General features: G+C 41.5%; 3 protein-coding genes and 1 long non-coding RNA gene across 17 annotated transcripts; 2 read left to right on the top strand and 2 right to left on the bottom strand.

Annotated features, from left to right (window-relative positions):
• The first annotated feature begins 11,172 nt into the window (after positions 1-11,172).
• Positions 11,173-34,845, top strand: MIER3 (MIER family member 3). 4 transcript variants are annotated; one of them, XM_039543792.1, is made up of 13 exons: positions 11,173-11,240; positions 12,107-12,131; positions 14,726-14,871; positions 15,943-16,077; positions 17,471-17,591; positions 18,462-18,547; positions 18,760-18,832; positions 21,340-21,491; positions 22,024-22,105; positions 27,563-27,654; positions 30,363-30,490; positions 30,650-30,795; positions 30,902-34,845. In XM_039543792.1, exons 1-13 carry the CDS (start codon positions 11,232-11,234, stop codon positions 31,357-31,359), a joined length of 1,653 nt encoding a protein of 550 aa, XP_039399726.1. In that variant the 5' UTR covers positions 11,173-11,231; the 3' UTR covers positions 31,360-34,845. The 4 variants fall into 4 exon arrangements, with proteins under 4 accessions (XP_039399726.1, XP_039399725.1, XP_039399727.1 ...); XM_039543791.1 differs by having other exon boundaries at positions 27,560-27,654; XM_039543793.1 differs by lacking the exon at positions 11,173-11,240 and adding an exon at positions 11,254-11,335 and having other exon boundaries at positions 27,560-27,654.
• Positions 34,846-39,524: 4,679 nt separating this feature from the next.
• On the bottom strand, positions 39,525-56,614 carry SETD9 (SET domain containing 9). 9 transcript variants are annotated; one of them, XM_039545413.1, is made up of 8 exons: positions 55,762-56,218; positions 55,349-55,540; positions 53,367-53,436; positions 51,609-51,973; positions 49,892-50,015; positions 48,639-48,754; positions 47,335-47,440; positions 39,525-40,006 (listed from the first exon to the last, which is right to left on the bottom strand). In XM_039545413.1, the coding sequence occupies exons 4-8, from the start codon at positions 51,856-51,858 to the stop codon at positions 39,919-39,921; spliced, it is 684 nt and encodes a 227-aa protein (XP_039401347.1). In that variant the 5' UTR covers positions 51,859-51,973; positions 53,367-53,436; positions 55,349-55,540; positions 55,762-56,218; the 3' UTR covers positions 39,525-39,918. The 9 variants fall into 9 exon arrangements, with proteins under 9 accessions (XP_039401347.1, XP_039401349.1, XP_039401346.1 ...); XM_039545415.1 differs by lacking the exons at positions 55,349-55,540; positions 55,762-56,218 and adding an exon at positions 56,448-56,551; XM_039545412.1 differs by lacking the exons at positions 55,349-55,540; positions 55,762-56,218 and adding an exon at positions 56,400-56,540.
• Positions 56,615-71,609: 14,995 nt separating this feature from the next.
• On the bottom strand, positions 71,610-170,252 carry MAP3K1 (mitogen-activated protein kinase kinase kinase 1). 2 transcript variants are annotated; one of them, XM_039543876.1, is made up of 21 exons: positions 169,819-170,252; positions 107,313-107,463; positions 106,078-106,281; positions 103,117-103,317; positions 102,052-102,168; positions 101,289-101,437; positions 98,242-98,363; positions 96,276-96,357; positions 95,989-96,169; positions 94,269-94,559; positions 93,678-93,799; positions 90,537-90,628; positions 90,050-90,239; positions 88,354-89,632; positions 88,157-88,228; positions 86,582-86,734; positions 81,832-81,994; positions 78,438-78,569; positions 76,205-76,347; positions 75,571-75,702; positions 71,610-74,304 (listed from the first exon to the last, which is right to left on the bottom strand). In XM_039543876.1, the coding sequence occupies exons 1-21, from the start codon at positions 170,250-170,252 to the stop codon at positions 74,155-74,157; spliced, it is 4,560 nt and encodes a 1,519-aa protein (XP_039399810.1). In that variant the 3' UTR covers positions 71,610-74,154. The 2 variants fall into 2 exon arrangements, with proteins under 2 accessions (XP_039399810.1, XP_039399811.1); XM_039543877.1 differs by lacking the exon at positions 88,157-88,228.
• A 146-nt stretch (positions 170,253-170,398) lies between these two features.
• Positions 170,399-244,275, top strand: LOC120407791. 2 transcript variants are annotated; one of them, XR_005600253.1, is made up of 3 exons: positions 170,399-170,758; positions 173,695-173,953; positions 244,209-244,275. It is a non-coding gene; the product is annotated as an uncharacterized LOC120407791 (long non-coding RNA). The 2 variants fall into 2 exon arrangements; XR_005600254.1 differs by lacking the exon at positions 244,209-244,275 and adding an exon at positions 205,095-206,763 and having other exon boundaries at positions 173,695-173,896.
• The last annotated feature ends 25,538 nt before the right edge of the window (positions 244,276-269,813 follow it).

Genomic DNA, 269,813 nt, shown 5'->3' with positions numbered 1-269,813 from the left:
AGGGGGATGGGGGAAGGAAAGATCCCAGGAGGAGATGTGGTCCCCGGACAGCTAAAGATTTGTGTATGTCCAGAGATCATATCCAACCTTCTCCTTTGGAGTACAATGCAGCAGATACTGTACTTCAGCAGGGCCAAACTGCAGAGGGATGGGTGTTCAGTGCAGTGGGTAGTGGGAGTCCACAGTGCTGGACTGTGAGGGGGGACGAGTGGAATGCTGCGGGTATAGACTGGAGCCAGGTGGTTGATAAGAGTGTGTTGGTGGTGTCTGGGGGGTGCATGGGAAAGAATTTTGCAACAGCAGCTGCAGGGGAGGGCAGGCATGGAGCTGCTCAGTTTGCAGAGCTAGTATCACCTGGAGTGTGTCTACTTGGTGCTCCATAACCTTTAAGAGCTTCTCTGGGGCTTCATTCTGGCATGCCACATTCTCCTTTTGGTCCCTCTTCTCGCTGTCCCACCACTCCTTCAATTCCTGTTTCTTAGCAGTGGAGTACATCATAACATCATGTAGAAAGTCCTCCTTAGTTCTAATTGGCCACTTTCTAATTCTGCGCAGTCGTTCAGCTGCCAATAACAAAGAGGGAGGCTGGGCTCCCAAGGTCCTCTCTGTGAAGTTTAAACACAACATTTTACAGAAGCAGTATTGTTTGCAACACAGAGAACACTGATTCATTAATTTAAAACACACCCAGTGCTCACACACCTGTCACTAGCTGGCTGACCCCAGGCAAGCACACGAGGCACAAGACCCCCAAAATGGTGAGTAGCCACAGGGGCTGGAGAAATCACACTTCCCAGACTCTGCTGTACACTGGGCATGTGGCTCTTAGTCTTGGGGAGATCCAGCACTATAGGGGGGCCTGATAATCATTCCTGTCCCCACACTTTCCACAGGCTGTGTTCATTATGGAAGATATCGCAGTGCTGAGGGTGAGCAAGGAACCAAGGGAGGGTCTTCTCCAAGACTGAGGCTTCCATTCTGGCCCCTATGGGGTGCGCCTGTGTGCAGCAATGGTCCCCCCCGACCCCCATGACGGCACAGTGGCGCAGGAAAGTTACTGTTAATGGGGCAAGAAACAAAGCTTCTCTGCTGAAGAACCTGCGGCAGCAAATTGCCCAGTATCTCCATGAGAGTTTCCTGGAGATCTGAGGGAGATTCCCGTGAAGTGAGGGAGTCAATCAACAGCCAATTCTGCCACTCAGACTAGGTATGCAGTGGGAGATGAGCCTGCTTTCTGCAACTCTCCTGCCCCCAACACCTCACTTCAGCAATTCCCAAAATCAAATCCACTTACCAGGGGCCTCCTCTCTGTTTGCACTTTGCCAACATCCACAGCTGTGACTGGCTAGCCTCCTCCTGGCTGCATGCATCTCTGACCTCCAAGTCATCCTCTGCCTCTGGGTCCCCTCCCCCTCCACATCCTCGTCCAAGATTTCCTCCTTCTGGCTCGGTCCACTCTCGACTGGCATGCGGGCCACCAAAGTATCCGCAGTGGCCTTTGCAGTGGAGGTGGGGTCGCCACCGAGTATCGTGTCCAACTCTTTGTAGAATCAGCAGCTCGTGGGTGCAGCACTGGAGCGGTGGTTTGCCTCCCACACCTTGTGATAGGTATTCCACAGTTCCTTCACTTTGACCCTGCAGTGCAATGTGTCCTGGTCATGGCCCCTTTCTGTCATGCATCATGAAATCTGTCCATAGGTATCATAATTCCTATGGCTGGAGCACATCTGGGACTGCACAGCCTCCTCTCCCCAAATGCTGATTAGGTCCAGCAACTCGGCATTGCTCCAAGCAGGGGATCACCTGTTGCGTGGAGCAGGCCTGGTCACCTGGAAAGATGCGCTGAAACCACTGCACGCGTCACCAAGCAAACAGGAAGGGGACTTTCAAAATTCCAAAGGAATTTACGGGGTGGGGATGACGGTTGGTCACCTGAGGGCAGGGCAGTAGAGTTCAAACCGATGACCAGAACTGCAAGAACAGGCATTGTGGGACACGTCCCAGAGGCCAATCGCACCGCTGTAATCGAACACGGTGTCTACACTGGCACTGCAGCACTGTAAACCTGGTGCAGAAAGCTGTATGCCTCTCATTGGAGTGTTTTTTTTAAAGCTCTGCAACTGCGCAGTTTCTGCACAGTAAGTGGCTTGGCAGTGTGTACACCTCGGGAGTTACAGCGCAGAAAGCTGCTTTACTGTGCAGAAATTTGCCAGTGTAGACAGGGCTTAAGGTAATACATATATGTTATTATTTCTTGGGCCAGGAAGAAAGGACTACGGGCCAAATCCTGCAACTCTTACATGAGTAGTTCCATTGAGATCAAAGGTTCTACTTATACAACCAGAGCAGGATTTGACCCTGTTAAAAAATGACCAATGTCATTTAAATCAAAGGGAAAGTGGCCACTAATGGCTTGATTTCAAAGGGGCTGAGCACCTGTAATTCCCATTGGCTTCAGTACATGTGTGAGTGCTTAGAAACAAAAACAAAAACAGACCATAAGTATTGGGCCTACGACATTTGCATGTCGATTGCACCTGCAGTTGAACTTGGGTATTTACACCTCCAACTACCTGGTTGCAAGTGCAAATTTTAAGAGATGGAAATACCCAGACTTTCACCCACAATTCAACTAAAAATATACCACTAAGGATTATTTTTTCCTTTCCTATTAAAGTAGCCATTGCTAAGAGTAGGCGGCTCAGAAACACTAGCTTAGTTTAAAACAAACTTTGTGTTGAAATACACTTAACAATTCATTTTGATTGAAAAGTGCTCCTTTCTATGCAAGCTATCTGGCTAGGTGAAATGGGTGCTCTATAAATGTACCATGAATGAGTGATGCCTAAATCATTTACTCTGCTGAAGGATAAACTCATTTAGTGAACCTTCCCTAAATTACTTTACATCAAAGATAAAAAATAAACAAACAAAAATAGGGCAAGTTCTGGAGCCCTTATTCTTGATGTTCCTATTAAAGTCAATGAGACTACTTATGTAAGCAAGATCAGGCTTTCATTGTGCTTAATTCCTGTGTTGTTGTTCCAATTAGGGAACTGCAATGACCATAATGAATAGGAGAAAAGGTGAGTGAGGTAATATCTTGTATTGGACCAACTTCTGTTGTTGAGAGAGACAAGCTTTTGAGCTTACACACAGCTCTTCTTCAGGTCTGGGACAAACACAAACATGGCCTAGAAAAATCAATACGCTATTTGAAATTTCAGGAAGAGAACCATCCTTTTTTTTTTTTTTTCCAAAGTGTTCCTAATAACAAAAAGTAATTTACTAGTTCATGATCTATTTGTGCCTATCCTACACTGATTAAGCTCTACTTCCAAGGTATAATGGAATTTTTGTATTTTCCATAAGTTATAGAGAGAAACTGACTGGGTTGCTAACTCAGGGCACATGAAGTTTACAGCAAATTGATCAGGTAGCTGATGGACTCTCATACATAAATGCTTTAACAAGAACAACTCATATTCTAACAAAGGTTCATTTCATAATCTCTTCTATTTATTCTTTAGGATTCATTTTAAGTTTTGTTTACCTTATTTTTACAACTAGGTACATTTTGAAACATTTTACATATAAGCAAGAAGCAAAATGTGTCTTTGGAAAGTTTCAGGATATTCAGTATATCATCAGTTTAGAAACTTCCAAGATTTTCTTTCATTTCTCATCTCTGTATATGTAGTTATTGTGGTGGCTTCCCTTGGGAAACCAGCTCAACTTAAGTGTCATTATAAAACCAGTGACATTCATTTTTGTATCGGTGTTAGATCCCTTGGTGCCTTGGTATTATTGCACATACAATACACTTTGGAAAACACAGTTCTGACAGTCTCTGAGCTTTGTACTACAACCTGAAAAAGAACTGGACTGTTAAGGCTGATGCAATAGCCTCAACTCAGCATTTTCTTGATTTTATTGCCCCATATTTCAGCTTAGAAAGACACAGTTTCATCACTTAGGGCCAAAGTATGACCCATCTAAAAATGTTTGCAAAAGGGTCCAAGAATACCTGCTTGTGTTGCAACTAGCAGGAAGTTAGCTCCCTACTTAAACTCCAAACAAATAATTAAATCCACTCTCCCCGCAAGTGTTCAGGGGCTATGCGGGTGTAATGAAGAGACTGGAAGGAGTGAAATCATCCCAGCCTTCTCTCTTTCCGTGGCTGCTATTTCAATCTATGGACTGAAAGGGCAACCAGAGCCTCTCCACATCTGCTGCTTGGGATGCTGTAATCCTGAATTCCACAATAAACATCAGAAGAAAACAAAAATCAATGGACACCAAAGGCAGAGGACAAAACCAGGAGTGAAAGAAGTGTTCTTTTTTCTTTATTTTCTCCCTGAGGCCTAGTCAACACCTGAACCTGTGGTCGACCTAGCTATTTCACTCAGGGATGTCAGAGAGACATAGTTAAGCCTTACCTAATCTCCAGTGTAGACAGTGCTGGCTCAATGGAAGACTTCTTCCATCAGCCTAGCTACTGCCTCTCAAGGGGGTTGATTTACTACAGTGACAGAAAAACCCCTTCCATCATTGTAGCAAATGTCTACACTGAAGCTGGAGGGTAGAAGTCTCCTGAGAGTCCTCTGTCAGAGCCTAATGAAGCCCTGTGGGCTAGTTCCCCAGTGCAATAGCAGTCCCTTTGGTCAGAGAAGGCATTCCACAGAGCCTGCTCAGATCGGGGGGGAGGGGTGGTGTCAGCCCACCCTTCTTGCGTGAAGCCTATTCTGGAGGCAAGGACCTTAATTCCCATCCCACTAGAGCACATGGACTTCCCCTTATGTTTGGCAGGGGTTATCTGGTCCTTGTCCTCAAGGGGTCTGAACCCCCCTTTGTCTGTTGAGCGATAGGTAGGTGAACCCAGGCCACCTACTCCCCCTCTTTTAAATTAAAATGGTTTCATTTAAATTTAAATGGAACAAGCACAGAAACAGTTTCCTAACTTTGTCATTTTTTTTAAACTTTCCTTTTTTTTTTTAGCAGTTTACATTTAACGCAGTACTGTACTATATTTGCTTCTGATATTTATTTATTTATTTTGGTCTCTGCTGCTGCCTGATTGCATACTTCTGGTTCCAAACATGGAAGATACAAGCCCCTTAAAGTTTACATCAAAGAGAAAAAGACTCTCCACAAAGCTTTGAAAAATGTGATATTTATCAAGAAAAATCAAAAGAATGCAATAAATGGTCAAAAGTTATCAGCTCTGGACAGAATTCCATGATGCTGTCAGCAGAAGCCAGGAGAAATAAATTATACTGGTGGCTACTGGATGAGTTTTCTAATTTAGATGATGTGCCACCAATACTCTATCAGAGGGGTTGCTTTCAGAAATACACAAATCATATTTGGTACATGTCAGATTTGTATTGAACCCAGGAAAGAAAATGGACTCAGAATACAGAGAACATCACATTCACCTGCTTCTGTAGCTACCAGAGCAAGCACAACCTCTAGTCCTGGTCCTGTTGCATTGTTTGCTTGAGAAAAAACACACAAGGTAGATAAGAAACTTCATATAATAGAAACATTTGGGAGAGCAACCAATCTAATGGAGGTAGCACTTCAAAGAGCAGATGATGACATGTTGCATAGGATATCTGTGGAAGACGTGATTGCTAAGGATACAGTTTATCACTCAACATGCCTTTCTACTTGAGAAAAACAAATCTCTTAAACCAAAACCATCTAGTTACACTGCAACAATACAGTCACCTTAAGATACTGCATTTTATCAGCTGATTGAAGAGACAGACAATCTTATGTACAACAAGAAGGCTCTTCTGTCAAAACTGTGACAAAGATATAAAGCCCTGCTTCCCAGAGACATAGAAACTGCAAGCTATTCCATTAGTAAATTACAGGCAAGATCAGAAAAACACTATGGTTCTGCAATTTCATTCCATGCATAGCATGGACTAAGCAAGTCTACCTTTGTTCTGTGCAGTGCAATAAAAATAGTTGATACACTACTATCTAAGCTGCTAGTTTCTGAAGCAGGAAGTTAAGTCATCCAAATATTTTCTGGATATTCTTCTCGCGAATGAGCCTGATAAATAGCTTTCAAATAATATGTGGTTTTGTATAATGCCGCTTCAATCCTGGTCTGAAATAGCCAAAATGAAAGCCTCAGAATATTATCCAAAGCCAGGTGATCATAGTTTAAAGAGGTCAGCTATTTTTGTGCCCCATTGATGCTGGAGTTTGTCCTTTAATTGATAAAGAAGCATGTAATTCAACCAGCAATGAGCATCATCTTTCAGGAAACATTCAGTGAAGGTGCCTCTGAGTTGCAGAGGGCATAGTATTTAACAATTCCAAAATTATCACATTACTGTACATAAGCCTTGCTGCACACCTATGCCATGAATTTGGGTCCCGCAATTTAACTGACATACTACACCTTCATGGATTCTGCATAAATTATGATGGGCTGAGAGGGTTCATTACTAGTGCTGCAAAACCTGATGTAGAAAGACTCCGGGGAGGAGTGTTCATTCCAAATGGAATTGTACTACTTTCAAGTTCATGGAAATCCCATCCATGAAGGAGATGACAATATAGACATCAGTATATAGACATCTGATGGAAAGAATACATTTCATTCAATGGCTACAGTGGTATTTCAAGAAAAGTCTGAAGATATTTCTTCTGATGGTGGACTATCACTGAAGCACGGGAAAGAAAGGTCATTTACTCACCCCAGGTAATCAGAGTCTCTTACTCACTGTTCAGCACTTGAAAAACTTAGAACACATCTAGAACCAACTCGCCATGAAAAACTACTTGAGAAAATAAACTCATCACCTACATATGAACGCTGTTTGAGATCTCCCCTGGTTCTTTTAAGACTACTACAACATGAGGTATTACCAATACCAAATGATGTCCACACACATGATTTCAACCACAAGTTTGCAACTAAGAACTCCTCCAACGCAATTGCATATGCATCTATTTGGATGCCAAATCAGTTGACATGGTCACTGTCTATACTATAATCCTGAAATGTAAGGAAATGTCAGCAGCTCTAGGACCCCAGCATGTGGTTCAGACCATGGATTGGCGACTGTATGGGGTGGGGGCGATGTGTGTGGGGGGTATGTGGAGTCACATGCCCCCCCAGATTGCTCAGTCACATGGTGTGGCTGGGTGCCCTCCTTGGAGAACAGCTGAGCCGGGGAGCAGAGCTACAGGAGGGACCCCCGCTTTAACTCTTCCAGGAGAGGCAGCAGAACAGCTAGGAGCTGCACAGAGGGGCTGCTGCTTTCCAGGAGGAGAGGGGCTGCAAGGAGGGGCATAACTTGAGCTGTTCCAGGGTTGTGCCTCTTCACTCTCAGCAGGCATGAGTTGTCTTTGGGTCCCTGTACAGAGAGCTGCTCCCCAATCTGCCCAACCCTTGTGCATCCAGACCCACCCATATCCAGATGCCCTCAGCGAGCCTCAACCCCACCCCATCAAGCCTCACCCCCTGCATACTGAGTCCCCTTGCACCCACCCACCCCTGTCGAGCCTCACCTCCTCCTGCATCGGGTCCCCCACCCCTACATTCAGACCTTCCCCTCTGAGTTCCCTGCACACAAATCCCCAACCCTAATGAGCCCCACACTCCCTGCCCCTGAGCCACCCTGATGAGCTGCCCTCATATCCAGATCCCAATCCCACTGAGCCCCAACCAGCTTCACCTGAACTCCTACTCCACAAGCCCCACTCCCCCAGCACCCGAACCCCCTTGCCAAGTCCTATCTCCCCCTGCTAAGTTCAGATCCCCTTGCTAAGCCCCAACCATCTTCACCTGGACCCCTCTGCAGAGTCCCATTGCCCCTGCATCTGAAACACCCCAACGAGCCCCTGTGCATCCAGATCCCTCCCACAGCTGGATGCCCCACAGAGCTGCTCACACCCAGATTGCCCCACACAGAACCCTCTCACCCAACACCTGGATTCCTCCCATACTAAGCCCCTCCACCGTTGGATGTTGCCAGGCTAAGCCTGCTGGCCCACACCTGGTGCATCTGGCATGGAGGGGCAGGGCTCCAGGGAGTTTCTGGGGCAGGCCTGGCCCTTGTGCTGTGTCATGTTTGGATGCAGCCTCACCACCGAGTCTGTGTCCCCGGAAACGGGAGGGGAGGCTGCAGGATGATCTCCCACCTCCGTGCAGCCTGTGGCCTCTACTCCTCATTGCCATGCTGGAGCTGCCACATTTATTTAATCAACAAATACAACTTGCAGAATTTAAAAATATTGTGTGCAGAATTTTTATTTTTTTGGTGCAGAATCCCTCAGGAATAGAGCAGGGAGGAGGTACTCAGGTAATTCCAGCATTTGTCTGACAAACATTGGCTGACACTGAAAAGGTGTTTTTGAGTTTGCAAACATCATTAAAGAGCTTAATGATGCTGTAACTCAGCATATGTTACCACTATTGGAGAAATTTCAAATATGGGGGTAGGTTTCAGAGGGGTAGACATGTTAGTCTGTATCAGTAAAAACAACTTGGAGTCTTTGTGGCACCCTAGAGACTAACAAATTTATTTGTGCATAAGCTTATTTATAAGCTTATTTTATTTGTTGCATCTGATGAAGTGGGTTATATCCCACGAAAGCTTATGCCCAAATTAATTTGTTAGTCTCTAAGGTGCCACAAGGAGTCCAAATATGGGGTATATCCCATCTCCTACATTCAAGTTCTGGGATCATTTTCTCCAGGTTATGTAGATACTACTTCTAAACGTCTGTGCAAAGTGAGAGGATGATTGAAAACTTCCGCCCCACGCACCCATCCACACCCACACCGTGCCAGGCTTCCTACTTCTTTACTACAAACAGGACCAACTAAACCATGTAGATACCAGACTACATTATTGACATGTTAAATCTCCCTGAAAAAGTACACAGTGCCTTTGAATCTGGGGAATTTGCTGATAATGATGTTGACTAAAAATGTCACCAGCGCTATTACATTTTAATGACACCTATATACATTTATTATTAGATTTCATTGTACCCTTTAGATTGTTGTTGTGATGCTTTGAGGTCACAAAAAAATCCAGTTTTATGTCTTGAAATGATACATGGAGTCATTACGTTAATACGAAGGAATGCAAATAGTTGAAAGTAGTCATTTTAATGTGTTGATGGTGTCATTATTTCTTTTTCTATGGCAATGGCATCACTTTACAGCTCCACATCACATCTCATCTTAAAGTAGACTTAATAAGCTTTCAAATGATGTATGACATGCGTGTGTGTAGAGAGGGTACATTAAGTCGACCAAATTGGTGGTGTTTTCCACTCACCTATATGCATCTCCTACACCCAGCACATGCCCCAGAGCAGCACTCATTAGTGTTTGTGCTTTACCCAGGAAAAGTGCAAAGGAGACCTCGCTCAGTGGATCACACAGTAGAAGACAGGAGGGCCGTTCTCTTCTCTGGATGCCTGGGCATATTGTGGATGGAAAGTGCCTTTTCTGAATGGGCTAGGAGGAATCTGGACAGCCCTCTGTACTGTGGGGTGAAGAGTGTTCTCTCAGAAGGGTACCTGAGCAGTCCCCCTTGTGGGATGGATAGCACTCAGCACTCTCTCAGGATGAGATACAGGTTGCTGTGCAGCGCTCCTGTATTGTGGAATGGGGAATGCACTCTTGGGATGGGGTAGAAGTCTGGACAGCCCCCTGTGCAGTGGGGTGGGCAGCACCCAGCGCCCCCTGGGGATGGGGCAGGAGGGTCCCAGGACAGCTCCCTGTGTTGTGAAGTGGGGAGCACCCAGCACCCTCTGGCAATGGGACAGAGGGGTCCCGGGACAGCCCCCTGTGTTGTGGGGTGGGGAGCACCCAGCGCCCCCTGGGGATGGGGCATAGGAGTCCCAGGACAGCCCCCTATATTGTGGGGTGGGGAACGCCCAGCACCCTCTGGCGATGGGACAGGGGGGTCCCGGGACAGACCCCTGTGTTGTGGGGTAGGGAGCACCCAGTGCCCTCTGGCGATGGGACAGGGGGGTCCCGGGACAGCCCACTGTGTTGTGGGGTGGGGAGTACCCAGCGCCCTCTGGCGATGGGGTGGGAGGTCCCGGGACAGCCCCCTCTGCTATGGGGTGGGGAGCACCCAGCACCCTCTGGCAATGGGGTGGGAGGTCCCGGGACAGTCCCGTGTGCTGTGGGGTGGGGAGCGCCCAGTGCCCTCTGGGGAGGGAGGTCCCAGGACAGCCCCCTGTGTTGTGTCGTGGGGAGCGGAGCGCCCAGCACCCTCTGGGGATGGGGCAGGGGAGTCCCAGGACAGTCCCCTGTGCTGTGGGGAGCACCCAGCGCCCTCTGGCGATGGGGTGGGAGGTCCCGGGACAGTCCCCTGTGCTGTGGGGTGGGGAGCGCCCAGCGCCCTCTGGCGATGGGGTGGGAGGTCCCGGGACAGTCCCCTGTGCTGTGGGGTGGGGAGCGCCCAGCGCCCTCTGGCGATGGGACGGGAGGTCCCGGGACACTCCCCTGTGCTGTGGGGTGGGGAGCACCCAGCGCCCTCTGGCGATGGGACGGGAGGTCCCGGGACAGTCCCCTGTGCTGTGGGGCGCCCAGCGCCTCTGGCGATGGGACGGAGGTCCCGGACGGTCCCCTGTGCTGTGGGGTGGGAGCACCCAGCGCCCTCTGGCGATGGGACGGGAGGTCCCGGGACAGTCCCCTGTGCTGTGGGTGGGAGCGCCCAGCGCCCTCTGGCGATGGGACGGGAGGTCCCGGGACAGTCCCCTGTGCTGTGGGGTGGGGAGCGCCCAGCGCCCTCTGGCGATGGGACGGGAGGTCCCGGGACGGTCCCCTGTGCTGTGGGGTGGGGAGCGCCCAGCGCCCTCTGGCGATGGGGTGGGAGGTCCCGGGACGGTCCCCTGTGCTGTGGGGTGGGGAGCACCCAGCGCCCTCTGGCGATGGGGTGGGAGGTCCCGGGACAGCCCCCTGTGCTGTGTTGTGGGGAGCCGAGCGCCCAGCGCTCTCTGGGGATGGGGCAGCCCAGGACAGCCCCCTGTGTGGTGGGGTGGGGAGCGCCCTCTGTGGCGGGGTGGAGGGTCCCTGGGGGCTGCCCTCGGCTCTGCGCCGCCTCCTCGCCGGCCTCCCCTCTCCCTCCCTGGCCGTCTGCGGCTCCAGCTCCAGCTCCGGCTCCGGCTGCCATTGGCTTAGCGGCCCCATCCGGGCACTTGGCGCAGCGCTACTGCTCAGCCCGAGCGGTCCCAATATGGCGGAGGTGAGCGGGGAAAGCGGGCAGGGGCGCTGGGGTCCGGCCGGCTCGCTGCGGGGCCCCGCCGCGGGGAGGCCGCTCGCGCTGGTCCCGCCGGCCCGGTAACCTTCCTCCGGAGACGGGAGGCCGGCAGCGGGGCTCCGGGGGCGGCACGGGGGCTGGCGGAGCCGCCCGCACCGGGGGCCTGCGCGACTAGGCCGCGGCCGCTCGCTCTGCGGAGCGGAGCGGGGTGCCGGGTCCCAGCCCTGGGGCGGCGGACAGGCCCCGGGCACGGCCGGGGCGGGCTGGTTCCCTGGCCGGGGCCCCGGGGGGCGCGCAGAGGGGCCCCAGCGGCTAGCGAGGGGGCAGGGGGAATTGGCCGGTGGAAGGAGGAGGGAGACCCGGGCTGGGGTGCGCGGAGGAGGCGGCGGCCGGTCTGGCTCCCTCCGTCACTCCCTGCCCCTGTCACCTCCCGGCCGGGCCGGGAGTGCCGGGGTGGCTGGACGGGGTTCCGTCTCCGGGGCCTCTCAGGAGAGCGGGCCGGGGAGAGGGAAGAGAGGGATGCGGCGGAGGAGAGAGTAAGCGAGAGACTGGGGCAGCGGAGATTGGGATGGAGGGGCAGGACGGAGGGGACGGGAGAGAAGCGCTGAGAAGGAGAAATGAGGCGTCTTCCCTAGGGGGATGGGGAGATAGAGGAGATAGAGGGGAGGAGGAGGAAGAAGAAAATTGGGGGAAGGACAGAGAGACTCCTTCACAGAGCGCGATGCGGGGAGACCGGGAACTTGAAACGATTAAGAAACCGACCTGTTATTGTAGCTGTAGGATTCCTTCCCTGACTTCTATTTGCAGCGCATCCGTCTAACATCTCTGCCTCTTTCTCCTTTATATTCCAGGCTTCCTTTGGAAGTTCGAGCCCAGGTTTGTCCTGTTTACTTCATTCTATGGTCCCAACAGCTGGGTAGCATTTGGTAGGGGCTGGGTTGCAGGGGCTTCTGTGAAAGACCCACCACAAACTTTTTCTACTTCTTTACAAAGTTCTCCCTCCTTCCCCTCAGTTAGTTCACTTCAAATGTTTTATTTCCATGTCTCCAGTTTGCTGCCTAATAACAGATGGAGTGTGTTGTAGAGCAGTTCTCTCACCAAATCCATAGACTCAACTAATTGCCCAATAATTTATCCTTGTGTAACTTGATTTTTTTAAAAAACTTTTGGAAGTCAACTTAGTAAAAATATGTAGACTTAAGAAAGTGACCACTTCACTGATATCCCTTAACTACAGGCTCCTAAAATTCTGATACTAGTTATTAACAAGTTTCAAACACTTTTCAGTTATTACTTAGTCTTTCTTCTTAACCTTAATATTAAGTATTATTATTTGTCCCCCATTTAAGGCCTCAATCCTCAACAAACGTATAAACATTTAACTTTACACATGCAGCTATTCCCACTGACTTTAATAGGACTGTTCATGTGTAAGATTAAGTTCATGCATAAGTGTTTTTAGGATTGGGACCTTATTTTGGTTTTGTTCCTGAACAATCATCATTCTCCAGATGAGCTCAAATAGTAATTTATCTTTGATAACAAAAACTAGTCTTTACAATTTGGTTGCATTTTAACTACATTTGTTAGACTTATTAATTTAAAATAAAATGTTTACGTATCTGAATACAAATTCTTTGTCAAATTCATTACTGAATATTCCAAGTTAGTGAAGTAAATGGAATAGTTTTGTTTAAAGACTGTAAATGGAATACACTTTCCATTTTAGTTATACAAACAAATATAAAACAACATAGTGCAGTAATTGTCAAGTGTAGTTTTCAGAATATATAATGTACAGCATCTTATATTTGAAACTATTATTTAACAATTATGTATCTGGAGACTTCTTTAGAAGCTGTGGGAGCAGTGTCTAAATGATGTAACTAAAAAATTCAACATGTAAATGTAGTTATCATAATTAAAAGGATATTATCAACTAGTTTTAGGCTCTGTAGATTTTGAGAGTTCTACAAGACCTAATACGAATTGTCAAGTTTTAATGGATGTTTTTTTTTTAAAAAAATAAAAGGAACAACTTTTGGTTTGAAATGTTTCCCTGCAGTGTTGTGAACTCAAACAATATTGTTCTAGTGAGAACTGTAAAATGAAATTGAGTGTTTGTTTTATTTCTGGATAATAAAAATAATGTTGAAAAAGAAAGTAATGTTTAAAACTAGAAAGTGAACAAGAAATTAAATGCTTTAAAAATCTTAAGTGTTAGCAATAAAGGGAAGGATCTTTTAAAAATTAGTATTATGAGACTTTGCCTTTGAACCCAGAAGGTACGGTGTGTGTTTTTATGAAACCTAGGACCAATATGGATGTTTCAATGAAATTTAAAATCAAAACTACATATGGAAATCAGTTCCTACCAAAAATATTTCTGGGCACTTTCTGCGATCTAAAAGTTAGGACATAGTGCTAGTGCAAAAGAACCTGAAAGTGAAACTGAATGGAAAAGAAAGTGTAACTGGCTTTTCTGTCTATCCTAGCTGAAAGAATGCAATAAGTAAATAGAATGGTGAACAGTTAAATTTTTAAGTTCTTTCTTTCAGTAATCTGTGATGTTGAATGTAGTATTGGGGTGTAGTATTGGGGTGTAGAATACTTATTTTTTAAAAAATGTTCTAAATCTAATGGCTTCCTTTCTAATATTGTCATAAAAATGTATTTAAACTAGAAAATGCAAAGCAACAGAATTGTGTGGTTTTTTTTTTTAAAGTAGCAATTTCTGTTGGGCCAGATAGTTGCCACTTACATTATATTCCAAAGAAATTAATAAATGAATGTAGTCTATTTCTTGTTCTGTATCTTTCATGTGTCTTATTTGAGAATTAGAACTCCAGTGGAGTTTGTTCCTCCATTCTGAATAAACTACATAGAATGCAGTTGAATTTTAATGAAACATCTCATTCATGGGACTAAATTCTTCTGACATAGCAAAATAAGAATTGAGCACCTATTAGAAGAAAGTTGATTAATCAGAACAGCTTTGAAGCTAGGCTGGCTATTCTAACAGTGAAAAGAAATGGAGCCTGTCTTTGACAAGAGACTAGCATAAGTGACATTCTGCTTCTAGTTACAGCATCAAATCTAAGACCTTGTGTCAGAACTATATTTTACATTGTTATGCTCGTTTTGGGCATGTTTTTTAAGAATCTCTTGGTTCTTATCTTATACACAGTAAAATGTGTAGATATGACTAGACTTTCTGAAAATGACCTAATTTGATCACTTTCAACGCAAGCTCTTTAGATCTCCAAGTGGCTCAAATTGCAGAGCACAAAACTGCACCTACAGTTTACAGGTACAAAAATGGAGGCCAAGTTAAAGCCACTTGAAAACTTGTTTCTTACTCTATATCTAGAGTATATTGACCTTTCGTTTAAAAGAATGTACACAATCTTATTTTGATTATAGTATGGCTTTGTATGTTGGTAAAGTGATTCATATTGTTTTTCTTGTAGTTGGTTCTTTATCTTCTGAGGATCATGATTTTGACCCTACTGCTGAAATGTTGGTACATGACTATGATGATGAGAGAACTCTTGAAGAGGAGGAAATGATGGAGGAGGGCAAAAACTTCAACTCTGAAATTGAAGATTTAGAAAAGGTGGGGGGGGCTTTTACCTTCTTTTCCTAATCATACAGCTACACTGTACTTACTTTAGTAAATACAAAGGACATTCTACCTTCTTTCATTTATCTTGTTTAAGTAAATTCCATTGAAACAATAGTAAATACCTTTGCAGCCAATTTAAAATAGTCAGATTTTATGAGGCACAAGTTATCACAGAACTCAGTTGATCAGTTCCAAAGATTTTAGAGTTGAATGTGAGTTCAACAAGAATTTTAAACCAATATTTATAAATACTCGAAAATATTTTCAGGTATCTCCATTGATATGAATCAGGCAACTGAATAATGCCTGGGAATTGCCACATTATTAATTGCAATAGGAAATACAGCCTGATGACATGTAACAAGATGGGATTATCAAAAGCTGCTGGTATGCAGTTGCCCTTCCCCGTTCTTCCTCAGCTTACCCTCTTTGTCAGTCTACTTATTTTCTCCTCCTCCTTACTTTCCCAAAACAAAAAAACTGGGAAGTCAATATAAAAAGTATTTTTTGGGGTGGGTAGAAGCACAAACTAACAATTGCTGTGAAAATCTGTTGCTGGCTTCTTTTTGTGTCTCTGGCTGCAGCTGTGATTATAACATCTTGCCACATTGTAAGTCTTCAAGTTGATAATATGGTTGCTTCCTGCTTCACTATTTCATATTTTTTTAATATATCTGTTATCATAAAGAAGAGTTAGTCAATCATACTTTACACTGGATCAAATGATTAGAAACTGTTTTTATATTCAGTTAGTATTTACTTCTAAGCCTTCTCTTGTATATATCCAGTAAATAATTTTCAGAGAAATTTGAAACTATTTTGAATGTGCCTTAAATACATGATTATGAGCCAAATTCAGCCATGTGTTAAAAAAAAATTTGAAATGCGTATTCAATTTTTTCTAAAAAGGCAGTATTCTTCTTTTTGGAATTGGAGAGTTATAATCCTTTTAAATTCACTATTCAACTACTTCACAATTAATCTTGTCCCTTTATGCTTGTATAACTATGTAGTATTTGACAATATTAAGATGTTAAATGTTTATAACTTTTCTTATATTAGGAAGGAAGCATGCCTTTAGAAGATTTACTGGCTTTCTATGGCTATGAGCCTACAATTCCAGTTATAGCAGGTTCCAGTGCAGATAGCTCCCCAAGTGAACTTGCGGATGAACTGCCAGATATGACTCTGGACAAAGTAAGTCAAAAACATTTTTCTCTGTATTTAAGTTTAAAACTAGGAACCTGTGTGATCTTTGTCTTTCTCTTGGTAGTACAAAAGTTATTGACACTTATTAGTCTGAATGCAAAGTATCCACACTAGTCTTCTTAATGGACATTGAAAATCTGACTTTGATTTCACTTGTTTACAGTACATTTGTAAATGAGGCACAATTTCATTAAAGTTATTGATGCTACACGAGTATAAAAGAAAGTAGAAGTTCTTGAGTCCTTTGTAATGTTAAAGACTTATAGTTTTATTTTGTTTAATATCACTTTTTAAAAAGTTAAATTTGGAACTTTCAGTAATGTGTGTGTGAAGCTGGGGACTAATGTTTATGGCTTCAAATATATATACAGTGTATCAAAATGTCTGTGGCAATACAGTTAATTTGAAAACTTGCTCCTGAATATTTTGGAGCATTCCCTTCAACTGGATATGAAAAGTATTAGATTTGTGGCAGGTGAGAGATACACCCAGTCTCTGCATATATGAAAGTTTATTATGCAACTAGTATAAAACCTGAAACATCAGTGTTTTAAATTGTGACTCTTGGAGTTTTCCCAGTTCTCCTGAACTTTTAAACTGACTGCTGTGCACTTTAGAGTCCCATTAGGATGCACATTTCAGTGTTACCATATGGTTACAAAAAAACGTGGTCTGGATTGTTACCTGATGCATATCCACGTGCATTTCTTCCTCTCCAACTACTCTGTGTGGAAGATGGAGGCTCAGACACGTCTACAAACTCTGTAGAAGTTCCTGTTCACTGTTAAGGGAAGGAGACTGAGTGGGGCAGGACAACAGGATTCACATCATCCTTTGTGCAGTCCTGCAGAGAACCCTAAGAAAAAGAAATATGGGTCTGGGCTGTATTAATTCTTCCAGAGAGTTCTGGGGGACGACATAGTTAGTGATCAGTTCCTGGTAGTGCAGCTCCAATGGAGCTGTGATGCTAGGACTAGGGGAAACTCCAGATGGGCCAAGTTGATGCACAGCCACAGGGTCTCCAGAGATCCCTGGGTTGCTTCAGGTTTGGGGGCAATCCCCAGTGGACTTTTTCATTGAGGGCAACTCCGTCCCACCCCCCTCTCCCAGCTCCCAGGGGTTTTAATGAGGTCAGGATGAAGAACCTCAGAGTCAACTCTGGAGTGAGTGGTAAAAAACCACTTTCACACTGATTTTGATTTCTATACTTCAAAAATCTTAGAAATGTGATTCTGATTTTTTGGGGGAGTGTAGAAGAATAGAATAAATTTTGGTAAAAAGTTAGTGTATTTGCTAATAGAACCTCTGACTTGCTAGTTCCAAAGGCTCACCAACCTATACTTAGTACTATATCTTTGATTTTCTTTCTTTAATGATACAGGAGGAAATAGCTAAAGACCTCTTGTCAGGTGATGACGAAGAAACACAGTCTTCTGCTGATGACTTGACACCATCAGTTACTTCACATGAAGCTACAGACTTCTTTCCTCGACCATTAAGATGTAAGAAAACTAATGCTGTAGTAGTGCCGAAACATTCTACGCGCTGTATAGATATAGAGAAAGATTGTCTAGGTACAGAATTAGGGCCCAATCCTGTGAGGTGCTGACACCATTGATTTCACTGGAAGTTAAGGAACACTGGCACTTTGCAGTATGTTCTAAGGGCATCACTTTTTGTTGACATTACTGATGATTCAACTATAGAGTCTGATACTTTTCCATTGAGTTGTAATCACAGAAAAAATATGGTGGGTTAATTTCTTGACAAATACCCAGTTATTAATTTGTCTTTTATTTGGAGTGCCCTTTTGTCCTTGTTTACAGGAAAGGGTAAAGAGAAGCACACAATCAACTTTCTTTGAATCTACTATTCATTATTTTATATCTCTACCATATCTTCTCTCATACTTCTTTCCAAATTGATACATACTTGTTTAGCTCAATATTTTAAATGTCCCTGAAACAGTTGGATAACAGAATTTTAAATGGACAGTGTAGAGAACAATTACCTTTCAGATCACTTTGCTGTGGTAACTGGGGGTTAAATTGTACTAGTATCTTCCTGTTGCTGTTCCCCAGACCTATACTTGCAGTGCCTTTGAGACAAATTATCTTATTTCCTTTGACAGCCAGCTATCTATTTCTAACACACTCAATTGCAGATATAGCACCTTCTGCTGTTTAACTTTTATGCTGCAGTTCCACAGAAAAGCAAATTATTAAGAGCTATTGATCATTATCTTTAAGTGAAAGCAGATACTCTTGTTTAGTTGTTTTAAAGTAAAGCAAAACAGATGCAATCGTAGTTCTATGTGCAAACTGCAAAATACTGCTAAGTAATACTTTTTTTTGGTTTTGATGCATATAAAGCAAACACTACGTATGATGGAGATAAGGAATCGGATGGTGAAGATGTTGAGGCAGACACTGGTAATTCATCTGAAGATTTGAGGAAGGTAACTAAAGTATTAATTACTTCCATATAATAAATCTCAGTGGAATTTTCTTAATTTGTTTTTATTTCAAATTCTTTTTTTATGTATCTAAGACAGTGCTTTAATCCTGGAATCAAAGGCATCTTGTATTGACATTTTTAATGCTCATATGTCTTTGAGTGTAAAGTTAAAGTGTGTGTGATTTTGTTTTTGTTTTTTGTTTTAAACCTTAGGAAATAATGGTTGGTTCACAGTATCAGGCTGAAATACCACCTTATCTGGGCAAGTACAGTGATGATGAAAAGGGTAAGTTCTTCTGTTTTACTTCTACTTGGTTAAATAAAAATATTAAACATTACTTAAAAATCATGAGGTTAAAAAATTGACATCAGAAGTTATAACAATACTAGCCCAGACAAAACAGTGCAACTAAATTATCTCCTTGTAATATTTAATCCCAATGAATAACTTTAGGTGTAAAATTCTCATAGAAAAGGAGAAATAAGAAAAATCAGATACTAAACTGGAAGGATAATACTAGACTAAATCATAAAATGGCTCCAGGAAGAGTTTGTTACTCACAGAAAATTCAAACTGCAATTGATCATGAGATCCATTATTCAGTGACCTTCAGAAAGAGCACCTTTGCTTCTCTTTTAGAGAAATCAGGCACTTCAGCCATAATCAAAGAATATTATTGTATTGCCTTTAGACTGGCATTGCTTTGTGGGATACAAAACTGCTGCAGAAATACATTAACCAACAAACTCTCTGTTCTAAATAATTTCCTTTTACTGGCTGAGTAGTTTTTGGAAAGAGAAATCCTGTGATCATTCTCTAAATGTGCTTTACTTTATTCCATTTGTTGCATGAGTCTGTCTCTATCTAAATTGAGGTAAAAATTAGTTTCAGTTGGAAAAAATGGATTTATTCAGTTTAGATGAGATTTTTATCTGAATACCTTTCTGCCCCAACTTTCTGGATGGTAAACAGCTGTGGGATTCAGAAAAGGTAAGTATTAAAACTGAAACTTCCTCACTTCCAGATACATCAGGAAATCTTGGAACTGATTGTAGAGTGCATCAATAACTGGATGGTATTAATTTTTTTCTGTACACTTTCAGAATTGTTTTAATTACCTTTTTTTACCTGTAAAATTCTATCAGAAAACAAATCTAATCGAACACAAGCCTGTGGGTGCTTTTGGTGGTGTTTCCGATTCCATTATGCCATTTGTCTGTAACTCTATTTTTATTCCTCTGTTTCCTTTCTGGAGTCACTTTTAACAATTTAAAGTTAAATACAATGATAGGGAAATACAGCCTTCTTAAAACAGTTGAATATAGTGCTAAGTAGTTTGGCTGTTAGAGGAAAAAATGACATCTCAAAAGTCTAAGGATAGGGTGTAGGAGAGAACAGCTGAGAGGTTTATACAGCCGTAATATTACAATAGTCTTGTTATAGGTTTTTTTGTTTTTAATAAAACTCCTCACCTTTCCTAAGATTTCATTTTAGAAATTAAAAGTACATCCTTGGTAACAGTGACAAAAGCAGTGGTGATTCTGGTGGGGTGGGCTTTGTGTTCCTGGGACAGCTCTAAATTCAGTCTTGTAATGTTACTGTTTGTGAAAGCATCTTCTATTCTTGGGCAGCAACAGTGTCTTACAAGGTGAAAATGATTGTTTTTTTAATTCCTCCTCATTGTAGGAGGTGCAGATCCTCCTCACTCTTTTTTGGCCTGTACCAGCCTTTGATTCCTTTGACTACCTTGGACCAGATAATCTAGATAATTTTGCATTGTCTGCAGACTGTATGACATGTTAAATGTAATGTCAAAAATGTCTGTCTGTAATATTAAATATTTTAATAGGCAAATTGGGATTTAAATTTGAATGTTTGCTAACAATAATTAATGTTCAAGTCATGTCTCGTGTTTGATATACGTAGAAGATATTTATAAAAGCCACTTACTTGCATATTAGATTTTTTCCAATGTGATTTGACAAAAGATGTATAAATGCACAACCCAAACTCATTACAGAACATGTATGTCCCTTACGCTAGTAGTTGATGACTATTTGAGCCAGAAATCCCAATATTAGCATCAAGATCAGCACATCTAATAATATATAGCAACAAGTTTTTTTGAAGACAGTGACTGCTTAGTCACCTGCTTTTTTCCAGCATGGAAAGTGTTTGAATTGACTGAGGAATAAATGTAGTGCTAGAATTCATATTTTTTACTGCTCATTTATTGGTTTATTCTTTTTTACTGTTTTCAGGGATTGTGTGCAACTCTAAGCAAACAGAGATGTGACTATATTCACTAGTTTATAAAACACCCAAGTTTGTCATGTGTAAATATGCATAAATTTCTTAATTTGAATTCTCTAGTGGCCAGTAGATTTATTATTTTGATAGGTCCTTGTCCTTAGAATTCAGTCCCTTCCCTCCTTGTTCCAATATAGCCTGAATCTGTTCACCTTTGTGGCACAGTGCAAGTCTCTCTTCAGTGAGGTATATGGAAAAGGAGAGGTGGTGGTGTTCATGCATGTGACAAGGTGCTGTCAATATGTTTGATTTGATTACCTCTAGCTACTTTCTTGTTTTCTATCTTTGGGGAAGCTGCTGTTTTCTTATGTCGTAGTTCTAAAACATTTGTGCCAAAAACTAAAGTATATAAATTCAGTGGGGCCATATAAATTTACATCTGCTGTTATTTGGTCTACAATATCAAAAACACCAGGATAGATGTGCATGCTCTTTCACTCACACAACCTTATTTGTATCTCAATGGATTTTCCTCTTAACAGTGTATGAAAATGAAGATCAGTTACTTTGGAGACCTGAGGTGGTTTCAGAGATTAAGGTTAAAGAATTCCTTTTTGAGACCTCGTTAAGAACTGGAAATGAAAAAAATATTGGAAGAATTCCTGAAGGAATACACACACGGGACAATGAACAAGTATGTTTTATATCCTATCCATTTGTGACACATTGCCTTTGAACTAGTGTGCATTCTCTGTATGCGTATGTGCAACAGGTAACAAAATAGTCAAACATTTCTTTTTCACAGGAAGTGCAAAGTAAGACTCTGATCCTGCCAGTACTTAATTAAGCATGTGAATAAGGATTGGCAGGATTGGGGCCTATAATATCAATGTTTGTGATACAGCATGTGTATATGATTATGTTCTTAACAAACAGTTCTCAGTATAACTCACATCCAGCTTTAGATATCCACTTACATTTTCTTGTGAAATCTTATTTTAAGAGGTATATTAAGTGGTATGTAACTTTTTGTTTAAATTGTTTATTTTATTTATGAAATTTTAATTTTATATGGTTGACTGATATTAAAGTAATTAAACTAATTAAATTAAATTAATTGACTGATATGCAATTTGATCACTGAAGCTAGACACAGTACCTTAAACTGCTTAGCTACAAAGTTTAAATGACTTGTTTTAAACAAAAATATTTCCTTAATTTCATAGGCACTCTATGAACTACTCAAATGTAACCATAATATAAAAGAAGCAATTGAGAGGTATTGCTCAAATGGAAAGGCATCTCAAGGTAAGAGATTTCTGAAATAGGAGGGAATACTTTGAGACTCTCTTCAAAGTTATAATGTACAGAAATACTGAGACCAGGTTCTCAGCCCTAGGTCATTACCCTTTTCATCACCTGAATGGAACAAAGCAGATGTAACATGACTGTAGCTGGCCAGCTGGGAATTTCTACTGGAGGAGTTCACAGCTGGTGCAAAGCTGGCAGGGCCAGTTCCTACACCAACAGTTTCACTCTTCCCTACTCTGAAGGGGGTAGGGAGGAAGTGGAGCACAGCAACACTTTGCTCCCCTCTGGCATTTCTCAGCAGGTTTATAGAACTGCTGAGATCGGAGCCAGCTATTGTAAGTTAGAGCAGACTACAGGCTGCTCTAACTCATTCCAAGGCTGCTTGAAAATCAAGAATCCATAGTTGGCTCTGATGTGGCTCCACCCTTTCCTGTACTGAACCTTGAATGTATTTCATCAGCACAGGATAGCTCTACTATGTAGTAGGATAGGTTGGTTTGTGTTTTCCACCTCTTGTCCCCAGCCTTTGTTTTTCTTAAGTTAGTAAAGCTGATCCATACAGATAACAGAGGGGTCGGTCTTTCACTCCTTGTAGTTCCCTTTCACCCTATGCACAGATGAAAGCAAAGACAAACTTGGGGCTTGGTACTGCAGAAACATCTTCTGTATAGTGCTAATCTCGTTCAACTGCCATAGACTTAAAAAGAAGTTGAAAGCACTCATCGTGCAGGATTGAGCCCTAAAGCAGGCTGTGGAAATGCAGAAAAATGAAGTTAAAGTGATTTGTTTTTAAAAAGACCCGTTATAAGCAGTCCTGCTTCCTTAAAGTTTCAGATGAGGATGTTTTTGCCATTCCACAGACCAAACTTCAGGAGGTAGTCCCTGAAGTCAGCTAAGGCTTTTGGACAGTTTCAAAATACCGTTCTGATGACTCTAGCAAATATGGTATCCTTGCCAGATTACATATTACAGCTCTAGTGCCCAATCTTGTAACGTGCCACGTTTGTAGTCTCACTAATTTTATTTGCCTTTACTATGTATTGTGCACTATATCATTTGAAATGAACAATTATTCCATCATTTATTTCAGTGAGACTTGTTCGATTAAAAAGTCTAATGTGAGAAATATGTAAAGAGTGTGGTAAGGATAAAATGGTTGTTACATCATGTGATAAAAGTATTCTGTGCATTACAGGCATTTTCACTGTAGTGTTCACTACATATTGTTTCTGCATAAACTCCTATTAAATGGAATGCTTGCAGCCTAGATTTCAGTGAGGCTTTGCAAAGTAAGACTAAAACCCAATAATGTGAAAAGATGCTGCATAGTAAGAAAGCTACACTTGTGGCAGCAGTTTGTGATCAGAGGAAAGTGTTCAGTCCATGGAACCAGGTGGATTTGATTTAAATCAATTTGATTTAAATCACTAGTCAGGAAGACTCGATTTAATCATGGATTTCTACATAAAAGTGCATTCTTGTTGGTTGTTATAATCTTAATACATATTCTTCACAACTCAGATAGATGTAGGTTTCATTTTTAGGAGGTACACACTATACATTTTTTAAAGTGATGTTCCTTTCATCATTTTCAACACAGCTTCCTCCTGAGAAGGAATACTTCTCATGATGTTGTTTCATTCGGGCAACCAGGCCTTGCATTTCTTTGTTGCACTGTTTGCATTTTGCACGCATGCCTGTCTTACCCACAGGTAGAGGAACTTCATTAAAATATTCCCACACTGGGTCTGTCTTACGGCCTGCTGCCATTATAGGTTTTTCCTTCTAGTGAGAGAATGGTATGGTAGATCTCAAATCCATGAAGGCTACACTTAGAAAGACCTCAAGACTTCTGGAATATGCTGCTCAAACAGTTTCACTTTTGTTTCTACTGCCTGTCCCTCCCTTCTCACATTTATCTCCAGACTTCTTCTCCTTGTCCAGATCTATTCTGCCCCCAACAACCTTCTATCCACTGAACTTTTTGAAACTTTGCACTTTTAGAGAGAGGTAAGGGATTGACTCTGTACACAAATTTGCAGAGGGACAATAGAGTTGGGGTCTGTTATTTCTCACCTCTATGTATCATATTATTTAAAGACATTTTTGCTGTTAACAAGCATGTTATCTCTGGAGAGACAAATCCACAGTTTGAGAACTGCAAAACTAAGCATCTCTGATGGTATCTTCTAGACCAGGGGTGGGCAAACTTTTTGGCCTGAGGGCTGCATTGGGTTTTCAAAATTGTATGGAGGCCCGGTTAGCGGAGGCTGTGCCTCCCCAAACAGCCAGGCGTGGCCCTATCCGACCTCTCCTGCTTCTTGCCCCCTGATAGCCCCCCAGCCCCCTGCACCATCCAACCACCCCTTCTTCCTGACTGCCCCTGGAACCCCTGCCCCTGACTGCCCCCTGCTGCCCCATTCAACTTCCTTCCCCCCTCCCCCCTGCCTCCATTCAACCCCCTGTTCCTCCCGACCCCTATCCAAACCCCCACCTACCACCCCGAACTCCCCTGCCCTCTATCCAACCTCTTCCCCCCCCTTCCTCCCTGCCCCCTTACCACGTTGCCTGGAGCATCAGTGGGTGGCCGCACTACAGCTGTGCCGCCCAGAGCACCAGGACATCCCGCCATGCCGCCGCGCAGCACAGAGCACCGGGTCAAGCCGGGCTCTGCAGCTGGGCTGCCCCAGGAGCTCACAGCCCTGCTGCCCAGAGCATTGCACCAGCAGTGGAGTGAGCTGAGGCTGTGGGGTAGGGGCTGGGGGCTAGCCTCCCGGGGCAGGAGCTCAGGGGCCGGGCAGGAGGGTCCCGCAGGCCATAGTTTGCCCACTTCTTTTCTAGACTGAGCACGGAGTCCCATTGGGTAGACAGACAGATTATTTAGGTTAATCTATACAGAAGCCCCTGGAACCCCATAAGCTTGGGGTCCCTACCTAATCCATGAACTATTGGAACTCATTTACAAAACTTTTCTTAAACATTACATGAATATATTGTCTCATACTCTAGAATTCAAATTTATAATCCCTATTCCATGATGAGAGATCTTTCAGCTATAATGTATCTTAATTAAAACTACCTTTTTAGATAGGTTTTTTCCCTCAAAAAGAATTTTATCAAACAAATCTGATTTTAAATTTAAAAAATCAGATTTTTTTTTTTTAAATCATTGATTTTTATCCACCCTGAATGAAACTCTCCCAGGGTCCTATAATGGGAATTTCAACCTATTGTATTGGGCTTGCTGGCAGGTTAAAGTTTCAGTGGCAGGTGGCAGTCAGGACATTCTCAGTGGAATGCCTGCACCTCTGGAATCTACTCCCTGCATTGTTCTGCCAGAATCCTGTTTTGGTGAGCTGCAGGACACGGTGTAAGAGTTCATTGATTGGTCAACGTTTTGAATAACTTATGAATTCACTTAATAGGGAATTCTTGTTTTGGCAAAGAGATCATTTGTGTTGCCTGTAAGCTGAAAGGCTCTTGTTTTACTGTGTAACTGAATGATACAAAAAGGACATTAAAAACAATAAGCAGTAATTACTACTATAACTGAGACTACCTCATAATAAATGTACAGATATGTGTTTTGCCTGCTACTATCTTGTTCCTTGATGAGGTAAATACATATCTCCTCTTTCAGTATACTTTAATGTGAAACAAAATTAAAACAAATTATGCCATAACAGAGAATGTCTGCTATTCTATAGTGATTTGAATTGTGGGAGAATGGCGGTGAGAACCCAGGAATGTGATGATGGACACTGGTGTGCATTACCAAATCAGTTTTCTTTTAAACGATAGCAAACTATGTACTAAATACTAAGTAACAATAATATCAAACTTTGAAAAAGCAAGGATAGTGGAGGCTAAAATGATCTCATATATAGAGTTTGAGCCACATGATCTTAAACTGTGTATTATAGTACTAGGTTGAGGCGCACGATAGAGAGAGATCTGAAACCCCATGGAAAACAGGTTTTTCCTTTGATCTGTGTGCGTGTGTTGAAAATGAACATTAACTTGCATTGTTACCAATTTGTAAAAAGAATTACAGAATTAAATGTATGGAAAAGCAGTTTCTCCTTTGCCTAATTTCCAAGGTCTGTTGTTCTTTGTACCCCTGCAAGAGTAGACACCTTTGAAACCAGTGCAGAAAAATATTCTGCTTCACATGCTGGTGATGTTTTCAAACCTTGGCAGATTTGGGCCCAGATCCACAAAGGAACATAGGCATTGCAACACATAATATTTAGGCACCTTGCTACCCATTGGAATCCACAGCCCCAAGCTAGGTGCCCAGGCTCCCTGTACAATGCCTGGGGTGAATTAGGTGGCTAAGAATGGGATCCACAAAAGCTAGTACACTAAGTCGGAAGTCATCTAAACTAGCCAATAGGAACTGCTGGTGTCTCAGCTGTGAAACCCTTCCTGGGATTAGATGCCTAAGTAGTGGTTTTTTCTTTTTGTTTTTTGCAAGAAATACAGAAGGTGGCAGTGGCCTCCCTTATAATTTCTCGCTCAGTAGTTCAGGTACACAGGTGGGATATGGGAAACGCAGATTCAGTTCCCCACCAAACCCTGCACGTCATGTGGAGAATGTATTTGAACTTGGATAAGCCACCTCTCAGGGGCATGCGCTAATCACTGAACTATGGACTTTCTCTGGTCTGATGTCTATTTAATTATTTATATATAGTGGGACAGATTCAGAGAGACCCATACCTGAATATCCCACAGTCCAGCAGTTAGGGCAGTCACACCTAAGAGGTGGAAAATCCAACTGGAGGAAACAACATTAAGCAGAGGGGTAATTGAAAACTGTGTCCCCACATCTGAGGTGAGTGCCCTAACCGCTGGGCTAAAGGTTATAAGGCTGGCCACCTCCATCCCCCCAGCAATTTTATCTGGGTTTGGGCATGCTCTGAAAATGCCTACTGGATTGGGCCTTGCAGGTGAGAAGATCCTCCTTGGGTTTAGGTGTGAGATAGGTGAGACTGAGGCAGCTGTGTGCGTGCTTTCTGGCAGAAACTTGGCAACTAAGGATTTTAGGTGCCTCCAGGGTCAGGCAGCAGCTAAGCAAGAGTTTTGGGAATCTTGGTGGTGCCAAAATGATGGATTTAGGTACTTAAAGGAGCAGTTAGGTGCCCAAGCCCTGGATGACTACAAATAAAAAAATAATAATAAATGAAACTCTAACAATCCTTTATCATTCAGTGAGCAGAGTAGCGCATCCAGAGTTGATGATTAGCAGATTCAGTCAGTTTTCTAACCAAGAGTATAATTAGAGGCTTCAGTGTATTAAGAATAAGACAAATTCTAAAGAATTTAGCAGTTGATCTTCAAAGTGCATTTGGATTTTCCTGAATGTTATCAGTACAAATGTTTGTTACTCAGTATCTGATGGGAAATTATCTGAAAATAAGTGCTGTTCTTATTTTGGGAATCATCTAGAAGAGATGACAGCTTGGACAGAAGAAGAATGCAGAAACTTTGAACATGCACTTCTGATTTACGGGAAAGATTTTCATCTCATACAGAAAAATAAGGTAAGTTTTATGAACTTAAATTAGATGGAGAGAATGGTAGTTTAGTCACTTAAAATCTATAAAAGCAATTAATTTAGCAGAAGCAGGGCCTATAGTGAAATATGAGGCAATGTATTACAGCTCATTTGTCATTTGCATGCTCACTTTACCACAAATGTCATTCAACAGTCAACATTTTCAAGATTAGTCAACTTATTAGTCCCTGAAATAGTGTTACATTCACATTGCATTCATTTATGCATTTATAATATAATTTTGTTGTGTTACACTCTATGCTGCGCTGGCTTTGCACTGCCCTGGATTCATTCTCTGAGTCTAGACCAGGCAAAATAATAATACCTTAATTAACCTAGCCATCTCATAGTCACCAGGGCCTTGGAGTTCTGCAGCCACATAGGACTCAGCCACTAAGATGCTAGCAGGAAAGTGGAATACTGTGCAGTTGTCATTCAGCAGTAATTCTTTTGGCTAAGGAGTGGCGATGTGGACTGACTCAGCAAGGAGACCCATCTACTCCTCAAATGGAAGGATGGATGCTTCTGTAGGGAGATGGAGGGGAAGGAATAATACATGGAATAAGAGCATAGCTAGACTTAAGGCCTGGTCTACATTACAATTTTAGGTCGAATTTAGCAGCGTTACCTCGATTTAAGCCTGGACCCGTCCACATGACGAAGCCCTTTTTTTCGACTTAAAGGGCTCTTTAAATCGATTTCTTTACTCCACCTCCGATGAGGGGATTAGCACTGAAATCGGCCTTGCCAGGTTGAATTTGGGGTAGTGTGGACGCAATTTGACGGTATTGGCCTCCAGGAGCTATCCCAGAGCTCTCCATTCTGACTGCTCTGGACAGCACTCTCAACTCAGATGCACTGGCCAGATAGACAGGAAGAGGCCCACGAACTTTTGAATTTCATTTCCTGTTTGGCCAGCGTGGCGAGCTGATCAGCACAGGTGACCATGCAGAGCTCATCAGCGTGATGTGCACGTTGCCCAGACCGTACTTTGTGAGAAGTCTATGTCCATGTCTATGTCCTCATCACTCTCGTCACCGGGCTGCCGTCGCCTCCTCACCTGGTTTTGTTTTTGCAGCTTCTGGTTCTGCGCTGAAAAAAGGCGTGAAACAATTGTCTGCCATTGCCCTACAGGGAATTAAAATCAACAAAAGGGGTGGCTTTGCATCAAGGAAATGGCCCCCTCAATGATTGAACTCAAAACTCTGTGTTTAGCAGGCCGTTGATTTCACAAAACAAATTGGGTCAATTTCTTGTTTTGATCCACTTCATCTATCTTTTACATCTTAGGCTGGCAGCAGACGGTGCAGTACGACTGCTAGCCATAGTCATCTCCTGGGTGCTTGGCAGAAGATGCTGCATTATGATTGCTAGCCAGCATCATCTCCTGGCTGCTCGCCAGAAGACGGTGCAGTACAACTGTTATCCATTGTCATCTCCTGGGTGCTCGGCAGAAAATGGGAATGACCTGGCTGAGTCACTCAAATTCTGAGTCACCATGTCTGCCCAGGTGCCCCTGACTGACCTCACCAAGGTCGACTAAAAGAGCATCCAGGAGTACCACAACGATGGCTACCAATCATAATGCACCATCTGCTGCCAAAAGGCAATGAGCTGCTGCTGTGTAGCAGTGCAGTCCCACGTCTGCCAGCACCCAGGAGACGTACGGTGATGGTAAGCTGAGCGGGCTCCATGCTTGCCGTGGTATGTCTGCTCAGGTAACCCAGGAAAAAAGGCGTGAAACCATAGTCTTCCATTGCTTTCACGGAGGGAGGGAGGCCTGACGACATGTAGCCAGAACCACCCGCAACACTGTTTTTGCCCCATCAGGCATTGGGATCTCAACCCAGAATTCCAATGGGCAGCGGAGACTGCGGGAACTGTGGGATAGCTACCCACAGTTTAATGCTCCAGAAGTCGACGCTAGCTTCAGTACTGTGGACACAATCCGCCGACTTAATGCACTTAGAGCATTTTGTGCGGGGACACTCACAATTGACTGTATAAAAATGATTTCTAAAAAACCGACTTCTATAAATTTGACGTAATTTCGTAGTGTAGACATACCCTCAGAAACTGACCCGTCTTTGTATAAGGGGAAACAAGTGTATTTGAAGCCTCAAATTGCACAGTGCATGTAGATTCATGGATAATAGGGATAAAATGGATCTTTTGGATCTTCTAGACCATCTCTAAGGACTACTTCCATTTTAACAGTCTAGTTTTGCACACACCTGTCGTTGGAGCCTGGGCAGTCTCTGCTGACTAACCTTACAAAAAGGAGAGTTTCCATAATACCTTCCTTATTTTCCCTTTTAGCTTATTACTCTTCATACTGCTCTTAGCTTTCCCCTCTTTTTTTCTTAACTTAACAATTTATGAAGAGTCAAAATATGCAGTTATGAACTGAGATCGAGACATTAATTTTTGTCCTGGATACTCTGTCTCAATGTAAAACTTAATTTTTTAAAGATTGGATTTTCTGTAGCTGAGCACATTAAGTTGCTTTATCGAGTGGATATAAAAAGTACATTTTCCAACTTTGTATTGTTAAAAGAATCACATTTTTGATTAAGAAACTTGTTCTTGCTGTGGGAATGATATAACTAAAGAGAATGTGGAAGATGGAGAGTACTACAGACCTGCCCCCCCCCTTTTTTTTTAAACAAGCATGTTAATTCTGCCCCATTTTAGGTGAGAACTAGAACAGTTGCTGAATGTGTAGCATTCTACTACATGTGGAAGAAATCAGAACGTTATGATTACTTCGCTCAGCAAACAAGGTTTGGAAAGAAGAGGTACAACCATCATCCAGGGGTCACGTAAGTACAGTGCTTGGAATATATCCTTTCTGCTGTCAGTTCTGCATCTAGAGTGTTTTCCAACTTTTATCAGGGTGGTGAAATGCTGCAGTGATGTTGGATTAAAGAAATCCATCTCCTAGTCACACACCTGTTTCTAATATAAGGATGTCTTTCTAGGGACTATATGGATCGGTTGGTAGATGAAGCAGAAGCCCTTGGTGGAGCAGTACATTCTTCAGCCTTAACTTCTAATAGCAGAACAGAGCCCATTCCTGATCAACAGCTCAGCATTCTGAACTCTATCACTGCCAATGACTTGACAGGTAAATCAAGAAGAATCAATATTGATGTTTAAAAGACTGTTTTCTGTTGTAACTGTATCTCAAAAAAGTCTATTTTTATTTAAATTGTGTGTTCATATTTTTTCAGCATTGACCAATAGCGTAGCTACAGTCTGCCACTCTACAGATGTGAACTGCTTGGAAGATGCCTTTTCTCCTCTGGACAGCTTACCCCGAGCACCAGTTAATCATGTGCCTGTTGTAACAGAAGAGTTGCTTACCTTGCCTAATAATGGTGAAAGTGATTGTTTTAATTTATTTGAGACTGGATTTTATCACTCGGAGTTAAACCCAATGAACATGTGCAGTGAAGAGTCAGAGAGACCTGCCAAGAGATTAAAAATGGGGATTGCAGTCCCTGAATCCTTTATGAATGATGTTTCTGTAAATAACTTGGGTGTGGACTTTGAGAACCACACACATCATATTACCAGTGCCAAAATGGCTGTCTCAGTGGCTGACTTTAGCAGTCTATCTGCAAATGAGACAAATGGTTTCATCAGTGCCCACACTCTACACCAACATACTGCCCTTCACTCAGAATGATTCCAGTGGTCAACTACAAAAACAGTGGGTACTTAATGCAGCAGCAAACTTGATGGGAACTGTCAGGTTTGCTTAGTCTTTCACTGGAAGTTTGAACTTTATGACATCAGTGATGTCTTTGTATGTATAGAACTATATCTTGATTTATCAAGAATAATTTCATTTTTCAATCCATACGTGTGGAAATGTCGTCATATGATGTTCGGCAGAGTTTGGGATTAAGAGAACTTTGGTGCAGCTTTAAACTCTGCTTCAATTTTTTTTTAAAGCCTGTAGACAGAGGTCACCATCTCAAAACCAGCACAGAATTTGTGAACTGATTGAAGTGGCTTTTTAGTCCAAGTTACTTTTTCCGTAACAAATGCAGTGGAATAACAATGTTTACAGGTACAGATCCTGATTCCTGCTCAATGTAGCATTTTTTTTTTATAAAGGCAGGGATGGGTTTCTTTAATTTAAACTGCACAAACAAGGATGTTTTTTAATGGAACCTTCTCTCATGTGATACTAAACTAGGGCACTTCAGTTTACAAAACAGTGAGTTCATCTTGGTGGAAGCTAGCACAAGGGACTGTATGAGCAAAGTGTGAAGACATACACTTAGATGCTGTTGCAAAATTATAGGCCATGGCTACCTTACACAGAAGTAATTATACTGCCAGAAGGTTTCTGTGTACTTAAACTTATTGGCTAAACAAATGCATTTTAGAATATTGTATTCTGATGGGGTTTTGTCCACAACTTTTAAGAGTGTAACGTAATAAATAACACCAGTTATTTGTATCAACTTTTTCTGAGGCAGCTGACGTATAAAGCCACAGTCTGCATGGTTTAGGTTTGACCACTAAATGGTTTATATTTGGGGGACACATTAAATTGTTTGGAGCACTGCAGTTCATTTGAGGGACTATCTAGATTTTTATATAGTGCAGTACAACCTTGAAGTATACATTGGAAAACTTCCTTTAGCATGGATTGTGTTTTTCTTTTGGCAAGTCATTGTCTCAAAATGGCATTTCAATACTTTTCTCAAATGGGGATGGACAGAAGTACAAATGCATCTCACTCAAAATAACTGTTTATTCCAATCAATTTTTTGGTGAATATTCAGATGAAATTTTGGGTGACCATAAATGATTCCATTTAATACCCTTTTATTTAAGTTGTATTACAGATTCTGACAAAACATAGTATTGGTATGTGATATGCTTCCAGAGCATACAACTTTCAGGTTTGTGGGTTTTGTTTTTTTTTTATTTTTTGTTTACAAGATTCTGAAGTTTAGCCCAGTACAATTGAATTGCAGTAGACTTTCCCACACACACTCAGACTTTTCTTTGCACTGTCTGTAATGCAGATTTAATTGCCACTAATTTGCTTGCATTTTTTTAAATGCTTAAGTTTGACTGCATTGGTAATATTTGTAGTAATTGCTTCAAGGTTATGCTGAGTAATTTAGTAGTAGAGACTTTGGGTAGTATTTGAAAGGGACGAGGGTATTTATTATATATACTGTGAACTGCATTGACATCCTGAGTTTTTTGGATGTAGCGTACTCCCGAGTTTTCTTTACAGCATTGTAATGAAGATTGCTTTGAACTGTTTACGCAATAGCACATTTGCATAAAAATTAGTTTAGCACAGTGGACAAAAGTAGTTAGCGATAATTTGTTATCAATTCTTTAACTTAAACATCTGAAATATGTAATTCTAGTAAGTACACAGTAAATAACGGGTAGCCTTGGCTACAAATGTCAGAGTACAACACAGGGCCAAGTTGTCAGCTTCTTGTTGCTGTGTTTTGTGCTGAACTTTGTACCTTGTTTCTTTTGTTTATGAATCAACACATTTTATGTAATTTTGTAAAATACTGGCCATATTTTTTCATTGTTATACATTCAAGTTTAACTATGGGTTTACAGTGGCTGGTCTGTATAAAAATCATTACACAAAGATGACTGAATGCTTATACCAGTTGCACTTAAATGAACATGCCCATTCTCATTAGCTGATGCAGTAATATATTCAGTTTATCTATGCATTGCTGGGATCTTAATATAGACAGAGATTTGTCTAAAGTTTGGATTGTCGGCAAGTTGAATGGACACTTTAGTTATTTAATAAAGACTTTTGACCAAAATTCAGAAAATGATATGAGAGAAAAATGATTTCCGGCTAGTCTAATAGATTTTTAAATTCTAATCTTATTTAGCCTCGTGGCTAGCTAGCTGGTAACGTTTACTTAATTCCTTGTTAAAATGAGGCAATAATTTGCAAGATTTGTAAATATGTACATTCTGCATATCTTTTTAGATATCTATTTCAATATTTTCTGACTACTTGTGTATAGTAACATTTTTGTGCATGCTTGATGTGACATTCATAAATTTGTACCACTATGACTTTATCCTTGTAAAATAACTATTTATTGAATTTTTCTTTTAAAAGCTGGACTTACCTATTTTTCTCTCAGTTTAAACATTTAAATGGAGAACTTGTTACTGTTTATTAAAAGAATTGCGTTTTGAGGGTCAGCATGAAGATAACTGAATTGCAACCATATGAAGAAATTCTATTGCCTTGATTCTTGGATGGTGAAGCACAATTCTTGTAACAAACTGTGACGAATTCTTTGTTCTTTGCCACGTGTTTTTTTTTTCACATGAACAAACCAAAAATCCATATTGGGCAATTGCAGTGTTGGTAGATGTATCTTTTATGTACAGGGAATCTGAAGAGGATAGCTGATTCATTTAGAAGTGTAACTGGTGCTGTGATTATAGCAATACTTTTATTTTTGTTAGTCATGTCATCTTCTCCTGCTAGATTTTTAAATGTTTAGTTTTCCTCTTGTCATGGTCAAACTGCTGAATTTACTTGAAGGATGTACATTACTGTTTGCAGAATACTAAATTGTGTACAATTAGGTCAATGAATTGTGCAATTGTTTCCTGTTTTTAATTTTTAAAACTGAGGGTCAAAAATGTGTGAAAACTTCAGATCCAGTAGAACATAGTAATACTACAGAATTTAACCGAAGTCTCTAGTGAATATTTCAACTTTGAATGTAAACTAACGGATAAACTGACCAACAGGGACACTATTTGCCCAGAGTTACAAGCACATTATCTACAAAGGGGAAACTAAATACAGTAATTTATAAAATGACAAGGTTACTATTTTTTAATGTTTTTCACTTAAGGAAATTACCAATTATTGTTTAAAATAATATAGGTCTGATTATGGCCCTCTTACACCATCGGTGATTCCAGCCTTTCCCAGTTTGAAATAAGCACCCTGTGTATAATGACCTAAACCAGTGACAATCGGAACAAGTTTTAGTATCAGATGTTCAAGAGGAAGTCGCTATTGTTGCATTGGTTTTAATATTTGTACATAAACACTGATTTTTTTGAGCATTATTTTGTATTTGTTGTACTTTAATACCTGGTGTACAGTTCCAGAAATAAATGTCTGGAAACTTTTTTTCTTTTGTAAAATTGCTTTCATACATCTGCAACACATTATTTATCACTTAGAATATCTCTTAATGTGTGAATGTTTGTTTTTTAAGATGTGTAGGACACTCACTTTGATAGTATGGCAATGTCTGATCTAGTTACTACATAGAGAAGAGATTCTTTGGACGTCTGTTTTAACAGGCACAAACAGTTATAGGTTTCACTTTATCTACTCATCTTGTAAACACTGTGGTGTCGGAACAGCACATTTTGGAGTATTCAATAGTAGTATCAATAAAATAGCTCTTCTCCACTGCAGACCATTTTAAGAAGCCTTACCTTCTCCTTAGGGGGAATGAGAATGTATCCTATCCCCCAATGTATGATATATGAAAACTAAGTTGGAGCTAAAGTGACTTGCCCAAACCCATATGAGGAGGGTTAAACCAGATTAGAATATTTAATTCTAGGCTTCCAGTGGTCAGACCATGCCCTCTCTTGAGCAAGTGTGTTTGAGCCATTAATTTGTAATGGAGTATCTTTAATATCCTTGATGAGATGATCAAATCTAGGAGTAATACCCTGCTGCTGAACTTAATGCTGCTAACAGCACCTAACCTCTGGGTAGCCTGGTGGAATCCTCAAGCCCAAGGTAGAGAGCCAGGCTCCCCACACACTGCATGGGGAGAGTTAAGTGCCTAAGAAAAGGATCCTTAGAAGGCAGCAAGCTCAGCAGGGAGCAGCCTACAGTAGCCAGAAGTGAAAAGCAGAGGAAAAGTGGGGAGAGGAGAGTGGCTTAGGCACCTGACCTGGTGTACCTCACTGATAGGCCAGAGAGAGGTGCCTCTCTCCATTCAGGATCCTCAGGCATCCATATTCAGCTGGAGTAAGGCATATAAGGCAGGTCACCTGCCCAGGTAGTCCATGCCCTAGCAGCTGAATGCTCCTGTCCCCTTACTCATATTTAATAACTTTCTCACCTCTCCCTATTTTTCCCTGTGCTCCTGGCTATCTTTTGAGAGTGCTGGGTTCTGCTCCCCCAGCCCCAACCTCTTGGTGGCCTGCAGCAGCATCCAACAGGTATCAGGTCCTAGATTTGCTCAGAGTAAATCTACAGAATCAGGCCTGGCTGGCAAGATAGACCCTGCTTGGTGTGAGAATGTCACTGTGGGACCTCTGGGACTTTGGCCTATGCTTAGGGTCTGAGCAGCTGGCTAACTGCGGGATGGCATCAGTGTTTAGGCAGCTTTGTGAATGCCAACTGGCAGAAACGTATGACCTATGGTGGTAGGTAGCAGCTGAGTGGCAGTTCTGAGAACGTCAGTGAGGCTAAATGGTAGATCTAGGTGCCTTAAGAGTTAGGGCACTAACGTACCTTTGAGGAGCTGAGTCTCTGCTTCCCCTCACAGGCATGCTTATGACAGTTCCTCAGTAGCAGCTTTCTCTATCTAAACACCCACAGCTTGCCAAACCAGCCCTTATTTGCTGCATTTGCAGTCAGGGAAGCTATCAGCCCACACAGTTTAGCTTCTAATCAGGCCTTGCCCTGCAGCTTATTACTTTAAGGGGTGGCTTCTACTGTTTCCAGTTATCTCACTACACAAAGTGACTCAATTGATCCCTCCTTTTAGCCTGAAAGAGGGTCCATCAGAGGAAATGCAAGTGCAGCTGCTGCCTAAACTTACTGTTGTATGGCTGAAAAGAGGATTTTTTGCTTCGCCCACTTTTACTCTTATGCTGGTCTGGTCTGAAAGAATAGAGGACTTCCTCTTTCAGTTGCTTCCATTCTTTTATGTAAGCTGAATAAATGAGTAGATGCTACACATTCTTTTGTATATTGCTATATAATTTGAGACTGTAATTACAAAATGAAGCAACTAGACTACATAACTCCCTGATAGAATGAGTTCTACGGTAAAGGTTGAATTTGAGAAACCACTAGAGTATGCCAGAGACCCTTTGTTGCTAAGAATCAAGCTAATATCTATTTTAAACCACAACTTAAATACCAATCAGGGTGCATACAATTAATTATGCTTACAGCTATCAGAAACCAAGCAGGATACAGCTAGAAATGGAAAGGCAGTAATAAAGGAATTAAGAGAAAGTGAAGTGTTATAAGAAACAATTGTCAAAACTAAAATTATAGCCGCATATTTGATGTGTCCAAAAAGCATCCTATAAGAATCAAAATGGAAGATTTGTAAAGAAATAAAATTGGTTGTAAAGGTTGCCAGACTCTTTTCCCTAGGTAACCACCCAATTTGTAATCTATCACATATAATTAAATCAGATCTATGACATCAATCACTTCATGTCTGTCTTCAGCGGCAGTGCATCTTCTATATGACAAAATTATGGCAGAGTAGATACCTTGTGCTTATTTTTGTATAACAAATTCTGCTCAGGGTATGGAAAAGATTTGAACTAGTCAAATTAATGTTCCTAATTAAGATTTTGGAATGTCATTGAAAGGCTAATTACTCACACTGTCTTAGAAATATTAGATCTTTGTATGGGTAATTTGAAACTAAGTGCTTAAAGAGGTTCTAAAGAATTGTATTTACTCAATGTAATCCATGAGGCTTGTTAGGCATTGGTCTTAAATATATTAATTGTATCCTGGCACTAATACATCAGTTTTACTTGTGTGTTAGGAGCTGACTAACAGTCTGCTATTTGGGAAGAGGACCTTGCTGAACAAGGATGAGTAATTTAAAATAGTCTTACATTTTTAGTCTTTACACTACTTTTCCTTTCCCTACACTACTAATGTAGAAGGACTTAGAATTAATTAGCACAAGAATGCTCCAGTTTTTGAAGGAGTCCTAATTAAAATCAACTAGTCATCTTCACAGATTATACATCCAGCAGAGAAATTGTTTATTGTATTATTCATAGATTCCAAAGCCCAAAGAGAATATGGTGATCTAGTCTGACCTCCTGTATAACACAGGCCTAAGAACATCCCCAAAATAATTCTTAGAGCAGATCTTTTAGAAAAACATCCCTTCTTGCTGTAAAAATTGTCAGTGATGGAGAATTCTCCAACCACCCTTGGTAAATTGTTCCAATGGCTAATTAGTCTATCAAAAATGTACACCTTATGTCCATTATGAATTTGTATAGCTTCAACTTTCAGCCACTGGGTTATGTTTTTGGAAATCTGATTTGTTGTCATGCTGGTAAAGTTCCTAACACTTCTACATTATCTTCTCCTCTACTCCATTACCCTTTAAACAGCAGCATTTACTGAAACACTAATTAAGATTTTATAAAATAAGATCCTGTGTTTCTTTGTTTAGCTAAGTGACAGAAATCTAAAAAATGTACAAGTTTTATGATTGTATGTAAAACCATTTCACCTCCTCCCACTTTACTACATTGTTCTTGTCTCTTTCTGCTTAACCTCAATACCACCATCTGCCCAGCTTCCTGCCACCTTGATTTACCTCCTGGGTGTGTCTGGTAGCTCATAGCTGTATCCATAGCTGAGATATTTGCTGCCCCTGCCAGATCTAGTCCAGGTTCTTCTGAGGCCTCTTACTTCCTCTTACACAGGAGTAGGCCCTAAGGAAGGCTGTTTAGCTGGTTTCTCATTTTCAGCAGCATTAACGAGGAGCCAGCCCCCTGTGTTCTGCTCATACTCTGCAGAATGCAGCTGAGGGCCTGCAGTCCTAAATTACCTTAACATTCAGAGCTAGTAGTGCTGGAATAAGGAAGCCATTCCGAGTAACAGCAGTAAATGTGGCCTTCATAGTTTTAAGATGAGTATACTCCAAATGATAATTTCTTAAAGCTATTAACATACAAGTATGACAATTAACGGCTTTGGATTGCATTGCTGCTTGGAGATTAAACAAAGATAAGAACTGGTTCTTCTAAAATGCAAAGACTAGTAATTTCCATATGGCTGTAAACTTCACTTTGTGCCAAACACACAAGATCATACAATAGCCACAGACTCTGAGTGCTACACTATCTTCTTGGGGGTGAAAGAGAAAACACTGGTTACTGTCCTTGGCATCCAGACTCTTCTTCAGAGGTCAACCAGCTCTCCTGCTTGCTCTGATTTCTTGATGAGATGGCCTTGCACTTAGCAATCTTCTGCTAAGGCAAAGGCCCCTCGATGAGATGAGATGAGAAGATCAAATGGCAAAGAAGGGAAGTGAGTTCCCAGGCTAGCCCTGGAAGAGGAGACTGGACACTGGTGAGACTAGCAGACCACCCTGCTTCCTGTTTAGCATTAGCACTGTGAAAGTAAATGGCATGTACTGGAACCAGGGCTGTGTTCTGCCCCTACCCACAAAACGTGAGGTTTGCTTGCAGCTTTGGAATAAAGGCTGGGAGAATCATACATTGCTTCACCAGACCTGAAGGCTCAAACATTCTCTAGAGTTTATGAAAATAAAATTTTCAAATAGTGCTTCAAAGAAATTGTGTTGGGGAATCACGTTAGCAAAAATTAGACATTTGCTTTCAAAAAGACACTTCACTGGCATAAGTTTAGTTAAACTGTAGTTGAAAATAGTCTTTCAAAACACCATGTGAAACATCACACCTCTTAAAAAAATAAAAGGGGGCCATAAGAGTGGAACTATTTTTCAAAATGTAATGTTCCATTAATATGATCTAACTGCATCAGCAATTATAAAAAATTGTGTGCAGAGGATCCCATTAGAAACACAAGTGAAGGAGACACAGTTTACTGAAAGGAGATGTTTTATATAAATTATGTCCATTATAGCAAGAACAGCAGAATGGGATTGAGGTTTAAGATGGATCACAGTGATGTGCATATAGACAAAACAGAAGATGAAATAGCATATTCAGAAACTAGATTTTAATTTAATGAGCTATTGTACAGTTAGCTGAAAACCAATTATACTTGCAGTAGTATTAGCACCGGTAAACTTAATGATGTAAACAGCTGCAAACCTCCACAACTGTATCAAAATTGAAGTAATATTTACATGAAAATACAGCTTTGTAGCCCATTTTTAATTGGAAAGCACAGCTCTCCATTACACAGAGATGCCAAGTGTACACACAATAAATATCAATGGCAAAGAATTCTTTAATCCATGGTTTCATTGATTCAGTTGACAATGGTGTAGTAATTAGAAAAAAGCTCTTCTCCCTGCTTAATCTCTCTGAGAGCAACAAGAACCACACACCTCAAGGGGCTGCAAAACAAGAGAAGTAAAAAGGGACATTTCACCAATTTATTAAACTGATCATGGTAAGATGCTAAGACTGGTTATGGCTATATTAACTCTGGTTCACACAGAAGAACTGGAAATCCTTTGATACTGTACAAATATAAATGAAATATATGTCAAATTACAGGCTATATCCATGTCCAATTTCAATCTTTAACAATAGAAAAGCTCAGAAAACATTTCCATGTAAATACTGTTACAAAGTAGACAGGCTGTATACACAAACAAAAGACTTTGTCATGAAGTGAGGAAAAGATACTAAAGCAGACAGGGCAGGGGCTATGGCAAGGATGATCAAGCACAAGGGCATTGGTCTACACGTACCTACCACTGATTGCAGATAAACCTACACTCAGGCAAGCCACCCCAGGAGAGGAGACCAGTCTGCTGAAGTCCTTGTCCTACCAGGACATATGACCAGAGTAGATTTTCCACAAGCCTTAGTTTATGGATCAAAAGCTGCTGTTGTATTTAACATTGTGTCAGCTGGACATGGTGAACCCTAGGCTGAATCACAACCAGCTGGGACAATATTAAATGTGAGAGTCCTGTCTATGCTAAGTGCCAAGTAGTATTACTGTCATGTACGTTATCTCAGCTCTTCAAGAGCTGTAAACAGGGGAGTTTGAGTGTGAGTTCTGTTGGAAGAGAAGGTATGTGTAGCTATTTGTATGTGTAGAGGCTGGTAGGGGCAGTGTGCTGGGAGAGAAGGTGAGCCCTGATTAGGGGGCAGGGCTTCTCTGACTAGGGGTCCTATAAAAGGTAGCCAACCAGTCAGGCAGCGGCACAGACAGTGACAGCGGCACAGGAACCAGCAAACAGAGCTGTAAACAGGGGAGTTTTGGGGGGGAAGACTAAGGCAAACAGAGGAACAGACAGGCTAGTGAAGGGAGTGGGTGGTGTTCTGGCAGTGTTTTGGTGCTCATTGGGGGTTTGTTGTGCTGTGGGTGATGGTGTTTTGGTTTGGTTTGTGTTTCCCAGATTTATAGGATTTAGGTGGGAAACCTATGACAGATACAGAGGCAGCAGCGGTAGTGACCCAAGCAGTGGAAGACACAATGAAGATGACTGGATGTGGAAGCTGCGGCACGTACATGATCCCAGAGGGGGTACCTGAAAAGAGTTTCGTCTGCATGAAGTGCCGCTTGATAGAGCTGATGGAAGAAAAGATCTGAGGATTGGAGATGCAGGTGGAAACTCTGGTTAAGTTTAGAGAGGGGGTCAAGCAGATGATGGAGCAAAGACAGGAGGAGGCTGAAGAGAAAAGCTCAGACTTGCAGATGGAAGCAGGACCAAAGAACTCTGAGGGGAGACTGCTGGGTGAAGAAAGTGGACAGTGGAAGCATGTCACTAAGAGAACCAGGCAGAGGAAAAGATGGGCTAGTGAAGGAGAAATAGAGCTCAGGACCAGGTTTGTGGAGTTGGAAAATGAAGAAGGGGCACAGCAGGTGGTCACTGAAGGTGAGAGGGAAAAGAAGAAGAGAAGAGCAGCTAGTCCTATAGGAAGAGGGGAAGAGTCAATGGAGATAACACCACCAAATATGAGCCCCAGGAGGATACGGGATGGGTTGTGGAGGATTGCAAGGGTGAATAGGAATCAAGAGGACTTGCAGCCAGAGGGAACAGGAGACAGACCAGAGAATCGCACCATCACTAGCAAAAGGCAGGTCTATGTGATTGGGGACTCCTTACTGAGAAGGATAGATAGGGCCTGTAACCAGAGCTGATCCAGAGAACAGAAGGGTGTGCTGTCTGCCTGGTGCTAAGATACGGGATGTGGACCTGAGGCTGAAGAGGATTCTAACGGGAGTGGGAAAGAATCCACTGATTGTCCTTCATGAGGGAATGAATTATATGGCTAGATTCTCACTGGAACGTATCAAGGGAGACTATGCCAGGCTGAGGAAGATGCTTAAGGAAATTGAGGCTCAGGTGATCTTCAGTGGGATTCTGCCTGTTCCTAGAGAAGGGCAACAAAGGTGTGACAAGATTACGACAATCAACAGATGGCTCAGGCAGTGGTACTATAAGGAAGGCTTTGGGATGTATGGCCACTGGGAGGCATTCATGGACAGAGGATTGTTCTCTCGGGATGGACTTCACCTGAGTAGGGAGGGAAATAGACTTTTAGGATGGAGGTTGGCACAACTAATTAAGAGAGCTTTAAACTAGGAATTTGGGGGAGATGTCCAGGTAATCTCCATGCCGGATTTTAATGTTGAGAGGGAAGAAAATGAAGTAAGAAAGGATACAACCATGGGTAGGAGAATGGACATAAGGAGGAAGGGCAGTGTAGATACCAGTCTAATAGGTGATACTGGCAGTAGAACATCAGTGCCTAATCGGGTAAAGAATGTAAGCCAAGCCAAACAACAAAAATTAAGATGTTTGTACACCAATGCGAGGAGCCTAAGTAACAAAATGGAGGAACCAGAGTTACTGGTGCAGGAAGTGAAACAAGATATTATAGGGATAACAGAAACATGGTGGAATAGTAGTCATGACTGGAGTACAGGTATTGAAGGGTATGTGCTCTTTAGGAAAGACAGAAATAAAAGGTACAGGTGGAGGAGTAGCATTGTAGATCAGTGATGAGGTAGACTGTAAAGAAATAAGAAGTGATGGAATGGATAAGAGAGAGTCTGTCTGGACAAAAATCACACTGGGGAAGAAAGCTACAAGAGCCTCCCCTGGGATAGTGCTTGGGGTGTGCTACAGACCGCCGGGATCTGATTTGGATTTGGATAGAGACCTCATTAATGCAGTAAATACTAATGGGAATTGTGTGATCATGGGAGACTTTAACTTCCCAGATATAGACTGGAGGACAAGTGCTAGTAATAATAATAGGGCTCAGATTTTCCTGGATGTGATAGCTGATGGGTTCCTTCACCAAGTAGTTGCTGAACCAACAAGAGGGTTTGATTTGGTTATATTTGGTTTTTTTGTGAGTAGTGAGGACCTCATAGAAGAAATGGTTGTAGGGGACAACCTTAATTTGAGCGATCATGAGCTAATTCAGTTCAAACTAAATGGAAGGATAAACATAAACGGATCTGTGACTAGGGTTTTTTATTTCAAAAGGGCTTACTTAAAAAAATAAGGAAATTAGTTAGGGAAGTGGATTGGACAGAAGAATTTGTGGATCTAAAGGCGGAGGCGGCCTGGAATTACTTCAAGTCAAAAGTTGCAGAAACCATCAGAAGCCTGCATCCCAAGAAAGGGGAAAAAATTCATAGGCAGGAATTGTAGACCAAGCTGGATGAGCAAGCATCTCAGAGAGGTGATTAAGAAAAAGCAGAAGGCCTACAAGGAGTGGAAGATGGGAGGGATTAGCAAGGAAACCTACTTTATTGAGGTCAGAACACGTAGGGATAAAATGAGAAAGGCCAAAACCCTTGTAGAGTTAGACCTTGCAAAGGGAATTAAAACCAGTAGTAAAAGATTCTATAGCCATATAAATAAGAAGAAAACAAAGAAAGAAGAAGCAGGACCGCTAAACACTGAGGATGGAGTGGAGGTTAAGGATAATCTAGGCATGGCCCCCCAATATCTAAACAAGTACTTTGCCTGAGTCTTTAATGAGGCTAATGAAGAGCTTAGGGATAACGGTAGGATGACAAATGGGAATGAGGATATGGAGGTAGATATTACCACATCTGAGGTAGAAGCCAAACTGGAATAGCTTAATGGGACTAAAATGGGGGGGGGGGAGTTCCAGCTAATTTTAATCCAAGAATATTAAAGGAAATGGCACATGAAATTGCAAGCCCATTAGCAAGAATTTTTCATGAATCTGTAAACTCAGGGGTTGTACCGTACGACTGGAGAATTGCTAACATAGTCCCTAATTTTAAGAAAGGGAAAAAAAGTGATCTGGGTAACTACAGGCCTGTTAGTTTGACATCTATAGTATGCAAGATCTTGGAAAAATTTTTGAAGGAGAAAGTAAAGGACATTGAGGTCAATGGTAATTGGGACAAAATACAACATAGTTTTTACAAAAGGTAGATCATGCCAAACCAACGTGATCTCCTTCTATTGCGAAGGTAACAGATCTTTTAGACAAAGGAAACATAGTGGATCTAATTTACCTCGATTTCAGTAAGGCATTTGATATGGTTCCACATGGGGAATTATTAGCTACATTGGAAAAGATGGGGATCAATATGAAAATTGAAAGGTGGATAACGAACTGGCTAAAGGAGAGACTACAACCCTGGGGTTTTTTCGCCTTCCTCTGCAGCGTGGGTCAGGGGTCACTTGCTGGAGGATTCTCTGCACCTTGAAGTCTTTAAACCACAATTTGAGGACTTCAGTAGCTCAGACATAGGTTAGGGGTTTGATACAGGAGTGGGTGGGTGAGATTCTGTGGCCTGCATTGTGCAGGAGGTCAGACTAGATTAACATAATGGTCCCTTCTGACCTTAAAGTCTATGATGTGATTTTAAAAGTCGCAGAAGCAATCTGGATTTAAAATTAATAGGAACTGGGCAATAAAATCTCTGCTGTAATTTCCAACTGTAGATGAGCCCTAAGCAGGTAAATTTAAGGTAGGTTGGAACTGTTTATGGTGAATTTCCACACTTCTCAAATATTTGGGTTTCTTGTATGTGTATCTTAACTTTGGGGACAAAAAAATTCTATTACATTCCTTATTTACCCTTAAGTCACTGATACATATTCTCATCTTTAATTTTGCCTTAGCTAAGTCTTTTGTCTGAGATTAGTGATACAGTCTCTTCCGTGATATTGCCAACCACTCTCACCCCAAAAACCAGCATTCTGAAATAGCTCCAGAGCCCCATGAAAAGTTTTAGCTGATCCACCTACAACTTTGAATTCCAGAATATATTTAAGATTAGCAGTTTACAGCATTCAAAAACAGAATTGATGCTGGAATCTGTTCAGTTTTTCATCCTGCTGTGAATTCTCTCAGATTTCAAAAAATGAATGTTTCCAGATTCTTTGTAAAGAATAAATTTACAAGATCTCAGTTCATAGCCAGGATTTTGTGACTATTCAGCTACAGATCAATTTCCCTTTCTATCAGTGTCTTTATTTTGCCAGCGTTTGTAACTCTAGTAGTTTCAAATTGCATATGCCTGAATATAAAGATATTGTGGATCTCCTCTAGCAAACTCACCAGCTTGCTCTCTTATTTACAATGAACTGGAAGAGAGGGATATTAAGAGGATGATGCTAATCAGTTCAGACACCAAATATCACCTACTTTAATCTGATAAGGAATATTGCCCAAATTTTAAATTTACATTTGAATTAAAGTTAAAGGCACTCCTGTGATTGTCTACAAAACAAGCAAAAATATAACAACATAAGAACGGCCGTACTGGGTCAGACCAAAGGTCCATCTAGCCCAGTATCCTGTCTACCAACAGTGGCCAATGCCAGGTGCCCCAGAGGGAGTGAACCTAACAGGCAATGACCAAGTGATCTCTCTCCTGCCATCCATCTCCACCCTCTGACAGACAGAGTCTAGGGACACCATTCCTTAACCCATCCTGGCTAATAGCCATTTATGGACTTAACCTCCATGAATTTATCCAGTTCTCTTTTAAACGCTGTTATAGTCCTAGCCTTCACAACCTCGTCAGGTAAGGAGTTTCACAAGTTGACTGTGTGAAGAAGAATTTCCTTTTGTTTTAAACCTGCTGCCCATTAATTTCATTTGGTGACCCTAGTTCTGGTATTATGGGAATAAGTAAATAACTTTTCCTTATCTACTTTCTCCACATCACTCATGATTTTATATACCTCTATCATATCCCCCCCTTCATCTCCTCTTTTCCAAGCTGAAAAGTCCTGGCCTCTTTAATCTCTCCTCATATGGGACCCATTCCAAACCCCTAATCATTTTAGTTGCCCTTCTCTGAACCTTCTCTGAACCTTTTCTAGTGCCAGTATATCTTTTTTGAGACGAGACCACCACAATTACCACCACCACAATACCTGATTTGCTGTAGCTAAATTAGCCCCCCATCATATTGTATGTATAGTTGGGGTTATTTTTTCCAATGTGCATTACTTTACATTTATCTACATTACATTTCATTTGCCATTTTGTTGCCCACTCACTCAGTTTTGTGAGAGCTTTTTGAAGTTTTTCACAGTCTGCTTTGGTCTTAACTATCTTGAGCAGTTTAGTATCATCTGCAAACTTTGCCATCTCACTTTTTACCCCTTTCTGCAGATCATTTATGAATAAGTTGAATAGGATTGGTCCTAGGACTGACCCTTGGGGGAACACCACTAGTTACCCCTCTCCATTCTGAGAATTTACCATTAATTCCTACCCTTTGTTCCCTGTCTTTTAACCAGTTCTCAATCCATGAAAGGACCTTCTCTCTTATCCCATGACAACTTAATTTACGTAAGAGCCTTTGGTGAGGGACCTTGTCAAAGGCTTTCTGGAAATCTAAGTACACTATGTCCAATGTATCCCCCTTGTCCACATGTTTGTTGACCCCTTCAAAGAACTCTAATAGATTAGTAAGACACGATTTCCCTTTACAGAAACCATGTTGACTTTTGCCCAACAACTTATGTTCTTCTGTGTGTCTGACAATTTTATTCTTTTGACTAATTTGCCCAGTTCCGACGTTAGACTTACCAGTCTGTAATTGCTGGGATCACCTCTAGAGCCCTTTTTAAATATTGGCGTTACATTAACTATCTTCCAGTCATTGGGTACAGAAGCTGATTTAAAGGACAGGTTACAAACCCTAGTTAATAGTTCCGCAACTTCACATTTGAGTTCTTTCAGAACTCTTGGGTGAATGCCATCTGTCCCGGTGACTTGTTAATGTTAAGTTTATCAATTAATTCCAAAACCTCCTTTAGTGACACTTCAATCTGTGACAATTCCTCAGATTTGTCACCTACAAAAGCTGGCTCAGGTTTGGGACTCTCCCTAACATCCTCAGCCGTGAAGACTGAAGCAAAGAATCCATTTAGTTTCTCCTCAATAGCTTTATCGTCTTTAAGCGCTCCTTTTGTATCTCGATCATCCAGGGGCCCCACTGATTGTTTAGCAAATAACTACTGTTTCAGTGGAATTCACCAATTGTTCCTCAGCAGCTCTAGTAGTAGCTTAACAAAATTCATCCCCAGAGATATGCTGATAAGTGCAGGTATAAAAGAGGTTCCCTTATAAAAGCAAACTCTTTCTTAACAGTGCTGTGTTTTTGTGTAGCTTACCTTGGCAGAGATGAACTTTGTTCACTTACTAATTTGGCTTCTTGGATGCTATCAAAACGTGTAAGTGTACTTACATAGGCATGTCATGGCTGTAGGTGATGTTTGGAAGATACTGTTTCAGTTCTACTGGAAAATATTCAGGCACATCAAACTCCTGATAACAGACGTTGGCTGCCTTTTCTGGGGAGCGGGGGGAGGTGGAGGGAGAGGGGAAAAAAATTCTTATACAGGACTGAGAAATTTGTATGCAGTTTATATATGTAAATGCAAAGTATTCTTCTGAAAAAAGTACTCGCTGTGCTCATTATAAGTGAAATCCACCCCTGTGGTGAGAGCCAGCAGAAGACGTATGCACTGCATAAGCCCCATTTAAGCCCTATTTTGAGAGCTTAAGTGGTACGTAGGCTTTGTGTTGGCCCCCTGAGCAGGGGTCAAGTTCAGCCTAATTTAACTAAATAGTAGTTCTTTGGACCACCAGGGTGCCCAGCTTGCATAGCTCAGAATGGAGCTTATAGCATCAATACCTAATTCTACCTTTATGACCATTCGCGCTTTAGCCTCTTTGGTCAGGATGCCTACATTGGTAGCACTTGTATAGTGGTTTATTTATGATGTGGATACCTATTCCTGAACAATGCACTGAGATCCCCACTCATTTCACAGCAGAGTCTCCAGGGACCATGAAACACTTCTATCTCACAACCAATCCCATGAGCGATCCAGTCTCCCAGAATTTTATAGTTATATATTTTGTATTGAGGAAGGGCATTAGGGTAAATTGCCCCACTCTCTGTATCCCACAGTGTAGTCAGGTTGCTGGACTCATCTACTGCATATAGATTTGAGACTTCCTTAATTAAAAAACCTTTTCTAGTCAGTAAGTGAACTGTGATGTAAAAAAGCTTTCATTCAAAAATGTTTACCATGCATTGGGATTGCCAAATTAATTTTCAAAAGAATTATGTAGTAACAACATTATGCAATATAAGAGGTTCTCCAACTATTCCATTCTGTGGACCATTTCATAAGAGGGACCAGTCCATGGATTTCCTTTCCCCTACAGTCCAAGTTTACTGCTTTTGTTTTCAAAATGTTGAATTCTGCAGACTAGCAGGACAGGACCAGTAGGCATTAGCAGACCATATAAACATAAGATTTTCAAAGCTGCCCTTGCAGATTTGGATACCCAATTCCCATTAATTACTGGAAATTTCAGCCTAAGAACCTCTGCTACACCATCAAGTGTGTTTGTGCCTCTGAAAAGGTCACTGCTGGATGGAGTACGATTCTTTATCAATTACAGTGCTCCACCCCCAACAAAAGTCATTTCCATATTTAAAGTCAGCTTGGAGACTAGGAACTCTACCTTCCAACTTACTGTGTGAACAGTTGTTAACATACTGCCCTACTGCCAGTGGATTTAGCACAGCAGGTGTGAGCCAAGTGACGTCACTCATTTGAAAAGGACCAAGTTGATCCCTCTTGCTGCATGATCTGAAAGGAGTCACAATATTAACTAGAAATATAGGTTTCTTTTCTTGACGCTTCTTTTGACCATTATTTCAACTTCTGGAAATACTCACAAGTTAGCTTAGGTTACATTTCCCCAACAGCATTTGACTGATTCATTAGAGTATAAAATTGGTATTCAAAAGAGGCTGATCCTTTAAAAAGAGAATATTAAACAATATAACTGTGTTATGCAGGAGGTCAAACTAGATTATCACAGTGGTCCCTTCCGGCTTTGGAATATATGGTTTCTATCAAAAACCAAAGGACTAAATAAAACAATCTACCAGAGAAGCTGAAATGAGGGCATTCTTACAATAAGCAAAAACAAACAAAAAAACCCAAATACACCATTTTTAAAGAAATATCATTACATTTAATTTCCCTTTTGGGCTGTGTGGAGAAGGGCCACTACAAGGTAAGCCTCAGTCTTGTTCCCAGAATCCAAACTAGATACAAGGGGACTGTCCTTTCAGGTTGTTTCCTGGTCGTTATTGTTAATTCTATTTTGGATGCGTGATGTTTGCATTCTTCACAGATGTTGCTGTAAACTGAATTTCCCTGGAAACTAAAATTTGGTAAAGTGCATGTTAGCCCCTAGGCTACTTCAAGTACAGACTTACTCTTCTGCAGTCCTGCTTTATTCAATGCTTTTTAAAGGCAAGTTAGGGCTAGATAATATGCCCCTTGGTACAAGAGTTCATGCTCTGTGACATAGAAAGATTTTCTTTTCTTTCCATCAACCAGATTTAATTAGAAACCTGAAAATATACTTTTACAACTTTATACGGAATCAGACCTAGATTTAAGCATATTTTCCTTATAAAAAAAATCACAGCTATTTAAGCATCAGTTTTCAGCAAAGTGAGTCTGGTCAAATGTAGACTGGCACACGATGTGATATTAATACGTCACAGCCAATAGCTGCCAGCCTCATTACAAGAGAACAGACTGACCACACTGCATCTTATATTACAGTACATGATACTTATTTTATTTTTCCCCATAGGGTAAGTCAGAAAAATCCAACTACTTTTGGTTTCAGATAACAGTGTGATTAGATAACCATACCATTCAATACATGAACTAATTTTTGTTCTCCTATTTCTTTTGACTGCTTACCTGTACACTGCTTTTGATATTCCTTTATCATTCCCATCAATAAGTACACCATCTATGCATCTAAAAATAAATGGATTGCCAATGGACTGGAAAAAGATGGGCTCATACTTTTGATATACTGTACCTGTTGTAAGACAGACATGGATATTTTAGAAGGCAATAAATAAAAGTGTCAAAACGGGGTTAGTAGTCATGATCCAGCCTCCCAGACAGAGGCCAAAGGTGGCAGAGGGATAAGATTATTCTTTCCTCAGTTCATAAGCTGCCATTAATAATTTTGAAAGGACAGAACTGCACTGATCTGATGTTTCCCCAGTCCAGCAGTTGCCCTCTTATGGTACATCTGTGCCATCATCTTAGACCTTAGAAGCTGCTCTAACTTAAGCTAACTGGCTATGGTCTCTCTAGGTCAGGACCATAAACCAACTGAGACACAGAATAGGTGTAGCCCAGGGGTAGGCAACCTATGGCACGGGTGCCAAAGGCGGCATGTGAGCTGATTTTCAGTGGCACTCAAACTGCCCGGGTCCTGGCCACCAGTCCGGGGAGCTCTGCATTTTAATTAAATTTTAAATGAAGCTTCTTAAACATTTTAAAAACCTTATTTACTTTACATACAACAATAGTTTAGTTATATATTATAGACTTATAGAAAGAGACCGTCTAAAAATGTTAAAATGCATTACTGGCACGCGACACCTTAAATTAGAGTGAATAAATAAAGATTTGGCACAGCACTTCTGAAAGGTTGCCGACCCCTGGTGTAGTCCATGCATACTCCACTCTGCCCTGCTCCCCTTCCCTGTATCTCCACTGGGGGGAGCAGTTGGCTACAGAACTGGCTATATCACTTTATACCAGGTGAGAATTCCCCTACAGCAGGGTAATTCTCAGCTACCCAGCTAAATCCAGATTCCACCATCAAAGAAGCACAAATGGTCCCAACAAGAGATGAAAATTTAGGCTGATGTTCCTAACTGCCAACTCACACTCATCCTGGGATTCGATTATCAATTTCTGCCTCTTACATCACCAATTGCAATAAATATTCTGCAATAAGAATTTAATTGGTGATTGTGTTGATGTTCACAGCAGAACAGAATTCAGCTTGCTCTCAGACGGCTGTACTGGCTCTGAAGTGCTAACAGAACTAAAAATGTTGTTAAGCAAAGTAAGCTAATGACACTCCAAGAGACAAGGAGTCGGACCAAAGTCCCGTTTTCCCCCTATTCTGGTCTTGTACATTCTACTTTCATTCTTAATTTTATAAATATATCTTTGTGCTGTGAAAATTTTCTATATTGCCCACTGATATCGATAGAGAGATTAATAGACTGAATCCTGCAAATACTTATGCATATGAACAACTTTATGAACATGATCTGGTTCATTTTATGCATGTGAGCAATCCCATGTAATTCAATTACTCATGTGCATTAGTGCTTACAGAAATCAGGGACAAATTTTCTACCAATTCAAACCAGATCTTGGGTACTCAGAGAACATGAAATATAATCTTTTTTCTTATCACCAAAAGCTCTCCAAATCAGTTTACACATGGAAATACCTTTACAAATATTAACCTGTGATTTTGGCAAGGTATCAAAGTTAAAATGCTAAAAAAGTTACAATTCCAATTTAGTCATGCAATCAGTAACCATGTAGTTAGAAATCATGTTTAAATTATTTGGAAAAATGACAAAAAATATTTAATTACCAGGATACATAGATACAACTGCCCCTTTTGGCACAAAACCTTTGGTAACAAAGACTCCTGTTCCAGCAGAAATCAGTGAACTCTGATCTCGAGTAATACTGAACCCTAATGTATTAAACAGAACTTCTTCTGGATTAAAGATATTTTGACTTTGATGGTTGTAACCAGTTGTTTTTGATCTCTTATACTGAATAGTCAGTAATTTCAGATATTTGGATTTAACTTCTGGAAGTAAGGCAAAGTCGTCCATTTGTCTACTAAAGTCATTTATGAACAGAGCTTTAAAGATTTTCAGCAGTGTTTCAAGGACATCTTCATCAGAGATAATTTTGTCTTTGGACTTTTCTGGTACGTATCGGATGGTCCTGTGGCAGAAGAGAAAAAATATTGTAGCATCAAGTTTTCCTATAAGAACTGACAGAGAAATTTTATGGCAACAAAAAGCACTTGATTGCTTTTATGTTACATGGCTGAAACAAACAATACAAAAGGATATTCTTTCATGCATATGCAACCTTGAATTGTACATGCATTTTTGAAAATGCAGGCCGCTGGCCTATGCAACCTCTGAATCTTAATGATACCTCATTACAATACATTGCTCATTATACCTGTGCTAAGTGGTGAAGAAAGTAACAGTTGCTGTGCAGATTAAACAGTGTGCTGATTAGTGAGGCTCTAATATATATTTCTTAGAAAAACATTCAATTAGTTAATATCGAGTAATTTTACTATTAAAAAGAGGCCTGATTTATCTTGTTGAATTTAAAAAGAAATATTACTCATCTGGCTACTTTTGTGCATTGGTTATAACATTGTTAAAAAGACTGGTTTAAATTTTGATGCAAACGATGGGTAAAATGTTCAAAAATACCTAAATTACAAAGGAGCCTAAGTCCCATTTTCTAAAGAGACGTAGGTGCTTAGGAACCTTAATCTCATTGAAAGTCAGTGAGAAAGTTAGGTTCCTAAGGGTGATATTCAAAAGAAGGACTTAGGCTGATCATTTGCAGTACCTAGTGGCCCCCACTGCCAAGTGGGATTCATAGCCCTGAGTGAGGTGGTCGGGCTCGCTATACAATGCATGGGGGACAGGTTGGCACCTAAAAAGGAATTAACAGAAACCACTGTGCTAAATGAGGAGCCACCTAAATGAGCCAGTAAGAAAAGCTGTGGGGAGAGGTGTGGCCTATGGCCAGCCCCTCAAAGGGAGTTAGATGTCTAAGGTTATGTCTACACTACACAGCTTTTAGCAATACGGCTGTGTCACCACAGTCCTGTCGCTAAAAGTCGCGCAGTGTAGCCACTGTTTGGCAGCTCTCCTGCCGACAACACGCTGTTCACACTGGCAGTCGCTGCGGCAAAACATTTGTCTTTTGGAGGTGGGGAGGCGTTAACATCTCTGAAAGACAAAACTTGTGTCCTTCAATTGCCAGCGTAGACATAGCCTAACTCCGGGCTAAAGGGAGGCCCCTCTCTCCACTCAGGATTCACAGCCATGAACCCTCTCCTAGAGTCAGGTGTCTAAACCAGATAAGCCCTTTGTCACGAAAAACCATGGAAACTTCAGTGCCTACAGGGTTAGGCCACAGCTGAGGGTGGTTCTGAGGCCTAACCCCTATAGGGTTAGGCCACAGCTGAGGGTGGTTCTGAGGATCTAAATTTTGGATTTAGGAGCCTAAAGTGGCAGTAGACACTAAAGTCCACCTTGTGAATCTCACCGTAGGTCCCTAAGTCACTTTTGAAAATGGGACTTACCTGTCTAAGTCACTTGGGCACTTCTGAAAATTTTTGATGTCTCATTCTCATCTAGTCCCACCTGAACTGGCTGTTAAGAAAGAATTTTAGAGCATAAATAAAACCCAAGAACAACAATTTCCAAACTTTTTCAACTATTATCCTATGCTAGGTTGAACACTTAAAACTGATGACACAAAAACTCTTGATTTTGTAGTTACTTTTTTACTTTTCTTTTACAAAGGTGTGAGAATAGCAAGATTAGAATCTACATTCTTACTCTTTTAGTTTCCGACTTTATTCAGAATTGGATTCTGTAATATGGTAAGATCAGTAAGACGTTATAAAGCTACATTTTCTGCTAAGTTAAGACACCCTGCATAAGTATACAAGCATACAATATTATAGTGGTTTTCAAACTTTTTTTCCCTCACAATCCAGTTGAAGAAAATTGTTGATACCCCTGACCCAACGGAGCTGCAGATGAGCGGTTTGGGAGGGACTCAGGGCTAGGGCACAGGTTTGGGGGGTGGGGGCTGCGGGCTGTGGCCGGGAATGAGGGGTTCTGGGTGTGGGAGAGGGCTCATGATTGGGGTGCGGGACAGGGTCAATGGGAGTGTTGAGCCAGTGTTCGGGGCAGGGGCAGCGCATGGAGCCCCGTGGCCCCCTTGCCTAGGAGCTGGACCTGCTGCTGGCCAATTCTGGGGCGCAGAGCAATGTCAGAAGAGGTAGGGACTAGCCTGCCTTAGCCGGGCAGCATCACGGACAGGACTTTTAACGTCCCGGTTGGTGGTGCTGACCAGAGCCGCCACAACCCAGTGCCTTCCATTCCGCGACCCACTACTGGGTCGTGACCCGCACTTTGAAAACCACTGCAATAATAGACAGCCCAGGAATGATTGTAAGGACGTGATTCATTAAAAGAGCTCTGCTGAGATCATTAAATGACAAGAACTTGGCTTGAGATACTTTTAGTTCCATCAGATAATCAATTGAATGTTGTATACACTCCAGGGCTTCTGTTGTTTACTACAAAAATTAGAAGACCTATTTGACCATCTAATCCAAACTCCCGCCACTGTAGAATTGTTCCCTACAGTACATTCTCAAATGCTTTCTTCACTCGAGATTTAATGGCTCAAACAAAGCTACCACTTCCCTTGGAAGACTATTCCACAGTTTGATGCTGTACCTCTTTGAAAGTATATTCCTTGATTTTTAAAATGTGTAGGGGACACAGGGAGAAGAGGGTAAGATCTAAGATCTCAGAGCAGCAGACTGAGGTAAATAGCATGTGGCAATACTAGTAGTAAACAGTGTGATCAAGCAGACAGAAGAAAGGAAAAAGAACATAACTTCTTAGTGCATTGAACATATGGATCTGGGGACAGATAATTTAGCTATCAGTATAATCGTGTCACACTCACCATATAAAAAACTAAGACAAGAAACTTTTCAAAACCACCTAAGTGATTTTGAAGGCCAAATCTCATTTTAAAAAATGGACTTGGGCACTTAAGAACCTAAGTCACCGAAGTCACATTGAAAAGGAGATGCGAGGTCCTAAATCACTTAGATACTTTTGAAAATGTTACTCTAAGCTTCCATTTGGATCATTGGGTAGGCATGAAGATCTGGATCTTCTATAGTCGTTAAAATGCAGCTCTACCCTGAAAAGCTAATATGGAAAAAGAAACTTACTAGTTAAGCATCCTGCTCTTGTGTGAAATCTTGCTCCTATTAAAATCAAAGGAAATTCTGCCACTGTTTTCAATGGGGGCAGGATTTCAGCCTCTGTGTATTCAGCTTTGTATTTGTTACACAGTAAAATATACTCTTGCTACATTTTATGCCTGTCACTGCTGCAGAACTAAGGACTTGGCTACACTTGCAAGTTACAGCATATTAAAGGAGCCCTGGGCGCACTAGCTCTCTACCCGACCACACTGGCAAGGCACACAGAGTGCTCTGACTCCATGGCTAGAGCGCTCCTGGTACTTCACCTCAGTGAGTGGAATAACCTTTGATGCGCCCCCGCTGGAGCACCCCAGCCTCAGTGTGAATGAGGTGTTGCGTTACTGTTCTCTGATCAGCCTCCAGAAACGTCTCATCCCTTTAAGTCAAGTGGCCACTCTTGTCATTGTTTTGGATGTGCCCTTTGACAGCTCCATTTAACAGCGGGTTGCTTATCTGCTCTGAGACAAAGCAACCATTACTGTGGAATACTGTGAGGGGGGGGGGGGAGGGCAGGTCTGCTCCTGTCTGAACTTACAAGACAGCATGCTGACGTATTCTCATCCCCCCAAAAACCGACTCTCTCTCTCCCCCACATAGACACAACACACTCCCTGTCACACTCCCCCCCCCCCCGCCTTTGAAAAGCATGTTGCAGTGACTTGCATGCTGGGATAGCTACCACAATGCACTGCTCTCTCTCTGAGGCCGTTGTGGCCACGCCAGTGTGCTGGCAGTGTGAACAGACAACAGCGCTTTCCCTACTGCACTCCACGAACGCTGGTTTAACGCAAAGCGCTCTGCATCGGCTCGTGTAGCCAGGCCCTAAGACAGCTACAGCACAGGGAGCTGGAATCTCGGATGCTGACGCCAGCAGTGACATAGGAACCGAGTTCCTATTGCCTTGTCCCCCTGCCTATTATTGGAGACGCTGCCTAGAAGCGGTGAAACCAGTTCTTGTGCTGGGATGACAAACCAGACTGGATCTGAAAACAGCTGAGGCATAAACTCAGGCCCGAGCCGCACTTTTAGGATGTCGATTTGGGGGCGGCAGGAGAGAGGCCGATCCCCGCGTTTACCGCCACACGCCGGCTGGGAATGGGATCCGACGCGCCAGCCCCCTCAGGCAGGTGGCGGTTAGCGGCCGCTGAGCGCGTGAAGGGCCCGCTAGCGGCCCCGCACACGCGCCTCCCTGCGGTTACGGCGGGCTGCTCGCGGCTGCGCTTGGGTCGCGCGCTCGGGGGCCGCTTTGTTTCCGCCGCAGGCGGGTTCCCGGGGCGCTGGGCCTGGCTGGGTGGCGCGTGCCCCCGGCCCCCTCACCTGCGCTTGTGGCGGAGGTGCAGCGCGATCCAGGGCACGAAGCGGTACCTGTAGGACGCCCAGCGCCGCAGCAGGGCCCGCAGCATGGCGACCCCGCCGGGGAGGGCAGCCGCACGAGAGCCCAGGGCCGCCCCACCCCCCTGAGCTGGGCCGGACCTGGCGACCCGCAGGAACCACGTCCCCGGCGACAGCCCCGCGCACCGCCCCCGCTGGCGTCCAGCGCGGCGCCTCCCCCCGTCCGGGGTGGGTCCCGCAGCGCCGGGCCACGCCTCTTCCCCCCATCGGGGAGGGGAAGGCGGGGGAACCGCCAGACTCTCCCCGGAGTCCCCAGGCTGGCGCCCTTGTGCGCAGGCGTAGCCGAGGTCACAGACTGTCGCTGCGATCACCGCGGATTCGCGCTGAGTCCATATGACTTCTAGCCCCGGTCGGCTCAGGTAACGTTCGTGGCGGCCCCGATGACGTCAGAGGTAGCGCAGCCAATGCCCCACCTTTGCTGTACTGCTTATTTGCATGAGGGAGTTTGATTGGTTGGAATGACTCTGGTCTGAGTTTGATCGGTCGCACGCCTTAACAGTGCCTTCCTAGCGCGACCTTATTTGGCTCAACTGTTACGGCTGGCTAAAGATTTGGCTGCCTGCTAGCTTGTGCGTGGAGCCAGCACTGGTGGGGAAACTGAGGTAGGAATGCAGGTGGAGGCCTTTAAAACACAGGCAGTGAGATGAGCGTGACCAGATAGCAAGTGTGAACAATCGGGACTTTTTTGGAGGGGAAGGGTTATAGGTGGGTGTATAAGAGAAAGCAGGGCTGCTCAGAGTGGGGGCAAGTGAGGCAATTTGCCCTGGACCCCACAGGGACCCCGCTGAGAATATAGTATTCTATAGTATTGTAATTTTTTTTTATGGAAGGGGCCCCCAAAATTGCTTTGCCCCAGGGCCCCTGAATCCTCTGGGTGGCCCTGAGAGAAAGACCCTAATATCAGGACATCTTGTCACCCTAATTGAGACTCAGAAACTGTCCTCCACAAAAGGGCTAGTCTCAGTAAAACAGCCCTCTAAAACAGTAGGTCAATTATAAATTAAGATTCAGAGGCACCAGAGAGTGCACTTTGCTCAGGTGGTGCAGAGGAGGTGGTGAGCCCAGTTTTACTCTTGTATGATCATTCTGCTTTGAAAATGTAGTTTAATTATATAGTGGATAATATCTGGACAGGGATGGATTGATTAATAGACTAAGGTAGAAAGTAATGCAGAGATACAAAAATGATTATGGGTATGGAACAGCCATATAAGGAGAGATTAAAAAGACTGGGACTTTTCAGGTTGGAAAAGAGATGACTAAGGGGGGGTATGATAGAGGCTTATAAAATCATGACTGGTGTGGAGAAAGTAAATAAGGAATTATTTACTCCTCATAACACAAGAATGGGGTGTCACCAAATTAATAGGCAGCAGGTTTAAAGCAAACAAAAGGAAGTATTTTTTCACACAACCCACAGTCAACCCGTGGAACTCCTTGCCAGAGGATGTTGTGAAGGCCAAGACTATAACAGGGTTCAAAAAAGAACTAGATAAATTCATGGAGAATAGGTCCATCAATGGCTATTAGCCAGGATGGGCAGGGATGGTGTCCCTAGCCTCTGTTTGCCAAAAGCTGGGAATGGGCAACAGGACATGTATCACTTGAACCTGTTCTGTTCATTCCCTCTGGGGCACCTGGCATTGGCCACTATCAGAAGACAGGATACTAGGCTGGATAGACCTTTGGTCTCACCCACTATGGCCATTCTTATGTTCTTATGATTTCCAATGTCCTCCTCTGCTAGAGTCATATACTTTTAAGGGCTTTGGGTCTTTAATTAATAAATAAATAAGAGGTTTAGTGGCCAAGTGTTAGCGTCATGCACTGCAGTGGTGAGATCTGAGTTCCAGACCTAAGCTCCGTCACTTTAGAGGTGATAATAATAATAATAATAATAATACATAATAAAACTATGGATTTAATAGGCCTTTGTTGCAGGTAGAACAGATGGAAGGTGACACAAACATGAGTTTAGAACAGAAGTGGGCAAACTACGGCCCGCGGGCCACATCCGGCGCTTGGGACTGTCCTGCCTGGCCCTTGAGCTCCCGGCCAGGGAAGCTAGCCCCCAGCCTCGCCCCTGTTATCCCCCCTCCCCTGCAGACACGCCGCCGTGTGGGCAGCTCTCTGAGTGGCAGGGCTGCGTGCTCCTGCCGAGCAGGGTGGCAGCATGTCTGGCTCTGGCCGGGTGGCACGGCTGCCAGACATGCTGTTCTGAGTGGCATGGTAAGGGGGCCGTGGCCAGGGGGTTGTATAAGGGGTGAGGGGCTCCAGGAGGCAGTCAGGGAGCAGGGGAAGGTTGGATGGGGCAGAGGTTCTGGGAAGCGGTCGGGGGATGAGGGGGGGTTGGCTAAGCGTGAGAGTCCCGGGGGGCCTTTCAGGGGGTGGGGGTGTGGATAGGGGTCAGAGCAGTCAGGGGACTGGGAGCAGCGGAGTTGGATAGGGAGTGGGGTCCCGGGGGCGGTTAAGGGCAGGGGGTCTGGAGCAGGGGTGATTAGGGGACAAGGAGCAGGGGGGATTGGATGGGTTGGGGGTTCTGAGGGGGTGGGAAGTGGGAGGGGTTGGATAGGGGGCAGGGGCCAGGCTGCTTGGGGAGGCACAGCCTTCCCTACCTGGCCCTCCATACAGTTTTGCAACTCCAATGTGGCCCTCGGGCCAAAAAGTTTGCCCACCTCTGGTTTAGAACTACATCTCCCTTTTGGGACTGCTTGATGATACTGGCTTTTGATTTCTACTCAGATCAGAGAGCTAGTGTATAGTGCTATAGCACAATTCAAACTACTCTGAGAAATACCTTAAAAATCATATCAATTGCTATTCAAAAATGGCAAAATAATAATGGGCTGGTAGTAACACAGAACTAACAACCCTAAAAATGTGAACACCAAATAGTGCCTCAAACAAAACAATGTGTGATTCAAGTTTTCATTGTTGCAGCAGAGATCGGTAGTGTCAATGTCATGAAATACTTTTCCAGGTTTTGAACACAAACAAAAACAACCTATGCTCCAAATGTGGCTGCACCAGCTATAGGGCAAGAATGATCTCATCGGGAATGGGTGAAGCATGTTGACAGTTCAAGCCTCCCTGCAGAGAAGTTAGAATGTTATTGCTGGGTATTTATACTGAGTAATTTTTAGAAGTTTTAAAATAAACCTATTAAACTGTAGAAAAAATGAGTTATGAAAGATACACCAAGAACGAAAACATCCCTAACCTCCCTTTTTTCTTTAACATTCTCTTTATTATTCTAGCTACACACTATTTTTCAAGAACAGGCTGACATCCCTATCTAAAAGTTGGGGATGATGCTGTTACTTCACTCATTGGGCTCTATCCAAACACATTTGACATCTGTTATATATTAAAAATATTTTCCTCTTCAAAATGGAGTTGCGCTTGGTTTTTAAAGAGATTTACTTGTAGGGGGAATTCAGGGAAATTCTCCCCCTTCCCCACTAGCAGCCCCCCAACACTAACGATCCAGTGCTTTAGGGGAGCCAGTCACAAAGCAGCTAAAGTCTGTCATGTGTGTAGGGGCAGAATTTTATAATTGTACTATGAGAATTAATGTATGAGTTGATTTCATCCTGCCAGCCACCCTTTTTGAATAGCAGAAAGGAATGACAGATCAGAACAATCCTTATGACTGATTATGGTCACTCTTTTGTTTTAGGATAAGTTATAATGTCTACTATGGTTTCCTATATGTATTACAAAATAGGCACTCTAGTTAAATATACATTTCTTTGTTTTAAGGTTTAGAAAGTAAGAGACAGGATCTTGTATTGTCTCTATGTTAAGGAGTTTAGAGGAATGTTGAAGGCCTGAGCCCCAAAGTAAATTGTTTTGATTATAAGATTTAGGAAGGCTTAACTTACAGTGACTTTTCTTGCTCAACATAAAAACTGTTGTGTACCTTTTGAAGGTCTCTGTAAAAGATTGTTTGTGTGAATGAGGAATGTATGCATCAGGAAAAGATAAGGTGTGAACATAGGCGGCAAGTTTGTATAATTTTGGTGGTGCCCAAAATGCTGGTCCCCAGCCCCACTCCCGCCCTGTAAGCCGATATAAAATGAAGCTACAACACGTTGGCACCACAAGATTACAAGGGTCAATTGAAAGTGGAAAGTCAGAAGCAGCACTTGCCTGCTTCAATATACGGTATTATATTTTCTTGCACCTGTTGTTGACCAAGTGGGAATGTTCTTAATGTTTTCTCTGAATACTGTGTAGGTGCCTCAGTTTCCCCTGCAAGGTGCCAACCGAAGGTGTTGGGGACAAAGAGATCAGGTGGCCTCCTTGTCCAGAAGAGACACAAAGGCTAGAGGAGGGAGTGTCAGTTTGGAGCTGGCTGGGGAAATGGGGAGAGGCCCAGAACTTGGGTCTGGGCTCCCCACCCTCCAAGATGGACCTGACTGAGGGGTCCTGTTTTCTGTAACTACAAGCTCTGTTTTAGACTGTGATCCTGTCGTCTAGTAAACCTTCTGTTTTACCGGCTGGCTGAGAGTCACGTCTGACTGCAGAGTTGGGGTGCAGGGACCTCTGGTTGCCCCAGGACCTGCCTGGGCACACTCGCTGCGGAAAGCACACGGTGTGGAAGGGCATGCTGAATGCTCCGAGGTCAGACCCAGGAAGGTGTAAGCTTCTTGCCCTGGAGACAGTCTGCTCAGAGAGAGGAGGCTCCCCCAGAGTCCTGACTGGCTTTGTATGGAGTAGTTCCAAAGCATCCCAGCATCCCCTTCCACACCATGCGCTTCCCAGAAGTCCTCACAGGTACTGACACTCTCTCCTCTGGCCTTTGTCTCTTTTCCAGGCATTAGGAGGCCACCTGATCTCTTTGTTCTCCAACACCTTCAGTTGGCATCTTGCAGGAGAGCGGCCCAGGCCATCAGTTGCCCGGAGACAGGGTTTTGGCCATTCTCTGTGCAGATGGCATCACACTGGCACTCTAGGGCTCTACAACAATTGCACCCCCTTATCCCACCATCTAGATCCTTGAGAAATGCACAGGGGAAACTGAGGCACCCACACAGTATTCAGAGAAAACATTAAGAACATTCCCACTTTGTAACACCTGTATACTTTAAAGGGTGTAAAATAATCAAGTATTGTGCTAAACACAATGATACTCCAAACTGACCACCAAATTTAAGTTGCATGTTTTCCTCCTCAAGTGAGGGCTCTGGGGTGGGGCTGCGGATGAGGGGTTCACAGTGCAGGAGGGTGCTCAGGGTTGGGGTGCTGGGAGCGCAGGCTCTGGGATGGGGCAGGGCTGGGGATAAGGAACTTGGGATACAGACAGGCTACCCCAGGGCTAGGGCCAGAGGACTCCCCCCCCCCCCCTTACTGGCAGCAGCAAGCTCCAGGGGAGGGACTCCTCTTCTCCCCCTCCCCCCCGCAGCGCACACACTCTGCACCACGGTCACTGCACATGCTCCTAGGGACTCTCTCAGGTCCAGATAGCCCACTCGCCTCCCCTATGGTGGGTACCGGGCGGGGGGGGTTGCCATCACTTGTGGCCTCCCCTGCTACTGCCCCTCACCATAGCCTCACTGGGGATGGGACTGCCCCTTGCCCAGCATGGGGCAGGAGTGGGGACTGCAGGGTGGTGGCTGGGGTGGGGGGTAGGGTGTCACAAAATTCACCCAAGCCCTAGCTGCTCAGGTCTAGGAAGCTCCCCTCCTCCATCTCCCCTGTGGTAGGTGGGTGCTGGGGAGTGGGCGGGGGGAACTGCCAGCACATGTGGCTTCCTTCCTCCCCTGCTGCAGCCTGCTGCCCCTTACCCTTGTTTCACTGGGGATGGGGCTGCCCCTTGCCCAGCATTGGGCAGGAGTGGGGGCTGCGGGGGGAGGGGGTGGATCACAGGGTCAAACCTCACCGAAGCCCCAGCAGCTGCTCAGGTCAGTGAGGTCCACCCCAGATGTCCATCTCCTAGCCGGAAGTCCCCTTGGCGTCTCCTTCATGTGGGTGCCGGGGGTGGGGGAGAGAGCTCCCAAGCACGTGTGCGGCTCCCCCGCCGCCACCTCCTCCCTCCCTCTTCCCCTCCCCCGGTGTTCCAAGAGGCTGCCGGCAGCTGATCTCTATAGCCTTAGGCAGAAGCAGCAGAAGCAAGGGAGAGAGGCACCGGCTGTTTCTTTCAGGCAGGGAAGCTCCGAGGCCAGGGAGGGCCTGCTCCAGGCAGGGCCAGGGGAGAAACCCAGCTCCAAATATTGGTGGAGCACAGCCCTCAGCCTTGAATATTCCTGGTGCTCAAGCACCTTGAGCCCATATAACCTGCCGCCCCTGGGTGTGAAGGCCATTGTTATAGCCAGATGGTCAAAGAAGAAGGAGTGAAGAGACTTAACTACACCAGAGAACCATCAGTGCACATCCATAATGAAGGAAGGGCAGATTGACGACCCTGAGGTAAGGCTGGCACCCCTAAGGACAAAACAAATAAACTGAATCAAAACCAGAAAAGGATGACCCTCTTGGAGGTGTATTGGAATTTTACATCAGAAGATAACAGAGACTGACACAGCAAAATCCATAGACTTCAACAGAGAAAAAAGACTATAAGAACAGGGTGCTTTGCCATGGGACTTTGGGTTCGTCTTGCTATACTCCAGGAGCATCGGATCGCGACTGACAGAGCCCGGCTCCCCTCTGCGACCAATCTGGATGGCTACTAGATTGATCCAGACTCTGGACTGGTAACTATAAACATCAACTGGCAGGACTGTGTGTGTATGTATGTGTGTGTGCATGTGTATGACTGAAAAGCATATGATAACTGCTGTATTCTCCATAAATGCGGCATTTTTGCCTTCTGCTCTATAAAAGATCCTGTGTGCTTTGTATAGCATAACATATGGATGGGACCATAAGCAGTTTTAGAACTGGATTGGCTCTGCTCAGGGAACAACCATATTGTAAGTGGGTACCACAAAACCCAACAAAGTTATACTTGTAATGTAGACAGAGCATAAATGTTAAATAAGTTTCCTGTCCCTTGGAACAGATTCTTCTGTATTTCTCTCTCGTGCATAGATTTTTGTGATGGATTTGCAAAATATGGTCTTGATCCTGCACTATTAAGGTTAGTGGGAGTTTTTCAAACAACTTGAGGGGAAGAAGGCTCAAGTCTTATTGATCTTTATATATATTGACTGACAACACTATTTTTGTCAAAATCCTTCATGTGGATTCTCCAATATGCTTCTCAGGAATTTTCCAAATAAATCATTGGTTTTAATTGACTATATGTTTTTCCTTGTCACAGGTAATATTTGATTTGAGCATAGTTTTATATATATTATAGATCTTCAATAGCTTCCATCCACGGACTGATCCCCTCTAATGCGGCTTAACTCGTGAGGTCTAGGAAGAACACAGGACACGACAGTACATCTGCAGACCAGTGTCCTAAAACCATATTAGCACCTGTGTATTTAACTGCAGTTCACAGTGTCACATTTTAAAGGCCAGTACTCCATATCTGGGCCTTTGCAGGTTAACGTAATGACTATAAACTCAATTCTACATTCACCCTGGGAAAGTGTGATCCTTTTAATAAAGGGATGGGGTGGGGGTCCATTGATGGAGGAAGTTGGTGTGTGCATCTGTGCATATTAGTATTATGTAGTGCTCAAAGGCCCCTCACAGACAACAGGAAAACGTCAAGTACTTTAGACAAATTCTGTAGTTTCAGGAATTACACCCCCAACAAAAGGGAACACCTTAGAGAAAGAGATGAAATTACATTAGGGATAAACGGGGGAAAGTTTTCATGAGAAGTTAACTGATTTGTCAGTGGTCTCAGAAGTCTGTTCATAGTAAACTTAGATTTGTGGTGTGGATGATAAAAAGAATGGTAGTGAACCTGAATGTGTGCACGTATTGTTGAATTTTAATATTGATTTTAACTGGACTTCTAATCTTGCCTTGAAAGCATCAGAGACAGATTAGAGTGGTTTCTTAGTGTTTCCTACAAGGAGAATATGAAAATAATAGTAACATGAAACTATCCCTACAGTAAGATGTAACCTTTTGCTTCATGTTTACCCTTTTAGTGATGAGCTGTGCCAAGGGGGACCACAGATCACTAAGGCAGTGATCATAAAGCAGAATTAGCTGGTCTTTTACCTTCTGATCGCACCTTTATCCAGGCTCTCCTTTGCTATTTGTCCTTTCCACAGCAAAGGTCTACTGTTCCATTGTAATCATGATACTGATGATTAGTGTGGCTGAAGCAAGGTGCGTCCTGCAACCTCGCTTACCCAGAAATGGCGCGTGTCATACCCATGCATTGCTTCTCACCCCAGCTGACACGTGGATTGCTCCCTGTCCCTTGGCAGAATGTTACGAGTCTTTTCAAGTGTAAATATTAAAAAAATGGACACAGAGCTGGTGCTCTGTGTTGTGTAAGAGTGTTGGTCTTAGGATGTATAGAGGGCTGAAGTAACCTTAGAGCACAGGTGAAGGAAATAGTACTAGGTGGGCCTGAGCCACACAGTTTGGATCTGGAGCTGAATTTCCCTAAGGTCTGCATTGTTTTGATCCAAGCCAGTTAAAGCAATGGGACCAGGAGAAAAGTTTGTCCCTGGATTCAGTTCTGAATGTCCTCAAGGTGCTTATAAAATGCCTCTGCCCACCCTGTACTCACACTGATGCTCTCCTGTCTTGCATGTCTTTCCTGAGAAAGGGGGATTAACCCAGTCTGGATGGAGAAAAGTATTATTTTGCTGCCATCTTCTGGACTGTCTATGTAATCAAGTATCAGAGGGGTAGCCCTGTTAGTCTGGATCTGTAAAAAGTGACAAAGAGTCCTGTGTCACCTTATAGACAAACAGAAGTATTGGAGCATAAGCTTTCATGGGTGAATACCCACTTCATCAGACACATTTTGTTAGTCTATAAGGTGCCAGAGGACTCTTTGTCACTGTCTATGTAATGACACCCAATCTCCCAATCTTTTAGCTTTCACAATTATCAAACTTAAAAGCTGAACTCCTAAGCTTTAATATACAAATAAAAGTACATTTAAGATACCAAATCAGTAACAAAATACCAGCCTGGACTTATATCACAGGACATATAAGCCCCCATCACAGTCTCCTGGTCCTGCAGAGGAGGTCTGTGTGAGACTCCTGACTTAACTGCACCAGGAACAGAGAAACCCAGCAATGACAGAATGTAGCTGGCTTTATTAGGGAAATACTTCTACTTGGGAGGAAACTGAGCTAAGGGAAATTACCTACTCCATTGGGCTAAGCACGTAGGTATGCAAGTTGAAAACGATTTGAGAGCTGTTCTTCCATGGAGCTCTGATACCAAGAACTGATAACCAGTGAGCATAAAAAGATGTAATTAAAATATTTGTTTGCTAAATTATAACCGAGGACCTTTTATGATGAGCGTAGGCTTGGCTTGACATGATTAATTGGACATTCATTTCTGGCGAGACAGTATTAAAGAGGTAAATGGTTCAGCAGGCTGGAAACACAATGTCTGGGCTAACTAAGGGCTAATTTACACTGCGCTGCTGTAGCACATCTGGTGAAGATGCTCTGTGCTGCGGGAGAGAGCTCTCCCATTGGCATAATAAAACCACCTCTGCAAGAGGCGGTAGCTGTGTCAGCAGGAGAAGCTCTACCATAGACATAGCACTGTGGATACCAGTGCTTAGGTCGCTGTAACTTGTGTTGCTCAGGGAGGTGGCTTATTCTCACCCCCAAGCAACATAAATCTGTGACTTCCAGAAGAGGAAAGAGTACCAGAAATGTCCATGTACCAGTAACACAGATGCAGGTGAGCAACCGTTTTCATGTTCTCTCCACAGGTACTAGTGCAGAGGGCGGAGTGGATGATACATCTGAGGGAACAGAGCAGGAGGAGACTCCACTGATTGGAAGGCATGAGATGCACCGTCCTAGGGATGGGGGTTCCACAACCACCACTCCCAAGAGGAGGAGGAGGAGGGTGGTGGTGGGGGTCGGGGACTCTCTCCTCAGGGGGACTGAGTCATCTATCTGCCGCCCTGACCGGGAAAACCGAGAGGTGTGCTGCTTGCCAGGGGCTAGGATTCATGATGTGACGGAGAGACTGCCGAGACTCATCAAGCCTTCAGATCGCTACCCCTTCCTGCTTCTCCACGTGGGCACCAATGATACTGCAAAGAATGACCTTGAGCGTATCACTGCAGACTACGTGGCTCTGGGAAGAAGGATAAAGGAGTTTGAGGTGCAAGTGGTGTTCTCGTCTATCCTCCCTGTGGCAGGAAAAGGCCAGGGTAGAGACCGTCGAATCGTGGAAATCAACGAATGGCTACGCAGATGGTGTCGGAGAGAAGGGTTTGGATTCTTTGACCATGGGATGGTCTTTCAAGAAGAAGGATTGCTAGGCAGAGACGGGCTCTACCTCACAAAGAGAGGGAAGAGCATCTTTGCAAGCAGGCTGGCTAACCTTGTGAGGAGGGCTTTAAACTAGGTTCACCGGGGGAAGGAGACCAAAGCCCCGAGGTAAGTGGGGAAGTGGGATATCGGGAGAAAGCACAAGTAGGTGAGTGCAAGAGGGGAGGGTCCAGCCCCATACTGGGACACCAGGATGATCAGTGAGTTATCTTACATGCCTATACACAAATGCAAGAAGCCTGGGGAACAAGCAGGGAGAACTAGAAGTCCTGGCACAGTCAAGGAATTATGATGTAATTGGAATAACAGAGACTTGGTGGGATAACTCACATGATTGAAGTACTGTCATGGATGGATATAAACTGTTCAGGAAGGATAGGCAGGGCAGAAAAGGTGGGGGAGTTGCGTTGTATGTAAGAGAGCAGTATGACTAGCTCAGAGCTCCGGTATGAAACTGCAGAAAAACCTGAGAGTCCCTGGATTAAATTTAGAAGTATGAACAACAAGGGTGATGTCGTGGTGGGAGTCTGCTACAGACCACCGGACCAGGGGGGTGAGGTGGATGAGGCTTTCTTCCAGCAACTAACAGAAGTTGCTAGATCACAGGCCCTGGTTCTCATGGGTGACTTTAATCACCCTGATATCTGCTGGGAGAGCAATACAGCGGTGCACAGACAATCCAGGAAGTTTCTGGAAAGTGTAGGGGACAATTTCCTGGTGCAAGTGCTGGAGGAACCAACTAGGGGAAAAGCTCTTCTTGACCTGCTGCTCACAAACAGGGAAGAAATAGTAGAGGAAGCAATAGTGGATGGGAACCTGGGAGGCAGTGACCATGAGATGGTCGAGTTCAGGATCCTGACACAAGGAACAAAGGAGAGCAGTAGAACAGAGACCCTGGACTTCAGAAAAGCAGACTTCGACTCCCTCAGGGAACTGATGGGCAAGGTCCCCTGGGAGAATAACATGACGGGAAAAGGAGTCGAGGAAAGCTGGCTGTATTTTAAAGAATCCTTATTGAGGTTGCAGGAACAAACCATCCCGATGTGTAGGAAGAAAAGTAAATATGGCAGGCGACCAGCTTGGCTTAACAGTGAAATCCTTGCGCGTCTTAAACACAAAAAAACAGCTTACAAGAAGTGGAAGATTGGACAAATAACCAGGGAGGAGTATAAAAGTATTGCTCAGGCATGCAGGAGTGAAATTAGGAAGGCCAAATCACACTTGGAGTTGCAGCTAGCCGGAGATGTTAGGAGTAACTAGAAGAGTTTCTTCAGGTATGTTAGCAACAAGAAGAAAGTCAAGGAAAGTGTGGGCCCCTTGCTGAATGAGGGAGGGAACCTAGTGACAGAGGATGTGGAGAAAGCTAGTGTACTCAATGCTTTTTTTGCCCCTGTCTTCACAGACAAGGTCAGCTCCCAGACAACTGCACTCTGCAGCACGGTATGGGGAGGAGGTGACCAGCTCTCTGTGGAGAAAGTAGTAGTTCGGGACTATTTAGAAAAGCTGGACGAGCACAAGTCCATGGGCTGGATGCGCTGCATCTGAGGGTGCTAAAGGAGTTGGCCGATGAGATTGCAGAGCCATTGGCCATTATCTTTGAAAAATCATGGCGATCGGGGGAGGTCCCAGATGACTGGAAAAAAGCTAATGTAGTGCCCATCTTTAAAAAAGTGAAGAAGGAAGATCCAGGGAACTACAGGCCAGTCAGTCTCACCTCAGTCCCTGGAAAAATCATGGAACAGGTCCTCAAGGAATCAATTCTGAACCACTTAAAGGAGGGGAAAGTGATCAGGAACAGTCAGCATGGATTCACCAAGGGGAAGTCATGCCTGACTAACCTAATTGCCTTCTATGATTAGATAACCGGCTCTGTGGATGAGGGGAAAGCAGTGGATGTGCTATTTCTGGACTTGAGCAAAGCTTTTGATACAGTCTCCCACAGTATTCTTGCCAGCAAGTTAAAGAAGTATGGGCTGGATGAATGGACGGTAAGGTGGATAGAAAACTGGCTAGATGGTCGGGCTCAACGGGTAGTGATCAATGGTTTCATGTCTAGTTGGCAGCCGGTATCAAGTGGAGTGCCCCAAGGGTCGGTTTTGTTCAATATCTTCATTAACGATCTGGAGGATGGTGTGGACTTCACCCTTAGCAAGTTTGCAGATGACACTAAACTGGGAGGAGTGGTTGATACACTGGAGGGTAGGGATAGGATACAGAGGGATCTAGACAAATTAGAGGATTGGGCCAAAAGAAATATGATGAGGTTCAACAAGGACAAGTGCAGAGTCCACGGAAGAATCCCATGCACTGCTATAGACTAGGGACCGAATGGCTGGGCAGCAGTTCTGCAGAAAGGGACCTAGGGGTTACAGTGGATGAAAAGCTGAATATGAGTCAACAGTGTGCCTTTGTTGCAAGAAGGCTAATGGCATTTTTTTTAGGTAAGGCATTTCCAGCAGACAGAGATCGAGGATGTGATCCCCTATTCTATTCAGCACTGGTGGCCTCATTTGGAGTAGTGTTTCCAGTTTTGGGCCCTAGAGGCTGGTGAAGCACTGGAATGGGTCTTGGGAGCCCCAACAATGAGGAATACTTTAGGGCAAGGTCTTTTGCACAACTAACCCATCACAAGGAAAAGTAAAACTACTGTTTGCTCATTCCATAGAGCAGAGTATAGGTGAATTTTAGACCAGAGTATTTCTTTAGCACAGGGGTGGGCAAACTACGGCCCGTGGGCCACATACAGCCTGTGGGACCCTCCTGCCAAGCCCCTGAGGTCCTGGCCCGGGAGGCTCGCCCCCAGCCCCTCCCCTGCTGCTCCCTCTCCCCCGCAGCCTTAGTGTGCCACGCCGCCAGCACAATGCTCTGGGCGGGTGGGCAGTGCAGCTGCAGAGCCATGGCTTGAGCCGGTGCAGCTGTAGCGCTGCCAGCCGCTGGTGCTTGGGCAGTGCAGTAAGAGGGCAGGGGAGTTCGGGATGGTGGTCGGGGGCGGGGATAGGGATTGGGACGGTCAGAGGGCAGGGAACAGGGGGGGGTTAGATGGGGGCAGTGGTCCTGAAGGAGGGGCAGTCAGGAAGGAGGGAAGGGTTGGATGGGATTGCAGGGGGCAGTCAAGAAGGAGGGGAGGGGTTGGATGGGATGGTGGGGGACAGTCAGGGGCGGGGTCCGGGAGCGGTCGGGGAGAAGGAGCAGGGGGTGGTGGATGGGGCAGGAGTCCCAGGGGCAGTCAGGGGACCGGCGGGGGGGGGGGGGTGTTGGATTGCATAGGAGTCCCAGGGGGCAAGAAGTGGGGGGGGGGTCAGATAGGGGTTGGGGGCTGGGCCATGCCTGGCAGTTTGGGGAGGCACAGCCTCCCCTAACCGGCCCTCCATTCAATTTTGGAAACCCGATGTGGCCTCAGGCCAAAAAGTTTGCCCATCCCTGCTTTAGCAAATGGAGAAATTTAATCATTCATATTGTGTAGTGTACATTTATGCTTTAAAACAGAGCCTACAATATGATAAATTCTCCCAGTCCTGTGGATTTTAATAGTGCATATAATAAATGAAATGAGGGAGATAAGATCTTAGAATTTAACTCTCATTCTTGTCTTGTGTATTTTTTTTCTATTCAGACTCCAGTCTATTTTTTCAGCTTGTTTTTCCCATCAATATTGGGGTTTTTCTGGTTAAATTGAGGATGGCTGTTGACAAGTTCTGTCTGCTGATGTTCCCATGACATCGCTATGGGGAATATAAATACACTAATATTTGTACATTAAAAATATGGTTTACAATATCTCCATCAAATGCATTTCAGACAGGTTTGAACTTAAATATTGTAATTTGATTTTACTTTAATTTTCACTTTTAAAATAATGAGCTGTTTCCAAGGAAGTAATTAGAACAAGCCTTAAGGATGCATATTTTCAGATGACTTGAGTATGAAGAGAAGTTTGACATGATTACTACTTTAATGCAGAAACAAATTTCATCGTAGCTCTAGCAAGCAGAGCTGATTAATTTTCCTTTCACTAGAGACACACCATAATAGCCCAGAACTGATTTACTAATTTTTACTCACCTGATTTGACAATGAAGAGCTTTATTTTTTGTAGTAATACAAACTCATACAGGCACTTTTTAAAGAATTACTGCCACTCTGTTTACATGTACCAGTATAACACCTTAAATGTATCAATCTGTAAAATAGTGGCTCAAATTTAGGAGAGTGATATATTTAAAAAACAAAAAACAAAGGAAAAGGGAAAGAAATAATGGAAGAACCTAAATATTTCCCAGTATAAGACCCATAATATAGGTCTTACACTTAAACCTATACATACGACATCTCCATAAGTAACTCTGTTGAACAGAGACAGACTGAAACACATGGCAAGTGCTTTTTTGCATGAGGGGTCATGATGAGCAGAGCAGTATTTCAAATTTTTTTTTTTTAATGACAGGCATAGTCATTGAATGAGATTGAAAAACTTCCTATGTTTGGATATTTTTGAAAATATAAAAAGTTAAGAGTCATGAAAAGGTGAGATAAGTGAAAAAGATAAGCGATGCTGATTAGCTGGACTGTTTAATTCTTTGTCAAATAGCTGAGGAAAGTATAAGACCCTTTTTAAGGAGTCTTAAGTCTCTGTTTGCCTCATAGCGGCAGCAGGTGCTCTATACATGTGTATAAACAATGAAAATGTGCCAGAAGTGTTTGATTCAAAACAGCTGCATTATGATAAAGAGTAACAACATTTGTTCAAAATCTTTTATTTACTATAAAGACAAAAACACCAAAATAGGTACAAATTATACTATAAAATTGGTTCAACGGGGTAAAAACTTTTAATTAAAATATCTTGATATATTTAAAATAACAAAGGATACAACGAAGCCAAATTTTCTTAACCCAGAGATTTCTGTAAAATTTGCTTGCACAGTAAGGTGCTAATAGAAGTTAGCCCTTAAGCCCTGGAAGTCTTAGGAATCAGTCACATAGCAAATATAATTTCATTGTGAAAGTGAACTTTGGTAGAAGAAAATCTATAGGACACCTGAGGTAGTAGAAATTGGAATAAACAGCAGTAGACGTTATTTACAACTTAAGTACCAAATAACATTAAGAACACAAAAATAATTACACAATACAATTTTCAGTCCAGCTTTGATCCAAAGAAAATAAGAATATTACATCACATCTGCATTTTAAAAACACCACAATTACCAGCAAGCCGAGGGAAATGCAAACAAACTCAAACAATATGCATTTGGACATCTAGAGGCAGTCTGAGTTTGAAATGTGGTAGGCATGGTGATCTACAAAGTAATACTGATTAGCTGAGGTTCATCAGTGTATACAGTTTACATTTCTGCCAGAAAAAGTACTAATCTGACAACTGATCTTCCAGTACATGAATTGGCAAGAGTGCACCCTTTAAAGCTTGCACATAAGAAAGACTTGGAAACAATCTTATTAGAATAATGAAGAATTCTAAGCGGTTAAAAAAAAAATGAAAGAAAAAGTCAAGTACAATACAGTTAGAGCTACCAAACTTCACATTTCGGTATTTTTTTTTTAACTCTTCAAAGTTTGCCAATTTTCCAAAACAAAGGAATGTAAAATTTCAAAAAGAAATACACATTCATGTCTAATGGAACTGTTTTATTAGCATGAGCACTATCATTCCTGTAAACTTATCTTAAACTTGTTTTACTTCCAATTTATGTTTTGTGTACATTTTTAATGTACTACTATAGCTTATTTAGTTTGTCCTGAGTCTTTGAAAATAACCAATTCGATTTCAGTCCAGCAATTCAACTGGCTTCTGAAGAGTTAAAACTTGAACAGTTATTTAAAAATAAAAAATGGATTAAACACAATCAGTACTTGATTTAAAAAGACACCCCCCCATTAAAAAGCAAAAGAACAGCTGCCATTTTCCTTCAGAATTACATGCATCAGAATCTAAAAACCTGCCTTTAAAACCATTAAAAGACTGTTTTAAAAAAAGAAAACGCCTGTTTAAAAAACTCAAGTTTTGTACTACAGGTGAAGTTTTACATCAAATTTTGTCTTAACTTGCTTTTCAAGTCCAAGTTCATTTCTTGTTAAAATCAAGACTTTTTTTAGGGTAAGGTCATATTTTTAAACAGATTTTCAAATTACATAATCAGTTGTTACTGTAAATAGATGATGTATAGCAGAAGGAAAACAGCAGGTAAAACTTAATATCAGTGGTGAACATGAATACAGTTTTGTTACACAGTAAGAGACTTGAATCCAGAGCCTGGTCCTGCTCCCACTTAAATCACAGGCAAAAACTCCCATGAACTTTAATGGGAGCTACGGGCAGGGCTCTTGACATGAAACTTGTCTACATAGTTTACCAAAAGAAATTGTTACATGAAAATAGGCTCAAAAACGAACATTTAACATGATCTGGGGTTACAAGTTGTTTTTATGCACAGAAATCTTCCTTTTTTAAAAAAATACCTGCACTATGAGAGCCTGAAACTATCAGTTTTTTATTCCAGATTTCAAATAAACCTGTATTCTTCAATCAGCAAGATATTCAGTGACATCTAGTTTGCACTTAGTTCTGAAGATTGTTTGTTTTAAAAGATCACCTTTCCCTGAATGTAAAATAAAATGAAAGTATAGAACCATAACTTCAAAAAGGAAATTACAGGGCCAGCAGTAAATGCACAGTGAATCACAGCTGCCTTGTCACATTTTTCATGAAGGCAGAATATGGTTTTAAAAGTATTCATCCATATTTGTATTACTCCACTAAGAGAACATACTTTGTGAAATAAAAGGAACATATACAGAATTTCCTTTTTAGCCAGTGATGAAAAACTGAATGTAATTGCAGAACCCTCTGCTTATGACCACAATGTGAAATGGAACAGTGATTGCAATATTAAAATAGATCCTGAGCCCCTCAGCTGCTAATATTGCTGAAAAAGTGCTCCAAAAGAAAATAAAATCACTTATCTGCTAAACAATCATGCAGATTTAAAGAAAAAAAATTTCTTGTTCACCTTGAGCCAGATCTTTGAAAAGGCACAGTTCACATATTTCTTCACAAGTTGTGAAAGGTTGCATACTGAGCTTAGGTAAAGGTCTCGATTTGTCAATCACATACTTAGGTAAGGATCCTCCACTGGCCTTAAATCCTTGATGTATAATTAAGACCAGTAGAATAATACATGCTGCAGTGCTAAACTGCACTGCAAGATTGGCATTGTTCTATATTCAGTAGCATCTTCAGTAAATCATAATTTTTACATAATTAGCTACCATGTAGTACGGAAGACTGGGTGTTTCAGCAGTTCCCGTGATGGGGGTCTGTCCTGAGGTTGAAGTTCTAAACACCGAAGGGTCACGTCTCTTAAACCAGGAGACAGATGTGAGGGGATTGACGGAGCAGTAGTTGCGCTAGCAATCTACAGACAGAAGAAAAATGTTTTTAGAAGTTATCAACAGTTTTGATTTTTTTTTTACTCCATTTACTCCACTAGATGCTGGCTGACTGGACAACTGCTCATTTCCAAAACCAGTTTCTCTACAGATTACGCAAGTGATTACATTATAGAAAATAATCCTTTGGGCCTGACCTTGCTTTGGGATTTTCCTGACCTTAGTTAGCTGTGATGTCTGCTTTCCCAATATTCATGCCCTCTGCTGCTACTCTTAGTCTCAGTTCTCTCCTTACATCCTCTTATAATTCTGTTTCTAGGACAAGACTCCCTCGTACCCATCAGCTCAGAGAACTGGGAAATTCTCCTGCCAAGCTTATACTGTATAAGCATTATTCTGGCACACCACTTATCTGTGTTTAACTGGCATAATGCAAGGAGGCCTATGGATCTGGTGAGGGTTGGGTATCTGTAGTATACCCTCCCTCACAGTGCCTTGCCAGTGCATTTCAACCATAACTTTGAAGCAGAACCACTAAGTCTGAAGTGTAGTTTACTCTGTTGATTCAATCCATAGCCTCTCTATATAATGCCAATTAGAGTTAACTAGGATGATGGTTGTGGTGATGTAGACCTATAGCTATCATTAACTAGACTGAGACCACCAACCAACTAATGTATGCCCTTGAACAACAGAGGTAATTGATTCTAATCAAGCCCTGGTAAATTGTAATCTGTGCATGATTACTGTTGTACTGGCTCATATTTTATAGAAGTATTTTATTCTTTCATTTATGCATGCTATTCAACTACATTATTTCTATTAAGATTTTAGAGGGTTTTTTTTTTTTGGAAAACTGAATAAGAATTAGGGGGAGGGATAAAGCAGGACCAATCCCCAAATGGCCCCCTCAAGGATTGAACTCACCACCCTGGGTTTAGCAGGCCAATGCTCAAACCACTGAGCTATCCCTCCCCCACCACTCCTGCTTTGCTCCCCTAACTTATGGGTGTATTCATATCTTAGTATAGTGCTCCTCTCTAGAGGCTATTCTTGGGGGTGAATTGTTTTTCAAAAAAACCCCAGAGGAAATAATTTGTAGCTAGAATGTAGCAGATGTACATTAGTGTAGTATTTGTAATAAAAAGTCTTATATAAAAAGGAAGCATTGTAATTATTATTATTCACTGTGTAACTTATTTTTTCCTAAAATCTACACTATTATACATGAAATCAAGCACTGAAGTGCCAACATTTGCTTAACTTGTTTATAATACAACAAGGTATCTCACCTTAAATATCAAAGCAAGGTGATTGGAGTGCTTCTCAGCATTCCAAGGTGGTTTAGCACAAGCCATTTCTATAATAGCACAGCCAACACTCCATACATCACAGCTCCTACCATATTGCTGGCCCCGCAGTACCTACAAAAGAAAGATACATCAAGGCTTAAGCTAATTAATTCCATGCCACTAACACTACACATGCATTATTCTATGCACACAGAAGCCAAATCAAGTGCATTTTAATTATAATTTTGGGTTAAGTGACTTAACAAGGGTATACATATTGACAAGTTTTATCCATGTGTGAAGTACAACAACAACAATTAAAGGGCCTGGTCAAACAAAAAATTAGTGTCCTGTAATTAAGAATACTCAGTGGCCATTTACATGAAGGAACAATATGTCAAGATGTGGTCCATCTAAGGGTAACTGGAACAACCATCTAGGAAGCGAAAACACCAAGATAGCAACAAAACATGATATATTTACATAATTCCCATTTTTTATGACGAAGTTATATGAAGCTCTGCTTCACTTATGGATGCTGTTTCAAAGAGTTTTCTGTTACCATTTGAATTAATTATTTGCACAAAGCTCTACCACACATCCCCCCCACAAAATTTTCAAAGTGGCTTCTTACCTCTGGTGCCATAAATGCAATAGTTCCCAACAACTGTCCCTGAAACTCTCCAGCACCAGTTCCCTTTGACGCCAACCTGGCTGCAGCTCCAAAATCAGCAATTCTTAACCTATGACCTGTGCTGTCAATTAGCAAATTGGCACCTGTCAACAGCATAACAAAAACACTGCTAGTTGGCTTTCTGTCAAAAACACAATGAGATACTTATCTGTATTAAAAAAGTACTAAGGGTCTGACAAACCCATGAAAGCAAGGAGATGAGGAGCTAAGAACAGAATACTGCCCAGAACTGTCTAATAGTGGTTGATCTGTCTCCATTATGCTTAGATAACATTAGATGAGAATATGTGAGATAAAAGATTTTTGAAAAGCAGCATGAAGCCTCAGAAGTGGGGCAAATAAGATGGTGGAGACTAGAACTTAGTGAAGGCCTTATACAGCTACAGTAACTCCTCACTTAATGTTGTAGTCATGTTCCTGAAAAATGCCATTTTATGCTAAATGATGTTAAGCAAATTCAATTTCCCAATAAGAATTAATGTGAATGGGGGCGGAGAGGGAGGAGTTAGGTTCCAGGGAATTTTTTTTCACCAGACAAAAGACATTATATACATATACAGTATAAGTTTTAAACAGTTTTAAACAATCAATCAGTTTAATATTGTACACAGCAATGGATGACCGTGATTGAGGTGGTGGAGTAAGAGGGTGGAATATTTCCCAGGGAATGCCTTGCTGCTAAATGATGAACTAGCACTTGGCTGAGGCCTTAAGGGTTAATACGCTGTTGTTAATGTAGCCTCACACTCTACAAGGCAGCGTGGACTGAGGCAGGAGGGAGGAAACACAACAGGTGCAGGGCAGTAGCTGCAAACACTTCCCTGCAAAAACTGAACATGATGATGATCCCACACTATCCAGCTGGAGCGCACCACTCCCTCCTTCTGAGAGCACATGCATGGCTGCACAGGTGCTGACTCTCCAAAGTGCTGGGAGGTGCATGCATGAGTGAGAGACACAGACAGACATGTATTGCCCCTTTAAGTACGCTGAACCCACTTCAAGTATGTTGCCCTTTTAAGGGGATCAGACAGGAAGCAACAGCTTCCAGCAAGCTCCCTCCTTTCTGTGCCTCTCCTCCCCTTTGTGGAGAGGGGGTACAGAACGGGGGTGGGGGGCAGCAGCAGGGGGACATCCTGATATCAGCACCCTTCTCCTCCACCCTCCCCCAGCAAGCAGGAAGCTCTGGAGAGCAGCTCCAAGGCAGAGGGCAGGGCAGCTGCCGAGCCACATACCTTATAGGGAATTTGGGGGGGCTGCTGGCCCCCCCCAGTTCTAATCCCCACAAGGAGGGGCTGCTCTTCCAGAGATTCCTGCAAACAGTGGACAAAGCAGGCAGCTGCCAAAGGGTGTTATAAGGGAGCATTGTGCAACTTTAAACGAGCTTGTTCCCTAATAGATCAGCAATGTAACAATGTTAACTGGGACAACGTTAAGTGAGGTGTTACTGCACCTATGTAAGATCTCCTATAAACCTTACATCCTTTTATCTGAACGTAAGTGGCTCAAATCTACTTGAAAATAACTCCAGAAAGAGGGAGCCAAAGAAAGCATTCCCTTGAAATTTGTTCTCATATATTAAGTGTGAATATAAAGTGTCACAAGTAAGCCTGAAATCAGAGACCAGGGTGTTCCTACTGGATCTTTACTGTACAGTTATATCAACATTAGTTGTAAGCAAAATTCCATAGGTTTGGCCGTTTCCCTTATCATAAGGACCAAAAATTTCAATGTTCGTCTGAATCCCTTACACCTACAAAATTAAGCTGAGACCAAGAGCTCAAATACTGAGATGCCCCGGGGCCAAATAAATATCTAGAAAACAAACTGGTGACCAATGATGAAAAATGGAGAAAAGCTATCTGAACATTTTTGAACCTTCAAAAAGATTTGAGTTTGGTTTGATTTGCTTATGCTAGATGAACCAATTTGTTCATTCCTAAATCAATCTTTTGCATCAGCAACTGTCTCCAATGTGTAAGGAGGGATATGTCTCTAAGCATTATATGAATGTTTGGATGCAGTTTAGTAGCTTCAAGGTTCCTAAATACAACTAGGCAAATCATGCATAGATCTCATCTCCAATAAGAGTGAGCCACAGATAATAACTGCCCTCAAACAAAGAAGCTTTCTGAATTCTAATAAGTAGACAAGACAGTCAATGAGTTCTTACCTTTGACATCCCTGTGGATAATCTGATTCTCATGGAGGTAAGAAAGGCCACGCAGCAGTTGTTCTGTGTAGTTAACAACAACTGATTCTTTGAAGGCTCCATATTTACTTAACAAATGAGCAACTGATCCCCCTGGAAGATAAATTTTTTATATTTTTTATCCAATATTTATACTCATGATTAGCAGTAGGTAGCTTTGGCTGCCATAATTGGACTAATTTTTTTTCTATGATTTTATTGGACACTAGTGACTCAATTTTTAAAAAATGTGTGCTGTACTGTATAAGCAAAGAAATCTACCATGAGCACAGCTGTGTAGTTTCCAGCTGCAACTCAGCACACATTTTAAAAAAACATTTGCCTTAAATATCCCCTTAAAAAGAGAAACTGAAAAAGCCTTATAAAAGTTAGTGAGTTCTGTTACTGATGGAAAGTAACGTACAGATATTAATTCTATTTACTGTACTAAGTTTCTCAAGAACAGCAACAGTTTTAAAATAGTTATTGTAAATGGTGATGTTAGAACATAAACAAGCCTCCTATTTAGTGTTCCTCAGTGGACCTTAATTTTCTCTTTTTCTTACCATTTATATATCTGTATTTAAATATTTAATGTGCAACTTTTTTTTTAATTTAACAGGAAAAATACAAACAATTTTTTCTCATTTTTGTTTTCTAAAGATAATATTTGCATGTCTCAAGTGTTCCTCTATCTACTCTTGATAACAACTACTCCTGGGGAAATTCTGCGCCACCGTGCATGCGCAGAATTCATGCGTCCTGCAGAATTTTATTTTTGTCTACAGAAAATATTCTGCCCCAGAAGTGTTGCAGTTCTACCTTTCGCCCACCAGAGGCCACTGTGGTGCTAAAACAGACAACAGCATGAATGCAACAGGCTGTTCTGGTGCCACAGCAGCCTCTGGTGGTCAAGAGGTAGAACTGCCTTCTGGGGCAGAATGTATTTTCTGTGGGGAAAAAATCTGTGTGCGCGCAGTGGCAAAGAATTCCCCCAGAAGTAGAAGTTCATCATAGCACCTGGCCCGTGGAGCCAAGTTAGGACAGAGTGGGGCACATGGGGTTGCGGGGGGGGTGTGTGTCACAGACTGGGGTTCAGAATGGCTAGTGGGGGAGACAGACTGGGTCTGGGCTCAGAAGCTAGTTGGGTCACAGCGGTGAGCCAGGGAGTGGGGGTGCCTGGGGACTGGGAAGGGGGGGCTGCAGGGACCCATGAGATGTGGGAGGAGGCTGCAGGGACCCATCAGGATGGGGTAGTGGGGAAAGGGGAAGATGTGCTTGACTGAATGGGAGAGTCTTGGGATCAGCCAGGGTCTGCAGGGGGAGGCTCCCCAAACAATCCTGCCTCTCTTCCTCCTCCCCCTCCCCCCAAAACCCCCAACCCTGTTCCGTATTTCCCCCACACCCTAAAAAACCTCCAGGTTCACTCCAGGCTCCTTCCCTCTCCCTCAGCTCCGCCATTATCCCTGACACCCCCAAGCCTTTGCACTGCTTCTGATGGATGCAGGAAATACAGTTGTGTATTGTAATTTAAATGAATTATTCAAAGTTCTGTATTAATATGTCTAATCCATTTGTCAAAAAAATTACCAGAATCTTTTTTTTAGGTCTGTATTGTTACAGATATACTTGCTGGTAGATATTTTGAAATAAATTACCAAAATAATTGAAACTGGCATGATTATACTGTGTTATTTTAACAAAAAATACACAGAATTTTAAAATATTGTGTGCAGAATTTTTAGGCGCAGAATTCCCCCAGGAGTATTATTATTACCTGGACATCAGTAAAATGTGAGGACCATTCCTGACATTATCTATACCATATATTATATTTTCATAAAATCAAACTTTTTAGACTTGAGAGCTCTTCTTCTCTTGCATGTTTTTCACTCTGCTGGTGTTTCAGGAAAGTGTTTTCTGCACCATTACATTCAGTGATACCCACTTGAGGTTTGCATGTTAGATGGCTGATAATACTGAGTAGTCTACCAGGATACATAATTGTTGAAGAAGATACAATGCTCTCTTTCATGGTCTCCTTATTTGTCATTAAAGATACCACTCCATAAGTGTTTGGATTTTGAATAACTAGACACGTTTCTACTGAACTGTACTGGTAAACCCCTATTTTAGAAAACTCACTTTAACCTAAACTGTCTTTGGGGCCCTCTCCAGCCTGGTAGCGGGTTACTTTATTTTTCCTGATTGAAACATAGTTTTATAAAAATGTTGAGCATCCCAAGCAGCTCTAGCAAATATTTTTTTTAAAAATAATTCGCTCTGAATTTGATATTACGCGGTTGAGAATAAAATATTTTAAACTGCATCAAACTAAGGTCTGCATCCCCGGAGCACATAACTTCTCCCCAGTTTGAGCAGCTGAACAACAGATCTTTCCTTGATATAGCCACCTCATGATTTTTTGAGATGTGATGTGCAGTGTTTAAGGTTTAATACACTTTTTTTGCATGCAATTTCCCAGTCTAATTTTCTTTTTGGAGGGTGGGGAGAGGGAGGAGATAGTACATGGAGATTAAAAAAAGAAAACCTGAAACTATTCAGCCCACAGAACTTATAAGTCTCTTGAACTAACAACTGTGCTCTTAAACTGTGCACATGTGCTTGGCACACGTGCTGAAGTGCTCACCTGTGAGCATCAAGACAGTTTCTATTGCACATTCTTAGTATGGAATTTTCAAATGTATATTTGTTAAATCAGCGGTTCTCAAACTGTGAGTCAGGGCCCCAAAGTGGGTCATGACCCCATTTTAATGGGGTTGCCAGGGCTGGCGTTAGATTGCTGGGACACAGGGCTTCAGCTTTGGCCTCCCTACCCAGGGCTCTTTCCCCTAAAACGAAAACAGAATAGTTGTCTCTCAGTAAGGACTACATCACTACTAACTTAAAACTTCATCTGCTTTAGTCCCATTCATAAAGTGTGGGTAGAATTTTTTCCACAGCAAGAAATCCCTCCCACCTACACATGCACTCCCGTAATTCAGGAACAGGTGAAAGGATTTTTGGTCAAACTTCCCAAATAAAATCACCTTAAACATGGAAAAAGTTCAGGTAAAAAAAAGTGAGTATTTTGGAAAGATACCAGTACGATCACTTGAAGACACAAGCGATATTGTTTTGCAACCTAAAATACTGCTGGCTACTGGTGCCTACAACTATACTAATAAATGTGCAAAGTGCAGTCATTCATTAAAATATATTAGTGCGGAAAGACACAAATTGTTACACTCATTTAACATGGTGTAAACCCTGGAAAATGGAGAATTACTTTCTTCCTAGAAGAGGAACAGATGTGCATTTGCCTTTTATTCCAGAAGTTTGGTTACCCTTTTGCTATGTACAGAATGCTGTTTACCTGCCATCCATTCTATAAAGAGATTATAGTTGCTCTTCTCACATGTAGCACCCAACATTCGAATGATATTAGGATGGTTCAGATGACTCATCATCCTTATCTCTTCTCTCAGTGCTTCGACTACCTCTTCCTGCTCAGATGATGTGTTCCTGACATACGTCACCTATTTCACAACAACATTTAAATTTTATCTTAGAGAATAGTTTTGAATTTAATGTCATAGTTTCATAGAATATCAGGGTTGGAAGAGACCTCAGGAGGTCATCTATAGTCCAACCCCCTCCTCAAAGAAGGACCAACCCCAACTAAATCATCCCAGCCAGAGCTTTGTCAAGCTGGGCCTTAAAAACCTCTCAGGATGGAGATTTCACCACCTCCCTAGGTAACCCATTCCAATGCTTCACCACCCTCCTAGTGAAATAATTTTTTCCTAATATCCAACCTAGTTCTTCCCACTGGAGCTGAGCTCCATCCTCTTTGGAACCTCCCTCAACAGGTAGTTGAAGGTTACTATCAAATCCCTCCTCTCTTCTCTTCTGCAGACTAAAGGCCAGTTCCCTCAGCCTCTCCTCATAAGTCATGTGCCCCAGCCCCCTAATCATTTTCATTGCCCTCCACTGGACTCTCTCCAATTTGTCCACATCCTTTCTGCAGTGGGGGGCCCAAAACTGGATGCAATACTCCAGATGTGGCCTCACCAGTGCCAAATAGTGGGGAATAATCACTTCCCTTGTTCTGCTGGCAATACTCCTCCTAATGCAGCCCAATATGCGTTAGACTTCTTGGCAACAAGGGCACACTGTTGACTCATATCCAGCTTCTTGTCCACTGTAATCCCCAGGTCCTTTTCTGCAGAACTGCGGCTTAGCTAGTCGGTCCCCATCCTGTAGCAGTGCATGGGATTCTTCTGTACTAAGTGCAGGACTCTGTATTTGTCCTTGTTGAAGCTCATCAGATTTATTTTGGCCCAATCCTCCAATTTATCTAGGTCACTCTGGATCCTAACCCTACGCTCCAGTGTATCTACCTCTTCCCCCAGCTTAGTGTCATCTGCAAACTTGCTGAGAGTGCAATCCATTCCATCATCCAGATAATTACTGAAGATGTTGAACAAAAGCGGCCCCAGGACCGACCCCTGGGGCACTCCTCTTGATTCCGTTTGCATTTCCTTAACTGTTAAATTTGGTTTTGGCATCTTAGATCCACCAGATTAATGGGTTTGCATGCCTTATTCTGTAGAGCAGGGGTTGGCAACCTTTCAGAAGTGGTGTGCCAAGTCTTCATTTATTCACTCTAATTTAAAGTTTTGCTTGCCAGTAATACATTTTAACGTTTTTAGAAGGTCTCTTTCTATAAGTCTATAATATATAACTAAACTACTGTTGTATGTAAAGTAAATAAGGTATTTAAAATGTTTAAGTAGCTTCATTTAAAATTAAATTAAAATGTAGAGCCCCCCGGACTGGTGGCCAGGACCCGGGCAGTGTGAGTGCCACTGAAAATCAGCTTGCGTGCTGCCTTTGGCACGCGTGCCAGAGGTTGCCCACCCCTGCTGTAGAGCCTCAAATATTGATGCCTTTCTGCTTCTACTCATTGTCCAGAACTCTGCATGTTCTATGTCTTAAATCTTTTGAGTCCCTTTTGATGGCAAGATCTGTAGGGATGTAACTCCAAGGCTGCTTGCAGCAATCGTTCTCCTGGTATCTTTGCACGTTAAACTAATTTCAACTATTCTGACTATAAAAAGAAGCCCAAACCATTCCAAATTCTTGGGAATCACAAAGCAACATTACAGACCTTTAACTCACTCTATGTGGACAGAACAAATGCTGCTACAGTTAAAAAAAAAAAAAAAAAAGACTGTCTCCATTAACACAGCAAAAATTGAAAAACAGTGTTTGTGAGGGTCTGAGTCTACTTTTAGTTTGTAGATTCCTTTCAAAACAGATAAAATTAAGGTGTCATTTATGGGCAGCACTTCCCTTTCCAGCCAAGTTCAGGTGGGAAAATGCCAGTAACAGGAGTTCTCCAAAAGCAGAACCCTTGTGATGGAGTAGTCATGCAGCATGCCTTGTGAATTCTCACCAATGTGCAGCAGTTAACAACAGTTGGGGTCACACCTCTCCAATGAATCGTAGGATCACATCTGCCTTTTTCATGGTGGCTCAGTCATCCTGTGATTCATTAATACAACCAGGTCTTCTCCACTGTTTCCAACTGATGAGACCCCATCTTACATCAGAGATTCTTGTTCATTAGTCCTGAAGAATCATATTTTCAAAAGGCACCTAAAGATGCAGATAGGTGCCTTTGAAAATCCCAGTGGTTGCCTGTCACTAATTTCAATGGGAGTTAGGGACCTAACCTACTTAGGTGCTTTCAAAAATCTCATTAGGTGCCTATCTGCATCTCTCAGTGCCTAAATACCTTTGAAAATTTGGCCCTAAGTGCATGCACCTTGCACTTTGGATTATATTTCATCCCATTTCTATTACTCCAGTCCTCAAGGTCATCAATTCTTCCCGTTTCATATTCTGCTCATCCTCTGTGTTGATGCTTTTTAACTTTGTGAGCCAATGCCAAGGCAAAAAGAGGGGAATCTATAAGCAATTGGGAACATGAAACATAATTTCAAGTACAATGCTTGGAGCTGTGGTTGTTGGACATAGAGTGTCTCAACAATTAACTGCTCTAAAGTGCCTACAGGACTCCGGCGTCTCAGAATGTAAATGCTACAAAGTGAAGCACTGCAGATACCATAGCAAATGAAGTATCTTTATAAAAGAGGTATTGTTGTCTATTCGGCTGACCACTGGACTAGGATATTAGGAAAGATGGATTTTAGCTTTGGCTCTGTCACTAACTGTGTGACCTTGTGCATGTCGCTTGTGACATGGGCTTCAGAAGTGCTGAGCATTTCAGCTCCAACTGAAGTCATCTCTGCAGATTAGGCCTTAAACTCTTTGTTAGTCTCTCCTCCTCTGTGAAATGGTACACATAACTACCATCTTTCCACATCAGTTTATTGTAAGGATTAATTAATGTTTGCAATGTGCCTTACAGGAGACTATTCAAATTTTCAGTATTAGTCCTATTGACTGTGTCAGGAAAAGGGCAAGAGTCAGAGGGAATCATTTGGTTTTGATACAAGTGGTCTAGATTTAGAAAGCGGGTTCTTTAAAGATATAAATCAAGAGAAACACCTACATAAACCTGAGTGGGGGGAGAAGGGAAACAAGATGAGAAAATGAGAAAGGACTTCCTGGGTTCTCCCTGAATGGATTCTGAGTAATGAAAGGTTACTTACCAGTAACTGTTGTTTAAATATATTGTGTCTGCAGATCAACAATGCAGGAGTCTTAGAACCCTTTCAAAGGAGTAAACTCTTGAGGACATATGTGAATGCTCCTTGAATCCACAACTCTGGAAGGGAGGGTATGAAAGCCCCCATCTCCTCCTCCTCTCTCTCCAATTCCAGAAACATCTTTTTAATCTCTGAAGAAGTAGGCAGAGGGAAGGCCTAAAGCTCTGAAAACTATGCTGGTATTTAAGTCCTGACTACTGCAGTAAAAGTAACCTGCTATTTCAGATCCATGGAGAGGCCCTATTACCCTAGGACACTCTGGAATCAGAGTAGGCCAAATGTGCTGGGACATGACAAATTGATCCTCGGTTCTCAATCCTTTCTAGATTTGAAAGGACAGTATCTTGCAAGGAAGTCTCCCTATGCCATCGCTTCCTCTTTGTTCTCTAAGAGGAGTTGCACAGGAGTTGAAGGATTTAAAGCCCTTCACAGACCTGACATCCACTCAGAAGAGAGAGATCTGAGGACACTGGCTCTGAAGACTTGAAAGTCCTTGAACCTGTATGTCTTAGATTATTCTCTGTCTGATCTCAGAACTTAAGAGTCAGAGTTTATGGCTAAAAGGGATGACCAGATCATCTTGTCTGACCTTCCGTATATCACAGACAACTAAACACCCTGACGCCCAAACTTTAAAGTCTCGCAGACCTGAAACACCTTAAGCAGAAGATCTCTGCTGAAGTCTAGCAGCTCCTAAATCCTTCTCTATAAAGGATCTCTTGCATTTGTGGCTCCTCTCTCATACAGACTGTCATCCAAACATTTTCCATATTGAGGATGCTAGTCCAACCCAGATAACTCTGTGGGTTATAAGAATCACTTCTTAAACATCATCATCTTCTCCATAGCATACGAGCCCTTTGTGGGCAAAATCCTAAGCGCTAGAGAAAGAATAGTTCAACAATTATACTAACAACTATCCAGTGAATACGGCCTGGACCGGGAGTCGAGATCTGGGTTCTCTCTCAATTCTGTCACTGGACTTGCTGAGTGAACTTGGTCGAGGCAAAAAAGTATTTAAAAATCTACAGAAGAAAAGAGCTATATAAATTCCAACTATTAAATTTTTCTTTTAAGTGAGGAAGAACCCATCTAAATGTAACATTCACACCATACAGAGGAATGAGTGGGTTCTGTGACCACAGCTGAAGATAGAGACGATTTGGAGAACTGGGCAACTTTTAATTTTCAGGATTCTAGAACAAAGCATCAGAAAGAGCAAGCAATGGCTCACAATACAGGGCACTGTGGATCTGCAGAGATTGTCATGAAGGGCAAACATTATTACAAACTGCCCCAAGTAAATACATCTTTATTCAATTTCTTTCCCTCTGTTTATTCAGTCATTAAACTTCTAGAAAATACTCACTGAAGTAGAACATATACCTGTTTCACCGCCATTAATGTCCCAGTTCCTACATCTTGAGCTTGATAACAGGATGAAAACGCTCCAAGGCCTATTTGCTGACCTTTGAGCCATTCCGCATCTTCTCTGTAATGATGTTTTGCTTTGGTATGTCCAGGCAGTGTTTCCGGTGTCTACAAATTTAATTAAGAATTAAGATTAACTAGCTAAAAACTTCAAGTACCTATATGAAAACTACGACTTTTAAAGTGAATTAGGGACAACAGTCTGATCCTTTGTCAATCAATGAATTTTCCTAAATCACCCTTAAGTTTGAGTTCACTAAATCAGACAGCATGGGTTTACTAATGCCAAACATGGGAATGGCCCTTGTTTAGGAATAAAATCTCTCAACTGCAAAGAGAAAACACATTCTTAAGTATTCAGAAAACTAGTCAGCTTATACAGAGATGGTAGCTGACTATAATACTACAAACTGCAAGAACAAACTTCCAGTATATTCCAGTAAGTGTCTTTTTGAAAAGTAAATTAGATTATCTATTTTTAAATGTTAATTTGTTTTCAAACCAATTCTCTGTTTAATAAACAGCATCTTAAATTTAGATACAAGCTGAGAGAAAGGGCCTGAAATACTCAAATTCATACATTACTCTTCCTTCATTATTATTACATAGCACTTAGAAGCCCCATTTGAGATTGGATGCCATTATGCTAGGTGCCATACCAACACATCATAAGAGTCCCTGCTCCAAAGACCTTACAATCTAAACATACAAGACCGAGTAGGAGGGAAAACAGGGGCACAGAAAGTGGAAGTGATCTTTCCCTCTATATTTTCATCTCTATTTGACATCATCTGCTCTCAAAGTTTCAATTAACTTGATGAGACCTAAATCTACCTCTCTACCCTAACCTCTGCTCATTTTGAATTTCTGACATCTTATACTGGATGTGTCACCAACTCCCATTCAACATAGCAAAAACGGAAGTGTGTTTTCCTTTCCTCACAACCCCCTAACCCTTTTGTCCCCTCCAACAATTCAACTATCCTTTCCACTAAGGCTTCCAAACTGTGTCAAGCTCTTTTCCCTTCCATAAATAGGCTCTCATCAAATCACGTCAGCTCTTCCTCTAAAATATCTATAAAAATATGCTTTTCCCCTCCATTTCTATTTCTAAAGCTCTTATCTATTGCTTGAGTAATGAATGTATTCTTCTCTACTCTGGCCTCCGTATATCTCACTTAGCTCCTCTCCCCACATATACTGCTGTTAAAATTATTTTTCACGCCTGCTGGTGTCACTGAGTCCCCCCCCTCAACTTCTGCATCAAGTTCAACCTCATTGTCAAACACCTGGCACAACTCTGTTCCTCCTTAAATCTAAGTTTTCACTTCTGCTTACTCCACCTTTCTTTCTCTTTGTTCTCCTCTAATTGCTTTGTACCCTTCTCCCATTCTTGTCTTCAAACTTTCTTCTGTCACCTTATGCCTGGAAATCTCCTTGGTGCAGCAGACTGTGTCTTTCCTCCAAAAAATATTATCAAAACATTTCAACAATGACCTCCACAAGATTCTATCAATACTTCAAACTCACACTGGCAGCTGCTTGTCTGTATCTGTATTTGATTCGAATTCCTAGGAACTGTGTCCTCCTTATGTCTGTGCACTGTTGAGAACATACTACATGTTCATTAAATAATGGTAGTGAACTGAAACATGGCTTTATTACAGAACGAAAAAACAACTCCCCCATCTCCCTCCCAAAACCCCACCCAACCACAGTATACTCACATCCTGCTGAATAATTATGATATCTTCCCCATTTTCAACCTGTAGTTGAGGAACTATTGGTAGGGCATCTTGAGACGCTGACATTGCCATGGCAATAGCTAAAGCCTCCTCTTCTTCGGCTTCCATCTTTTCCTTGCATTTTTGATTATGATTTACATCATCTTTGTAAGTGTCATCGTTTTCCACCCGTTCAGGAGAAAGAACTGCAACTTCCGACTTGAATGTAACTGTGCCATCGCTTGTAGGCATAGAGGCCTCAAGTAAGTCCTCAATACTGGAATTGAGCTCTGCATTGACATCCAGTTGACTATTCTTCTCCTCTACTGGTGTGAACACGGTCTCTTCGCTTGGTATAACTGCATTACTATAACTGCTACTGCTGTCACACTGTAAAATATCATTCAGATCAAGTGTCATATCGGTTTTTGAGGCTTCTCCTTGCCTGCTCACATCACCTGGAGTAGGTCGAGATGGCTTTGGCCTGTGTATATGACTGGATGGCATAGCTCTGGCCTGGGTAAAAACTGGGGAAAGTTTCTCTGGTTCTTTATTTTCAGAACAGTTTCTTTCAATGTGTAGAGAAAGTTTCCGTTGCGTTTGAGGAGAAGTTGAGGGTATTTTGCAGGGAATGAATCCCTGAGGTCTGACTTTAGACATATCTGTTACAGGGCCAACTGGTACACACGGGGTTGAGGGAGAGGGCAATATTGGGAATAATGACTGGGAATGACTGGATGAGGGAGAAAAGTTCAAACACTGACTATGAGGTCTGCCTTTTGTTTGAATGGCTGGCTTTGGTTGCTCAGTGGTTACTGATGAAACAGGAAGTCCTAAAGAAATGCCAGCCAGTGTCTCAGAAACGTCGTCTGGACCGGCACTCAATTTTTTATCACCCAATCCTCTTCCACTTTTCCCTGATAACTGGACAGTATTGTTAGGAGTATTACTTTGTGTTGTTTCTGGAGAGTTATCTGGGGCAGATAACTGCATAAAGTCATCACATCTGCATGCCACAGAATGCACCTCTTCCATGCCTAGCTGGATGGCTTCTGCAATCTCCATTTCATCTGCTATTGCCAACAATCGTCGACGCATCCTTGTGTAATGAGTTGAGTTGGTCACACTCAACATTTCTAATAGTTTTACAAACACATGGGGTACTCTTGCAACCATTCTTGCAGCACTCAAAAATACCCTCCGAGACAATTTACCCACCATTGAGTGGGAATTATCAATTGACTGCAAGGCAAAATTCAACAGGGACAGCAGCTTCTTATACCTAAAAATAAATAAATAAATATTATATATATCTATATCTATATATGTGTGTGTGTGTGTGTGTGTGTGTGTGTGTGTGCGCGCATGTATTTTTATATATATTATAAAATATAAATAATACTGTTAAAGCTCATATGTACTAATTACTATTCTAGAAGCAATCTACCCAATACATATCAACAATAGATCAGTACATTGACAGATAATATATTAATTACCGTATGAGTGTTTAAGTATATATTTTCAGTAGGAAAGGCAAATTTTCAAAGCTGGCAACTAGCTATCTAAATTGTGCATCCAGAACTTCTGTAGTCATTTGTGTATGCGAAAGTCAACCCTTTGCCTTAGGCAGCCATTTTTGAAGACCTGGCCAACAATCCAGTTACAGAGAAGAAGAAATGAAATAATTAAGAAATACCTGTCTACTACAGTGTCAGCCTGTAAAACATCCCCACTGACAATGTGAGGATAAAATTCACCGGGGAATTCCAATAAAAGTCTGTCTATAAGACAAAGACGTCCAAGTAGGGCTTGCCAGTTGTTCGATTCAGTCTGGGTTCCAAGAATACAATTTAAGATGTAATCAACACCACCAATACCAATGGACCCTATGAAAAAATAGTTCATAAGATCAGAGTTAAAGCTATGCCCAACTGAGATTCTATGAAATTCTGATAGATCAAAACTGAGCTTACTGAAAGGTAAAGACAGCATGGTTCTAAAGTACATAGAAACAGAACAGTTTTGTCAGAAAATTGAATAAAAAGTAGGAAGTTCTCAAAGCAACACAGTTCCCTTTACAATACTGACTTTTGATACATTCTTCAATATAGTGAAAATGATTCATGATATTTGCTTACAGACAAAATGTGATAATTGCGTATGTATAATAAAGCAGTTATTACCAGATTTAAGTATTTCTCTACCAACTGCCAGCTCTCCTGCTTGGCCTTTACACATCTCCAACAGCGTTGAAACTGAAAGTTGACTTGTGCGGCTATGGGAAATGAAAACCAAAAGTAAATCCCACATCTTATATTTTTAATTAACAACATTTTCATCATTAACATTTCTGGAATTCATATATCAATAGACTGGAGGTTATTTGATATTCTTCATTAATGAGTTATGATGCACAAATTATTCTTGACTGATTTCACATCATTTTCTTCCTTTATAAGGAGGGGAGGGATAGCTCAGTGGTTTGAGCATTGGCCTGCTAAACCCAGGGTTGTGAGTTCAATCCTTGAGGAGGCCACTTAGGGATCTGGGCCAAAAATTGGTCCTGCTAGTGAAGGCAGGGGGCTGGACTAGATGACCTTTCAAGGTCCCTTCCAGCTCTAGGAGATTGGTATATCTCCAATTATTACCTTACCTATCTTAAAAATGTTTTGGCATTGTTCATCTAGAATCACACACTGCCTAAAAACTGACTTTAAAAATCTAATACCACCCATTCTAATTAAAATCTAACAGTTTCTGAACTTTTATGTCATCTGGAGAGAATCCTTTTAGCATAGAAAAAACAATCTGATGATATAACCTTGCCCACCTACATGAGTGGCCAAATCTAGGAATACAACACTACTCTGTTTAAAAAAAAAAAAAAATGAATGCTTATTTCACCTGATGTCATTACTTTACATTTTTCAGATCAACACTTACTCTGTAACTGGACCAATAAAAGATTACCCTTCCAAAAGACATCTCTCTTAATATGCAATTATAAGCGCCATGTGGAGAATTGAGCCTGAACCATTATATTAGTATGTGTTATTTTTAGGGCTGTCGATTAACTGTGATTAAAAAAAAAAATCAATCAATAGAATACCAATTGAAATTTACTAAATATTTGGGATGTTTTTCTACATTTTCACAGAATACAAAGTGTACAGTGCTCACTTTATATTATTTTTGACCATTTTTACAGTCAAATATTTGTAATCAAAAGAAGCAGTATTTTTCAATTCACCTCATACAAGTACTGTAGTGCAATCTCGATTGTGAAAGTAACTTACAAATGTAGATTTTTGTTACATAACTGCACTCAAAACCAAAACAATGTAAAACTTCAGACCCTACACGTCCACTCGGTCCTACTACTCGTTCAGCCAATCGCTCAAACAAGTTTGTTTACATTTACAGGAGATACTGCTCCCTGCTTCTTATTTATGTAACCTGAAAGTGAGAACAGGTATTCGCATGGCACTTTTGTAGCCGGCGTTGCAAGATATTTACGTGCCAGATATGCTAAACATTTGTATGCCCGTTCATGATTCAGCCACCATTCCGGAGGACATGGTTCCATGGTGATGTTTGTTTGTTAAAAAAATAGTGTGTTAATTAAATTTGTGACCTAACTCTTTGGGGAGAACTGTATGTCCTCTGCTCTGTTTTACCCATATTCTGCCATATATTTCATGTTATAGCAGTCTTGGATGATGACCCAGCACATGTTGTTTGTTTTACGAACACTGTACTGTCACTGCAGATTTGACAAAATGCAAAGGTGGTACCAATGTGAAATTTCTAACAATAGCTACAGCACTCGACCCAAGATTTAAGAATCTGAATTGCAGTCCAAAATTTGAGAGGAACAAGGTGTGGAGCATGCTTTCAGAAGTCTTAAAAGAGCAACATTCAGATGCGGAAACTACAGAACCCGAACCACCAAAAAGGAAAAATCAGCCTTCTGCTGGTGGCATCTGACTCCGAGGATGAAAATGAACATGCATCGGTCTGCTCTGCTTTGGATCATTATCAAGCAGAACCCGTCATAAGCATGGACGCATACATTCTGGAATGGTGGTGGAAGTATGAAGGGACATGAGAATATTTAGCAGATCTGGCACATAAATATCTAGCGACACTGGTTACAACAGTGCCATGCCTATGTCTGTTCTCACTTTCAGGTGACACTGTAAAACAAGAAACGGGCAGCATTATCTCTTGCAAATGTAACCAAACTTGTTTGTCTGAGCGATTGGCTGAAGTAGGACTGAGTGGACTTGAAGGCTCTCAAGTTTTACATTGTTTTATTTTTTAATTCAAATTTTTTTTTGTACATAATTCGACATTTGTAAGTTCAACTTTCATGATAAAGAGATTGCTTTACAGTACTTAATAATATTAGGTGAACGGAAAATACTATTTTTGTTTTTTTACAGTACAAATATTTGTAATAAAAAATAAATATAAAAATGAGCACTGCATACTTTGTATTCTGTGTTGTAATTGAAATCAGTATATTTGAAAATGTAGAAAACACCCCAAAATATATATATAAATGGTATTCTATTATTTTTTAACAGTGCGATTAATTGTGCATTTAATTGCAATGAATTTTAATCACGCAATTAATCGTAATTAATTGTTTTAATCGCTTGACAGCCCTAGTTATTTTGTATTACAGCAATGCCTGGAGGTCCCAATCAAGAATCAATTCCCAACTTTACTATCCACTGTACAAACAGATAAAACAGTCCATGCTCCAGGGGCCACAGTCTAGAATTATTACAACAATACTGAGTCCTGAAAGAATGGAGCATAGTACTACAGAGGAGTAAATAGAGAGGAATACTACTGGAGGAATATTAAGAACCAGACTAATAAAAGAGACTCAATGGGAATCCTAAGCACTAGGTCAGGGCAATCCAAGATAACCAAGAGTATAAAGAAGGATGGTGAGAACATACACTCAAAATTTCAAGTCAACATTTGTTGAGAAAGAAAAGATAGGTCCCATAAAGGCAACAAAAAGAACGTTGCATTTGCTAAGTATTGCACATACTGAAAAAATACTATGAGGTGCCTCCAAAACACATCTAGAGCTCTGTCAAGGTAATTTGAATACTACACAATAATTTATCTAAAGACTTCCAGGACCTATAACAAGATAAATTTATAGCCCTACTTGTGATCCACACCTCTTAATCTATAGCCACCAAGAGTCTGCATACTTTCTGCTTCTACATGAAATAAAAGTTCTGAACGTAGTTTTAAAAGATTATTGAAAACTTGAAGACCTATTGAATCAACCACCATACCTGTTGGCATCTGCACATTTAACTAATATAGTCTCTACAACTGGCTTGAGAAGTCGCTGTAGTTTTGTCCTTTCTGTCAAACTATGACAAGGAGTATAAACCAGCATGGCTCTTAATGTTTTCTAAGAAAGGGAAAAAAAGAAATATGAAGTCAGGTCAACTACACTTCAGCTTATTATAAAAACGTTTATGAATAGGTTTATATAACACACATGAAACAGAGTGCTTATCAGTGTGACAAAGGGTTAATACCTGACTATCATATATACTTAGTGTTAGAATTACTCAGTCTGAAATCTGGTTGTATGAACATTGTAAGTATGATCAACACCTTAACTCACTTTACCAGGCATTTGAATATATTTGGCCAGATCCTCAGCTGGTGAAGTCAGTGAAGCCATGCCAATTTACATCTACTGAAGATCTCATCTATTCCCTTCTCAGACAATGCTTAAGAGCTAAATAGGGTCTGACTTTCAGCTGTGATGAGCACTCACAATTCCCACTGACTTTTCTGGGAGCTGAATGCGCCTATTAGTTCTAAGCTACTTCACAAAAATGTCAAAATATGGTAAGGAAACAACTACTTACTAAAGCAGCAACATACACTTTGTAGACAGGGTCAGCACAGACCATGGACAGCACACTGCAGCAGGATTCCACTACAACATCTCCTGAGATACCGGTCTGAGATGATCCACTAGCTGGTCCCAGAGCTCCAGCACTTGTGTTGTTTCCATTGCTGCTCCCAGAATTTCCAGTGCTTTCACCATTAGCCAGTAATAGAGCACCACTAACATCATGGGAAAGACGTCTAAGTGCCATCTCCCGTATATTCCAGTTTCGAGAAAACAAGCAGCCAACTAACTCCATTCCAAACACCTAATGAAAGTAAACATATTCCATTTGATTTGGTTGCAAAACATAACATTTAAAGCTTAAGTATTTAAGTACTGTATTTCGGGAAATGTCAAAAAAGTTTTAAAGGGAAAATCTTATCTTAATCTTTTATGACAGAAAATATACCAGCAGTATCAGTTTTAAATATGCAGCCTGTCATAAAAAATGAAATACTATGAATGGTAATGCATAGATCTTTCAAAGACTTAGCTGTATTTTTGGAAATAATTAGCTTCCCCCATTACATTTTTTTTTAATTCATTATAATTCTGAAGCCAATTACAAACTGCTAGTAAGCTTTACAGGGAGTAGTTCCCTTTGCTTCCTTCCTGTATTCAGTAGGAAAATCCTTTCCACATGAAAAGTCAGATCGGTAGTTCTGCTGACAAAGACCCTCTATCCACAGAATAGGTACAGACAGGGGGGACACTGGTAGTTCCCATACACAGCCTTTCTAAAGTGCCTCATCCATGTTCAGCTGGTCTCCTCTTAAGAGGTAAGAGAGTAGGTCATCTTCCATAACATTCAGTACTTGGCATCTCAGTTATTGCTACCAACAAGTGTGTCTATTAGTGCTAATTATGTTTGTGATGTGACACCTGTCCACTAGGAATTAGGACCAAAAACACCAACTCTTTCACTGAACAGGGCTGTGATATTCTCCAACCTGAAAAATCCCAAATGAAAAAACAAGATTGGGGGTGGAAAAAGTTTCCTGATTTTTTAATTATTATTATTATTTTTAAAAACACAATCAACTGTCTATGAAGCCGATGTGGTTCAGAACAATTTGTGGAGCACTATAATGTGCTTTAGGATTGTGTCAGGAACTCCAAGCACCCATATATTTCTAATTTATGAGTGCACTTCAGAATTTTTTCATCTTTTTCATACTGTTTTCATTGCATGAGCATAAGACCTCTGTCACACTTCTCTTAATATTCTTGGGTAGCCTACTTAGTAACTTGAACATACTACTCTGTGGTATTCTTTCAGGCAGACTCAACAGAATTATGCAGGAACTCACTTTTTGCTGTATAGATGCTTGTAGCTATTATCAGGTGATTTCTCATATTATATTTTAAAAATGAGCAAGCAGGTGTAGTATAACAAAATGGAGCTTTGAAAGAATTTGGAACAGGAAGAACAAAGGTCCGCTGTTGAGCTTGCATTAAAATCAAAAGAGGGGTAATACATTTCCAAAGCATCTGCTTGCTGGCCAATATGCACAATGACAGTGGCTTCTTTGGAAAAAGAACAAGACCTGGCACAAGTGGTTTTACACAGGCAGCTACTGGGATGACCTTATCTTAAAAACAAAACAAACATACAAAAAAAACCCAGGGAAAATCCCATCTCAAAATGACAAATTGTTTTAATTTGAAATTCACTTCATAAGTTAAACCGTTACCTGAATCCATGGCTCAGCTAAATCTTTATAGGTGGAAGGGATCTGCTGAACCCCATAATGAGTAAGGTTAAAATTACTATCTTGTGTTCTCCTTTGCGATCCACCTGTAGGCTGCTGCTGATTTTGCTGTTGAACCACTCGGAGAACTGAAGGAGAATCCACAGGGCTTAGCAATTCATGACTACAAACAAACAATAAATATTTAATGTGGATGAAAAAATTAAACATTTACATACTTTAAAGCTCTATATGTGAGATTCAATCTGTTCACAGAACTGAATGCTTACCTATAGAAATCATGAGATCTCCACTTAGATCTACAAAGAGGGCATATAAGTGGCTCTCTGTTTCTTCTACATTCTTCTGCCCCTGAAATGCAGTAACCACAAAATAAGATGATGCCTAAAGCATATTATAGACTTATGGGAATGTAAAACCAAATGTATGGTTATAAAAATCAACAAATTAAATAGTAAATTTTACTTTAAATTAGGATATATCCTTTTCCTGATAAGGTAAATGTAGTTCTGAATTCAGCTGTCTACAGCATATTGTATGGCTTACAAGACAATTGAGGCATATTGGACCAACTTCTGTTGGTGAAAGAGACAAGCTTTCAAGCTTACACAGAGCTATTCCTCAGGTCTGGGAATGGTACTCAAAGTGTCACAGCTAAATACAAGGTGGAACTGATCGTTAAGCATAAGGAGTTAACGTATGTTGCAAAAGATCATTCAAGATCAAGTGGGCAGTTAACTCTCCTTTGTCCTATGACTGCAGTGGTGTTAAGTGGCTTACAGATTGTTGTAGCAACACAGGAGCTGATTTTCAGTGGCACTCACACAGCCTGGGTCCTGGCCACCAGTCCGGAGAGCTCTGCATTTTAATTTAATTTTAAATGAATCTTCTTAAACATTTAAAAACCTTATTTACTTTACATGCAACAATAGTTTAGTTATATATTATAGACTTATAGAAAGAGACCTTCTAAAAATGTTCAAATATATTACTGGCACATGAAACCTTAAATTAGAGTGAATAAATGAAGACTCGGCACACCACTTCTGAAAGTTTGCCGACCCCTGTAATGAGCCATAAACCCAAACCACTGTATGATACACTTATCATTAGACAATTACAACCCATACTCATGAGGATCACATCCTGAAGGAAATCCTATCAGAACCCTTTCTTCTGCATACAAACAACCCTCCAACCTTGCCAAAGTCATAATCAGAAGCAAACTCCCCACATACCAGCTCAAAGCAATACCTGATCCAGCCATAACAGATGCAAAACCTGCAGCCATATCTCCCCTGCTCCGATGAGCAGTTACTCCACCCCCAATACACCTACATACGCTTATCAGAACACACGGTTACCTCATCCTGTGCACTAAATGCTCCAACCATCACTATAAGTGGGTGAAACCAGACAATCACCATGCTCCTAAATGAACTCTCACAGAAAAGTGATAAAAGACAAACACACCCTATCAGTCACGGTCAAAAACTTTTCACAAAACCGTCACCCCGTATCTGATCTCTTGATCCTCGTCCTCAAAGAAAACTCCTTCAAAAGACAAGCCTGGGAACTAAAAGTCATAACTTTACTAAACACTAAAAATCATGAACTCAACAAAGACACTGGATTTATGGCTCATTATAACAAATCTATAACCCACTAAGCCTCCTTTGTCCTACAACTGTAGAGGTGTTAACTGCCCACTTCACCTTAAATGGTCTCTTGCAACGCATTAACTCTTTATGCTTAACAAATTTGTTCCACCTTGTATTTAGCTGTGACACTAAGTACCATTCTCAGACCTGAAAAAGCTTAAAAGCTTGTCTCTTTCACCAAGAGAAGTTGGTCCAATAAAAGATATTATCTCACCCATCTTGTCTCTCTAATATCCCGGGACCAATACGGCTACAACTACACTGTAAGTTTTAACTATACTTTAATTGCGCTGCTTCTCCTAAGGCAACATTATTCATTTACATTAATCACGATATTCCACATTAATATCCACTAGTTGATAGAGTTTCAGTAAGTTCTCCACAAGCAACACAATGAAATATAGAACTTCACATTCATCTTTCAGATCTGTACATTTTTAATATAAAGCTGTCAAGCTTTGATGCATTCTTGTTTCATTTACTTGCATTTCAAAGAATGGGTATCATGCTATACTACACTTTGTTTATGTATTTAAAGTCACCAGTAATAAATGTAAATAAAACAATGACATACAAATTGACATGCAGTGATGATGTAACTTATTCCTGCAGCCATCTTCACACACAGTCAGGCTCTCTTCATCCAGCATGCCTAACAAACAAATGGGGCACATCTGTTCTTCTTCATCCTTCATACTATTAAAAAAAAAGACATTAGCAATATGAAAAATTGCACAGATCAGAATCCAATATCGGTATTAAGTCAAATATTGATTAATGATCAATGCTAGTTGTCATAATACTCTATAACCAGCATATCACATTTAAAACAGTTAAGACCAAGAGTTAGGCGCCTCAGTGAGAATGGCGTGATTTTCAGAAGTGCTGAGCATTCAACAGCTTCTGTTGCAATCAATGGGATCTACATGGCGTTCGGCACTCAGGAAAATCAGGCTACACAGCTAAAAAATGACTCAGGAGCATAACTTTAGGGAAAGACACAATTTTGAAAATCTTGTCCTAAAGAAGTCTACTTTGCTGTTTACTCAATATTTATGATTGGAATGATTAAGGACTTATTAGTAATTTATAGATTGAAACAAAACATATTTCTTTTTTGTCACACTTCATCCACAACTCAAGACATTTGTTCCAAAGTTGCTCTTTAGACCATCACAGCAGGTCTTGAATACTATTTGATGAACATGTGTAAAATTCAAAAAGCAAATGTAAAATAAATACAGCTGCTCTGTATTTTTGCTGCAAGCAGGTGTAAATATTTATAGCATTCTCGTATGCAACAATATACTAATCAGTATCAGCTAAATTTTAGATGTACAGTACTTTCATTTTGTTTTCTACCATTAAACAATCACTTTAATTTCAAATTAATAGTCTGAGGCTAGAGCGTTTGACTGTATATAAATTACACTGACAACGTATAATGAAAATATCTACGCATCATAACACATTTTTGCAAATGGGCACAAAGATATATTTTAATTATAATAATTAAAAGACAGAAATGGAAAGAACGTGCTTGCAACAAAATGGAACAATGTGGTGTTGGCTTGCGTTCGTAGAGGGACAGACAAGGACAAGCCGGATAAAGGTGATTAAAAGACATCTTATCAGTTATGCCATTGTATACACCTACACAACTTTAAAAAAAAACAACAAAAAAACCTACATTTGTCTGGCAACAGTGAATTAAGTTATGACTGTAGAATTGTATACATTTATGATTTATTTGTGCATTCACATTGTGTCTTACACAATCACTTATTTTCTAAAAAGTTTTTAAATAATTGAGATTTTTTGCAGATCTGAAAAATCCACAGAAGTAAATTTACAGTAAAAATTTTCAGTTCTACAGTATCCTAAAAATACAAATTTCAGTGTGGTCATAAATGTATTATACTTTTTACTTTCAAGAATTAGTAGTAAACCATAAATTTAAATGAAGTACAACAGAAACATCAAGACTGTGTAAACTTATCTCTAATGAAATGGAAATAAAGTAATACAGTGACTGTTATATATATTATAACATGCCAAAATGGCTTCACTATAAAATGATTGCAATATATTTTGCTATGTCAACAGCTGCGTGGGTTTTCTTCAGGTGTACCCTAATAATGCAAAATAATGCAACAATGTAATGTAATAAATCAGAAAGTTATCCAAGTTATTCCTATAACAAGTCTTCCCAGACACACATCTAACTAAAGGAATTAATCTGTCAGAAGAATAATTTCAGGGAAACAATTGTAGGCATTTAACAGGTCTGTATGTGTTTACACATAAATATGTATTTACAATGAAGCAGTATGACAGTTAGAAAAATACATAAACACAAGGCAACAGGAAACCATGTTCATGATCTAAAAGCCCAAACTGAAAACATGCCTAAATATATTAATTTTGCCAGATGGACACTGTAGTCTAAAGTAATATACCAAGATTATTCGTTAACATAAGGTTCCATTTTATGCTAAAGTAAGAAAGTGTCATTTTTGGTTTTCTTCTAAGCATCCTCTGAGGAGCATCCACCTTAGTTTATTCAACCAATGTATATAAATTCATAGAAAACATTAAAAAAATTAAGAACCTAAGACTAATAAAATGAATTTTATTCATTTTAGCCCCTAACAAAATTTACAAGAGCTGTTAAGCAAAAACAATGAAGTAAAAATAATAATTTGAAACAGCTTTTCAAAGAATCATTAACTTTACTAAGCTTAAGTACTGGAAACATCATAAATATGCTTCTAAGATGGTATGTGCTAGAATGATCCAGATTGAAAAAGAAAATAAAAAAATACTTTAAAATAATTTACTCAATGTGTGTATGTGGCTCAAAAGTGAGTGTGTGTGTGTATTATCTATATGTGTGCACAAATTCACTTACATACTCACAAAGCTCTTGTGTGTGTGTGTGTGTGTGTGTGTGTGTGTGTGTGTGTGTGTATATATGTACACACAATATCTCACTTTTTCCTGTGCAAACAATTTTGAAAGCAAGCTTATACTCTGTGTGTGTGTGTGTGTATGTATATATGTACACACACACACACACACACACACACACACACACACACAGTATACTTCCTTGGAACTTGCAAGCATATGACTGTTGCTTCTAAGTGATACAGCTTGCTTTCAAAATTGTTTGCACAGGAAAAAGTGAGATATTTCTACATTTGTGAACATTTGCATGCATGCTACATATGAACACATGCACACACACACAAACACATCAGTTTTGGGAGCTAATGTGTACTCCAGTCTTAAAAATGATTGCATACATTTAAAAAAAAAATTCACTTTGAACAAGGAACAGGATTCTCTGCAAAACATCAATATCTAACACATTTTTCAAACAGGTCTTGTAAATTCAATATGCCTGTGTTGGTATCAAGATGACCGATGTAAACCTGATTTTTTTTTTTTGGCATACACAAAATTATTAATTGTGACTTAAAATGGAAACAGCTTTAAATAGATTCAAATAAAATGTAAGTGTATCTAAACCTCCAAAATGGGGGGAGGAGGGGAAAAGAGGTCAGGGAGAGAATGCTACAGAACAAAGCTTTTTAATTCCTTTAGAAAAATACTAACCTGTTTTCTGAACTAGATGTAGAAGTACTAGATGATGACAATGTATGAGAATTTGACATGCGTGAGACAAACTTCTGGATGGTGTTACGAGATGGAGCTTTGATCCTTGAGCTACGCCTACTGTGATATTTCTGGAACAAACTCTCAACCTAACATTGGGAAAAGATAGTAACAGTATGCTATAAATACCTCACACATAAAGAGATGTTCTTGAGATTTCGATATTGATAATGAAACATAGTTATCTATATGTTTATAACACATTATTATTATTAAATTGTAATTGCAGCTGCAACAGCAGGGATTTCACTACTGTCTTGAGAATAAAATGGTTTGCAAGGAACAAACTAATTTACATAAAAATCATCAGCTCAATTTTTCTTTACTTTATACAAAGAGTGTGGGGCAGAAACTTGCTCAGTTTAATAATTTACTGTTGAGACAACAGATAAATGATACACTACCGATGCTGATGAAAATATAAATATAAATGTAAATTAAGTGGAAAAGAAAGTTTTATGGCATATTCACTGAACCAAAGATTTCTACTTTTTAGTTGCTCCTTTTATTGCAAAAATATTTTTCTAATATTTACATAGTTTTTTAAATTAACACCCAGAAACACTGGCTAAATTAAAAACTTGTAACTCTATTCCTTTAAAACTTGGTACAGTCTTCAGCCATTTAAAAAACATGCCCTAAAAATGCTCTAACTTTGTGTGTGTACTCACATCTGCTATTAAATACATCAGGAATTAATTACCTCAAAATTCTTCAAGGTCTTTCTCCAAAGCATTGGGTCTGAGGGTTCTAACTGGAACACTCGAAGCATGACAAACAGCAAATGAATACAAAATGTTCCACGCCCACAACTGCATGTCTACAAAGAAACATATAGCAGGTTTAGGACCCTACTGTGGCTTGATATGTACACATGTGCACATTCTTCATTTAAGCACCTACACTGTCTAGTACTTTGCCCAGACAGTGAAAATACAAGACCGTGAATGGATGTAGAGTGAAATTAAACTTCTGAAATGTGACTAATGCTTCTGTTCTTCGTCAAGAAATAAATAAATGGGTAACAACAAATTATGCTACTTCTCTCCTGACATTTTTCCTCTCAGAGGCTGTAGTTACCATTCATACCAAAGGACCTTATCCACATGATCCTCACATCACCCAGTATGAAGGCAATCAAGAAATTTTCTTCTGCCATTTATAGACCTTTGCACCCTGTTCCAAGAACACACAAGTCTAGTTGCTCCCTACTGAATAGTCACACCATCATTAGGAGGGTCTATTTGGAGAAGATCCCATAGCAGGTATTAATACTACTATGAGACTGTTCAGAGAGCTTTCATATGCATTTGTTCTACATTTACCAGTAAACAGTGGGTATATATATCCAGGAAGTGTAGACCATAAGACATAGCTATAAGAAATTAAAAGTGCCTCCTTGTAGTGGAAGGTGGAGCAAAACAGAAAGTAGCAAAATTTCAGCCAAAATACTAGTTAGAAATGAATATCACATCCACTGAGGGAGTGTAAAATGGGTGAAAAATAAATGTGAAACACTAAATTTGCACATTATTAATGATTCCTCAGCTAAATTAAATGGATTTTAAAAGAAAAGCGTTTGCTGCAGACAACCTCATGTTTGAAGTATAATTGGCACATCATCATCATATGTACAAAATACACATTTTAAATGCTATTTCATAGGATAGCTAAATATCTAACTTTGGTTTATGAATTTATAACTTCATCTACCTTGGTTCCAACTCTGTAAATAAAAAATATTGTAGGCATGCTAGGTGATTCCTACCTGAGGCCCAATGAACACCCTATACTTGTTATCAGGACTGTCTCCTCCAATTAAGAAAGAATTAGGTCCAATCTGCTGCAACAGGTACAATCTGGCTCGCATAACTTTGTTGACACGACGATTTGTTTCCTCAGGGCTATATGGTGAGAAGCCATCTGGAGACGGAGCTCTCCGAGGTGGTGTTATTCTCCCACTTTGAAACTGCAACAAAATTGTTTCCAGTATCAACTATTTCTCTCTTCACTAAGAAATTCTTACATAAAAGACTATTATTTGTTTGTTAAGTGACAACAATAAGCTCAACAATGCTCTCAGCACTGACCAGAATGCAAAATGAGAAAAAGTCCCTACCTTAAAGGGACTACAAGGATTATCAAGGTGCATTTATTTTCTTCCATGCTCAAATCCAGCAGACATCAGATGCAGCAAACACAGTTTTAAACAAGCTTGTTGGAATATTAACAGAGTAAGTAAAAGTCCAGTAGCTGGCTTTTATTTTTCTTGAAATTTTTGTTCACTGATTTTATTGCACTATTTTACCTGAGTAATTAGAATTGAGAGACCACTGTGGACTTGTGAAGGGCAACACTGAATACTGGGGTTCTGTGAGATGAAATTTCTTCATTTATAAAGTATATTAGCACTTTTAAATTCTAGCCATCGAAGAATAAGAGTTTAAAAGAAATTCTCAAAGGAAGTTATCAGATAAAAGATGAAATGCCTTTCTCTTGTCTTAACTATGCAAAGAGATCTCTCACTTAGGGTTCTATGTTTTTTATTCTAAAAGAAATGACCCAACCTAGTATCAAAGTGCATTTATTTTCACTTGAATTTCTCTAACATATTAAGATTTTTTTAATACTTTTTCTGATGTTAAACTTAATATTGCCACTGAATGGTTGGAATCCAATTTGAATTTCAAATAGTGAAGTAGAAGATTGTAAGTGAACCGTTCTTGTTAGTCATTAATTCTAACATGGACTAAACCAGGGGTTCTCAATCTTTTTCTTGGTGAGGCCCCCCTTAACGTGCTATAAAAATGCCAGGACCCAGTGGGGGCAGGAGGCGGGGAAGTCGGTGCTCTGGACCAGAGGAGACACCCTTAGGCATAGGCATAGTTTGACTTCTATTTGGGGGAGCACGGGCTGGCGAGGCACGAGCCAGCTCCACACAGTGGGGTCCAGGGAGGGAGCGCCACCTCCACCCCAACTCACTCAGGAGGGCCACTAAGCCTGTCTGGGCTGTGTGGGGTTACAACCAAAAAATATAAACTCTAAGGGGGGGACTCAGCTTAAAAAGTTTAAAAACTGCTTAGGGTGCAGGGAGGGGATAGCAAGGGGCTGTGTGAAGTGAGGGGTGTAGCTCAGGGTGCAGGGGCTACGGTGACCAGACACCCAAGTGTGAAAAATTGAGATAGTGGGTGGGGGGGTAATAGGAGCCTATATAAGAAAAAGACCCCAAAATCGGGACTGTCCCTATAAAATCGGGACATCTGGTCACCCTATCAGGGGGTGATAGCTAGGGGCTGTGTGAAGTGAGGGGTGTAGCTCAGGATCAAGCAGGGGATAGCTTGGCAGGCAGGAGAGTAGCTCAGCCTCAGGGTGTAGGCAGGGAGTTGCTAGAGGCTGTGTTGGGGGGGCTCCCAGTGCAGGTCGCAGCTTCAGTGGGCAGCAGCTGGAGCTCCCGACTTCAGTGCTGGGTCTCGGGGCACCGGGTTTCAGTTGCAGGGTTCCGCGGCACCCCTGAAAGGGCTCATGGACCCCCAGGAACCACTGGACTAAGCTTTACTTTTAAATTAACTTGATTTCCAGTGACAAAAAATTACGAAAACTCATTCAATGGAAAAAAGTCTATTAGCTACAAATGGAGGAAAGGCAAAATTGATTTTCTTAATTGTAATCTTGGTCTCTCCTAGCATGGTGCCACTGTTCCCAACGGAAGTTACAACTCATGGCATTTCTGACCAATCAGTAGAAAGGAAGCAGAGCGCTCTTCTTGGAAAATGAAAGTCTACAGCAGTAGATCTATCACGGGAGAAAGAAAAGTAAACTGCACGCACTCTACCTCATGCTCAGATATATTGCTGTTTTCTGTAGCAACTCCATATGCTTTGCCCAAGATTTTCAGAAGTGGGAACCTACAGTCAGACTTCTTAATAAGTCAGGCCATTTATTTAGGAGCATAAATTGGGATCCAGGTGCTTAACTTTAGGTATAGTTTCTCTTTTGCCAAGTGGTAGCAGATGTCCAGGGGCCTGTGCAGGCTGGCTTCCCAGTGACAGAGAGATCAGTGAACGGAGTCTAGGTATTCTATACTTATTCTAAGTAAAGCTTGTTTTATTTGTACATGTACACCAGTTCTCGAACAGAAGTGTTCACAAACAGTACGTAGGCAATTGCTTCTTTTAGAAATCCAAACCCAAAAACCAAGACCTGGTTCCCAGGGAGCATCTCTGCTTCAAGAATTGACTCCACTCAAAGATCCAGGAAGAGAGCAAACTCTGCCACCAGAACTTTACATAAGCAAACTAACACATAGCACGTGTCTTTCCAACACTGGATATTTTCTCATGTGCTAAGAACTTGGAAGACTATGGGTAACAGCACCATCTGGTGACACCTGCCATAACAGATTCTATTTTTGAAAATCCTGATCCAGGTTTATTTGCTACAAAAACAACAGATCAAATCAAGCATGGAATCGCATCCTTCACATTTAGTTTCCTAACAACTATGAATGTAATATTTAATAGGCATACCACAGATTTCCTAAGTAAAATCACAAGTGGGAAACCCCTTTGAACATGCATCTTCTCTCCAAAACCAGTAGTTAGAGATAGCCTTTGTTTACAGTTCAGAAGTACCAAATTTTGACATGTGTATAGCAATACCCCCTCTTCCATAAATGGTGACATCTCAAAATAAAGTCAAAACCATGATTATATTACATTTTCCAACTTACAGGCACTGGAGATACCCTTTTTCTTCTAACACCTGGTGATTCTGATTTAACAGTTCTAGAGGATGAGGATGAGGAGCTACTAGGAGAAGGGCTACGTCTTCCTTTCTGAGCTGAAGAAGCATTGCTTTGCCCTTCAACTTGAGGTTCTATTGATAGTTTGTTGCTTTCAGAGCCATCACCTTTCACTGGGATTGGTTTTACCACCTTGGAAGAAATAAGTCACATAGTTTGTGGTTAGTAAAATGATCATCTTCTAAATAAAGCAACAGAACACACTAACTTGAAGTCTGTTTTGGAAACATATGTACAATGTTTATATTTATTTGTTTCGCATCGGATATAGTCCCTTTATATTGAGACTATTAGCTATTCCCCAATTATTTTAGTGATCAGTGTTTGAGAGTCACATTGGCATTTCAAATGTGTGTGTATTATTAGATTAATTCCCATTCTGTTTTTCTTAGCAATCATATGTCCAAAATTAACATTCATTCGTGTCTATAATGTTAACAGTTTCTGCATGATTTATTTGCCACCTTTGGTTCTTCCAAGTTATAGCTGAAACTATTTATTTAGCAATCTGAAGTCAAGAAGAAATGGCCAAGTTCTTTATTGTAAATAATTATGCTTTTGATCTTGCTCTTTTGCATGCATCTTTCAATGTTATTAAGACAAAACCAATCACAAGCCATCTTGCAAAAGAAGAGCAAAATGAACTCCTTGCATTTTGGTTTACGTAAAGAATTTATCATGGAAAATGTTTTTTCCGGTGATAATCACCTGTGCTAGACAAATGGGGGATTAATACATCAAAGTTTTAAGAAAGTGAATTTTTTTTTAAAATTAGAAACAAAATCGTGGGGAGGCTGACTGAGAAAAAGGAGAAAATGGTTTAAAGTTTTATTCTGTAAAACACAGCTACTTTGGATGTCAACAGAGGGCAGTGTTGTCACAATAATATTTTAAGCAAAACAGTATCAGTTGAGCTATTTGACTTTCTAAGTACCAAACACATTACAGATCTGTAAACTATACAGAATTAGCAACAATTCTTCAAACAGCCAATAAAAGTGAACAAAGAGATCATAACTAAGTGTAAGCAATCATAACTAAGATACGGGGTAGTGGGGTTTTAAGAACAAATATTTATTAAGCCGTCTTGGCACTTTTCACAATTGTAAATAATCAGTAAAAAAAATTCTAATTATTATTACCCTTTCTTGAACACTACTTACCACAGGTCCTCTCCTGCTTCTCCTTTCCAGCCATTCATGCTTCCAGGCTGGCATACATGTTGCCTTGAGTTTCTCCCTGATCATGCGCTCTTCTGGGCGGTCATCCATTTTCTGCAACCCCCTGAGGGTTTCTTTATTCTCCATGTCACGACTAAAATAAAGAAAAAAAAATCATAAATGTGATTGTCTTTAATTAAAATTAAAGACATAACACTGTGGTATTCTTAAACCTTGTACCATCATAAATTTCTCTCTCCCTCTCCCTCTCTCTCTCTCCTTACAATATAATTACCAAAACATTAATTCCAACTGGCTGGAGCAAGCCACTTAAGCATTACTGTGAACAATTTGCTACCCTGCTATTTGGAGCATAACTGCTATGAGGCATATTTACTTGAAATGTGTACTAGTCTGGGTATTAGACATCCAATAAGAAAGGCTTCTTTATGAAATACTAATTTGAACCAAAACAAAAACCCCACATCAACCAATGCCCTGCCTCCAGAACCTCCCATAAAAAGCTCTCAAGTTTAAGGTTGCTCATATACCTATAGACACATGAAGGCTTGCAGTGTCTCATGTATTTTAAGACAATTTATAACATGAATAGTGTAGAAGATTTAGAAAGAGGAAGGTATATTATAAAAATATGTCATGCCACAAGTCATTTGTGTAAAGAAAAGCTTAGTGAAAGCACTTAACACTTAATTTGTTTAAATTAGAAAGGGAAGTCATAAAAGTAAGGATTAGTTAAGAGCTGCTTTCTGGACTACTTTTGACTCAAAAGCATTCCCAGTCAGTTATCATCATAACAAAATATGTAGTCCACTAATATCACTAAAATGAATGCTTATATGATTTTGACCTACAGCAAAGGAGTTGCCTGTAATACTCAAATACCTGAGTACACATGAGAACAGTCCGAAGGATTACCTGATTCTATTGAGCTATCTGCTAAAACACCAAGAAAACCACATTCCTAGCCACAACACACGATCCCTTGCTATGTTCTAGAAGTTAGTTCATTTAAAAGAAAATAAATTGTATTTTTTCAAAAAGCAAATCTATCACCTAAACCGAATTAGACTGACAATCTGAATGGATGCTTATCAAAAATATTTTTTTAAAAATCAAATTAACGTGGAAAAAATAGGGCTTTTAATAATTTGTCTACACAGAACAAATAATTTGCATATTTGCCACAGTTTCATATACACACACAATCCTATCTTAACCTTCTAAAATGTTTATCTTAGTTATGCAGATAAAACTTCACTACTATACATTGTCTTATGAGTTTTTTGTAAGTAGTATTACTATTAGACAATACATAAATTATCTTTCCTGTGATAAAAATGAATTTAAAATGTCTCTGCTGTGCAACAATCCATATCTAATGGTGAAAAAGTGATTGCAAAGAATGAAAAAAAATACTTTGATCAAATGTTTTTGTTGGCCCAAAACAGCAGTGATCAATGTTACAAGAAATTTTTTCTCTCATTGTAGAGACAAAGGAAACAAACTATCTAGAGATAGGAAATATCTTTTTCCTGTTCAGTGCAGAAGTGCCATACACAGATGGACACCAGAAAACAAAATATTTTCTTTTCTTTCAAGCAACATCCTCTAAACATACTGCTAATATGAGTTTGATTTTAGGAGTTTTATTGAAAGTGGCCGATTAATCCTACATTTCTAAATACAATAAAAACTCCATCCAAATAAGTAAACCATTTTAACCTCTGAAAAAGTCAGGCCCAATCTGAGTAATCAAGGAGATCAAATATATATTTAAACAAACCCAAAATTGGAATATTCATAACTCTGCTGCATGAAAAAAGTGTCTGAATCCTAATATAAACAACAACAAATTCTTCAATATCGTGAAAGACACAATATTATTTATGTTTCTGTAGTAGTCAGAGTTCCAATCAAGAATGGGGCTCCACTGGGCTGAGGGCTACACAAGAATATACAAAATCACTCCCTAACTTATGTAGGGCCTTATTTATATTCTTTCCTTATTCAGCCAAAGCACCCCAGACGACTATGGGAGCTTTACCTGAATAAGAACTGGGCCCATATAATGGTACAGCCACAAAAATCTAGGTGAGAATTTGCCTTAGATATTTTAAATTACTTAAACATCTAAAATATACTGTAGCTGTAATTTCAAATGCATGAATATTGTGTATACAAGACAGAAAAACTATGCAAGCAACAAAAGAATGAAGCATACTATTTCATCTGTTCACATAACCATGATTAACTTCCCAACTGATATAAAAAAGTCTTAGTGGCCCTTGAACTTGAATTCATGAACAATGTAATACAAGAGTGAAGGCTTCACAATCTGTACTTGTTCTCTAAAAAGCAGAAGCAACTATCTTGTTCTCTCATGTGACAGTAAAACCAATATACTCTGACTTACAAAGAACTGTTGTTTTTAAATGTAGGTGGGATAGACCAGCTGAGTCTGAAAGTGTTCTCTCTAGTAATCTAAGATAAGTTCTGCAATAGGGCATTCTGCAATTAAGTATCATATATTACCACAGAATGCTGTTTTGGAAAAAAAATTAAAAGATTTTATGTCACTGAACTCAAATATAGTTTTAAGTGAAATGCATTATTAAGAATTCTTGTACTGAGCATTTAAGACAATCCCCTCCCCCAGTGTGTGCATGGAATATCCTTGTATCTTGCAACATATTTCATAAACTGAGTTTATCCACAGTTGGGCCTGATCTTCATAACTAAGGCAAGTTCATAACTAAGGCAAGACTCCTGCTGACTAAAATGGGCAATGGTAATTTTGAGTCATGTTAGCAGGATTGGTTCCTATATTACTCCACTTTAAAATCCTCAGAACAATAAAAATAGCTTTTGATGGATTTTGTGGACTGCACCACTCCAACAAATCATCAAGCGCCTGATCTTGCAAGGTGCTGAAGACTAACTCTGATCCAGAGAAGTTTTTAGGCACAAACTCAACTTTTAAGCATGGCAGTACTCCCAACTGAAGATTAACACTAAGCATATGCTTAAGTGCTTTGCTAGAGCAAATGGAGAGCGCCTGGCTGAATTTTAACATTACATCTCTGTGAATAAAACTACAGCAATATTGCTAGTGGAATATAATCATCAGTAATTTTGTGTGTACACACACACACACACACACACACACTTCAGTTCACTTTTAACAAAATATACTTATAAAAGCCACACTCTTGCCACAGGTCATTTTTAGGACTACTACATAAAAGTATTCAGATCATAAAAGATACAAATACAAGCTTAGGCAGTTTATTAATATTTGGAAGTTCACAGATAATTAGGAAGAATTATTTCTGATACACATTTTATGACCAACTGCTACAATGACATGAACTACTACTGTACCTACTTCTTATATCAAGTGTTTGAGATTCAAATACCAGAAAATATAAATCTTTTATAACCTAAAATTAAATACCAACTGTTCAAAAACAAAATGGAAATTAGTTTCCAGTTGCTGTTCCTTAATAACTTCACTACCACCACCTGAAGAATGTCGAATTATTAAATTATCCATCTATTCAATACACATTTTATAATATGTGATTATAGCTCATTCTTTCCACTGCATCAGGTGGCCATGTATTCAAGTCACAAACTAGATTCAGATTTATACTTAATGCAGATGGCAGGACCTCAGAGAAAAAAGGTTACATTCCTTTGTCTGAGGGGTTAAACAGATGTTCCCTATCTGCACATGCAGTTAGAAATTAGATAACATCTCAGCACTATAAAAGTACAGTGCTATGTAAGTAAATTACATACAAAAGTCTACATTAAAATAACATTAATTTAGGTTGCAAGATCAAGCACTGGAAAAACATGAAATATAAGAATTAAGGTTGCCAGTACAACTGTATCATCTGAGCATTTCACAAACGCACAGATTGCATTTCAAATCAGAGAGTATTATCCTCATTTTACAGATGGGCTAATGGAGACAAAAACTTGCCTGAGGCCTCACAGTGAATTACTGGCAGAACCTCATGACTTTCAAACACTGAGCTTGTTCCTTCAGGTCATGCTGCTTTACTGCCCAAATGTTAAGCATCCACAGCTCCTACTCACTTCAGTTGTAGTAGTGAGTGTTCAGTACTTCTCCAAATCAGACCCCAGGCATTCGAGCTGGGTACACTGAACTGAGGAACAGACAATTAGTGGCCACTTGCCAAAATTTGTGTTTAAGTGACTTGCTCAGCATCACACAGGAAGTCTGTGGCAGATGCATGAATAGAACTGAGTTTTTCTGCCTTAAACACCAGAACATTTTCTTTTCCTGAAACACACTGCCTATCTCATTCTCTACACATTTTAACTTCTACAGCAGGAAAGGAAGGATTCCTAAAAACAACAGCCACATTTAGTACACTACCCTCATTCATTCCTTGAGCCCATCCATCCTGTGCACTGAATGTGGCAGGAGTCCTTTGGAAAAATGGTATGTGATCACATAAATTACGTATGTTAGCACAATGCATATACACAAGAGGGAAGCATTAGGGTTGCATGGGCAGGCAACACAGCTTTCAAGAGCCATGACCTACAACTTAAACGACTTGCTTTTAACATTTTTTACATGTAATTTCCTAAATGTATTTTTAAAAGTAAAAATAAATTATATTATGCAATTGTAATAACCCCCACATAATGCATCATCAGGCATTGAGAGACTAAGGGTAGGTCTACGCTGCAATTAAACTCCTCTGGCTGGCCCACATCATTTGACCTGGCTCGCAGGGCTCACGCTGCAGGGCTGTAAAATTTCAGCATAGACATCCAGGCTTGGGCTTGAGCCTGAGCTCTGGGACCCTGTGAGGGGGGAGGGTCCCAGAGCCTGGGCTCCAGCCCAAGTCCAAACACCTACGCTACAATTTTACAGCTCCACTGATCCCTGCGAGCCCTAGTCAGCTGGCTGTTTAACTGCAGTGTAGGCATATCCTAAGTGACTTGTACTGGGTGTGTGGGCTGGACAGAACAAGCTTGACACTTCCCCCACGCAACTAAAGGTGCTCTGGCAGGAGCTGGTCTGCCTCTGCTCTCTGAAAACCCCAGGCAGCAGTGTGCTGCTGTTACACTGACAGCAAGAGACTTGGGGCTTCAGAATATTGGCTTGCTGTCAAAATTATTATGAGAAATGCAAACCAAAAATGAGAAGTGTTGATTTTCAACTTCTGATAGCTCACACAAACCTGAGAGGAATTTCATGGAGCAAGCAAAAGGGCATGTTCCTAGCCCCAAGGCTTTCTCCCTGATGAATTTCAAAAGTCTTCTCCAAACAATGCAGGTAGTAGAGCTTCTCAAAAAGATTACAAGCATCTTGTATTATGGAAAGTTTTGGCCAACGTAAATATAAAGGCTGTTGCCAGCTCCTATAATAATGAAGTGAAAGATTCCATAGCAGTTTCCTAAAAAGTAGGTTTCTGAATCCGTGTTCATAACAGTGAAACAGAGAGAGTGTCCATAGCTTTGTGAAAACTATTGTTTTTCACAGGACTGTCTCACTCACCTAGCAGGAGCACTGCACTCCCAATTTTGAATAACTATTTTACCTCAAATATATAAAAGTTCAATAGGACAAATGCATTATATTAATAGTCTATGTTAAAGACAAATTTTATATAACATTGTGGAATGCAGATTTTTAAAATTATTTTTCTAAAAATTCTTTTTTTTTTCAAAATTTGATGGTTTGTTATGTATCTATTTTGTACTGCTTTGTAAGGCCTGGTTTTCTAAAACACAGTATTACCCTTCAATGACAATTTTAACAAAAGCAGAGAGTACATAAAACTACATTATTTCTTTTTAACAAAAGAAGGTTGTCTATTTTAAATGGCATGTAAGCAGCCCAAAGCAAATTTTATTTTTTGAGAGTTCAATGTACTTAATACTGATTTTCTAGTAGTAAAGTACTATTTTTCATTAGACCAAGGGCAGCTCTAATCCATCTGCCTGTGTCTCTCAACAATTGCCAACTATTAAGAAAGAAAACAAGGCATGTAACTAGCTTCTTCAGAAAAGTAGTTTATTAAGTATACAGGTAAACTGACTTTTCCCATTAGCAGTAGAAAAACTAGGGGGGAAAAAAGCCCCACAACTTCTGAAAACAGGTAAAAGCAAATTCACTAGTAAAAGAAAAGCTCTGTCTGCCCTATCCATAAATACCCAGTTGTAAGAAAAAAATCTAATTAGTAACTGTCCTAGTAACTTCTGTGTACATTTATGTGCCCACCTCAAGAAAGTTAGCATGTTTGACATGTGGGATCCTTAAAAGCAAACTATCTATTCTTTAGATCCTATCTTCTGGTCGCTAACATTTCAGTAATATTTTCAATGTTTTTTCTTTATTACCACCAGGATTTTTTAAAAAAGGAAACTAGCTTGCTCAGAGTATGAAAATATGGAAGAAAGGAGAATTGCCCATTATTCATCCCTAAATCCTTAACCCAGATCTACTGTCTTTTCTACATTGGTAATGCTTACGTTGCATCTGGAAAGCACTTTATCCTGTGAGAGAGAACCTTAAAGGTTCTCTGCCTTCTCTCCCCAAACAGTCATCTACCCATGAAGAGAACTACAAACACACACATTTATGGAAGTTTGATATGCTAATGACTTGCTAGTCAGAGGGGACATCTGGCTATATATAATAAACAATGAAATATTCAGAAGCTCTAACTAGACAAGTAGAATCATAATGAAATTTATTAAAACTCTGTAAGAAGGTAGTGAATGAGAAAGCTTCTACTTCTGGAAGAACAAGGGTTTCTAAGATCAAAATCTTCAAAGCTGGATGCCTAATATTAGGTACCTAAATAAGCGGCCTGAATTGCAGAAGTGCTGAACATGGACCTACTGTTCCTCAGCACCTCTGAAATTCATGCCATATATTTAGGTAACTAAATATGGGTTGTACTACTCATTTTGAATTACTTATTTTGTACCTTAGGCACACAAATTCATGTAGCTATTTAAGAAGAGCACTCCTGAATAAGTAAAATAATAAATACTGACTTATGCTGCAAGACAGTGCTTGCAAAAAAGTTGATGAAAGGGCTTATCTCCTTAAAATAGAAAGCAAATAATCACATAAAAAAAGGAGTACAACAACAGATCCTAGATCTATTTAATCTGCCTTTCAGGAGGAAGGGATAACTCAGTGGTTTGAGCATTGGCCTGCTAAACCCAGGGTTGAGAGTTCAATCCTTGAGGGGGCCATTTAGCGATCTGGGGCAAAAATCAGTACTTGGTCCTTTTTGGGGGGAGGGATAACTCAGTGGTTTGAGCATTGGCCTGCTAAACCCAGGGTTGAGAGTTCAATCCTTGAGGGGGCCATTTAGCGATCTGGGGCAAAAATCAGTACTTGGTCCTTTTTGGGGGGAGGGATAACTCAGTGGTTTGAGCATTGGCCTGCTAAACCCAGGGTTGAGAGTTCAATCCTTGAGGGGGCCATTTAGCGATCTGGGGCAAAAATCAGTACTTGGTCCTTTTTGGGGGGAGGGATAACTCAGTGGTTTGAGCATTGGCCTGCTAAACCCCAGGTTGTGAGTTCAATCCTTGAGGGGGCCACTTAGGGATCTGGGGCAAAAATTGGTCCTGCTAGTGAAGGCAGGGGGCTGGACTTGATGACCTTTCAAGGTCCCTTCCAGTTCTAGGAGATTGGTATATCTCCAATTATTACTTTTATTACCTATTACCTGACTGCTATGCCAATTTATATGTATTGCAGTACACAAATTCTATTAAGCAGATACAAGTGTTTTTTAAAAAAGTAAACTATCAATTCTTTCAGAATATGAGAGAATCTCTGGGCACAGATTCAAAGGGCTATTAATAGGTGAAGTTTGGGGAAAACCTAGTATTCTCTGTCTATAGAGCCCAGTTCTTTAAAACTTTTAGGCAAGAACTTGTTCCTTTATTAACGAAAGTGCTGGAATTCTAGACCACAGTAGTCTCATAGAAAGTATACACCAGAGCTCCCCAAACTATGGGGTGCACGGAGGAACATTCAGGGGGGCATAGCTGGGGCCCAGGCCAGCCCCTACATGGCATTAGCCACTGACTGAAGACAGGATACTGGGCTAGATGGATCATTGGTCTGACCCACTATGGACATTCTTATGTTCTTATCTATATACGTATACATCTAGATACAAAAAATTATTCTAAAATATTGGCAACAAGAGGTTTATCGAACAATTCACACAAAAATTCAACATGTTTATTACTGGAAGGTAATCTTCAAATAATCTAGAATGTACACAACTAAATCTTGTAACAATGCTGGTTCTGGCGGGACCCAACTGAGAGTGCCAATTCAGGACAAATTGCTTGAAGCAGGGCAGTTACAGCCCAAGGCTGGGGTTTTTTCCACCTCTAAGGCAAACCAAACCAGCCAGACAAAGAGGACTTTGGTCTCACTCCACTGGCTAACCACAAGTCACACAAGCAATTCCCTTAGACACAGGACTGCCCAGAGGGGGAGGGGGGGCGGCAAGTGGGGCAATTTGCCCCAGGCCCCGGACCCCGCAGAGGCCCCCATGAGAATACAGTATTCTATAGTATTGCAACTTTTTTTTATGGAAGGGGCCCCCAAAATTGCTTTGCCCCAGGCCCCCTGAATCCTCTGGTCGGCCCTGCTTAGACACTCCAGTTTCCCAGTATTACCACCAGTGCCACTCGTTATGGGGATGAATGGTTATGAAAACCAATACCCCTGTAAAAGAAAAAAGGTTCTCCTGGTCCCCAAGGACCAAGCAACAGATCCAGGTCAATATACAAATCAGATCTTACCCACAAATCATGCTGTTGCCAATCCTTTAGAATCTAAAATCTAAAGGTTTATTCATAAAAGGAAAAAGATATAGATGAGAGAGAGAGAACTGGTTAAATGGAATCAATTACACATAGTAATGGCAAAGTTCTTGGTTCAGGCTTGTAGCAGAGCTAGAATAAACTGCAGGTTCAAACTAAGACCTTGGCTACACTGGCGCTTTACAGCGCTGTAACTTTCTCGCTCAGGGTATGGCTACACTTACAGCTGTACAGCGCTGGGAGTTACAGCTGTCTTCGTACAGCTGTGTAGGGAAAGCACTGGTGTGTGGCCACACTCACAGCTACCAGCGCTGCAGTGGCCACATTTGCAGCGCTGTTGAGAGTGGTGCATTATGGGCAGCTATCCCAGCATTCAAGTGGCAGCAACGTGCTTTTCAAAAGAGGGGGGTGGGGTGGAGTGTGACGGGGAGAGAGAGAGAGTGAGTGGATTTTTGGAGCCGACACTGTGTGTCAGATTTTGCAAGGCAGGGAGCTGAACATTTCCTCGATCCCTCATTCACTCTTAACTGCAAATAGCCTGCAGACCAGATAAGCAGCTGCTCCAAGGACCCCCCCCCCCCACTGTTTCTCTCCTTAAACAAACATTCATCCCCCTGCCTGCCTCATTCACAGCAAGGTAGTGGGTTATCTCAATTGATTGTTCACAGTCAGTTACAGATTGATCACAGCAGACAAGAGCTGTGTTTGTTTTTTAGATAAGCAGCTCCTGGAGCCCCGAGTTCACAACAAAACAAAGAGAGGCATCATAGCAAAACAGAGAGTAATTTAGTTAAAAGCATTCTGGGATATCTCCTAATACCCTGGAAGCCAATAACAGTGCTGGTGTGTGGCCACACTTGACGAGCAGCGCCGCATCACCAGCGCTGCACTCGTTATACCCCAAGCAGTCCAGGTGTACAGCCAGCGCTGCAGGCAGGGAGTTGCAGCGCTGGACGTGCCTTGCAGGTATGGACAGTTACTAAGTTGCAGTGCTGTAAAGCCTCCACCAGCACTGCAACTCTCCAGTGTAGCCAAGCCCTCAGGGGTGTGAAAAAACACCCCTCTGAGCGCAGCAAGTTACAGCGCTGTAAAGCGCCAGTGTAAATAGTGCCCCAGCACTGGGAGCCCGGCTCCCAGCGCTGTAAGCTAATCCCCTCGGGGAGGTCCTTCAGCACTGGGAGAGCTCTCTCCCAGCGCTGGCACCGCGACCACACTTGCACTTCAAAGTGCTGCTGCGGGAGCGTTCCCGCGGCAGCGCTTTGGAGTTTCAAGTGTAGCCAAGCCTTAAGTCTCTGGAGTACATCCACAGCTGGGATGGGTCATTCAGTCCTTTGTGTAGAACTTCCATTTGTAGCAAAGTCCCTCCAGAGGTAAGAAGCAGGACTGAAGACGAGATGGAGATGAGGCATCAGCCTTTTATAGTCTTTTCCAGGTGTAAGATCACCCCTTTGTTCTTACTGTGGAAAATTACAGCAAAATGGAATCTGGAGTTACATGGGCAAGCTCCTGCATACTTTGCTGAGGTACAAGGCGTATCTGCCTTCTCTCAATGGGTCAATTGTGTAGCTAATGGTCCTTAATGGGCCATCAAGCAGGCTAGGCAGAGCTAACACCAACTTGTCTGGGGTGTTACCCAGAAGCACAGCATAAGTTTGAAATACAGACAGTATAAATATTCATAACTTCAACTACAAAAATGACACATGCATACAGACAGTATAATCATAACCATCAACCCATAACCTGGTCTTAGACACCTCATTTGACCCCCTTTGTACAAGATTTGGTGCCACTACAGGACTTTGGTTGCAACCATGTTCTATATGGTCCTAGTTCAAATCAGTAACGTGACAAATCTACTATGCCTGATCTAAGAAACTGGAATCTGCTTTATCATCGCAATTCAATGAAAGCCTTCAACTGGGTTGAGAGGCTATTGTTGGTTACTAACTTTTAAAAACAATATCAACAGTATAACTTATTTTCTTACACAGGTATCAAGAGAGAAAGGTAATTACAAATTTAAACACCAAGTGCATGTCTTGTAAGAGCAGAATTTAAGTAAATGACCCCCTCCCACAAATAATGCCACTAAAAAGGGGAATGAGATAAGGATGTGTGTTATTCTATTTGTTTGAACAACAGAACTGTCTACTGGGGGGAGGGAAACGAACATGAATGTTACAAGACCCAAAACTGAAACCACAGGAAAAAAATATCCCTCTGTATAGATAACATAAGAATGGCCATACTGGGTCAGACCAATGGTCCATCTAGCCCAGTATTCTGTCCTCTGACAGTGGCCTATGCCAAATGCTTCAGAGGGACTGAACAGAACAGGTAATCATTGAGTGATCCATCCCAGCTTCTGGCAAACAGAGGGTAGGGACACTCAAGAGCATGGGGTTGCATCCCAGACCATCTTGGCTAATCCCTATTGACACACCTATCCCCTAGGAACTTATCTAGTTCTTTTTGAATCCTGTTATAGTTTTGGCCTTCACAACATCTCCTGGCAACGACTTCCACAGGTTGACTGTGCGCTGCGTGAAGAAGTACTTCCTCCTTTTGTTTGTTTTAAACCTGCTGACTATTAATTTCATTGGGTGATCCCTGGTTCTTATGTTATGTGAAAAACAAATAACACTTCCTTATTGACTGGTGAGGAGAAAGTGAAGATTGTATAGACCTCTATCATATCCCCCCACCCACACCACTACACACACCCCCTTAGTTTTCTCTTTTACAAGCTAAAAAGTCCCAGTCTTTTTAATCTCTCCTCATACAGAAGAAGTTGTTCCATACCCCTAACAATTTTTGTTGCCCTTCTCTGTACCTTTTCCAATTCTAATACATCTTTTTTGAGACTGGGTGACCAGAAATGCATGCAGTATTCAAGGCATTGGCATACCCTGGATTTATATAGAGGCATTATGACATATTAATGCATCTTATTCAATCCTCATCTTTTGTGCCAGCAGTTCTCCAAGAGCTAACTAGCTGTAGCCAAGTCTTGGGCTACAAAGGAAATATTTTAAAAAGTGAAGTGTATATACTAATGAAACAAGAAAATATAGTAAAGCCCAAAACTTCATGTTTTCTCTAATGGATCTCTAAAAGAAAAACATCTTAAATATATATGCAAGTGAAACTCATTTTATAAAACTAACTCCCCTCATCTTCTGCAAAAATTCCAGAAGGAAGCCAAAGCCTGAAATAAACAATACAAGTAGATCAGGGGTTCTCAAACTTCATTGCACTGTGACTCCCATCTGATGATAAAAATGACTTAACAACCCCAGGAGGAGGGACCAAAGCCTGAGCCTGCCAGAGCCCTACTTCCCTGGGGGCGGGAAGGCAGAGTCTCATCACTCTGGGCAGTGGGGGGCCAAAGCTGAAGCTCAAGGACTTCAGCCCTAGGCAGGGGGCTTGCAACCTGAGCCCCGCCGTCCAGGGCTGAAGTCATTTAACCTTTCCATACTCGATGCTTATAAAACAGAAGTTACTGTATTTTTTTGTTTTTACTACCAATTATAAAGGGCACTGAGGCCTTAATTAGTGGTTGTAAAGTTCTTTACAATCTTTGGATGGAATGCAGTGAAAAGCTTGGGAATCCTAAAAAGAACCACAATCCGGTACAGATTACAACTGCTTTCAAGAAAAATCCAACAAACAAGAAGTAGCCATGGGGACTACTCAAAGATGGGAGTTTTCTTTTTAATATCCAAAGGGTTTTTTATTCAAAATTCAAATCAGTAAACCAAGAAATGTTATTTGCAATATTTTTGCAAAATTTCTTCATCCATTGCTTTTCCTGTAATCCATACTGAGTTCTCTGGAAAGAATTTGTAGGTAAAGATGCCTTTATTGAGTATAGTGCATCTTTAGCAACTATTTAGAGTATGTCTATGCGTACAGTGCTGCAGCACATCTGGTGAAGACACTCTATGCTGGCAGGGAGAACTCTCCTGTGGACATAAAAACTATGTCGGCGGGTGCACATCAACACTTGTGTCGGTGTAATTTATGTTGCTCCGGGGTTAGCTGGGGGTGGAACATTCACACCCCTGGGCGACATAAGTTTTGCTGACATAAGCTGTAGTGTAGACATAGCCTTAGACTTCTTACTTTTGTGTTTGACAGGTACTGTGACTTTTCCAGGAGCCTGAATTTGGTGGAGCATGCTGTGCCTCAACATATAAGAAAGGAAAATGATTCTGCCTATTTATTTCTCTAGGCTGTTCTGAAAGGAAAAGCTGCTATACAACATGACCCTGGGCTTTAATTGCCCACAATCTATCCTCAAATACTGTAGAAATTAGTCTGTTTAATACAAGCTGCATTTCAGCTGCTTCTGAGCAGTATGCTTTGATGGTAACTAAATATAATCAAGCTATTGTTGTGTGTGTGTTAGATTGTTGCGTGTGTTATATGTTCTAAACTGGAATAGTTTGACAGATAAATGTAGTTTTATTTGGACCTTTTATTGATAGATGGCTATTGTTGGTAAACTGCCACATTTCCTGGGTACTTGTTAAAGATAAAGGAGAATAGACAGGGTCTAAGATGTCAGGATCCCTGGAGGGAATGAATACTGAAACTGACTGCAAAGCCTTTTGTTATCAAATTCTATTTACATGGAATTTGCTGTCTGCAACTCTTAAGATCATTGGAGTTGCAAAGCTGGAGCTTTAGTAGAGTGGGATTTCCTTGATATTCTGCTTACATATTTCTCTTGTATTAATTTGTGGTTTTGCAATTTCTTTTAATGTTTTTGAAAATACTGATTATGTCCCCCTCTCCTTTCTCACCAGAACTGCCTTTCAAAAGAGGTAGAAAGTTAGTGGGTTTTCACGAACTATCAAAATAATGAATCAGATGAATCAAGTGGCCACATCCCAAAGTACATTGCATCTGAGGAGTATACTGCAGGGACAGTACACATACTACATACTGGAAGTTGTAAAGTACATAGACGCATAAGCAGGATAGGAGTACAAAGTATATCTTTATTTCAGGGCCAGGAACACATGTAGGAGGCACAGGAGACATCATACCCTGAATCAGTAGTAGACTATGCTTAACAGATGCTAATTCATCCACATACTCTGTTTCGGTTGTTTGGGCTTTTCACAACCATTTTGATTTTAGGTTGCCTCTCCTGATACTCTTTATCAGGCAGTATTTTGGGGCCATTCACCTTTTCAACACACTGGATAAAATTAGCTCTCTGATTTAGGAGTCAGCCTATCAGCTGAAACCATAATCATCATTTTTAACCATGCACTCTTGAAATTCTTGATGGCACTCACTTTTTTTCTGGCCTTTCTCTTCAAAGTGTATCATGTCACACTATCTCCCCCCTCAACTCCCGCCCCGCCAATCTCCACCCTCAATTCCCCTTGCAAACAAATCTGTTCTCACTATTAGCCCAGAAATTGAGCTATATTTACCTTGCCTCCAACATGTATCCAGATTAAATTTACTCAGCAGCAACTTGCTTTGCTGAATTGGAGTATAGCTTTTGCAAAATAGACTCTTCTTTGTTTCATTGGATATCTTTTGTGTTTTGTACAGCATGGAGTACACTGTGTTTAACAAATAATGGAGATCTATTCTTGGAAATGAAGATCCTCGATTCTGTTCTTGATGGAGGTGCGTGGGGTTTAGCTGGCAGTAGTTGCTTGTGCCTATGGCTTCATTTTGATAGTGTACCGTAGATAGGGTGCATGCTCCATCCATAGTGGAGCATGCACAATCAATGAAGCATCTACAATCCTTTTGTCCCAGCCCCACCACAAGTGTGTGGCCACAATTAGTGGCTCTAGGGGGCTCTGTCTGCTCCTGCCTGCCCCCACGACCCCCGAATTAGATGTTTGCTCAGTAACAGGCTTTTTTATATCCATGCCCTGGAAGCTTTGGGATCACTAAGGCACTGATCCCATATAGACTTACACACATGCTTAACTCTATGCCTGTGAGTAGTTCCATTGACTCATAGTACATAAAATTAAGTATGTGCCTACGTCTTTAAGGAATAGGGCTGAACATAGCAGGTCTCTGCTACTCTAAATTTAGAAACGATCAGGTCTGACAGAAGATTCTGTTTTAGCAAGGTTCAAAAAGCTACTTTTGTATGCAAGGTATATAAGTGTGCATGTACACAAGGAACTTGCTTATTTAATGCAACTTTTAATTAAATTAAACTTTTAATTAAATCCATACAGCTCTACAAATCAGACTGATACCCATTCCTAATATACATTCAACTTATGTGCTAATTCTGAGCTTCTTGTTCTCCTTGAAATAATAACCCTACTCTGTGGTTGTCAAATGAAGCATCAATTAAAAATCTGCATATCAGATAATGAAGACCCCCAGACAAAATATGTAAATAAAGTAACAAATCCTATTGTTTGTACAATGCCTAGTACAATGAAGAAAAATCTCCACTTTATTCTGTGGACATTTGCCACTCAGAAACTATCTTTTTAAGATATTAAAAGAAAATTGTTCTGTTTGTCTACTGTCCTTCTGTAGCGCCCGACATTGCATAACTTATGCAAGCAGTCTACATAGCTTTAAAGATTTCCAATTTGTTTTGAAAAGAGTAAGTCCAGAACTCCATTTCCACTAGATGCCATTTATTGCATCATCAACCGACTTCCATGCTTTTTTACTATACTATGTTTCCTTGCTAGAAATAACTTTTTACAAGCCTTTGTGGTTTTCCATATGCTATTTGTGTATGGTTTGTTTCAAAGACTACCTCATGTGGAGAGGACTTAAAATTCTCATTCCAGTGGTGTTTTGGGTATGTTTATTTTATGTCAATAGTTCTTTATTTAACAACTCCAAATGGTATTCTAAATTGCTTTCCCCCTTGTGATTTCTCCAGCACTGCTTGTTGCAGTAATTTAATGGGCCACAATGTTGCATGGGAACGATATCTACATAGAACTTCATACTAAACTTCCATTAACTTTGAGGTAATGGCACTTTGTTTAGTGGATGCTCATTCTAGCTGGTAATCAAAAACATTTCCCCACTTATTCTTAGAACTTATTTTGCTAATTTTATAAAAACTATGTACGGTCTATATATTCTACCTAAACTCATTCTGTGCCTCCCATCACAACATTATTTAAGCCCTCCGGCATAGGAACCATGTGTTTGTAGAACACCTAGCACGGTGGAGCCCCAAATCAGCTGGGGCCTCTAGGCCAGTGGTTCCCAAACTTGTTCCGCTGCTTGTGGGGTGAAAGCCCCTGGCGGGCTGGGCCGGTTTGTTTACCTGCCTGTCCGCAGGTTCGGCCGATCGCGGCTCCCAGTATTGAGTGCTCCATCCAAGTCTTAGGACTCCGCAGAGTCCTCTGTGCCTGGAATACCCTCTTCTCACCTGGATCTTGCTCTTCTTAAAGTCATTCTTTAAAAAAGTACTTATTATACAAAGCCTATAAAATCATAGTCCTCCCCTTAAAGAAGAATAAGCATATACACTGGAGGCACTTTAAACTAGAAGTATCTTTCAGAATGGTAAAAGATATTCCCTATATATAAAATGGAAAATACCTTCAGAACAAGTAAAACTATGAGAAGTGTAGTTCATCTATTGTTTTAATCAGAATTCTAAACAACCCTAGTCACTTAATCATGGGACTACAAAGACATGTGGATGGGGCATACAAGCCCCACAGTAACCTGGAATGGATTAATAAAATGCAGTGACCCCAACCAGTCCCTCCCTTCTATACCCATGCTAGGTGTCAGAACTGGAAGTAGATAAAAAGGTGGGAGCATGTCTTAGCTGGGGGATAATGGAGAAGGAGAGCAGATTAGCAACTTCCAGATTGTATGCGAAGCTTGGCTGAGGCCAAGAGGTAACTGAACAGTACAGTTGGCCAGAGCCTCCCTTAGGGAGGGTAGGCCTGACACAAACAGTGAGCTTGACTGATAACCAGACTCCATTGCCCATGTGTTAAAATTTAAAACAAACACCTTCAGGCTCTCTCTCCTGCTGCACCACATACTTGGGAGACTCATCATAAGTTACCTCATCATCCACCTTCAAACTCCTCAAAACTCTCCTTTGCCGTGACACCTACATAAAACTCTACAGTGAGACTGTTGGTGTGCTAAGACCACTGTCTATCACGCTGACCAATACTGTCTTATTATTTCCTTGTACTGTCTGTATTTACTATCTGTCTGTATCCATCTGTATTATACTTGCATTGTAAGCCACTTGGGCTAGGGAGTCATGTGGTGTCAGATCTCTCTCTAAAAAAATAGTTGCCATTTTCACAGGATGCAGAATGCTGCAACATGCAGATAGTAAATTTATATAATATGTTCAACCACTCAATAAGCAACCAATATTTCAATTTAATCTCTCGAAGTCACACAGCATCATTCCACCACACAATGGAGTCTTGAAATGGCATCTTTGAGACCTCAAATTTTAATTATAAAATACTAATTGTGAATATTAGAAGTTACTAGTTCAAGTAACAACCTCAACCATGACTGTTGAAGTCACACAGGTCAATTTGCCACTGTTAATTGTTATACCATTATTGGCATCTTCTCCATTCTTAACTTCTCATATCCAGCTACTACTTCCTCCTGTCTTCTTTGAACTCCAGCCTAACATTCTTCTTCTCCAAACTGTCTCCATCTTTTGTAGATAGTCAAAATATTCCAGCTCCTCTTCTTGATTTTCCCATCTTGTCTCTTCATAGAATGTCATACTGCTCATGGTAGTAACGAGACTTCCAAAGAATATCTATCTATCTGTCTTCACACTCAGATAACCAGACCAAAGACAGATAATCAGACAAGTCTGAATTACATTGTCACCAGTGCTCTTCTTCCTCTCCAAATGTTTACAATTTCATACCACACAGTTAGGTATGAGGTATTTATATAAAATACTACATACTTAAAAATATAAAATTTGCCCACCCTCAGGATAACATTGTTCTACAGGTCTATCTGAAGGGTAATTTTGCTTTTTCAGTGCATTGAAATAAGGTTACTCAAAGCTACCTAAATTATTAAAAGGTTTCTTTTTTCCCATTGATATAGAGTAATAAGATAATTAGTATTCCATTATCAGTGTCTACCTTTCTGTTAATGATGCTTTCTAGCACAAAGTTCGTTCTTTAGAAACTAACTAGCTGACTGGCTACTGTGGCTGCATTTTGTCCATATCTACTTAAGCATTTTTAAACCTCATTGAACAAGAAAAGGTCTACTGCCAAAAGATCCAACTGAAGGTACTCTCTGGTTGTACAGACTTTTTTCCCCACAGTTTCAACTGTGAGCATATATGCCCAACTGCCATTGTCCTGAACACAAGAGATGTTCCATATTAGAGCTATTCCTCCACTGTGGCAAGAAACACACAATGCCTCCACCTCAACTGTGCCTCTTAATACTTCTCAATTTTGACTATTATTTCCCTGAAGCCACAACACAAAATAAAAAAAAATGGCTAAAAATGTATGATGAAAAGCAAAGAAACAGGCTGAGCAATATTGGGAAGCTAACATCTAGTCTGATCTGAATAGGCAAAGCTATAATGATAGATTAACAGACCACAGACTGAGAACACATTAGTCTACACTGGTGACAGTCTGAATCAGAGGAAAGAATGATAACATTTATTCTTAGATCTATTTAAACAAGTAACATGCCAGACAGAATTATGGGGGGGGGGGAGGGGAGTGTCTTGAAAAGTATAAATTTTACCTCTAATTATTCTTGTACTTTAAAAAAATACATACAAAATAAACAAAAATTCTATTGCTTTGAATCTGAGTTTCATATTAGTTACCTTGGTTTATTAAATGAAATTTATACCGAAATTATCTTAACTCTTACAGGGAAAACTAATACGAACCACAAATATTCCAGTTTGTCTGTGGAGATCACGGTAAAGAAAAAGTATATATAAGCACTCCATTTTTTTTCCTATCATCAATACATTAAATTATTTAAGATACTTCGCAACATTTTAAAAACAATTATACTTCATCTTTCTGCCCATATATGTGGCACCATCTTCATACTTCTACCAAGTTTCATAAGCCAGAGATCCTGCCTTTGGCTGAAAGGTACTGGATGTTATACCACGTCCATAGTCAGAATGAATGCTGCTTAATGTATACATTTGACTATTAAACCTCCCTGGGCACACACTGCTACAGGTCAACCAATGTCAATCTTACCAAGTTTAAATCATTTGAAAGGAAGAAAGATTTGTCAAGTCTCACATTACATCCAAATATATTACTTATTCATGATCAACATTGTCATTCATGTTCTGTGTATAGCTGAACTAAAGATGGGTAGGCATATTCTGTTTAACATGTCACCTTTCTACTTTACGACTTGTACGGAAATTGTTCAATTTGCTGTGCATGAAGAAAACAAGGAAAAAGAAAAGAAAAGTAATGGATCATTTACTCCTAAGTGTGTATCCAACAGCCATTTGTTGTTAAACACAATTTTCTTTCCATCTGGACCCTTAATTTAACAGTGCATTAAAGATTGCCCACTGAGTAGTTCAGTCTAAAGTAAACTTATTTTGCATTAACAGTTCTGAAGACAATGTTCAAATTAAATCTGCATGAATATTAACTAAAAGGCCCTGCATACACTTTTCAAAAAATTCTTAATATAAAAACCATTGGTAGCTTGATTTATGCCCAAGATACATAATTTTACCTTTTTAGTTTATTTTTAAAAAAGAATACACTACATTTAATTGAATTATTTCCATTTGTCTTTTCAAATTCCCAAAAAAGTGAAACTGAAAAGTCTGTTTTCAATGCTCAAGCTAAAGGAAGTGGAAACAGCTAAAAAAAAGGTGAAGTAAATTAGATAATTAACTTATTGTTTTAATAAGGTATGGTGTAAAAAAGAAAAAGCCTTCCCTAGGTTTTAAGTATGATTTTTTTAAACTGGGTCAGTCTGTCTTCTATGTACCAGAGTTATGTATGTTCACTCATCCAACATAAATTCTCATTTGAATTTTACCAGTACAGTCAATAGGAAATAATAGTATTAGACTTTAGCAATGGTTAGCATAAGGAAAACTAAAAACATATCTTTCTTTAAAAAAAAAGAACTATGTTCAGAACAAATAAATCTGATGAAGTTAGATATCTATGCAGGTAAGAAAAACATCAGTACAGATATCCCCCATGATGGGGGCTGAATTCACCATGGGCCAACTTCAGCCCTGGAGGAAAAAAGGTACACCTCCTATATACACCAATAGTAACGCACCTGTTTACACCTAATTTGATCCTAAAGCAACGGATCAGAAAAGCTGTCTTCCCTGGCACACAAGTTAGCTCACAGATTACTACAGGCTGCAAGAAAGTTCTAAAAGTTTCCAAACTACTTGCAGTATGTGACAGAGGTATCGAATTACTGTAACACTATAATGTGGTCTTTAAAATAAGCTGAACTGAATCCCAGGGTGAAATTCCTTGCAGAGTTTGGAGTTTCTCTTACTAAAATAGGTTTTTACAAGATGCTGTCAAACTGAAGGTCATATACTGCACTGGCAAACATGAAAGTCCAATTCAAAGATCAACTCTAAAAAATAGCTTAGGGGATGATACAAAAATTGAACTTGCAATTTAATTTTAAAGTTTATTTTTAGTCTGCTAGATTGATTTTTGTATTTTATGTGATAAAGTGAAATTAACGACTAACCCTATAAGACTAAAAAGGTCAAAGACGACAGAAACCCTGAAGCCATCTTTTCAAGGTTGTGAATCTAAACGCAAGTAACTATATTAAAAGTTATGGTGGAGATTTTACATATAAGACAGCCATTCAAAGTCACAGGTGTCACAGCTGTTATAATTTGGTCCCTGGCATATTTAAATTTTGAAATATTCCAAATGCTGTGAAGGCATTAAAGTTAACACCATATTTAGTAATACAAATAGTGCCAAATTGTGGCTACTGTGGGAACTTTAAATTTTCTGACTTGTTCACTGGGGACAATCTCTAATATAAACACTGCATTAACAACTTTAAGCATTTAAGTTTTGTGGTTAAAAGAAAAAATGTGATACAAGTACAGTGTGTTTATATGTATGTTTTCAAATATAAATGGAATGACACACTGGGTGCTTCTAGTTCAGTGAGTAGATATTCATGAATGCAATAGGCATATGCAATATCTGTTTTAGTGTGTGAATGTCCACGTATAAACTCTGATCACCTGAGTCAGCCACAACATGGCAATGAATGTACAAAGATTTGAGGACTGACAGACAATTTACTCTCCTAGCAGCTGGATAAAGAACTATGTTGCAGTTTCTGACGAACAGGAACCTCTTCATGTTCCCAGCCCCAGGATAACCCTAGCAATCACAGCTATTGCTGTCAGAGATAGAATTGAAATATGAAGGCGATACTTTTTAGAGTGTGGAGGAACAGGAGTGTTTATGAAATGTACAGCCAATTCACACCTCACCTAGCCACTACTAATGGGCTAATTTCTTGTTAGTATGCCAGAAATGAGCCTTAAGAAGCTATATGAATGAGCTGAGGGTAGTAGCGTTACAAATCAGTATTTTAACTTTTTTTTATTTTTTCTTCCTATAATTTATATGAACTAAATGAAAGGTAGTTTATCACTAACTTTGTATTTAAATTATTTGTTCCAAGCTACATAGTCTAGAGGGGCCTGGGACAAGCCCAACCCTCCCAGCAGAAGGCTCTGTATGCGTTTGAGAGTCCCTCTCACTCTTGGATACAGTGGCAGGGAAACATGCCTCACTCTCACACATAGAGCCCTCTTGTTGGTGGGGTGGAGTTGGTGTAGGCCTCACATACATGAGCAATCCACTGGTGAGACAGGCAAGGAGACTGCCACCACTGGTCGTCTGGATAATTAGCGCCTTCCCAGATCCTCAAACCACAGTCTGGTTTAGGATGAAGGAAATCTCAGCTGTCCCACCCTCCCTGCAGAGGACTGTGCGCATGCCAACATAGTCTGATTTATTGTGGAGACAGCAGGAGTATTCCTTCATTTTTGGGTTATGTAGAAGGAGACATTGATACATTTGGTAAGTGTGTGGAGGGAGCAGTATTAATTGGAATACAGAGAGCAGTTAGCGGGAGACAGGGTGACAGCATGCAGGTTGAGACACTGGCCTATTTCAGTCTAGTAAGAAGGCTTAGTCACTGAGTATGTTGAGTAGGTCCTGCATGTCCAAGAATTAAAAAAAACAAAAAAACAGTCCAGGTTAAGTTTTACAAGTCAGAAAATAAATATTTGCTTCACAGAAGTAAGAATTTTACCACAAATTAATCATTTCATGTATTTCTGAAAGACTTTGAAATTCTTTAAATCATTAGTTTACTTTGCAACATAATATATGAATATAATGCAAAAGCTGTTAAAAATACAGATCACAGTGCAAATGGAAAATACAGCTCTGCAGGGATATGTAATATGGTTTATATTTTAAGGCCACCAATATACAAAGCATAGTATATCCCTCTCAAATGATGAGTTACATAGTGAATTATTCCTGCCAGGTATTTTATAGACAGTCTCACAAGCAATAATAGTGATATCCAATTCCATTTGCACCAAAGAAAATAATGGAAGTTGAAATGTAAAGAGGTCTCAAACAGAACACGTTCATGTGCGCTCTATTAACTGTTTTGGAAAAGATTCGTGATTTTTTGGTACACATGAAGAGTCCTTAGTTTTCCCCTTCTCCATACTGAAGGGGACAGGGACATCACTGGCTTCTGTTGAACTGGAGGACGGGGTACGTGGTGGACAGGCTAGATTGTGGGGGCAATTAATACTGCTTTCTCATTGCTCTCTCCAGCAGAGATCCTTCAGAAATTAATTACATTTCCACTACTTCCCATCCATGGTGGGAAAACATTTTTTTTAAGCCAAAGGCTCCTTTGGGGACAGCTGTGGCCAAAAATTCCAACAGCGTGGCTCCAATGAAGCCCTGCCAGCAGGGAGCAGTCGGAGCAGAGTCAGAGCAGCAGGGGACTACAGCTGCTGTGGATTCACAGAGCTTCCACATGGATGGTTCTGCAACCCTGCAGGATCTTGGTATCTGCTGGGTTTGTGTGCAGACCCCACTCCTGACCACAGAATGTACAGGAAACTCCACAGGAGAGGAAACTCCATTAGGTGCCCCAGTGTGCCATTTAGCCTTTAGCTACATGAAAGACTTCAAAATATGAAGTTAGAAAATAATCCATGCTGCTCTCATGATGGAAAGATGTCAGTTATCTTGTATATAGCATTGCTGAAGAAAGACAGAGCTAACCAAAGAAGATTGTATAAAAAAAAAAAAGATTTTTAAAGTCAGCTGAGATTATTCATTCATTTTTGCACCCGAAAATATGCTAGACACTTCATAGAAACAAATAAGTGAACAGTCCTTTCCCTGAAACAGTTTATGATCTAAATTCACACAAGGCAACAAATGAGGGTCAGGGACACAATAAATAAATAAATAAAATCAAAAACAGGAGGGGAGAGAAGAGGAAAAGCAAAGGATACAATAAGATCAAAATGTTACTCAACAATGCACCAACACGTCCTGATAGTTCCATTACAATTTTTTTTTTATTGTTTCGGGTTTTCTCCATTGTAATTATCCTAAGAGACATGGCAGAAATGTGTTTTTAGGAGGATGCCTGGTGAACAAGTATATCTCTTGGACTGTTTATCCCTTATAGCTGCTATTCTTCAAGTGCACTTGAATACAGAAAGATTTTTGAACGGTACCTTTTATATATTTCAATAGTACTATAGAGAAATTTGTGGAAGCCAGTAGATAGACAGCTTCAATTGCTTTGCTTTCCTAGTGACATGCTATAAATAATTTTGGAAAAAAGATCATTGTCAACATCACATAAAAAAAAAAATCACATGTCCTTCTTGATTACATGTTAACACTGCCATGCTGTGAGACTGCTATAACAGTTAAATAAGCTAATGGTTTAATAAGAAAACCAAGTATCCATTTTGGATGCTCAGATAATCTTGGGCCAGAGATTCTAACAAATAAAACTGTACTCAAACTACATAAGGGGAACATTCTCCCACCACCACACATTGAAAACTCCAGTTGACATTACTAGGAGTGTTGCATATCCAGTGATCTAAAAACAGATCCCTTAAATTGGTAAACTTTTAAATGTACCAATAGGATACTTTTAAAAGTTGTAGAAGAGAGCCATTCAGCCACTAAAGCCTCATTCCCTGAATTATACTTTATTGTCACATAACATTTTATTTTTGATGGATTATCTTCGTATTATAGTGTATCTTTAGCAATGCCATGTTTTGGATGAAGATGATCTTTTGAGGAGGCATGTTTTGAGACATAACATTCTGAAAAAGTTGCCAACTGAACTGAAGTTTTCCTGGCATTTTTATCCCAAAGATTAGTGTGCGAGGGAGAGTAGGATATGGTCCAGTTGCATTCGATCATTTTTTACATGAGAGTAGGAAACATCAGACTTTTCCACAATGGTAACTCATTAATGTGAACAGGTCCCTTTGTCACATTTGAAGAAGCTTGGGTTTAGAAATGGTTAGGTGTTGTGAAAAATGTGTACTGTGCATGTATATTACTTTATTTTCCTTAACACATTTTCAGCCACCAACAGGGCAAAGCATACTCCTGGGGGAATTCTGTGCCAAAAAAAATTAAAAATTCTGCACACAATATTTTAAAATTCTGCAAAATTCTGCGTATTTTATTTGTCAAACTAACATAATATAATCATGCCAGTTTCAATTATTTTAGTAAATTTCAAAATATCTGTCAGCAAGTATATCTGTAACAATACAGACCAAAAAAAAATTCTCGTAATTTTTATTTATTTATTTATTTTACACAAATAGATTCCTTACTAGGCATATTAATATAGAACTCTGAATAATTCATTTAAATTATAATACACAACTGTATTTCCTGCACCCATCAGAAGCTGTGCAAAGGCTTTGGAGTGTCTGGGATAATGGAAGAGCTGAGGGAGAGGGAAGGAGCCTGGAGTGAACCTGGAGGGTTTTAGGGTATAGGTGGGAGAAGAATGGAACAGGGTGTTTTGGGGGGCGGGAGGGGCAGGATTGTGAAGGAGTTGGGGAGCCTCCCCTATGCAGATCCTGGATGATACCAGGCCTCTCCCATTCAGCCAGGCACATCTTCCCCATCTCCGCACTCCCCCATCCCAATGGGTCCCTGCAGCCCCCCTCCCCTGTCCCCATGTGGCCATGCACCCACAGTCCCATTCAGCCTCTGGCTCAACACTGTCACCCAACTAGCTCCTGAGCCCACACCCCAGCCTATCCCCTCCACTAACCATTCTGAACCCCCGTCTGTGATCCCCCACAGCAGCCCCATCTTCCCCACTCTGTCCTAACTTGGCTCCATGGGCCAGGTGCTGTAATGAACTTCTACTTCTGAGCGAATTCTGTGCCACTGTGCACACATAATAATTCCTTCCCCACCCCCCGAAAATAGATTCTGCCCCAGAAGTTTCGCAGTTCCTCCTTTTGCCCACCAGAGGCCGCTGTGGCACCAGAACAGCCTGCTGCATTTATGCTGTTGTCTGTTCTGGCACCACAGTGGCCTCTGGTGGACAAACGGCGGAACTGCAGCACTTCTGGGGGAAAATGTGTTTTCTGCGGAAAAATATAAATTTCTGCATGACACATGAATTCTGAGAATGCACAGTGGTGCAGATTTCCCCAGAAGTAAAAGCATATAGCATATGCACTCCAATGAATATACACTGATAACACATTCAAATGCAGTGCTCAAATTATGGATGTAATTGTGGGCCGCCTTACTACTTTGGCATTGTCAATACAAATTGTTACACTTTCTTATACAAGGAAAATAAGATCAACTCAATCAGAAAACAAGTTTTAAATTCTCAACTGTAACACTGCATTCATTTTGGGGAACTGAATTCTATATTTTTGGTTTGCCTTAAAAATTCCAACCTAAAGTGCATTGGATTGGATATTCAACTGTAGTGCAGACTTGTGCAAGTCTCACCATTTACACAAATACACCTGCCAGGTCACAAGTGGCAAAGATTGAAGTCTTTTCTACACCAAAGTTTCTTCACTTGTGTAGCTACACTAGCGTAGCTGCACTGATGCAAAGCCCTGTTGTAAGTGAACTGCACTGATGTGAAACACGTCTTGCAGTAGTGTGGCTTATAAACGGTGCAACTCTACACTTAATTCCATTTACACCATTCACACAAGTGTTGGTGCCAATTTAACTAAAGTGGTTTAAAAATCACAGTTTTAATTAAACCCATGGAACTCTGAATACAGGGATGGCCTATGACATGGCTGCTCCTGTCCAAAAGGTGTTTTCACTATGAGTTTGTAGCTATCTTTCATTTTGCCAGGATCACACCAGTTTCTGTTTACTGTTGCTCTGGAGGTACATATACAATCTGAGGTTTGAAACTATTCCATTAAGACAAATTCCTCTCCCTTTTCCCCATCGTAGTTCTGTCAGTATTCTGTTACATTGCTACAGCAACTTTTCTTGTTCAGTTCAGAACACATGGTAATCTACCACAACCACAGGGAGTTAAAGGAAAAGTGAGGGAATACTAGGAGAATCAAATAGGTCAAAAAGCAACAAGGCTGCAAATATTAAAAGAATTGGATAGCAGAGCTGATCACATCAAAAATTCCCTAGAGGCCTGGCTTAATAGAGGAAACAAAAGGAAAAACCGCTTACTGACCTAAATACATTACTTAAACAGAAGGAAGAATGGAAAGCGTGAACTGCTTGAAATAGATAAGGGTCTAGTCAAGTCTACTACTGTACAGGAGAAATTATGGAATAGTCATGTTATAATATGCTACACGGGCTATAAACAACTGCCAAATTCTTTGAAGATCAATAAAATGGTTTCTTCACAAAGTGATAAAGCTAAAACAGAAGCTAAAAATAGTGAGATACTGTTTTGGAATACATTATTAGGAATCTTAGCAATTCTTCCTGCTTTAAGCATCACAGTTTCTGACCAAGCAAGAGAGCCTGCAATTTCCTAACTTGCACCGTCACCAAAAAGAGTCTTAAATTAGTAAACATTTGGACACTGAACAGGTGGACTGAAATGAATGGCTCTACACAGATGATGAAAGCATCAGTATGTTTGAGTACCAAGATGAAAATGGTGCTTCATCCATATCTGAAGGGAAACTCATGTCTTGTCAAAATTAGTGGAAGATACTAAAATCTCCTCAACCTATTAAAAACAATACAGGATTCCCTCCGCCTAGGCCTCAACAGAAAACAGGCAGCTATTCATTAAGAAGCCTCACAGTTCTTTCCCAACAATCATAATACAGGAATAGCAAATAATGAGAGTTGTAACAATTTATTTTAAGAGTAATACAATTACAATGAAGCTACAAACATGTACTACTACAGGTTAAAGACAGCTTCATGGCTCAGGAGTGGAATCGTTTCCATATGAAGATACTGAAAACAGAAAGTCACACTGCACCGAGAAGCAGCTACCGTTTTCAAAGGCAACATAACAGTACAGTATTCATACGGCCGTCTTAAAGTGGCTAAGAGAAGTAAAACCTCTCTTTTCTATGGAACAAATAGACCAAATAACCTCTTGACAATTTTACAAGCAGCCAGTAAAATAATTGTAATGTTTTTGTGTTATTTTAACCATGTACAATTCTGATGGTTACATAAACTTTTTTTTTTTTTTTTTTTATAAAGTGAAGTGATTACTTTAGTATGGACCATTACTTTTCAAAATTATGTTAGGGCAATACAGAGGGCAATTGCAGTTTGTTACATGAATGGTATAAGTTATTTTTATAAAGGAAAAGACAAAAACTCTATTAGAGCCCATTCTACGCTCTGAGTATTCATTACGCAGATTACTGTGCAATAACTATATAATCTAGTATAATAAAAAGGATTGCTCTTCCCACCATATATATGGTATGGGAATGTACAATATGTTTAATTTATTTCATGCATCTATGTGCCATGATGATAGACACAGATATGCAGCATTCTAATATGCCTATACGTAATAAACTGCTCGCAATACTACATGCAGCACTCCAGTTTCTCTTTAGATGATTCATCTAAATATTAAACCACCTTCGTTTGAGACAGGTCTCAAGATTACAGCTTGCGGTGGCATGGTTGAAGAGCAACACCTCTTCTCTCTGTACCATAGAAATTCATAGAGTGAAAGAAATTTTTGTACCAAGCACGCTAAAACCAGGATGATGAAAGAGTGAACACACAATGCCTGGGGTTAACCGAAGATTCCTTCTTACTACCAGAAGTACCTTATCAAGTTTGAGGGTACGTCTACACTACGGGACTATTCCGAATTTGCATAAACCGGTTTTGTAAAACAGATTGTATAAAATCGAGTGCGCACGGCCACACTAAACACATTAAATCGGTGGTGTGCGTCCACGGTCCGAGGCTAGCATCGACTTCTGGAGCGTTGCACTGTGGGTAGCTATTCCGTAGCTATCCCATAGTTCCCGCAGCCTCCCCCGCCCCTTGGAATTTCCGGGTTGAGATCCCAGTGCCTGATGGGGCAAAAATCATTGTCGCGGGTGGTTCTGGGTAAATGTCGTCAGTCACTCCTTCCTCTGGGAAAGCAATGGCAGACAAGCATTTCGCGCCTTTTTTCCCTGGATTGCCCTGGCAGATGCCATAACATGGCAATCATGGAGCCTGTTTTGCCTTTTGTGACTGTCACCGTATGTGTACTAGATGCCGCTGACAGAGGCGATTCAGCAGCGCTACACAGGAGCATGCTTTTGCTTTTGCATGACAGCAGAGATGGTTACCAGCCATACTGCACCATCTACCAATCCATAAATTGGTAAAAAGATGATCATGGCTACCAGTGGTTTTGCACCATTTGCTGCTGTCATAAGTGCCCCTGGCTGCTCTTAGCCAGGGGCGCAAAAGCCAAAATTGGCAATGACTCCCTGAGTCAATCCTTCCTTTTTGGTATCTAAAAATAGAATCAGTCCTGCCTAGAATATGGGCAAGTGTACTAGAGAACCACTGCATCAGAGAGCACAGCTGCTCTGTGTCAGATCCTGCAGAAATTATGAGCTGTATGCTATTCACAGGGGGTGCTCCTGCAACAACCCCACCTGTTGATTCCGTTCTTCCCCCAGCCTTCCTGGGCTACCGTAGCATTGTCCCCCCACTTGTGTGATGAAGTAATAAAGAATGCAGGAATAAGACACACTGACTTGTTAGTGAGAAATGAGTGGAAGGCAGCCTCTAGCTGCTATGATAGTCCAGACAGGACAGTAAGGAGTGTGGAGGACAGGAGCCCAGCATCCCTCTGCTAGTCCAGGGGCAATTGAATCTTTTTTTTTTTTACACATGAAGGGTGGGGGCTGACAGAGCTCAGCCCCCTGTTGCTATGATGACGATGGTTATCAGCCATACTGCACCATCTACCAGGAAAAATTAGGGCCAGGCGCCCTTGATCGACCTGATGGATGCTAGTCAGCATGGTTACCAGCCCTTTTGCACTGCCCCATGTGCCAATAGGCTGATGATGAGGACGGGTACCAGTCGTTTTGCACCATCAGCCACCCATGGCGGGGGGGGGAGCAAGGATGTTGGTGTTCAGTGCTGCAGCATCGCGTCTATCTGCAGCATTCAGTAAAGATAGGGTGACATGTAAAAGAGTCAAGAGAGGATTGTATCAGAGGGGTAGCCGTGTTAGTCTGGATCTGTAAAAGCAACAAAGAATCCTGTGGCACCTTATAGACTAACAGACGTTTTGCAGCATGAGCTTTCGTGGGTGAATACCCACTTCTTCGGATGCAAGAGAGGATTGTTTTCCCTTTCACTTCTGGGGGTGGGTGGGGGGGGTGCGTAAATTGCCGAGCTATGCCCTGACCCACCGCGGACACTGTGTTTGACCCTAGAAGCATTTGGAGCTCAGCCAAGAATGCAAATGCTTTTCAGAGAGACTGCAGGAACTGTGGGATAGCTTGAGTCCTCCAGTCCATGAGCGTCCATTTGATTCCTTGGCTTTCCGTTACGCTTGTCACGCAGCAGTGCGCTGAGTCCCTGCTATGGCGTCTGTCTGGAGATTTTTTAAAAATGATTTTGAATTTCGTCTTCTGTAACGGAGCGCTGATAGAACAGATTTGCCTGCCCTTACAGCGATCACATCCGCATGGTCCATGCGGGAGCTCTTTCTTTATTTTGATTTTTAACTGCATCGCCACACGTGCTGATCGGAGCTCCACACTGGGCAAACAGGAAATATTCAAAAGTTCGCGGGGCTTTTCCTGTCTACCTGGCCACTGCATCCGAGTTCAGATTGCTGTCCAGAGCGGTCAGTGGTGCACTGTGGGATACCGCCCGGAGGCCAATACCGTCGATCTGCGGCCACACTAACCCTAATCCGATATGGTAATACCGATATTAGCGCTACTCCTCTCGTTAGGGAGGAGTACAGAAACCGGTTTAAAGAGCCCTTTATACCGATATAAAGGGCCTCTTAGTGTGGACGGGTGTGGCGTTAAATCGGTTTAATGCTCCTAAAACCGGTTTAAACGCGTAGTGTAGACCAGGCTTGAGACTACTCATGTATTGCCTGTAGTATGTCAACAGCATGACATTTGATTGGGCAATACAGTTTGGGTGCACACTCATTTTTGATGAAATCAGTATTCCAGTTTTGCAAGCTGTATACTATTTTTCTCTGGAAAGCCAATTCTGTGGAAGAGAATTTAGGTGTCATTCTGTTGTGATATGCAACGTATAGCTGGAGTGGAAAATGATATGAAAGAAATAGAAAAGGAGCATTACATGTAGAGTAAAAAGCTACTAACTTATACAGCAACCAGCTGATTGAAATTGCACAACAGAAATGCTATTTGAGTACCCATACGGTAAATTATTAAAATATTTATGTTTGTGTATATAGCAGCATACATTCTGCCTCAACATGCAATAACCTGACAACTCAGAATAGAGATGTCCTCATATGCATTTACTGTAAACTTAAAAACAACATTCTGACTAAAAAGAAAGCATAGCATGCAACCTATCTCATGCATGAAGGATCTGCCAACAAAAATTAAATCACGATGCTAGTTATCTAGAAATCTTATTAGAATTTATCAAACAAAAATATGTGTAGTCTGTTTCTTCCTTTTAAAGGACAATACAATATAACTGTATGCGGTGGTTATTAAGACATCTGAGGTATGTATTGTATATGTATAATTTAACAATGAGGGCAACCGAAAAATCTTCATACACAATTCTTTTTACTTGGATGGATACTCTGATCATTATAGTAAAAGCAGAGAGGGTTATACTTCATCAAACACATTTGCCCAGGTTCATAAATAGTGGTCAAAGAACTTCATGTTTCTAGCATAAAAGTAGTATTGTTAACTTTATGCCCAAAATTTGCAACAGTGTCACAAGAGAGTCCAATGCTATATTGGGTATTAACAGTAATCTCACAAGTAAATAAATTCTGCTTGAACACAGGACTGTTTAGGCCTATACTGAAGTAGTGTATTTATTACTGGACACCACTACCGAAAATGCACAGAGAAAGGCGACAAAAATAAAAAAGGTTTGGAAAATAATATGAATGAGGAAACATCAAAGGGAGACCAGCCATTTATAAATCAGTGTTTTCCCAAAAGACGAAAGGCTGCAGATACCACCATGCATTCTCTGTCCTGAAATCACACCCTCTCTTAATCTAAAGTAATATAAAAACAATTTAAACTGCTTGTTAAAGTACTCAAACCTCATAAATGTCACTTGTACTATATAAGTATATGCCTGAGTTTGACTGTAAACTCCCTGACTACTAGCAAGCAACGAAACAAGCTGCCATAAGAGACAACAACACTGCCTTCACATGAGCTATGCAAGGCTAGACATGACAATGATCTGTTTGTATTGTTCAGGATTATGCTGAAATAGAAGTCAATGCAAATATACTGTACAATTTCTGATGCATAATGATGGTTTGTTTTACAATTCCCTGCACTACCATTAGTTGTGGATGTCTGATTTACATAATTACTGTTAGTTCTTTTTTTACCTATATTGTGAGTATGCAAAGTTTCCCTACTCTGATTGGTTACAAGAGTCTCTCTGCTGTGACTGGCTCATGTACTAAGAATTGTCAAGCTGTTTGCAAGGGAAAAATGACTGCCTCAGCTTTTTCTCCCTTCAGTTGAAGCAGAAAATTTCAAAAATACATGAAAACAAAAAAAAGAAAATGAGGCTGCCAAACTGCTGTAAAGTATGTAAGATAAAACTCCCTGACTTATTTCCCACATTCCTTTATCTCTTTCTCTTTAGAGGCCAACAAAGCTCTTATCCCCAGAATAACGAGTGTGTTTGTGTTTACACTGATAATACCAGGACATCCTCCCAATTCAGTTTGGGAAGACAATGTAAACAATTAAAACTATTCTATAGAAAACTGATTTGGGCTAACTCTTGCAATCCCAAACTTCAGCTGCTTGAAATTCAGTTTTTGTTGTTTTTTCCTTTCTAATACTAATAATCTCTCAGATACATTATCAGTTTCTGAACAGTAAGCACACTCAAGTTTAAATTTAATCACTCTTCCCTTTATGAATAATCAAATCCTCTGTCTATTGGTTGATTTCATTATCTATTTGAGGTCCACTCCAGTTCCTTCAATTCTATGGTTTTAAGAAAATATTGTAGAAAAAAATCACAAAGAGAATAAATAGCATTTGGCAGTGCCCCATCTTTAGTAATCATAGTTAAAAAATTTCTACTCATCAATTTTTAAGTTTGTGTTTGGCTTAAACAAAACAACTTCAGAGATAAAGCTGAAATCTTGTACTTAATATACCCACTGGACATCCATCTGTACATATTTAGGTCTATTAACCTCAAGTCACTGATTCCAGTAGAAGTTATTGTCACTGCTTTGAATTACATTCAAGTATGTAGAAAATAATTTTAGCCAGCCATTAGTCTTGCAAGAGTTGATTACGTAACTTTCTTTCAGAGGGTGGTTCTTAGACTGTAAGCTCTTTGGGATAGGGACTGTCTCTTAGTGTTTTTTACCACACCTTGCACTGATCCTGACTGCAGGTCTCTGGGTGCTCCAGGAATCTAAATATTAAATAATGTTTGTGGGCACCTCATTCTTAACTGCAATACCAGGTATGATAATGGATCTAGCTGAGAACAACTATCAAAAGCCAGCAAATATGGTTTATCAATTACAAACTAAAGAAGTTGAGTTTATAAATGACAAGCTTGACTCAGTTCAGAACTTCAATGGAACCCAGACCCATTTGTTTTGCTATCCACATTTGACATCCCAAGCTCAGATTCATCCTTAAGAGTCCGCTGAATCTCGAATATGAGTACCCACTCTTTTTCTTTAAAACAAAGGAGGAAATTAAATGGTCCTGTGCTTTCAAAAATGTTGGGTTCAATTTCTGAAAGCAAAAAACATTTTAGTTCACCAGTTTATGGTTTTTTCAAATGAGGTATTCAACCCACTAGTATTGGTTGAATTGTACTTCTATTCAAAATCAAGTCATGCTTGCTTAATGCAATAATAAACACAGGTTTTTGTAAGATGTACTGCGATGCAAAATAAGTTAGAGGGGCAGGTCAGAAGCCTTCTGTTGGTACCTGAAAGGTCTAATACTGTGTGTACTAACAAAACTAAATTTACATGCTTTATTAGGAAAGACCAAATGCTTGAAAAATTTTGGCAACCACAGAAGGTTCTTAGTCACATACAACCACATGTTAATCACACACACAAATGTCATGTCATGCACAGTAATCCATTCAAAGAACAGTGCAAGATGCACCTTGATAGAGTACTGACTGGTAATCACTGTCCCTCCCACTGCAAAAACACAGGAGAAGTCCAACAAGCTTGATGCAGACAGCAGCAGAGAAGAGCAAAGGTTGGCTACTGTTCATCTTTTCATAAGCAGTGAATTGAGCTGTAGTTTAAGAATAAACTTCCTTTACAGAAGAACAGATATTTAAATATCCTATTTTTGATTAGACAATTACTATATCTAAATTTAAAAAAAAATGTCTAAAAGCCCAGACATTGACTTGCTTAGAATAAAACCAATGAAGCACAGCAGGAAGGATTCAATATCATGTTATGCCTTTTAGAAAATAAAGAAAAGGAACAAGATTTTTCACTTTTTTCTACCTTAAAGATTACATAAAGCCAACACTGAATCCGATTTCTGCTACAAAAAACAACTGGAAAGGAAGGCAAACAAGACACCTGGTGACAGCAGTCCCAAAGTAGAAAAGACTACAAGACAGACACTATGACAGGTGAGAAGAAGAATGAATTGTATTTAAATACCATTCATGCACTCAATCTGCATATTTCTTGATCTATCACAGGAACTTACAGATGGACAAATGACTTCTTAAGAAAACTCTCTTACAAAATGATTTTTTTTTCCTGTGCAAAGTTAAGATCTGCTATGAAGGCCATTCTTTCTTGTCTGGAGGATTCAGACACATTTTTGAAGGCAGATATCCAGTAGATGTCTGACAGCAGACTCAAGGTTAAGTGGAAATACTACAGTTTGTTTGTAACAGTGGAACCCACGCAGATTGTCTTAACATTTTGATTTTCCATTAGGGTAAAAAAATAAAAGAAGTGTTGGGATCCCCAAAATTATTTTGTATTCAAAACTTACATTCACATGTGCCTAGTTAACATGCTAAATTAGCAAATCATATGGTTCTGAGACCATTTTCGGGGCTGTGATGGTTTGTAGGCTCTCCTTGTGGGCACCTTGAACAGCTGTGATTCTCCTATAGATGGACTTTTCAACCTCAGTATAAATCAGGAGTCTCAAACACACGGCCGGCCCATGGAGCTCTTCCCTGCGGCCCATCAAGCTCCCTGCGTGCCCCCCCGCCAGTTACTTCCTGTCGCTGCCAAACTCCCCTCACCCTGCCTCCCCACCGTTTGGGGCCCGGTCTCTCCTCCGGCCCCGCCTGCCACCCCATGTGCCTCCCCCGAGTGTCCCCTGGCCCCCACTTGCTGCCCCCTCGCTGCCTGGAGCTTGCAGCTCATGCTGACTCCGCTGGGCTCTACCTGCTTCTGGCATCACCTGCTGCCGCAGGGTCCTAGTGCCCCCCACCACTAGGGCCAGGGCAGGCTGCCCTTCCCCTGCCCTAGTCCTGAGCCCCTCCAATGCTCCAAACCCCTCATCCCCAGCCCCACAGCCCTCACCCCTGCACCCCCTCCTATCCCCAAACTCCCTCCCAGAGCATGCTCCCTCTCCCCCTGCCCCAGCCCAGAGCCTGCACCCAGCACCCAAACACCCTCCCAGAGCCTGCACCCAAACTCCCTCCCAGAGCCTTAGGAAGGTGGGGGCGGAGTTTGGGGGAGGGCAGGTTCTGGGCACCACCAAAATTTCTACAAACCTGCCACCCCTGGAAGAGGCAGAGCAGGGATGGAGTGGTGGTGCAGCCCAGTGCAGTGTGGGGGCTTTACTGAGTGTATATATTTTATTAAAACCGCTTGGAAATGACTTAGTCGGAAAATAAAAAGAACACTTATGGAAGAAAAAAGTTTTTCAAGACAAATGGGAGAATTTATATTTTTTCATAGAGGTAAAATATAAAATTCAATGCCTTATTTGTCAGCAAACGATTGCTGTTCCCAAGGAGTATAACGTGTATCGGCACTACGACAAGATGCACCGTGAAAAATATAATGCAGTCACTGGAAAAATCCGAGAGGAAAAAGTTCAGCAATTTAAAGCACTATTTGCCAAGCAAAGAAATGTCTTTTTGGGGATTAACAAGTCTAGCAAAGATTCAGTAAGAGCAAGGTTTGTGAAAAGTGAAATGATAGCTGAATCGCAACCTTTTACAGAAGGCTTATTTGTAAAAGAATGTCTTATGAAGGCCAGCGAAATTTTATGTCCTGATAGGAAGAAAGTTTTTGAAGGCATAAGCTTGTCTGCCAATACAGTTGCCTGCAGGATAACTGATTTAGCTGATAATGTGCAAAAACGATTGATTTAAATGGCAAAAGACTTCGAAGCATTTTCAATTGCTCTTGATGAGAGAAAAGGTGTATCAGATACCGAACAGTGTGCGGTTTTCGAGGTGTGGATTGCAATTTGAATATAACTCAAGAATTGCTAGATTTAATGCCACTGAAGGGTACCACAACGGGACGTGACATATTTCAAGCACTGGAAGAGTGCATTGAAAAAGCTGCATTGCCATGGAACACACTCATATCTTTGGCTACGGACAGTGCGCCATCAATGTGCTCTGAAAACATTGGCATGGTTGATTACTGAAGACCAAACTGAACAGCCTCAATATACCAGGAATTAGCTTCACCAGTATACATTGTATTTTGCACCAAGAAGCCCTGTGTAGTAAAAGTCTACAAATGAAGGACTCAGACTCATAGTTATGTACGTAGTTGTTAAAACTGTTAATTTTATATGTGCACGAGGGCTGAATCACAGACAGTTCACTTCTTTTCTAGCAACTATGGACAGCGAATATGGGGAACGTCTGTATCACACTCAAGTTAGATGGCTGAGTCGTATAAATGTTTTGAAGCTTTTTTTTTTGGACTTAGAGAGGAGATTGATTCCTTCATGAAAATGAAAAACAATGAGGTTCCACAGCTTGCTGATTCCACTTTTATCTGAAACCTTGCTTTTCTAACAGATGTAACTGATCACCTGAATGCACTGAACTTGAAACTTCAGGGTAGAAAACAGGTTATAACACAGATGTATGACAGTGTTAAGTCATTCAAAGTCAAGCTTACTTTGTGGGGGAAAACAGCTGACTGCTGCCAATTTGGTTCATTTCTCGACTCTGAATTCCTTAGGAAAAGTTGAACCCAAATCCTTGGAAGAATATGCAGAGATCATTTCTACTTACACAAACAGTTTGATGTGCGGTTTAAAGATTTCAAGGCACTTGAACCACATTTTCAACTTTTTTCCACACCATTTGCTGTTGATATTGACTATGTTGCAGAGGAAATGCAGATGGAGTTAGTGGAGCTTCAGCGTGACACCATTCTGAAGCAGAAGTATACAGATGCTGGAATTCCAGAATTCCGCAGGTTTCTTTCACAAGAAAGATTTCCCATGTTATTCTCTGCTTCCGCAAGGATAATGGCAATGTTTGGAAGTACATACATATATGTGAACAGTTTTTCTCTTCCATGAAGATTAACAAATGTGTGTTAAGGTCAAGGCTCACTGATGAAACCAATCTCAGTGTTGCTTTCAAATGTTCATCTCAGGCTATCAAACCTAATATTGATGCTCTGGTTGATGCAAAACACTGCCAGCTAAGTGGCCAAAAATGAAATGACTGTCAAAATTAACACTGACTTTTCACATTACAGTTAAAGAAGTTAATAAAGTTAATAAATTAACTTTTAATAGCATACTATATTTTAATACTATACTATTATATTACTCTTCTTTTTTTTCTGCCTACCTCCAGGTGCTTCCCACTGCCAAGCCGCCAAACAGCTGTTGGTGGTGCTTAGCACTTTCCAGGAGGGAGGGGGGAGGAGCGGGGAGCCACGCGCACAGGGGAGGAGGTGGAGAAGAGATGGGCAGGGGCTGGGCCTAATGGAACGGATGGAGTGGGGGCGGGGCCATGGGCAGCGAGAGGGGGTGTCAGTGATGCAGCCCTCGGGCCAATGCACTAATCCGCACGTGGCCCTCATGGTCATTTGAGTTTGAGACCCCTGGTATAAATCCAGCCCATGCTTTTGTGTTAATGTCTGTTACAATAAGAAATACTTCACATATTTTCTAAGATTTCCCTTAGCTGTTATAAATTCATTCCCTGGCTTCTTCTTGCCTCTGTTCCAAGATCTGATGAAACTGAATATAAAATAGAAAAAAGAATAGGTCTCTTGTAAGTTTGGAAAATGCTTAAATTCCATATTTACTTAATACATTGCAGCAGTTCCTTTTGCACTCTCTCCATATGCCCTGGCAAGGTATGTTTAGAAGCTTTCTAAATCATTTTTTCCCCAGGTGAGTTTAGTGCTCCTAAAAGGAGCCAGTCAGCCAGCCTCAAGGATTCAGAGACTTCCAGACATGTACTTGTTATTCACCAGATTGTACAAAACAGTACTTTGTAACCTTCTGGTTTTGGAAACAATAGTATGATGTAACCCCTTCCAAAAAATAATTTTTTAAAGGAACTCGAGGTCTAGACTGTCAGTGGTAAGAACTCTAAAAAAAGATATTTATTGTAACTTCTGCAGATGGACAACTCATCTTGCTCAACTTGTATGTAACATTCAAAAAAATGTACTGAGCAAACATTTCTAAGCAGAAAACTATCTGATTTTTACATCTTTTTCTCAACAAAAAACCACACACACACACACACAGTCCGACATTTTCAGACTATATACAGGTAAATCCATCTGCCTTCCTGTTTGACAGTTGCACTTGATTCCCAGTAATACGGATGTCCAAAGTGATTTTTGCCAGAAGAGACCAGAGACCCTTCTATTGTGACATTAAGGGCATGTTTCAAAAATACACACCTGACAGAGGACTTTGTGACATCTTGAGCACTGTTCTGGTACAAATCTAAAGCAAGAGGATGGCTTTGATTGATTTGGTAATTTTAAGTGACAAGGAGAACTTAAGTTAAAAATGTTGATCTCACTTTGACCAAATTTGTATTGTGGACCACCTCCTCTCAATTCATGATTTTGCAGACCACCTCCGCACCCATTCACAAGCACACGTCCCTACTTCATTCAATTCACTATCACAACATCTATCTCTATGAAGACTAATGTAATTGCTTACATGGGAAAGAAACAGTAGAGAAGTATTTAATGTATTCTTAGCTGTTTTTATGACATTTGACTGCAGGAGATAAGAAAGTCAACTCAATGTGACCAACCAACTCTCTATGGATCACCAGCAGTCCATGGAAGACAGTTTGAAAACCTCTGTACAGCATTTGTTAACTTCCAGTAAGCAACAGTTTTTCACAGACAAGTTATTTCATCTACAGTGGTCACTACCGTGGCATGTAAGTGTCCAAGATTAAAGCTGCATCATTTATATGTAGAAGGCAGAAAAAGGTTAAGCAATAATCTGGGATGCTCAGGTACAAGTCCCACCTGCTGAGCATTTTATAACAGGACTGTTTAGGAAAATGCTTGTTTGAACAGGTGCATCTTGCAGCATGCCCTAATCAGTAGCTGAAAACTGACCAACAACAGAATCACCATCTCTCTTGAGTTTAGCGGATGCAGGGAGCACAGACTGTTACTGTGGTAACTGAGTCCTATGCATATCCAGAGATAGGAACATGAGGACATTAACATGGACCCTGAGTACGATTGACAGCTGATGCAGAGTCCTATCTGAAGGTGGCAAACAAACAGAACTCTGTCACTAAAATCTGCACTAGAAAGGAAAGGACAGTTATTGTGCTAGGTGAAGAAGACAGAAAACAGAGCTACCTATAAATACCATCCAGATGTTGAGGAGCAGACTGAGACAGTGCATCACTTTAATCACCAAAGAAAGGACAAGCACCTTCAATGAGTGGTAGCCTTTTTAGCTACTTCCTCACCAGCTTAAATATTAAATATTCACCAGTTCATCTATTATATAACTAGAAGAAATTGGAGTCTGCATTTGTTGAAATGGTGATATAATGATACTGTACAACTGGAGTGGCACAGTCCTTCAATATTAATACAGGGACTGCTGGTTTTGGACAGCTGTAATACTAAGTGCTGGCTAACCAACAAGATTATTCATAAAGGCCATGCACTAAACTAATTTAAAATTAAGTATACAATAACCTAATAGGTCCCTGTGTTCACTCACCAGAAGTGGTTATGGTGTTGCTGTGCTGAAGGGAGAAAAGAGCTATGCCGGATGCTTCCTCCATGCATAACCACCTTTTCTCCTTCTTATAAAAACATGCCTTATAACTGAACATGGGAAGGGAGTAACAAGGTTATGACCCATATTGTGTCATTCCCCATTTCCTTTTAGGTAACAAAATATAAACCAGCCTGTGCAAGGCTCAGGAAGGTAGTGAAGCAGACACAGGGTCTTCAAAAGGAAAATCTCTGAGCTGCTGGGTCCCCAGAAAGTGCTTGGGAATGCAGAGGAAACCAGTATGAGTCTGGCTGTGGAGCAGCCTGAGAAAAAATTGCTGGCTGCAGACCTGTAGTGGCTGGTCAGGGACACGTGAGTGAGTTAAGGGGAAGACTCTCATAGGCAAATGAGGGCCTGACTCCTGCAGGCTCCAGAAGCACCCTGGGCTAATAGCTATCATGGCTGTACTCAAAATACTGATTCTGTGTCTTTTCTTGCTGCATTATTAAATTCTTTGTGGTTGTAAACAAAAGATCTTGCCTTCAGGATCCATGGAACTTGTCGCATACCTCCACAAAATAATATCCATGTATGTCACCACATAAGCTTCAAAGAAAAAGAACAAATGGATATAAACTGACCATCAACAAGTTTAGGCTTGAAATTAGACAATGGTGTCTAACCATCAGAGGAGTGACATTCTGGGACAGCATCCTAAGGGGAGCAGCGGGGGTAAAAACTGCTTTTATGACTGAGCTTGATAAGTTTATGAAGGGGAAGGTATGAAGAGATTGCCTACAATAGCATGGGTCCCATCTGCGACCACTAGTAGCAAATATCCCCAACAACAGGAGATGGGCACTAGATGGGGAGGGCTCCAAGTTACTACAGCAAATTCTTTCCCAGGTATCTGGCTGACAGACCCTGAACATGTTCATCAGACCTAACAGATCGCCATGTTTGGAGCTGGGAAGGAATTTTCCCCAGGTTCCCCTGGGGGTTCTCTGCCTTCCTCTGCAGCATGGGGGATGGGTCGTTTTCTCGTTTGAACTAGAGTAAATGGTGGATTCTCTGTAACTTGAAGTCTTTAAATAATTATTTGAGGACTTCAGTAGCTCAGCCAGAGGTTATTAGTCTATATTAGGAGTGAGTGGGTGAGGTTCTGCACATCACAGGCTACAGGAAGTCAGACTAGATGATCACGATTGTCCCTTCTGGCCTTACATCTATGAGACCCAGGGGACAGTTGTTTGCTCTCCTCAAAGAAGATCCTCAGTAAAAATCATGCCAAGTTAATGCTTTCAGCAGCAGTAACTCTCACTACTCATGCTGAGATCCTCCCTACACAGGAGTCAAAACACAGCTGACCCCATCACTATGGCTCATGGGAGATAGGACAGAGGATTCCTATGCACAGCTGGCCAGCATCCACAAGTTTGAAGGCCTAGATACCAAACCTGTGGAAACTGAACCTCCGCTTCATTTTTTTTTGGCCCTGTCCCCACCCATTCTACCCATTGTCAGTCTTGCAAATCAGGGGAGAACACAAGAATGCCCATACAGGATCAGACCAATGGTCCATCAAGCCCACTATCCTGTCTGTCGACAATGGCCAGAGCCAGAGCCAGATGATTCAGAGGAAATGAACAGAACAGAGCAATATTGAGTAATCTATTCCCTCTTGTCTAGTCTAATCTTCCGGCTGTCAGAGGTTTAGGGACATCCAATATATGGAGTTGCATCCCTGACCATCTTGGCTAACAACAACTGATTGGACCCATCTTCCATGAATTTATCTAATTCCTTTTGAACCCAGTTATACTTTCGCCTTCACAACTTCCCCTAGCAACAAGTTCCACAGGTTGACTGTATTGCGTAAAGTAGTACTCCCTTATGTTTGTATTAAACCTGCTGCCTATTAATTTCATTAGGAGGCCCCTGGTTCTTGCATTTCATGATGAGGTAAATAATACTTCACTTTCTCCACACCATTCATGTATTTATAGACCTCAATCATATTGCTCCATAGTTCTCTCTTTTTCTAAAATGAACAGTGCCAATCTTTTTTAAATCTCTCTTCATATGGAAGCTGTTCATAGCCCTAATTATTTTCGTTGCCCTTCTCTGTACCTTTTACAATTCTAATATAAAACTTTCTTGAGATGGCGCCACCCAGTATTCAAGGTGTAGGTTTACCATGGACTTAAACAGTGGCATTATGGTATTTTCGGTCTTATTATCTATCCCTTTCCTAATGGTATCTAACATTGTTAACTTTTTTGACTGCCACTGCACATTGAGCTAATGTTTCCAGAAAACTATTGAAATGACTCCATGATCACCTTCTTGAGTTGCAACAGCTAATTTAGACTCCATCGTTTTGTATGTACAGTTCGGATTATTTTTTCCAATGTACATTACTTTGTACTTAACATTGAATATCATCTGCCATTTTGTTGCTTTGTCACCCACTTTTGTGAGATCCCTTTGTAACTCTTCAGTCAGCTTTCGACATAACTATCTTGAATAATTTTATATAATTTGCAAACTGTCATCTCACTATTCACCCCCTTTTCCAGAACCTTTTTTAATATGTTGAACAGCACAGGCCCCAGTACAGATTCTTGGAGGACCCCACTATGTACCTCTTTCCATTGTGAAAACTAACCATTTTACCTTCCCTTGGTTTCCCATATTTTAACCAGTTACTGATCCATGAGAACTTTCCCTCTTATCCCATGACAGCTTACTTTGCTTAAGAGTCTTTCAGGTGGGAACGCAAAGGCTTTCAGAAAGTCCAAGTACACAATATCGACTGGGTCATCTTTGTCCACATACTTTTTGACACACTCAAAGAATTCTAATAGATGAGTGAGGCATAATTTCCCTTTACAAAAGTCATTCTTCCCCCAACATATCGGGTGTGCTAACTCTGTTCTTCATTATAGTTTCAACCAATTTGCCTGGTACAGAATTTAGGCTTACAGGCCTGTAATTGCCAGGATCAGCTCTCAAAATTTTTTTAAAAATCATCATTACATTAGCAATCTTCCAGTCATCTGTTACAGAGGCTGATTTAAGGGATAGGTTACATAGCACAGTTATCCTTCAGAACTCTTGGATGAATATCTTCTGGTCCTGGTGACTTACGACTGTTTAATTTATCAGTTTGTTCCAAAATCTCCTCTACCGAACCTCAGCCTGGGATAGCTCCTTAGATTTGTCACCTAAAAAGTATGGCTGAGGTGTGTTAATCTCCCTCGCATCCTCTGCAGTGAAGACTGATGCAGAGAATTCATTCAGTTTCTCCGCAATGACCTTGTCTCCCTTGATTGCTCCTTTACTGCCTTGATCATCGAGCGGCCCCACCAACTGTTTGGCAGACTTCCTGATTTTTTTTTTTTTTAATTGCTGTTAGTTTGTGACTTTTGCTAGTTGCTCTTCAAAGTCCATTTTGGCCTGCCTAATTATACTTCTACATTTGTCTTGCCAGAGTTTATGCTCTTTTTTATTTTCCTCAGTAGGATTTTACTTCCAATTTTTAACAGATGCCTTTTTGCCTCTAACCACCTCTTCTACCCTGCTATTTAGCCAGGGTGGGTTTTTTTGGTCCTCTTATTGGTTTGTTGTTTTTTTATTCAGGGTACACATTTCTTTGAGCTTCTACTATGGTGTTTTAAAATAGTTTCCATAAAACTTGCAGGCATTTCACTCTTCCTTACAGGTATTTTACTCTTCCTTTAAATTTCCATTCAACTAGCTTCTTCATTTTTGTCGTCCCCCCTTTTGAGGTTAAATGCTACTGTGGTGTGTTTCTTTTTTATCCGCCCCACACCCTTCCCCGCTACACAGATGTTAAATTTAATTACATTACTGTTGCTATTACTGAGTGGTTCAGCTATATTCACCTCTTTGACCAAATCCTGTGCTACACTGAGGACAAAATCAAGAACTGCCTCTACCTTGGGTGTTCCAGAACTAGTTGCTTCAAGAAGTAGTCATTAATGATGTCTAGAAATTTTATATCTGCACCCCATCTTGAGATTATATGTACCCATTCAATATGGGGATAGCTGAAATCCTCCATTACTGGGTTTTCTGTTTTTTTTAGCCTCTCTAATCTCCCTGATCATTTCACAATCACTGTCACCATCCCTGTAAGGTGGTCAGTAATATATTCCTACTGCTATACTCTTATTATTCAAGCATGGAATTTATATCCATAGAGATTCTATGGTACAGTTAGAGTGAAATATAGTATAAATCTTTCACATATGGTACCACGCCCTCACCAACATGACCTACTCTGCCATTCCTATATATTTTGTACCCTGGCATTATCATACCCCATTGATTAGCATTCTCCCACTAAGTTTTTGATATGCCTATTATATTAATATCCTCATTTAATACCAGGCACTCAAGTTCACCCATGTTAGTATACGAATACTAGAAATCTAAATACAAGCACTTATAAAACCTGTCAATATTTAGCTTTCTGCCTTCATGTGATGTAATTGAATTGGACTCCTGTTTGACTGTTTCTCTTCAGTTCCTAGCTGCACTTTATCAATTTCTATCCATTCCTCTTTACTAGGATATAGAGTATCCCCTTTAATAAACCCTCCCCTAAGGCATGTCTATGTCTGAACTGCAAGCACCGCTGCACCTGTTAAGTTTAAAAACTCTTCTACAACATTTTTAATTTTACATGCCAGCAATGTGGCTGTGTTTCGGTTTAGGTGGAGCCCATTCTTTCTGTATAGGCTCCTGCTTTCCCAAAAGGTTCCCCAGTTCCTAATAAACCTAAATCCCTTCTCCCAATGCTATCATTTCATCCACACATTGAGAACCTCCAATTCTGCCTAACTGGCCTATGCATGGAACCAGAAGAAATTCAGAGAATGCTGCCATAGAGGTCCTGGACTTCAATGTGCAGGCAACCTGGGTCAAAGATAAAAGTTTGATTTAACTTGGTTTTGGATGGATTTAACTCCATGTATATTTCTGCACAGAAAGAATTTGTTAGCTATTCTCAAGGTTATGAACAAACACTGGAATAAAATTGAATAGGTTTCACAAATAAGTAAAAAGGGAAAGTGAAAAGTTGTTATTAATCAGAATCCTACAGCCAAGATTTTTTTAAACTTTGTTTTACTAATGTTAGAGGTCTTAAATACACTATAGGATGAGAAGAGTAGATATAGGTTTACACTTTGAATTTAATTTTTGACATTCCCCATGATTCAGCTAGATCACAGGGTGTTAGTATATTAAATCCTTTCACATTCTGAAACTAGGGGTTTTAATCCGGATGAGTCACTAATGAAAATCTAAAATTCTGTCCACTTCACAGATCACCATATAAAACTCAGCACAACTGGCAATCTCTGTACAAGAGAAGCCCTGGAATGTTAAAGATCAGAATCAACATGCACTGGCACACACATGGAGAATCTTTACAGAGACTGTCAGTACTAGGGATTCAGACACGTTGCAGCTTCTGTAGGCAGAGAACATTGCACACACAAGGGGCTTCCTGCATTTTTCCCTTCCTTCCACAAGCTCCCTTTGTGTTACTTCAGGGGCTCCCTGCAACTCACTCTCACCCACCCCCACTATACTTAGGGTCCCACATTTGCACCCACATGGTACAGTCTCTGTGCCCTGCCATTATCCCCTACTCCCCATTACAGGTCTCTGTGGTCTCCAGTTCCCCTTCCCAAGTCCCACCCATCTAGTTTCCCCTTCCCCTCTTCACTACTGCTCCCCCCCCCCCATACCCTTGCCAGTCCCTTGGTGGCCCTCCACCCATTCCCTCCCCACAGGTCCCTGCTTACCCTCCATTGTGAAGCCTCTCTGCCTGGATCCCAGCTTTCCTCACCACCAGCCCTGCCCCCTCCATCCCAGACCCCTGTTTTCTACCCCTCCAAAGTTCCTGCTTCTCCCACCACCGCCCCACCCCTCCATTCCCTGCTGCCTTCTCTCCTACATATCCCCCCTCTAAGGCTTTCTTATTTCTATTAGAGTCCATGCTACTGACAATGTTCACACACAGCTTTAAGCTGCTGCCTCTGATATGTGTAAGCAGCAGAAGGCAGCAGAGAGTTCCTTTACTTGCAGCACCAAGCTATGTTGGGGTCCTGATTTTCCTGGGAACCAGGCTTTTCCAGTATGGTGATTTGCACTAAAATCAATAGATCAGACAAATGCCATCAAGCTGAGTGTTAGGCCTTTGCTTCACTCAGGCAAGTATGGCCCCAGTCCTGCAATCAGATCCTCACTTGCATCCACAGAGTCCCACAGAAGTCAATAGGGCTCTACATTCATACAGGGGTCTGCCCACACAAACCTAATGGCAAGATTGGAAGCTATGTCTTTATTTAGGCCCCAATCCTGCAGATACTTATGCATAAACTTAAATAAGCATGTGAGTAGTCTTATTAAAAACACTGTGCTTGAAGATAAGCAAGTGCATACATGTTTTCTAACAAAGTCTAGTTGAGATGAACAGTTGTTTACTTCCATGAGTGCCAAATTCACCCAGAAATTAAAACTAGAGCTGGATTAGAGCTGGTTGGAAAAAAAATTTCATCAGACTTTGCCAACAATCAGTAAGCTGGAGTCTGATTTTGACAAAGTTTCTTCAGTGCCTTGCCTTGCTCCTCAGCAACCCACCTACTCTTTCTCCATCAAGCTCTACTGAAGATCTTTGCTAATAGCAGAACTGTAAAACACTGCCACATACCCATGATTCAACACAGCAAGTTACAACATATCAACAATACAGCATACTAAATTTTTTTTTTGCTGATGTACAGTCTTAAAGATTTACCTGGATAATAAAATGCTATACTATTGCATCTGAACATGCTAAAGCTGAACTGTACTTTAGAAAGAAAACCTGAAGATATCACAATAATCTGTATTTTACCACATATATGTAACTATTTTTAAAGATATACTAGACTAATGTGATTTAAAGACCAAACAGGGAACTATTCATAGGACCTAACATTGTAGACAGACAATTTCACTCCATCAAACCAAACTGTTTTAAAAGCATGACCTTTAAAACAAACACTTGGAAAATAGGTTGGAAATGAAAATTCTAACACTGGATTTGATAGTCTTCTGTAGAAACCTTTTCAAATCTTAACAGAACTCTTATTTCTGATCAAGTGAGGATTCAACTTGTTTTAAAAACTTACAATTTAAAGAAAAAAATGTACCTCCACATTTTTAATTTATATTTTTATTGTGGATTTAGAATTTATCCACAAAAATCTCACATAATTCTGAAGATTTAGAACTAGCAGTGTAAAGTAAGCAAACCGCAAAATATAGTGTCCTGACATATGAATATATTTCATGGTAGGAGGATAAAGCAAAGAGAGCCTTCCAATTACTTGGAAAAATATACATATGACAAACTGACCATACTATAGAACTACTTTTAATAAGAAACCATCTTTTTTGTTAAATAAAAAGTAGTTAGTTTTAAAATATATTTAAGAGGGTTAAGTAAGGCTACTTCTGTCTGCTCAAACCAGAACAAAACTATTACATGTTACTTAGAAAATTAACTTAGATGCCATTAGCATCAGAAAGAATATGGGCTGAAAATGAGTTTCCCCGTTTAAATATCTGGTGCCAGAAGTCTGAAATATGATACAACACACCAACATTTGACAATGGCTAGGTAAATGGCAAGCTAAAACATCTGCTTATTATGCTAAACTTCATTTGTTTTACTGATACCTCAATCTCCCCACAAATCTTCTTGCCTCCCCCATTTTGTCAACTGAATGCATTGTGTCATATTTTTAGACTGTAATCTCTCTGAGGCGGAGTGTCTTTGTGACTAGCACCATGAGGTCCCTGATCTGTGACTGAGTTCCCTCCCTAGATACAACTGCAATACAAAATGATCAATCTTTGCTTTTTTTTTTTTTTAAATAAATGACATTTCCAGGTTTCTGATTCCTACTGAGTAGAAGAAACATGAGTCATGTGGTTGATTAGTTGGAAAGATGATTTTAATCAGTATATGAAGAGAGATGAAAGTCGCTATCACTGTCCTTGAGTACTGAACACAATCTTTCACTTTCAGGGAAAGAAAAAAAGTAACAGGATCCCCTTAGTAAAAATATGATGATAAAGAAAATGCTTTATTTCCATTTCTAAATGCAACAGAATGCACTGAAGTCACTGGAAAGACTAGATCAGACTCTTAGTCACCATTCTGCCCATTTGGGAGGCTGGAGACAGAAGTGAGGTGATTAGACATCAGGGTATGTTTGCAAATAGAGAGGAGATTTTGTGGCCTATTTATTAGTTGTGCAGAAGGAATTAAGACAGAGCTGCCTAACTCAATGATGGCAGAGAGAGAAGAAGAATCAATAGGCTCTGGGACAGACTGGATGGGAAGAATGAAACTATGAAATTAGAGAGGAGAAGCTAGTGAAAGGGAGTGAACACCGTGCCCATGGGGAAACGTGAAGCTAGAACTGAGGAAAGGGCACTTACAATGGATTAAAAACATTTTTTTCATTTTAAAGTTTGCTGAAAATTCCTGAGAAGTTGCTTATTTCTGTTCTCAAAAGTGTTTCAGGTTTAAAGGTCGTGGAATATTCACAATTTAGAACCCCATCCTTTCCAAATAAAATCGCTCAATTAAGATAGTTTATTCCTAATTATGCTGTGTGTTTTTGGAAAAAAACAGTAAGCACTATTTCAGTGAGCTTGTTCACTAATTTGAACAGTAATAACATTTTCCATACATTAATCATAGACTACATCTGTTTGCTTAGAGTGGTCACTGCTGTTACATGTAGAGACTTTTTTTATTATACATTATTTAAATTACTGAAAGAACAAATGAAATGAAAAACTATGGGATATTCTAGATGTGGTTTATTTGAATATTCAGTATGTTGTCATTTATTTAAATCAATAAGCTAGTCAATTTAAAAAAACAAGTTAAAAAGAGTACTGGGTATTACACCTGGCCCCACCATCCTATTTCAGTTTTTGTGGTTTTACAGTCACTTTTTTTGGATTCTTTTAAAATGATTTTCTTTCCCCTTGCTGCTGTGTGAAATACTGATAGAGGGAAGACAAAATGACTACACATAAAAGTGTAATTCTTCCAAGTCTATTGATCAGTAAATGTTGATTTCACAATACACACACAAACCAACAAACATTTCCATCATTAATAACTGAAATTTATAAATAGGCAAAGAAAGAAAAATGCTGCTTGAGAACTAGAATTTGATTTAAGGATATTTAACTTTGTATGTTTTGACATGTGATGTCCAAAATTTGTGTTTTAAAGCTTTAACTTTTTGAATGGCAACAACTACTGTGATTAAAATAAATTGTCTGACATCCTCTCCATTGTTTGCCCCCCAAAAATGTCTCATAACTGTGCACATTTAAATCAATAATAAAAAATCTGTCAAAGTTGTAAAAAAAATAATTCTGCTAAGCCTGCACATAAAGTGCTGTCAAACTACAAAGTAAGCAAACTGAAAGCAAATTAATCTCTCTGTAATTGCCTTGAGTTATGGTCTTATATCTTAGTTGTAGCATCAGAAAAAACTCTGACAGACATTTGACTGTATCACTAACCTATAAATGAACCTCTGTGTAGGTCACAAAACACATTTTCATAAACTATGCATTTCATTACATATTTCACATACTAGCAACTGTGTGTGGCTCCATATACGTATGGTGAATATCACCTAAGTAAGGGAGACAGCATAATTCACACTGTGATTTATAGTTTTTTGGTTAGAGAAAACAGAATGCTATTGTAACTCCAACAGACCCCGGTCATCAGCGAGTGGTACTGAACCTGGGGCCTCTGAAGCTTGAAGCATAGCCTCTACTGCATGAGCTAAAAGCCAACTAGCAGTTAGCTAAGGCTGTAGAACAGACTCATTTTCTCTCTCTTTCTAAGTGGTCTCAATGCTACTAGATGAGACAGAACACTACACCCAGAAGGTGTGTGGGTTACACCATGTTTCAGAAAGCATACTGTAGACACACTTCATTACTACTAGGATTAGAGATTATAATTTGTTCAAAAAAATCCAAATTTCAAATTAATGTCTCTATGAATCAGATTTCTGTCCCTATGATGCTGAAAGTATACATACACAAGCCCTATCACAACATTCTAAAAACACGAAGAGCAGAAGTCAGGCCAGAGGCAATTCTGAAGATATAGATATGATGGCCATATACAAAAGGTTCACAACAAGCCTCAGGGCAGTCACAGTAAATCTGAGGCAAATAAGTGAAAAGTAATTCATAGTGGAGGGGAAAAAATTAACTGTTCATACTCATTATAGGGTTCTGTTTTAACTATCAACTCGGGAAGGGACTTGTGCCTCATTCTGGAAAGCTGAAAAGACCTCTGCTTAATATGCAATGGAAACCAACCACTTTAGGATGCATTAGAATAGCATGGGACATAGTAAAGAAAATAGAATGCCATTATGAAAATCAATGATATATCCTCATTAGAACACACTGTGCAGTACTGGTCATCTCACCACAAAAAGGATACTGCAGAATTAGAGAGGATTAGGACAAGTGCAATAAGAACATTACAGGGCATAGAAAAACCTCATATAAGGTGAGACTGAGAAGACTAGGATTGTTTACTTTAAACAGAGGCAAATAAGAGGGTCACGGTAACAATATATGAAACAATAAATGATATAAAACAAGTAACTCAAAACTTCTGTTCTTCCTATGTCATAGCACAAGAACAAGGGAACTTCAATGAAAAGTGGCAAATACAAAACACACAAAAAGGAAATACTTTTTCACACAATGTGTAATCAGATGTGAAACTCATTCCCACAGAATGTTGTTGAGGTCAAGATCTTAGCAAGATTCTAAGAAGGATAGGATGATTATACAGGTAAGAATAATTTCCAGAGTTATAAGAGTTAATGCTAACAGAAGAGTTTTAGAAGGAGTATAAAACTTTGTGTTTCAGAGTTAAGGTAATCTTGACTATTAGGGATGAGGATGAGATTTTCATAGCAGGCAGATTATCCCAAATTGACCTACTGTGGGGTTTCTTGCATCTTCCACTGAAGCATCTGGTGCTGGCCAGAGACAAGCCATTGAACTAGGTGGACTAGTTCTGATCTAGTATGACATCTTATGTTTCTATGTTCTTATGAAACACTGCCATAGCTGATAACACAATATTGCCACCTCTTATGATTTTATCCTAACAATTTTTCTTAACTTGTGTAAGCAGAGTCAGGATGAGCCCCACCCTGACATCTGGTGGTAAATTATGGGGAGTGCGGAAAGTGTTGCATTGGTATTTCGGTTATTTGCATGGGCACTCCCACCCCACTTAGCATACCGCAAAGCAGCATGGGATGGTTATTTTCACAGCTGTGGGAGCCCCAATTTCGTTGTTATTGGGGCAGGAGGAATGAAATGTTGTCACCCTGATTGGGTAAATGGGGAACTACAAAATTGTCTTGTGATGGGGGGTTTCATTGTCAGCTGGATAGCGCTTGCTAGATGGGGCACATGGGTTCCAAAACCCATTGAAAGGAGAGAGGCTGGGGGCCAGTATCTGTACTTGGTGGTGCAGGCTCCTTGTGTGAGCCAGAAGCACCAGTTCCACCTGTGCCTCTCTCCACTGTGGAATGTCAGAGTTAACTTTTGATTCCCTTAAGAATCTAGATGCAGGTTACTGAGCTGAATTCACTGGTACTGGGGCTCCCCTACTATGAGCTGAAATCACTGAAGAGCTGGACTTGCTGAGCTGGACTTGCTGAGCTGAGAGCACTGTGCTAATGAGTGGGGGAGCCTGAAGCAATACTGGCAGAGCAGAGTGGAGCAGTTTGTGCAGCCACTGGGTGAGTGGAGCTGAGCAGCTCGTGAGGACGGCTGGTGGACCAGAGCAGCTGGCAGAGTGGAGCAGCCCACAGAGTAAGCGGAGCTGAGCTGTTTGCGGGGACGACTAGTAGAAGCAGAACCTCACGAAGAGGCAGGGCAGCTGGCCCCGAACCACGTAAGGTGCCCCTTTCTACCTAGGCTGGGGAGGGGGACCTCTGCAAAGAGACTCTTGAACTCTGGGCCGCCTGACCTGGGACAGAGACTTTTGAATTGTGGGACTTTTGGGACTGTGGGTGATTTAGGGGGGTTGCTGGACTCAAGGGCCCAGAGAGAAGGACACGGCCCAAGTTGCTGGGGTGAGTCTTTGCTCACGGTTTGACCTATGAACTCCAGTTGAGGTATTTTCCAAATTTCATGCTTGTTGTTGTTTATCTTATTTAATTAAACCTTTTCTGCTACACCAAGAGTCTGTGCTTGCGAGAGGGGAAGTATTGCCTCCTTGAGGCGCCCAGGGGTGTGTGTAAGATTTTCCCAGGTCACTGAGTGGGGGCTCGAGCTGGTCTGCATTACGTTGTGGGGAAGGGACCCCTAGGTATTGAACCTGGCCCTTGCTGCTATCGTTTCAGCCTGGCAGAGGGGTTACACTTGTTTCATGAAAACATGAAAGGTTGTTAACTCACACATTTTCTGATATTCAAAATGGCCACCATCTGCTATTACTGTCAATGAGACTGAAGCCAGCAAGATGGCAACCATTTTCCTTTGGTCTACCTGTAAGTGGAAGTGAGACTGCCTTTGATAAAGTTGGCTGCAACCTCCCATCCTTAAAAAGTAATATAACTTCTAAGTGTGAGGATGAATCATGATGCATTTGGTCAGCGGTTCGCAAACTATTTACCATCCAGTCCTTCTTTTGTCAAAGGAAGGAAAGTAGAAGGGGAGACAGTTAAGAATGTAACTCCCCTATTTTATAGGTGAGGAGAGAGTAAGTAGACACTCCATCTGAGTAGCCAGGGAGAACCCCCTCAGCAAGTTCACAGATGACACTAAGCTGAGGGGAAAGGTAGATATGTGGAGGGTAAGGATAGGGTCCAGAGTGACCTAGACAAATTGGAGGATTAGGCCAAAAGAAAACTGATGAGGTTCAGCAAGGACAAGTGCAGAGTCCTGCACTTAGAACAGAAGAATCCCATGCACTGCTACAGGCTGTGGACCGACTGGCTAAGCAGCAGTTCTGCAGAAAAGGACCTGGGGATTACAGTGGACGAGAAGCTGGATACAAGTCAACAGTGTGCCCTTGTTGCCTAGAAGGCTAACGGCATATTGCGCTGCATTAGTAGGAGCACTGCCAGCAGACAAGGAAGTGATTACTCCCCTTTATTTGGCACCGGTGAGTACAGTGTCCAGTGTTGTTCCCCTCCTTCCCCCCTAGAAAGGATATGGACAAATTGGAGAGAGTCCAATGGAGGGCAACGAAAATGATTAAGGGGTTAGGGCACATGACTTATGTGGACAAGCTGAGGGAACTTGGCTTATTTAGTCTGAAGAAGAGAAGAGGGGTGTATTCGATAGCAGCCTTCATCTACCTGAAGGGGGGTTCCAAAGAGGATGGAGCTCGGCTATTCTCAGTGGTGGCAGATGACAGAACAAGGAGTAGTGTCCTCAAGTTGCAGTGGGGGAGGTCTAGGTTGGACATTAGGAGAAACTATTTCACTAGGAGGGTGGTGAAGCACTGGAATGGGTTACCTAAGGAGATGGTGAAATCTCCATCTTTAGAGGTTTTTAAGGCCCGGCTTGACAAAGCCCTGGCTGGGATGATTTAGTTGGGGTTGGTCCTTCTTTGAGCAGGGGGTTGGACTAGATGCCCTCCTGAGGTCTCTTCCAACCCTAACCTTCTATGATTCTATGAAGTATACATTTTTGTGTGCACTAAAGCAGGGGTTCTCAACCTTTTTCTTTCTGATCCCCCCACCTTCCCAACATGCCATAAAAACCTCCGTGGCCCACTTGTGCCACAACAACAGTTTTTCTGCATATGAAAACCAGGGTCACATTAGGGGGTAACAAGCAGGGCAATTGCTAGGGGCCCCATGCCACAGGGAGCCCTGCAAAGCAAAGTTGCTCAGACTTCGGCTTCAGTCCTGGTTGGCAGGGCTTGGAGCCCTGGGCTTCAGCCCCAGGCGGTGGGGCTTAGGTTTTCTGCCCTGGGCCCCAGTAAGTCTTATGGCAGCCCCCCAGAGGGCTCCGGATCTCTGGTTGAGAACCACTTCATTAAACGATGACCTTTCACCCTGAAATTATCTCATACACATAGGCAGAGGAGTAGTGGGAGTTTAAAAAATGTGATTCGATGGTTTTGTAAACCTCAAATTTTGGGGGACTGAATTTTTTTTAATCTCAAAGTTAGCAATACTGATACATTTTTCTGGACCTTCTACCAATTTTGCCTACTGGAAAAGGATTTCATTCAATTTAGGGGTATGGCTATGTTACAGCAGCACAGCTACAGTGCTGCAGCTGTGCTGCTATAGCACCATAGTGTAGATGTTTCCTACATTAATGGAAGGGCTTTTTCCATCAGTGTAGGTCAGGGGTGCCCAACTTATGACCCACCAGAGCATTTCATAAGGCCCGCCACCTGATTCAACATAATATACTAATGGCCAATTCATTACTGTTTTGTTGTCATGTTTACATCATTTTAGTTTACACAAGTGTGTAAACAGACAATACTGTAAATAGGTTGTTTCTATCTAAATAGATATGAAACAAGCTGAACTTAAAATATAAATCAATATAGGTAACAATCTGTTTGGCCCACATAAGGTAGCGCTTATGCTTATTACAAAGGAGGGCCATATAAGGTTGGGCACCACTGCTGTAGGTAATCCACCTCTCCGATTGGTTGAACAGAAGTAGGTAAATGAAAGATTCCTGCTGTCAACCTAGCTGCATCCATATCAGGGGTTAGGTCAACCTAACTACAGTGCTCAGGGTGAAAAATGATTCACAGCCCTGAGTGATATAGCTAAATTAACCTAAATTTTAGGTGTAGAACAGGCCTTAGTCTGACAGGGTTCAGAGAAGAGCCATGAGAAAGACTAATTGATTAGAAAACAGATCTTACAGTGACAAACTCAAAGAGCTCAATTTATTTAGCTGAACAAAGAGAAAGTTATGGGGTGGTCATAGCCATCTAGAAGTACCTACATGGGGAGCAAATATTTGATAATGGATTCTTCAATCAAGCAGCCAAATGTATAACAAGATCCAGTGAAAGGAAGTTGAAACTAGACAAATTCTGACTGGCAAAAGGTGTAAATTTTTTTTTAAACAGTGAATGTACTTAACCACTGGAGCAATTTACCCACGGTCGTGGTGGATTTGCCATCATTGGTAATTTTTAAATAAAGATTTATTTTTTTTTAAAGAGATGTGCTCTACTTCAAAAGGAATTATTTTGGGAAGTTCTATGGCCTGTATTTCATATGGGGTCATACGATCACACTGATGCCTTTTAGCTGTGGAATCTATGAACGAACAAGAGCAATTACTAAAAATTAGAAACTTGGGAAGTTTAAACACAATGAGAACAGAATCATTTTAACTGTCAGGGGAAAGTAAAAAATGGCTAGTTTTAAATTGCTCTTGAACATCAAGTTTTAGAATAAAATATTGTGTTGCCATTATCTCGGATATGACTTTCAGCTCTTTTGTGGAGCCAACTATTTTCCTCAATTGTTTGGCTAGTGTTAAGATTCCACACAACTGCAAGTCTTTCAAAGACTTAAGCAAAAGAACAAAACCACAATGACTTAATTAAAAGTCACATTAAGGGACAGCAATATTCTAGTTGCATGGTAGTACCATGCAGGATATTCATGTTAGATTCCAGGGCTGGCCTTAGGGAAAATGATGCCCTGGGCGAACTTGTATTTTGGTGCCCCAGACCCCCATGGGTGCAGCATCCCCCCCAATGCACCTGCCCCCATGGATGGCCCCCATTGCCTTGGCCCCCCCAAGGCTCCCCACACCCCTGCACTGTGCCCCCTGCACTCTCCTACTGCACCTGAACCCTCGCACTGTGCCTCCTTCACACCAATCCCCAAACCCCTGCACCTCCCCCTCCTGCACCCTTATCCCCGGCACTGTGCCCCTTTTGCCTCTAACCCCTGCATCCCCCACCTGCACCCACCTTGGGAAACTGACCTGCATGCACAGACTATTTGGCATTGCGTCTCACTGCCCCCCTCAGACACTGCTCCTCTACGCACCCCTAGGGGGCTGTGCGGGAGGGAGCAAGGAGCAACAACAGGCCTCCCTACATTCAGGTCACTTTCCCCACCTGGGCTGCATAAGGGGACAACAGGAAAGCAGCAGCCCAGGGGGGAAGTGACCTGGATGCACAGAGCACTCGGTGTTGCTCCTCACTCGCCCCTGCTCAGCCCCCTAGGGGGACACAAAGGAACATCTGGAGGAGCAGTATCTGTGTATCACCGCTCACCTCTTCTCCCCCGCCCCATATGTTCCTCCACCAGGAGGAAGCACAGAGAAATCTGGGTGCCCCTGCATGCAGCGCCTCCCTGCCAGCCGGGAGCAGCTTCTGACTCTATACTGGCAGCGCACACCTCTGTTCTGCCGCACGGTGCCCCCTTGACCATGGCACTCCTGGGCAGTTGCCCAGGCTGCCCATCCCTAAAGCCAGCCCTGTTAGATTCCCAACTCTGACCTTGCAGGAAATGGAAGGTGTTCTGGAGACAACACGCTCAGCCTCTGGATGAAGAGAAGAAGGGAGGGAAGAGCAAGTGAGTTAAGAATCTGGTCTACACCTAACTCCCATTGAAATAAATGGGTTATGTTACTTAACAGCAAGCCCCAGAGCCAACAAGAAAACTACAGTGACCACCTCTTAAGAGACCCTTGTTCAATGTGCATTGAAAAAACAACAGAGGCTACAATCATAGAACCTTAAGTAGTATAAGTGGAGACAAGAGGCAAAAGTAAGGTGAACATCAGGCTCTGACAGAGGATTGAGGACTCTCTGAAAAGACAAAAGTTTGTGTTCTGAACTCCAGAAATTCAAACCATACCAATTCCTCACCACCACTGCTGCTACAAACACAACCCCTTGTTTTAGTTTTTAGAACAATTTCAGTGCAGCGTGGCAGTTCTGACTTTGAACTTTATTTTTTTAAAATTGCATACAAAACACAGTATTTAAACAAACCGTAGACAGAGCCCAACTTTGCTATGTAACAAATGCACCAAAACACCAAAAGTTACAGGAAAGATGTAACATTGTTTCACCCCTCCTATAAATCTTAAAAATAATGATTAAAGGTGATTTGAATTTATCTTCAAAACATTTTGCACTCTCACTGTTTGGATTTGCACTGTCTATGCAAGTTTTATTTAAGCCAAACATCTTAATGGATAACACCCTCTATCAGTAGAAGTGAAGATTTAATCTACAATACCAGTAATTCCCCTGAAAGAGCTACAGATAAATTAAAGTTACATTCTGTATACTTTGCGTAAGATCAAAGGAACTCCCATACCAGATCAAACAGTCTAATACTACATCCTGCCTGAGCAATAATTGTATACCTGATGCTTCAGAGAGAGACCAACACAGCCAACCCATACACAAACATGTTTGTAGGTCATAGAGGATGGGGGGAAACCAGCAGAGAAGGTAGGAGAAGTTCCTTTCTCATTCTCATGCAGTGTAAATCTTGAAGCACAAGATTTAATTTTTACTGTGCACTGGTACCTTAAATTCATAACTGCATATCCTAATGTGGTAATGAAGTTATTATCGTGTCCTATTTTAAATTCAGACAGACTTAAATTCAGCTTGGCATTGCACATATTCCTTTCTCCCTATATCCTCTTCACTCCATTTTTAAACCAGTGTCTGAGAGGATCCATCATGAGAGCCTGGCATCTGTTGTGTTGGACTTGCATAGTGCTCTCTCAGCAGTAATAGTAGGATGAAATTTACCAGGACGGCATTCATCATTTTCATGCTGCTTCTGCTCACTCTTCCACCTGAAAAAAACTAGTGTTAAGATAGTGGGAGAAGTGATTTTCTATTTATGAGCTCTTAGGGATATAATTAAACTTGCCACTATCAGTGAAAGATAGTCTACATTACTGACTTGATCAGAATACTTAAAATGTTATTTTAACTATATTTTCTTTACACTCACCCACTCAGGCAGCTCTTACCATGCCAAATACATTTTAACTTCAATTGCAGGGCCGAATCAGGTTAGCAGGTGCCATATATATGAAAGCTTAACATATGGCAAAGATGCAACATAACTACCTTTCATTATCACTTATTCAGAAGGACAGGAACCCTTGGCCAAACTATGTTTTAACAATGAAAAACATTCAACTCACCCCATCCTTTCTTTACTATAAAGTACTCTGTAGTATGATATATTTCTGTCCTGCTTTGGAATTCAAAAAACAAGGCAGGTGTCATGGATTGAGGAGCAGATCTAGAATTGGCAAGCTGCTGCTAGTTCTGCTCTACTAGATGGCCATAACAGCAATCTTCTCACTGTGTTTTAGGTGTTTTTAACATGCTATAATACAAGCACCAACACAAGAAAACCAACAAACGACATCAGTCATTTATCTACATAATAGTGTAAGACCAGGAGCAGGCAATGCCTTCTTTACATTTGAGATATCTGATAACAAATCTGCCATTTATAGTCAATATAATATTAAAATGGGAGTGTTTTTTGAACAAATGTTGTTTGTGCTAGATGGAAGACACCTCTATGCGAAAAAAATTATTGTTTGTGGATACTGGATAAAGAGGAGAGCTGTGAAGAAAGCTGAACCGCAGCACTTCCTGCTTTTTGTTTTTATAAAAAATAGGGCTGACAGTGTTAGAAGTCTTGTATTGAAGAATGCTGGTTAACCCGTCATCCATGCCAACATAAGAATATAGTTGGCAATTATTTGATTTGAACACTGTAAAAGAGTTATATTAAAACTATATAGAAAGCATTAATTTTCTTGGCCCAATATTTATTTTAACTGTCCTGGAATGGAAGCTACAAGAACTTATCAATTGACTGGAAAAACTGTCTAGTTTCACTACTTCTGCAAGTTCTGGTATCTTTCTAAAATGCTTTTTAAATTCCTACAGCAATATTCTTCAGTTAATCATAATAAAGATTCCCTACAGTTCTTAATGCAACAATATACTTTCCCGCCTTTTCTAGCAACAGAACCATGCCAGTGTCACAAACGGTTGCACTACCTCAGGAATGCAGCAATCTGATAAAGATAATGGAAGGTTTTGTTAGATTTTTGAAGGTAGTATGTGAAGCATTTAATTTTGATAAAAAATTGAAATGTTAGAAAGTTCTATCTTGTTCTTTTATGGATTCCTGACCCAAACAGATTTTATAGTTCTCCAAATTCCAAGAAAGCCTAATAATTAACAATCTATTAAATTCATAACAGTTTGTTCAGTATTAAATATAAACAGTATAAATAAGCTGATATCAAGAGACATGAAAAATAACTTAACTGTTGTGTGTTCAGGTTGTATTTCACATTAACATTAGAGAATGAACCAAAACCACACACAAAAAATCAATTTTTCTGGAAGTTTGTTTTTTGTCACAATAGTAGGTAAGAGGCAATATAACTGAGAGATTAATGAAACAACATTTTTATTTTGTGTATTTAACAGCACACTGCAGAGTCAGTTTCACTCTTTCCCCAGTTTACATCTCTGCTTTACCGGGGTCTTTCACACAGAAATAGAACAGGAAAATCTATTTATAAAAAAGAAAATGTGATTGTAATACCAAAAATGCTGGTAGGGGGACTTGAGAGCAAGTATAGTATCTGCTAACTACTAATGGCTGAGTAGAGGGGAAGAAGAGTATAACTAGTGTATTTATTTTAAAAAAAAAAAGTACTATACATGCAAAATACTGTATTTTGATGGACTTCACTCCATCCACCAAATGTTTGCTTTCTCAGATTTTAAACTCTTCTGGGCAATGATTGTGTACACACATGTACATTTATAGTGCACAGAACATTGTGGGCGTTTCTAGTACAAGAAAATTTTAATTATTTTGTATTTGACTAGACTCCTTTACTACTAAAGTAGGTGTAAAAACTGTTTTAAATTATTGAAATACTCTGACAAAGGAGGATCCCCACATCTGTTTACAGGCAAGACTACATCAAATATATTGAAGTCTTTAACATGAGGTTTATACAATATTGCTGAATTTATAGCATAATTAATCCTTCAGTTAGGTCTCTTATAATTAATTACCAGAGACTGAAACTAACATTTCAGGACTATGGTGTAATCTCATTGCACATTAAACAGAATAATGCACTTGACATTTAATATTCTCTCATATGAAATAATTGTTACAACTCTATTATTAGAATTATGGAGATGTGCTATAAGCCATTAAAGTTCTTGAAACCTTTCTTCCTTCAAATTGCATGTATATTCATACTTCAACATGTGCAAACTTAGGTGCTTTAAATATAAAAAAGCTGTCAAAAAGTGTTTGAAACAGAGAACAGGAATTACTTTAAATCAATTCTTGTGTCTGTGGAATTAGCTAGCAAGGATGGAGTCAATATTTCAGTGTACGTGTGGTCTCCTGATGTTATGGGTTCAAGAAGGTCAACATTTGTCACAACTAGCAATAAGTCCCACTGAAAATTGTGAGAATCTTTCACTGTTTTTAAAGGCATGTTTTGATGCTGTTTATGCTAGTTATTTTTCCTCTGATGTGGTACTGAACTGTTTATATTTGCTACACTGGTGACACCTACATATGAGGGAATAACATGAAATAAAGTACATTTTAGTTTCATATCTTGACAAAACCCTAGAGATAATGCTACAAAATCAAATTAATACACGTCACTTGCTGAAGTCAATATATCATCTTCTCCTTGAAGTAACTTCATTAACATAGATTTCCTATTAATCTTTCTATAGCTAGATTGGTGGTTCATCTGCTAGTGCCATATTACTGTCAAGTAACGTACACTGCCTTAAATATAGGCCAAAGTCCACAAACAGTACAGAATAGGTCTAGATACCTAAACAATTGCTGTTTATTAGACAGATTGCCATATTACTAAAGCATTCTCTAGAATGGAAATATTTTATTTAATATCCTTCTACGACAAATGGGAAAGAGATTTCTTGTTTGTGGTTTAAGTGGCTAACTAAAAGATCCTTTTCTCTGTAAAATAATTTTAAAAGTAAATCAACAGTCAGTCTTCACCTCCAAGTACTGCAATTCACTATTTACACAGGAAGTCTCACATAACAATCCTTATGAAACTAATTGTTAAATCTATGTCAAGATTACAAGATTTATCACCATCATTACTCTCACCTATGAACACATTAAAAGCAGTAAGTATAATGTATTCTGAAGCACATAGGAAGGCATCTTAAAATATGCACATGGTCGCTTTAATTCTGAATGCTTTTGTGTATGTAATATATTATATCAAACACACGGTAGTCACTGAACTTGTGCCTGTTTGCACCACAATACCTGTTAATTGGAAAGCTCTGTAAAATCTCAACTCTTTACCAAATAAGATACAGAATAGGACAAACATTGCAAGGGCACAATGTATCATTTCACACAATGTGCAACCATTCAAATATGTTTTCTCTAGTATAAACCCCTGAAACACACTGCACGGTCTACATATTTGCAGAGTAGATATTCATGCTTTTTTTACTGAACAAAAACAAAACAGTTCCGCAATTTCAAGTAAAACAAGCCAAAGGAGAAAGGACTCATTTTTATTAATATTTAACTTTAAATATATTTGTCTTTACTTTCCCACTAGTTTAAATGTAAAAATCTAAGACGTTTAGAGAGATTACTATCTAGATTACACAAAGCAGAAGCACATTTAGGCGGGGGGTTGAGTACGGAGGGGATGATCTAGGAAAAAAAAAAGGATTCAAATACACTGAGCTATCGCTCTTGCACCCAAAACGAAAGACTGCTGGAAGGGTTAACGGGTTTAACTGCATTGAAACTGAATGGCTGACACATCCGGTCCTGGGTCCTCAACCACCAGGGCAAATTCAAACTTCAAAGCCTCTCCGAGCTCAGGCAGAAATAAATCACCCCCACCCCGAGCAGTTGTGACTCCCATTTAACGACCAGCACACACAAACGAGGTGGCAGTGCAAAGGCAACACAAATGCAATAGTTGGTGCCAAGGCTACAGTGCTGGGAAACACAACCTCAGCTCCATAAACCTGCAGCTCCTCCTGCATAAGCCAACTAGGCACTGAACACAACCGCACAAACTACTGGCCATTCACCACCCGCGCGCCCCGCGTCTCTTACAGCTGACAGCTCCCCTACAAACACAGGGGGCTGACGGGGGTACGACCCCACACCAGCCACCCCATCACCCTGTAACACCGTCCCCACGCAGATCCCATCGCCCCTTCAAACAGGCTCGGCCCCGGGCGGCAGCCAGCAGCACGTCCCCGCTACCTACCCGTTGGGTGCTGCCCCAGGCGCCCGGGTCTGGCAGGGGGACCCCCGAAAGCTCGAGCGGTGGCAGGGGCAAGGCTCCGGCGAGCTCTGCCCCCTGCTCCGCCAGCACAGCCGGGCCTCGCCGCCGCCCCCGCTCCCCTCCCAAGGGCCTCCTGCCCCCCACATCTGCTCGGGGCTGCCCCTGTGAGGCTCCGGGGTCCGCACCGCCGCCCGCTCCCAGCCCGGCGCCCCTCACCCGGCAGGGGGAGACGGCTCCATCCTCCTCTCGGGCTCGGCTCCTGCGGGGCTCCCGTCCGGCAGCGGCTCGTGGGGCGCGGCGCAGCGGCCGGGGGAGGACGCGGGGCTGGCGGGGCCGGAGCCGCCGGCGAGGCAGCGGGGCGGCGAGAGGTCGGGGGACTCCGGCGAGCCGGCCAGGAAGAGCGGCGCCTCCGGCAGCCGGTCCAGCTCCACGCTCCGCACTTTGCGCAGCTGTTTCCGTCTCCAGTCGGAGCGCTGCTCCCGGCAGCCGCCGCCGCCCGCCGCCCGCAGCAGCCCCCCGCCGCTGCCGGGCACGCTCCCCGCGCCGCTCTGCAGGCTCCCGGGGGCGGGGGCGACGGCGGCGGCGGCGTCCGCGCTGCTGCCCGAGGATAATCCCGACGACGAGGTGCGATTCCCCGCCGCCGCCGCCATTTTCTCTGGCGGGTCACATCGGGCTCCGGAGCGCCGGGGGAGGGAGGCGGGGGATGAGCCGCGCTCCGGCCGCTGCGCCAGCGGCGTGGGCTGCGCAGATGGCGTACTGGGGGTGGGAACTGGGCGCAGGCCCGGGGACTGTGGGGGCGCCGTTGGGAAGGTGAGGCTGGGAGCGGCCGCTCGATGCCGCCCGCGGGCAGGTGGTGGCGGGACTCGGCTGTGCCCACACTAGGCCGTGCCCCGGCTCGGCCGGGCCGGAGGAGCCTGCACCTGTCAGGCGGGAGCGCGCGGCCAGCCGCCCCCGAGTCCCACACGGGGATGGAGCCCGGGCTGGAGGCGGCCCCTGCCTCCCCGACTCCTCGCGGACCAAGGGGCCGATTTCTGCCCCTGGGGGAGGGTGCGAGAGTCTCACCTCAAGAGTCTGGACATTGTGTCACAAAGCAACCTTGCCCCGCTCCCCCAGAAGAGCTCCGTGCAGCAGGGAAGCTTCTCTCTCACCAGCAGAAGTGAGTCCGATAAGAGCTATTTCTTCACCCACCGACTACAAATACACCGCAACCAACATGTTCACCCCAGCAGGCGCAGAGAACTACAAAGACCCCGCGCCCCGCGAAATGTACTCCATGCATAGACAGACGTGGGTTTGTATCAGGGGGGGGGGGAAGAAGCTCATGATTTTGGTGCAACGCCCCTCTAACAAGACCATTTCTGATAGTTAGTAGGGGGTAGGGGAGTACATTCTGGCACACATGGAATGGGGAAAAAAAGTAATCACACAACATCTGAAGAAGTGGGTATTCACCCACGAAAGCTCATGCTGCAGAACGTCTGTTAGTCTATAAGGTGCCACAGGATTCTTTGTTGCTTGAAACTACAAGTGGGAAGTTGGCACATCTGTCTACACACCAGTGCAGACAGTGTATTTTGAAGGTTATAAAATAAGATGGATAAAGTATCAAGCATTGAGGGCCAAATGTTGAGAAAAGGGAGGTTGGAAGCTTGCAGGGAAAAATGCAATTGGCCATATATTTGAATGCTCGTCTGATGTTTCCATACTGCTCAGATGCCTAACTGGCCATTTACACATGTGGATATTGGTATACAATCAGACTTGTATTTTTGCTTGCAGGCCTCCCACTTTCAATATTTGGCCCTAATCATCTATTGCCCCTTCCATTTTACACTATTTCCCTCTCTCGCTATATGCTTAGAAACTAACTCCCAGGAATGCTCTCATCCCAATTTATATTTTTTTGTAGTTTACCTTATAATATGCTAAACATATTAGACCATCCACTGCACCTCAGAGTGCAGCTTCAAGGTTCGTATGTGGCTCCACTCATCTATCCCAACACAGAAATTTCACAAATTGCCTAAAAGTTATTGTATATATAGGGTAATACCTACTTTCCAATGATATTTTAATAAGGGCTGATGAACATAATCACATAACGGATCTTACACATTTAAGTGTCCAATATACATTTTAACATTATAGGCAATACAGGTAACCACACCTGGAGTGAGGTTGCTTAACACTTGCCACTGTTTTTAATTGTTTATAACTTTGACAAACTAACCATTTGGGATGAAGTTTCCCATGCCAGTTGCGTACCTGTCACTCAATTTTTGGGGATTTTTTTGGCAAAAACAATTCACCTATTTTTCAGAATGAGGTTTAGGAAAAGTACATTGTTTTGTCAGTTTTAAGAAGTAATTACAGCCAGTTTGCTTTGAGAAGCTCTAGCCCAGTGGTTTTCAACCTGTGGTTGGCAACCACTAGGGGTCCACAGACTATGTCTAAGGGGTCCATGAAAGGTTGTCATTACCATAGAACAGAGGTTTTCACCTGGGCCCCGCAGATTATGTCTAAGCTTTCCAAAGGGATCTGCACCACCATTTGAAATTTTTTAGGGGTCCACAAATGAAAAAAGGGTGAAGGGGGGTGGGGGTGCCTTTGTGTCAGGGATGTGCGTTTTGTCAACCCTAAGAAAATCTCCCAAAATTTAGCCACTTTATAAACCTCTGACTATCTCAGTTCACAGACACTCAGTAGAGACTTATAGTTTGGCCACCAAATTCTCTGAAGATTCCACCTGTACTGAGTATGCTGCAGCCAAGAACTGCAGGGACTGTGCAGAACTTTCAATGCAATTGCTCCTGCTGGCTGCCAGGGCCCGCTGTGGTGCCAGGAACAGAACTGAGAGCCAGGAGAGTTTTGTACCCTTTGTCCCTGCTGGCACCCAGGTCTAAGCAGGAAGCAGCCACATTGGAAAGCAGAGGGTGAGGGTGGTCTGAGCCTGGGAGGGTAGGGACCCTTAATGTTCTTTTAATATAGATTGTTTTGTATGTAATATATTTTACTCTCAAGTTACATTAGAAGAACATTAAAGTTGTAAAGTCCTGTTTAGTTCTGGGATGGAGCATGAATCAACAGAATCGTCAGGGAATTTAGCTGCAAAGATCTATCAAGTCTCTACTGAGTATGTGCTAACTGCAATTTTTCAACAGCTTAAAACTTGGCCAAATTTAGACAGACTTGCATGGAGACAGCAAAAAGCACATCCCTGTCACAAAGGCCACCCCCCTGCCAAACATCAAGTCACTGCTGCAAAGTCTGGGCATGCTAGAGTTTTTCACAGAAAAGGTCACAAGAATTTTTTAAGATGGCCAAAACATTTTTTTCTTAGCCTTGTTTTAAAAAACAGCAGAACCACTTTGATTGGTTGACATTTTTTGAAAAATATCAGCTCAAGGCAGACACCTGGAATAGAAAATTTCTGCCCAAATGGGTAATATTTGGCAAAATTATAAGGTAGTGAAAACGGGGTATTATAATGGGAAGTGTCACGCAACCTTAGTAATAGGTGGTGCCACCATATCTGCCTATAACACACACACACACACACACACACACACACACTATCTCTCTCTCTCTCTCTCTCTCTCTATATAATGCCTAGATATGGATGTATCATGCAGGTAAACATCAATACATTATAGACAAGTATTGCAACTAGAAAGGAAAACCACTTTAGTCTTATTTAGCTGGGAGCCTAGGAACAGATGTGTCGATCTTTTGCAACCTTGTTTTGTAATCTCAGTAATTGTCTTGAACTGAAGTTGTAAATAATCTAAGATAATGGGGCATGATTTGAGAATGATTTACATTTCCTTGCTCTTGTTGTTAGTGTAGACTTTTATAGTTCCGCAAGAAAAACTTGTTAAAGCTTAATTTTGTATAGCTCAGTTTATCAGATATTATGAAAATACCTGCTCTCAGAGCTCACTTTAAAATTTGTTACATTCATGGTTACAAATCTGAACATATAGAGATTTTGTGGAATGAAGTTTATATTTTGGCCTGTGGTATTTAATACCAGATAAATATTCAGAAGGGGAGAAACATTTGAAACTCAATGCTACACTCTTGCATTTTCAGATCTATATTGGACTAGAATTATTCAGCTCTTCTAGTGGCATGTGAAATGCAACATCCAGGCCATATATTGGGCATTTTCTATGTCTCTCTGCTTTCATCAGAGTATGCAGTATGTATGAACTATGGGCCAAATTCATCCCTGATGTAACTGCAGAAGTCAACAACGTTTTGGATTTATTTGGAAATATATAAAAAGCCTAAGGTAAGAGAAGGCCTATTGCACCAATATACAACTGATGTCCCCAGAAAGCTTTGAAAGGTACAGACATTCATCTTCATTTTATATTATTACAATTTATACTCTGAAAATAAATAACAGTAGATTAAAAGTTGATTTAATAAAATATGTGAATAATCATTAGTTTTGGAATTATATCAGGCCTCAGCCTCAAGTACTTCAAATGGAAGTCAGATTAACATGCCATCACTCCCTCTAATAATGGAATCTGAATTTCTGTTTTGACAATTATAGTGTTACATATTTTCTTCACGCCAGTAGCTCCTCGTAGGCCTTCTTATGATAACAGCCAGCTTTCCATGATTATTTACTCAGGCAATGAGCAAGCTATGTAGGGGACCTGGTCAGAGTAAGAGCATGTTTCCCTATTTGCAGTGTATAAAACAAGACTTTATTGCCCTATATTTAGCTGTGTTACAGTAGATATTCTGTTCTTTATGGAATAGCATGTACTGTAGACCAGAGGACTAGAGAGACAAAGACTGAGAATCACTCCAAAATTAATAGAAAGATGTTAGTCATCTAATGCTATTATCTATCTATAAATAAAGGAACTATTACAAGGAAAGGTGTGTTATAGTGCTCTGAGCATGAGACATTGGATCCCGGGTTCTAAACTCGTCTCACAAAAACTATTTATCTTGCCTTTGTGTCCGTTTTCCCATATGTAAAATGGAGATTCCTCTTGTCTACCTTGCAGATTGTGAAGATTAAATAGCTAAGGTTTGTAAGCCACTTTGAACATGAAATGTGCTCTATGTAAGTACAAAACTGTACTATAGATGGTCAAGTAAATATGCACCCAGGAACATACATTTAAAGAGTAACTGTCCATGATACTCTCATTTTAAAAGTGTAAGGGCCTGATTCTATCACTGGGGTTCCTAGGCTCCAATGTTTGACAACAGGAGTAATTTGTATCTGTTCTCTATCCATGAGACATGAAGAAATTTAATCTTGTCAAAACAGAAGTGAGGGTGTGACTAAATGCTGCAGGAAAGTACATACTCTGACTGGAAATGGGGGAGGAGACTTCTTGCATTCAAATTCTGAAGTAGATGAGTGAAAAGAACTCAGATTATTGCCAGTTGGCAATGCAACTTGCATACACATAGGGCCCTCTAGTATTCAATGAGAAAAAACTGCATAGTGAGTGAGTCTTCAGACTATTCTATGCCGCCGGAGGAACAAGACCTAAGGGCAAAGAAAGGACCTGTTTTTAGTGGTGGTCTCAACAGATAAGCAACTTCACAAACTGGAAGCACTGTAATAAATTGCCTAGGGAGGTTGTGGAATCTCCATCATTGGAGATTTTTAAGAGCAGGTTAGACAAACACCTGTCAGGGATGGTCTGATAATACTTAGTCCTGCCATGAGTGCAGGGGACTGGACTTGATGACCTCACCCTTCCAGTCCTACAATTCTATGATTCTAAACTACAAAATGTTCTTATGCTTAAAAGCACATGGAGCTTCAGCAGAGATTTGAATAGCACCTGTCTAATCTCAGTTCAGGTGGGATGAATGGGAGCAGAGGAGGAATGCTCTGATGAAACCTGATTCAGGGGGTCAGAGCACACACAAACCTTTCCCTAGTCTAACAAACCAAGTCCTAAGGGAAGTTCTCCCAAGGTTCCAGCATGGGAGTGAAAGGAGCAGAGACCTGGGGAGCTGGAGACAAAATGTCAAAATGAGAGGGGTGCGGTGAGGAAGGATACTGCCAGCTGCACAGTAGGCAAGTTGCTGACCAAGCTCCAGCTTTCTGTGATGCAATCTGGAAGAAGAGTGAACCCTAATCTTCTATGATTCTACATGGCAGGCAGCAATGCTAGAAGGAGCTGAGTATAGAAGAGGGAGCTGCTGCTGCCATCCGTCTCAGGCTATTAGTTCTGCCACTTTTGTCAAGCCATGGAAAGGGCTGTACTGTGAAATACAAATTTCTGAACCTTCATCTTTTGGATAATATGGAAAACTAAAAACCCATGTAATCATTAAAGAATCTATGGCATGCTTCCTAGGAGTAAGGGAGCATTAATCCCCGTAAACTGGCTAACGTCAAAGTGTCATAAATTACATTCTGCCTGCCATATCTACATTTATCCTACAGTTTCCAATGGAAGAGTATTTCTTTACTCCCTGTCTAGAACAATTGGATAACATGGCAAAGCACTGTTAAACAGTTGCAACATTTCCTTCCAGAGGTGGCTACATTTGAGTGGTAGATGAATTGATCCCTGTGTGTAGTTTAAGTTTATAAAGAATATGGGATCCCAACGGTACTATATAAAGTAATATAAGATTGTGAATATCCTGTCTTCTGTGTTTGTCAGATTTTTCCTAAGTACTATTTTGCATTTAATGAGTATCATTAAGCATGAATGTACAAAGCATGAAACATATTGAAGAAATAAGATGGACGTTGCGTCATATCCTGCAAGTATTCAGTCTGCAGAACACCCATTTGGATGTGTTAAAGAAGCACAGAACTGCAATCAAGGAACTCTCAAACTACTGAGCTCCAATGGGTTAATTTAATTTAAAATCCACCGTACCTTAGAGTAATATGAAGCTTTAATAGTTTTCTGTGTGCACGTTTCCCCTAAATTGTAAGTGGCAACATCCAAGGCTGGTTGTGAAACCGAAGCCTTTGGCCTATAGCCTCAAGTTACTGTCTTGCAACAGTTGGAACACTGTGTGTGTGGTTCACAGAGAAAGTTCTATTTGGGAATATGGTAAATTTTGGCAAACTGAAGACTTATTTTTTCACAATACCTACAATAACGTCATGAATATCCAGCATAATTTTCAACACAGTTAACCCCAAACACAGTTAAGTATAGAAGCAAATAACATGCAGTTAAGAACCTTCTATGCCTCTGAATGCATAAAGTAGGCAACATTGTCTACACAGAGTAAAGATGAGAGATAAGATGATTATATAACATGATAGCTTTTGGTCATGCCTATACAAGCAAAGTGTGTTTTAACACTGCATGATAACTGGATCCTCTGATGTGGTAGATTTGGCTGTGGAGCTAGGCTCATACACATCTTGGTCCTCCATTCATTCTGGGCTTATTTAGTCTGCAGAAGAGAAGAGTGATGGGGGATTTGATAGCAGCCTTCAACTACCCAAAGGGAGGTTCTAAAGACGATGGAGCTAGTCTGTTCTCAGTGGTTGCAGATGACAGAACAAGGAGAAATGGTCTCAAGTTGCAGTGAGGGATGTCTATTTTGGATAGTAGGAAAAAACTATTTCACTAGGAGGGTGGTGAAGCACTGAAATGGGTTACCTGGAGGTGGGGGGACAGGTGGAATCTCCATCCTTAGAGGTTTTTAAGGCCCAGCTTGACAAAGCCCTGGCTGGGATGAGTTAGTTGGGGTTGGTTCTGCTTTGAGCAGGGGGTTGGACTAGATGACCTCCTGAGGTCTCTTCCAACCCTAATCTTCTATGCGTTTATGAATGCTTAGATGGGCTGCGGCTGAAGAGAAAGCAAATGTGCTCCATAGCCATCTCCCTTTCCTGCTTGCACCACCACATGTTAGAGAACTCAGACAACTCAGTGGTAACTCACCTGGAGATTAATGGTGCCCTCTTGGTCCTGCTTTACCATTGCTCTTCTAATACGTCACTCCAGTAAGAGCTCCTTTCTTTTAAAAACATTTTTTTCCTTTCTTGCTTGAAGCTCTTACTGGGTGACAAGTTTATCTTGAAAAGGAGTTTTCCCTTATTTAAAAAAAAATAGCAGGACAAACAACTTCTCAGATCAAAGAGAGCAGGTAAGAACAGTATCTGCTGGAAATAAGCCTAATTTTTTGGATCAGACATAGGTATTAGAATGAAGAGGTTCCCTATTTAAAGAGGTTTGCTCCTTCTGACCATGACTAATAAAGCCCAATAACAATTTCCATGGGAGAATGCATTCAAACATGAACTGAAATCCTTTAAAAAATAAGTAAATCTGTTTCAAATCTTCAACACTTGAGTATATATAGATTTCAAAATTACAAATATATTTTATAACCAGAGAGTTGAAGACAAGCCCCTCCTTCATTTAGCTGTCAAGACAGTTGTTCATGGTTCTATGTTTCCCTTGCAAGGGTTGATAACATAATTAAATCTCGTGGCAGTGTGAGCCTTGAGCCTTCCTGCATGTAACAGGAACATTAGTAATATTTATTATTAATATTACCACAGTGCTTAGGTGCTCTTGTCATGGACCAGGACCCCATTGTGCTAGGTGCTGTACAAACTCAGAATATAAAGACAGTCCCTGACCCACAGACCTTACACTCTCTATATATAAGATGATAAACAACAGATCATAGAAGTGTAGGGCTGGAAGGAGTCCAGCCCCATGCAGCTGAGGCAGCACCAAGTAAATCTAGACCATCCCTGACACAGGTTTGTCCAACTTGTTCTTAAAAGCCTCCAGTGCTGGGGATTCCACAGCCTCCCTTGGAAGCTTATTCCAGAGCTTAAATACCCGTATAGTTAGAAAGTTTTCCCTAATATCTCCCTTGCTGCAGATTAAGCCCATTACTTGTCCTACCTTAAGTGGATGTAGAGAACAATGGATCACAGTCCTCTTTATAACATATTTGAAGACTTATCAGGTCTCCCCCTCCCCCAGTCTTCTTTTCTCAAGACTAAACATACCCAATTTTTTAAAAAACTTTTCCTCATAGGTCAGAAATAGATGAGTACAGACAAATGTAGTACAAGAAAACAATGAGACTACTGGTCAGTATGAGGGGCAGTGGTCTCAGCACCCCAGCAGATTAGTCGTTGTCAAGTTTTTTGTCATCAACTATTACAACTTGCATTCATTGATAAGTTGACTAATTTTAATTATTTGGCATCTCAAATAGTTAAAGTAAAATGAAATAAAACCACATCAATGTACCTTGTCATCTAACTGGTGACAATGTTTATCTACCTTGTGGGATGATGAATTAATACTGTAGAGTTCTTTGAGATCCTTGGATCAAAAGAATTATGTGCATAAAATAGTGTTAATCCTATTCTGTTACATAGTTTGCCTCACATGTCTAAATACTGTAAAGAAATCTCTCAACATGATTATTATGATCTTCAGTGATGCAGATCAGAGGCTCCTTCATCTCCAATTCCTCTTTAGCAAGACATTTAGTTTCTGGGAGATTAGAGCAGAGGCATATTAGTGGAGCCAACTAACTGGGTTTGATTATGATGGTAATAAAAAGGTATAGCATTGCTAAATTTTTATATTTTGGCCTTTTAGTTGTGTGCATATTTTTGTATGTAATCTATTTTTCTGAGCTTTTTTTTAAACACATACTCATGTTTTTCTGAAGGGACTATTGCAAATAGAGTTATTCTAAATATTCTTTTGAATATCTGAGGTGACAATATAGCCCTATACGCTCTAAAATTCATCTATTTTCATCATTGTGCCTCATCCTCTGAAGGAAAGCAGCAGTAGCATCTCAGCCTCAGAAGACCAGCAATAGACTAGTTCTCCTGTCATTCTTTACCACAGCACTCCCATCCCTCCTTGCATCTTCAGCCATTGGCACTGATATTACTGGACTCTATGGGTATGTCTACACTGCAGTTAAAAACCCATCTGACTCCTGCTCACAGGGCTCAGGCTGCAGGGCTGTTTAATTGCAGTGTAGATGTTCAGGTTCTGGCTGTAGCCCAGGTTGTAGGACCCTGCAAGGTGGGAGGGTCCCAGAGCTCAGAGTGCAGCCCAAGCCTGAACATCTACACCGCAATTAAACAACCCAAGCTTCATGAGCCCTAGTCAGCTGGCATAAGCCAACAGAAGGTGTCTAATTGCAGTGTAGACATATGCCAAGGGTACGTCTACACAGCCAGTGGCAGCAAGTCTCAGAGCCCAAGTCAACAGACTCGGGTTTGCAGGGCTTGGGCTACCACACTAAAAAGTTGGAGGAAGAAGGTGGGCTTCAGAGTCTGAGCCACAGCATCTCTACATAGCTATTTTCCGTGCAGTAGTCTGAGCCACGTGAATTTGAGTCTGTCAACCCAGACTTGGAGAGTCACTGCCACAGATTGCCACTCACTGTACATATATACTGTAAGAGACATGAGGGAAAGGCATGGGGAAGAAGTATAACTAATAGCATGACCTTTCTCCAGTGAAGATGATGGAACACCACAGTATGATGGACAAATATAGACAGAGGAGCATTGCTCTCATGATACTGAGGAGAAGACACCAACCTACAGAAAGGGCAGTGAGGAATATGAAAAATGAAAGGGGGAGAAAAAAGAAGGACCAACTTCCCTCCCCAAAACAACCACCAAAAAACGACTGTTCCTCTCTTTCTCTGGCTGCTGTTCTTTTCTCTTGCTGCTGCCATTGACAAGAACAGGGCCATGTAGGACAAACAACAAGCAACATCAACTGCAGCTGCTATAGGGCAACAAGGCAGGGAAGGCACAAACACTGAAGCATTAATAAACACAAAAACTAGGCCAAATCTCAGTGGTGTGCCACAGCATAGTTGTGGGCTGAGAAACAGCAGGACAATGTGGCAGAGTTGGAGATTTATTTGGTTTATGCGACAAAAACTGTCTGAGTAGTCTGCAGAAGTTGTTCTTAGTCAGACTAGAAGGAGGTACAACCTGACAGCCATATCTGTGTGTGATCACCTCCTTAAAAGTTACCTATGTTTATAGCCCAAATAGCTTTACCCAGAGTAGCCAAAGAAACAGCTGGTACATCCTGCTTGTAATACTCCATTCACAGTGGCCACTGCCATCACATAATCTGAATCTGCATCCCTGGATGAGGAATGCAGTGGTGGTGGCATGCTGCCTAACAATTTCTCCCTCTTTTTTCTTCTGTGTCATCCTACTCTACCCCTGTTAGCAGTTCTGCCCTTACGCTTTCATTCATAAGAGCTAGCAGTTGCAGTAGCACTATTTCTCTTCTGCCAGGGCCCCCACAGCTGTCAGAAAGAATAAGCAAACCCAGCAGCAACATTAATGCCTAGTCCATCATGCAATCCTTCCATGCCAAGACTGTGTCAGTTTCCTCTTGCACCACTGCACAAACAAATGAACTAGCTACTGGGGGAGATGGTGGTGCTGAATATGTAGCCTTTTTAAATAGTCAAAGATACTGGCTTCAGGCAATTGATGGGTCTTTTGCACCCTAGCTGTGAGAACCCCTTTACATCCACCTTTGCAAGAACAATGCTGCTTGGCTCCCAAGGATGTTACTGCAATGATATTTAGTCCAACATGAATTCAGCGCATGCCTCTCTTTGTCAGCCCATTGGCATGGTTACCCTTAAAGTGCTGCTCAAACACAGTGTTTCCAAGTATCACCTGAATTGTAGAGCCTCCAAATCTGAATATGATCTAGGTACAAATATTGTAATCTATCCTTAACTAATACAGCTCTGACAATATTGCAATTTAATAGTTTTCTCTTCTCACTACATGTGCATAATTCCATGTAGAAATAGCCTATAGTGTGGCCAGGAATCTCAGGACAAGCTCTTTCCAAAATAATATTTCTAATACAGAAAGTCCTATACTGAGGAATTCTGGGAAACATAACTTCAGTTTTGTAGGTTTTTAAAACAAACAAGCACTTACCTTTAAACTGGAGGAGTTCCCACCTTGCTCCAAATTATAGTGGTGTGACAGCACCACTATAGTTAAGGTTGCATCACAACTTCTATTTAAAGGTCAACCTTTCTAAGTCCTCTAAAATTGACATGCTTAGTTGGATTCCTTTAAAATTTGGTGGACATCAGGAGGGTGTAGACTAGGGTTAGTGACCCAAAGCTGGGGAAATTCGAGCTAGGAGATGTGGAGATTTAAGACCCCTCATCCCCTCAGCCATTTTTCAAAAAGTTTCTAGGTAGTTTTTTTTTCCCCCAGAGCTAGAGGTCAAACTGTTGATGTGATGTGGGTCAAAATGGTCTCAATCTGTTGAGTGTACTCAATGTAGTGCATGGTACCCACAACATTTTGTGGGATTGAGAAACCTAATTGGGAATTGTATTGTAAAGCATATATTCTTTGCAGTGTGCATACACCAATATAGAAAACTGGCTAGAGGGCTTCCAGTCCCATGTTTTCATATGCTTTAAACCTTAACTTTTGTAAGTGCTCTAAAATCCAAATGGTTACTAAGATTGCTTTGAAATTTGGGGTGCCTTATGGGGTCATGGGGGAAAATTAGCAATCAAAATTTGGGGTTCATGAGTAACAGGCCCTCCTAAAAATGTCTTCTGCTGCCTTGTAGTAATGACTGGATAAATCACAGTCCTCATTAAGACTGATGGCTGTGAATTATCCATCAATGAATGCACCTAAGGATAGGCCCCCATCTGAGACAAAAGGAGTTTTGCATTGAGTGTCTGGAGGTTGCTACAATTTGTGAGTTATGGGTGGCAATTTTATTTTGAGGGGAATATAATCAAAGTCTTTGGGGGGGAATTAGACATGTGCATAATTCCTGAAAGGGGAGATGTTTCAGGGGTCAGAGGAGAGGAGGAATTGGTGAAGAGGGGTTTGAGGCTGCAGTGAGGGGAGGAGGGGGATAAATGGGGAGGAAAGAAAGGTTGGGGGCTCACATGAGGGAGAGGCATGGGGGTAAGTGCGAATAGAGAGGTGGGACACTGGAAAGGAGGATGTGAGGATGGATAGCAGGGAGACTGGGGGAGAATAGAGGCAGGAGCACCTGTCAGCCCCACATTCTTGCCTCTTACGTGTGCCCAGATCTGGGGAGCTCTTACCCCTCTAGGAGGGTCTGAGCTCTTCTCCCCCCTTATATTAGTTGGCATATGAGGGATTTGCCCTTTGGGAATGTCTGAGCCAGTGTGCCATGATCTGGTGATCCTGTGCCCATGACCATCTACAGGGGTTGGATCCCTTTCCCTACTCTCCCTTAGTAAATGCACTGTTAAGATTAAGGTTGCCCATGCAACCTTATCTCTGTCCTCTTTCAGCAATGCCTCAGTATGCCGTTAACGCATATACACAGAACACAAGGACTAAAAGGAGTGTAGGACGGGAAAAGGTTGTCCATGCCACCTTCCCTCTACCCTCTTCAAGTAATGCCTCAATATCCACAGGATACACTGGTCCTTGGCACTGTCAGATTCAGGAGGTTCCAGCTCCTAGCATACACTCATACACTTAGGCAGCTCCCCGGAAATAATACCACACGTGTACAATTTAACAACCACTTCACAGCCTTTTATGCATACCCTTATGCATACTCACAGGATATCATCTCAACCAAACCATTTGCATTAACCATTATTAAAGCATTAGAATCTTCTTACATTCCACCTTTCTGCTGATAATATCCTTTCTAATGAAAAGCCCTAAGTCCTACTACTGGCATAATTTACATAATTCTGCATAGAAATGATGCATACTGCATCCTGAAGGGATGCAAAACATAGATCTCCTCATGTCATAGTCACAGCTCTGTCATACATCTCAAAGTAATCCACAGATCTTGCAAACACACCTCTACCAAGCAGAGATAACTACTGTCTCCGCCATTCAATACAGCTACACCTGACATTGATCGCTCGTACTTTACCTGGAATTCATGCAGCTGATAAATGTTTTGACTGCTCTCATATCCTAGCTCACTACTGACAATGAGTACCCTGTGTAATAAAAGGTATACCATGATCCTAAGGCTGGAAATTGAAGCTAGACAAATTCAGACTGGAAACAAGGTGAACATTTTTAACAATGAGGGTGATTAACCATTGGAACAATTTAATAAGGGTCACAGTTGATTTTCCATCATTGGTAATTTTTAAATCAAGATTGAATGTTTTTCTAAAAGATCTGCTCTATGGTCTCTATTATACAAGAGGTCAGACTAGATGATCCCAATGGTCTCTTCTGGCCTTAGAATCTATAAAACTATGAAAACCCCTGTGCCCTGTTAATTATATAATGTACCCCTGGGGGTACACAGAGGTCTTCCAGCAGGTACCTCAACTCATCTAGATATTTGCCTAGTTTTACAATAGGCTACATAAATAGCACTAGCAAAGTCAATACAAACTAAAATTTCACACAGACAATGACTTGTTTATACTGCTCTATATACTATGCACTGAAATGTAAGGACAATATTTATATTCCCGTTGATTTATTTTATAATTATATGGTAAAAATGAGAACGTAAGCAATTTGTCAGTAATGACGTGCTGTGACATTTTGTATTTTTATATCTGATTGTATAAGCAAGTAGTTTTTAAGTGAGGAGAAAGTTGGGGGTATGCAAGACAAATCAGACTCCTGAAAGGGATACAGTAATCTGGAAAGGTTGAGGGCAACTGATGTACCCAATTCATCCCTGAAATAATGCATACTGGATCCTGAAGATACACATGCAGATTTTCCCTTTGTTCTCACACATTGGAGGGTGAAAAACATAGATCTCGTATCATAACCACAGCTCTGTCACACATCTCGAAGTAATCCAAACGTGTCCTCATATCAAAAAAACACCTTTATCAAGCAGGTCCAGCTACTGCCTCCGCTATTTAGGATAGGTGCACCAAACACCTGAAGTGTGTACTGAAGTGTACCTGAAGTGTGTCTAAACAGTTCCCACTGACTACTGCCAACTCCAGTGGAACAGAGGGAATGTAGCGTGAGCACTTTTTTTTTCTTTCCCTCCTTTTTGTCCTTTTATACTGTTAGATGGAATCCTGTGGGTGGGGGTGAATGGGATGTAAAAGGAGGTGAAGAGCTTGTACATTTCAGCAACTGTGCAGAATAAAGGTATGTGTGTTAACAGGGCATAGCTGAAAGAGGGCAGAGTTAAGTTTGCATGAACCATGAATTTCCTCATTCTCAGACATTTGAGTTGTGCTCAATTCAGCATTCTGCAGAGGATGACATACCACCAAGCAATCTTAACTCTGCTTTAATGTAAATTTTTTTCACTGAATAAAGACTACATCTTTGTACAGCAAAAGTCACCTTTCTTGGAATCTGGTATATTAACAAAAACATAATTCCAAAGTAATCTAATATACATTCCCAAGCCTAAGCCAACTGCTTAGATATGAATGTGGTTCCTATGGTTCTTTCATGCCAGGACCAATATCTTGGTCCTAAATCTTTGCTCCATTTGCTAGAGGACTACTCCCACTTTCTTTATTTTCAGAGAGGAATTTAATGAGCCTCACCTGTCCTAATGAGTCATCAGTAATTATTCTACAGCTCCCTGCATGTTTCCAACATCTAACATAGTAGGTTTAAAGGGGAATCATGATATTGCTACATTACTGTTCACTGTTCTTGGCATCTGCAAATATAGTTTTATATATAAGCAATATAAAAATAAAGTTTGTTTTTACACCATTTTGTTTCCAATTTGCTATACATCCTGATTATAGAACCTGAAAGGCTGGTAGGTAAAGGCTGTCTATATAATCTTAGCCAGCCTCACACACTCTCAAGTTGTTTCCTTTGGAAGAGACCTTCAGAAACACAGAACAACCTTGTTAAATATTGCATACATGGATTTTTTGCATTTATTTCATGCTTAACTAGTGTACATACTTTGCCTTAACACTCTCTAGCCTCCTTGTCACAGGAAATATTCCTTGTATTTTGTGCCAAAACTTGTTGGACTCTTGAAAATGACTTTGAAGTCTTCTCTCTGAGTCTCACTGACCCCCATCTATGTAATACACTCACAGTGCAAATCATTTCCTGCAATTTACATAATTGCTTTTTAAAAACTTATAATATAAAACCTACTTTTAACTAGATTTAAGGTGCATATTATTAATGATGTGACTCTGATCATTTATCTTAATATCACTTTCTCTTGAACTCTGAATTCTTGTGATCTGTTATTGTTAATTTCTTGATGACTAAGAGGCAAGATTTTGGTGTGAACTATTGCAAACAGTGTTAATACTAAACTCAACCATGTACCTTGCTCTCTTCTTGTGTACTTTCTAACATCTTAAGCATACAGCTTTAAGAACTCTCCAGGTTATGTCAGGAATTACAATAACCACAGTTTGTTTTAATTTTTAACTGACAGGATATAATTTCTGTTTGCATGTTTATACACTGGGCACAATGACTTCGCTTTTGAGATCAAAACCATTTATATGCTCTATTTAATCGGAACAAAAGATTCATTTTTGGATAATAGCATACCTGTTCAATCCACTACGTGGACTGATGGAGGAACATTTTACTAACTTTTCCTTGTGCCCTGTGGATCGTATCTCTTCTTACTCAAACACTGATGTTTCAGATACAAAGAAATACCAGATATCAAGTTAAAATGTGAGATGAGGAAACTAGATAAGGAAAATTGCTTATTTTTTCCCATCTCTTTTTTCTACCCCCTGAAACTCAAACATTCCTCTGTCTGGGTGCCCAAATTCCCATATGTATGACAAGTCCCTGTGCCATCCCGTAACTAGCTAACTCAGTATATTTTCCTTCCCCCAGTTTGACAGAGAGCTGTGATTTGTTGTCTGGTGCTAGTTGAGTTAGAGTGTTCACATGTAAGCGCCACTATATCATGTATCAGTGAAGTATCATGAAAGCAGAGATCTCAGTGTCAATGTAAAATACAGGTAGACTTTAAAGTGCCCAAATCTCCAAGTCTAGTACTTCCACTCTACATTACCCAGAAAGGCCTGCTACTTCAGCTGATTCCTTTATTCTCTTATCTCATTGATTTAGTTTTAATATTTCCTTTCCCTCTATCTTCAGTCAAAATATAGCTCTCTCTTCTGCCTGTCTGATCACATCCTTGCTCCTTTCCACAATCTCAAGAATACTTCAGATTTTTGTCTCTCAGCTTTCTTCCTGGGAATTTTCAGTCTTTCAGAGATCATCAGATCTTAATACGTACGTCCCTACTGCTCCAAACACATCCACTAAAAGCTAATGTTTTTCTCTCAGGTTTGCAAAGTGTTCTTACTTTGGATATATACAGTACTATAACCTGAAGAGAATATAGTTAGCAATAGACACCACAGTTTTTCGCCTCCCTTAACCTAAATTATTAGATGTTTGAAAGAAGCTGTGAAACATGATAGAAGCATCATCTTGAAAAGTGAGCAAGAGAGAATGTGGTCTAGTGACATGCGCACAGGCCTGTGGGTCAGGAACTCCTGTTTTGTAATCCTAGCATTACCTTTTACTTGAGTGGCCTGAGGCAGGTCATATAACCTCTGCCTCAGATTCCCCATCACTAAAATGAACAGTATTTACCTACCTATCTCACATGGGTAAAGGTATTAATCAGTTAATGATTGTACCTTGAACACTTAAAAATCTATGTAAATAGTTATTTTAGGTTAAACAATTAAGACAGATAAAAACTTACCAATTAAGATGTATTAGTAAGGTGTGTGGGGTCAACCCTTCTGCATTTTTTTTTAAAAAGATACTGAAAGAAGAAAAGCTAAATTCCAGTGCCTTGTGATGATGTTACAAAAGCAGAAGCTGTAACTATGAAAACAGAAGTCATTCTTTCTCCAAAACATGGGATGAAATGTTACTATTTGCAAGGATCACATTTAACCCTTGAATAGCCTAATTGGCCTTGTGAGCTAATTTGTTTAAAACCACAAGAATGAGCTAAAGTAGGTGTCATATACACGATAGGTGACTAAATGAGCCAGTTTCTAGGTCTACACATGCTGCATGATCAGAGTAGTGGATAAGAAGGCATTCCAACAATCTTATTTTAGTAATTGCACCATACCAAACATAACAAAAGCAGTCCTGAGGTTGAAGCGTATGCCTCTTTCAAAGTGGATTCATCGTGCATATTCAGAAGGTCATAGGTCTGAATTCCACTGATGTCTCACATTCTAGTCTTGTTGCAAAGGATGAGAAAGTGTGAATGAAAATGTTGCTTGTAGGGTGAAGCTTATGGTACGATTTAGTGAGTATTTTGGCACTAATTGTTTCAGAGTGGAATGTGAGACGCACTGAAACTACAAAAAAGAAATAGTATCAGAGGGGTAGCCGTGTTAGTCTGGAACATGCATCCGACAAAGTGGGTATTCACCCATGAAAGCTCATGCTCTAATACATTTGTTAGTCTATAAGGTGCCACAGAACTCTTTGCCGGTTTTACAAAAAAGAAATAGTTTCCCTATTCCTAAGGTACAAATCTTGCCCAGTTCTCTGCAGCCATGGATGGCCTTGTTTGACCTATATTGGGGTTCTGTATAATGCCTTTCACAGCTGAATTGATGCAGTTCTATTGCATAGGCACAGGATGCTGTTATTGCCTTTTCCGAGTAAGTTTCATGGGGGGCTGAGGGAGCAATGTTTTCGACCAGCCCATCCAAAGACCACTGTGGACCCTTTGCAGAACCCCTCTGCAGGCTCTAGTGGACCCTGCTTCTGTGTGAAGAGTAGGGGATCTAAACCCAGAGTTTCCTCTAAGTACATGGAAGATGTTCTGGCCAAGTGTAATTAACATAAGTAGCAAGATGCCACACATGTATCTAAGACCATCGAAAATATGATATACTGTATTAAGAAATACTAATATGATCATGTAATTAAAGACTATTGTAATCCATACACACAGGGGGCAGAGCTAAGGTTGCACATGCAACCCTATCATTGGCATTTCTCAACTTTCCAGAATTTAAGTGCGCAATATTAACATTCCCCAAATTTAATTTTTCTAACAGCCTTTCATGTCTGTGGAAAAAAATGGCAAATATATGTCACACTTTCCTAATAAGATGATGAATAAAATGCATTTGTTAACTAATATACTCAAAGTATACACATCAGGCGTTTTCAGTCTAGGTTTTTCTGCTATACTGATTCCCAGAAAATGGGATTCATCTTGCTCATGTGGGGACCAGAACAGGGGAGATTAATGGACAGAACAAGTGCAATTGAAGTAAAAAACATGATTATACTTTGCTCATTCTACCAGAGAATCTCAAAAATCTGTAATGCATTGATGCATAAAGGATTTGATCCTGCACAACTGAAGTCAATCGGAGCTTTGCAGTTGACTTCAGTGGGAGCAGGATCAAACTCTAAGCTTCACAGTATCTTAGTGAAGTTGGTAAGTTATTACCTTCATTTGCAAATGGATAAACTGTAAATATGGACAAGTCCTACAGAATGAAATTGTGGTGAAACCAGGAGGTTCATAGACATCACCCTACAAACCTGTAGATTGTAATACAGAACACAATTCTTTCTCTAGCTTTTTTTAATCACCCCACAGAATTGTATAGCAGGGATATACTTTTCTATTAATTCTATAGGACTTTTGTAAAAAGATGAAGCAAGGAAGCTAAGTGACTTGCCCAAGATCATGCAGAAAATCGTCAGCAGAACCTGGAAGTGAAGTCAGATTATCCGACTCCTTATCTGTTCTAATCACAAATCCTTCTTTCCCCTCATCAATGATTGTTTTTGTGAAGGACAACAAGTGCCTTTTTTAGCACTCTTTACTCAGGCTAAATTCCTATTGATTTCAGGTAGGGATCCGGGTTAGGCCTATGCTGCTCCTATTGACTTCAAACATCATATACCCTCACAATGGGAGCCTTACACACTCACCCCAAGCAGAATTCATCCAACTCTCTGGCTGCAAATACATGCACTTTTTCATACTGTATGCAAAGGCATTTGAATTAAGAATGGCTAAACAATCATTGCATTCTAGTTAACCTACTCCTTGCATTGGATGCAGATAGAAAAAATAGAAATATTTTTTAAACATCTGATCAGTTGTTCATGTAAGTTAGAGAAGGGCAGTCCTGACAGGAAAGGTCACGGTGAAGCATACAGCTCTCTTTTTGTGAGCAATCAAGCTTGGGACAGGCACTCTAACTAGGATTTTAGTCTCAGTATATAGGGATAGAGTCAACCTAGGTTTAAATGGGCTCCTGCTGGTGTAAACCTTAATAAAGGTGCCTAGGGGACAAAAGTCTGTCATAGCCTCCCCTTTGCTGGGAGAGGGATATACAGGGAGTGTACAAGTGCTGGCCAGGGATATGTTCTAATCCAGAGGTTCTCAAACTGTGGTACGTGGACCATCAGTGGTCCGTGAGCTCCATTCAGGTGGTCCGCGGATAGTTCCCTCTAAAGTGCGCACCTGGGCAGCTGCACACAAGAGAATGAAGGGCCACCCACCTAATTAGTGGAGTCACACAGGCATGGTTCCACTAATTAGCTGCCTAGACCCAGGAGAAGACGCACATGTAAGGTGAGGTAGTGGCCTTGGTGGGGAATATGGGGTAGGTGGGAGGGGGCAGTGGGAGGTTAGGGGGGAATTTGGGATCTATAGGGCTGCGGCAGCCAGAGAAAGAGACGACTTTCCCCAGCTTGGGGGCTGCCATGGTGGGGGAGACTCCCCCCCTTCCCCAGCCTCAGCTTGGGGGCTGCCGCGGCAGGGAAGACCCCCCCCCCACCTCCTTCCCAGCCCCAGCTCGGGAGCTACTGTGGTGGGGGAGACTCCCCCTTTCCAGCCCCAGCTCGGGGGCTGCTGCAGGGGGGGGAGAGCGGGCACATCCATTGCATTAGAAAGGTAAGACTACTGATATTAAAATATGAGTTGTGTGCTTTTATTTGTAGAACAAAAATACATTTATTATTAAGGGTTTTTTTATATAGCGCTTTTATCCATAGCACTTTACAATAGTTAGCTAACAGTACAAACAACATTTGGAAAGCTAATTAAGTGGTCTGCTGAGACCTTGAGCAATTTTCAAGTGCTCTGCAGAAAAAAAAGTTTGACAACCACTGTTCTAATCTGATTTAAATTGGTGTAACATTTGTGTTTAGTAATAATACCTAGCACTTATTATCAGTAGATCTCAGAGCACTTAACAAAGGTCACTATCATTATTTTGTAGTTGGGGAAACTGAGGCATATTAGGATGACATAACTTGCCCCAGGTCACACAGCAGAACTGGAACTAGAACTCAGGTCTTCTGCATCCTACTACAGCACTCTAGTCATTAGGCCACAGTTGCTGTTTTTCACTGAAGTGAATTATACTTTGAGTATTATATCTCTGCTAAGTCGTTTTGCAATGATATACCAAGTATATTATAGTAATCACAACTGACTGCTAAAACAAAGCCCTACAAAATAATATTTCTGACATTATAATAGCTCCTGCTAGGACCGTTATCACGTAAAAGTCACTGCCAAAGCAAAAGCATATTGTAAGCAACTGTAAAGTTTCTCTATCATTGCACTAAGAAGCATTAATTTTTAAACTACAAAATGTTCTCACACCAAAGATATGGTCAGTTGACAAAAAAAGTAATAGAAGTATTGAACTGTTATTGCAGTGTGCAAATTATGCCAAACTCCTAATCAGCCAAGTGGGATTATCAAACAAAAGCATATGCAAGAAATCAAAGGCATTGTACAATGAAATGCCTTTTTTACTGAAGCACCACATTCTCTTTTTCATTTTTGGTGAAGGTGAAAATACATTAAATGGCTTTTTGGTCACTGGTTAGTCTATCACTGAACTGCCAGTCAAAATGGAACCAACATCTAGAAGGGCTAGATTCAGCTGTAATATGACATTTTTTAACAAGTAAAAAAAAAAAAGGAAACAGGAGAATGAGAGGAGCTTGCTGCTCTCAAACACTTGTCCTTATCCTTTTTTTTTTTTTTTTTCTTGTAAGAAGAAAAAGAAATGTATGTATGCAAAGCAAGCAAGAAACATATTTCAGTTATTTCTTTTTTTCTTTTTTTTCCTCTTTTTTTTTTTTTTATCTCTGTATCTCTATTATTATGGGAAATGGTGGTGTGAGTGATGTATTGCTGCTTTATATATTTATATTTAATGCTGCAGACTGATATATATTATATATTACTTATGTACAGAGAACTGAACTGAAAAAAGCACAGATATTCACATTGTATGCTATGTAGAGCATAGAAGCTATGAAAACAACACTTCAAAAAATATAAATATATATATATATATATGCTGCTAATTAGAGATTAAAAAAAAAAAAAAAAACAGAACCATTTTCCAAAAAAAAAAAGAGTTGACTTGACTGACTACTTAGAAAAATCATCATTTGCACCAAAAAAATTAAAAAAAAAAAAAAGGGGGAAAAGTCCTGACAATGTTGAAATGGCTTGACATTTTCTAAATGAAGCATTTTAATTTTTCATTTTGAAGTTACTTTTTATTATAGTTTTTAAAAATTCCGTGTTAGAATTGTTATTTGTATTACTGTAGTGCGTGGTGGTGACTTCATTGTGCTAGGTGCTGTACAAACAATGTAATATAAAACAGGTCAAAATAAAAATGAAATATTTCGATTCTGTCACAACAAAATGTTTTGATCAATCCAAAGTTTTCCTGAATTTTCCTTTGTGGAGAAGTTCACAATGTTTCGGTTTCATTCCAATTAGAAATGAAGCCAAATTTTGAAATCCTTTGTGAAACAGAATTTCTGTCCTCCTCACAGCCTAGTATCATGGTTTACAAGGTCCAGGAGAGTTCTTTATATAAGAAGTGAAATCTTGGCCCCACTGAAGTCAGCAGGAAAACTCCCATTGCCTTCACTGGGCATATCAACCTATGTCCTAGCTAACTACCCGTGCGGGGTGGGTCAGAGCATAGGTTCCACTGAGACTCAGGTCCAAGCCCTATCATTTTGCCATGTGGAGACAGCTCAAGCTGTAGATCCAAGTCAGAAGGTCTGTGTAATGTGGACGTGTTAGTGTGGTTGAAAGACTCAGATCCAGCAATTGTAAACCCAGGTTGACAATGCAGTGTGGCTGCTCAGGCGCAGGCTGAAAACAGAGTCCACGAGACTGGGTCCCACAGACCCAGGTTCACAATGCAGTGTAGATGTAGCCAGTGGGACCAGGATTTCACCCACAATTTTACTGGGTGTTTTACTGGGAAAGTCCTGGTTTTTCATAATGTTGTGCTAGTATCCCAGGCCTTTTCTTCCAGGAGACCTGAAATGTATCAACATTTCATTTTATCAGTCAAAAGCATAGGCACAGTTTGACTTCTATGTTTGGGGAGGCATCTCCAGCCATTCAACAGGTCTGTGTGCAGGGGAGGGAAAATTCTGCACCTGCTCAAAGCTTGCAATTTGTGGGGGGGAGGGCACTTGTCCGCCCCAAAACTACACCCATGGTCAAAAGATTTATTTTTGTATATATAAACCTGCAAAATGTTTGTTTATATTGGTCTGTTTTCCAGAAGCAAACAGTCCAGCATCTTGCTAGCTTTCTCTAGGACTACAGAGACATTCTGCAAAGTCCTGCAACTAGTTTTCTTCTCCTGATGGTGTTTCATGTTGTTGCATAAAATGAAGTGTTATTGTTTACATAGCAACAAAAATGTGCTAGGTTCTTTTCAAGACAGAAGGACATGGGCCCTGCAGACTTTTTTTGCTATGTAAATAATAAATAATTATTAATCCTTTTATGTAGGACCATCTAGTGCCATCAAGTGAAGGACAGAAGACTTGTGCAAGTTCAAGAACTTGAATGGACAGTGTACCAATGAAAACAGCCATGCAACAAAAACAGTGAAGAGTGAAATTTATCAGACAGTTCTTATTTTTGTTTGGAAGTTCTGAAAGACATTTTCTTTTATCCTTTTTAAGTACTTCTTTGAAGTATAGCATGTTTTAACGGAGAACATGGAGGAGATCAAGATATGCATGATTAAGAGCTACTCATGAATAAAGATTTGCAGGATCAGGTCATGGATTTCCAAATGAACAAATTTAACATTCTATACAATATTAGTTGCTGAAATAACAAAAGTTCTTTTGCTTGCTTGATTTTAAAATATCAGGCAAGGCATTTCCAGTAGAGATGGAGAAATATTCATGCCATTATACAAGGCACTGGTAAGACCTCATCTGGAATACTTTGTACAATTCTGGCCACCATGTTCAAGAAAGATGAATTTAAAACTAAAGCAGGTGCAGAGAACAGCTACTAGGATGATCAGGGGAATGAAGGGCCTGTCTTATGAGAGGAAATGGAAGAGCTTGGCTTGTTTAGTCTAGCAAAAAGAAGGCTGATGGTAGGGGCAGACCTCAGCCACCCTGGGGCTCACTTCCAGTTTATGTCTTGTGTTCGTAAAAGCTCATGCTTCAGGGTTTCAGTTGGCCACCTGCAGGGGTCATGAAGGGATTTTTTTTCTCCCTAGTATAATTTTTGTTTTAATCTCATCAGAGATGGCCACAACTGGAAATGGGATGTAGGATAGGTAGGGCCAGGACTTTGAGGGGGGACTGAGCATTCTCCCTTTCAGGTGCTTAGATAATTGGCTCTTGCTCTCATACTCAGAGTATAACTGATGACCATATGTTGGATCATGAAGGAATTTTCCCCCAGATTAGATTGGCAGTGACCTGGGGAGTTTTTCACCTACCTCTGCAGCATATGGGCATGGATCACTTGGCAGGATTAGCTGAGTGTATCTCACGTAATCATTTCCCTGCCATTGTGGGACTCTTGGGCACTGGTGCACCTCAGTCCCTCCTATTCTCTGCGTGTGGCATATAATAGTCTAGCTTCCTGTGGGCTGCAATACTTCGATCTAATTTTGGTTCTCGAGTGGTGTTGGTGGCCTGTAGAATACAGTGGGTCACACTAGGTCGTTTGGTAGTCCCTTCTGGCCTTAAACTCTACGACTCTGTAAACCAGGGGTCGGCAACCTTTCAGAAGTAGTGTGCCTAGTCTTCATGTATTCACTCTGATTTAAGGTTTCGCGTACCAGTAATACATTTTAACGTTTTTAGAAAGTCTCTTTCTATGTCTATAATATATAACTAAACTATTGTTGTATGTAAAGTAAATAAGGTTTTTAAAATGCTTAAGAAGCTTCATTTAAAATTAAATTAAAATGCAGAGCCCCCAGAGCAGTGGCCAGGACCTGGGCAGTGTGAGTGCCACTGAAAATCAGCTTGCGTGCCGCCTTCGGCACACGTGCCATAGGTTGCCTACCCCTGCTGTAAACTAACGTTTTTTGCTTTTGTGTATTTCTCCTTCCTTTAGCTTTTGATGCCCCAGAGCATATCTTTTCCCTCAGGCTAAACAAAAGAATGTTGGGAACATGAACCCCAGAGTAGTGGTTCTTGTGCTTATCTGGGTATTCTCCTCTTGTAACTTCCTGAGTCAGGAACGACATCAGACTGAATTTTACTACCCTGTCTCGTGATTTTTTTCAAGAATTCCATTACTTCTCGAGTAAAACTGGAGACAGTGGAATTACCCAGGACTTACATTGGTGGGACAGCAGAATTTGGCCCACTTATTTCAAATATACCTATTCACTTATTTTTTTCTCCATACATCTATCCTCTATCTTCAGTACATATATAATATTCTCTCTCAGAAAGGCTCAGTAGCAACCTTAGGCCCTAATCCTACAAGTGACTCCACACAGGCAGCCCCATATTCCCAGACAGAGCTCCATTAAAGACAATGGGGCTCCACATGGGCACAGGGATGGCCTGCATGGAGTCAGTAGCATATTTACTTGTCAGTGTGGTCCAGAAGACAGGGCATTGGACTGAGACTCTAAAGACCTGAGTTTTAGTCCTAGCTCTGCCACTTTCTTTGTGACCTTAGGTAAATGTCTTCACGTCTCTGCTTCTATTTCCTCATTCCTCTGCACCTCCTATTTAGATTGTAAACTCTTCAATTCAGAGACTAACTGCCTTCTACTATACATCTGTACAGTGCCTACCACAATGGGTCACTGATCTTGGATGTAGCCTCTATGCACAGCCATCAAAATTAATCATAATAAATAGGAGAAAAGCCTTATACAGAAAATGTTTGGGAACTTTACTCACATGTCATTTTCAATTACCTCTATTTAAACCAATTATATAATAAACACATGTAAAATACTTCAATACTCATCCCAGTGGAAGGGTTTTCAAAAACAAATGTTTTTTCTTACCTGCCATCTGGACTACCAAAATAGCAGCTACATTGATATGCATTTAGATAAGGTTTAAGATCTTATGGAGTTCAGGACTGAATTTAAAGGGAAGAGAATTTAATTTTGCAAGGATTAGTACATCAAAGCTCTTGAAGAAGGCAATAAATATGCCTGTCACCATAGCACTGCAGATATTTGTTACTTTTCATGCTGTAATAGTTGGTAAATGAAAAGAATAAACTGTTTGGTTTAATGACAGTAACAATGACTGTAAACAAAGAAAATATTCTATTTGAATACATTACACAGAGAGAAACAACTATATAGGCAAGAGAGAAAAAGAAACTCCTAACTATGGAAGTAGCAGGGTGATAGAACCACACAACAAAATCCACTAAGGATGAAGGAAGGACAAAGGCCAGACAAGTCCCTTTTATAATGGTGCCATTTCACTATCTTGTAGAGTTAATATCTAACTTGATTCTGGTAGCTTTTGTATGAAGCAGAAGACTTCCCCCCCACCCCCACACCTATTCAGTAGTAAAAGAACAAGTCTGCATATAATATTTAAATGTGATTATATCAAGATGAAAATTGATGGTAATAATGCTTGTTGCAAGATGGACTAGTTTGTGTTTTGCTTCAGTGTTATGAAACTAATATTGTGAAATGAACAAGTGAAAGAAACCTAACCCACAAAAAAGGGTTCATGTTACTGACTGAGGAAAGAAAATTGTGCAGACATTTAAAAAAAAAACATGCTGGGATCTTTTAACTTATATCTGTAGTTATTACTAACTGCATACTGATTTAAAATCTAAATACTGTACAGAACTGCCAGCTGTGAAACTTGGAAACTAGCCACTGATGAAGAGTGGGAAAATTAATTACAATATAAATACAATAGTTCACATGTACTGCATACACTTATTGCTTGTAGATGTACATTTTGCAGACAAGGAACAAACATACAGGGTATTACTCATCTGCTTCCAATTACTTGAAATTCACTTACTTGTAGTCTGAATAATCCAGCTGTATAATACAATGATAATCAACATTCTGAGCTTCTTGGAGACCTAAGGTCACATTCAGAGGTGAATTGTAAGGTGATAGAAATTAGATTCCCTTAGACCAACGTATATCCACTGAAATGTGAATGAATGCAAACAAATGTAAATTAGCATAACATACCAAGGCAAGCTAAACTGATTTAAACAAGGATTAAACTGGTTTAAGTGAATCTACATTAAGGGTAATGAGCTGGTTTAACTAGGTCAATTTTAAATCTATTGAGGTGCACAAGAGGATTATGTGTGAGTTTACACAAACACCTGTCAGCACTATGCCTGGCCTTAGTGCCTCACTTTCATGAGCACTAAATTCACACACAAAATAATTTTAAGAGACATTTATATGAGACTGAAGACTGTCTAAATATGTAAAGTATCAAGGGGACCAATGCCATATCTTTCATTCATGTGATCATCCAGGGACAGTTTGCCTGAATAGAATAGAAGAACCAGGTCCAAGATTTGTTTATTATGCCTCTCCTACCAAATTCTTTCAATTAACAATGAAGATTATTGAAACTAAGTGAGAAATCAAAACATATTTACTTCTCCCTCTCAATATAGTATATACTACAGAGTGACAGATTAAAAATGAGAATTGCAAGACTGATCTAATGGAATATTTGAATTTAAATATTACTAATACAGATGTTCCCTTAAAGAAGTTGTTATAATATAAAAATAGGCATTTTCCCCCAAACGATCAGTAATTTAGATAACTAATCTTCCTTTGTACTATTACCCTGTTCCTATGATCCATACGAAGTGGGGCATTTCTGAGTGCTCATTGACTGCAAAGTCAGGTCCTGGTTAGCAAGAATAATCTGTTGCAGAGCAAAGTTTATTGAACATTTTTTTGTTCAAAGTTGCTGTATTTTGTTTCCAGGCTCTTCAGGGAGTACAGGGAGAAATGCCATCTAACCTTCGTCTTGCTTTAGCTAGCAGAAGGAAAAAAAGAGATTGATTTAACAACTTTCTATTGGTGCATTTAACTTATAAATAACAACCACATTTTCCTTTCTATTGTTGCTTCATAATTAATCATTTTAATAAAACTTGTTATTTAGACAAAAGCCATAGGTGTGATTGGCCACAACTGAGGTGGCTAGCCTATGCTGCCGTGTTCTCACTATTGCTGGTACCTGTGCAATCTAGATTAAAACTAGCACAGATATGCCTATGGGCATTGTAATCACACCTTCACATGCAGTATAACTGTGCCCTGTGAGACTCAGGACTGATCATGGGGATCTCCCTCTAGAGGTCAGGATTCTTCCAGGTCAGGATGGAGACATATTGGCAGGACAGTATACAGAAATCTGTACAATAGCTATTTAACCTGTGAGTCATATAACTTACCGGTTGTGTGAATAAACATAATATTTCCTTCTCCAGCGCCAGCAATCTGGCATCTTTAACAAAGCCTAAAATCACTTTATGAAGAAAAGTGGTAGATCTTGATAGATATAATCATTATATGGATTTGTGTGTGTAGCACACAGAACATTTTTTATGGAGTGTTTATTTTTTAATCCTTCCCATCTGTACCAATCACTCGAGAGCAGAAGAACATAATCTTCATTTCTACAAAGAAAAGCAATCTAAGGGAAGGTTGTTTTTTTTTAAAGTCTTACATAAATTATGAATTACACTACCTGAGCATAAGATCACATGGTTGTGATAATTTTATTCTGCAATACATTATAGGCAGTGCAGCAGCGATGTCCAATATTAAGGTCACCTTTGCGTAACACTTTCCATTAGACACCATTTTCACTTGTTTATAACAAGCGAAAAAGTTTGGGTTGGAAAGTGACAGAATTTAGAAGCCAGTCTATTTTCATTATAACCTTTGGGTAAAATTCTATCCTTGAATGAATGTGCAGAACTCCCTCTGCAGTCAATGGGAGTTGTGTGTGCATATCAGAAGGCGGAGTTGAGTACTTAAGGTTAATTTTCCTTTAAAAAGTAATATGTAAAAAGCTAACCATCACTGAGGGCAGAAAACCTGTAGCCAATAGGAATAGAATAGCTCCCATGGACTAGGGTGACCAGATGTCCCATTTTTGAAGGGACAGTCCCGTATTTAAGCCCTCCTGCAGGAGTCCTGACTTTTCCTTAAAAATGGACAAATTGTCCCGTATTTTCTGTCTTTTTTCCCCCCACCCCCAGAGTACTGCTGCTGGCCAGATCCCTGCTCACCAGCCACCCTTCCATCAGCGGTGAGTGGTGGGTGGTCTAGTGGCTGATGATGGGGGTGGGTGTGCAAGGCTGGTGGCAGGGTGAAGATGCAGCTTGCGCTGGTGCATGCGGGCAGGCGCCAAGAGGCGACCAGTCACATGTCACCTCTTCTGCACACCCATCAGCCATTTACATGCTCCCCCTCTTGCTATAATCCCCCTTCCTTCCCCCGACCTGCTGCTCCTCCATATCCCCACCGCTGGGGCGCATCCTGCTCCCAGCACTGTTCAGACAATCAGCCCCTGGTCAGACTGCTCAGCTCACCAACAGCAGGCTCCTTTCTCTTCAGCCGGGGGCGCTGCCCAGGAGGAACTGAGCCCCGCATGTGCCAAAGCCCCGCAGAGTGCTAGCATGGGAAGTCTCTCTGCCCCTCATCTAAGCTCTGGGGTGGCAGGGTGGGGGAAGTTATTTCCAGCCTGTTCATGCCCTGAACCTGCAGGCTCCACAGCAGCCCCTTGGGCAGGGGCTTAGCACCCTCTTCACTTGCCTCCTCTCACACCGCCGTGGCTCCTGACCCCAGGGGGCATGGGGCTGCTCTGTCCCCATGCCACCGTCCTCTGCTGAGCCACCTCTCTGGCCGGATTTGCTGACCCCCCTGCAGTCAAGTTCCCAGGGCCCTGGTGCACAATGCATGCTTAGGGCTTAACCCCTTCCTGCCTGTGCTGTAGCCGGGGGGCGGGAGGGGAGAGAGTGCGGGGGATGACAGGAGGCGGCTGGGTTATGTTGGTGCCAGTGGCCAGCAGCAGCCTGGAGATGTTAACTGCCTTTCCACACTGTGTGGGCAGGAAGGGACAAGTTGCTTCCAGCCATAGACGGGTGTGGGGAAAAGTTGAGCTCAGCAAAGACACAGACCAGATCATCCCCTGCGGCTGGAAGCAGCTCCTGTCCCTTCCTTCCCACACAGTGCCTACAGGCTGCTGCTGGCCACATTCTGGTGTGAACCATGCCAGAAATCTGGGGAGGGGAGGGGATGTGACTCTGCATGCCCCCCACCCATGTATTGCCTCAGGTGCCAGGTACCGGGAAAGGTGGGACAGTCCTGGGAGCCCAGCCAGGCATGGAGGGTGGATAGCACAGGGCAGGTAGGGTGGGGTTGGTCAGTCACCCCCCACACCTCCCCGTGTGAGAAAGTTATAGGCAAGTGAGGGAGGGGGGAAGAGTAGGGGTATGTCACCCCTCCCTGTGTGAACCCTAAAGCCTTAAAGATAAGAAAGTAAATAAAAAGAATCCAATGATGCAGAATTTTTTTTTAACAGGGGCTCAGTCAGTTTGATGTTAGTTTGAACATTTGTACTGCCTAGTTCTAATTGGTTGCCATTGAACTCGCTTGAATACATGTAATTTTACCAGGTGTCCCATATCCAGCATAGAGAAATATGGTCACCCTAGGGAGGGAGGAGGGGAAGCAATTTCCGGCCTGTTCATGCCTGAACCTGCAGGCTCCATAGCAGCCCCCAGGGCAGGGGCTTAGCACCCTCTTCACCCCCAGCCCCGCCCCCAAGTCCTGTCCCCTAGGTGCCCTCCCCTGCTGAGCCACCTCTCTGGCTGGGTTAGCTGAAGCCCCTGCAATCAGGTTCCCTGAGCCCTGGTGCACAATGCATCCTTAGGACTTAACCCCTTCCTGCCTGTGCTGTAGCCAGGGGACAGGAGGCAGCTGGGTTATGTTGGTAGCCAGCAGCAGCCTAGAGATGTTAGCTGCCTTTTGACACTGCAGGCACAAAGGAACAAGCTGCTTCCAGCCACAGGAAGGAGCAGGCGGGAGGGAGAGAAGAGATGAGCTCTGCAAAGATGTGGGCCAGGTCATCTTCACAGCTGAGGATGTGAGGGAGATTTCCAAACCTGAGCCATTCTTTTTAGGTGAAAAATCTGAGGAACTGTCCCAGATTGAGGTGTCATGAGAGGAGATTTTGGAACAAATTGGTAAACTAAACAGTAATAAGTCACCAGGACCAGATGGTATTCACCCAAGAGTTCTGAAGGAACTCAAATGTGAAATTGCACAACTACTAACTGTAGTCTGTAACCTATCGTTTAAATCAGCTTCTGTTCCAAATGAGTGGAGGATAGCTAGTGTGACACCAATTTTATAAAAGGGCTCCAGAGGTGATTCTGACAATTACAGACCGGTAAATTTGACTTCAGTACCAGGCAAACTGGTTGAAACTATAGTGAAGAACAAAATTGTTAGACACATAGATGAACATAAATTTGTTGGGGAAGAGTCAACATGGTTTTTGTAAAGGGAAATCATGCCTCACCAATCTGCTAGAATTCTTTGAGGGGATCAACAAGCTTGTGAACAAGGGGGATCCAGTGGATATAGTGTACTTAGATTTTCAGAAAGCCCTTGACAAGGTCCCTCACCAAAGCCTCTTAAGCAAAATAAGCTGTCATGGGATAAGAGGGAAGGTCCTCTCATGGATTGGTAACTGGTTAAAAGATAGGAGACAAAAGGGTAGGAATAAATGGTCATTTTTCAGAATGGAGAGATGTAAATATTCCCCAGGGGTCTGTACTGGGACCAGTCCTATTTAACATATTCATAAATGATCTGAAAAAAGGGGTAAATAGTGAGATGGCAAAATTTGCAGATGATACAAAACTACTCAAGATAGTTAAGTCCGAGGCACACTACGAGAACTACAAAAGAGCTCTCAAAACTGGGTGACTGGGTAAGAAAATGGCAGATGAAATTCAGTGTTGATAAATGTAAAGTAATGCACATTGGAAAACATAATTCCAACTATATCTATAAAATGATGGGGTCGGAATTAGCTGTTACCACTCAGGAAAGAGATCTTGGGCCTGGTCTACACTAGTCTGTTATTTCGGAATTAGCCGAGTTAATTCGAAAAAAAAAAAAAGATTTCGTCCACACGACCAAACCGTTTTTTCCAATTTAAAGGGCTCAATTGTGAAGGCTGCTTTCATTTTGGTGTCTTTGCGCTTCAGGGCAGGGGACAGCAAGTCACAGAGTTCCATGAAAGTGGCCCTATGCATATGAAAGTTTCGCAGCCACTGGGAATCATCCCAGACCTGCAACACTATGCGGTCCCACCAGTCTGTGCTTGTTTCCACCACCATGATCTCCCAATCATCACATGCCATGCTTCTGGGAATGTCTGTGTCCATGTCCTCATCAGTATAGTAATCGCACTGTTGACACTTCTCCGCCTGGTTTTGCAGGTATTGCATATACTGCTGGATAATGCACAAGATATTTACAATGGTCAAAACTGAAGCGGCGATCTAAGCGGGCTCCATGATTGCCACGCTGTGGCGCCTGCATGGGTAAACCTGGAAAAAGGGCGCGAAACGTAGGAGGCCCGTTCGGTTCAAGATGGCCGATAAAAGGCAGTAAATGGTTGTCTTCTGTAGCTTTCATGGAGTCGGGAAGCTCGCTAGAGTTGCAAGAGCGGGAGAGCAGAGTTGCGGCGGAAGCACGAGCGGAGTTTGCAGCAGAAGCTGTGCGGCTCAGGTCATGATGGCTGAAAAACGGCAGAGAATTGTTGCTGTCTGGAGCTTCCACGAGAGCCCAGGACTGACAACATGGAAAAAGCGGCAGAAGCTGTGCGGCTCAGTTCATGATGGCCGAAAAATGGCGGGGAATTGTTACCTTCTGTAGCTTGCATGCGAGCCCAGGACAGACAACATGAAAAAATTAGCTAGCAATGCAAGAGCGGGAGAGCAGAGTTTGCGGCGGAAGCTGGGCTGCTCGGTTCACGGGAGCTGAAAAAAGGTGGGAAATGGTTAGATAAAAGAGTAGATAGAAAAACGAGAGGACATGCGAGGTGGATTCATAGTACCAGGAGACAGGCGGTGCACCATACTGCACCGTCTACTGGCAGTATGACGTCTGCCATAGCTTTCATGGAGGGAGGAACGAGTGACGGCACACACCCAGAAACACCCGTGAGAATGTTTTTGCCCCATCATGCACTGGGAGCTTAACCCAGAATTCTAATGGGCAGCGGGGACTGCGGGAACTGTGGGATAGCTTCCCACAGTGCACCGCTCCGACATTCGGTGCTAGCTTCAGTATTGTGGATGCACTCGGCCGAATTCACATGCTTTAGTGGGGACACACAACACCGAATGTATAAAATCGCTTCCGAAAATTCAAATAGAATAAGTTTGAATTAAATTCGTACTGTAGACATACCCTTAGAGTCATTATGGATAGTTCTCTGAAAACATCTATTCAATATGCAGCGGCAGTCAAAAAAGCGAACAGAGTGGGATAGATAATAAGACAGAAAACATCATACTGCCTCTATAGAAATACATGGTACGTCCACATCTTGAATACAGCATGCAGATGTGGTTGCCCCATCTTAAAAAAGATATATTGGAATTGGAAAAAGTTCAGAAAAGGGCAACAAAAATGAGTAGGAGTATGGAATGGCTTCCGTATGAGGAGAGATTAATAAAACTGGGACTTTTCAGCTTGGAAAAGAGACAACTAAGGGGGGATATGATTGAGGTCTATAAAATCATGATTTTATACTGGTTTGGAGAAAGTAAATAAGGAAATGTTATTTAGTCCTTCTCATAACACAAGAACCAGGAGTCACCAAATGAAATTAATAGGCAGCAGGTTTAAAACAAACAAAAGGAAGTATTTATTGACACAACCCACAGTCAACCTGTGGAACTCTTTGCCAGAAGATGTTGTGAAAGCCAAGACTACAACAGGGATCAAAAAAGAACTAGATAAATTCATGGAGGATAGGTCCATTTATGGCTATTAGCCAGGATGACCAGGGACATTGTCCCTACTCTCTGTTTGCCAGAAGCTGGGAATGAGTGACAGGGAATGGATTGCTTGATGATTACCTGTTCTGTTCATTCCCTCTGGGGCACCTGGCATTGGCCACTGTCGGAAGACAGAATACTGGGCTAGATGGACCTTTGGTCTGACCCAGTGTGGCCATTCCTATGTTCTTATCCCTCCCACCGGGTGGCTGGACGCAGCTCCCATACCTTCCCTCCCACACAGTGCCGAAAGGCTGCAGCTGGCCACATTCTGGTGTGAACCCTGGCAGAAATCTTGGGAGGGAAGAGGCATGTAACCTTGCATGCGCCCCTCCCCCCCCCGCCCCTGCTGCCGCCCACGTGTTGCCTCAGGAAGACACGGCACGAGGTACCAGGAGAGGCGAGCCCATCCCGGGCGCCCAGCCACGCATGGAGGGCGGAGTGCACCAGACAGGGAGGGTCAGGTCAGTTGGTTGATTAACCCATCTCTGTGAGAGAGGTGTATGGGAGTGTGAGTGTGTCACCTCTGCCCGTGTGTGTGGGTGGATGGGGTAGGGGTGGGTATGTCACCCCTCTCTGTGTGAACCCTAAAGCTTAAAGAGAAGAAGGTAAATAAAAAGAATCCAACTACGCAGTATTTGTTTTTAATGGGGGCTCAGTCAACTTGATGTTAATCTGAATGTTTGTACTGAATAGTTGGACTCACTTGAGTACAAGTAATTTTACCAGGTGTCCCATATTCAGCATAGGGAGATATGGTTACCCTGCCGTGGACTCTAGCTTACTTGATATGTATGTGTTTTTAGAACTCATTAACCCTTTAATAGGTAAAATAGAACATTATGCAAAGCATATACCCGACACTAGTTTTCAGTTAAATGTGTATAATGGACATTTATTTAGTACCCATAAAAATGATTATGGTCAGATTAAAAGCTAGTTTTGAAAAGGTCTATTCTAAAGTTGCACAGGAAAATAAAATTGCATTTTCTGCTTCTATCTAATATTCTGGGGGGAGGAGGGAGATGCAGCCACTGATAAAATAGATTAAAATGTGCATATTTATTTATGTTGCAGCAGTGCTCTAGGCTCCAGTCAAGATCAGGGCCCACTGTAGTAGGCGATGAACAAAGTTACTGCTACATTGTTGATTGTTTACAGATTGCAAAGAAGATGGGACACAGCCCTATGGTCTGCATCAAGCTGTAGGATCATGTGACTGTGCTGTTGCCTGTATTATATCTTACCCAATCAGATCTTCAGACAATAACTTGCTGCAGGGCCCGCAGCTGGACTAAGCCGTTAAGAATCCAGCCAGTACATTTGGGAAGAAAAAAGAAACACAAGAAGAGAGAACGGAGATAAAGGAGACTAGAAGGAGATAAAAATACCAAGAGAGGAAATCAAAGAGAGATAAGAGGTTGGAAGAAAGCAGGTAGACCAAAGACCCAGTTCTGATCTCTGATAAGAAAGTGCAGATTATTGCTGCATGTCTTATCTGCCGTGGTCATAAGCAAAGTACTTGACAAGATTCATGGTGGTGTATGCCTGCATTTTGGAGATCAGAATCAAACACTAATAAAAGAAAGGAGGAATGTGATTGAGAAACCTGCCAAGCTTATCTTGTTAAAATTGTTTGTGTACATTACCTTCCTTTGCTTTATTTACCAGTCAAATACAGTTAAAAATTGTCAAACTGATTTTTCCTTCCAGAATTTAACACTAAGATCATCATGATAAGATTATTATTTTACAGCTGAGGTATAAGCCCACAAAAAGAGTTTCAAAATGGAAATACCAGCAGAAACTTTCACTATAAAGCAGCTAGAGTCATAAAAAGTTTTAACACAATGAACAATCCCTAATGATTAATTTTAAATGGTTTACTATATAGGGAAATAACACAATCTGCTGAAGATGCCAAAACACAGGAGTTAATATACTGTATGTGGTTTCCACAAATTTTCACTTAAATTGAAGGAATGGCCCATATAACTCTTAGATACAGAATCTGTGCAGCATCATTTATTGCTAGCAGTTCAAACACGTTGGTTCCCTGCTACGATCAACTGTTCAGGAGCTGCATGCCGATTTTTGCTTCCTCAGAATAATGCAGGGAAAACCACTTTATAATAACCTGTAGACACTGATCGATTTATGTGTCATAATAGCAATTTTACATTGATGGGACAATTAGAACTTTCAGTCTTCTTTAAGGACACCTAAGCTTCCAGCCACAAAGAAAATGGAGACCCTATTGTATTTCCATTCTCTGAGGACTTCTGTTTATTAGAATATATGAAACCGATTTCAGACCCATCTTTAACTGTCAGTACTTAAATCAGTGGCCTCAACAGCAAACGGAATAAAATAATAATTCTCTGTGACCAGTAATAGAAGCTACATACTTTTTAAATGTCACCATATGCGCCGTTTTATGCACTTCAAAAAGCAACATTCCCTCACTTAATGCATACGCATGAATAACAGAGACATTTGTTTATCTTTTAAAATGTCACTTTCAATTCCTCTCCCATTAAAAAACACCCTGGAGGTTTCAAATCAGTTTGAAAGAAAATAATGTGCATGTTTAAGTTAACAATACTTTGTCAGACTAGGGCAAAGAACTGGAGATTTCTGTAGGAAACATCATGAATTGGCAGCAAGATGAATCAAATGGCCTGATAGCTCTTTTTCCATCTCTAACATTTATGATTCTAGAAAGCCCTCGAGTGTAACTCTCTGAATTTTAAAAGCATTATTGACTGCATGATTGCTAGTGTGCTCAACTCCAGCTAGACAGGGGTCAGCAACCTTTCAGAAGTGGTGTGCCGAGTCTTCATTTATTCACTCTGATTTAAGGTTTCGTGTGCCAGTAATACATTTTAATGTTTTTAGAAGGTCTCTTTCTATAAGTCTATAATATATAACTACACTATTGTTGTATGTAAAATAAATAAGGTTTTTAAAATGTTTAAGAAGCTTCATTTAAAATTAAATTAAAATGCAGAGCCCTCTGGACCAGTGGCCAAGACCTGGGCAGTGTGAGTGCCACTGAAAATCAGCTCACGTGACGCCTTTGGCACATGTGCCATAGATTGCCTACCCCTGAGCTAGAATATATGGGTTGAACCAAAAAGTAAATCATCTTGCCATGCTGGAATGTTTGGGTTTTGCCATGAGTCCCAGGTATAGCACACTGCAGTAGCACTTCCTGAAGATAACTAAGGCATGTTACCACCATGGCCACAACTTGGTCTGCATCTAAAAGGAAGGGGCATAGGCTAAAATTTTCAAATGGATGCTTACATTTAGTAAGTAAGCCATATTAGGCACTTAAGTAAATGGCTTGATTTTCAGAAGCGAATTCATTTGACCTTTACAGTGCTTATGGTAAGTATTCCTTAAACTGCATATTTTGGCGGAAAAAACCCTCATCCCTTGATTAACTATATTACAAAGGGCTGAACAGATTAACAATAAGCAAAACATTTACAGATTAATGAACTACACAGGATTATGCATAAAATGAATTTCAGCAACAACCTTGGATTATATTTAAACCTATAATTCCACTTTGAGGCAAGTACCTTAAAATATTAATAAGAGCTAGTCTTCTCAGTTTCAGTCCTCATTCAGGCATTCACAATAAGATCATCATTCATGTTTGACTGTCCCAGAAACACAGTGTGCAAGGCTGTGCTATTTATAAGCTTCTCCTTTTGGCCATGTACATTTAAAACAGTTAAAGTTGCAGACAGAAGTAGCCAATTCATTCCTAATAAAATTCCAATCTATATATTTACTAGCACAAACAAAAATAAACTCAAGCTTTCAGTGCATTAGTTGAAGTACAGTTTGCTTCAATTGACTGGAAATTAACCTAAAAAAAGGAGGGCAAAAAACAACAAATGTAAGATCTTATTTTCTATATGAAAATCCATATAGTCATCAAGGAATAAGGAGCCAGTCCTGTTCTCAGTGAAGCTAATGACAATATTATCTTTATGTTCATTAACTATGTTCCAGCAGATTTACGTAGAAATCTTTCAGGCTTATTATTATTTGTATTAAAGCGCTTAGAAGTTCCATCTGAGATCAGGGAACCATTGTGCTAGGTGCGGTACACAGTAAGAGAGAGTCCCTTCTATAAAGAGTTTACAGTCTAACAAGACAGAGAAAGGATGGGGAAGGTGTATTGGAGGGAGGGAGGTGCAGAGGCACACAGAAGTACCTTGCACAAGATCACAGAGCAAGTCTGTGTCCAAGCATGTAGTAGAAGCCATTCTTTCTGAACCCTTGTTCAGTGCCTCATCACTAGACCAGACAAGCTTTAGTAATTCATATTATATTTTTATGCTCCTATCAACCATTTGTTATTTACCATGCAAGATAGTGTCCTGGAGTTATATTTCTGCCTCTATGGAACAATGCCTTTGGTTGTGAACCTATGGAATCATCTGACTTGAATGAGTATCGGGACATTAATCTTTTGTAACAGGTTATTGAGAAAACAAATAAGCAAAAACACTGTGTCCACAGTGAGAAAAATGGATGGAATGAAACAAAGAGTCACGGTGACCACAAATATCACTCAAAGACATGACATTAGCAGATCTTGAAAACTAATGTTAAAATCCCTGGAATATGTAAAAAAGATCCAGTCAGAGTTTTGTTGTTGCTTTATTATGACTGTTTGTGAGTAGATGCCTTTCCCAATCTACTAAAACACAGTCTACACAGAGTGTTGTTTGGTTTTATTAACAGAGAAATTAACAAGGTAAATTTGTTTCAAGCCTTCTCCCCAGGCTTGACTTGCTAGGATCCCTACCTCAGGACCGCTCAGCTACTGTAGTCTCAGCCTTTCCAGATTACTGTGCCCCTTTCAGGAGTCTGATTTGTCTTGCGTACCCCCAAGTTCACCTCACTTAAAAACAACTTGCTTACAAAATCAGACACAAAAATGTCACAGCACACTATTACTGACAAATTGATTACTTTCTCATTTTTACCATATAGTTATAAAATAAATCAATTGGAATATAAATATTGTACTTACATTTCAGTGTATAGCATATAGAGCAGTATAAATAAGTCATTGTCCTTATGAAATTTTAGTTTGTACTAACTTTTAGGGAGGTAAGCGTTTAAAAAGTTAACCATCTAAAACTATTAAAATTATATCATTTAAATGGTTAACTGATTAAAAGGAGAGGGAGTGGGGCCTCTGGGGCTGCTCCGGCCAGCCATCCCAGGGGGCTGAGGGCTAACGGTTAGGGTCAATTAACCAGTAAGACTAATGCTTACCAGTTAACGGTTTAGTATTTTACATCCTTACTGACCTTGCTAGTTCTTTTTCTGTAGCCTGTTGTAAAACTAGGCAGATATCTGGATAAGAAACACTGCCTTAAGACTTAGGTCTTTTCACTCTCTAGCCCAACTCCTGTACTTATGTATGGGATAATGAAGCACCTGTGCCAATGAATTAGTAGGTCCCACTTAACATTTCTCATCAGAATGAAAACCACCTGCTAACTGGGTGGGTTCACAAGAAGACATTGCCACTTTGTTACACAGCTACATCTAAACTTGTTACTGGGGGAGGGAGGGTGGTTCCCAGCTCAAGTAGACAGTCCCACTAGCTCCCATGGAGCTAGCACTCTAACAATAGTAGTGCAATCTCAGTAGCACAGGCAGCAGGAAGTGGTGGCATGAGCTAACCACCCCGAGTACCCAAACCTGCCCAGACCCTGTAGGTATGGGCTCAGGCAGCTAAGCCAGGACCCACTTGGTCCTGCCCATGCTATTGTGGCTACACTACTGATTTTAGTGCACTAGCTTGATGAGAGCTAATGTGAGTATGTCTACTCGAGTTGGGAATCACACCCGCAGCTCCAAGTCTAGATATAGCCTACGAATACAGCTACACTGCAGGCAGGGGTGTGATCTGCAACCCATGAAGGTGTACCCATGCTAGCTGTAATCTATCTAGCTCACTAAAAATAGTGAGGGCTGGAACATGGGTTCCACAAGCCTGGCTGATTCCCCTCTGGGCGCATACTCTCTTATGCAGCTTGCACTGAAGCCTGAATCATTTTAAACTATTTTTAATGAGATAGCCATCTTAAAGCTAGCATGGAGCTGAAAGTCACACCCCAGCTTCATTGTAGATATACCCTAAATCTAGCCAGTTCCCCACTGCCATATAGCCCTTCATCACACATTATCACCCTACTCAACTTACTCCTCTAACCCAAATCTAGCAGGGAAAGTCATTACACAGTCCAGTGACTAGAAATTGAAGCTAGACAAATTCAGACTGGAAATAAGGTGTAAGTTTTTAAACAGTGAGACTAATTAACCATTGGAGCAATTTACCAAGACTTGTGGGGGCTTTTCCATCACTGATTTTTGAATCAAGTTTGGATGTTTTTTCCAAAAGATGGGCTGGGAATTATTTTGGGGAAGTTCTGTGTTGTACAGGAGATCAGACTAGATCAGGGGTGGGCAAACAACAGCCCACGGGCCACATCCAGCCCATCAGACTATTTAATCCAGCCCTCCGCTCCTGCTGTGGAGAGGGGTAGGGGGTTTGCCCTGCTCCGGCACTCCAGCCAGGGAGCTTGGTCGGGGGCTTGCCCCACTCTGCGGGCTCCCAGGAAGCAGCTGGCATGACCCCCCCTCAGCTTGATCCACCTTGGGCTCCTAAAAAGTACACGGAGATGTTGCCAGGTGGTTCTGCGCGCTGCCCCGTCTGCAGGTGCCGCCCTGCCCGCAGCTTCCATTGGCCGTGGTTCCCATTGGCCTCAGAGCCGGAATGGGGACATGCTTCCGGGAGCTGCTTGCCATAAGTACCACCTGGAGCCTGCACCCCTGAGCCCCGCCTTGTGCCCCAATCCCCTGCCACAGCCCTGATCCCCCTCCCACCCTCCGAACCCCTCTCCCAGTGCAGAGTCGCCTGTTGTATCCCAAGCCCCTCATCCCCAGCCCCACCCCCGAGCCCACACCCCCAGCCAGAGCCCTCACTCCCCTGTGCCCCAACAGCCTGCCCCATCCCTGATCCCCGTCCTGCCCTCCAAACCCCTCGGTCCCAGCCTGGTGCACGCTCCTCCACTCCAACCCCCTCATCCCCAGCCCCACCCCACAGCCCGCACACACCCACCCCAGCACCCCAACCCGGAGCCCCCTCCTGCACCCTGATCTCCTAATTTCTGGCCCCACCCCAGAGCCTGCACCCCCCTCCCTCACCCCTACCCCCAATTTCATGAGCATTCATGGCCCGCCATACAATTTCCATACCCTGATGTGGCCCTCAGGCCAAAAAGTTTGCCCACCCCTGGACTAGATGCTCACAATGGTCCCTTGTTGACTTTGAATCTACTATTTAAAACTCAACATCACCTGCAAACAAAATGTGTCACACCAAAATGCATCTGTAGACATATGTTGGTGGAAAAATCTGCAAAATGATTTGTGAACATTTCCTATAGCCCTTTAGGGAAATATTCTATGTCATTTTAGAAAGCTTTCTTTTCACGGACATCTTGTTTCCATTCCAAAACCAAGTATTTCAAAATATACGGGGGAGTTATTAAACTACAAATCTTTTTATTTTGTAACATTTCTCTAAAACATGGCCTTCTAATTTGTGATGCAATTTTATGTTCCTTTCACATTTCTTCATGGATGTCAATGTTTTAAATACATTAAGATTCCACTACAAAAAGGAAAAAAGATCATTTTATGATTCATTTTCTTTTAAACCTATTGTGTAAAACCCAATCCAATGGCCAGATAGACTTCAGTGGCATTACTCAGCTTCTGCATAATAGCAGCAGACATTGGGGCCTCAGAAATTATTCAAATCTTACTTTGTTACACCAGCTTGCTTAACGTGATTTTTCAGTGAAACATGAACATCCTTTTAGTGCAACAAAATTTTAAATAGTATCAGAGGGGTAGCCGTGTTAGTCTGGATCTGTAAAGGCAGCAAAGAGTCCTGTGGCACCTTATAGACTATAGATGCATCCGACGAAGTGGGTATTCACCCACGAAAGCTCATGCTCCAATACATCTGTTAGTCTCAGGGGCGGCTCTAGGAATTTTGCTGCCCCAAGCAGAGCGGCATGCCAGGGGGGGCGCTCTGGCAGTCGCCGGTCCCGCGACTCCGGTGGACCTCCTGCAGACGTGCCTGCGGAGGGTCCGCTGGTCCCGTGGCTCCGGTGGACCTCCTGGAGGCATGCCTGCGGATGCTCCACCGAAGCCGCGGGACCAGCGGACCCTCCACAGGCATGCCGGCGGGAGGTCCACCAGAGCCGCCTGCCACCCTCCTGCGGCACGCCGCCCCAAGCGCGCGCTTGGCGCGCTGGGGTCTGGAGCCGGCCCTGGTTAGTCTATAAGGTGCCTCAGGACTCTGCTGCTTTTACAAAATTTTAAATAGAATATTTTAAACAAAATTTCCTCCCCTTCCCCTCAAACTACTTACACATTATTATAAAAAATAATGCTGGAAATACAAGGAAGCAAAGAAAAAGAGAAAAGTACACAAGTCATATAAATGACAAGGTTTGGTTCTACAGTACTTCAGTACCTCAAGCTTAACAAAATGATTCAGAAACCAAGATAATTTCTTAAGCTAAAAGATAGAGACTTGTGTCTAAATTCATGCTAGTGATACAAGGAATAACCATAAGAGTTCAGTAGTAAGTAGTAGGCACCTTTCAAAGCAATGAACAGCAGGCTGTACATAGGACTCTTGACTGAATATTTCTCAAGTAAGAGAAACTCCAATGTAGATGCAGCTGGATATTGTTGACACTTGAATAAGAAATAAATGTCCCATTGTAAAGTTCCCCAAAAGACTGATGTCAAATGAAGTTACCAGTAATGCTCTGGAAGGATGTTACTCTAAATACAAGGAAACCAGAGGCAAACCAATCTAAATTTGCTGTCCTAGATAAGTCAGAGGATGGTTATTCAAAGGTGATGCCCTTATATGTCAGAGTGGATTCTTAGTTTCCAAGCATATTCCAAGTACAATCCTATGTAGTTCATGAATAGATAAATAAACATGAGGGGGATGAGGGGAATGGCAGTGCTCAATTTGTAATGAAAGAGGTGCCGGGACTCAAGAAATTTTTTTACCTTCATAACTGACGTGGCAAACCCATCGGTGCTGGGGCTATAAACTGCTAAGCCTGGAGGGACTGAGCAAGCCCTGGCACAAATTAAGCACTGGATACAAGCAACGAGAATGACATTTTCTCTTTGACTCTTAAAATAAAATCTATTCATAAATCCTCTAGCAAATGTATTCAAGCAAGGACATTCCCCTGTAGTTGTAAAGTACCTCTGTGCTGTGTGTGAAGATATCAGATCAGTCTATTATCTTAGCAAGTCTCAGATTAAGCCTGGTTGAGCCTGGTCTGTACTTGGATGGTAACTCTCCAAGCAAACCTCTGGTACTGTCGGAAGTGTTGGTGATGATCTTGTTTTCCTCTGAGTCAGCACTGAACCGATATTCCAGCATGGTGCTGCGGCACAGTGTTCTTGGAGAGGCCATCTTTTGGACGAGGCTTATAATTCAGGTGCCAACCATATGAGATCACTAAGAGCTGCTGGCACTTCTCCAACTCTCAAATAGAGCTGTTAGCAGCAATGTCCTAACCAAAGTCCCACTGGATAATAACATTCCTATTTTAATTGTCCCTCAGTTTTCATGATGTTCCTCCATTTCTGCTCTAAACAATTGTATAATGTTGCTGTTAGATGTAGTTTGTAGAACACTTTGATTAAAGAGGCTATATAAAATAGTTTTCATTACTACTTGTGTTGAGAAGCAGACAACATAGCCTCACAGAGTTATAGAGTTTAAGGCCAGAAGGCCTATCAGACCATCTAGTATGACATCCAGTATAACACAAGCCACCAACACCACCCATTACCCACACACTAAATTCAACAACTGAACTTAGACCAAAGTATTATAGCCTACAGACCACATCTGGAGGAGATACTAAGTTTTTAAAGGAAATTGCAATTATAGTAATAATCTATATGGATTAAAAGGTTTGAAAGCCTCTAGGATAAGTAATACCTTACCAGAATCCATCTGAATCCTAATTCTTGTGTAATGTGCATCTTCCCACCTGACTGACAAAAAAACCTTACATGTGTAAAATTAATTTTAAAGCTGAATGTCTCAAACATACTCCAAAAAGGAAAATGGCAGATCAGGATAGCAACCACACAGAAGCATACATCTTGCAAAAAAGATAACCCTCATATAGTCACAGATGGATCTAACAGACACAACTAAAATATAATGGAAACCTAACCTACATCAACAATGCAACTTGTCACAAACCCATTAGTTTCTACAGATTTTAGTTTAACCTCAACTAAATAAATAATTTTAAGGCCTGATCTTGCAGCCCTTGCTCATGACATTAGTTTTAACGTTTGCAACAGACCTCAGGACTACTTGCATTGAGAGTAGAACTTAACGGGACTAACTCCCAGTAGTAAGGGTTGTATGATCAGACTCAACAAACGACAACTCCATGTTCCATGCAAGTATAACTGAGTCAGTTAAAAAATATGAGGAAATCATGATTTATCTCAGCTTCATGAAGATATAAGGAGATCCAGTGCCAAATCCTGCTTGCTTTACCTTGGTCATGCAATTAATTACATTGAATCAATGGAACTACTCTCAGCAGGGGTGGCTCTAGGTATTTTGCCGCCCCAAGCACAGCAGGCAGGCTGCCTTTGGCGGCTTGCCTGCGGGAGGTCCCCGGTCCCGCGGATTTGGCCGCCCCTGACTCTCAGGAGTAAGTTGAGCAAGGATTTGGTTTCTGAACTTAAACAATACCCTCCATGCAAGTTGAGGATTCTCTGCATTTCACAGGATTGGGCCCTTGGGATTTAAATTTCTGAAGGAATTTCTGTAACTATTCTTAGCCTTTTGTATCTAACCATAGATTTTTACTTCAATATTCTGTCTGTCTGAGGTACTTGTACAGCTTTATTCTCAGAATCCCTCTGTGAGCTAAGTAAAATTATCATAATTCTCTGACCAGCAGTCTTGTACATTTCCAGTTCCTCTGTGGGTAGTGCCAGCTTTAGGATTGCCACCTTTACATACATGAATATGTTCCCCTGGTTCCAGGAGAGATGCATGGCATTTTGAGGCTATGCAGTAATTATGTACAAGCTGGAGGAAGCCCCTCACCCTGATGCTTTCCATTGGAATTCTGACTGCATTAACTCTGACTGTGATTGGGGACTATTTTTGGAAGCATTATTTTAAGAAACCTGGGAATCCATATCATTTTTAGTCAAATACAGTAATTACTTTTATTAATGAAATAAGAAATGGTTCTGTTGTGTTTTAACTGGTTTGTATAGGAAAAGCTAAATAGCAGAGCTATTCAAAAAACTGGCCAGGTGACAACAACCCTAGCTAGCTGAGTTAGATTTCAATGGGCTAACAAGCAGTCATCCTGTCTCCATATAATTAAGGCCTTTCTCCTTCAAAACTTGCCAGGCCATACTCAGTTCTTCCCTTTTTGTTGTGACCTCAACTTCAAAGACTTGAAACAATAATATCTTTGGCCCTAGCAGTTCAGTGCACATGATGTGCTGTTTATAAATAAAATGTAGAGAAGTAAAATAATGGCCCTGACATATCTATTCTCTTCTGGTTTTAGATTCAAGGTAAAATAGGCTGGAGCTCTATCATGGCTTCTGTCTTCCACAGATGGAAACTGGAGTTCACCCTCAAAAAAGACAAAGCAACTTCTAGAATTTAGAGATGCTTGCTATGCTATACAGGTTGGTTCTATTATGCCAGGAGTACACAAGGCTCTACAGAGTAACTTCCAGTGATTAAGGCTATAGACTTGTTGTCAGGGGACCTGGGCTAGCCAGATTAATTTGGGGAGTATTTTATCACAATATGTGATTTTGGGCTAGTAACTTAACCCTTTGAGATTCAGTTTCCTGTTTGTCAAATGGTGCTTGCAGTCTGGTCTACTTACGTCCCTTGAAACTGTGGGAAACAGCACCCTGTAATTTATACTGTGCTGTGTTTAGTTTTGCCTGAGGGTTTATTTACCCTGACAGTGTTAGAACAGTTTGTTGGAGGGTGTGTTTTCTTTAAAGAGACTTACTACTAAATCGTTAATTGAGATTAAGAGCAGGCAAGAGAGTTTTCTTATGTTTTATGCATTTGTTTAACACTTTCTTTACCTGATGTTATCTATATGTGGCTATGAAACTTTTTAAAAAGCATGTCCAAATAACTTCTTCAAACATGTATTCACCTTGTACTGTCCCTGGAAGAAGATTAAAACTTTATAGAAGGTATAGATAAAAAGGGTTAATGCTTACAGCAAGCCCTAGCTAGCTACAAAACATTTATATTACAGCTGTTTGACTTCACCAAATTTAAGTCAGCCCCAGAAAGGCATGCTGGGAAAAATTCTTATAAAAAGGCAACCCTCCACCAAAAAGAATTAGTAGGACCTAGGATTTGGGTATGTTCTGTATTATTCCTTTACGTTTGATAGTTTTTTGATTTCCTAGGATTTATTCTTTACTTGTTTAGTATAACGTGAAATGTTTTTGCTTGAGGTACTGTTGCTATTATGTGAAACAGCCTATTTTTTTTTCCTGAAAGAATAGCTATTAAAACAATTTTAAATAAAGAGCCTGTATGTAACTACCTGTATAACATTCCCAGTACTACACAGAAGATCTAACTTTATTACACTTATTCCCGTGAGTAGGCCTATTCATTACATACATGGATTATGGCTACTCATACATGTAAAAATTTCAGGATTAGGCTCACAATCTGAAAACACTAAATGCCAGAGATACAATCTTCCTCCTTTCTGCAGTATTAAGGTTAGCTTGTTTTGATTCACTGGGTTACTTAAGTAAATAGTAGCTATGTTAATTTTAGTAGGAATATTTTAAAATGGCAAACTAGATCTTTCATTTCCTCATAAATGTCTGAGATAGAAGTCTACGTGAGACTTTTTTCCCCCCTTTTCTCCCTGTTAGAGGTGATGAGAACTCCCATCCTGAACCATTCAGATTTGGAAGCAAAGTGGCTGTTACTTAGCTGTTATGTGGGACTAATTCAGACAAAAAGTACATATTATTTAGTTGTTTCTATGTAAACAAAGGACTTGTAGTCAAAACCATCTAACTGTGCACATAGCTGGTCTGTGTAGTCATGCTTCAGGGCACAAACCAGTCTCCAACTAATGGGTGTCAGGAAGTAAACTTTCCAGGGGCAGGTTAGCCAGTGACTACTGCAGGGTTCTCATACCTTTCCTTGAAGCACCCGGTACTGACTGCTGTTGGAGACAAGACACTTGATTAGTTGGACTGGCCTGACCTAGTAAGGTCATTCCTATTGTAACCCACTAGTCTGCCATCTTGGCTGACACACAACATTCCTGTTGTTACTTAATGTTGTCTTTCCTCTTCCATTTCTTCTATTTGATTAATTGTATCTTTTCTTAATTTATCTCCCTACTCCTATAAGTGGTTCCACACAAGCAGACCCTTACACCCGTGTGGATTGAAGTTAATGGGGCTCTTCCTGGACATGATGGTCTTCCTGCATGTATCCCATTGGAAGTTTGGGTTTTCCAGATGTAAATTCTTTGGGGGCTGGGACTGTCTGGATGGGATCCAAGAAAGAACTTAGGCACTTGAGTCCATGTTTTAGGCACCTAGGTCTCAGTTTTGGCTCTACTGTAATTCACAAAACTCCCACCAAGCCCTCCAGGCACCTGAACTCACTCAGTGCCTCAGTTTTTCAGAGTAAAAGTTCCCTCAGCACCTGTGTTCCTGTCTCTGGGCATGCACACTGCTGCCTCACTCTAGGTGTCTAGCCATCTGTCTCTTGTCTAAGCCCCAGAGCAATTCACAAACCAGGGTAAGACACTGTAAGCCATGCTACGAGAGCACCTACCAGACCAGGTTCCATTCAAATCTGGCCAGAGGAGGAGGAGGAAGGTGGTGGTACCCACCTTATAACTTCTAACCCAGTGATTAGAGAACTCTCTTGAGAGGTGGGATATTTTCACAACGTTCATTTTACTTCAAAAATCTATCTTCTTGGAATACAGTTCACCCCCCAATAGGCTTCAGTGCCCATGCTCAGTTTCTGCAGAATGAAAGTAGCCCTCTTTTAAAACTGCATTCAGATACATTTTAAATAAGCAAACAAACTTCTCATCCGCTATATGCTATATAGGCCTGACCCTGGTCCAATGTAGGTTTTATCCCATGACTTTCAACAGCAGCAGGATTGGGCTCTGGAACCATGAATGGTTTACACAGTTTGGTACAGTTATTCTCATACAGGAAGAAAGGGAAAATAACGTACACTGTGAGGGTGAATTAAAGTAAGTGGAAACCCTGAAATCTATAAGTGATGCCGATGAAGATATTCTTGCACATAAAAATGCTTTGGTCAAAATGTGATTAGTGTTAGTTGCACACTGATTTCAAATCCTGCTCTGTACGTACATGCTGTATTGTGCTGATCTTGTGAGTCATTTGCATGTGCATAATTCTACCCAGGGGCGGCTCTAGGAATTCTGCCGCCCCAAGCACGGCAGGCAGGCTGCATTCCATGGCTTGCCTGCAGATGGTCTGCTGGTCCTGTGGCTTCGGCGGACCCTCCGCAGGCACGCCTGTGAGAGGTCCGCTGAAGCCGCGGGACCAGCGGACCCTCCGCAGGCAAGCCGCCGAGGACAGCTTGCCTGCCGCCCTCGTGGCGCCGGCAGAGCGCTCCCCGCGGCTTGCCGCCCCAAGCACGTGCTTGGCGTGCTGGGGCCTGGAGCCGCCCCTGATTCTACCAAATCCAGACACATATCCACCACTGAGTGCAGTTGTTCATGGACCAACTGGCCACTTATCATTGATATTAAACAAATTCTAGTGGTCAATAAAAACCACTACATGTTAACACAGATAGTTCATATAATGCATGGTACCAGCCAGTGAAATCTGCAATGACATACTGAGAGCTTCTAAAATACTGGTGAGAAAATCCTGTTTTGGTGTTGTAGGAACACCTTTCCTATGTAATGTGGACTCAGTGAGCCTGAGATGTTAGGCTTATGGCCAATACTGTAGTCAAAAGGTATTGTGTCAAAATGCACACACTATCAATGGGAGCCAAACTGTGCAGCCTCCGTAAAGGACTACATGTCTGTACAAGCTGCCTGGCATAAGCATAGACATGTACCATGTCAACAAAATGTGGCAAGTACCTCCCAGGTACCCACCCACAGAGTGAAAGATTAACCCTGTAAACTATAGTGTCCTGAAATCTACTGACACAATGTGTGTTGCCTGTCATGGGATCCCCATGTGATTTATTCTATCTATATATAGGTCTAGTGACGTCCTCAACACCTAAGGAATGTTTATCATGGTTCACATGATGATCTACTGCGGGATCCTGAGTTGCTGACACACCCGTTGACCATCATAATATCCTCTGTTCTCATTATCCTGTAGGCTAAATTAAAAAAAAAAAAAGCAAGATCAGATTTTCAAGGGCTCAACACCCATAATTGCAGCAAGATTTTAAAAAGAGCTCGCTCAGGACCTAGCTGCTCCCATTCTGGTACTTGGCCAGATTTTCAGAAAAGCTGAGCAACCCACGGTGCCAAATGCTGATGAAAATCTTGCCATATATTTGAATACCTAATTGGAAGCTGAACCCATTTTAAAAGCTGGCCCTGATTGTGGATCCTGAACTCTTGAATATTCTGGGCTATATCACCCAACTTTGCAATGGAAATTTTCTGACTCACTCCACTGATGACTAAGATTTAATAACATTATATTACCAAGCCTATTATTAAGTCAGTCATAAGGAAAATAGATTTTAATTAAGAGTGTTATAACCAGACAATAGAAGCCGGTCCTCTGAAATGCTTTTCAAATCAATAAGCATTGAAATGCTTCAAGTAGACTAATATACCTACATTTTGCTGATGAAGTAAAAAGCGTTGCTGGCTTTTTTAAATCTGCTTGACTGTGAACTGGTATGTTGTGGGGCAGCATTGAGAGGAAATAGTAGCCTGAAGCTGCAACTTGAGCACTGCTTCCTACCCATGTGACTCCCTTCTTTACTAACCATTATTCTTAGCTGTTCTTTGGCTTCAAAGGCTTCCTTTTTCCTATATTTGGTACCAGAATATGAATTTACATTTACATAATCTATCTTGACTACTAATCCACATTGAAAAACAGTAATGTATTTTTTAGAGATTAAGCCTGCTTTTAAGTGATTAGAAATTATTTTTGATGTTTGAAAGGCAGATTTATAGTGTGGAAGATTGGTTTGCCCAATTTGCTGGTTATACTATACTTCTGTCTGAAACTGTAGCAGCACAAGCAAGCAACATTAAAACTAGAGCCAATGAATAATTCATAGCTACTAAGGGTTAGTGAAGGAAATTAGACGAGGCAATTTAGAACAACAAAGATCTAAAGTGCTACCTTTTTGGTTTCTGATTTATTTATAGATTTCTCCTCCATAGTAAATACAAAGGAAAGAAGAGTACATTCAAACTAAATTGTTAAGCTATTTATCATCATTTTTTAAAAACAAACAAACACCTTTTTAAAAGGTTCAACTATTTAAAGTTACTGCTGGGAAACCAAACTAATGAAACTAATTTCTTTACCATACTTTTCTCCCTTTCTCAGATATACGTATCAGTTGTTGTTGAGGGTTGCTTATGATATTTATGCATTACCATTCATATGGATTTCAAAGCATTTTACAAATATTAATGAAGAAAGACTCACAATGCCTATATGAGATAGGTAGGTATTTCTACCACACAGGCAATGTTGTTCAAGGTACTGATCACAAATACTGAATTCCAAACCTAGCTCTGTTACAGTCTCCCAGGAACCGATTCCTATTCTGCATTCCCTTTGCACTGGCTATGCTAGTGCAAATAGGCTAGAAAGCAGCTACAGTGCCTCTCATGGGATGGCACCTGTTAGAGTCTATAGTACACTGGTTATGTCAGTGTGTTGCATCCTCACTGGCATTGAGCTTCATTCAGCTGAGAATTTTAGGGGTAAGCTGCACTTACTGCTGCTTCCCATTACAACTAATTGAATCACATTTATGTGTGGACACAAGGTGCTTTTCAATAAACTGAGAGGGAACCATCGTAAATATCTCCAGATTTGACAAGACCTAAAATCTGCTCCTGAAATGGATGGGAGTGTTCTTTATTCAGACATGAAATCCCATGAAGTCAGTGGGGCTACTCCTGAGAGAAAAGGAGTAATTGCACAAGTAATGTTTTGCAAGATTAGGCCCAGTAGCACCAGCAAAGCTTAGAACTCACTCCTTAACTTCACCAAGTGTGAATGCTACCCCCACTTCAATTAAAAATGGATGCAAGAGTATGTAGGAATTTAGGAATTGAAATAATGAATCTGCTGTTTGATCCATCTAGCCCAGCATTTTTTCCTTCCCAATGGCCAGTACCACAAGTTTCAAAAGAAGGTTTGAGAAAACCTTTGAAGGACAATCATAGAATAATATTCCCATAGTTTCTCCCCAACTCCAGGCCTGGGTCTATGCTGTGAAATATGGATTTATACAGTTTTCCTTGTAAATGTTTATGTCCTTTAAAACATAAGTGGAAGCTCTCTCTACCCACACAAATGACTAATCCTTTTTAAAATCCTCCTAAGCTCTTGACCTCATTAATATCTTGGAGCAATGAGTTCCATGGACTAATTAAATATTTAAAGAGTCCTTTTATCAGTTTTAAGTTTTCTGCCTTTCAGTTTCATTGGGTATCCCCTTATTATTGCATTACAAGAGAGAACCAATGGGAGCATCCTGTTCATTATATGTAAAATGTTACTTCCGCTGGTCTATTTGGGAAGGAGAGGCAATATACTGCTTTGAGGTACTGGGCCAGATTCCCCACTGCCCCTGCATGTTGAGGCATCAGTTTGCACCTTTGCAAGTGGTTGTAAAATGCTACCATTGTTGTGAGTGGAGAATTCTGAGTTGGTAGCATGTTACACTCATTTTTGAGGTGCAAGGCAGTGCAAAGAAGGCCCATTCTACTTTCAAAAGCAGAATTTAATTCATTTTTATATTATTTATTCTGGCTTGCCGACATTAAGAGTGCTGTACTAGGAGCACTGACTTACTAAATCCACAATCCATAACATAACACAATGCATAACAAATGCAGAAGCAAATCTCTAATCCAAATGAAAAGCAACCAGCCAGAAAAGAAATTACCTCCAAGCCCAGTCTCCTTCCATACATCTTAGCTTCCCCCAGAAGCCCAAACAAATAGGTGGGCTCATTACAGTGAGCCTTGAGGGTCAACATCTTTGGGCTATTTCTGCCCCAAAGAGGAGGGGGGATTGAATTCCAAAGGTGAGGCACTCTCACATTAAACACCCAGCCAGTAGCCCTCTTTTAGGCTGCAGTCTGAGCAGGGCCACCCAGATGGGGGGGCAAGTGGGGCAATTTGCCCGGGGCCCCACAGGGGCCCCGCGAGCCCTGGCCCAGCGACAGTCCAGGTCTTCGGCGAAAATGTGCGTAGTAGTTCTCTTTGAGATACAGTCAAGCCCTTGGCAGATGAGGTGTTCATAGCAGGTGCTGGATTTGCTATAAATGGACAATTTATAAACAGAGCTGACAACTGGGAAAACAGAGCAGTGGGAATGCTGTCATTCCAGAGACCAGTCGTTGATTTCCTATCAGATGGTCCCCAGCATGGAATTATTGATAACTACTGTTCTGAAAGAGAGCCAGTTGGCTTATGCATGAAAGGGTTTTACCTCAATTCATGTGAGAGCAACTGCTAGATATTTTCAGTAGGCCAGTGCAAATTAGCTCCTTAAGTTTGTGCTTTCTTAATTAACAATTTACATTAAAAATTTTCCTACTTAATTTCTCTGCTGACTGCACTGTATGTATTTTCTGTGGAGTGAAATCCAAAAGCAGTTTTATTTAAAAAAAGAGAAGTCTGAGTATGTATAATGTTTTGCCTTTCATTTTGTTGTCTGAGAGAACTGCTTGACTAGCCATGCATATTTGCACCTCATAAGTTTTAGGTACTAAACTTCAGTGAAGATCCCTTAAACTGGACTTAATTCCACAATGATTTAATAATTTAAAGCATCCAGAATAAGAACCAGGGATGCTAGCATGTATCATAGCTGATACTGTAACTGAGACACTTCTGATTCTGAGAAGCAGCCAGCCTGGGAGTCAGGCCCATCATACCATTAAACTTCACCTAAAACCAAGAAGCATGATCTCTTTCACTTAGCATTCTGATGCAAAGAATATAAAGCAGGAGTAGAGACTTCCACACAGTGGTTTATTCCTAAGCACTGATCTGTTTTCTTTGTCAGAAGCATGCCAAGGAACTAAATAGAAACGTAGAAAAGTTGAATGATGTCATTAGAACATTTCTCTTTTCTTGCTTTGAACTCTGCTTCTTCTCTACTTCTTCCATATTTGTAAATGCTTAAGCTATACACACAGGTGGCAGAATGCCTTTATTTGGGGTGGCATTATAGTCTGGGCCCCATGCATGATGCAATTATGGGGTACCACAAATGGCTACAGAATCTCTTTGCCTTGGAATGATCTCTGCCTTCTTGCATTCTATTTTAGCTTACAGCTATTTCATTTTGGAAGAGTTTAAATTATGCAGGAAACAAGCCTCCATATAATCTGGCAAGTGATTCCCACTTAGGAACGAAGCAGCGGTGTATGACAGTGATGGTAAGTGATTCTGACACCCTGGAGAAAGTACAAGGAGCTTCAAATTCATATGACTGGGCCATAAATAATTAAAATGAAAGAAATCTGTTGCCTCCTCTTGAAGTGAAGCTAGTGCTAAGTGGCAATAGGAACTGAATGCAGCGTGTGAGTTGAGCAGAGATAACTGTAGTTCCTACATGCCTTTTAGATGCCTCTCCATCCAATTGCTTTAGTGACAGGAAAATATCAAGGTTCTTCAACTTCAAATAATAAATGCTTGTTGCAAGTCAAAAACCATATCCTGAATTTGAGTCGGAGATGAACAACTGCCCTACAAGAATAACAAATTTATCCATTGAAACCATACTGCAGATTTAAGATGTAGCAAATACATTTATCTTCATCTCTGTGGAAAGAGATCAATTAGTTTCTTATCTTGCTTGCAAGATAACTGACTGCACAGCCATAGCTCAACGAATAGTATCTCTCTGTGGCTAACAAGAGAAACTGAAGTTCATGAAGAGCATGAGGCTTCAAAACACATGACAATGGATAGTTTGATGGTGTGTTGAGACTGCCTCTCACACTGACCAAAACTGTCTTACTGTTTCCTTGTAGTCTCCCATTGGTCTGTATCCATTTGTTGTTTCTTGTCTTATACTTAGATTGCAAACTCTTCGAGGCAGGAACTGTCTTTTTGTACAGCACCTAACACAATAGGATCCTGGTTTATGAGTGGGGCTCCAAGGCTCTACAATTATACAAAGAATAAATAATAATTGTAATTGACAAATCAAAGTAATACAATTGGCTAACAGCCTGGATCCAAAATGTGTTACTCAAAGATAAAGCAAGGCATCAAAAAGCTAGTTTCAGAGAAGCAATGGCAAGATTCCCTTTGATATACCTTGCCCTGCAGCCCTCAAAACATATTTTCTCTTTCTATGTGTTTTGTGAAGTGCTTTGTTTGCCTGCAGTGCGTAACTGTGTGCATTTAACTCTGAAAAAAACTCTACTTTGTACATGCAAATTAAGTGCAGCCATCAGGCTGCTGGCAAATCACCAGTGTGGCCCTCACATGGCAAAGTTTGTGCACCTCTGTCTTAGAGTGTGTTGTGTATGGCTGGACCACCAGTATTTTAAGGATATGCATTGGGTTAGGTTTGTGTCATGTATACTAATTTGTTCTGTAGTGGTTTCACAGTCACTTTGCAATGAAGAGACACCTAACAACATGAAGAGTTAATGTCTCCAGTCAGTCCGGTGGCCTCTGGTAGTGCAGATAACCTTCTCACCAGTCAAGCAGGGATTAAAGATCTTCTGTGTTTACAGTCTGACCCAACTTGCTGCACCTGTGCAGCTTGTCAGGCCTGGAAGCTGGTCCTTAAAAAGAAGGAACTCAGCCCATTTTGGGTGGCACTCTACATCAAGCAGAGCTAGCGATCTCAGATCTCAGCACTGGGTTCCTTGCTGAGAACAGCCTGAGCGTACAGCCAGCCTGAGCCCTCTGAGAAAGGAAGATGAGCTGGTTTGTTTCTTTTGTTAAAATCCTCAGGACCAACTCTTAGCCTTTAGGCATGCAGGATGGGGAAGGAACTGAGACTATCTGTGGGATCTGTAAGAGGGAGCCTGGCTCCTTGTGGGCTGTGGAACTATTTTCCTTTTCATTTGCACTGTTTTGCACTCTTTCTTTGCCCTATGCTATCCTCTTAAAAGGTTGTGGACTTGCTAAGAGGTGCAGCTGGATGGCTATGACTGCTGTTGACTGGAGAACTAGGTAAAAAGTAAGTAAGTGAGGTGCCTGCCTTCACCCCAAGGGGTTGATCTTGAGACACAACCTTTAACACTTTCAGAAAGTCAGACCATTATGAGAAAGGTCAATAAGTGCCTCTAACATACCTTTTGAATATTATTCATTGTTTGTATAATTTGATCATGTGTCTTCTCTAAATTAAACGGCCTTAAGCTATCAGTCACTCCTTCTATGGAAATATTTCCTCATCTCTCATAACTTTCCTGCCTTGAAGGTTCTCTTTGGTTCTTCTTTTGATGGTCAACAGTCCTTTTTTCCATACATAAAAATTAAGTTAGTCAGGGATCCTGTCTATCTGTGCTCTTCTACCATATACAACCAAGGGTGACATCGGCCCATCCAAAAAGACTAAATATTCCATCCTTTATCATTAATTAAGTGGAGTTGTTTTCTCTTGCGTATTGATCTCCAATTTCCTTTACCATGAATCTTGAAAAATATAAAATTTATATTAATACAGAAAATGCACTTTTTAAAAAACTGTTTCTTTCTGTTTTATGTGCATCTCTAGATACACCTCAGACGAAGGAGATTTTCCCAGTGAGGTTTGACTTGGGGTCTTACATCTCCTGCATATGGAGCAAGAAATAAATATGCAATGTCCGTTATATTTTGTAGGAATTGCATATTTAATTCCTGAAAACGTACTGCTGGAACGGATTTTAACCAGTGCCCCAGTTTACTGAAGAGAGAATAGAATGCTTCTGTGCAGATTCACAAGGAAGTTTCTGTGAAGGCAGGAACCACCCTTCCTTCAAGGGATACTATTACAACTCATTAAACTTTCGACAGACAATCTGCACAATGGTACTTATTATGAAGAAACTTCTAGGAGCTCCTCCTCCATAGTTCAAGCAGGGAGCTGTGACTGCTTCTGTGCTATCTCCACTGTATAGTTAGAAGAGGGAGCTAACAAGCCTGATTCTCCTCAAAATCACAGAGTACTTTTACTCCAGTGTCACTTCGTTGACTGCTGTTACTCCTGATTTATGAATGGTGTAACAGAGTGGAGAATAAAGCTCTAATTGCATTGGTAATCTGGTGTGTGAAAGGTTTTAAACATTGCATAAAGTCACAAAACCTTAAAAAATAAGGTTGCATTTGAAATATGGCTTGTTCAAAAGAAATAAGCCTCTTTCTAAGCCTTAGTATTAATAGAAAGACTTCCTATATCTTCACTTTCCCTGGCTCTCATCTGTGTATCAGTCAGTTTGTTACCGAGAACAGAATTTGCGTTCTCTCTATTTTCAGGAACTTTATTGGCACAAGTATCGAGGGTAGCCGTGTTAGTCTGTATCCACAAAAACAACAAGGAGTCTGGTGGTATCTTAAAGACTAACAGATTTATTTGGGCATAAGCTTTTGTGGGTAAAAAAAACCTCACTTCTTCAGATGCATTGGAACAGTAAGGTATACAAGTTTGCTAGGGTACATTGAATACTTTGGAGTGGGGAGGCTTCACAGCATTAATGGGGTTTCATATTGTGTATCCATTTTTCATTACAGTTCAGGCCTGAGAAGGAGCCAGGTTATCCTACATTGCAAGGCTGTTTCTAGAGCATCTTGTTTTTTACCCATCCTTACCCTCTCTCTCCCTGACCCCTCTAAGTGCCAGGGTTCTTCTCTCCTACCATTTAGCCTACAAAATATTGATTTCCTTCTGAGAACTCTGTAGCCTTGATCCTGCCTGATTGTGCAATAAAGCATGCAAGGAACGGGCTATGCAGAAATCAGTGTGCAAAAGAAGATCACTTTACAATCCCTGGGAAACGCACTCAGGTCACTGTATCTGAAGGGCTCAGGAAGTGTGATGAATGTGCTCCTTCCTGAGTACTACTGCTCTTCAAGTAAAGAATGTAACAGCTTGTAGCAGTGTGTTATTTACAGCCAGTCATACCTCAGCTGACCTGAGCTAACAATCAAATTGGTGTGACTAAATTAGAATGCCTAGCAGATTTTCCTGTGGCCTGGAATAGAGATTTGGTTGATAAGCATGCCTGACTTGGGAGACTAACTGACTGGCATGTAGTGATAAATTGATTGTCACAATGTCATGGCGCAGGGAGTGGATGAAAGAGGATTGTCTACATTAACCCTCACAACTGAATGTCACTATAATCTACACTGATGGGATGCTGGACTAGCTTGTCCACTGGACAGATCTGGTATACCAGTCCCTATGTTCCTAAAATACCATCCTATGCTATACCTCCCTTAAAGAGTTTACAATCTAAGGCCCCACCCTGCAAATCTACATTATGTGAGTAGTCCCAGTGATTTACATTATTTACAACTCCCCCCACACCTCTATTTGAAGAGAGCAGTAATTTTCTTGATTTTCTTGAAAATACGTATTTTCAAATCTGTTTATTCCAACTGTTTAGTCAAACAGATCTGTGCTACCTGGACCTGATGGTGCAAGGTCAGGTGCCAGGTGCCTTTGGGAGGTACTAATCATGAGTGGAGGATGCTCAGCACTTTGCAGGATCAGGTCCATATAGCATAGATCTGTTTGACTCTCTGGAAGACAAATATGAGCTAATTACAATACTGTTCACATGTGCTCCCAGCAATGCAGTCCAAACAGCATTATGTTTATGAAAGATATTTGTTTAAGGATTGCTGACTTTCCTAACAGTTCTGTTTAGCAAATTTTGACCTCAGGCTCAGAGACTTTCCCTGTTTCACTGCTGAATGCAATCAGAAGCAGAAACTACTATTGCACTGTGCCCATAGCTATTGTACCTGAGACAACCCCACCTCTTGGGCTGATATTGAGCACAGATACATTCCATATGGAAGTTGGCTCACATTGATTTTGTGCAACTTACTCAGCTGATCTTGAGTCAAGAAATCAAAGATACTGGCACATGAAGAGGGCTGTCTGAGCTCAAGTGACACCACCTGACTCATTCGCGCGCGCGCACACACACACACACACACGGGGGTGGTGGTCCCCATACTCTGTTGGGTTGGTCAGCTACTGCACATGAGCGTACTGCCCACTAATCTATTGCTTCCTTGGTTACTACCTAACTCCGCTCTCTTTTCCACATTTGGTCACTTTGCTCCCCTCACCTGTCTCTCTTTGCCCATCAGTCCCCAGCCTTGCCTTTCTCTTCATCCTCCTGCTCTCACCTTTGCTAAGCTGTGAACTTGTAACTTGCCTTCATGATAAGTTTGCCTGATCTTCTGCCTTCTTTTCTCTACTTGATCCTACTTCTCCTCTCCTATCCACTCTCTGGTCTTGCATCCTCAGTAGCTCTTTCCCACCTCAAACTCTCTCCCTCCTCCACCTCTTTCCCATCCTCTCTTTCTACCCATCTTCTTAAATAAAGACAGAACAGTAACTTGGTATGTGCCTGCCAGTCCCTGTTCAGTTGACATGCATGTTTGATCCCTTCGATCCGTTCTTTGTCTATTCTTTGCCTCTATAGACCAGGAGTGTAAACTTTCTTTAGCAAGGGCAAAATTACCTTTTCTTTAGGAATCCATGGGTCAGAGGTAAAAACTTCACCATCAAGAGGAAAATTTCACATCCACACTGTACCCCTACCTCCCACTTTTTGCAAACTTTCCCTCTCTCAATCTCCACCTACTTTTGAACACTCACCTTCATCCCACTCTCTCATCCCCTTCAGGGGTAAGCTTTGCCTCACCAGTCCTCTCACACTCTTATTGATCCCATTTGGGCACCCCCTTTCCGGGCAGGGGCGGCTCTAGACACCAGCGCGCCAAGCAGGCGCTTGGGGCGGCCGTTTCCCGGGGGGGCGGCATTTGGCTCCGTTTGAGCTCCCGCCGGCATGTCTGCGGCAGGTCCACCGGAGCCCGGGACGAGCGGACCTGCCGCAGGCATGACTGCGGCGGGTCCCGTCTTCCCGCGGCTCCGGTTGAGCTCCCGCAGGCATGACTGCGGCAGGTCCGCTCGTCCCGGGCTCCGGTGGACCTGCCGCAGGCATGCCGGCAGGAGCTCAACCGGAGCCACGGGAAGAGGGGATCCGCCGCGGGACCGGGGAAGGGCGGCGCAGCGCTCCGCGCTGCTTGGGGCAGCCCAATTTCTAGAGCCGCCCCTGTTTCCGGGGGCACAGTGCTCCCCCATCACCGTCAACTTTTTGGGCACATTGCATCCTATCTTGGGACCTTAATCCCCCTTTGGGGTCTGGTGTTTCAGGGCTCAGTGGTGGCAGTAGATATGGGGAGGAGAGACTTTTCTGAGGCTACCCTGCAGAGCAGCAGGAAACAGTGAGAGGGAAAAGACGCACCTGCTCTCACGCACCCTTGTTGCTATGGGGCTCAGAAGCCAGGAAGAGGAGAGAGGCTGAGAAAAAGTGTCCTTTCCAAGACTAGGCTTTGGGTCCTGGTGATTGCTGTTCAGGAAGAGCCAGGAGAAAGCTCAGTTGCTTTTGCCCCCTCAGGCATGAGTGTCACCCCTCAGTTTCTTCCACTCAGACCTCCACCCTTTTCGGAGTGCAGAGCTGTGGCCAATGACTTTGAAGTGTGGGGAAGGAGTTGAGGGCTAGAAGAAAGTGTTCTGGGACCTGATCTTGGGCCTGGCCCATAGGCTATATTTGACACTCTGGCTTTAGGTGTGAAAGCTCTTTGGAGCAGGACTGTATTTTCCTATGCAGCAGCAAGCACAATGGGGACCCCATACCGACTGTGGCCACTGGAACATAAACGATTAAATACTAAATAAAAGCAATGGAATCTGTCAGGAACTCACCACTCTTTGCTTCCCTCCTTCACCCTTCTCCCCTCTTTCAATCCTGTACCCTACTTTGAAATCTCCAAGCTACTCCAGACGTCAGACACCATGATTTGTCAACTTCCTCGCACCTCCTAACCTCCCTCCCAAATTCCTCCCCTCTTTTAACATCAGTTACTCTCTTCTCTGACTTCTTCCCTTCATTCAAGTACATGGGGGTTTCCCATATACAAAAGTGATAGTCAGACACACACACACCCTCCTCCTTCTAGCTGTCAGCTCATCTCCATCCTCCCCTTTATTTCTTATCATCAATATGTTATGTGAGCAGACTGCCTAATTCCAATGGCTTGTCCTCTAGTCCTCTAGCTTCCTACTCAATCACTTCCATTCTGGCAGATCACCCTCTTTGATCATCTAATCAGGTGGCTGAGGGTAGGAGTCAACTTGGAACTGCCAAAACTCTATCTCTACTGAGACTATCCTTTAATCCAGCTGTTTATTAGAATCATAGAATCATAAGGTTAGAAGGGAATGCAAGGGTCATCTAGTCTACCCCCCTGCCAAGATGCAGTATTGAAGTAACTCATGAAATCATAGAATATTAGGGTTGGAAGAGACCACAGGAGGTCATTTAGTCTAATCCCCTGCTCAAAGCAGGACCAACACCAACTAAATCATCCCAGCCGAGGCTTTGTCAAGCCAACCCTTAAAAACCTCTAAGGAAGGAGATTCCACCACCTCCCTAGGTAATCTATTCCAGTGCTTCACCACCCTCCTAGTGAAAAAGTGTTTCCTAATATCCAATAACTTTCCTAATAACTCAGAAAAGTATTGAAAGACATAATTATAGGGTGTGGCCATATACAATGAGATGTGAAACAGTGGCACAAAAGAGCCACTGTGGTGGTGTTCCAAACTCCTTGTCATTCTCCTGGCCAAACTTTCAAGGGACTGGAATCGATAGTATAACTTCCTTTTAGCTAGACAGGCTTTGGAAACATTCATAGGTCTTCCCAGGTGGAGCACAGAGGACAAGTACTTCTAATATTTTCTTCTCATGGTTGTGATAGGTGGATTATGCAGCTGTGGATTATTCAGTAGCCCATTTCATACTTCTCTTCCACGCTTATGACAATTTAAGCAAACAGAGGTAATATCTGAGAACCTGTGAGATTTCATGGCTATATCTCTTGGAAAAAGAGCACTCATTCCATTCTGTGAGGGATGAGCATGACTAATTTCAGCATATTCCCATAACTCTTATCTAGCTCTGAATGGAAAAAAAAATTACACTGATAACAACACCATTAACAATAGTAACACCGTTGGCAATAGACAAGAGCAATTTGGCAGTACTCCTCTGGAGATAATTTACATCTTAGAATTCCTCTCCCCAACATACTTTCCAATTTCTCTGTGAACAGTCAGAATTTAAATCATGTATTCCTTGTAGTCAGCTGAGATGTTTCACCAGTTTTTATTTGGGACAAGCAATTACATACACCTCTAAATTTAAAATGAAGTTTAAGAATAGAGCTGGGTGATTTATTTATTTATTTATTTCCGGCAAATGTAAATATTGCTGTTAAATGCATTTTTCAGGGCTACAAAAAACTATTCACAAATTCAGGCTGAATTTGGCAAATAGTTTCAGCTGATTTTTTAAAAATAAGTCCATGTTAACACTTTTGAAATGAACTGTCTTTGGCTCTTTAAGAGGGAGGAGGCCGGGGCACTTGTAACCAGGGGTGGCTCTACGTTTTTGGCCGCCCCAAGCAGTCATGCGCGGGAGGCGCCCCGGAGCCGCGGGAGCAGCGGACCTCCCGCGGGCATGACTGCAGAGGGTCCGCTGGTCCCGCGTGGCTCGGCTGGACCTCCCGCGGCTGCGGACGGTTCGCGGGTCCGGCGGGTCTGCTTGAGCTGCCGCAGTCATGCCTGCGGGAGGTCTAGCCGAGCCGCGGGATGAGCGCCCCCTCCGCAGTCATGCCTGCGGCAGGTCCAGTCGTCCTGGGGCTCCGGTGGACCTCCCGCAGGCATGACTGCGGCAGGTCCGCCGGCCCAGCCTGCCGCCCACCCCCGGCAGGGGACGCCCCCTACATTTTGCCGCCCTAGGCACCAGCTTGTTTTGCTGGTGCCTAGAGCCGCCCCTGCTTGTAACTCATCAACTGACCTCAGTTGGGCTTAAAAGAGAGCACCTGGGCCTTAGAGAGAAGAGAGACCTGGTGAGTCAGAGTTATCTGAATCAGTCAGGAGAAGGGTAGGTGAGAGCTGGCTGGAAGTGAAAGATTGGCTGTTAAAGCCAGAAGACTGTTGGTGTCTCCTAGGTGAGGGCTGAAGGCAGGCGAGCAGCAAGAGAGTTTTGCTAGCTGACCTCCCCAAGCCAGAGAGCCAGGGCCAGAGAAGACTGAAGGCTGGAGAGCAACAGAGAGACTTGCCTGCTGACTTGAAATGGGAGAGCTGAAGCTGAGGGCTGGAATAAGTTACAGGCAGGGGAACAGCAGACATGTCCATGCTGTAGTGCTGAACCCAGAGGAACAGGAGGGCCAGAGAGAGTGAGGGATGCTCCTCTGGTAAGACTGATCTCCCAGCAGAGAGGCTTTGGGGGTTCCCACTAGGAAGAACAAGGTTGCACTCTATTTGGAAGGGCTGGGATGGCTGTCCTGGCAGGAGGACAGAAGAGACTCAACATAGAGCTAGATATGGTGAAAGATGCCTGAATGTGGTGTGTGCTATGTCGATGGACAAGAGGATGTGTGATTTTTTTAAGGAGTACCCGCACAATGGGTGTTAATGGATTATGTTTGAGAAATTTTATTATGGATGATTTGCACTATGTTTTTGGTAATAAACCAGCCCTGAGCAGAGGTATTATTAGGCAAGAAAGCTGCCTTGGAGCAACTGGGGACTCTGAAGGGGGAAAAATGAGGAGATGCACCTGTTCTGTTTCACCTGCCAGTGGAGGGCACCCAGGCACGGCTAGCCATGACAAACTGTTTTGACATTTTGATTTGAATGGACGTTGTGTTTAGAAAACATTGTGTGTCAACATTTGGAAGGTTAAACAACATCTTTTCTGTTTTTCATTTCGTTGAGGAAAAAAAATTCTGTTTTGTTTTGAAACTAAACCATTTCCCCCAGATTCTGCCTAGTTTGGGATGTCTCTGTTTCAGTGATTGTTCAGTTCAAGATAAGGTGCATTTTGAGATTCTGTTGTGTACATATGCTGCCCTTGTGGTATTCCTATGATAGCAAGGGAACAGTTCTCCAGGTGCCATTATAACATAAAGCTGCGGTTCTTGCAATGCCATCATGTTATCAATAGAGCAGTTCTAGGAAGTTTTGGAATTGCTGGATAAGATGAGTTTCTAGAAATAACCAGCCAGTATGTGTTATAAATATTGCAGTAGCAGTTAGCTACTCATTCTCCTCCACCTTGCACCTTGTGTTGTCCATTCACTCCGATGCAAAATGAATGTCAAATGCTGCCAGACCATTTACACCCACTTTGTACAGGTGCAAATGATCATACACAGTGCAAGGGAATGGAGAATCCAGCTCTTTAGTTTTGAGAAGCATGAGGGTTTCTTTTGGGTCTTATGGTCTCTCATCTGAGTCCTGTAACTTGAAGGAAAGCATCTAATCACTGCCACTGCTAGACTTTTTCTACCAACTGCCTGCTGTTCATGATAACTACAGAATAAAAAACTGTGACACTTGGTCTTATATTTATTAAGAAAAGCATGGGCTACAGAAAAGTCATGCTATGGTTTTAAATCACGTTATCTACATGCACTGTTTACAAATTATGTTCTATGGAGACACTTTCTCCTTTTAAAATTAAAGTGTTTGTTCTTCCTTAATATCAGCTTCTTTAATTGTCACCTTTGCATGACTCTCTTGGTCCAGCTGAAATGCCTCAGGCATTGGTATCAGCATCATCTTGTTTTAACTTGATGACGTTCGTACCTGTGTTTAACTACTTACTAATTCTCCTATAAAATACATTTTCCCAGCCTTTTGGGATCATTCCTATTATGATAGTCTGCTCTGGCAAGAACAAAGGCTGTCCCTTGAAGATTTTGTTCTCTCTAGATACCAAAAAAAACCCTTTTTGAGCCTGTTCTGATCACTGTAACTCTGTTCTAGGAGAGAAGGATTGTCTAGTGGCTAGGGAACTAACCTAGGCAGTGGGAGACTTTGTTCAAGTCATTGTTCTGCCACAGAGTTTGTGTGTGACCTTGGGCAAGTCACTTAGCCTTTCTGTGCCTCAGTTCCCCATGTGTTGAGTTGGGGTTGGGGGGAATAGCACTTTCTGACTATACAGGAGTGTTGTGAGGATGAACATGCAAAGACTGTGAGATATTCACATACTACATTAAAGGGGCCCATACAAATACCTCTCACAGAAGGGAGTCTAAAATTTCATGAATGTAAATGATCACACTCATATTCACTGCTAAAATCCAAAAAGATATTTAAAACTGCAGTGGGTTATATTTATTATTTTTTTCGCTACACTCAGTATAAGTCCAGGTGTCATAATTTTATATTCTGATGTTATCATAAACAGCAGGCAGGTGGTAGAAAAATTATAGCCTCCTGGAATACAGTGATTGGTTGCTTTCCTTCCAGCTACCTGGTGTTTAAATGCTAGAGCAGATGGCATTTTGATCCTGCATCATTCAAGTTAGTAGGAGTTTTTCCTTTGATTTGGTTGAGAGCAGGTTTGGGCCTCAGATGAGGGATTATAAGAAACCCTCACAGTAAGAAAAGAGTTTGGAGGGATTCAGTTCAGTCTCATCAGTGACATGCTGCTCCATCCCCAATTGACTCAGCTATCTTTTGAATACCAATCACTTATTACATTCTAAAACAGCTTTCAAATAACAATCTGGCTCTGCTTACTCTTCTTTGCACACAAGTACTCACATGGATATGTGTACAAAGACTGACCATTCCCCAAATATTTATGCCACAAATGACTGTCCATGTCAGGACTCAGGGGTACAAACTGGGTCATACTGAAAAGCCACATGGAACTGAAATCAATGCTCCGAAGTATGTGGCCCATTCTAGTTCCAAGCCTATTGCAGACTGGATCTAACATGCATGAAGAAGTGGCTTATGGAAAGTTCCCTAATACAATATGACACAATGTCATAGTGCATCAGCAGTTTAAAGAAATATTTTTCTTTCTTTTTTGGGGGGAAGCACGTTATTGGTTTTCTGCTACAGACGAGCATCTATCCTAGTCATGTCAGAGAATAAAGGCTTGACAATGTCTTGTATGTTGCACAGAAACAAATCTTGGGTTTCTAGGTATTCAAGAACCAAGCCATATTAAATTGAATTACTTGGGCCAAATATTCTCTTATTATATCCCCTGCTGAAGTAAATGGGATTACATGGAAGTAAAACAAAGAGAATTTAGTTGACTGAAAACCATTAATGACTGCTTCTTGGAGCAGCTAGTCCTTGAACCCACAATGGGAGAGGCAATTCTTGGTTTAGTCCTTGGTGGAGCACAGGATCTGGTCAAAAGTGAATATACTTGAACCACTTGGCAATAGCAACCTAATGTAATTAAATTAAACATCCTTCATGGGTGGGGGGAATTACCAAAGAAACCCACCACAATAGCATTTCACTTCCAAAAGGGGAACTACACAGAAAAGAGGAAACTGCTTAACTGTAAATTAAAAGGGATAGTCACAAGAGTGAAACAGCTGAATGCTACATGGAAACTATTTAAAAACACCATAATTCAAACTAAATATGTACCCTAAATCAAAGCAACCAGTAAGAGGACCAAAAAAATGCCACCATGGCTAAATATTAGAGTGAAAGAGGTGGTCAGAGGCAAAAAGGCATCATTTAAAAATTGGAAGTCAAATCCTACTGAGGAAAATAGAAGGGAACATAAACTCTGGCAAGTCATGTCTAAAAGTGTCATTAGTCAGGCCAAAAAAAAATTTGAACAGCACTAGCAAAAGACACAAAAAACTAACAGCAAAAGAGTGTTTAAGTACATCAGAAGCAGGAAGCCTGCCAAGCAATCAGAGGAGCCACTGGACGATCAAGGTGCTGAAGGAGCACTCAAGGAAGACAGGGCTGTTGCACAGAAGATGAATGAATTCTTTGCATTGGTCTTTACTGCAGAGAGTATGAGGGATATTCCCACACCTGAGCCAGTCTGTTTAGGTGATGAGTCTGAGGAACTGTCCCAGATTCAGTAGTGGAGAACATAAAAACATAAGAAAGGCCATACTGGGTCATACCAAAGGTCCATCTTGCACAGTATCCTGTCTTCCAACAGTAGCTAATGCCAGGTGCCCCAGAGGGAATGAACAGAACAGGCAATCATCAAGTGATCCATTCCCTGTCACCCATTCCCAGCTTCTGGCAAACAGAGGCTAGGGACACCATCCCTGCCCATGGTTTCGGAACAAACTGATAAATTAAAGACTAAAAAGTCACCAGTGGTGTTCAACTGAGGTTTAAAGGAACTGAACTATGAAAATGCAGAACTACTAACTGTGCTATATAATCTATTGCTTAAATCAACCTCTGTACCAGATGCCTAGAAGATAGCTAATGTAATGCTGATTTTTTTTAAAGGGCTCCAGAGACAATCCTGGCAACCTAGTAAGCCTATTTTCAGTTCCAGGCAAATTGGTCGAAATGATAGTAAAGAACAGAATTATCCCAATTGAACCTGATTTGTTGGGGAAGAGTCAATTCAGCTTTTGTAAAGGAAAATAATGCCTCACTAATCTGTTAGACTTCTTTGAGGGAGTCACCAAGCATGTGGACAAAGGTGATACAATTGATATAGCATTCTTGGACCTTTAGAGAGCCTGTGACAAGGTCCCACACCAAAGATTCTTAAGCAAAGTAGTAGTCATGGGATAAAAGGAAAGGTCCTCTCAGGGATCAGTAACTGGTTAAAAAACATAGGAAACAAAGGGTAGGAATAAATAGTCAATTTTCACAACAGAGAAAGGTAAATAGTGGGGTCCCACAATGAACTGTACCGGGACCTGTGCTTTTCAATATATTCATAAATTATTTGGAAAAGGGGGTGAACATTGAGGAGGCAAAATTTGCAGATGATCCAAAATTTCCCAAGATAGTTAAGGCCAAAGCTGACTGCAAAGGGTTATAAAGGTGACTGGACAACAAAATGGCAGATGATATTCAATGCTGGTAAGTGCAAAGTAATGCATATTGGAAAATCTAAACCCAACTATATACACAAAATGATGTGGTCTAAATTAGCTGTTACTACTCAAGAAAGAGATCTTAGAGTCATCGTGGATAGTTCTCTGAAACATCAGCTCAGTGTGCAGCAGCAGTCAAAAAATCTAACAATGTTAGGAACCATTAGGAAAGGGATTGATAACAAGACAAGAAAATATCATAATGCCACTATATACAACCATGGTACGCTCACACCTTGAATATTGCATACAGTTCTGGTTGCTCCATCTCAAAAAATATATATGAGAATTGTCAAAGATACAGAGAAGGGCAACAAAAATGATTAAGGGTATGAAACAGCTTCCACAGGAGGAGAGATTAAAAAAGACTCAGACTGTTCATCTTAGAACAGAGATAACTAAGGGGGGATATGATAGAGGTCTATAAAATCAGAATGGTATGGAGAAAGTGAATAGGGAAATGTTATTTACCCCGTCATATAACACAAGAATCAGGGGCTACCCAATGAAATGAATAAGCAGCATGTTTAAAACTCACATAAGGAAGTACATCTTTACACAATGCACAGTCAACCTGTAGAATTCATTACCATGGGATGTTGTGAAGGCTAAAAGTACAACAGGGTTAAAAAAAGAATTAGATAGTTCATAGAAGATAGGTCCATCAATGGCTATTAGCCAAGATAGTCAGGGATGGAACCCCAGGTGTCCATAAACCTCTGACTGTTAAAAGATGGGGCTGGGTGACAAGGAGTGGATCACTCAATAATTTTCCTGTTCTGTTCATTCCCTCTGAAGCACTTGGCACTGGCCATTGTGGGAAGACAAGTGTAACCGTGCCTCAGTGAGTCACAACTGAGGATGCCAAATTCAGGACGGACTGCTGAGAAATAGGGCAGATATACCCCAAGACTGGTGGCTAATCCCCCAGAGCATATACCAAACCAGCAGCAAAAGTAAACTTCAGTTTCACCACGTTGGCTAACAAGAAGTCATAAAAGCAGTTTTCTCCGGCATTCCAGTCCTTGTATTACCACTGAAAACATTGAATTTAAAGGTGAGTGGGTTCGTTAAAACCAGTCTCATCAACTAAAGGGTTCTTCTGATCCCAGAGGACCAGCCACACACCCAGGTCAATATATAATGTAGATCTTACCCAAAAATCATGCTGATGGCAGTCCTTTAGTATCTAAAATCTAAAGGTTTAATCATAAAAAGAAAGAAAAAAAGGTGAGAGTTAAAATTGGCTAAAGGAATGAAATACATACAGTAATTGCAAAGTTCTTGGTTCAGGCTTGTAGCAGTGATGGAATAAACTGCTGGCTTGATAAGTCTCTGGTTGCTTCCAAATCATTGGAAGGACCTCAGTTCCTTGGTTAAAATGCTCCCATTAGTATAGGTTCATATTCCAGAAGTTTGAGCAGGAAAGAGTCAAAATAGAGGGGTTTCCAGGGCCTTTTATATCTTCTGCCATGTGGAAGGAAACCCATTGTTTCAAACAAAAACCTCAGCACAGCTAGTGGAAAATTACAGGTAAAAGATGGGAGTTTGGAGTCACATGGGCGAGTCACATGTCTATGCCCAATCTTGCTCAGTCATTAAACATACTCCAAACAGCACATTTACATGACAGTCCACTCAGGGTAGATGGGTGTCTCCCACAGTCCACTGTGAGTTAAGTGTCCTTTTGATGGGCCACTCAATTTGAATAGTCCCTCCAAGATGTGCTGGCTAACTACCTTGTGGGTGTTACTCCAGGAGCAAACATTTGAAATTCAGATATAGAGCCAATATTCATAACTTCAAATACAAAAGTGATACATGCAGACAGATAGCATAATCATAACCAGCAAATCATAACCTTTTCATAGACATCTTACATGCCACATTTTATACAAGATTTGTTGCAAATATATAACAATAGTTGCAACAATGATCTACATGCTCATATTTTAATCAGATAATGTCACAACAAGATAGTGGGCTAGATGAACCATTGGTCTGATCCAGCATGGACATTCTTGGGTTCTTATGATATTTACTATTTGTACCTCCATGCATCATTAAGTACTACTACCTTTGATGTATGCAGCTATAGAGGGTAACTACTCTGATTCTTCTTGTTCAGAGTTCTTGATTCCCTCCTGTGAAGAAGGCGGCAAACACAATGAGTTGCTCCAAAGCAAGTTACTTTTCACTGCAAAGGGAACAGTATGGAAATTTGCCAACCATTTGCAAGGGTGATGAACCATTTGTGGAGACTTGCTGGCCAAGTTTATCCTCTCCCTTGAATCTTGTAATATATCAGGTGCAATATAAATATTGCCCCTTTTAGAAAGTCAAGGGGGAAAAGGGCTTCTTTATTTTATAGATGTGACAAAAGGTGATAAGTAATCCCCTCTAACAAACCACAGCAACTATACAGCTGGTGGAAGGTGACAATGAGAGCTGGTTAAATTACATTTTTTCCTTGTGTGATATTACAGAAATCTGATTTATATATTATTAATAGAGAAAAGCAGAGCCCCATCCACACCCAACTCTCTGGTCAGTGGTCAATAATAAGTGCAATATTCTCTAAATAGTATTATACTTTGTTATTAATTTCCAAGTCTATGAATTAACCATATCTTTAAGTGCAGGTAGCATCACTTGTTTTAAGAAGCTACCTCATTGTTGATGGCAGAGTCACTTGGAAAATTTTAAAAGGGTCATTTGGAGCTCACGCCTCTACCTGCCCCCCCGGGAAAGAAATCAGTGGAAAATGTCTTCCATTTTCTAACAAGCCCTAGTTTTTTGAGCTCAAGATTTTTTTTTATATTAAAGCATCAGAGAGAAGCCTGCTTTAGAGTAAGACAAGTAACAAAATCAAAGGCTTGCTTTTCTTATCACTATTGAGTTATGCCTAAAGCACACTGAGCTGTCAGCTCTCCTAGGTGAGGTTAATTACATGCTACAGGTTTGATGAGCATGTCAGGTTCTCCTAAATACTGCAGGAATGATCAAGATGCCAGTAACAGCAAGGTTGGAGGAAAAAAACATGCTAAGGAAAGACTCTTGGGTCAAATTAACAAAAGGCTCAGCTTGGTTTCATGCACATTTCACTTGTACAAATATGTACTTGCATGTGTAACTGCCCAGTCTTCATGGAATAATTTGTAGTTTGCACATGCAGTAATAAGAAGCCATTTGAAAATTTTATTGCAATAGTCCACTAGGACCCTCTAGAGCATGACTAGTCTATGTGAGTATCCAATGAAGTGGAAGGTTTCTTTTAAAAATCTCGTCTATATTCAGACCTGATGGGAACATTGGGAGGAAACCCCTGGGTTCAGGGAGGCTCAAAGTATTTGTCCAACCATAAAAGGATTTCAGTGGTTCCAGATCAGACCAATTAACATTGATGAACTGATGAAAGACAATGTCACACTTGCAATTCTGGGATGGGTTTACATACAGCTTTCATTTTTTTAAAAAAGGTACATAGCAAATGCCTAATTGCTCCTGTTGATAAAAAAAAAGTTGCAAGTTACAATCTGGTCCTGTGTAATGGGATATGCTGCTTAGAGCATTGGGTTCTGCTTGCAAAAGAATAGAACCTATTCAAAAGTACTTTATTGACTCAGCTGAAGTCTTCAGTAGGTCTTCAGCAGAGGGTGGAGCCAGTGGCTTTTAGCAGTAATGTATTATCCTAAAAAAGCACGTTCCTTTTGTTTTTCTATTTGTATGTCTTTCTTCTTTAATACCTAGAATGGAATGGGGAAACTACACTTATCCATGGCTGACTTTAGTAGCAGAAAATGTGAATTTCATGTATTCACCTGCAGCACTTTGCAGCACAACCTAGATTCTTTACTTTCACCATTGACAGATATAAATCCCCACTGTTTCCAAGTAGTATATTACAGAAAAAGGCCCTGATTCGCAACTGCCTTGCACCTTGGGTAATCACCCACCTCTGTGCAACGTAGGAGTAAAATTCTGCTATTCAGATTTTTTACAATCCTGACTACAAAAGGCAGTGCAGAATCAATCACATCACAGGTATGTTGGCCAATAGCATAAATTAGATCCAATGCTCCATATTGTTAAATGAAAATGAACCAAATGAAATTGAGCCAGGCTGTTTGAAATCTGAGTGAATAACTGATTTATTTTTCAGTTAGATGGCTGTTTCAAAAACATTTTTTTTCAATTTTTGGTGAACCAAAATGTCTACAAATATGTGCAGGTCAACCCAAATGTTCAGTTTTCAAACTTTTAAAAAAAATTTAAAAAATGTTAAAAATAAAATTGAAGTACATTTAAAAAATAAGTCATTTCAAACTGAAAAAAATCAAAATGAAATGTTTCCAGTTGTTTGTTTTGGGTTTTTTTGTGGGTGAAGTTGAGCTTGACTGAAACAATAGGTAAATTTGACATGAATATGAGGTAGACTCAAATCTGCATTTTTCAGTGAAACAAAACATTTTGGCTAAAAATGTTGGCCTAGTTCTAGACTGTTTATAAAATATCGAGATACAAAGCTGGGAAAGACAGGAGTGACCTAAAGTTCTTCTGTGTCCATGCTTTTGTCTCATTTGGAAGTTCCTTTCTTTGTAAAGTTACATAGTTTCTATTGTGAGGAGGAACCACAGCTTAGTGGTTAGAGCACAGGATGGGAGTCAGGAGTTCTGCCTTCTGTTCCCACCCCTGCCGCTGACATGCTGTGTGACTGTGGGTAAGCAGATCACGTAGCCCAAAGTCAATGAGAGGTGCTGGATACTCAGGCCTTCTGAAAATGTGGATGGTTTTAGGAGCTTACCTTTTAGTACCTATTTCTGAAATAACTGTAAACACATAAGAATCTCACATGCAGTCTATGAAGGATGTGAAAGATGCCTGTATTTTATGAATATTATATGTTCATCTATTTGCTTGGTTATGCTTGTGTTGGTGAGTACATGATTACAAAAGAGCTAATTCCAACAGAAGAGGACAACAAATGGGAAGGGAAACCATATGCTTCGGATAGCACCATTCACTGATAATGGGTCAATGCCAGTGTCAGTCCCTTTGAAGTTCACTTCTGGCCCTGGTGAGTTCAGGGGAAGTGGAGGTGGAATTCAGGTGGGAAAACTGTAACAAGAACTTTGGAGCAAATGAAAACCTGAGCTCAGGAGAGAGAGACACAGAGATTGCAGGGGTTCAGACTGTTCCCCTGGACCCAGAAGTGAGGTACCTGCGACTAGCTAGGCCAACCTAAGTTTAGGTAACACATAGTCATGTAGACTGCTTGTTGTGTTAAGAACTGCTGTCTTGATATGCTTTGATTCTTTTCCTCAAGATTAAACAATACTTTCTTTTGAAGATGCTGTTTTGGGGTTCACTCTGGTCATAGCTCCTGAAGGGAAGTCTTGCAGTGCAGCTGAATCCAGTTGGGCCTGTTGAGCAAACCCGGGGGCCTTGGTCTGAGAGTGGGAGAATCATGAGATTCCACCTCAGGGTGGTGAAGACAGGAGGCCTAACGTCTGTGGGGATTGCACTCAGACTGAGAGGGGTCAGAGGCAGAGCTAGTTCTGAACTGTGACCAGTCCATTTCCAGCAGTAAACTTTACATTTGAATTTGATTGGCCCTATATTCACATTCATGCAATGCCTGCAGCTGGACAGCACTTGTGTTGTAGAAACATGAGCTACCAGCACATGCTGTTGGATGAAATAAATAAATAGTTGTAGACAACTACGTTCAGTTTCTTTGTGTCTTTCTTAAAGCTTCAAATATTGTGACAATAAATGTATATTAATTCTTTCAGGTATTGGAGTATTTTTTTAAAAGGATAAAATAGTCCAGACACTCTCATATTGTTCTACATTCTTTCTCTTCCACCTCAATTTAAGGTTTTTCCTCATGTGATATGTTACTGAAATGGCTTCTTGCAAAAGCTCCTCTGCCATGTGACCACTGTTGACTCATCTCACATGTGAGCTTCTAAGGTTTCTGTCCCGATAACTCACTTATTGTCTATGTCATATCTAATATCTGCAGTAATAGTAATCATGATGATAATCCATAGCACTGAGAGATCCCTTTTCATCCATAGATTTCAAAGCTTTTTACAAAGGTCTAAGGTAAATATTATCTACATTTTACACAAGGAGAAACTGAGGCACGGAGCGGTTAAGAGACATGTCAAAGTTCATACTACAATTCAGTGGCAGAAATGGGACTAAAACCCAAGGGTTATGTCTCCCAATCCCTTCCCCAGCCACTGGATCACAATATTTATCCAGCAAATAATACTGATCAGGATAAAGGACCAGATTCTCAGCCCTGCTACATCCCCTTTGTTCTAGTGCTGCAGAGGGGTCATAAATCCAGTCTAATGGGCTATCTGGGAATTCTCTGCCTGCCAGGGAAATCCCAGGTGATGTCACTCTGATGTAAAGTCACCTTTCTCCTCTCCTGTCCCCACTAGTCCTGCTCAGCTGAACCCAAGAACCAGGGCCAAGTCGTTAAAATACAATTATATTTTTCACTAGTGAAAAATGTTTTCTCATTATGAAACTGTCCGTTATTTGATTTGGTAAAGTAAAAATACTTCATGTCAACAGAAACTAATATTGTACAATAAATTACACCACAGTATGATGCAATATGTAATAGAATATGTTTTCACACAGTATTAGGTTTGCGGGCGGCTGTCACTCACTTTAAAGGTTACTATCTTTCTTTTCTTTTCAGTACAAAAGCCAACTGTAAAACTGGAAACCTTTCTGGGAAATTGCTTGACTCCACAAAGAACATACAGGTCTGTCTTTTCAGTTTACAGGGCTTTTTGAGCTGTGTATAAAGACTTTTTTGTTAGCACTTCTGAATTGGTAGTACAGTAGAACTACAGAACCAGGTCCTTCAGGGTTGTTTGGGGTTTAATTTGCAGCTCTCTCTCACAATTATTGTAATTGCAGATATAGGGGATGATAGAGCTTCAAATTTTTCATACCAGTGCAATTAATTGTAATTTGTAGATTCCTGCAAAGCAAGGTGTGCTCTTTCCCTGTACATGCAAGTATAAGTCAGCTTAGTGTCATGCAGGTGCTGCCTTTTTATACACTCCTGTCATTATGATCAGCCCCTCTTTACAGAGCTCTGTGTAAGTGGTACCCGGCGCTTTACAAATGACTTAGGAGAAATGGTCGTGATTTATGTATGATTCATTGATCGTTATTACTATTTAGTATTTGTACTGGGGGTAGCACCTATGAGTCCCAATCAGAGATCAGGGCCCCGTTGTGCTAGATGCTCTTCAAACATAACAAAGTTCTTGCCACAGAGAGCTAACAATATTGGATATAAAAAATGTTAACCCAACATAGTAACTGAAGAGCCGTCTAAAACCTCAGTCCAGCCCTCTATATCCAACTCATCAACCCATCAAATCACCTCTTTTCCAAAGGCCTGGCAGAAGAGGTAGGCTTCCCATTGTGCCCAGAAGGCTAGCAACACAAGGTGGTGGGGAGGCAGATTCCAAAGCCAAATGCCTTGTCAGAAGGCCCTTTGCTGTTTACTTCAAAGGGGTTCCAGCTTGAGCACTACCACTGAGCTCAACTGTGACAGAGTCAGAGGGAAAGAGAGAGAGTCTCCTAAGTAACCAGGTCCTAAACCATTTAGGGTTTTACAGGTAAAGCCATTACCTTGAACACCACCTGCAACCTGACCCGCAGCCAGTGGAAAATAGGGAGCATTGGTGTACTGTGTTCTCTGTGTTATGGGCTGCTCAGTAATCAGATGGCTTGCCTTCTTCCAATGCTGAATGCTCCCAATGTGTAGCTCCATGTACTAAACTAACAGTAAACTACAGAAAATTAACCTCAAGGAGACAAAGAGCAGGATCAGCCATGGCAATTCCACATATTCAAAAGAAAAGGGTGAACCTTTGCCAAGCACAGAAAGAAAAACATGCTTGGTTGATCTGGTCATTCAGGAGCAATCCTGGAACTGTATCCTGGCTCAGAAAGTAATGCCCTGTTCAATTAGGGCTGGATCCTGCTAGCTGCTGAACACTGTGGCCCCAAACCAGCACTTAAGTACTTGTTTAATTGTCAGCACATATGTAGTATAGACGTCTGTGCTCACATGTTTAAATGCTCTGCAGGCAGTGGCATAGAGAGCTTTGTTTTATTTGGGGAAGGGAGCTAGAGTTAAAAATAATGGTACCTATTGAATATTGCCTCAATGAGTAGGTTTATACCATGAAAAATTAATAAAATGACATAATTGAGCTTCTGTTCCAAACTCAGTGTTTCCTTTATGAATGCAATCCCTAAATTATTTTGGGGGAAGGGGCAGGTGGCTAAGGCCACTGTGAGTCCTAATCATCTGTGCCCATTGCAGGACAGGGAACATTGTATCTAATTTATCCTTAATTTAACTCCACTGAACTTAATGAAGTAGCACTGGGAATTAATATGGTCCCATATATCTACTGTACCTAAATGTGTGTGTAAAATTGCAGTTTGCATGCTATAGTCCATTATTTGACATATAATATGAAACATAAACAGGCTCTAGAACCTCACCTGATTTCACACTGGGGTAAAACAGGAGTAACTCTATTGAAGTCAATAGAAGTAAAACTGGTGTAAAGAGAAGAGAATCAGACCATATGATTTTAGACACCTGCCTGATTATGGGGAGTGATGGTTGAACCTATAACTTTAACACTGCATCTCCTGACAGTTTTGAGTGCTAGGTTGCCTGACTTTAATCTTATATTAATGCTTCTGGGGTGTGTGTATGTGTGTACTCATTGGACGGACACACACATTCAGCTTTGAGGCATAAATATGACAAAGAAATAAACAACACATACTTTGCACTACCTGCTAAGTAGAGCTGCTCAAACAATATTTGTCAAACTGCGTCGACACATTTTGCAGTTTTTTCTCAAATTATTTGGCAAAGAGCAATTCATATTATTTGTCCGTCTCTATTAAATTTGTCAAATGGCATTTGTTTAGTAATGTATTCCATCATCTTTTTGAGCTAATTGTTTAAGTTATTTGGGTAATTTTTTACATTTAATTCTACTATAATCTATGAAGCATCTGTGGTGTTGACCTGAATGAAATGGAACATACGGATGTTTCAGCAATGTAGCAGACGCATCTTAATCTTTTTTGAGTCAGACTATACAATATTATCTAACTTCCCATGCAACTCCTGCCAACCCATTGCTAAATATCCTTATTGTATGGATTAAAGTTAAAGTCCTTGCTTTCTAATTAAACTTTATGAGGAGAATAATTGTACTTTGGACTCATTTGTGCACATGATCAAAATATTAGTGGGAGCTACATTTGAGTCAAGTGTGAAATCACCCATTGTTTACACAGATTCTGGTAATTAAAGGACAATATAATCCAAGGCAATTTTAAGAACTAGAGAAACGGGCTGCTGCAGCTACAACCAATGCATCTTGCTTTCTCTATCTCTTTTCTTGGTAAAGGAAAACTGCTGAGTATTCTCAACAGATTTGTATCCTGCATTCATACAGAAGCTTTTGCCCTTCAGGAGCAGAAAATGCTTTACAAATTGTGCCATCTAATGATTTGCTTAGAGCTAGATTGTTCTTTGCTCTCCCCCCACTCCCCTAGATGTATGAAGTGGGGTGGGCATTTGTCGCATACTCCCGCAGAGGGACTGAGTGTAATCACAATCTGTGTGTTCACCTGAACTACAGATCTGGGGCTATGGAGGAGCCAGGGCCACAGCCCTCCTCCCCTTACGACTTCCCTGCAGAAGGGAGTGGAAACTGTACCCTTTTCAGAGGTATATCTGAGTTTCAAGCCTCCTTTATTATTATTGCTTGTATTACAGTAGCACTTAATACAAGACTGGGGCTCTATTATGCCCTGTCCTGAAGAAACTGTCATCTAAATAGACAAAATGGCACAAAGGGTGGGAAGGAAAATAGAGGTGACACAAGCAGAAGGTTACACAGCAGTAGTAGAACCCATGTCGCCTGGTCATGTGCCTTACTCGCTATACTATGCTGCCTCTCAGCCTAGGCAGAGTCCAGTCTGGTGCTAAGTTAACAAACTTCATAGGCTGCACACTAATATATAAAGATCACTGTGGTTAGCTTCTCTCTTTCGTTTTTCTTCTGGAATTGCTTCAATGTGCAAGTGTTTTCTGAGCGACAGTGGTGGGCTGTTTCTGCTTTTCTGGCATCAATCAGTTAAAGGACGTGGTTACAGTTTCCAAAACTAGCTTATCTCTCACAGTCTCTGTGAGCCACCAGAAAAGAACCAGAACAGGAAATATTTTGTTGAGTGCAAGGTGCATTTTAGCACCAGAACTGAAACAGCCAATGTCAAGTCTGAAAAACAGATGGCTGATAAAAGTAAAATATAGTTCATTCAGGAAGCACCTAAAAATCAATACCACATGTTAATACTTTACTAATGGGGCTAGGTGTATTATTTTTGATACAGGAAGAGCCACTTTCCTCCAAAACTCAAACTGAACCCAAGTTACAGCTCTAGTGAGCTTTGAAAAAGTTGGATTAGTTACAAGGGATAGGGCTGGGGTTAGGCGGGTAATACTGATGTGTTTCAGAGGTTATAGGGTCTGGCGAGCGCTGGAAGGGCAAGTACCAAATACACCTCTACCCCAATATAACACGGTCCTCGGGAGCCAAAAAATCTTACCACGTTATATCAGGTAGGGAATGCGCCTTGTCCCCTGACCATCCCCCGAGACCCTCTGCCCCTTATCCAACCCCTCAGCCCCAGCCCGGCACCCTTAACACGCCGTTCAGAGCAGCGTGTCAGAGCCGTCCCTAAAGGGGTGCGGGGCCTGGGACAAATCAGCCTCCCCGCTAGCCTCCTCACCGTCCACCCAGCGCTCCTGCCAGCCCAGCCACCGCTCACCTCTTCACCCCACCTACCCGCCTGCCGCTCGCCTCTCTGCTAGTCTCCTCACTGTCTGTCTGGCACACCTCCCCATGTCCGCCCGCCCGCCACTCTCCTGCTCACCGTCTTCCTGCCCGCCTGCCTCCTCACCCCACTCCTGCCTGCCGCTCATCTCCCCATTCGCCCCCCTAGTTGCCCTCCCGCCTGCCTCCCACGCTTAACACACTGCTCAGAGCAGCGTGTAGGAGCCAGACACGCTGACGCGCTGATCTGCCGGAGCATGCAGCCCCGCTCCCCAGAGCACTGCTTTACTGCGTTATATCTGAATTCATGTTATATCAGGTTGTGTTATATCAGGGTAGAGGTGTATTGTGAGGGAAACTGTTTTTGATTAAGGGTTTTTTATGAACGTAGCTAATGGAACCCAGCTAAAATCTCTGAAATATTGATATGCTGTGGTGGAGGTTATGGGTCAAATCCGGCTCACCTTACTCACATGAGCAATTCCAATGAAGTCAGTGGGGCTAATTTGGTTCAGAGCAACTCAGGTGAGGAAGACTCGGCCATATTCTTTTGTTAAAATTGTTGGGTATGTCAACAAAAACCTGACAAATTTCAATTAAAATTTTCTAAAAAAAAAATGAAAAATTTCCACTTCTGTCATACATTTTTTTTCCAACTCGCTATTCTAAAACAATAGAATTGTAACTCCATCTTCAATGAGAAAGGGTAAGGCCAGCTGTTCCTTCAACTGTTTCAAAGCGTCATTAACTTAGGAGCAGGAGCTATAAAACTCAGCAGTGTAAAGTATATCCCATATCCCAGCCATAATCCTCTTATCACATAACTTGGCCTGTTACAAAACTATGCATGGATCATCTAGGAAGAAGCACAGATTTAGAGTGGCTTCTGTAGGATAACGTAGTTAGTGGTTCCATGCAAATAAAAGTGGCTCAGATTGAGGGGATGGGCAAAAATTAAAATTCCTGCAAGTCCAAATTCTTTAGTCACAATCTCTGGGCAGTGAGAGGCTGCTTTGAATATGCTTTGTACAGGATGATGAAACCAAGCAAATATTAAACCATCTCACTCTAATATGTGTAGTTTCTTAAGAAGTATTAAAATAGATGTGGGCTGAAACAACACTTTTGGATCTGTTTTTTGATATTAAACAAATCCAGCATTTGTACATTTGGATTTGGTGTTAATGAGTGTTACTTGTAAATTTGCATTGATGTTCAGTTTTCAAGCTGCTGCAAATTCTGGTTATCCAGTGTTTTGGTTCAGGCCCATCTGTCTATAGTAGAATTTGTTTGCTCCCAGGATTGTTTCTTTGTGCTTGCTTGGTTTTGTTTTGCTAAGCTTTGCTGCTTTCAGTTCCTGTACAATAACTATTTTGCTAAGCTTGTACACATGAAGGTCAATTTCAGGTCAAGACAGTATCTTTCTTACAATGTGGTATGCAGACAAGCCTTATCCCGCACTAGATAATCAATCTCCAAACATTCTAAAGAGAAGCTGGAAAATATCAGAAATAAATAATTAGACCATAGTTTTAGGCTCTACTCTTTTATGTGAGAATCATTAACATGTGCCCAAAATGTGGGTAAAATGCCCCGCACCCCTGGAAAAAAGCACTTACATCCAACTCAAAGTGGAATGGGGTATATTTTTTTTAAGTTGTTATTAAAATAGATTGGCAGATTTAACCACTTCAACTACAGGGAACAAAACCCCTTTTGTTCCAGTTATTTTTAAAAGTAAGCTATTCTTCTACCATACAGGACAGCACCTGCCTTTCTTTCAGTTACTAACAAGAACTGATCAAACCATTTTATCGTGATTTTAACTTCTTTTAAGGGCTTGTCTACACTGGCAATTTACAGCGCTGCAACTTTCTCGCTCAGGGGTGTGAAAAACACCTGCCTGAGTGCAGCAAGTTTCAGCATTGTAAAGCGCCAGTGTAGACAGTGCCCCAGTGCTGGGAGCCGCGCCCCTCGTGGAGGTGGGTTTTTTAGAGCGCTGGGAGAAGTCTCTCCCAGCACTGCACCGTGACCACACGAGGCATGTTAAAGAGCTGCCGTGGCAGCACTTTAGCGTTGCCAGTGTAGACTAGCCCTAAGATAATCAGTGTCATAATTTCCTGGGACGACTCACAGCTCTAGGGTGGCTGCTATTGTTGTTTAATGAACGCTTCTCTGAGAAGTATACTGTGGCCACAGGCAGTGCTGTATAATTCTTCTGCCTCACTGCTGTGCATGTACTGACTATGCCCAAGGGGGACAGTTCTTTTTCTTATTGTGCCAGCAATCCATCCATCTGGCATGTGGCAAAGGTATTAAATAATTGTGACTTTGCTGCTGCTGTCCTCCAAGACTATGAGAAGGCAGATGCTCACTCGGGATTCAGTTCAGTCACAGGTATGTTCAGTAGTCAGACTGGTTTCTATTAGCCAATCCTGACGTTATTTATATTACAGTTGCCTGTACAGACTCCAAACATGATTGAGGCCCCAGGGTGCTAGGCGCTGTACAAACACACAGTAAGAGACAGTCTGTGTCCTGAAGATCTTGCATTTTAAATTCTAAGTCAAAGGGTGGGAGTGGAAACGGGGGCTCAGAGAATGAAGTGACTTGCTGAAAGTCACACGGAATGTCAGTGGCAGAGCTGGGAATAGAAAATCTTCATTCCTGCTGCAGTGTCCTATTCACATGACCATGCTGCCTCTCAGTGCAGGGCACTGCTATGTGAGTAAGGGTGGTGGAATCAGACCCCCCCAAACACAATACGTTTGTCCCCCAAATTAATGACCACTACAGTAGGTTCCTGTGTACATTTTCAGCTTACAGTGCCCAGATGGTGGAGGCACTAATTAACTGAAGTCTGGAAGATAATTCTGCCTCAGTAAGTAAGGTCTTTATTGAAGTCTCTGCATCTTGAAGCATTTACCTTTAGTCTCCATGGAAAACTATATCGCTCTTGCAGACCTTTGCATCTACCCAAAGCTGATAATCCATTTTCATCTAGCTAGAGTTAGTGGAAGACACTGCTCCTTTTCAAAGCCAGCTACCTAGAACTTTCTGACCGCCTCCCTTTGCCTTCTCATGGCAAAGGCCCTGGGGCCACCACCTAAATGAGCCCACACAGGTCCTGGAGAACCTGCCAAGGGCCCCGAGCCATCTGCACAGAGACCCCATACTCCCACACTGATTCTGGCCTCTGGCATCAGCCTCAGCTCCTTGCTTCCACTGATCCATTGGAGACACACTATCTAAGGGTCACACACCCTGGCCATGTCTCCACTGGAACCAGTTAGGGGTGGAGCTCCAGAACAGATAATACAGAGAAGGGGAAGAAATAGGCATTGCTTTCAAACTGCCTCCTTCTCCTAGCACATGCTGTTTCTGTACACACACCCCTCTATGGACTGTTGGCTCACAGCATCCAGGGAAGGGTGGGGAGTGGTACAGCAATATATGGAGATATAGCTATCTCATAGAGCTGGAAGGGATGCTGAAAGGTCATCGAATCCAGCCCTCTACCTTCACTAGCAGGACCAAGTACTGATTTTGCCCCACATCCCTAAGCAGCCACCTCAAGGATTGAGCTCACAACCCTGGGTTTAACAGGCCAATGCTCAAACCACTGAGCTATCCCTCCCCCTCAGAAGAACTGTCTGAGCTCCTATGTCCACATGGAGCCTTGTGAAAATAACAGAGGAGATAAAACCAGTGTTAAATTGTGATTTGATAATTCTGAATGCCAGTCTTACAAAACAAAATAGACATCAGATTCACAGGAGGGAATGCCATGGTGGTGTGTGCAGGAGTCCATCTTCAGACTTCTGAGCATGTGCCACTTGCAAAGACTACTCATCTGACATCAGGAAACTGGTGCAAGTTAGTTCAGGGATGTTCTATATGCCACAGTTTATTATTATTATGCATTAGGGAAATGCCCTGGTTTATTGCCATTCAGCAAAGAGATCTAGAATACGTGGGCCTACTCCTGTTCCCAATTAAGTTAACAGAAGTTTGCCATTGACTTCAGCTAATAAATACATGTCATGACTGTTTGCCCAGTCCTAGGAGAGGATGAGAACATCAGTTAAGGTGTTGAGAGCCCTCAACTCTTACTGAAGCCAAATGAACTTTAAGGACCTTCAAGAAGATGCTCAGCACCTGACTGGGTCAGGCCCTAGAGTTGCAATAGCCATTACTTCTAGAAAAGCGGTTCACATGGCTAAACGAGCTGGGAGGTGAGAAGAGTTTTTCCTGTATTATGTTAACAGCTGAAGACTGAGTAAAGAAAGAGCAGATGGGAGGATATGGTTAAAATCAAACCACTGGTGACATTTATTAACTTATAATATCCTAGCATGTGCCAGATGCTTCACAGAAAGCAGAGAAATATACAACCCCTTCCTGGAAAATGTAACAACCGAAAGGTTAGATATATGACCCAAAGGAGGGTGACATACAGTAGCATACTTTGTGAATAGAGGATGCTATAATACATATTGGGCTATATATCTTGGTATATTGCCCAGCTGCCCTGGCCATGCTACCACTCTTGCCAGCAGCACCTGCTTTATGGGTGATGTTGGACCCCTATAGTCCCCCAGTGAAGGGGAAGTTGTGTTAGCATTGCACCATAACTACCCCACCCCCACTAATCTTTCAATTTCCACCAGGTTCTGTGCCAGCTTCTGCCAGCCTACACCCTGAATCTAGTCCCTGGTATAAGCAGCTGCAGGTCCATGGAAATAGATAGAATCAAACCCTGTATCTCCGTTTGTATGAATAGGGACCTATATTGCCCCAATCTCCATAGTGTCTGAGCATCTGCTGACACAAGGTCAGAATTTGGCCTGGGGAGTGTAAAATGATGTAGTTTATCTATATCTCTGGGCTTCTTTAGAAACTGCATGGAATTTGGACAAAGTGAGATCATACTGCCAGAGACATACAGCAGACAGCTGAAGCAAATTACATCCACCTGCACCAGGCAGTTGAGGGTAGAATAATGAATAATCACCTCTCTGTTTTCCCTTATCTAGCACTGGCATGATGCCCGAGAGGCACATAGAAGATATTTGCTTCTTCACATGTTTTTGGTTGCATCTGCAGACTGCAGATTAGGTGGGAGATTGAAAAAATGTTGCTGTCCTATATATACTAAGAGCATTTTTCCCAGGACTAGCCCGTCTTGAAAAGGCACCCTTCTATCTCTGACTTGCCTGCTGGTGTCAAACTCCAGAGTTACCAGGGGTTCCTATAGTAAGTGTACCATTTGATGTGCTCTTTATTTAAGAAAAAAAACAAACAAACCAAAACAACAACTCCATGAGCCAAAAGTCAGGTCGTTTCTGGTGTAAGTCAATTGAAGTGAGTGGAGTTACACCAGGGGTGAATTTGTCTGTGTGCTCTCTTTGAGTCTGTCACACTTTCATAAAATGTATATGTGGCAGTATCATGAATGAGCTCATAGGCAGCCAGTGAACTGGCCGTTGGGGAGACTGGCCCCCAGCCCCTCCCCTTGTGCCTGAGGACCCTCCCCTCTCTTTCTATCCCCTTCCCCACCCTGCAGTAGCCCAGAGCACCCCCGGGCCCCTTCCCCTGTGCCTGAGGCCCTGCCCGTCCCTTTCTATCCTCCTCCCCGGTGTACTGGGCAGCGCAGCCGCACCGCTGGGCTGGCAGCGTGGCCCTAGCACCAGCTGCCCCGACTCCCTGCGCCAGGCTGCCCAGCCCCAGCCCCAGCTAGTCTGGGCCAGGGCAGAAAGCTGGGAATGGCAGAAGGAGACCTGAGGGCGGAGCGTGGGTGGGCCATGCCAGGCTGTTGGGAGAGGCACGGCGTCCCCCAGCTTATGATACCTGCCACCCATGAATGAGCCTTATTCTGCTCTCGGTTATGCTGGTGTAAACCCAGAACAACCCCAAGGGAATAATTCTGGATTTATCTTGATATAAATGACAGCAGACTCTAGTTCTTCCCATATCTTTTTGGCTCTCTTCTTTTGCTCTGTAAACTTGTTTTATTCTCTTCTGGTCTTGCTTGCTCTTACTTGCTGTTGCCTGTTTTACTCCTATTGCCGTTGCCCATTTTGTTTCTTACCCATCAATTTGCAGTTTGCACCCGCTGTCAATTTCCCCCACTTACGCCTCACTATTATTTAATCCACATTGTTTTTCACTTCTCCTCATTTTGTTGCATTTATTTTTCATATTCCAGCGAAGAAGACTGAAAAAATGAGCATTTTTTACTGGCTCTGAAAGTCCCTCAGTGAAGCAAACAATACTTTGCAGTGCAGCTCACTGCAGGTCCTGCTGGGAATTGTACTTTTCAACTGTCTTCACTGTATGCCTTTAATTGTCTGTCTCTTTTTACAACATAAGGAATTGAGACCAGGAGTAGGCCATCACACACAGCATGCCTGCCCTTGTTTTCTTTACAGTAGAGCTGCAATTTTAGGAACAAATTGGGGATTAAGGAGTTCGTAAAATCAAAACGTTCATAACACTGGACATTACAGTAGGTACGGTGCACGTGTTGCAATATAGTGTACTGCATCCCTTTTTTTGTATCCTTCAAACCACTGGAAAAGCCTTACGCATTTGAAAGTTCTGCAGCCACTGCTTGCCATCCCATAGCCGCATAACAATGTGGTCCCACCAGTCAATGCTTGTTTCCCGGGCCCAGAAATGGTGCTCAACCTTGTCAAAGTGATGCGTGACTGTCGTCAGCAACTGTGAATTCCTCCGCTCTATGTCTTCCAGCAGAGCTGCTTGCATGGCATCACATTATTCTGTGCAGCGGCTCCTGTTTCGGCTGTGTAAATACTGCAGGATAAGGCGTGAGGTGTTTGTAATGCTCACAACAACAGTGTACAACTGAGCGGGGTCCATGTTTATCATGCTATGGCATCCGCACAGGTAACCCAGGCTTACAGAAAAAGGTGCAAAAAAGGCTTGGTTTGTTTGCTATTGATTTCAGGGAGGGAGGGAGGTAAGTGAATCATGGGAGGCTAACACCATGTTCCTATAACCACCTGTGCCAATGATTTGCAAACCCAACCCAAAATTCCACTCGGCTATGTGCACTGTGATATAGTTACCCACAATGCAGTGCTCCGTGCGTCAAAGCAAGCCCTGCTAGTGAGGATGCACTCTGAGTGTAGTGTGGACACGCAAGATTGACTTGCTTAAATCGGAGGCTCGATGTCGATTTACATGAAGTTGACTTAACTTTGTAGTGTAGACATGGCCTCAGTCATCTCCTCCATTCCCCTTTCTTTCACGTTGTAGGCACATTTCTTCTTATACCTTTTCTATCCCTTAATCTCAAAGGGCCAAATACAGGCACCTGTCACATAGATACTTAATAGAATACCTGCAACCCTCAGGGACAGAAGTAATCTGGGCCTATTCTTCCTCCACCCCACAACTCACTATTTTGCCTTCCCATAAAGCACATGGAAGCTTATAGGATTAGCCCCACGGGTGGTGCCTCCCCTGGTGGTGCCGCTGCCACCGGATGCCTGGTTGCAGGTTTGGCAGGGGATGTGCTTTATTATGCCCCATGCAGGTTCCGGGGCAGTGGAGGCAGCAGTATGTGCTATTCAGCCTCCTGGGTTCCTCAGTAATCTCCATGGACTCCAGAGAGATTACTGATGAACCCAGGAAGCTCAGTAGCAGATACCACCTCCTTAGCCGCCCCAAAACCTGCATGGGGCATATCAAAATTTCAGGTTTGTCTTCGGGAAGAGACACTGCAGCTCTTCCTGGGTGGCTTGGGGTCTGAGGAGGGTAGGGTAGGAGAGGCTGCAGTTGTTCCAGAACTCCTCCAGACAAGAGGGGGTGGGGGCTCAGGGATCCTCCAGGCAGGTGCAAGTGAGACTCAGGGCTTTGGCCAGCCAGCGGCTCCTCTGGCTGAGGGGAGGGGTGTTTGGGGCTCCTCCGGGCAGGGGGCTTCATTGCTCCAGCTGTCAGGGAGGGAAGGGGGGCTTGGGGCTCAGGCTTGGGGTGGGGGATCGGCAGAAGGGGCGGAGCCAGGGGGTAGCCTCCCCGAAATGGGGGCTCCACCCACCACCCATGATTAACCCCTTTCTTTGTAGCACATTTTGGTCAATGTCATTGTGGTTTTAAATTGAAGAGAACTGGTTTTGTTACTGAGAAAGAGTTGCTTACTCATATGGAGATGAAAAAAGCATCTCCATGCAGACATTTCCTGATACTTCTCTTTGCCAAAAGTAAAGCAGTGGAGCAGGAATGGCCTTGGTATTAAGACAGGTTGATGCATATGATGCATATCATTAAAAATAGTTTGCACAAAGAAATGATTGTTATTTTGCCTAAATCAAGCAGGATTCAGTAGCTAATTAAGTACAGACTTTTTCCATGGTTATATGCAGTTTCTGAATTCCTATAACACAAACTGTTTTAGAGGATAAGTTAAATACAGAATGCATTGAGTTTGGTAGAGAAAGTTTAAAGGTCTGCATTTTCCCACCAAAGCTATTTGATATCAACTACAGAGTGGGTGTGTGTGTGTGTGGAAGGGTTATGACCTCTTTTATTTTTACAACCATTGCCATGATTTCATAATACTGGCAGCAGTCACTCCGAGTGAGGGACTAGACTTTATTACTATAATTATATGCTAGAATGTGGGTATAAAACAGAAAAACTTTTCTATAGATAATAAATGCCAATGGCAAAATCATTTTATTCAACAAATGGTCCTTTAGCAGTGTTATGAATATTATATTAACCTCAGTAAAAACTATGCCAAAAATGTCTGCTGTACATGGGGCCAGTTCTGTGTTCTTACAGTATCTTTGTTCTAAGAAATGAATGTACTTAGCAGTTACAATATGTAGAATCATAGAAATGTAGGGCTGGAAGGGACCTCAAGAGATCACCTTGTCCAGCCCCCTGCACTGTGGCAGGACCAAGTAAACCTAGACCATCCCTGACGGTGTTTGTTCAACTTGTTCTTAAAAACCTCCAATGATGGGGATTGGACAGCCTCCCTTGGAAGCCTGTTCCAGCATTAAACTAGCCTTATAGTTAGAAAGTTTTTTTCCCTAATATCTAAGCTAAATCTCCCTTGCTGTGGATTAAGCCCATTACTTCTTGTCTTACCTTCAGTGGACAATGAGAACAATTGATCACCGTCCTTTTTATAGTAGCCCTTAATATATTTAAGGACTGTTATCAGGTTCCCCTCTCTGGCTTCTTTTCTCAAGACTAAAGATGCCCAGTTTTTTTAACCTTTTCTCACAGGTTTTCTAAACCTTTTTTATCATTTTTGTTGTTCTCCTCTGGTTCTTTCCAATTTATCCACATCTTTTCTAAACTGTGGCACCCGGGTTGCACACAGCATTGGAGCTGAGGCCTCACCAGTGCCGAGTGGAGTGGGACAATTACCTCCTGTGAATTACATGCAACACTACTGTTAATACACCCCATAATATCAGCCTTTTTTGCAGCTACATCAATCTGTTGACTCATATTCAATTTGTGATCCACTATAACCCCTAGATCCTTTCCAGCAATACCACCCAGGTATTCCCCATTTTGTTGTCATGTTTTTGATTTCTCTTTCCTAAGTGTAGTACTTTGCATTTGTCCTTATTGACTTTCATCTGGTTGAATTCAGACCAATTCTCCAATTTGTTAAAGTCATTTTGAATTCTAAACCTGTCCTCCAAAGTGCTTGCAACTCCTCCCAGCTTGGTGTCATCTGCAGATTTTTGTCTCTCCACTCCATTATCCAACTCATTAATGGCACTTTTCCTTTCCCAAGCATTTAATAGGCATTCATTTATTAAGCTACATGTTACCCCGTTGTAGCAGGTAAGTATTAGCCCCATTTTACACACAAGGAAACTGAGGCAGAGAGGTTGAGATTAAAATTTCAAACACACCCATTTAATGGGTGGCTTTATTTTTGGGTGCCCAACTTCAGATGCTTTGAGCCACTGGAGAGAGGATGAGAGAGACAACGAATCACACACATGATTGGTGTTAGTCATGCCACTTACTGCACTACCGGAAGGCGTTCAGGTACTGCAGTGCTAATAGGGGTATAAAAACTAGAATGAATAGACCCTTGGACTTGATGTTCAGACGCACTGAGTCTCAGCAACTCCCATTGACATTAGACCTGTTGGTGCTCACTCTCTCTGAAAATCAGGCCCAGAGTGTCTCAAGATGGCAACCCAAAATAAGGAGGCATGCATAATCAGAGGTCACTGGTGGAAATGTTGGCCTAAGTGACTTGTCCCAGGCCACAGATGGATTTGCTGTCAGAGCTGGGCCAGATTCTGGAGTTCTTATTTCCAACTCTGCTCTAAGACCACGGCTCTCTCAAACATAAGCTGTCAAGACAGAAGTGTATGTCTCAACAAGGTAGATGTTTCAATGCCTATAAGTTAAGCAGGTGCTCTTTGCACTTTAGTTAATAGGATTAGATATCTAGTAAAATGAATAAACCCAGCACATAAATATTGTCCTTTATATTTTCCCTTTTATTCCCTCCCCTCTGTTTTCAGATAACCTGACAGAGGGATTTGAAATGGTGCAGCCATCTCAGCTGACATTTAGGCTATGGCTGCATTAGAGAGCTTACAGCGGTGCAGCTTCACCAATGCAAGTTTGCTAGTGTAGCCACTCTACGCCAGTGAGAGAAAGCTCTCCCATCAGCTTAACTGCTCCAGCCCCTGCAAGTGGCAGCAGCACTCTCCTACCGACATAGCTGTGTCCAGTCACCATAATTTGTCTCTCAGGGGAATGGCGAATTCACACCCTTGAGCGACATAATTTATGTCAACTTAAGCTGTAAAGTAGCCAGAGCCTTGGTCTTTCATCTTTTACTTCAGTTTTTCATAAAAAGGGACAGAAAAGGACGGATAAATACAATAGGGTATCTTAATTAAATTAGTAGGTACTGTGAGGTGACGAGTCATCCATGAACTACTAGAGCCTGATGTGGGGATGAGTCATTCCTGTGTTAGGCTCCAGCCAATCCATAAGCCAGGAGCTGGCCTGCTGACTCACAGGTGAAACAGCAGCTCAGTCTAGTCAGTGTTGCGTCATGGCTTGGAACTCTCCTCTATGCATAGGTGCTAGAACGAAGGGTGCTGGGAGTGCTGCCGCACCCCCTTGCTTGAAGTTTCCATCATATATAGGGTTTACAGTTTGGTTCAATGGCTCTCAGCACCCCCACTATACAAATTGTTCCAGCACCTCTGCCTCTGTGGATACACTTGGGGGCTTCCAGCAGCACAACTGCATCGGTGTAGCTGTGCCACTGTCAGCTCTCTGTGCAGCCGCTCTAAGCCAAAGAGAGAGAGCTCTCCCTTCAGCTTAATCTCTCCAGCCCCCTGACAGCAGCAGTAGCTATGTCGGTGGGAGACGCTTTCCCACTGACATAAGCACCAGAGTGGACAGCACTATGTCTGCATAAATTATGTTGCTCAGGGGTGTGGCTAATTTACATCCCTGAGCAACATAATGTAGCCATAGCCTAATATCCTGGGACCAACACAGCTACAACAACACGACTTCAAATAACAATGAGCCGAACACAATGCTTTTAGCCGTACAAATATCTACAAATCAATATATTCTGCCATCTCTAATTAGCACATATTCTGTTTGGTATCAAATCATAGTCTAAAAAATCCATATCTGTGAATATCAGGTATCAATAAAAATTGCAATTACACAACTTTTTCACAGAAAAATTAATTTTAGAAATAGCTTAAATTTAATACTTATATTTAGGCTTGGCAGAATTTGATTTAAAAAAAATGTTGACAGATAATATCAATGTTTATTTGTAAACATTTTTATTTGTATCAGTTTACATTTTACCAGTTATGAGAAACTATGGGACAGTCAGACAATTATTTAATGACAGCAGCCAAAGTTTAAGTTTAATAACTATTAAAACACAAATTGTGAACATCATATGTCAAAACATACAAAGTAAATATTCTCAGATCAAACTCTCATAAGTTCCCAATCAGTATTTTTCTTCCTTTGCCTATCTGTATATTTCCATTATCATCTATGGAAATATTTTTTCATTAGTATGTGCGTGTTCAGTGAAATCAATGTTTACCAATAAAAATCTAATACTTCCATGCCTACATATTTTCATATTAGTTGGAGTTCCTAAAGGTCAAATGGACTTTGCAAAGGTCATATTGGAATTTGAGCATAACCACAGGGAGGAGGAACTAAAGGCTTATCCAAAGCAGCAAGAAGATGATTCTGTAATGCAATACTGATTATAAATTATCACTAATTCAACCATGAAGCACCATTGCCTGGGTGTTATCTATCAACAAGTCTTTGGTCAGATTGAATTGAGTCTTGGGTACCTGTCACGTGTCCTTATTCCCATGTTAGAAATGCAGGTGTGACAATCAGCGCCAGCCACCCTAAGGGGGAGAACTGAAGGTTTAAATCCCCCAAATAAACTATTAAATCAATAGCTTGTTCACTATGATATTATACAAATATATTAAGTTGGTTTATGAAAGCTAGCAATGTTCTGAATGTGGTAGTCATGATGAGATATGTATACAAACCATTCTTATGAATTTATGCATTTGTGTATATAGAAAACTCTGCTCATAAACTTCAGCGTGGGGAGTAGTCAGGCAGGGAGGGGCACCTCTCCAGCCAATCTTTTACATGAAACCAGCTTCAAGTACCCATCCATTGTCCAGCCCAGGAAAGGACAATGGTGGACTATGAAAGTTAATGGAAAGACATTGAGACAACTGGGAATTTCCCCCACTTTGAATATCTATAGTGATTGAAGGGGGGAAAACCCTTTTAAAATGGAAGTTATTTGAAGTGAAGTCTCTCTAGAAACTGAGGGCCAGCTCCTAGGCAGGAAGCTGTCTGCGAACACTGGATTCCCCCTTGGCTAGGGGGTATGCTGGGAAACTGTTCAAAGGCAATAGCTAAGATGTATTAGAAAAGGGAAATGTAACGCCTACCTCTGGATGTTTATTTTCTGTGTAACATGTAGATGTTTGCTTCCCTCATTATGTCATCCTTGAATCAGTGGTTTTCTATATTGGGTTGCCAACCCTCCAGGATTGTGCTGGAGTCTCCAGGAATTAAAGATTAATCTTTAATTAAAGATTGTCATGTGATGAAACTTCCAGGAATACATCCAACCAAACTTGGCAACCCTATTAAAAAAAATCTTTGTTTATTTTTACCCCAAGCAGGTCTCTTGTGTGCAAACTGTATGGAGAGTGAGTGCCAAAGTAAGCTGGTATTTGGGGGGGTAGTTTCATGCCTTCGGGGGGGATGAACCAGAGGGGAATGTATGTAGTGCTTAAGAACTCAGGCATGAGGGATTTGGGGAAAACTTTGGACTGGAGCGAGTGTTGGAGTCACCCTGCAAGGAGTGACTAGCTTGGTGAGAGCCAGGGTTAGATCTTATGCTTGTGGGCAGGCTACTGGTGTCAGGGAGTCATAGTCAGATGGCACCCAGGCACCCTGAAGCTCCCGGGAAGGCAGGGACAGAATCCTTCGCTAATCTGGGTGATTCCCAAAACGTCACAGCAAGTAGATTGGAGACATTAAAGTAGGATCCTCATGACATAGGACTGACTGCTGCTGCCCCATTGTTTGTATGATTGATTGCCCCAGGACTGGAAGAGAAGGGGAATCTGTAGCTGAGACCACTGCCTATCGTGCTGACCAATAAAGTCCCATTGTTTCATTGTACTCCTCCATCAGCCTGTCTGTATCCATCTGTTGTCTCTTGACTTAGGCTGTAAGCTCTCTGGGGCATGCTCAGAGTGCTTTTAGGGCTGTGGCACAACATGGAAGCAGTCATGGACAGACGAGTTGGGCCCCTATATGGGTGGGGCAAAGGGTAGCTTAAAGTATTGGTCCCCAACCTCTTCCGGGTGGCGGGCGCTGGATGACGAGCCACCGAGGACTGTGGCCGGCGGACAAGCATCTGCCGAAATACCACAGAGAAGCGGCAACGTCAAGAGGCGTTGCCGCCGAAATGCCACCGAAAATCGGTGTCTATTGGTGACGCTGCTTTCTGGCGGCATTTTGGTGGCGACGCCTCTTGATGACGCCACTTTTCGGTGGCATTTCGGCAGATGCTTGTCTGCCAGCCAGTACGTGGGTGCACATAGATGCCCCGGCGGGCGCCATGGCACCCACAGGCACCGCGTTGGGGACCACTGGCTGAAAGCTTTGAGCAATCTTTACACCTTGCCCTATCTGAGCTGTGCTTCTCAGGAGCTGCCGCCTGGAATGCACTACACAATTTTATTTCTTTTAGTAAAAAACAGGAAAGATATTCCCCCCAAGAAAGTGAATACTAACCCACCCATATCATTAGCTTGAGCTGGCCCGTGGTCCCCGAATGTTTAGTTTCTCTTATTGCTCTTTTGGTACCAGAAGAGCCCAAGTCAAACAACTAGTTTAGAGAGCAAGGCATATTTATTTGGTTCTCCCATTATCTGAGACATTATCTTTCTGACATGGCCTGAGCTGCAAAGGCTAAGCCTGGGCTGAACTGGCTTGTTATTGCAAGGCGGAATCTCCAAAGTAAATTTTATTGACCATGGGAGTTGTCATAGGTTTTTTCCCCACTTTGAACTTTAGCGTTCACAAGATGGGGACCTGCATGGACTCCTCTAAACTAAAATCCTAGTTTAGATCTGGTAAAGCTGCCACCAACCAAAAATATAGTGTTTTGGTACACTTTCCATTCCTCCCAAACCTTCCCTGGGAACACAGATCCAAGCTCCTTGAATCTTAACACAAAGGGAAATAATCCATTTCCCCCTCCCCTTTCCAAGTCCTTAGGAGAGATACCTGGATTCAAATTCCTTGAATCAAACAAAGAGGGATTCACTTTTCCCCCTCCCCTTCCCCTGAAAATCCAAACAAGGGAAGAAATTAATCAAGTTCTAAAAAGAAAAGATTTTATTAAAAGAAAGAAAGAAAGTACATTATCTCTGTAATACCAGGATGGAAAAATTTACAGGGTCTAACTTATAAAAACTGGAGAGACTTCCCCTCCCTCCTCCTCAGAATAATCAAAGTAACAGCAACAGAAATAAAGATATTTCTCCAGCAAACACACAATTGCAAATGCAGAAATTAAATTATAAGACTAATTCACCTTTCTAATACTCACTATACTGAATAGAAGAAAATACTTCAGGAAACTTTGGAGAACTTGAAGAATATGTCTGGCCTCCCTTAAATCCAAGAGAGAACGAACTCAAAACAAAGAACACAGACAAAGGCTTCCCTCCACAGAGATTTGAAATTATCTTGTCCCTTGATTGGTCCTCTGGTCAGGTGTTCCTCAGGTTACTGAGCTTGTTAACCCTTTACAGGTAAAAGAGACTTTAACCCTTAACTATCTGTTTATGACAGGAGTAAAGGGAGTGTGCCTGTGCAGATTGTCTAGGAGAGGCAGTAGAGCTGTCTGAAAGAAATCAGTTTGGATTTGCAAAATTTTTTGAGAGAAAAACAGAGATTTTCACAATTGTGTGCAAAGTGTGCATGAAAGCAAAATTCACATGAATCCTCCCACAGCTCCTGCTGTGGCAGTCCATAACAGTTTCTGTGTAGGCCAGTGCCTACAAGGGAGGATTGATCCCTAAGGGAACACTCAGGTTAAAATCTACATTTAAAAAAAATGAAATAGCCTCCTCCGTTAGTAATAACACTTCCAGGGGCAGCTCCAGGCCCCAGCACACCAAGCACGTGCTTGGGGCGGCATGCCACGAGGGGCGCTCTGCCGGTCGCCGAGAGGGCGGCAGGCGGCTCCGGTGGACCTCCCGCAGGTGTCCCTGCGGAGGGTCCGCTGGTCCCGTGGCCTCGGTGGAGCATCTGCAGGCGTGCCTGCGGGAGGTCCACCGGAGCCGCGGGACCGGCGACCGGCAGAGCGCCCCCCGTGGCGTGCCGACTTGCTTGGGGCGGCGAAATGGCTAGAGCCGCCCCTGAACACTTCCGAGTATTAAACGTGAAAGAATGTTAAAAATCAAATTTAGCCTATTGATGGGATTGCTTTGCTTTTTGTACGTCATGTGGTTAGACAAAGAATATAAAGGAAACTAGGGCCTGATGATACAAGCTGGAGTGTGGCTTGGACTACATGCCCACACAAGGGAGTAAGAATTACCTTTGCAAGCTACATTGGATCCAGCCACCTAGGAACAAGCAGGCACTATCAGTGATGCCACCCTTACAGCAGGTGGATAGGAAGGGTGGGGAATAAGCAAAGCTTTAGCTCCACCTTCTTCTCATTGGCTAGCACAGCTGAGCCAGTGCAGGGGTGCCATGAGGTGCTGCTGGTATGAGCCACCATCAAATTACTATCACCTTGGAGCAAGGAGAAAGTAGGGGAAGAAGTGTGAGTTACAGTGAGTTTCAGAGTCACAATGCCTTCTGAGGCTGTACTCTCCACACACCCCTTATTCAGAGCTGTGCGTGTAGGGTTGCCAGCCGGTGTCTGGTTTTCGACAGGAAAATCCGATCAAAAAGGGAATCTGGCAGCATCCAGTCAGATCTACTGACTGGACACTAAAAGTCCAGTTACTGCGGGCTGTGGGGGATATGGCAGCCTGTCACCCAGCCCTGATGTGACAGCTCCCACGGCAGCACGCATGCACTGGCTTGGGCCACAGGCATCCCCTTTGAGGAGCCTGGTTTGCAGGGCTGCGGTGGAGGACAGAGTGCAGGGGCACATGGCAAGCAGGGTAAGGGGCCCTCAGCTGGCATAGAACGTGCCCCAGGAGGGAAGGAACATGAGCTGCCTTGCCAGTCAGTGCTTCCTTGGGCCATGCTCTCAGGCAGCTCCAGGGCAGGGAGGGCTCGAGTGGGCTGGAAAGGGGGCTGCCGGGCAGGCAGCACAAAAGGAGGGGGTTGGCTGCCAAGCAGGAGGGCCACGTCCTAGCTTGCCAGCCTAACTGCTCCTGTGAGGTTGCAGCACTCTTCTGACCTGCACTCCCAGGCAGCCTGTGGGAGCTGGGGTTTGCAAGTCCCTTGAGGCTGCTCATGTTGGAGTTGAAGGAGGAGAGCAGAGAGCAATGGGGGAGGAGGGGAGGGGAGGGGAGGGGAGAGGGGTGGGTGAGGGGCAGGTCCTTGAGGGAATAGGCGGGGCAGGGGCAGGAGCAGGGCTTTGGGGGAAGAGGTGGGGCAGGGTGGGTCCAGTTTTCAGACATTAGAAAGTTGGCCTCCCTAGCTGTGCCTAAACTCACAATCTAGTCCAAAGTGTTTAATGAGCACCAGATAAAGCTCAATAGTCTGGTTTATCTGGTGAGAAGGCACAGAACTGTTCATTACGCTGCATGATCACTCAGCTCACACTTTGGGAAACATCAGGAGCTAAGCACAGTGAGGGTATGGCTACACTTGCAGCTGTACAGCGCTGGGAGTCAAACCTGTCTTCGTACAGCTGTGTAGGGAAAGCGCTGCAGTCTGGCCACACTGACAGCTACCAGCACACTGTCGTGGCCACATTTGCAGCATCTGCAGCGGCATTGGAAGCGGTGCATTATGGGCAGCTATCCCAGCGTTCAAGTGGCTGCAACGTGCTTTTCAAAAGGGGGTGTGTGGAGTGTGACGGAGTGTGGGGGAGAAAGAGAGTGGATTTTTGGAGCCAACACTCTGTCAGCAGCTGCCTTGCAAGTTCCGACCCCCTCTCCCATCCCTCTCTTACTTACTGAAAGCAAATAGCCCTCTTTGTTTTTTTCCTCACAGACCAGATAAGCAGCCTCCCCGAAACGGGCCTCCCCACTCCCTCCAGCACGCTGCGCTGCTTCTCTCCTCAAGCCCCTTCCTTCCCCTCTCTTCAAGCAAACACTAGCTGTGGGCGTTCCAAAGGGAGCTCATTCACAGCAAACAGTAGCTGTGTTTGTTTTTTTGATAAGCAGCTCCAGGAGCCTCCAGTTCACAACAAAACAAAGAGAGGCATCACAACAAAACAAAGAGAGTTATCTTTACTTAAAAGCATTATGGGAAGGTTCCGGAGGTCAGTTACAGCGTAGTAAGATTATTCCCTGTTTACACTGGCACCCCAGCGCTGCAGGAGCAGCGCTATTCTCTTTAAACAGTATGGTTTCTCATGGTAGTGAACTTTAAATACAGGTAAAGGCTTATATAAAAACAAAAAGATTTTTATTATAAAAACATATTAAGAAAAACAAAATTATCTTAAACACAGCAGGTTTCAGCTTAAAAATCTCTGAGGTATCTTAAATCAGAGTAACTTGCCCTCAGAAAAAGTGGGGATTCAACCCCTTCCAATGAAAAAACTACTTCCTCTATTGTTGCCAAGACTTCAGCATAGTCAACATCTTTCCCAGCATGCTCAGCTGGTAGCTGGTCCTTTAAATTTGGAAAGGACCAGCAGTTTCACTCCTAACGTTGCCATTTTTCATCTGCATCTGCCAGCTCTACCCTCTCTTCAGGAAGTTAAGTATTTCTGATTCCTATTATGTTTTCTTTGATTTCCCCCATCTGTTATTTCTGAGGAACTGACAAATCATCATATGAAAACACTTGTGAGTAATTTTTTTTCTAAGATCTGGCCTTGGTCAGCTTCACTTTTGTTTTTAGTAAGTTTCACTTTCTGGTTCTCATGCTCTAATTCAAGGATGCAACTTTTGGTTTTTAAACACTACAAGGAAATATTTAAGTGAAAATGCAATACTTTTCATTGACTATTTCTTTAAAAAAAGACCCTCAGACATAATTCTTTCTTATATGCTTTGAAAAACCTTAAACAACACTGATGTACAGCCCTAATGTACCTGACACTGGCCAATTTTTGTGCTGTCAGTGAGAGACAGAGAAAGAGGACCGTTCAGATTTGCAGTTGCTGGTACATTTGTCAAAATAAAACAAAGCTCATTTTTAAAAAAAGCAGTAGCAGTAGCATGGGTGCAAACAAACCAATGCTCACTCACGAGCAACAGACAGTATGTAGAAGTGAGGTTTTCTAGTTAGACTTGATACAAGGGCAGGATCAATGTATGTGCTTCGTGCCTCTTAAACATGATATATAAATAACCCAAGATTTTGCTCTGCTTGGCATCGTCACTGGGAAAATCCTTTGCTGCCCTGGGATTCCTTTTTTTACATATTCTACAATGTCTTATTATGTAGGAACACACTTTCCTGTAACATGCCCGTCTTCTCCTACCCCTCAGCCTCCCCGCCCCCCCACGCTTTCCTTGGACAAGCACATTTATTGTGACAATGCCAAGAAAAACCCACTCTCCCTTTGTATCTGAGTCCTACCCACCCAACTCACTTTGTGTGCCAGGTCTTTGATGGAGTGCAGGATATTTCTCCACACCCATATTGTGAGCTTTTTTTTTTTTTCCCCCAGGATTCCCTTTCAAAATGCCAGTGTGATGGCATTTCATGACCTCCTGCACTACCAGCTCCACCTCTTGTAGCTCCTTGTGGTACATACAGATGAAGGGAGATATTGTGGCTTTTTACAACATAGCTGGTGTTGTGGGGAGGGAATCGTAGAGGGGCCAGACAGCAACATGTTGCTCTGTGGTTGACTGAACCAAAATACCCCCAGGGTAGAGCTGGTTGAAAAGTTCCAATGATTTTTCCTGGGAAATTTTTGGAAGTTCCTTTGAAAAGCCATTTTTCGTTTAAGAAAAGGATCTCAGTGACAAATTTTCAGCCAGCAATATTGTACGGCTTTGTGGGCTTGTGAAGATTGGAACTGCATCTTAGCCACTTTGGGCAGGATGCAGTATGTTCTTCTCCTCAACCTTCCACTGGCTCAGTTCTGAGGGCCTGGTTCTCCATTGTCTTGTGTAAAAGTGGGGGCAAAGCATTGCCATTCTGCTTTGGTGGCATTTTTTGTATTCCCTTTGCACAGGTGTAAATGTCTACACCAGCTACAAGAGAGCGCAGAATCAGGCTTTGAGGCCCAAATTCGATCCAGTACTGAGCCTTGCACAGGGATTAAGTAAGGAGGCACTGGTGTTTGCCCCTGGCATATGTTAGTAAAGTAATTAACTTTCATTCTGGCTACAACAACTCTTCTGAGCATGTTGACAGCTGGAGAAAAGTGAGGGCATAGGTGTGCCCTAATTACACTCTCATTCTGCCACTTCCACCCTTCTTACTCCCTACCCCAGAGGTATTTTCCAGCAGAGCCGTGTGACCGCGTTGCAGACAGGCTGCCTGCTTCACTGGCATAATGGCTGTGGCACACCTCTAAAAGTCTCCGGGAACAGAGGGGCTTTATGCCTCTCTCCCTCTCAGTGCCATCCATGTTGAGGAGAGAGCAGTGGATGACTCTAGAAGCTGCAGGTGGGGCAGGTTTAAAAGCCTTCTCCCTGTTTGGGCCAGTTTTAAACCCTGTTCAAAACCAGTTTGGTAGCCCCAGTGTGAATGGGGCCTTTGTTAGTCATTGATGACTAGAGTGTTTTGGGAACTTGGGAAAATATGCTTGGCAAAAAAACTCACCTAGCAAATAATAAAAATGGTCTTCAAATTTGCCAAGCTTCTTTGCCTGAGGCAGGCACAATTAAAGTCAATGAATTGTTTAATGTGAGAGAAAGAATAAGGGAAGCAAGAAAAAAGCATATTGTTCCTTGATGCTGTTTTGTAATTTCTCTTGTGTGGATCCTCCTCTGGATTGATGGCATGGATCCTGCAGTTAGATCATAGAATCATAAACTTTAAGGTCAGAAGGGACCATTATGATCATCTAGTCTGACCGCCTGATCAAGAAGTTCAACAGAGAAATGCTCATCCATTGGAGGACTATATCCTACCTTAGCAGAGGGATGATCTATGATCTTTTTCAGCTCTAGCTAGGATGATCCAGATCTTTGATTTTGGACTTGTTAACAGGCCTGACTTATTTTGTAGGAGCACTCCCAGTTGCATAGAAAGAGTTGTTTCAAGTACGGTGGCACTAGATACATTCCTTCTCCACAGGAGGCCCAGAACAACGGGGATACTATACAACTGCTTCTAAGGGGAAAGTAAAAATTCCAAGAGCTTCTTCTCTGCTGTTTCCACCAATACACTCCTTCAAAATAAATAAATAAAACAGACACCAAATATTTGTAACAGTCAGAAAAAGAAATCACCTCTGTTAAGAGAATCCAGATGAGAGCGGGGACTCAAATTCCGGTATCACCCTGGCCACCTGCCTGGACCAGGCCCATCTCCTGCTCCCTTCTCTGTTCTATTCACTATCATGTATGTCATGGGGACACTGGTAGCCCTGAATTTTTTTAAGAGGCTCAGGAATCCCCCTCAAAGCCATAGTCTCAGTCAAGAACTAATCATATTAAGCAGGTATACTTTCCATAAGCACCATTCATGCTTGTAAGAGTTATGCATGTTAAAGGACCCCTTCATATAATCGGTTATGC

This window comes from Mauremys reevesii, linkage group 6, assembly GCF_016161935.1.
Source record: "Mauremys reevesii isolate NIE-2019 linkage group 6, ASM1616193v1, whole genome shotgun sequence".
Lineage (NCBI taxonomy): Eukaryota > Metazoa > Chordata > Testudines > Geoemydidae > Mauremys > Mauremys reevesii.
The sequence above is the reverse complement of the archived record's forward strand: the minus strand, read 5'-3'. Positions and strand labels throughout refer to the sequence as shown.

Bases quoted from the DNA above. Each gene is read 5' to 3' on its own strand.
- SETD9 (XM_039545409.1), bottom strand. From the start codon at position 56,485: ATGCTGCGGGCCCTGCTGCGGCGCTGGGCGTCCTACAGGTACCGCTTC. The intron at 51,974-56,399 runs GTGAGGGGGCCG...CTTCTGCCACAG, and splicing joins CACCTCCGCCACAAGCGCAG to GACCATCCGATACGTACCAG. The intron at 50,016-51,608 runs GTAATTAAATAT...GTCTTACAACAG, and splicing joins AGTTGTATCTATGTATCCTG to GTACAGTATATCAAAAGTAT.
- MAP3K1 (XM_039543876.1), bottom strand. From the start codon at position 170,252: ATGGCGGCGGCGGCGGGGAATCGCACCTCGTCGTCGGGATTATCCTCG. The intron at 107,464-169,818 runs GTGAGGGGCGCC...TCTTTATTTTAG, and splicing joins GAGCCGTCTCCCCCTGCCGG to TCGTGACATGGAGAATAAAG. The intron at 74,305-75,570 runs GTGAGATACCTT...TTCTGTCTGTAG, and splicing joins ACCTTGCTTTGATATTTAAG to ATTGCTAGCGCAACTACTGC.
- MIER3 (XM_039543791.1), top strand. The intron at 16,078-17,470 runs GTAAGTCAAAAA...TTAATGATACAG, and splicing joins CAGATATGACTCTGGACAAA to GAGGAAATAGCTAAAGACCT. The intron at 27,655-30,362 runs GTAAGTTTTATG...GCCCCATTTTAG, and splicing joins ATCTCATACAGAAAAATAAG to GTGAGAACTAGAACAGTTGC.